We start from the raw sequence: 220,849 nt of genomic DNA on the forward strand, positions 1-220,849 counted from the left end.
GGGGAATATCGCCGCCCCAAAGCAGACAGGCAGCGAAAGCTGAGCGGCGGCGATATGAGGAGGCAGCACGGCAGCGCGACAGGTACGAGAGGCAGCCCCCAAATTCTTTGGGGGGGAGGCACATGGGGAGTGTGGCTAAGCCAGGTAGCAGACCTGAGCTCACTCCTCGTGCTTATTATAAGCAGTGCGTTACTGGTCAGGCACCGTGTTATGCGGTTAAGCGCACAGTGTCGCCAGTACGTGCCCATAGCCCGTTGCGCTATAGGGCAGCCCCCCGAAAGTGTCATGCGAGTGTGGACATCCAGCCAGGGCGTATGGTGCCTGCTCAGCATGTCTGGTCGCCGGTACGCCGTTTCGGTCCAGGGTATCCTGCGCCGGCTCTGCGTGCTGTGTCTCCGTGGTGCTGGGAGGGTGCAGTGCGTCCTATGCCTGCGCTCCGCTCGTGCCGGGCAAATGTGGGAGTGGAGCCTAAGGGAGAGGTGCGCGTAGTAGGCACTAGATCTCCAGTGCTTACCCACAGCCCGGTTCAACCTGTGCCTGCACTCTGGAGGGTCCGGGCTAGAGTAGTTATCCAGCCTGGGGGAGTGGTGCCAAGGCTGCACACCAGAGCTCCAGTGCTCCCCCACAGCCCGGTCCTTCAGGTGCCTCCTCCTAACACCAAGCCTCCTGGAGGTCTCCCCAGCCTGGTGGGTCCTGTGGCAGCCCCACGCACCAGGCTGTCTCTTCGTCTCCTCCCTACAGGTGCGCCCGTCTGTCCAGCGCCGCCTGAGCTGCCCGTCTGTCCAGCGCCGCCTGAGCTGCCCGTCTGTCCAGCGCCATCTGAGCCGCGCGTCTGTCCTGAGCCGCTAGAGCCGCCCGCCAGTCAGGAGCCGCCAGAGCCACCCGCCAGTCAGGAGCCGCCAGAGCCGCCCGCCAGTCAGGAGCCGCCAGAGCCGCCCGCCAGTCAGGAGCTGCCAGTCAGTCCGGAGCTGCCTGTCAGTCCTGAGCTGCCCCTCATTCCGGAGCTGCCCTCAGTCCAGTGGGGCCCTTCAAAAAGGGTCGCCGCTTAAAGGACGCCAATAAAGTGGACTAAGACTATGGTGGAGTGGGGTCCACGTCCAGCGCCAGAGCCGCCAATGCGGACAAATGCCCACCCAGACCCTCCCCTATAGGTTCAGGTTTTGCGGCCGGAGTCCGCACCTTGGGGGGGGGGGGGGGGGGGGGGGGGGGGGTTACTGTCACGCCCTGACCATAGTTTGCTTTGTATGTTTATATGTTTTGTTTGGTCAGGGTGTGATCTGAGTGGGCATTCTATGTTGTATGTCTAGTTTGTCTGTTTCTGTATTTGGCCTGATATGGTTCTCAATCAGAGGCAGGTGTTTGTCGTTGTCTCTGATTGGGAACCATATTTAGGTACCCTGTTTTGTCATTGTGGGTTGTAGGTGATTGTCTATGTGTTAGTTCCCTGTGTCTGCACTGTTATATATAGCGTCACGTTCGTTTTGTTGTTTTGTATTAGTTTGGTTAGTGTTTCTTCTTAAATAAATAGAAGAATGTATTCACTTCACGCTGTGCCTTGGTCCTCCTCTCTTCCACATTACGACGAACGTGACAGGTGTTTTTCAAAGTCAGTAGAAATGCCTCTTTGGTGTCCTAGGTTTTCATAACTGTGACCTTAATTGCCTACCGTCTGTAAACTGTTAGTGTCTTAACGACCGTTCCACAGGTGCATGTTCATTAATTGTTTATGGTTCATTGAACAAGCATGGGAAACAGTGTTAAAACCCTTTAAAATGAAGATCTGTGAAGTTATTTAGATTTTTACGAATTATCTTTGAAAGACAGGGTCCCGAAAAAGGGACGTTTCTTTTTTTTGCTGAGTTTACAATCAGTACATCTAAACACATTGTTGTATGAGGGGATTTGTTCAAATTTGGCATGTTTTCTCCCCAAAACTCATTCTCAGTGGCCACTTTGCTCAGCATCAAGAACAACATGCATAGAAAGTGTCATTGTGTTGTTGTGGTCAGATTCCGAGACAGATCGGAATAGTGATGAATGACATTAATTTGTGCTTGAAGTTAGAACAAACCTGCCAGATGTAATAACTGCATGATGTCCCTCAAGAGGTTGTGAAAACATTCTTATCATATCAGGCAATAGGACACACCCTATTACATTCTAAGGCTGCATCGCGGTTGTCCACCATTCACCCAAAGTGTGCACTGTCCTACTTCATAGATTCAAAAACATCAGATTTGTGTAATCACTGGTTAGAGGAAGTTTCCACCATAGTTAAATCCATGACGAGAAGTTGGGAAATGTTATTCAGCCTAACACTGACAGAGGGAGGCTGTTGTTTACTTGGCCACTTTCAGGTGACAATGAGGTAATTTCTCACCTGGGATTTTACTTAATTTTAATGTGTCTGATGTTTTTCACAGGAGGTTCCAACTGGCAAGCGCTCATCATCTCCTGCTAGCGCTCTGTCGTCCTCGGTGGTGAGTATGGGACAAGATGAAGGTGGTGTGTTGCTCTTGTTCCGTTTCAACATCTTTAAGTGGATCAGAGCTCAGCAGAGACCCCTTCAAAATACTCTACATATTCTTTATGGATGTCTACAGTCAATATTACAGTTTTTCCCAATTGTTGACACACATTTGCTGAAACTCATCTCAGGTACTCAAAACCCTAAACATAAAACACAAAACAGAAACCAATAATCCACTGTGAAAACAAAATGTCATGTCAGTTGTTTTGGTCCAGCCACAGATTTTCATCAACATCACAGGTGATATTCTCCTTGGCCAGACAGTGGGGGAAATATCTTCTGGCATGACGCATGCAGCCCTGACAGGACTCTGCTAGAATGCCACCACAGGCTTTCTTGATTGCCTGTAGAAGTGCCATATATTCATGGGGTTTGCAATCATACACCTTCCACCGCCGTGCTGAAAACAACTCCTCAATGGGGTTGAAAAATGGGGAATATGATGGGATATAGAGAATTGTAAACCTGGGATGGTCATGGAAACAGTTGCGGACCTGAACAGTTCGATGGAAACTCACGTTGTCCCAAATTAGAACATACATTTGCTGCTCAGGATCACCTGGCCCTCTCTGCTCTGGCTGAAGAAGACTGTCTTGTAAGGTGTTAAGGAAGTTAAAGAGATGGGCAGTGTTGTATGGTCCAAGGGTGGCATGTCGGTGGAGGACCCCATTGTGGCTCATAGCTGCGCATATGGTGACATTTCCCTGCGCTGGCCAGGTACCTCAATGATGACACGTTGACCAATGATGTTCCATCCTCTCCTCCTCATCTTTGCTACATTTATTCCAGCCTCATCTATGAATAGGAGTTCCTGGGGGATGGGATTTGCATTCACTGAAATGACTGTAAATACTGTAGTTGCTGTATAGTAAAGTTCACTAGCGACATCAATGAGTCTCTAATGTTTCAAGAGTGTAATACCAGTACATGACTTACTTGCACATGTTCGTACCATTTATCCTTCACTCTTTGGGAATGAGCGATGGCCGTGCGGCATAGGCAAGATGCAATAGATGGTATAGAGTACAGTATATACATATGAGATGAGTAATGTAGGGTATGTAAACATTATATAAAGTGGCATTGTTTAAAGTGACTAGTGAGACATTTATTACATCCAAATTTGTATTATTAAAGTGGCTAGAGATTTGTGTCAGTATGTTGGCAGCAATTAGTGATGGCTGTTCAACAGTCTGATGGCCTTGAGATATAAGCTGTTTTTCAGTCTTTCGGTCCCAGCGTTGATGCACCTGTACTGACCTCGCCTTCTAGATGATAGGCAGTGGCTCGGGTGGTTGTTGTCCTTGATGATCTTTTTGGCCTTCCTGTGACATCGGGTGGTGTAGGTGTCCTGGAGGGCAGGTAGTTTGCCCCCGGTGATGCGTTGTGCAGACCTCATTACCCTTTGGAGAGCCTTACGGTTGTGGACAGTCTGAGCAGTTGCCGTACCAGGCGGTGATAAAGCCCGACAGGATGCTCTCGATTGTGTATCTGTAAAAGTTTGTGAGTGTTTTCGGTAACAAGCCAAATTTCTTCAGCCTCCTGAGGTTGAAGAGGCGCTGTTGCGCCTTCTTCACCACACTGTCTGTGTGGGTGGACCATTTCAGTTTGTCCGTGATGTGTACGCCGAGGAACTTATAACTTTCCACCTTCTCCACTACTGTCCCGTCGATGTGGATAGGGGGGTGCCCCCTCTGCTGTTTCCTGAAGTCCACGATCATCTCCGTTGTTTTGTTGACGTTGAGTGTGAGGATATTTTCCTGACAACACACTCCGAGGGCCCTCACCCCCTCCCTGTAGGCCGTCTCATCATTTATGGTAATCAAGCCTACCACTGTAGTGTTGTCTGCAAACTTGATGATTGAGTTGGAGGCGTGCATGGCCATGCAGTCATGGTACAGGAGAGAGTACAGGGGAGGGTTGAGAACGCACCCTTGTCGGGCCCCAGTGTTGAGGATCAGTGGGGTGGAGATGTTTTTCCTACCCTCACCACCTGGGGGGCGGCCCGTCAGAAAGTCCACGACCCAGTTGCACAGGGCGGGGTCGAGACCCAGGGTTTTGAGCTTAATGACGAGTTTGGAGGGTACTATGGTGTTAAATGCTGAGCTGTAATCGATGAACAGCATTCTTACATAGATGTTCCTCTTGTCCAGATGGGTTAGGGCAGTGTGCAGTGTAATTGTGATTGCGTCGTCTGTGGACCTATTGGGGGTGGTAAGCAGATTGGAGTGGGTCTAGGGTGTTAGGTAGGGTGAAGTCTCTCAAAGCACTTCATGATGACGGAAGTGAGTACTACAGGGCGATAGTCGTTTAGCTCAGTTACCTTAGCTTTCTTGGGAACAGGAACAATGGTGGCCCTCTTGAAGCATGTGGTGACAGCAGACTGGGACAGGGATTGATTGAATATGTCCGTAAACACACCAGCCAGCTGGTCTGTGCATGCTCTGAGGACGCGGCTAGGGATGCCGTCTGGGCCGACAGCCTTGCGAGGGTTGACACGTTTAAATGTTTTACTCACGTTGGCCGCGGTGAAGGAGAGCCCGCAGGTTTTGGTAGCGGGCCCTGTTAGGGGCACTGTATTGTCCTCAAAGAGGTTGTTTAATTTGTCTGGGAGCAAGACGTCGATGTCCACGACGGGGCTGGTTTTCTTTTTGTAATTCATGATTGACTGTACAACCTGCCACATATGTCTCGTGTGTGAGCCGTTGAATTGCAAAGTTGTCAAGTTGTAAAAATAGTAGATAGGTCCAATGTCTGCAGTACATACCTATTCTCATTTTGGAACGTCCCGGATGATGGATGCTAGCGGCTCAGATTGGGCTGCACTCTCTGCACAGCCTCTCTCAAGGTCAAACCCTGGTTGACCACATGGTCCGCCAGAGTCACCCACATTTAATCAGAGATGACTCACCTTGTTCTTGGTCTTCATCCACCTCCACCTCCACCTTTACCTCTACCTCTCTCTGCCAAGTTTGCTTCCATTGTTCTCCAAACACAGGAGTACTCACCTGTGGCCTTTTAATCCATACCAAAGGTCTGATCGCAAAGTGAACATTAATGCAATTAGTGTTTGCACATGTGAAAGTGATCAATTGATAATTGAGCTAAGCTTGAACAGTGTTGCTTTTCATTTGCACATAGATTGTAGTTGTGAAGGTTGTGCCAAAGGTAGTGAATTGTGTGTTGTGTTTTCCCAAATGTTTGTTATAGAATTGCAATCTGAGTGTAAAGCAAAACATGTTCCAGTAGTATTGCAGATTTGGTGCATGGTTCTGCTAAATTAGTTACAGGTTTGGGTCATTGTGCCTCATGGGCCAGCTTTAGTGTGTAAACAATTGGGAAAAACTGTAACTCTGGCTGTCTTTTATGTTGTTCTTGACACAACACTAAAATAGAGTTTCTGATTGTACTCAATTGCATTATTAATTCTGCAACAAACTTGTATATGACACCATCAATAAGGTTTTTACATTGGGATTGATTAACCTGTACCCAGAGAGACAGAGAGAAATACCAAAATGTCAACACATGCATACTGATACAGAACAGCAAAGCATTCTACAGGAGGCTTTCACTTGCTATATGAGACCTGCTCCCATTGATTATGAAAGGCAAGGCAATGTACTGGCAGAAGGTTTTATATGATTTATGTTTTCCTACCAGGCTTCAGCAAAGCCCATGTTTTCCTTATGCAACTCCAGGTGCAGTCACACATCTGTTGTGCTGTCTTGTGTTGTACTGTTTTGTGCTATGCTGTGTTGTGCTGTGTTGTGTGGTGCTGTGTCTTGTCTTTCGTGTCGTGCTGCTCTGTGCTGTGTTGTGACGGGCAGATACGGCCTGTGTAATCAGCCCATATTAAGCCAGCCTGGCAGATGTCTTGGCAGTACCTCCACACACTCACTACCCAGATCAATACAGACAGGCAGCTGGTAATATCCCCTGTTTATTATCTCCTGCCTAGTTATATAATGATATTAATAACACTTAGCCAAATGTGGCCTAGTCGTTAACAAGATGGACCTTTGATGTAGAGTGGTTGAGTAGCAGTGATGGCAAGCTGTTTTGAGGACCAGGAGACAGGTGCTCTCTCGTCAACACTGTTAGTCTAGTTACACTAACATTTCTTCTTTGCCGAAATATTGTCTTTTGGCTTGATTTATGATTTAATGGCTATGATGTCACTACTGGAAACAAACTGATGTTTAATGTTTTAAAAACACACTAACTCTAATCACTTCAGCTAAGTATGGGGTCTATTTGTTGATCTGGAAATTGCTGCATGTTTATTGCTACTTCTGTAGTTCATAGAAAGCAGATAATCTCAAATAAAATCATATTTTATTTGTCACATGCTTTGTAAACAACAGGTGTAGACTTAACAGTGAAATGCTTCCCAACAATGCAGAGAGAAAAAATAGAAAAATAATAATACATGGAATAAATACACAATGAGTAACAATAACTTGGATACTGTATATACACAGGGTACACAGGATACTGTATATACACAGGGTACCAGTACCGAGTCAATGTGCAGGGGTACTAGGTAATTGAGGTAGATTGATGCATACAGTATAGGTAGGGATAAAGTGACTAGGCAACAGGATATAAACTCAGCAAAAAAAGAAACGTCCCTTTTTCAGGACCCTGTCTTTCAAAGATAATTCGTAAACATCCAATTAACGTCACAGATCTTCATTGTAAAGGGTTTAAACACTGTTTTCCATGCTTGTTCAATGAACCATAAACAATTAATGAACATGCACCTGTGGAACGGTCGTTAAGACACTAACAGCTTACAGGCGGTAGGCAATTAAGGTCACAGTTATGAAAACTTAGGACACCAAAGAGGCCTTTCTACTGACTCTGAAAAACACCAAAAGAAAGATGCCCAGGGTAACTGCTCATCTGCGTGAACATGCCTTAGGCATGCTACAAGGAGGCATCAGGACTGCAGATGTGGCCAGGGCAATACATTGCAATGTCCGTACTGTGAGGCACCTAAGACAGCACTACAGAGAGACAGGACGGACAGCTGATCATCCTCCCAGTGGCACACACCGTGTAACAACACCTGCACACGAAGGTACATCCGAACATCACACCTGCGGCGCAGGTTCAGGATGGCAACAACAACTGCCCGAGTTACACCAGGAACGCACAATCCCTCCATCAGTGCTCAGACTGTCCGCAATAGGCTGAGAGAGGCTGGACTGAGGGCTTGTAGGCCTGTTGTAAGGCAGGTCCTCACCAGACATCACCGGCAACAACATCGCATATGGGCACCAAACCACCGTCGCTGGACCAGACAGGACTGGCAATAAGTGCTCTTCACTCTTCAAAAAGTGCTCTTCACGGTTTTGTCTCACCAGGGGTGATGGTCGGATTTGCGTTTATTGTCGAAGGAATGAGCGTTACACCGAGGCCTGTACTCTGGAGCGGGATCGATTTGGAGGTGGAGGGTCCGTCATGGTCTGGGGCAGTGTGTCACAGCATCAACGGGCTGAGCTTGTTGTCGTTGCAGGCAATCTCATCGCTGTGTGTTACAGGGAAGACATCCTCTTGCCTCATGTGGTACCCTTCCTGCAGGCTCATCCTGACATGACCCTCCAGCATGACAATGCCACCAGCCATACTTCTCATTCTGTGCGTGATTTCCTGCAAGACAGGAATGTCAGTGTTCTGCCATGGCCAGCGAAGAGCCCGGATCTCAATCCCATTGAGCACGTCTGGGGCCTGTTGGATCGGAGGGTGAGGGCTAGGGCCATTCCCCCCAGAAATGTTCAGGAACTTGCAGGTGTCTTGATGGAAGAGTGGGGTAAGATCTCACAGCAAGAACTGGCAAATCTGGTGCAGTCCATGAGGAGGAGATACACTGCAGTACTTAATGCAGCTAGTGACCACACCAGATACTGGCTGTAGCTTTTGATATTGACCCGCCCCCCTTTGTTCAGGGACACATTATTCCACATCTGTTAGTTACATGTCTGTGGAACTTGTTCAGTTTATGTCTCAGTTGTTGAACCTTGTTATGTTCATACAAATATTTACACATGTTAAGTTTGCTGAAAATAAACGAAGGTAACAGTAAGGACGTTTCTTTTTTTGCTGAGTTTATTACAAACAGTAGCAGCAAAGTATGTGATGAGTCTAAAGAGGTAGTGCAAAAAGTGTCAATGCAGATAGGTATCTATGTAACGTCCTGACCAGAGTTCTTATGTGTTTTGCTTGTTTAGTGTTGGTCAGGACGTGAGCTGGATGGGAATTCTATGTTGTGTGTCTAGTTCGTCTGTTTCTATGTTCAGCCTGATATGGTTCTCAATCAGAGACAGCTGTCAATCGTTGTCCCTGATTGAGAATCATATATAGGTGGCTTGTTTTGTGTTGGGGATTGTGGGTGGTTGTTTCCTGTCTCTGTGTTTGTGTTCTGCACCAGCTAGGACTGTGACGGTATGTTCTTTTGTTATTTTGTATAGTGTTTTTGTTTTGTCCATTAAATTCATTATGTCAAATTACCACGCTGCACATTGGTCCTCTGATCATTCTCGCCTCTCCTCGTCTGAGGAGGAGGACTGCAGTTACAGAACCACCCACCAAACCCGGATCAAGCAGCGTGAGAACGGGCAGCAGCGACAGCAGCAGCGGTACCAGGAGGAATGGTCATGGGAGCAAATATTGAACGGAGAAGGACCCTGGGCTAAGGTTGGAGAATATCGCCGCCCTCGGGAAGAGATGGAGGCAGCTAAAGCCCAGGAGCGGTGGTATGAGGAGGCAGCACGGAAGCGTGGCTGGAAGCCCGTGAAGAAACCCCAAAAATGTATTGGGGGGGGGATAAAGGGTAGTGTGGCGAAGGTAGGTAGGAAACCTGCGCCCACTTCCCATGCTTACCGTGGAGAGCGGGAGTACGGGCAGACACCGTGTTATGCGGAAGAGCGCACGGTGTCTCCTGTACGGGTGCATAGCCCGGTGCGGGTTATTCCACCTCCCCGCACTGGTAGGGCTAGAGTGAGCATTGAGCCAAGTGCCATGAAGCCGGCTCTACATATCTGGCCTCCAGTACGTCTCCTCGGGCCGGTGTACATGGCACCAGCCTTACGCATGGTGTCCCCGGTTCGCCAACACAGCCCAGTGCGAGTTATTCCACCTCCCCGCACTGGACGGGCTACGGGGAGCATGCAACCAGGTAAGGTTGGGCAGGCTCAGTGCTCAAGGGAGCCAGTACGCCTGCACGGTCCGGTATATCCGGCGCTACCTTCCCGCTCCAGCCCAGTACCACCAGTGCCTACACCACGCACCAGGCTTCCAGTGCGTCTCCAGAGCCCTGTTCCTCCTCCACGCACTCTCCCTGTGGTGCGTGTCTCCAGCCCAGTACCTCCAGTTCCGGCACCACGCACCAAGCCTGTGCGTCTCCAGAGCCCTGTACGCACTGTGCCTTCTCCCCGCACTCGCCCTGAGGTGCGTGCCCTCAGCCCGGTACCACCAGTGCCGGTACCACGCACCAGGCCTATAGTGCGCATCGAGAGTCCAGTGTGCCCTGTTCCTGCTCCCCGCACTAGCCTTGAGGTGCGTGTCTCCAGTCCGGTACCATCAGTTCCGGCACCACGCACCAGGCCTACTGTGCGCCTTAGCAGGTCAGAGTCAGCTGTCTGCCCAACGCCGCCTGCACTGCTCGTCTGTCCAGCGCCGTCTGAGCTGCCTGCCTGCCCAGCGCCGTCTGAACTGCCTGCACTGCTCGTCTGCTCTATGCCGCCTGCACTGCTCGTCTGCCCAGCGCCGTCTGAGCTGCCTGCACTGCCTGCCCAGCACCATCTGAGCCATCCGTCTGCCCAGCGCCGTCTGAGCCATCCGTCTGCCCAGCGCCGTCTGAGCCATCTGTCTGCCTAGCGCCATCTGAGCCATCTGTCTGCCCAGCGCCATCTGAGCCGCCCGTCTGCCACGAGCCATTAGAGCCGCCCGTCTGTCCCGAGCCATTAGAGCTCCGCCAGTCAGGAGCTGCCAGAGCCGCCAGACAGTCAGGAGCTGCCAGAGCCGCCAGACAGTCAGGAGCTGCCAGAGCCGCCAGACAGTCAGGAGCTGCCAGAGCCGCCAGACAGTCAGGAGCTGCCAGAGCTGCCCTACAGTCAGGAGCTGCCAGAGCTGCCCTACAGTCATGAGCTGCCCTACAGTCATGAGCTGCTCTACAGTTATGAGCTGCCCTATAGTCATGAGCTGCCCTATAGTCATGAGCTGCCCTACAGTCATGAGCTGCCCTACAGTCATGAGCTGCCCTACAGTCATGAGCTGCCCTACAGTCATGAGCTGCCCTACAGTCATAAGCTGCCCTCCAGTCATGAGCTGCCCTCCAGTCATGAGCTGCCCTACAGTCATGAGCTGCCACCCAGTCATGAGCTGCCCTACAGTCATGAGCTGCCACCCAGTCATGAGCTGCCACCCAGTCCGGAGCTGCCACCCAGTCCGGAGCTGCCACCTAGTCCGGAGCTGCCACCCAGTCCGGAGCTGCCACCCAGTCCGGAGCTGCCACCCAGTCCGGAGCTGCCACTCGTCCTGAGCTGCCTCTCTGTCCGGAGTTGCCCCTCTGTCCTGAGCTGCCCCTCTGTCCTGAGCTACCTCTCTGTCCTGAGCTACCTCTCTGTCCTGAGCTACCTCTCTGTCCTGAGCTACCTCTCTATCCTGAGCTACCTCTCTGTCCTGAGCTACCTCTCTGTCCTGAGCTACCTCCTAAATCATGTGGGGGCCTTGGGGAGGATTCTTAGGCCAAGGTCGTGGGCGAGGGTCGCCACTCAAAGGACGCTAAGGAGGGGGACAAAGACAGTGGTGGAGTGGTGTCCTCGTCCACCGCCGGAGCCGCCACCGCGGACAGATGCCCACCCAGACCCTCCCCTTGAGTTTTAGGGGTGCGTTCGAAGTCCGCACCTCGGGGGGGGGGGGTTACTGTAACGTCCTGACCAGAGTTCTTATGTGTTTTGCTTGTTTAGTGTTGGTCAGGACGTGAGCTGGGTGGGAATTCTATGTTGTGTGTCTAGTTCGTCTGTTTCTATGTTCAGCCTGATATGGTTCTCAATCAGAGACAGCTGTCAATCGTTGTCCCTGATTGAGAATCATATATAGGTGGCTTGTTTTGTGTTGGGGATTGTGGGTGGTTGTTTCCTGTCTCTGTGTTTGTGTTCTGCACTAGCTAGGACTGTGACGGTATGTTCTTTTGTTATTTTGTACTTTGTATTTTGTATTAAAATGTACTGAACACTAAAATACAAAATAAACAAACTAAGAACAATCGAAACAGTTCCGTCTGGTAACAAATACAAAGACAGAAAACAACTACCCACAACCCATAGTGGGAAAACAGGCTACCTGTATGAGTATGATTATCAATCAGAGACAACGATCGACAGCTGCCTCTGATTGAGAACCATACCAGGCCAAACACAGAAATACAACAACATAGAAAAAGAACAGACTGCCCAGGGAGCTCGACCCCAGTGATGTACTAGGCCGTACGCACTACCCACTGTAGCGACTTGCGGTCAGATGCCAAGCAGCTAGTAAAGATGTTCTCAATGGTGCAGCTGTAGAACTTTGAGGATCTGACGGCCCATGCCAACTCTATTTAGCCTCCTAAGGGTGAAGAGGCATTATTGTAAATTCTTCATGACTGTGTTGCTGTGTGCGAACCATGACAATTCCTTAGTGATGTGGACACTAAGGAATTTGAAGCTCTGGAACCTCTGCACTACAGCTCCATCAAAGTGTTATGTAATGACCCAGTACAGGTAAATAAGGTCCCATTTTATCAATATAAACATCCCCTTACGTATGAGACTTTCTCCCTAATATTGCAGAAATATTCTCTATGTTTGTATTCAAGTAATGGATTTGGTTTGTGATGTAAAAAAACTAAAAGATATTAACAAATCCATATCAGTTGTTTTGTCCAGGGTTAATTTAGTGTAAAGATAATGCTGCTTGCAAACGAAAGCACTCTGAGCAATCATTTACCATTACACCATTCCCCCCACTGGAGTAATTGCAGTTTAATTCCACAGTAAATTACCTTCCCTACTAAGTAGAAGAGCGTGGCCTGGCTTGCATAATATCAAGTTAATCTGTCTGGTTGTCACGATCGTTATGAGACGAATGAGTGGACCAAGGCGCAGCGTGGAAAAAATACATCTTTTAATGAAGAAAAAACAAACACTTATTAAATGAACGAAAAACAACCGATCGTGAAGCTAAAACGAACTAAGTGCACACATGCAACATAGAACATAGACAACTACCCACAAAAGCCTACTGCCTATGGCTGCCTTAAATATGGCTCCCAATCAGAGACAAATAATGACAGCTGTCTCTGATTGAGAACTATTCAGGCAACCATAGACATACCTAGACACCTACACCTACACTCAAACACAAACCCATCTACTCTACCTAAACCCCCTATACCATACAACCACCCAAGACAAGACAAGAACACACAAACTTCCCCCCTGTCACACCCTGACCTAACCAAACTATACAGAAAACAAAGATAACAAAGGCCAGGGCGTGACACTGGTAGAGACCTGAGAGCTGTCAGGAAGTGTACATTTAGATGACAGATGACCCTAAATATCCTTGTTGTCTGGTTATGAACAGCCTTTGGCTCCGTATTCTGATTATTCTTAGAAACACAAAAGGACAACTCCTCCGGAACATTAAGTTGTTTACTTGTCAAGGGCAAGTGCTGGAATATTTTTGCAGGCTAGGAGACAACATGCCTTTTAAGCTGCAAATTTGATCTCAGCAAGCGGACAGCTGCTGCTACAGGCTGGGGAAATGCCCAGCCGATGGCCACCTCCTAAAAAACTCCTCAACCAGTCTCTCAATCTGAGCCAGTGGGCAATGGACAGAACACCCACTGAGTGAGCGTGAAATGCACTCAGACACAGGGAGAACATGACTGTCTCAAGGTTAATGATGACATGATGGGCTGTGAGTTATTCCTCTCTACTGGGTAATATAATGGACAGAACCATTATATACAACCAGTGAAGACATCAAAACTATAAAATAACACATATGGAATCACGTAGTAACCAAAATATATTTGATTCAAAGTAGCCACCCTTTGTCTTGAAGATAACTTTGAACATATGTCTTCACTATTATTCTACAATGTAGAAAATAGTCAAAATAAAGAAAAACCCTGGAATGAGTAGATGTCCAAACTTTTGACTGGTACTGTATATATATATATATATATATATATATATATATATATATATATATATATATATATATATATATATATATATATATATATATATATATATATATATAGGGGGCTAGATGGGGGCTCAGCCCCACTACGGACCACCCGTCTTAAGACATACTCATCTACTAGCCCCCCTACGGACCACCCACCTGACTCCGTCATGTGATTATTACTGTTGGGACATTCCAAATACATAACAGGGTTGGAAAACAATCATCTCCCACATACAGCACATACTTATTCCACATTTTGTTGTGTTACAGCCTGAATGCAAAATGGATTAAACATTTTGTTTCTGGGTAAGTCTAAGAGCTTTGCACACCTGGATTGTACATTATTTGCACATTTTTCTTTACAAAACTCTTCAAGCTCTTTCAAGTTGGTTGTTGATTATTGTTAGACCGACATTTTCAAGTCTTGCCATAGATTTTCAAGCCGTTTTAAGTCAAAACTGTAACTATGCCTCGCAGAAACATGTAATGTCCTTCTTGGTAAGCAACTCCAGTCTATATTTGGCCATCTGTTTTAGGTTATTGTTCTGATAAAAGGTGAATTTGACTCCCAGTGTCTGTTAGAAAGCAGACTAAATCAGGTTTTCCTCTAGAATTTTGCATGTGCTTAGCTCTATTCCATTTATTTTTATCCTAAAAAAACTCCTTAGTCCTTGCTGATGACAAGAATATCCATAACATGATGCAGCCACCACCATGCTTGAAAATATTAAGTGAGGTGTTGGATTTGCACAAACATAACACTTTGTGTTCAGGACATGACCTCTATACCAGGTGGTGTCAGAGGAAGGCCCTAGAAATTGTCAAAGACTCCAGTCACCCTAGTCATAGACTGTTCTCTCTGCTACCGCACGGCACGCGGTACCGGAGCACCAAGTCTAGCTCCAAGAGGCTTCTAAACAGCTTCTACCCCTAAGCCATAAGACTCCTGAACATCTAATCAAATGGCTACCCAGACTATTTGCATTGCCCCCTTCCCCCCACCCCTCATTTACACCTCTGATACTCTCTGTTGTTATCATCTATGCATAGTCACTTTAATAACTCTACCTACTGTACATGTACATCTTATCTCAATTACCTCGACTAACTGGTGCCCCCGCACATTGACTCTGTACCGGTACCCCCCTGTATATAGTCTCGCTATTGTTATTTTACTGCTGCTCTTGAATTACTTGTTACTTTTCTTTCTTATTCTTATTCATATATTTTTTTAACTGCATTGTTGGTTAGGGGCTCGTAAGTAAGCATTTCACTGTTGTATTCAGCGCATGTGACTAATAAAATGTCAACACTTATTGACTCAAGACATTTCAGCTTTTCGTTTTTAATTTGTAAACATTTCTAAAAGCATAATTCCACTTTGGCATTATGGGGTTTTGTGACACAAAATCTGTTATTGTACTTATCACAGGAGGTGCTATTGTACATATCACAGGAGTTTGGCCGCTCCTTAATTGGGGAGGAAGTGCTCGTGGAGTAGAATGAGTGGCACAGCGGTCTAAGGCACTGCATCTCAATGCTAGAGGCATCACTACAGACCCTGGTTCAATCCCGGGCTGTATCACAACCTGGCCGTGATCGGGAGTTCCGTAGGGCTGCGCACAATTGGCCCAGCTGTCACGACTTCCGCCGAGGTCGGCTCCTCTCCTTGTTCGCGCGGCGATCGACGTCACTGGCTTTCTAGCCATCGCTGCTCCATTTTTCATATGTCCATTTGTTTTGTCTTGTTCCATACACACCTGGTTTTCATTCCCCAATCTATATGTATTTAGTCAGGCCAAACCCTGTCCGGGTCAGGACAGGGTTTGGCCGGGGTAGGCCGTCATATTAAAATAAGAATTTGTTCTTAACTGACTTGCCTAGTTAAATAAAAATCAAATAAAAATAAAAATAAATTGTGGAATGGTATCAAATACCTCAAGCACATAGTTTGATGCCATTCCATTTGTTCCGTTACAGCCATTATTATGAGCCATCCTCCGCTCAGCAGCCACCATTGGTACATATATTCCACTACAGCTACTGCATTGGGGACTATCCTGTCCTATTACATTTACATTTACATTTAAGTCATTTAGCAGACGCTCTTATCCAGAGCGACTTACAAATTGGTGCATTCACCTTATGACATCCAGTGGAACAGCCACTTTACAATAGTGCATTGTGGGGGGGGGGGGGGGGGGGGCAGAAGGATTGCTTTATCCTATCCTAGGTATTCCTTGAAGAGGTGGGGTTTCACTTGGGTTTAGCCCTTTAAGCATATGTAGGATTATTTCCTGAGTAATTATTTCATTTGTATGGCAGTTAGACACATTGCTGATATATGGTGATTCTGTGTTACAGGAAATAACATTTTTGACCTATTTCTTTACCTGGTAACTAATTATCTGTTTTCTTATTAACCAATGGTTTAATTGTGTATGGTTAAGCTTTATTGATGGAGGAAGATGTCACACCCTGACCTTAGGGAGCCTTTTCATGTCTCTATTTGGTTTGGTCAGGGTGTGATTTGGGGTGGGCATTCTATGTTTTGTTTTCTATATTTCTTTATTTCTATGTTTTGGCTGGGTATGGTTCTCAATCAGGGACAGCTGTCTATCGTTGTGTCTGATTGGGAACCATACTTAGGTAGCCCTTTTTCCCTCCTGTCAGTGTGGGTAGTTAACTTTGTTTGTGGCACTAATGCCCTGTAAGCTTCACGGTTGTTTCTTTCGTTTGTTGTTTTGTTGGCAACATTTTAAATAAAAAGGAAAATGTACGCTCAACACGCTGCACCTTGGTCTTCTTCCAGCATCGGCCGTGACAGAAGAGACAGACAGTTCTTGTGTGGTGGCTGATGGTGTCAATGTGGTTTGACCATTAAACCTGCTAAATCCAGTCCTTGCTCCTACAGAAACTAATACATCCACCTGTACTCAGACCCTCAACTTACACAATTATAATACAGTGCACTGGTGCAATACTGCATAGACAAGGTGCAGAGAGTCTCTCTAGTACATCATTGGGAGCGCAGTGTTGTTGTCCTTATCATCTTTCTGTACAGTACAAATGTCTAGTCTATGCATGATTAAAACGGCATTCTATTGGGCATTGAACACCGGGCAAGTCCATCTTCCCTGATAAAGGATTTTGTTTCACAACACTGACTATGGATTTGACTGTTTGCACTTTGCCTCGGCGATGAGTGGTGATCAATGGAAAACCCCTGGAAGTGAGTGCAGACAGACAGACAGACAGACAGACAGACCTGGATGACTATGGGATGATTCACCTACTGAGGGCCTCATTATGATCAGACACAGACACGAGGCAGGGATGAGAAAAATCAGAGTTCACTCCTCTGATATAATAGAAACACTAGCTGCTCCCTCTGGTATAATAGAAACACTGTTCTCTCTCTGCCTGTACTGTGGCTGGCTGCTGATAAGCCCCATCACAGATCACAGTGTGATGCATACACAGCCATTTCATCATACACACAGGCAGAATGTCAAAAGACTGAGAGTCCTTTAATAAATGTCCCTCCCTGCAGAGGATCAGAAGTGCTAACATTACCTACTGTATGGTGTAAAGTAATGGTCAACAAGAAGACGATTGAAGACGAGGGATTGTGTGAGTGTGCTTGAGTGTGTACAGTAGAAGTACTGAGTAGGAAGTAGGAGAATGCATACCCACTCCTTGAACCAAATGACAGACAATGCTAGAGTAGGCAACCTATTAAAAATGTAACTTGCTCAAAGAGAAATGCTGAATCTGACAGGCCTCTCCTCCTCTGGCACTCCCTCAACACACTCCCACTTGAAAGACAGCATAACAAGCTCACAACAACAACTCTCAACCCTTGAGATTTCTCACACTTAGGCATGAATACGCTTGAATCTAATTGGCATGGAGTAATGTCATTGCTCCACACAGTTTACATCAATTTCAATACAGTTCAATCCAGGTTGTAATTTTTTTCTCATCAATATCCACACAATACCCCATAATGACAAAGCAAACACAGGTTTTTCGATTTTTTTTCAAATGTATTAAAAATAAAACAACTAACTATCTCTTTTACATAAGTATTTACCTTAATTCAGTACTTAGTTGAAGCACCTTTGGCAGCGAATACAGCCTTGAGTCTTCTTGGATATGACGCTACAACTTGGCAAACCTGTATTCGGGGAGTTTTTGAAGATCCTCTCAAGCTCTGTCAGTTTGGATTGGGAGCGTCGCTGCACAGCTATTTTCACATCTCTCCAGAGATGTTAGAGGGGGTTCAAGTCCGGGCTCTGGCTGGGCCACTCAAGAACAATTATAGACCTGTTTCTAAGCCACTCCTGTGTTGTCTTGGCTGTGTGCTTAGGGTCGTTGTCCTGTTGGAAGGTGAACCTTCGCCCCAGTCTGAGGTCCTGAAACCTGTTTTCATCAAGGATCTCTCTGTACTTTGCTCCATTTATCTTTCCCTCAATCCTAACTAGTCTCCCAGTCCATGCTGCTGAAAAACATCCCCACAGCCTGATGCTGCCACCACCATGCTTCACCGTAGGGATGGTGCCAGGTTTCCTGTAGACGTGACACTTGGCATTCAGGCCAAAGAGTTCTATCTTGGTTTCATCAGACCAGAGAATCTTGTTTTTCATGGACTGAGAGTCCTTTAGGTGTCCTTTAGGTTCTTGGTCACCTCCCTGACCAATGCCCTTCTTCCCCAAATTAATAGAACCACTAGCATAAACACATTTTTTTTAAGCAATGAGGCTGAGGCAACAGATTAGATTGTTTATCTTAAAATTTTGAAAACTAGTAGGATATTTCTTTACATTATAAGTGCAACACTGCGCACACGGCAGTAGGCTATAAGCGTGAAGATGGGAAAACACCGTTCTCAAAAGTGACCGCAAATGTGATTATGCATGTAATGCTTTTATTTTTATGATGAAAATGATCTTCCCCAAACGTGAAACTCAAGCGCTGCGTATGTATGCCGGTTAAGCTCTACACCCGTTGTAAAGGGGATTCATGTGATTCATTTTAAGAAGTTATTTGGCCACTTTAGTTGATACAAACCTTATCAAAATATATAGGCCTATGGGCTAGCCTACATGAGGTGTGCGACTATGATTTGAAAAAGTCACCAAAAAAAGGCATGCGCTGTTTCTTGCCTTACTGAACACAAGCTGGGCATGATTCACAAGTGATAATATATCCTTCACAAGTGATAGGCTAATATTGTCACCCATCAGAATATTATTGATTTAATCTTGTCTTCACACATACTAAATAATATATGTGTGAATTTTGTTTGGATTTAGAATGGACCATTATCATGCACCTGTCTTGAAACAGTGGCATGGGAAAAAATTCCATGTCATCTATGTACTTAACTAGCGAATGGAGGAGACTTTTCCCGTGGTTCATTTTCATGCCAGCCAGGAAGGTTATACCCCTGTTTTAAAGAGACGCAATGTGTTTAATATTGGGAAAGTTGAGAAATAAATATAGTAGGTCTAGCCTATAGAAAGCTGATGGGATCCTCCTCTTTTTAATAGAGGCCATCACTCAGGCAATTGCATAGCCTATAGAAATGTCACGCAACATGAGCTCATGGGCTCTCATTAAGTGTTTGATTCGATTTTCGATGACATTCGCATTGATGTCGGAGTGATTAGAGGGACAGTAGAGTGCTGAGTACCAGGCAGTTAGCAAGTTTGGTAGGCTACTAATGACCATCGTCAGCATCAGAGCTTGGAGAACCCTAATTACCATGACTAAACAGTCACGTGAAACTTGACTGCCATCATGACTCGTGACCGCCTGTGTGGCGGGACCAACAATAAATTGAACTTGATTCTCCATAAATATTCAAACTTTCATCAAAGCCTGTGCTGTATGCAGAAGAGAAACAGACACAAATCAAACTCACTGACATCATCTCTCCATCCATACACATCTTTATATGGACCATTTCATGTGCAAAACAAAGCACTATATCAGTGTCTTCTCAGAAATCCTCTGATCAGGGCCTCCCGAGTGGTGCAGTGGTCTAAGGCACTGTATCGCAGTGCTAGCTGTGCATCTAGAGATTCTTTAACCTCTACCAAGCACCTACCCCGGGTCCGGGATCACCCCCCACCCCCCCCACACTGATTAGCATCGCTAGCATAGCGTCACAATTAAATAGTAGCATCTAAATATCATTAAATCACAATTCCAAGACACCTAATGAAAGATACAGATCCTGTGAATAAAGCCACCATTTCAGATTTTTAAAATGTTTTACAGGGAAGACACAATATGTAAATCTATTAGCTAAACACGTTAGCAAAAATCACAATTTTTCTTGTCCACCATTTTCTCTCAACATTTACATTTAAGTCATTTAGCAGACGCTCTTATCCAGAGCGACTTACAAATTGGTGCATTCAACACCAGTAGCTATCACCAATTCGGCTAAACTAAGATATTGATAGCCACTAACCAAGAAAAAACCTCCTCAGATGACAGTCTGATAACATATTTATGGTATAGGATAGGTTTTGTTAGAAAAATGTGCATATTTCAGGTAGATGTCATAGGTTACAATTGCACCCAACGTCACAAATAGACTAGAATAACTACATAGAGCAACGTGTTTGCCTACTTACTAATCATCAAACATTTCGTAAAAATACACAGCATACACTAATCGAAAGACACAGATCCTGTGAATACAGACAATATTTCAGATTTTCTAAGTGTCTTACAGCGAAAACACAATAAATCGTTATATTAGCATACCACATATGCAAACGTTACCAGAGCATTGATTCTAGCCAAAGAGAGCGATAACGTAAACATCGCCAAAATATATTAATTTTTTCACTAACCTTCTCAGAATTCTTCAGATGACACTCCTGTAACATCACATTACAACATACATATACAGTTTGATCGAAAATGTGCATATTTAGCGGCACAAATCGTGCTTACACAATGGAAATACTGTCCAACTACTCAAGCAATCTGCCCGGCAGCATCATGATAATACAACTATTTTTATCGAAAACTATTCATAAACTTGACAAAAAAAATACAGGTTGGCCATGAAATGAAAGATGCATTAGTTATTAATGCAACCGCTAAGTTAGATTTTTAAAATTAACGTTACTAGACATACAGTGTGCGTTACAGACAGACTAGTGCCGCAATAACGGCGTCACTATTTACCGTTATTGAGTTTACATTTTTCCACATAAAAATGGAATAACATCATAAATAGCTCTTCCTTTTCGACGAGCTTCCATCGGAATCTTGGCCAAGTGGTACTTTTGTCCAAAAGAATCGTTGCTTGGTTGTAAAACGTTGCATTCAACTTCTGATATAGCAGCTAACTATAGCTAACAATTGCTAACATTAGCTAACGTGTCCAAATCCTCATTACGCAATACTGAGGAAATTCCGAAAAGTAGCAATATACTCGCATAATCTGATATAACTCGGTTTCAAATAGCTTCGTTGTGATGTTTCTAACACCTATATCAAATTAAATTACAGACTGATATATCTAAAGTTCATTACTAAGCGTTCGAAAATGGCATCCCGGGGTCTCTCTCTGCGTAAAGTTCAACGTCGAAAAGATGGCGTACCTCACTCCTTGGTGTTTTATAACCTCTGAGAGCTACGCAGGAAGCCCATTCCACTTCTCATTGGTTACTGACATCCAGGGGAAGGCGGGTGCAGTTCGTGTCGTTCCATAGGATATACACACCCCTTTAAACTGAACTGAGATCAGAGCTTCGCTCTCAGACCTTCGCAAAACCTGTCATGGATTTCGCTGTAGAAAGAGTTCTGTTCCACTCAGAGACATAATTCAAACGGCTATAGAAACTAGATAGTGTTTTCTATCCAATAATAACAATAATATGCATATTGTACGATCAAGAATTGAGTAGGAAGCCGTTTCATCTGTAGAGACAATTATGCTAATTTGAAACAGCACCCCCTATAGTCGCAAGAAGTAAAAAAAAAAAAAATGTTACAACCTTTATTTAACCAGGAAGGGCTCATTGAGATTTAAAATATATTTTTCAAGAGCGTCCTGGCCAAGATAGGCAGCACCAAGTCATTACAAAAATTACAGACAAACAACAATAAAAACTACTAGTAATCTAGTAAAAACCATAGAATTCACAAGATTATAACAAAAATCAAAAACAGCAAATTAAAAACATTGACAGGTCAGGGAATCAGTCTCAAGATCATTCATCAGTGATTTAAAAATACCAATCGGGACAAGTTCTTCCAGTTTAAAAGTATTTTGTAAGGCGTTCCAAGACGATGGCGCAGAGTACATAAAAGCCCTTTTACCAAATTCAGTTCGGACATTTGGAACAGTTAGCAGGATAAAGTCCAGCGAACGAAGAGAGTACCCACCACATTTCTGAACAATAAAAATGCCCAAATAAAAAGGTAGTAAACCCAAAACGGCTTTATAAATAAAGTATACCAGTGACTAGGCCTAAGAGTGACTACAGAAGGCCAGCCAACCCTGGTATACAAAGTGCAGTGGTGCGTAAGGGTTTTGCAGTTTAAAATAAATCTCAAAGTGCCATGTTAAAGGGTGTCAATTTATCTCAAACACTGAGCGGAAGCATTCATGTATAAAATATCCCCATAGTCTAGTAAAGGCATGAATGTAGCTGATACTATCCTCCTTCTGGCTTCAAAAGAAAAACAGGTCTTATTCCTAAAATAAAATCCCAATTTCAGCTTCAATTTTTTTTTAAAAGTTTTTCTTTTAAATATGCAATTTAAAAGAGAGCCCATCATCAATTAAAATTCCAAGATATTTATATGAGGTTACAACCTCAATCTCCTTGCCCTGACAGGTAGTAATAGGTGAAAGGTTCAGAGGTCTATTTCTTGCTTTAGAAAACACCATTAGTTTAGTTTTGTCAGTATTGAGGATAAGCTTCAATTGACACAAGGTTTGTTGAACAGTATAAAAAGCAGTTTGCAAGTTCTGGAAAGCTTTTGTAAGAGACGAGGCACAACAGTAAATAACAGTGTCATCAGCATAAAAATGAAGTTCCGCATTTTTTACATTTTTGTCTAAATCATTTATATAAATTAATTTTTTTTATTTTTTATTTCACCTTTATTTAACCAGGTAGGCTAGTTGAGAACAAGTTCTCATTTGCAACTGCGACCTGGCCAAGATAAAGCATAGCAGTGTGAACAGACAACAACACAGAGTTACACATGGAGTAAACAATAAACAAGTCAATAACATGGTAGAAAAAAAGAGAATCTATATACAATGTGTGCAAAAGGCATAAGGTAGGCAATAAATCGAATAATTACAATTTAGCAGATTAACACTGGAGTGATAAATCATCAGATGATCATGTGCAAGAAGAGATACTGGTGTGCAAAAGAGCAGAAAAGTAAATAAATAAAAGCAGTATGGGGGTGAGGTAGGTAAATTGGGTGGGTAGTTTACAGATGGACTATGTACAGCTGCAGCGATCGGTTAGCTGCTCGGATAGCAGATTTTCAAAGTTGTTGAGGGAGATGAAAGTCTCCAACTTCAGAGATTTTTGCAATTCGTTCCAGTCACAGGCAGCAGAGAACTGGAAGGAAAGGCGTCCAAATGAGGTTTTGGCTTTAGGGATGATAAGTGAGATACACCTGCTGGAGCGCGTGCTACGGGTGGGTGTAGCCATCGTGACCAGTGAACTGAGATAAGGCGGCACTTTACCTAGCATAGCCTTGTAGATGACCTGGAGCCAGTGGGTCTGACGATGAACATGTAGCGAGGGCCAGCCGACTAGGGCATACAGGTCGCAGTGGTGGGTCGTATAAGGTGCTTTAGTAACAAAACGGATGGCACTGTGATAAACTGCATCCAGTTTGCTGAGTAGAGTATTGGAAGCTATTTTGTAGATGACATCGCCGAAGTCGAGGATCGGTAGGATAGTCAGTTTTACTAGGGTAAGTTTGGCGGCGTGAGTGAAGGAGGCTTTGTTCCGGAATAGAAAGCCGACTCTAGATTTAATTTTGGATTGGAGATGTTTGATATGAGTCTGGAAGGAGAGTTTGCAGTCTAGCCAGACACCTAGGTACTTATAGATGTCCACATATTCTAGGTCGGAACCGTCCAGGGTGGTGATGCTAGTCGGGCGTGCGGGTGCAGGCAGCGAACGGTTGAAAAGCATGCATTTGGTTTTACTAGCGTTTAAGAGCAGTTGGAGGCCACGGAAGGAGTGTTGTATGGCATTGAAGCTCGTTTGGAGGTTAGATAGCACAGTGTCCAGGGAAGGGCCAGAAGTATACAGAATGGTGTCGTCTGCGTAGAGGTGGATCAGGGAATCGCCCGCAGCAAGAGCAACATCATTGATGTATACAGAGAAAAGAGTCGGCCCGAGAATTGAACCCTGTGGTACCCCCATAGAGACTGCCAGAGGACCGGACAACATGCCCTCCGATTTGACACACTGAACTCTGTCTGCAAAGTAGTTGGTGAACCAGGCAAGGCAGTCATTAGAAAAACCGAGGCTATTGAGTCTGCCGATAAGAATATGGTGATTGACAGAGTCGAAAGCCTTGGCCAGGTCGATGAAGACGGCTGCACAGTAATGTCTTTTATCGATGGCGGTTATGATATCGTTTAGTACCTTGAGCGTGGCTGAGGTGCACCCGTGACCGGCTCGGAAACCGGATTGCACAGCGGAGAAGGTATGGTGGGATTCGAGATGGTCAGTGATCTGTTTGTTGACTTGGCTTTCGAAGACCTTAGCTAGGCAGGGCAGGATGGATATAGGTCTGTAACAGTTTGGGTCCAGGGTGTCTCCCCCTTTGAAGAGGGGGATGACAGCGGCAGCTTTCCAATCCTTGGGGATCTCAGATGATACGAAGGAGAGGTTGAACAGGCTGGTAATAGGGGGTGCGACAATGGCGGCGGACAGTTTCAGAAATAGGGGGTCCAGATTGTCAAGCCCAGCTGATTTGTATGGGTCCAGGTTTTCCAGCTCTTTCAGAACATCTGCTATCTGGATATGGGTAAAGGAGAAGCTGGGGAGGCTTGGGTGAGTAGCAGCGGGGGGGGCGGGGCTGTTGGCCAAGGTTGGAGTCGCCAGGTGGAAGGCATGGCCAGCCATTGAGAAATGTTTGTTGAAGTTTTCGATTATCACGGACTTATCAGTGGTGACCGTGTTATCTAGCCTCAGTGCAGTGGGCAGCTGGGAGGAGGTGCTCTTGTTTTCCATGGACTTTACAGTATCCCAGAACTTTTTGGAGTTAGAGCTACAGGATGCAAATTTCTGCTTGAAAAAGCTGGCCTTTGCTTTCCTGACTGACTGCGTGTATTGGTTCCTGACTTCCCTGAACAGTTGCATATCGTGGGGGCTCTTCGATGCTATTGCAGTTCGCCACAGGATGTTTTTGTGCTGGTCGAGGGCAGTCAGGTCTGGAGTGAACCAAGGGCTATATCTGTTCTTGGTTCTGCATTTTTTGAACGGAGCATGCTTGTCTAATATGGTGAGGAAGTAACTTTTAAAGAATGACCAGGCATCCTCAACTGACGGGATGAGGTCAATATCCTTCCAGGGTACCCGGGCCAGGTCGATTAGAAAGGCCTGCTCGCAGAAGTGTTTTAGGGAGCGTTTGACAGTGATGAGGGGTGGTCGTTTGACCGTGGACCCGTGGCGGATACAGGCAATGAGGAAGTGATCGCTGAGATCTTGATTGAAGACAGCAGAGGTGTATTTGGAGGGCAAGTTGGTCAGGATAATGTCTATTAGGGTGCCCATGTTTACGGATTTAGGGTTGTACCTGGTGGGTTCCTTGATGATTTGTGTGAGATTGAGGGCATCAAGCTTAGATTGTAGGACTGCCGGGGTGTTAAGCATATCCCAGTTTAGGTCACCTAACAGAACAAACTCTGAAGCTAGATGGGGAGCGATCAATTCACAGATGGTGTCCAGGGCACAGCTGGGAGCTGAGGGGGGTCGGTAGCAGGCGGCAACAGTGAGAGACTTATTTCTGGAGAGATTCATTTTTAAAATTAGAAGTTCGAACTGTTTGGGCATAGACTTGGAAAGTGACAGAACTTTGCAGGCTATCTCTGCAGTAGATTGCAACTCCTCCCCCTTTGGCAGTTCTATCTTGACGGAAAGTGTTATAGTTGGGTATGGAAATCTCAGAGTTTTTGGTGGCCTTCCTAAGCCAGGATTCAGACACGGCAAGGACATCAGGGTTGGCAGAGTGTGCTAAAGCGGTGAGTAAGGCAAACTTAGGGAGGAGGCTTCTGATGTTGACATGCATGAGGCCAAGGCTTTTTCGATCACAGAAGTCAACAAATGAGGGTGACTGGGGACATGCAGGGCCTGGGTTTACCTCCACATCACCCGAGGAACAGAGGAGTAGTAGGATGAGGGTGCGGCTAAAGGCTATCAAAACTGGTCGCCTAGAGCGTTGGGGACAAGGAATAAAAGGAGCAGATTTATGGGCGTGGTAGAATAGATTCTGGGCATAATGTGCAGACCAGGGTATGGTGGGGCACGGGTACAGCGGAGGCAAGCCCAGGCACTGGGTGATGATAAGAGAGGTTGTATCTCTGGACATGCTGGTCTCAATGGGTGAGGTCACCGCATGTGTGGGGGGTGGGACAAAGGAGGTATCAGAGGTACGGAAAGTGGAACTACGGGGTCCATTGCAAACCAAAACAATGATAACTAGCCTGAACAACAGTATGCAAGGCATATTGATATTTGAGAGAGACATACAATAAGGCATAAAGTGATTGCAGGTCATGATTGGGAGAGCTAGCTAAAAACAACAGGTAAGATAACAGCAGCTAGTCAGCTAACACAGCAACAGAAGGTAAAAATGGCGACGACTGGGCAGAGAGGGTCGGATTAACTACACACAGATCCTGAGTTAAGGCACAGAGCCGACAGATAAAACACAAATAAACAGAATGGAGTACCATGAATTAATGGACAGTCAAGCAGGCATCAGCTATGTAGCCAAGTGATCATAGTGTCCAGGGGGCAGCCGTAGATGGAGCAGTGAGGCCTCCACTAAGCTAGCACGCGTTTAAAGTTAGTAGCCCGGGGGGTGGTCTGCTCAGACGGAGGGGGTCTGCTCAGACGGAGGCCGGTTGAGGGCACAGAGAATCCAAGCCGGATAGCGATGGCGAAAGAGAGGTTGTGAATTGTAGAACTGTGTTTGCTAACTGGTGCTAGCTTCCTGGCTGCGCTAGCTGCAAGATAAGCTAGCAGTTAGCAGACCGGGGCAGGCAAGTTAGCCTTTGGGGGACGTCGCGATGGGGGGGAAGTCTGTTTTTGCCTCTTCGTGCGGTGACGTCGATAGACCAGTCGTGGAATTAGTAGGGTTCCAGGTAGCTCTAGGTAGCTAACAGGCCTAGTAGGTTAGCAGAATGGGCCTTCAGCGGGCGTCACGCCTGAGGGGCCTGTTGGAGTCCTCGGGCAGATTATGTCGGTATTCCAGACGTAGAGGATCGGCGGGGTTCCGTGCTCCGTACCGGCGGTAAAGGGGTCCGGATATTGTAGCCCAGGAGTGGGCTTCAGTGGTAGCACAGGAGCCCTAGCAGAGCTAGCTTCAGGCTAATTGGTGCTTGCTCCGGGATGGAAACGCCAGCCAGGAGTGGTCACCCGGGATTGTGGTTAGCTAGTTGCGAAGATCCAGATGAAAATGTTCAGAGTTTGCGGTAGGAATCCGGGGATATGGAGAGAAATAGGCCCGTTATGCTCTGGTTTTAGTCACGTTGTTCGAACTAGCGAGAGCTTTCCGAGCTAAAGGTTAGCTGATGACCGCTAGCAATGGTTTGCTAACTGATAGCTGGTAGGCAGTTAGCTGGCTATCTTCAGTAGATGGATTCCAGATCAGAAGTAAATAGAAATACTTTAGAAAAAAGCAGATCCACGCCACATTGGGTGAGGCGGGTTGCAGGAGAGTATTTAGAAGTTGAGGTTTAAGAAAGCATTTTTAAAAGATACGCGAAGAAAAAGATGTAAAAAGATATATACAAGGGACACGGGACACGACAGGACAAAGACGTCTACACTGCTACGCCATCTTGGAAACAAATAGTGAATAAGAGAGGACCAAGAACAGAGCCTTGGGGCACACCATTAAAGACAGACAATTTAGCAGACATAAGCCCATCAAATTGAGTGCACTGAGTTCTATCAGACTATCAGATTCTGGGTTTGAGTCCAGGCTCTGTCGCAGCCGGCCGCGAACTGGAGACCCATGTGGCGGCACACAATTGGCCCAGTGTTGTCCGGGTTAGGGGAGGGTTTGGCCGGCAGGGATGTCCTTATCCCATCGCGCACTAGCGACTCCTGTGGCGGACCGGGTGCATGCACGCTGACAGTCGCCAGATGTACGGTGTTTCCTCTGATACATTGGTGCGGCTGGCATCTGTGTTAAGTGAGCATTGTGTGAAGAAGCAGTGTGGCTTGGTTGGGTTGTGTTTCGGAGGACGCATGGCTATTGACCTTCGCCTCTCCCGAGTCCGTACGGGAGTTGCAGCGATGAGACAAGACTGTAACTACCAATTGGGGGGAAAAGGGGGAACATTTTTTTAACATAAAAAAAAAAATCCTCTGATCTTTGAGGTGCATTTAAAGCAATAGTGGCTGTGGTAGCCACCAGTATAAATAATATGTGTGAGTTATTTCAATAATTGAAGTGTGGATGACAGAAGATAAATAAGCAGTGCAAATTGAAAAGATTAGCATAACAAAGAAAGAAAACAACAAAGTCAATAGTGACCGAGCCAAAGTTAGAAATCATAACCGGCCGTTTTTCTTTCTGTGCTGTCCCAGTGGCCCAGAGCAGACCTCTCTCGGGGTGAAATGCATGTGTTGGTTGACTTTAGCAGCACACCCCTGTTAAAGGCCTAGTGAAGTAAAAAAACTTAATTGTTTTATGTTTTATATATATTTTCCACATTATGAGTTTGGTATAATTCTTTGAAATTGTGAAAATTATGATAATGCCCTTTTAGTGTAAGAGCTGTTTGAAAGTACCACCTTCAGTTTCAGGGTTTTGTTGGGATGGAATTTTGGACTGCCTGGTGATGTCACGTCTGCTCCTGCTCCTCCCTTCCTGCGTAAGACGTCGCCAGAGTACTAACCACCGGTCCTGAGATTCATCATTACGCACACCTGTCACTCATTACGCACATTATGATGATTCACACCTGGACTCCATTACCTTCATAATTTCCTCCCCTTTATATGTCACTCTCCCAGGTTCACTCACCAGTTGGTATTGTTCTTGTGTATCAGCATTCTGCCTTATGTTAGTGCCATGTTATTGATTTTGTTGTTTTATTAAAACATTTCACCTGCTTCCGACTCACCGCCCCATCATTACAGGTGACACTACCAAGGGGTTAATTAGTTAATAGACTATTAAGAAAGTGTTCCAAATCTTTCTGCCTATAACAGCTAGTTTTCCCCTTGCCACTCTGACCACTCCGAGAGAGTCCTAGCAAAGTTCTTGCTTAGAAGCTATTATTATTTTGACCATTTTAATTGAAAACAATCACAGTAAGGTACTTATGTCACGATCGTGTGGGAGTGAGACGGACCAAAACGCAGCATGTGGAAAATAAGCCATCTTCTTTTATTTACAACGACGAAGATGAACACGTAACACTTATATAAACTGACAAAACAACAAACGACCGTGAAGCTATAAACGTAGTGCACACACACAGGCTACAAACGTTCAACATAGACAATTCCCCACAACAAACTAAAGCCTATGGCTACCTTAAATATGGCTCCCAATCAGAGACAACAGAAACCAGCTGTCTCTAATTGGGAACCCATTCAGGCAACCATAGAATTACCTAGACAACTACACACCACATAGACACAGCTAGACAACTATACTAAACATAAACCCAACTACTCTAAATAAACCCCCTAAAACTTACAATCACCCTGGACACTACAAAACCCACATAAATACCCATGTCACACCCTGACCTAACTAAAATAATAAAGAAAACAAAGAATACTAAGGCCAGGGCGTGACAACTTAACTGTTCACCAGAAATTATTTGATATTGAAATCAGAATGACTGCATTGGATCGTCTAATAACTTCTTAGGGTTCGATTTTCACAGATTCTTTTCTTTGGAAATTGAACGAGTGGAAATAAAAAATCGATCGTGCATGCTATATGGACCTTTTTAGGATATGAAAAAGGATTTTATCTAACAAAACGACACTTCGTGTTAAACTGTGACACATCACCTCATCCTACAGTACTGTAGGTGTATGTTTTCCTCATAAGCAACGTTGACTGTGGATTCCTCCTGATCACTTTCAATGCTGCATTCCAAGTCTGGCTAATCCACAGATGTCACGCCCTGACCATAGTTTGCGTTGTATGTTTCTATGTTTTGTTTGGTCAGGGTGTGATATGAGTGGGCATTCTATGTTGTATGTCTAGTTTGTCTGTTTCTATGTGTTTGGCCTGATATGGTTCTCAATCAGAGGCAAGTGTTAGTCATTGTCTCTGATTGGGAGCCATATTTAGGTAGCCTGTTTTGTCTTTGTGGGTTGTGGGTGATTGTTCCTGTGTTCCTGTGTTTGTGTTCACTCTACGGGACTGTTACGTTTTCGTTCGTTCACTTTGTTGTTTTTGTTCAGTGTTAATTTTCTTTATTAAAATATGGACACTTACCACGCTGCGCTTTGGTCCTCCGATCCTTCCTACTATTCCTCCTCAGAAGAGGAGGAAGACGAGCGTTACAACAGAACTGAGTTGATCAAGAATATCTGTCCTCAAAAATGTATCTCAGCATCTTTGAGCCATAAGGAAGCTAACCCTTGCTCAAGATAAAATCTCCAATCTCCAGATGCGGATTTTACTCTATAATCAGAGTCTCAGGAAGTTTGACAGTGGAGCGTCTCATCAGCAATGCTCTGCAGCATGTCAGTCTGGTAAAGTGAAAAGGTCATTGCTGCTTGACTGAGAATCCAGTAATTGAACATTCCCTCGGTTTCCTAACTCATCAGCACGTCTGGAGGGAACATGGATGGGTGATTTACTGTTGGCGCCTCGGCCCATGTGTGACTGGTCATGCTTGAGACAAAGCTTCAAAAGATCTGACACGAAACAGTCTGCAGGAAATCGCGTGTGTGTGTGTCCATCCATATATCCGTCAGCCTTTGTTTTGGTGTTAATGGGCACCACATAGACCATCAATAGACATCATAAAAAGTATTTTCAGTTTCATTATCACATTTGAATTCTCATGGGACATGAGACGGAAAACTATTGTCTTTAAAAACTAACAAAGCAAAGGAATAAAAAAATAACAGGCTAATGTAATGGGAATTTTGATGTTTGTGTTTTTCTTATAACTCATTTATGTGTTATATTCATGTGCTGTTCTAATAACCAATTTCTGTGTTCATGCAAGTGACTGATTTAACGAATCCTCTGTATCTGTCACGCCTGCCCCCTCTTCCTCTCTCTGGCGCTCGAGGGCACCATGCTGCCCTTCATTACGCACACCTGGCACCATCATTATGCGCATCAGCGCTCATTGGAATCACCTGGACTCCTTCACTTTATTGATTGCTTCTTTATCTGTCTATTCCTCAGTTTGATCCCCGTGTCAGCATTATTGTTATTTTTGTTTTCCCCTGCCCAGATGCTGTCCGTATTCTGTTCCTGTCCGTGTTTCATTAAATGTTCACTCCATGTACTTGCTTCTCATCTCCAGCATCGGTCCTTACAGTATCTGCAATTTGGCAGTATGCCCAGACCTTGTTTTGAGAATGAACGAAAGATATCTCAGTTTCAAGGTCTCAGCTTAGAGAGAAGAAGCCTCGTGAGGTATTGGTCTGTCACATGTTATGAACCAGTATTGGTTGATCACATGAATGAAACAAAACGGTAATAATTAATTCATTATGCTAAATCATGTAAATATAACTTGGCTGTGTATAGCCATATATAAGACAACTGCTGGGACTGCCCAGGGAGAGCTCCTGATTGACATGTTTACTCTTGGTGCATTGAGTTGGTTGGAACCTCTCCTGCGTGCTGACAAATAAACAATGATTAATTTAAGATTGACTTTGAGTGTCCCTGTGTATGAATTTCCATGAAGAATTGGTGTCAACGAACAGCATGATTGATTCTGTCTGCGGAGCTAGGATAGCTATCCAGCTATCCTGCGAGGAAAACTGGTGGCGCATTTTATGAAACATGGAGGAATTTTCCTGTCTGACCAAAAGCGGAGGAGACCCGCCCAGACCACACCCTTACTATGAGCAGCCCAGGAGGAGACACATCATCCGCGAACAATTGAGGGACGGCAACTGATTTCAGTAAGAGAATTTCAATGAATCTGTATAAAAATATAAACATTTGTAAAAAATAAAATCAAGGCAGGTAACGTATAAAAGGTACCCATAGCCTTATAGAGAGAAGGCTATTGACTAGTTTTATGAGAAGACTAGAGTGACGGCGTAATGATACCATGGGAAGCACTGGTGACAGCTGTCTGTAGGCATTTAGAAGAAATGTCTATGTGGTCTGCAGCCACTAAAAAATAACACAAGGTATTTTTGAGTATGGGGTGTTATTTATAGGTATAGCAAGTAGCGACAAGAGAACCATTGATGATACATATGGTGCATAGCAAGTAACGACAAGAGATAATTGTTGACGATGTACGTGTTAATGAGGAGATTACCAAGTGTTTTTGTGAATAGTACTAAGTGAATGTGGATGTGAAAGTTGTGTGATTGTGAGATATGGAATAATAAGCTGAAATATTGATATTTGGATAACAAGAGCTGATTGTAATGTGGATAATAAATGATTGAACTTATTACTATTAAGATTGAAATTTGACATTAGGATAATAATCTGATTGAAATGTGGATAATAAGAGGATTGAAATTAAGCTATTAAGCATTGCGTGAATGAGAGCTGTAAGGGGACTAGCTCACATGTGAAAGAGGTGAATCATTGCCCCAACCAGTTCTGTGAGCTGAGTTTTTCAATCTGTAACGTTATCTAGGAAGAGTGGCTGCTGCCGTGGGGATCCGTAATAAATACAAATTTAAATCTAGGGGTCTGTCCAACACCACCGTTGGATCTACAGTCAGAGGATAACATGTCTCGTTAGTAAAGAGGATAACATGTCTCGTTAATAATGAGGATAACATGTCTCATCAGTGGAGTTTGCTGTATAACGTTATTATGTATGGGAATATGAAAGAAGAGAGCACTATTCTGCATATGCTGTTAAATAGAGCTAGTGTAAATATCTAAACCCCTGTATGAATAGAACACTAGTCTAGATGAGGAATTTGTGATGTAACACAAATGTATAATGGGTTACTAGAGATAAAGTACCATAATATTTGTATAATGGGTTACTATGATGATCTGATGAAGTAAGAATAGAAAAATTATAATAATATACAACCTGCACACCCACACGTAGACATAGGTAAGTGGAGTAAAAAGTATTCTGGTCAGAGTGGTCCCTTTACGGATAATTTGATAAAGATGAGGTTAATCCTTTGACGCGTACAATCACGTATTTGTGATCATTGTTGAGTGGTCTCTGCAGTGTATGATCTCAAGTATGTGATTGGAACAGTAGCAACAGAACGTATGACACAACAAACGCGTCTAAACACCATTGTTGTCTGAACAGCATCTAAATATTATTTTGTACTGATGGAAAGTAAGTCTTAAACTTTAGTTTAAGTTTCCAATGTACCACATCTCTGGTGAGCACAAAAGACTAATGTAATGTTGTTTAGAAAATAAATGTGTGTCAACTAAGCTAACAGCAACTACATTCTTTATTATGGCAGCCATGTTTGTTTACGTTTGCGAAAACACCCTAATCCCAGAATGTGAATTCACTATAATGCCGCATTCAAAACAACTGGGAAATCGGAAATCTCTGACTAGAAATGGGGGAAGGTATCGTGGGGGGGATATGATGGAGGAAATATTACTATGATGGGGGATTTATCAATAAACACAGGAGAAGTTTATAAACTAAATAAAAAGAAACTATACATGTACTGTATAGTTAGTAATACTTGAAGTTTATATAAATGTAACCACGTTTTGGAAGGAGAGCAATAACTGGTCCACCCATGTAACATTCAGATGGCGCCAAAGCATAAACCTAGATAATCCTGTCTAGCGCCATAGTTTACAATAACCCATTATATCTACAACCTCGCTTCGCTCACGCCACGTTCTCTGCATACAATATAGCTGATTAGACGCACGCACCATTCAATCTGAACGCCTGCACAAACTACCTCTCTGTCACGTTTGTTCGTAGAAACGTATGTTGAGTTCCACATAATTTATTAAAGAAGTGAAACTTTAGCAAAGACAAAACAATAAACAAAAAACTAACAAACAACAAACCGTGACTACAACACTAACTCAAAACATAAACAATATCCCATAACCCACAGGTGGAAAAAATGCTACTTAAATATGATCCCCAATTAGAGACAAAGATAGCCAGCTGCCTCTAATTGGGAATCATACCAAAACCCCAACATAGAAAAAACAACCTAGAACCCCACATAGAAAATATAAACTAGACTAACCCCCCGTCACACCCTGACCTACTCCACCATAGAAAATAAAGGCTCTCTATGGTCAGGACGTGACACTCACTTTGTTGGTAACATGACTTTGTCCACCACCCTGTTCTCATTATCTTACCAGATCTATTATCTTTTACCAGATCTATTGTGTTATATTCTACTACATTCCTTTCACATTTCCAGAAACTTCAAAGTGTTTCCTTTCAAATGGTACCAAGAATATGCATATCCTTGCTTCAGGGCCTGAGCTACAGGCAGTTAGATTTGGGTATGTCATTTTAGGCGAAAATTTAAAAAAAGTGGCTAATCCTTAACTCTACCGACCCCCCCTCCCGGATCTGGGATCATCCTCATCAAAAAAGCTGACTAACATAGTCTAGCCTAGCGCCACAGGGATATCATATAATATAATTTCATGAAATCACAAGTCCAATACAGCAAATGAAAGATAAACATCTTGTGAATCCAGCCAACATTTCCGATTTTTTTAATGTTTTACAGCGAAAACACAATAGCTCACCACAATAGCCAAACACACAACGCCATTTTTTCACCGCAAACATAGCTTTCACAAAACCCACAAATAGAGATAAAATTAATCACTAACCTTTGAACAACTTCATCAGATGACAGTCTTATAACATCATGTTATACAATACATTTATGTTTTGTTCGAAAATGTGCATATTTATAGGTATAAATTGTACTTTTACATTGCAGCCATCTTCACAAATAGCACCAAAACAGCCAGAATAATTACAGAGAGCAACGTGAAATACATAAATACTCATCATAAAAGATTTATGAAAAATACATGTTGTACAGCAAATGAAAGATAAACATCTTGTAAATCCAGCCAATATTTCGGATGTTTTAAGTGTTTTACAGTGAAAACACAACATATATTTATGTTAGCTCACCACAATATCCAAAAACACACCGCCATTTTTCCACCGCAAAGGTAGCTTTCACAAAACCCACAAATAGAGATAAAATTAATCACTAACCTTTGAACAACTTCATCAGATGACAGGTTTATAACATCATGTTATAGAATACATTTATGTTTTGTTCGAACATGTGCATATTTATAGCTACAAATCGTGGTTTTACATTGTGAATACGGCGCCAAAATGCACCAAATTGTCCGGAGAAATTTTGGACAGTCACGCAATCTAACAAAAAAACTCATCATAAACTTTGCTAAAAAATACATGTTGTACAGCAAATGAAAGATACACTGGTTCTTAATGCCCAGCCATTCTCCGCCATGTTGGAGCCAACATATTCCACAAAAATACGAAATAACATCATAAATATTCTCTTACCTTTGATGATCTTCCATCAGAATGTAGTGCAAGGAGTCCTAGTTCCACAATAAATCGTTGTTTTGTTTTAGAATGTCCATTTCTTCTGTCGAATTAGCAACTTTGGCTAGCGTGGTGGAGCGCACATGTCCATGAACTCTTGGTGCATGGAACGAAAAATTCCAAAAGTCACAATAAACGTCAAATAAATTGGTCAAACTCAGTTGAAAATCCATCTTTATGATGTTTTTCTCATATGTATCCAATAACGTCCAAGACGGAGCATTTCGTTGTGTCTACCTAACGTATTTCAGAAAATAATATTGTGCTCTCTAGTGCGCAGCTAAATACTGCCAATATGGCGGACCTGTCACTCCAAAAGCTCTCATTCGGTCTCACATCAAGCTAGACACCCCATTCAACATTCTACTGCCTGTTGACATCTAGTGGAAGGCGTATGAAGTGCATACAGATCCATAAATATAAGGCAATTGAATAGGTAAGGCCTTACACAGACACCCATTTTCAGAATTTTCACTTCCTGTTTGGAAGTTTGCTGCCAAATGAGTTCTGTTTTACTCACAGATATAATTCAAACAGTTTTAGAAACTTCAGAGTGTTTTCTATCCAATAGTAATAATAATATGCATATCGTATGATCTAGAACAGAGTACGAGGCCGTTTAATTTGGGCACGATTTTTCCCCAAATTGAAAACAGCGCCCCCTATTAAGAAGAAGTTTTAAGAAGATTCGTAAGTTGTTTGAGAAATTTGTGAGAAAATCATTAAATCTTAAGATATTGTTGAGGAATTGCACTTAAGAACTATTTTATGAACTTCTTTTTTCTCTTAAGAATCTTCTTACGTTTTTGTACAGCGCCATATTTTCTTAACGGGAAACCCTGAGGGTTTAGTTTTTAGTTTTTCTTGGAATAGAAACACCATAACATTAATCAAATTAATTAAGCTACATTTCTTAAAATCAATCCCATATACTATTATCTTACAAAAAAGGTTTTAAATTATTTAGTCCAACCAATATTAAAAACTGCTTCTCAAAGATGTCCTCTGGTGGTCAAACTAGCACTAACTAGCATTAACCCTTTCATGTGTGAGTTCCAAATATCTCTAACGGTCGCCCCAGCGTGAGTTTTTTTATGCACGTAATGTTAGAACGTTCTCTCCATTCCAGAATGTGATTGTTACGCAACAGTACATTTAATCCGCGTGTTTTTATTTATAAACTGTTTTCAACTTCAATTTCAAATGATTTTCGAACAAGTTTTTTTTCTTCTAAGAACAGTTTGAATTGAGGTGTGTTCCGCCTCCTCATTCATTCACATAACAATTGTCATTTTTACTTTTCTGGACCATTAATCTTTCAGACATTTCTGACCCAGACAGAATTCTCCAAGCACTACCCAATTGTTTGTGCAGTTCAAGTCTGCACACACGTGTTCACATTTTCCATCTGTTGCCCGCATCGCAGTCATTTTTGTTTTCATTACTAATAATAAATTTGGAAATGTGTAAGTTTCTAACAAAGTACGTGGCTTATTACGTTATAATAGTTTCTGTATGTCTTTTCTATTGTAGCTCACTGTGTGTATGGAGCATAATATATTTGTGTATATTCCTTATAACCGCGGACATGTGAGGTAACGTTCCTCATTTCATAACCTTTATGGTGTTATATTCAATCGTGCTTATGTAGCTAGTTACATTCTTCTATTAGCTCTGTAAAAAATGCTAATTGCATCTGAGAAGTATTATCTTGTGTTGTATTTTGAAGCTACCCTGGCCTTATGACTCCAAAGTGGCGCAGCGGTCTACGGCACTGCATCTTAGTGCTAGAGTCATCACTACAGACACCCTGGTTCGAATCTAGGCTGTATCACAACCAGCTGATTGGGAGTCCCATAGGGCGGTGCACAATTGGCCTAGCGTCATCCGAGTTTGGCCGGTGTAGGCCGTCATTGTAAATAATAATTTGTTGATAAATGACTTGCCTAGTTAAATGAATAAAAAAAATTGACCATGGTTTGTTTTTATTTGGCATATTTAGCATAGCTCTGTTCTGCCCTGCCCTGACCCCTTGTGGAGCTCAAAAGTTAGTTTCTTACTGTTATAACTCAAATTTGTGATTTTTGACAAATACAATATACTATTTTTATAGCAGTGTTTTATGTTACTTCTTTGTAATATTATTTTATTGCTATATCCTTATATTGTATATCTTATATTATATTGTTATATCTAATGAATAATTCCTCTTTATTCTGTACTTTCAGAAACCACAAACATTATTTGCCAATATCATAACTGGAACTGGAGCTGGACATCTTTGGAGCTGAAGATTGAGGACAGCTTTTGTATGCTAGTGTACACTCCTTAACAGTTTTACTGGATGAAAACACAGCAAGAAAACACATAGGCCAAAAAATGAATATGCATAACCCATATTTAATATTCACGCAGTGACTGAACAGCTTCATTACCACCCCCACCTCTAAAGGCATAGTATCATGACAGGTCACCTGTCAAGTCACCTGTCAGGTCAGTCTGTCACTAATTGCTGCAGATGTGCTCAATAGTGCTTGAGCATATGATACTCCACAAAGCATGGTGAAATACGTAGAGGTGTATCACAAGCTAAACACATGTATTTTGTCAACTTCCCCTGCTTACTTCTCCTGGTGCCAGACAGGCAGACGTTGCAGTGCCTCCATGGGTGACTACCTTGAGCATCAGTTTGAGGGACTTTGCAGGGAAATTGCCGTGCAGTGAGGCGTAGGGGATTGTCCACAGCAGGACGACCCCCAGTGGATGGGCGCCGAGGGGTGTGTTGCTCCTCCAGCAGCTTTCTCATGAGGATCTCTCTGTACTTTTGGTAGGTAATTACTTTACCTATGAGGGAGTGGGGAGGATGAGGGAAGGGAGAGGATGATGAGGCAGTGGGTAGGTGGGTGAGATATTGTCACTATAATTGCATAATGGAACTGTATATGATTTGCATGTGAACTGTACATCCAATTACAAAAATACCTTGTTCAGTATCCATCTCACTTGTTAGTTGGTGGTGAACTATGTGGCCATTGAGGGCAGAAGTGTCGATCAGATGGAAAAATATCTTGTCACCGATCCCTCCGGAACTTTCATTACGCACACCTGGCCCCTATTCCCAGTGATTAGTAATTGTATAAGTGTGCCCTTGGTTTACCATTGTCCTGTCGATTATTGTTACTATGTCCGTTGGTCGTGTGAGTACCTGTGCTGTGTGTTTTGGGTTTTGTGCCATTGTGGATTGCACAGATGATTACGGGTCTCGTCCCGTGTGATAATCATTGTGCGCTTGCGTTATTTATTCAAGGTACTCCTCGCTCTTTTGTTTGGGTTTCAACCCTGGGTGTTGTATACGTGTTTGATTGGTCCTTTACATGGCACTCTGTAATTTGGGTGAAAAAAATAACAAAAAATTACACATTCTTGCACCTGTCTCCTGACCCTTTAACGTGACACTTCTTATACCACTCGATTGTTTTCTGAGTGCATTTCACAAAGATGTTTATCATGTCCGCCTTATCCACTGCCCCCATTTTGAGGTTATAGTCAAGCACGCAGTCTGGTTTGATTTTTCTTTCTCCCGTCAGGTGGTCCACCTTCCCTGTGGCCGACGTAGTTGCTGTATGGACAGTGGAGAGGACATGGACTCGTTTGTCTCGTTTGTCGTGCCACTTTACTGCCAGCTGTTGACTGTTCTCGTTGAACTCCACCTCCCCTCTCTGCATCTTCCTGCATCCGAATGCTGGCATTCCCTTCCTGTTCGACCTGACTGTGCCACAGGCCCCTGTGCTGTTGAAGATCAGATGCTGGAAGAGTGTGCGACTGCTGTAACAATTGTCCACATACAAAGTGTGTCCCTTGCCGAGATGAGGAGCCAGCATGGTCATCACCACGGACCTGGACACCCCAAGCCCCTCAATGTTGGACCCTGTGTAAACTATAATGTTCTGGACAAATCCTGTCTTCACGTCACACATGACAAAGAACTTGACCCCAAACCTGTGCCTTTTGGAGGGAAAATATTGACGAACCGCCAGCCTACCTTTCCATAACATCAGGGACTCATCAATGCATAGGTCCTTGTATGGCACAAACACCCGACCAAATGCTGATGTCAGGCTGGTAAGAACATTTCTTATTTTGTATAACGGTCATTTAGGATGGCAGTAGCATTGTTGACGAAATGCAGGCATCACAGCAGAACTAGGAAGCGGTCTTGGGAAAAGAGGGTGCCAAAGAAGGGAATGGCAAATATAGGATCTGTGCTCCAGTAGTCTCTTAGGGAGTTCTTCTTTACTATCCCCATGAGAAAGACTGTCACCAGGAAGGTATATATTTCACTAATTGTGGTTGTCACCCATTTAGCGAGTCCCCCCCACTCCTGGCTCTCTCTTCTCCTGTAGTTCCAAGGCATAGCGATTGGTCTCCTCTACTATGTCTCCCACCAGCTTTTCTGTCAGAAACAACTTGAAGCACTCTGCCTCAGATGGAAATGGCAAGGGGCGTTGCACTCCAGACTGGGACTCATCAAAGCAAACAGCAGGGCCAGGAGGGGTGAAATGGCTGGCAGCCTTCCAGCTACCACAAAACTCCTGTACTTCATCCACTGTCTGTCTGCCTCCATCACCACCAGCATCTTCAAAAGGGACCTGGGACTTCGTCAGTGGACAAGTTGTCCTCAGATTCAGGGTTCTCAATGGCTAAAAGGTTGGAGAGCAGCTCCTCCCTGTCACTATCAGAATCTGATCCTGACTTTCATACTCAGACTTGTTGTCAGAATTTAAAAAAGTCTCCAGAATTTCCGCATTTATGAGTTGTCTCCTTTTGAAAGACATTGCTGATGCTACAGCTTAGCTCACTAGCTACATACATAAACAACAACACTGAATGGCTCAGAGTGGGAGTGAGAGGTTACGTGATTGACTGCCAGCCACTTGTATCAATAAATCACCCAGAAAATGTTCTGTGTGATAATTATTTATATAGTTACGGTTTTATTTTCAATGACAAGTCATGCATTCCCGATTCTTGAATAGATTGTAATGGGCACATATTGTGTGTAAAATACTTTTTTGAAGGTTGTACTGTTTATGATGATCTAAGCTAATTCCAGCGGTGTGTGGAGCCATGTTTGTTGACATCCAATGCATTCTGGGTTTCACGTAATCGTCTGTCGGACCAAAGATGTTATAACAAAATGAGTTGAGTAAGGGTGCACTCATTTTTTGAGAACTTCCAGAAATTAATGGTGGGATGTGAATGATGGTAGACGACCCCCCCCCACCCCCCCCCCCCCCTCCCCCCTGAACATGCATACTATAAATAGACCAAACTCATCTTGTCTTCTCTATTCTTTGGTTTCCGTGAGAAAAAAAGCGTGTCAGCGCACAAACTACCCATCGTCGGATTACTTTCAATTTCTAGAGAGTGTTTTACTCTTGATCTAATTAATTTAGATCAATGGTGAGCTCACCCGTGATGTGATGCAATTATAAATAGTAATTACTAGTTCATATTGTAGTTTGTCAGCGAGAGTTATACAAATATGACTGCTTGTGTTACCTCAATCTTTCCTCAGTTAGCGCTAGAAAAAATGTAGCCTACATTTTTCCTGTTTGGATGATTGTGTTATGCTGTAGATACCGCTGTGAATGTCTGAACATTGCATCCAAAAGTAAACTGTTCACATTCTGGACATAACTTTGTAAGGACTGCATTTGTGCAAAATGTTTCTGAAAAAACAGTGTGGCCAGCTCAAAAGCTGATTGTTGCGTCATTCGAAACTGGCCATTCTAAATAGGCGTTCTAAATAAAGCACACCGGTGTGATCGTAAGCTACAGGGACCACTGTAGAATGATGACACCCATTTGATGGTATGTGTGAAAGGGTTAATGGCAACAATGGCTGACAGTTAAATAATGTGGCATAGCTGTGCTGCAGTATGACACAACTTTTAAATGAATAACCACTGAACATAAAGCTGTCCCAGCAGAGCTTACTTTTCTTTTCGATTACAACAGGTGTAGAAATGCTTTACCGTGAAATGTTTATTTACAAGCCCTTAACCAACAGTGCAAGAGTTAAAAAAATAACAAATATTAACACAATAAAATAACAATAACAAGGCTATATACAGGGCGTACTGGTTTCGAGTCAATGTGCAGGGGTACAGGTTAGTTGAGGTAATTTGTACATGTAGGTAGGGGTAAAGTGACTATGCATAGATAATAAACAACGAGTAGCAGCAGTGTACAAAACAAATGGAGGGGGTGTCAATGCAAATAGTCCGGTGGCCATTTTATTAATTGTTCAGCAGTATTATGGCTTGGGGGTAGAAGCTGTTAAGGAGCCTTTTGGTCCTAGACTTGGTGATCCGGTACTACTTGCCGTGCGGTAGCAGAGCACGGTCTATGACTTGGGTGACTGGAGTCTCTGACAATTTTATGGGCTTTCCTCTGACACCGCCTATTATATAGGTCCTGGATGGCAGGAAGCTTGGCCCCAGTGATGTAATGGGCCGTACGTACTACCCTCTGTACCGCCTTGCGGTCAGATGCCGAGCAGTTGCCATACCAGGCAGTGATGCAACCGGTCAGGATGCTCTCAATGGTGCAGCTGTAGAATTTTGAGGATCTGGGGACCCAAACCAAACCTTTTCAGTCTCCTGAGGGGGAAAAGGTTTTGTCTTGCCATATTCACAACTGTCTTGGTGTGTTTGGACCATGATAGTTAGTTGAAACTTGAAACTCTCGACCCCCTCCACTTCAGCCCCGTCGATGTTAATGGGGTCCTGTTCGGCCCTCCTTTTCCTGTAGTCCACGATAATCTCCTTTGTCTTGCTCACATTGAGGGAGCGGTTGTTGTCCTGGCACAACACTGCCAGTTCTCTGACCTCCTCCCTATAGGCTGTCTCATCGTTGTCGGTGATCAGGCCTACCACTGTTGTGTCATCGGCAAATTTAATGATGATGTTGGAGTCGTGCCTGGCCATGCTGTCATGAGTGAACAGGGAGTATAGGAGGGGACTGAGAACGCACCCCTGAGGGGCCCCCGTGTTGAGGATCAGGGTGGCGGATGTGTTGTTACCTACAGTTGAAGTAGGATGTTTATATACAGTTAGGTTGGAGTCATTAAAACTCAGAAAATTTCTTGTTAACAAACTATAGTTTTGGCAAGTTGGTTAGGACATCTACTTTTTGCATGACACTAGTAATTCTTCCAACAATTGTTTACAGACAGATTATTTCCCTTATAATTCACTGTATCACAATTCCAGTGGGCCAGAAGTTTACATACACTAAGTTGACTGTGCCTTTAAACAACTTGGAAAATTCCAGAAAATGACGTCATGGCTTTAGAAGCTTCTGATTGGCTAATTGACATAATTTGAGTCAATTGGAGGTGTATCTGTGGATGTTTTCAAGGCCTAACTTCAAACTCAGTGCCTCTTTGCTTGACATCATGGGAACATTTTAAGAAATCAGCCAAGACCTCAGAAAATAAATTGTAGACCTCCACAAGTCTGGTTCAACCTTGGGAGCAATTTCCAAATGCCTGAAGGTACCACGTTCATCTGTACAACCATTAGTACGTAAGTATAAACACCATGGGAACACGCAGCCATCATACTACTCCGGAAAGAAACACGTTCTGTCTCCTAGAGGTGAACGTACTCTGGTGCGAAATGTTCAAATCAATCCCAGAACAACAGCAAAGGACCTTGTGAAGATGCTGGAGGAAACAGGTTCTAAAGTATCTATAGCCACAGTAAAACGAGTCCCACATCAACACAACCTGAAAGGCCACTCAGCAAGGAAGAAGCCACTGCTCCAAAACCGCCATAAAAAAGCCAGACGATGGTTTGCAACTGCACCTGGAGACAAAGATCGTACTTTTTGGAGAAATGTCCTCTGGTCTGATGAAACAAAAATGGAACTGTTTGGCCTTAATGACCATCGTTATGTTTGGAAGAAAAAGTGGGATGCTTGCAAGCCGAAGAACACCATCCCAACCGTGAAGCATGGGGGTGTTAGCGTCATGTTGTGGGGGTGCTTTGTTGCTGGAGGGATTGGTGCACTTCACAAAATAGATGGCATCATCAGGTAGGAAGATTGTGGATATATTGAAGCAACATCTCAAGACATCAGTCAGGAAGTTAAAGCTTGGTGGCAAATGGGTCTTCCAAATGGACAATGACCCCTACAAGCATACTTCCAAAGTTGTTGCAAAATAGCTTAAGGGCAACAAAGTCAAGGTATTGTAGTGGACATCACAAAGCCCTGACCTCAATCCCATAGATACTTTGTGGGCAGAACTGAAAAAGCGTGTGCGAGCAAGGAGGCCTACAACCTGACTCAGTTACACCAGCTCTGTCAGGAGGAATGGGCTAAAATTCACCCAACTTATTGTGGGAAGCTTGTGGAAGGCTACTAGAAATGTTTTACCCAAGTTAACCTGTTGGGGATGGGGGCGCTGTTTAGACTATTTATGCTAATGTGGCTAATTTTTTAAACGGCTTCCCACAAAATCCTTGATCGTACAATATGCATATTATTATTATTATTGGATAGAAAACAGTCTATAGTTTCTATAGGAGTTGAAATTTTGTCTCTAAGTGGAACAGAGCCCATTCTACAGCAATTTCCCTGACATGGAGTCAGATTTGAGAAACGTTGGCCACTTTTCTGAAGTCATTTAAACGGGCACTGTCGTTGCTATGACTATACGGACACTTCTTACGTCTTCCCCTGGATGCCTTTACGTGATGACGATTCCAACGGGCTCGATTGCTCGTTCACAGGCCCTACAAATGAAAAAAACCTTTAGCTAGCAAGTCTTTTCTTGCTGCGTAACGCGCGTGGAAGACACCGACCCTCTCCTGTTCCAAGCATTAGTTTAGCCTGTTATATTTCTCCGGTCATCTTTTCACTCGTTATAGGAGTTACAAACATCACAAAGTAGTTAATTTAAAGCGTTTTATAGCAATTTATATCCGTTTAGTGCGATTTTGTGACATTTATTTTTGCAACGATGTGAAAAGTTGGACACGCTTTTCAGTTCATCCCGAACGTAGTTGACATTTCCACATGGCAAGAGGACAGCTTTCCACCAAAAGACGATTTCTCCCAAGAAAGGATCCTTTGCCCAAGATACTGATGGAAGAACAGCTCAAGGTAGGACATTTTTATTATGATAAATCGTGTTTCTGTCGAAACATTTTAGTGGCTTAGGACGCCATGTTTTTTGACGTAGCTTCGCTTGGCGCAAACTGTATTGAAAAGTAAGGATAAATTAAAAAATGTAATAACGCAATTGTATTAAGAATTAAATTGTCTATCAATCCCTGTCCACCCTATATTTTTTAGTCACGTTTATGAGTATTTATGTATAAGAGTAGATCACTGTCTAAGTGGCGCAAGGACAAATTCTGACCAGCCGAGTTACATTTCACATTGTCTAACCATGATTTTGGTGGCTAAATATAAACATTTTCGATCAAACTGTATATGCATGTTGTAATGTGATGTTACAGGAGTGTCATCGGAAGAATTCTGAGAAGGTTAGTGAAAAAATTAATATCTTTTGGCGATGTTGACTTTTATCGCTCACTTTGGCTAGAATCAATGCTGGGCTGCTAATTGCTATGTGCTAAGCTAATATAACGATTTATTGTGTTTTCGCTGTAAGACACTTAGAAAATCTGAAATATTGTCTGTATTCACAGGATCTGTGTCTTTCGATTCGTGTATGCTGTGTATTTTTACGAAATGTTTGATGATTAGTAGTTAGGTAAACACGTTGCTCATTGTAATTATTCTAGTCCATTTGTGATGGTGGGTGCAATTGTAAACTATGCCATATACCTGAAATATGCACTTTTTTCTAACAAAACCTATCCCATACCATAAATATGTTATCAGACTGTCATCTAATGAGTTTTTTTGTTGGTTAGGGGCTATAAATATCTTAGTTTAGCCGAATTGGTGATGGCTACTGGTGTTGGTGGACAAATAAAAGATGGTGGAATATGCTAATGTGTTTTTAGGTAATAGATGTACATCTTTACATATTGTGTCTTCCCTGTAAAACATTTTAAAAATCGGAAATGTTGACTGGATTCATAAGATCTGTGTCTTTCATTAGCTGTATTGGACTTTAATGTGTGAAAGTTAAATATTTTAAAAAAATATTTTTTTTGAATTTCGCGGCACTGGTTTTTCAGTGGGGGGGGGGGGGGTGTGCCGCTAGCGCCACGCTGATCCTAGACAGGTTAAACAATTTAAAGGCAAATTAAAGAAAATAAATCATTCTCTTTACTATTATTCTGACATTTCACATTCTTAAAATAAAGTGGTGATCCTAACTGACCGAAGACTGGGAATTTTTACTAGGATTAAATGTCATGAATTGTGAAAACTGAGTTTAAATATATTTGGCTAAGGTGTATGTAAACTTCCGACTTCAACTGTAACTACTACAGTGTGGAAATTGTAAAGGATATGTTCACGTGTCAAATGTTTGCAGACGGGAGAAGTATGATGCTGAATATTCTGTGAATGGAAAATGTTGCAACTGTGGTCGGGATCATACTCCGGACTTCCTTGAGTGCCCTGTTAGGGTGATGGAGGTCGAGGTGTCAAGGATCAGGGCTGCGCAGCGAATCTCCTATGTGGATGCGATGAAGAGAGTCGAAGAGGCAACAGTGTTGAAGATATGGCAGTGGATGCATTGCAACCTGTTTCTTGTGTTTTAAGTAAATTGGGTGATCTGGGTACACTTATTGTGGAGAAGGTGGATTTTGTGGCATTGATAGCCACAGTGATTAATTGTACAACACAAGTGTCTAAGAAGTCCAAGAAGCTGGATATCATTATATCTGCAGCCGATACAATTTTAGGGCTCCCAGACTTAATGGCAGGAGCACGACAAGGACTTTTGTCACTAGGAAATGTCCCGCCCTGCTTCTGAGCAGATGCTTCTGAGCCTGTGTTGGGACCTGATTAGAATGAGGTTTTTACAGAAAAGCAGGTTGATTTTGTTTAGTTAATTTATTTTTTGGTAGTTTGTATGAATATTTATTTATTTTTACCCAAATGTTTTCCTTTCTTGTGATCCTTATTATCCCCCCCCACATTAGGTGGCGGCACCCACATTTAATTGTTGCGAACGCCATTATACCATAGAAGAGGGAAACGTCATGTTCCTGGAAGTGTGCATTTGGTACGAAAATAAATCTAGGCGGGATTATACATAGCTAACGTTACTTATTCGTCACAGAGTTTCTGAATTATTTTCTCATTTTGGGTTTAGCGAAACAAAACTGTAAGAAACTAAATACTGCTTATCAAGAACTGTCATCATGGCAAATTTGAATGAAGCTGATTTACCACCAAATCTGACTTGTCTCAAAGTAAGTGCTGGTTCAAAACAACTCCCACCTCGACAACCTAACGCTAGTTAGTTAGCTAGCTAACGTTAACTATTTTCGCAAAATAGCTTAACAAAATAGTATAAACCTATGTTAGCAAGCGAATATAACATATGTGTCAGCCAGTTACTTTAGCTAGCTAACTTACTTTTATTGTTTTGCCTTTTTAAACATGCATACAGCTAATGTTAGTTAGCAAACAAAAAAAGCTAGCTATTTATCCCAGCAGCGTGTATAACAATCATGTCAGTGTAGATGCTTTTTGCAACGCGTTACTAAAAGCAGTTTGTTAATGTGATGCTCACCATGTAACTATCATACTAGCCTACCTAACGGTATTATTTCTGTAATGCAGAATGTTGATACCATTCTCCGATGTCCCATTTGTTTCGAATTCCTGAGTATCGCAATGATGACCAAATGTTCTCACAACTGTAAGTTACCCAGATTTTGTCGTCACTAGACACAAACTATCCATTCGTTTTAAAAACAATGTTATAGCTGTACCGTTAGCGATATGCTATAGAAGATAACAATTGTCTCATAACAATACTGTATCCACACCTGATTATTTGAATTTCTCATTACAGTCTGCTCTTTGTGCATAAGAAAATTTCTGTCCTACAAATTACAATGTCCAGTATGCAATTCAGTAAGTATGATGCATGGTGGCACTGCATCATGACAATAAAACTATCTTTCAAATGTAATCTGTTTAGGTGGCTTGAACATGTCAAAATAAGACAAGCATTTATTTTTCTCTATTTTAGCCTACAACAGAACAGGACCTAAGAAACAACCGGATACTGGATGACCTGGTCACAAACTTTAAATCTGCAAGGTACCTATTGTGTATTAAATACTCCCATGATATGCTGGTAGAAAAACAGAGAAATTGAGAAAAAATCCATAATGTATCTAGCCTATATCTTGAAGCATCTATTCAGGCAACATCTAGCTCAACTGAGTCTTGTTAAATGTGCCTACTGATACCATAGATGAACTGCCAATTCATAATAGAGAAACCACAACACTTTGTATTTTGAAAAGGCCAACATGCTCAGTGTCTCAAGGTTAAATCTATGCCTGATACCATAAACCCAACTGGCAGGTTTCATTAGTTTATTTCTCAGTTGAAAAAGACCACCTAAGATTTAAAGCATTCTTTGAAAGGTGCGTATTATTTTCAAATACATGTGTATTATGCACTGAGTATACAAAACATTAAGACACCTGCTCTCTCCAAGACATAGACTGACCAGGTGACTACAGTGCATTCGGAAAGTATTCCGTCCCATTGACTTTTTGGCTTAGTCATTATGGGGTACTGTGTGTAGAATGATGAGGGAAAGAAATAATGTAATCCATTTTAGAATAAGGCTGTAACGTAACTAAAAGGGGAAGGGGTCTGAATACTTTCTGAATGCACTGTAGGTAAAAGCTATGATCCTTTAATGATGTCACTTGTTAAATCGACTTCAATTAGTGTAGATGAAGGGGGGGAGACAGGTTAAAGAAGGATTTTTAAGCATTGAGTAATGGATTGTGTATGTGTGACATTCAGAGGGTTAATGGGCAAGGCACAAGATTTATGGTAATGGGTGCCAGGCACACCGGTTTGTGTCAAAAACTGCTGGGGTTTTCACACTCAACAGTTTCCTGTGTGTATCAAGAATGGTCCACCACCCAAAAGACATTCAGCCAACTTGACACGACTGTGGGAAGCATTGGAGTCAACATGAGCCAGCATGCCCGTGGAACACTTTCAACACCTTGTAGAGTCCATGCCGCTACGAATTGAGGCTGTGCTGAGGGGATGTCGACTCAATATTAGGAAGGTGTTCCTACTGTTTGGTCTACTCAGTGTATACATTCAGAACCATTCATACAGTGCTGTTTTGTGTACTGCCTTTATAAGTTTTGTTCCGATGTTTGGGAATGCAATTAAAATTTTAGAATGTCATTTTAGAATGATTATACTGAGGATAAAGTGGAAGGAATGATAACACAGATTCTTTTCCCTCTGGAGGCTTCGCCTGGCTTTGCGATTTGTCAGCTCATTAATCTAACGCTCACTGTTAATAGCATTTTTCTACCACTTTATGTGACAGTTGCATAGTGTTACAGTATGTCAATTAAATGATGACAAAAAAGCAAGCAGCATGGAATACTTTACTTTGGCCTTTAGGGTAATGTATTTCCCTCCCTATATAGATGTTGTGAATGAGATTGGACGCTGTGTTTAGGGGGCAGGTCTCCTGGTTTCCTAGTAACTATCAGGATGCCCTTTCCTCTGGGAACTGGGTGATTCATGCCTCCTCTAAAACCATGGCTCTGTATTCCTCCCTGTTATTCACGATGGAACTGGCCTGGACTCTGTGCATCTGAATAGTAAATCAGGCAGGCAATCAGATAAAACTGTCATGTAGGCTTAGATCATCTCCAACTCATCTCATCCTCCTCCGCCTGGGCTCAACCCATGCCAAAGCGCACCTCGTGGGGGAAAATTACAACTCTACAGTGTCCTCTGTCTCCTCGCTCTTCCCCAGAGGGCATAGGGGTACATTGTGTGCGTGTGTTAGGGGTTGGGCGATAATAGGACAGCATCGTCTATCGACAGCTGTCATTGATGGTGATGACATCGTGATGTGACAGACGATGGTTTAGTCTATTTGAATTTGACTGGCGCCACGCAGTAAAGAACATCTTGCACACGTAACATTCTGATACTTTACCTATTTTATAGCCTAATTCAGTAAATATGTTGTATACAGAACCTAATAGTGGGATGTAGGCCAGACAGGATGGAAAATTCCACCAAAGCAGCGCAAAATGGCCAGTCAGAAAATATAGTTTTTCTTTCTGTCAGATGCATGAGCCTTTTTTGTTGTTGTAACGGACACTAGCTGTTTAAAAAACACTTAGCCTCTATCTTCTCTCTCCATTCGATAGGATATGAATTTGACTTTGGGCTCATAGGCTATGCTTTCATTGTTTTATGCATGGCTTTCTTCTAATCAAACAATGAATGTAATGGAGTTCCATCTCAAAGTAGTTTGAATAGCCTAAAAAACGTAAGGTAGCCAGGGGACTAATAATAAGAGAGAACCAACAATATCAATAGCCTATAGAAAAATCAAATGACAAGTTTAATGAAGTTTTAAGCTTATTAAGAAATATAGGATTCACGCGATCTGGGTAAATCCCTCCATGCGAGGTTTAAAACCAAATGGCCAATAACCTAGCGTCACTCCAGTAAAACAAATCATGACTCTCGAGTCAGTAAAAAGAGTTGTTCAAAAATAACTAATAACTTGCAAACTGCACATCACTACCTACTAGGCCTATCATAAGCTTTAAAACAAGTTAAAGTTATAAACAGTAGCTTATTTATCAAATATTCTATCCTAAGAAGGTGTTGTCCTAAAGTTGCCGCTTTCAAAAATAACAAGAATGAACGTCTATAGCATAGGCTATTCTCAATCACAGCTTTATGATGGTTCTGTGAAATCAGAGTGGAGTTGGGGGGTGAGGTGTTGACTACTAAAACCTCTTAGCTACCTGGGATGCATCCTTGATGGAATCCTGGGAGGTGTGAGCATGGCCACTAAAGTGCTAGGGAAGGTTAATGCAAGGACTACATTTTTGGTTAGAAAGTCCAATCTGCTTGATAAGGCCTCCAGTAGAGGGCTAGCCACTGCCCTCATTCAATGCCATTTTGACTACGCTAGTACTTCCTGGTTTGGGGGCTTATCTAAGCTGCTGAAGGGTAAGCTCCAGATAGCCCAGAATAAGTTGATCAGGGTGGTATTGAAGGTGAGTCCACATTAGAGGTCGACCGATTATGATTTTTCAATGCCGATACCGATTATTGGAGGACAAAAAAAGCCGATACCGATTAATCGGCCTATTTATTTATTTATATATATATATTTTTAATATATATATATCACACACACACACACACATTTTTGTAATAATAACAATTGCAACAATACTGAATGAACAATGAACACTTATTTTAACTTAATATAATACATAAATACACACACGCACACAGCTCTGAAGTGACAATGATACTTAGGAGACAAATACTCTCAACTGTTTGAATGAAAATAGAGTTTAAGTTACCTGTGAATGTTGAAAACAAAAACTTAAATTTCTATATGCAGGAAATCCTATTTTAATAATGGGCATGACACCTTCTAGCAAAATCTGATAAGCGGTTCCTTCATTTATTCCATAGAATATTTTTAGATTCACTTAAAATAAGGTCTGTGTTTCGTGTAGGCTTACATCACCGTGCCAATTTTATAACTGTGTAGATATCCATAGGACAAGGTAACTCTGATCAATATTGGCTAAATATAAGCGAAGATTAAAAAAAAATGTAGAGTGCATTTATGAAAATATGTTGACAAACGTTACCTTATCCTAGTGAGATTTACACGGGTATCAAAACGTCGAGGCGGTTTAAGCCTGCACGAAACACAGACCTTATTTAAAGTAGATCAAGACATTCTCTATGGAAGACATGAACGGTAAAATAAAGAAGGAACCCCTTTCAAATTCAGCCGCAAGTTATTACAGGAATTTTAACGCGTCGACTATTTCTCTCTAAACCATATACCTTTGACTAATCCGGAAACTATCACCTCAAACAAAATGTTTATTCCGTTCCGTATTTTATCTAACGGGTGGCATCCATGAGTCTAAATATTCTTGTTACATTGCACAACCTTCAATGTTGTCATAATTACGTAAAATTCTGGCAAATTAGTTCGCAAAGAGCCAGGCGGCCCAAACTGTTGCATATACCCTGACTCTACGTGCAATGAACGCAAGAGAAATGACACAATTTCACCTGGTTAATATTGTCTGCTAACCTGGATTTCTTTTAGCTAAATATGCAGGTTTAAAAATATATACTTGTGTATTGATTTTAAGAAAGGCATTGATGTTTATGGTTAAGTACACATTGGAGCAATGACAGTCAGTGAATGATTGTTTTTTATAAGATAAGTTTAATGCTAGCTAGCAACTTACCTGCATTCGCTAACAGGCAGGCTCCTCGTGGAGTGCAATGTAATCAGGTGTTAGAGCATTGGACTAGTTAACTGTAAGGTTGCAAGATTGGTTCCCCGAGCTGACAAGGTTAAAAATCTGTCGTTCTGCCCCTGAACGAGGCAGAACGTTCCTAGGCCGTCATTGAAAACAAGAATGTGTTCTTAACTGACTTGCCTAGTTAAATAAAGATTAAATAAAGGTGTAAAAAAACAAAAAAACAATCAGCAAATTGGCGCCCAAAAATACCAATTTCCGATTGTTATGAAAACTTGAAATCGGCCATTCCGATTAATCGGTCGACCTCTAGTCCACATACTCTACTGGCTGCTTGTTGAGGGTTTCCCAGATTAGACTGGTTTTGGTTTACAGGAGTATTTATGGTCCTGCACCCAGATATCGAACTGATTACTTCCCCCATGTTAGGGATGCACACAATCACAGCACCAGATCAGGTGTTGCTAATTTGTGTTTATACAGTTTTAAGAGTAATGCTGGGAAAGGTACTTTCTTGTATGCTGGAGCTTCAGAGTGGAATGTGTTGCTTCTGCCCATATATACTGTATGTAAACATTATTGACGTGACCAGTGTTCAATGACTCGATGTACATAGGGGAGAAGTCTCTAAGGTTCAGGGCATGGTACTGGGCGGAGGCAGGCTAGTGGTGACTGTTTAACAGTTCGATGGCCTGGAGATTGAAGCTGTTTATTTGATTTATTTCACCTTTATTTAACCAGGTAGGCCAGTTGAGAACAAGTTCTCATTTACAACTGCGACCTGGCCAAGATAAAGCAAAGCAGTGCGACACAAACAACAACACAGAGTTACACATGGGATAAACAAACATACAGTCATTAACACAATAGAAAAATCTATATACAGTGTGTGCAAATGTTGTAAGTTTAGGGAGGTAAGCCAATAAATAGGTCATAGTGGCGAAATAATTACAATTTAGCATTAACACTGGAGTGATAGATGTGCAGAAGATGAATGTGCAAGTAGAGATACTGGGGTGCAATGTAGCAAAAAACAGGTGAAATTGGTAAGCTGCTCTGACAGTTGATGCTTAAATTTAGTGAGGGAGATATACGGCTTCAGTGATTTTTTTTCTTCTTCTTTCTTCAATTCGTTCCAATCATTGGCAGTAGAGAACTGTAAGGAAAGGTGTCCGAAGTAGGAGTTGACATTGGGGATGACCAGTGAAATATACCTGCTGGAGAGCGTGCTACGGGTGGGTGCTGCTATGGTGACCAGTGAGCTGAGATAAGGCAGGGCTTTACCTAGCAAAGACTTATAGATGACCTGGAGCCAGTGGGTTTGGCGACGAATATTAAGCGAGGGCCAGTCAACGAGAGCATCCATGAGTGAAGGATGCTTTGTTGCGAAATAGGACGCCAATTCTAGATTTAATTTTGGATTGGAGATGCTTAATGTGAGTCTGGAAGGAGAGTTTACAGTCTAACCAGCCACGTAGATTATGTGGACAACTACAAATACCTATGTCAGAACCGTCCAGAGTAGTGATGCTAGATGGGCGTGCAAGTCCGGGCAGCGCTTGGTTGAAGAGCATGCATTTAGTTTTACTTGCATTTAAGAGCAGTTGGAGGCCATGGAAAGAGAGTTGTATGGCATTGAAGCTCGTTTGGAGGTTAGTTAGTACTGTCTTCATAGAAGGGCCAGAAGTATATAGAATGGTGTCGTCTGCGTAGAGGTGGATCAGAGAATCACCAACAGCAAGAGCGACATTGATGGTAACAGAAAAAAGAGTCGGCCCGAGAATTGAACCCTGTGGCACCCCCATAGACTGCCAGAGGTCCGGACAACAGGCCCTCTGATTTGACACACTGAACTCTATCAGAGAAGTAGTTGGTGAACCAGGCAAGGCAGTCATTTGAGAAACCAAGGCAGTTGAGTCTGCCGATAAGAATGCGGTGATTGACAGGGTCGAATGCCTTGGCCAGGTCTGTGAAGACGGCTGCACAGTCCTGTCTTTTGTCGATGCCGGTTATGATATCGTTTAGGACCTTGACCGAGGTGCACCCACGACCAGCTCGGAAACCAGATTGCAAAGTGGAGAAGGTACGGTGGGATTCTAAATGGTCGGTGATCTGTTTGTTAACTTGGCTTTCAAAGACCTTAAATGCAGGGACAGCTACAGCACCTGGTTCACAGGAAGGCCAAGAAGATCATGATAGATATTGGTATGTAATAGTTTGGGTCTAGAGTGTCTTCCCCTTTCGAAGAGGGGGATGGCCGCGGCAGCTTTCCAATCTTTAGGGAGTTCAGACGATACGAGATGTTGAACAGGCTAGTAATAGGGGTTGCAACAATTGCGGTGGATAATTTTAGAGAGGGTCCAGATTGTCTAGCCCGGCTGATTTGTAGGGGTCCAGATTTTGCAGCTCTTTCATAACATCAGCTATCTGGATTTGGGTGAAGGAGAAGTGGGGGAGGCTTGGGCAAGTTGCTGCGGGGGGTGCAGAGATGTTGACCGGGGTAGGGGTAGCCAGGTGGAAAGCATGGCAAGCCGTAGAAAAATGTTTATTGAAATTCTCGATTATCGTGGATTTATCAGTGGTGACGGTGTTACCTAGCCTCAGTGCAGTGGGCAGCTAGGAGGAGGTGCTCTTATTCTTCATGAACTTTACAGTGTCCCAGAACCTTTTGGAGTTTGTGCTACAGGAAGCAAATTTCTGTTTCAAAAATCTATCCTAACTGCCTGCTTTCCTAACTGCCTGTGTATATTGGTTCCCAACTTCCTTGAAAAGTTGCATATTGTGGGGGCTATTCGATGCTAATGCAGTACGCCACAGGATGTTTTTGTGATGGTCAAGGGCAGTCAAGTCTGGAGTGAACAAAGGGCTATATCTGTTCTTAGTTCAATTTTTTTTGGAATGGGGCATGCTTATTTTAAGATGGTTAGGAAAGCACTTTTAAAGAATAACCATGCATCCTCTACTTAAGGAATGAGGTCAATATCCTTCCAGGATACCCGGGACAGGTCGATTATAAAGGCATATGGTTAATATTGCTTGCTAACCTGGATTTCTTTTAGCTAAATATGCAGGTTTAGAAATATATACTTCTGTGTATTGATTTTTCGCGAATGCGCACTGCATTATTTTATGCAACGCAGGACACGCTAGATAAACTAGTAATATCATCAACCATGTGTAGTTTTAACTAGTGATTATGATTGATTGATTGTTTTTTATAAGATAAGTTTAATGCTAGCTAGCAACTTACCTTGGCTTTTTACTACATTCTCGTAACAGGCGGGCTCCTCGTGAGGCAGGTGGTCAGAGCGTTGGACTAGTTAACTGTAAAGTTGCAAGATTGGATCCCCCGAGCTGACAATGTGAAAATCTGTCGTTCTGCCCCTGAACAAGGCCGTTAACCCACCGTTCCTAGGCCGTCATTGAAAATAAGAATGTGTTCTTAACTGACTTGCCGAGTTAAATAAAAAATATTTAAAATATCGGCGAATCGGTGCCCAAAAATACCGATTTCCAATTGTTATGAAAACTTGAAATCGGCCCTAATTAATCGGCCATTCCGATTAATCGGTCGACCTCTGATGTGAGTACAGTTGAGGTAAATATAGGTGTTGAGTGACGATGAGAGTTTTCGTCTCTGGAGGCACCAGTTAAGCCAGGTGACGTCTCCGCATGTGTGTGGGGTGGGACAAAAGAGCTATCTAAGGCATGTTGAGCGGGACTGAGGGCTCTACAGGGAAATAAACAAATTTGATCTAGCCAAGACCGCAGTAGACAAAGCATATTGACATTAGAGAGAGGTATAAAGCAATCAGGGGTTGTTCAGGAGAGCTAAGACAACAACGGGTAAATGGTGATGAATGGGCAGAGCGGGTCAATTAGGTACGTACAGGACCTGAGTTCGAGGCTGGGTCCGACAAGTAAATGTAATTAGGTACCATGTTATTGAAACAGTCCAGGGGGGCATCAGCTGTGGTCCTAGGGTCAAAAGAGCAGCACTAGGTGAGTCAGGGTGCTGTTCGGTAGTCACTACTACGCTAGGCGAGCAGTGTACACAGCGCTCAGAAAAGCTACCGGGCCAGGGATAGTCGATGGTTCTTCAGCGACATTGTAACAGAATAGCCTGTTTAGACCACACCGGGCGATCACGTTGGCAGTCCAGTCGTGATGGATCGGCGGCGCTCCGTGTCGACAATGAAGGATCCAGGCCAATTGGCAAAAGAGGTATTGTAGCCCTAGAATTAGCTGGTATATGGGCCTAGCTCGAGGCTAGCAAAAGGCTAGCTGGTGCTTGCTTCCGGACAGAGGCATTTATCAGTCTCTCTGTCTCACCTTTTGATGCACCTGTACTGTCTCTGCCTTCGGGATGAACAGGCTGTGGCTCGGATGGCTGAGGTCTTTGATGATCTTCTTGGCCTTCCTGTGAACCAGGTGCTGTAGATGCCCCTGCCTTTCTAAGGTCTTCGAAAGCCAAATTAACAAACAGATCACCGACCATTTCGAATCCCACCGTACCTTCTCCACTACGCAATCTGGTTTCCGAGCTGGTCATCGGTGCACCTCAGCCACGCTCAAGGTCCTAAACGATATCATAACTGCCATAGATAAGAGACAATACTGTGCAGCCGTATTCATCGACCTGGCCAAGGCTTTCGACTCTGTCAGTCACCACATTCTTATTGGCAGACTCAATTGGCTTGGTTTCTCAAATGACTGCCTCACCTGGTTCACCAACTACTTCTCTGATAGAGTTCAGTGTGTCAAATCTCTGTTGTCCGGACCTCTGGCAGTCTCTATGGGGGTGCCACAGGGTTCACTTCTCGGGCCGACTCTCTTCTCTGTATACATCAATGATGTCGCTCTTGCTGCTGGTGATTCTCTGATCCACCTCTGCGCAAACGACACCATTCTGTATACTTCTGGCCCTTCTTTGGACACTGTGCTAACCTCCAGACGAGCTTCAATGCCATACAGCTCCTCAAACAGGAATATCGCCTGTTGGGGCAGTGAGAGCATGCTGCCTGTTGGGGCAGTGAGAGCATGCTCCTCAAACAGGAATATCGCCTGTTGGGGCAGTGAGAGCATGCTCCTCAAACAGGAATATCGCCTGTTGGGGCAGTGAGAGCATGCTGCCTGTTGGGGCAGTGAGAGCATGCTCCTCAAACAGTGGGTGTTGCATGATCAATTGATGAGAGAACAGCTGTCCACCCTGAGGCAAGAAACAGAGAGCAAGCTTCTTTTTTGCCACTTTTTCAAATCATCAGTAACGTGTAGTCATACGATGTAGCCCCTATGTTTTGATTTCTAAGACATTCTAAGGTTTGTATCCTTCACAACTAAAGTTGCCAAATAACTCTTAATGTAGCATATAGGACCTGTTTTAAATGATCACTTTATTACTCTCAACATTGCCATTTCATATGCGCAGTCACTCTGTAATGGGAAAAATATCCTTCCTATTTTATTCAGCTAAATTCAATTTTATTGTTCTTACTATAAAATCATCTAAAATAAAATAATGGCACAGGACTTAAAATAATTGGATGGCGTGTCGCTGCAAAATGCTGTGGCAGCCATGCTGGTTAAGTGTGCTTTGAATTCTAAATAAATCACAGACAGTGTCACCAGCAAAGCACCATCACACCACCTCCTTCATGCTTCACGGTGGGAACCACACATGCAGAGATCATCCATTCACCTACTCTGTATCTCACAAAGACGTAACGGTTAGAACCAAAAATCGCAAATTTGGACTCATAAGAACAGATTTCCACCAGTGCATTGCTCGTGTTTCTTGGCCCAAGCAAGTGTCGTCTTTTTATTGGTATCCTTTAGTAGTGTTTTCTTTGCAGCAATTCGACCATGAAGGCCTGATTCACGCAGTCTCCTCTGAATAGTTGATGTTGAGATGTCTGTTACTTGAACTCTGTGAAGCATTTACTTGGGCCTCAATCTGAGGCTGGTAACTCTAATGAACTTATCCTCTGCAGCAGAGGTAACTCTGGGTCTTCCTGTCTGGCCGCAGGTCCTCATGAGAGCTATTTTCATCATATTGCTTATTGGTATTTGCGACTGCTCTTGGAGAAATTTTTTTCTTGAAGTGTTCCACATTGACTGACCTTCATGTCTCAAGGTAATGGTGGACTGTCGTTTCTCTTCGCTTATTTGAGCTGTTCTTGTCATAATATGGACTTGGTATTTTACCATAGAGGGCTATCTTCTGTATACCAACCCTACCTTGTCACAACACAACTGATTGGCTCAAATGCATTAAGAAGGAAAGAAATTCCACAAATTAACTTTGAACAAGGCACACCTGTTAATTGAAATGCATTCCAGGTGACTACCTCATGATGCTGGTTGAGAGAATACCAAGAGTGTGCAAAGCTGTCAAGGCAAAGGGTGGTTACATTGAAGAATCTCAAATATAAAATATATTTTGATTGAACACTTTGGTTACTACATGATTCCATATGTGTTATTTCATAGTTCTGATGTCTTCACTATTATTCTACAATGTAGATAATAGTAAAAATAAAGAAAAACCCTTGAATGAGTAGGTGTGTCAGTTTTTGACTGGAACTGTATAATTTCGGATGGAAAAATGCTTTCAGTGTAAACCTGAACGACTAAAACCAGATATAAAGTATGTAGAAAAGATAATAGACCTATATGTTATAATCTTGGAACTAACAATCACCAAAATAAAAGCTAGACAGACATTATTAGCCATAGCAAAATGCATAGAATTGCAGGAAATTGGCTTTAAAACTGCAACATTTTCTCTTGCCTCCATGGCAAAATGTCTAGAATTGCGGAACATTTGCTAAAAAATGTAAAATAATGTATGCATCACCAAGATGAGGGGCCTCCTTAAATTTTCTCAAAAATTCAGATGGGCCGACCTGGCCCATTGCCATGCCCCCTGCCACGCTTACCACCTAAGCCCATTTTTTAAAATCCAGACATTTTGATGGGCCACCTAATCCAGTGATTGTCATGCATTGTTTTTTCAATAGAGATGAATTTGCCTGCATCTTTACTGTATGTGCACTAAAATCATATTCTAATTTTGTTGGGACTAATTCACCACCTGAGTAAATGGAAACTTAACATATTATCTGGATCGCTAACTCTAAATATAACATCCACTGCTAGTCACATGTGTTAATCTAACAGTAAATGTATTGTCCAAAAAAACATTGCAGTTGTAGCCAAATCCACCTCTAATATCTTGGTTGTAAAATGGTTGCTATTGAGCACAAAATTGAGAGTTGAAAAAAAAGTTATACAGTGCATTCAGACTCCTTTGACTTTTTCCACATTTTGTTACATAACAGCCTTATTTTAAAATTGATTAAATAGTTTTTTCCCTCATCAATCTACACACACTACCCCATAATGACAAAGCAACTTTTTAAAATTTAAAATTTTTGCAAATGTATAAGAAATTCTAAACTACCACTTTTACATACAGTTGAAGTCGGAAGTTTACAAACAGTTAGGTTGGAGGCTGACAGGCTAAATTACATCATTTGAGTGAATTGGAGGTGTACCTGTGGATGTTTTTCAAGGCCTACCTTCAAACGCAGTGCCTCTTTGCTTGACATGGGAAAATCAAAAGAAATCAGCAAAGACCTCACATGTCTGGTTCATCCTTGGGAGCAATTTCCAAATGCCTGAAGGTACCACGTTCATCTGTACAAACAGTAGTACGCAAGTATTAACACCATGGGACCACGCAGCCGTCATACTACTCAGAACGCGTCCCCTTCCTATCCTACAATTGAACGTACTTTGGTGCGAAAAGTGCAAATCAATCCCAGAACAACAGCAAAGGACCTTGTGAAGATGCTGGAGGAAACAGGTGCAAAATTATCTATATACACAGTAAAACGAGTCCTATATCGACGTAACCTGAATGGCCGCTCAGCAAGGAAGAATCCACTGCTCCAAAACCGCCATTAAAAAAGCCAGACTACGGTTTGCAACTGCACATGTGGACAAATATTGTACATTTTGGAGAAATGTCCTCTGGTCCGATGAAACAAAAATAGAACTGTTTAGCCATAATGACCATCGTTATGTTTGGAGGAAAAAGGGGGAGGCTTGCAAGCCGAAGAACAACATCCCAACCGTGAAGCACGGGGGTGGCAGCATCATGTTGTGGGGGTGCTTTGCTGCAGGAGGGACTGGTGCACTTCACAAAATAGATGGCATCATGAGGATGGAAAATTATGTGGATATATTGAAGCAACATCTCAAGACGTCAGTCAGGAAGTTAAAGCTTGGTCGCAAATGGGTCTTCCAAATGGACAATGACCCCAAGCATACTTCCAAAATTGTGGCAAAATGGCTTAAGGACAACAAAGTCAAGGTATTGGAGTGGCCATCGCAAAGCCCTGACCTCAACCATAGAAAATTTGTGGGCAGAACTGAAAAAGCGTGTGCGAGCAAGGAGGCCTACAAACCTGACTCGGTTACACCAGCTCTGTCAGGAGGAATGGGCCAAAATCCACCCAACTTGTTGTGGGAAGCTTGTGGAAGGCTACCTGAGACGTTTGACCCAAGTTAAACAATTTAAAGGCAATGCTACCAAATACTAATTGAGTGTATGTAAACTTCTGACCCACTGGGAATGTGATGAAAGAAATAAAAGCTGAAATAAACTATTATTATTATTCTGACATTTCACATTCTTCAAATAAAGTGGTGATCCTAACTGACCTAAGACAGGGCATTTTTACAAGGATTAAATGTCAGGAATTGTGAAACTGGGTTTAAATGTATTTGTCTAAGGTGTATGTAAACTTCTGACTTCAACTGTATGTGAACTTCAGACCCTTTACTCAGTACTTTGTTGAAGCACCTTTGGCAGCAATTACAGCTTAGTCTTTTTGGGTAGGGCGTTACAAGCTTGGCACACCTGTATTTGGGTAGTTTGTCTCATTCTTTTCTGCAGATCCTCTCCAGCTTTGTCAGGTTGGATGGGAGTGTCGCTGCTTTCCGAATGCACTGTACATACAGAAAGCTGTATTTAGCCAGCAATTGGATTTTAAAATGCTATACAACCAGAACACCTTTATTCTCCAGGATAATGTTTTTCACCGGGAAAGAGGAGAGTGGCTCGCTAGACGCAGCAGCAGGCCCCAGCGAAACAGCTATCCTCCAGGGGCAGGCACACACTTTCATGAGGATAATGTTCTTTACTGTTTTACAAAATCACGGTTTTAGCCTCTTAAAAAATAAGAAGTTTTGAGTGAAGTGACCATGTAGAATTTGCCGCTCGCATTGATGCGACCAATTAGAAGTGTAACTCGCACAGCTAAGTAAAAGGGGCACAAAATGCAACAAAATGGTCGCAGTCTGGAGCCCTGCTATGCATTCATGATTTGTCAAGTTGTAGCATTTGATTTTTGCTGTAGGCCAACGGTCGTTTTAGCAGTGGAATTTTTATTTATTTCAGTACAAATATTTTTGGTGGGGTTTGCCGGTAGTGGTCAATAACATCGTATATCACAATGTTTTATGGGTACATAATCACAATAGGACAAAGGTTGACATCGCCCAACTCCAGTGTGTGTGTGTGTGTGTGTGCTCATCACTGCCACCTCCCTGTACCAATAAGCACAGAACTCATTGGCGCTCTCTTCTAATTACAGGCACATTCATTTAGTCTATGAACAGTTTCAGGCACAAAGGGAAGATATTTGTTTAATTAACTTCACTATTCTATACTTTGTCAGATTTATCTTTCAAGTGCTGCCTCTTTCAACCTTTTGAAAGTGTAGCTAACGGTTTTCTGAAGAATTACAACGTTCGTATTGGGTGCTGTATTAAATGTAGTGGACACAAGGTCTGGAATTTAAATCAAACCAACAATGCAGTTCAAGACAAAGTTAAGAAATTGAAATGAAGTACATTTTTGATTGTATTTTATTACATGAAAATAACATAACAATAACGAGGCTATATACAGGGGGTACCGGTACCGAGTCAATGTGCGGGGGTGAAGGTTAGTCAAGGTAATTTGTAAAGTGACTATGCATAGATAATAAACAGTGAGTAGCATCAGTGTAAAAACTAAGGGATGGGTTTCATTGTAAATAGTCCGGGTGGCCATTTGATTAATTGTTCAGCAGTCCTATGGCTTGGGGGTAGAAGCTGTTAAGGAGCCTTTTGATCCTATACTTGGCGCTCCAGTACCGCGTGCCATGCGGTAGCAGAGAGAACAGTCTGACTTGGGTAACTGAAGTCTTTGACAATTTTTGGGGCCTTCCTCTGACACCGCCTAGTAAATAGGTCCTGGATGTCAGGAAGCTTGGCCCCAGTGATGTACTGGGCCGTACGCACTGCCCTCTGTAGCGACTTAAGGTCAGATGGCGAGCAGTTGCCATACCAGGCAGTGATGCAACCGGTCAGGATGCTCTCGATGGTGCAGCTGTAGAACTTTTTGACGATCTGGGGACCCGTGTCAAATCTTTTCTGTCTCCTGAGGGGGAAAAGGTGTTGTCGTGCCCTCTTCACGACTGTCTTGGTGTGTTTGGACCATGTTAGTTAGTTGATGTGGACACCAAGGAACTTAACTCTCGACCCGCTCCACTTCAGCCCTGTTGATGTTAATGGGGGACTGTTGGGCCCTCCTTTTCCTATCATCCTATATCAGCACCTTCGTCTTGATCACATTGAGGGAGAGGTTGTTGTCCTGAAACCACACAGTCAGGTCTCTGACCTACCTATAGGCTGTCTCATCGTTGTCGGTGATCAGGCCTACCACTGTTGTGTCGTCAGCAAACTTAATGATGGTGTTGGAGTCGTGCTTGGCCACTCAGTCGTGGGTGGACAAGGAGTACAGGAGGGGACTAATCACACACCCCTGAGGGGCCCCAGTGTTGAGGATCAGCGTGGCAGATGTGTTGTTGTCTACCCTTACCACTTGGGGGCAGCCTGTCAGAAATCAAGGATCCAGTTGCAGAGGGAGATGTTTAGTCCCATGATCATTAGTTTAGCGATGAGCTTTGTTGGTACTATGGTGTTGAATGCTGAGCTGTAGTCAAAGAACAGCATTCTCACATAGGTGTTCCTTTTGTCTAGGTGAGAACGGACAGTGTGGAGTGCAATTTGAGATAAGGTCATCTGTGGATCTATTGGGGTGGTGTGCAAATTAAAATGGGTCTAGGGTTTCCGGCGTGCTGGTGTTGATGTGAGCCATAACCAGCTTTTCAAAGCACTTCATGGCTACCGACCTGAGTGCTACGGGCGGTAATCATTTAGGCAGGTTACCTTCGCTATCTTTTGCACAGGGACTGTGGTGGTCTGTTTGAAACATGTAGGTATTACAGACTCGGTCAGGGAGAGTCAAGTAAGACTCTTTCCAGTTGGTCTGCGCATGCTTTGAGTACACATCCTGGTCATCCGTCTGGCCCCGTGGCTTTGTGAATGTTGATCTGTTTAAAGGCCTTGCTCACATCGGCTACGGAGAGAGTGATCACAGTCGTCTGGAAAAGCTGGTGCTCTCATGCATGCTTCACTGTTGCTTGCCTCGAAGTGAGCATATATGGCATTTAGCTCATCTGGTAGGCTCTCGACACTGGGCAGCTCGTGGCTTGGTTTCCCTTTGTAGTGCGCAATAGTTTTCAATCTCTGCCACATCTGACGAGCATCAGAGCCGGTGCAGTAGGATTCAATCTTAGTCCTGTATTGACGCTTTGTCTGTTTGATGGTTCGTCTGAGGGCATAGCGGGATTTTTAATAAGCTTCCGGATTAGTGTCCCGTTCCTTGAAAGCGGCAGCTCTAGCCTTTCGGTGCGGATGTTGCCTGTAATCTATGGGTTCCGTTTGGGATTTGTACGTACGTACGTACATTGGGATTCATCCAATGGCACTGAATAGTACACCACCTCAGTCGCCAGCTTCATCAATAAGTACATCAACGATGTAGTCCCCATATTGACTGTACGTACGTATGTACGTGGTGTACTATTTAGGTGGTGTACTACTCAGTGCCATTGGATGAATCCCGGAACATATTCCAGTCTGTGCTAGCAAAACAGTCCTGTAGCATCCACATCATCTGACCACTTCCGTATTGAGTTAGTCACTGGTACTTCCTGCTTTTAGTTTTTGCTTGTAAGCAGGAATCAGGAAGATATAATTATGGTCAGATTTGACAAATAGAGGATGAGCTTTGTATGCCTCTGTGTGTGGAGTGAAGGTGGTCTAGAGTTTTTTTCCCCCCTCTGGTTGCACATGTGACATGCTGGTAGAAATATTAGGTAAAACGGATTTAAGTTTCCCTGCAGTAAAGTCCCCGGCAACTAGAGGTGCCACTTCTGGATGTTAGTTTGGAGCCCGTAAACGGCAGCCATCCCTTCCGGCACCATTATGTAACTCTGATTAGGAGACAGTAGGCAGTTTTATCTACTCCCATAATCCATTATTGGCATTTTGATTATCTATCTTTCAATGAGGTTAGGTGGAGCAGGCAATGTTGTGCTCTTTGTATGGAGAGGCATTTCTACTTTTGAATAGGAATGGGACTTTGCTAAATCTGACTTTGATCTGATAGCTACCAAGTAATGTTGGGCTCAGTGTCACTGAAATTGATATTGTAACCATTACTTTTTACATAACAATACTGCTTCTGCTTTGGCTTTAATGGGGTACATGTTAAAACTAACATAACTAGAAAAAAGCTTTACATGTGTGTGTCAATACTTAGCCTTACTGTCAGCCTCTTAAACTATTGCATTAGCCTAGGCCTAAATGTTGGAATTCTTCAAAGACATGTAATATACCATCCATTTAAAATATCACGTTAGCAAGCAGTTATTTAACCACCATGACAAAGTCCTGTCTAAAGGATGTAAACAACTCACCTTCTTTGGTACTATAAAGGCTATTTTTCAACACTTCCCTACTTCAATTTATTCAGTCTTTGGTTTGGTCTGTGCATTGTCTCTACTGCCAGTCTACTGCTGTTTATTGTTAATGTATGCTTTCCCCTGCTTCTGAAAGGTGTCTAAATGTGTCCTTGACCCTGCTGGTTATCTCACACACTGCAGTCTCTGGAGTGAAGCCAAATAGGGGGTGCTTATAACCTGGACAGTGTGTGGTGATATGGACATTCATTCTTTTGCATATCCCACTCCCCCTGATCCCATGCCGGAGAGTGGGGTCACAGCATGGGGTCAGCCATTGACTGCGACCTGGGAGCAATTAGGGTTAAGTGCCTTGCTCAAGGCCAGATTGACAGATTGTTTTTATCTTGTTGGCTTGGGGATTTTAACTAGTTACTGGCCCAAGGCTCTAACCCTATTGTATTTAACTAAGGGGTAAGGTACTGTGAGCAGTCCTAGTGTGGGATTTATGGCTTTTTCTGCTCTGCATAGTGTGTGCTGTGAGGGTGCTGGCTGCCCTGTGTGCAGGAGTGTTGTGACCTGCTCTAATGCTCAGAGCGAAGACAAATAAAATGGTTTCAATATGGAAAGCAGAGTATTGCACACCTCATTGATTCCACTTTATGGCCCAGTAATGGCTCTGCAGCTACCAGGCACCAGCTGTATTTGTTTGCTCTCAACATTTCCAAGATTGTGGCCAACTGGCCCAGTCTTTTTCACTCGCAGGGAAGTGCAAGATAATTGGACATGTGCAGTTTCTGTCAAGGGGCTCACATTACTCTTTCCAATGGGCCACAAGACCTCTAAGAAATCCTGCACCTCAATAGATGCAACTGTTGTTGTTTAGCCATTTTAGTGAGTGTTTGTTTCACTGTGTGTGTGTGATTTTTGGTTGTTGTACATATTTGTGTGAAATTGTGAATGAATTTTATCAGACTACTTAGAGCTGGAGGATTTGTCAGCTTTGTCCTCTTGTTCCTCTGCTGTGACTGATTGACTATTTATTCACACTAAAGCTCTGATGTTCTTATCCCAGACAGCAGTTGTCAAACGCTAATTTTGACTCGCCTCCAATATCCCAGAAGACCCCGGCCTCATCTGTCAAGTGTAAAAAACCTAGACAGACCACGGGCCCCAAGAAGGAGGCATCCATCTTCAATCACTTTTTCCGAAAGGGGCCCACCACCTCCACAACTTCTCTCACGACAGAGGCCCCGCCAGCACAGCAACCTATTCCCTGCAGAAAGAGACTGTCTGGCACTCCTCTACTTAGCCATACTGTGAAGGAGAGCCCCCGTCCTACACAGACTGTGAAAGTAGACCCTGATCATCAGGTCTCTGTGAAGGAGAAGCCCATTGAGGACATACCGGCCCAGGTGCTGGTGTCTGTAAAGATGGAGAAGATGGACTTCTCCATGACAGGGCTGGCGTCCCTGGCTGATTCACAGTCCTCATCACAGGACCTGAAGCCTCTAGTTAAAGGTAAGGCCTGCCTGCTGACTGACTTTCTCCAGGAATTCTTCGGTGTGTGTGTGAAGACACTAATTCTATTTTCCATTGGAACATTTTGAATATGAGAGACTTGGCTGCCAAAACATAGTGTTTCTAATGCATACAGTATGGGCCTATGCTTAAAATGGAAATGCCCTCCATAGAGAAAGCAATGTTGGTTGTACTGTTTTTCATATTACTAGGTGCATAGAATATTCTTGTCCATTAAAGACATGCTCAGGACCTTTGGTGACTACTAAGTATTTCTTAAACCTCCAGTTTGAGCTGGACGTGTAGTTCATACATGCATAATCTATGAGCAGAATTACTGTTTTACCTCAATTAGCCACAAAATCCCTAGATTGTAAGTGACTGTTTTTCTGGAAGCTGTGCTGCGCTATTTTTCTTAAATTCTTCCTCATGTGGGACAGCCCCCTAGCAATTTGAGTTCTAGCCAATGAGCTTCAGCCCCTCACCTTCTGAGTGACAGCTAGCAAGATGCACACACACAGCAGAGCGAGAGAGCAATGACATGATGCACATACAGTACCAGTCAAGTTTGGACACACCTACTCATTAAAGGGTTTTTCTTTATATTTACTCTTTTCTACATTGTAGAATAATAGTGAAGACATTTGGGTGATAGTGAAGGCCAGGTCATCTGATGCAGCACTCCATCACTCTCCTTGGTCAAAAAGCCCTTACACAGCCTGGAGGTGTTTGGGGTCATTGTCCTGTTGAAAAACAAATGAAAGTCCCAGTAAGCGCAAACCAGATGGGATGGCGTATCGCTGCAGAATGCTGTGGTAGCAGTGCTGGTTAAGTGTGCCTTGAATTCTAAATAAATCACAGACAGTGTCCCCAGCAAAGCACCATCACACCTCCTCCTCCATGCTTCACAGTGGGAACCACACATGCGGAAATCATCCGTTCACCTACTCAGCTTCTCAGAAAAACAATGCGGGTTGGATCCGAGAATCTCATATTTGAACTCATCAGACCAAAGAACAGATGTCCACCAGTCTAATGTCCATTTCTTGTGTTTATTGGCCCAAGCAAGTCTCTTCTTCTTATTGGTGTCCTTTAGTAGTGGTTTCTTTGCAGCAATTTGACCACGAAGGCCTCATTCATGCAGTCTCCTCTGAACAGTTGATGTTGAGATGTCTGTTACTTGAACTCTGTGAAGCATTTTATTTGGGCTGCAATCTGAGGCTGGTAACTCTAATGAACTTATCCTCTGCAGCAGGGTTAACTCTGGGTCTTCCTTTCCTGTGGCGGTCCTCATGAGAGCCAGTTTCATCATAGCGCTTGATAGTTTTTGTGACTGCACTTGAAGAAACATTTATAGTTTTTGAAATGTTCTGTATTGACTGACCTTCATGTTTTAAAGTAATGATGGACTGTCATTTCTCTTTGCTTATTTGAGCTGTTCTTGTCATAATATGGACTTGGTATTTTACCAAATAGACCCATCTTCTGTATACTCTCTACCTCTACCTTGTCACAGCACAACTGATCTGCTCAAACGCATTAAGAAGGAAAGAAATTCCACAAATTAACTTTTAACAAGGCACACCTGTTAATTGAAATGCATTCCAGGTGACTACCTCATGAAGCTGGTTGAGAGAATGCCAAGAGTGTGTAAAGCTGTCATCAAGGCAAAGGGTGGCTACTTTAAAGAATCTCAAATATAAAATATGTTTTGGTTTGACACTTTTTTTGGTTGATTCCATATGTGTTATTTCACAATGTAGAAAATAGTAAAAATAAAGAGAAACCCAGGAATGAGTAGGTGTGTCCAAACTTTTGGCTGGTACTGTATCTGCACATATGTGATGTAGTAACCAGGGACCACTTTTGGGTGTTGAGCACTACCTTCAGAAATACTGGCTAAAAAGCATACAAAAGTACTGGATAATCCCTTTAAAAATGATGGATGATTTCAATGCTGCATGGAACTGTGGCCATTTCACAATGTGTCTCTCCTTTTCTATATGTGTGTTTGTCTATAAATCCTGCTGTGTGTGTTTTTCAGTGGAGTGTCCTGTGTGTTCTGTGGGCATCCTTGAACAGTTCATCAACAAGCACCTGGACAGCTGTCTGACCCAAGGGGAAAAGAAGGAGAGCCTTAGGAGGTACCATTGAACACACATCTCACAGGGGTTCAAGAGAGTTCGCTTTTTTTGACGTTTCTACTTGTTTTAGGCTTCCTTGACACTGATGACGTCCAAACTAAGCTGAAACTTCAAAAAAGTGTCCCTTAGAATTCCCCTAGAATATTCTATTAACCTTGATGTAAAGCTAGCACTAGGTCAGGTATGTGACTTATGTTTTGATTATCTTGACATGTCTCTGTGTTGTATATTTTGTTTAGATTTCTGTTTTGGGAGATGTAATATCCCTTCCTCTGCTGAAAGTACTGTCTAATATACCTTCACATTTGAAGTCAACCTGGAAATGTTTATTTCTGTAGAAATCTAATTGAAGGTTCCACAGTAGGATAAATATAGGCCTGCGCCATTTGATTCTCCATCATAAACTGGCGAAGTGTACATGACAGCATGGAGCCCTTGATTCGTGACCTTGATGTCAGAGTGATGGATTACACACGTTCCTATAGTCTTCAACACATTTGACCTGCCTCACACCTCTGAATAGGAGCTGGTGAGGAGTTTTCAATGCTACTGTACTCATATAAATACAGGCATTGCGTCTTGGTGATGAAGAGATGCCATGTGGTCAGAACCTTGTCCTGTGCTGAATCCTCCTCATGGAGTTTCTATCTGAAAGCAGAGATTTGAAAGTATACTTCACATAATGGCTAGTAGGAGAGGGGAACAACAACAGAACTGAAACAGAATTACTTGGAAAGCCCAGATAAAAACCCAATATATTTATTAGCCTTACGTGGGTGGCCAGTGCAGTAGTAGAAAAACCCAATTGTCACCCAGTAAAATCTTACTTAGGTAAAGTATTTGGTTTGAAATATACTTAAGTATCAAAAGTAAATGTAATTGCAAAAATATACTTAAGTATCAAAGTAAAACTATAACTAATTTCACATTCCTTATATTACGCAAACCAGACAGCACCAGACGGTATTTTTTAAAGTTTTATTTACGGGTAGCCAGGGTCAGTCACACTGCAACACTCAGACATAATTTACAAAATCAGCATTTTTGTCTGCCAGATCAGAGGCAGTAAGGATTACCAGGGATGTTCTCTTGATAAGTGTGAGTTGGATTGTTTTCCTGTCCTGCTAAGCATTTGAAATGTAACCTGTACTTTTGGGTGTCAGGGAAAATGTATGGAGTAAAACGTATGTTATTTTCTTTAGGAATGTAATGAACTAAAAGTTGTCAAAAATATAAATAATGTACAGATACCCCAAAAAACAACTTAAGTAGTACTTTGAAGTATTTTTACTTAAGTACTTTACAACACTGGGTAAGCGATAGCGAAGAGCTTTATACCATACACTGCTGCCACGATGTCTGGCTCCAAATATATGTGTCTGTTCTTACAAGTGGTAGCGGAGTGACTCCCGGCCTCTAATATAATTTCATTACAGAGCCTCGCTCCGCCCTGCATATCAGGCCTTAGGTTAACCATAAAGAAAAGGAGAGCCTCACACTCTAGGAGCTCAGACGCTATAATTTAATAACCGTTGTTTCGACAGACAAGCTGTCTTCATCAGGGTAAAATGACAACTGTGGGTCACTAGTTTATATGGATTGGAAGGTTAACTATGGACATTCAATTCATGTTGTCTTCTTCTGTGGTGCCCTCTCTATGATGGACTCTTATTGGGCCAGCCAGAGGTCTGAGTGCTGCAATAACACTTCCTCACTGTAGTTCATTATGAAATGAATAATAGTCTAATGACCATGTTATAACAAGTTATAAACTGATCTTCTCTATGGCTTCATATGGCACAGCTGCCTAGGTGCCAAGAGGAAGCCGATGAGGAAGCTGGTGTACACTCTGCTGTCCATGCAAGAGCTGAAGAAGAGGCTGAAGGAGTGCCACCTCTCTGCCCAGGGCACCAGAGACCAGCTGGTCAGGAGGCACCAGGACTTTGTACACTTCTACAATGCCCAGTGCGACGCCCTCGAACCGAAATCAGGTAAGAGCGCCATTTTCACTGTGTGAAAAATGACGATGACAGGGAGTCAACCTTGGCTGATGGTACAAATCTACTTTTAAATCTCAAAGCAGTCTTCTGACCACCATAAATGTAGTTTCCTCCATTCAAAGCCATCGTTGTATAACTGTTTTGGCCATTATTGACTACAAGCTATCATTCACAATTGATGAACCTTTACAAGAAAAATGTGAAATCACAACTGCTAGTTCCAATTTGTGTGCGTGCGCGTGTAGCGGAGGTAATTTACAGCAGCCCAGTGTGGTGTGTACAGAGCCAGGCCCACTGACGGCTGTGTTTGGGGAGAGCCCTGCAGACCATGTCACAGCCCTGCCAAGTCCTCTCTGAGTTAGTATTTCCCCATGATGACACAGAACCTGCCTCTGCATGGAACGGTCAGAGGTTCAGCACAACAGAATAGACATCTCTGATGGGAAGCAGTGTTTGAATGAAACACCAAGGCCTGCTTTGAGCCTAGCATATGATTTGAGAGTCTACTCTTATCAAGACTTAAATGATTTCAGCTCTGGCAAGTATTTGTTCTTGCCTTGACTTTTGCCATGCTTCTGTGATATCTTGAGAGTGTTTATTACAGTACTTGTACATGCTCTAAGAATGTCAGGGAGTGACCTTGATACATGATCATGCTAGGTGTATAATGTCATGTCCTCCTAGACCTAGCTCTTGGCCTGTACTATCCAGTCGGTAGTTGGGTATGTCAGAGGATAAAGGCTGTTAACAACACACAAATGTATATATTTGACCTCAGTGGACAGGTTCTCTAATCCAACAGCACCTGCTCAGACTAATCGTCATGAAATGGCCAGGAGACGTGTGTGTACAAATCACCCAGAAAAATGTAACCACTTGATAGTTAATGTGCATCTCTGGGGATGCTTCCTTTCCTCAGTAGTGGTCTCCTGGTCATATACCTTAATGTGGTAAAAACAACAGTTCACATAAACAAGCCATGGGCACCTGATCCAGAGGGTCATAAAGGTCTCTGTTCATCCTCTTTCAATAGCCAAAGACATCGCCAAAGAAGTGGAGGCCAACGAGAAGGCCAGGAACCAACTGCAGGGGAAAACCAAATGTGTACGTACCAAAACAGGATCAAAGCATCATTGACTAGCTCCACAGGACCACCGGATAGTTTCTGTTGTTCCCAACATGGCACTATGTCCAATAAAAGGTGTTGTCCCTCGTAAACAACCTGGTCTAGTGTGTTCTTGCAGTTCAAATGATCACTTTACATGGTATTTTTGTTGTCCAATTGTGTTGCAGGCTATGGTCTTCTCTAAGAACCAAAGTCTGGGGCAAATCGATGAGATGCATTCAACTTACAGTAAGTCATGTCTGACTGGTACGCTTCCTCCATTGATCTGTTGTCAGTAGCTAGGTTGTTATCCAATTTGTGACCGATTTTAATGCTAATATTCTAAAATCTGCATAAAGAAAATATGCGCATTTTCCCACCAGTGGTGTTTTCACCAAACGGATTTGTTACGGATAGAAATCAGTGAGTGATGACGTAGTGCACACAAAATGTCATTTTTTGCTTAAGATTTCATGTACCGAATAAAAAAGATAAAGTGCAATGTGTTTCCACCGCATTTTCAACTCTACCAATAGTTTTGTCACAAACTGTTTCGTTTAAGTAGCAAATGTGCCTGATCTAGCCAACAGCATACAGTGCAGGTAGGCTGTGCGGGTAGGCTAGTCTACATGATGAGATTATTATGGATATGAATATTTTATTTGTCAAACGGCAGTCAAGCATTGATCATCATGTCACCAGTATCAGACCCTCGATATTTATTGGAATGGATCATCAAGATCAATGTACTCTTTCAACACCCTGTGAAGTTCATAAGTTATTTAATCTGTAGCCTAAGAAATTGCATGGTTTCCCAAGTCGTAGTGGAAGAATCACACACCATATCATTGTGTAAATCCAAGTTTAATTCGATATGATGGTTATTATATGAATATTTGCGCATAAAAGCGTTTCCCCTGCTATTTCTCGTAGAATACATTTTACCGACACGAAAAAATCCCCCGCATGTCGAACAAACATGTATCTGTCGGCACCTATACATTTTGTACCAAAACTTCCTGTTTCCATCACAGATGTTATGATTTATTGTTATACAGTATGACTTTATTTGCATACAAACTGTGGATGGAAACGTGCTGTGGTGAGTTCAGAATTGTTTTTTGAAGGCCTTTTCTCAATTGACTTTAGCACTGATGTGTATTATTGTCTACAATGGATGTGTGCGATATTGATTAAGTTGACCGTTGATCCCTGTTTCGTCTCAGTGAATCTGAATGATTTCTCCTGATGAGTCAGAGCTGACGTCAACTCAGTGAAGGGTTGGTGTAGAAATAGTTTAGCAGCATCACTGCGCTCTGAGTGTATTCTCACTCCGTTCCCACTGGTGCAAAGTATTCATGAATTCATGCATAGGAAACCTCCCACATCAAAAGATACTACAGTTTACTATTGAATATTAAAGTACTTACTATGGAATTCTGTAGTATGCTGTAGAATCCTATACTCTACACTGTAGTGTCCCTCGATCATGTAGTGTTTACTTTAGAATTGTGTAGTATACTGGAGAATACTATACTACACACTAATATCCCTCTCGATCATGTAGTGCTTATGTTGTATACATTCAATCATAGGACCTACTGAAGAGATGAGTCTTCAGTAAAGACTTAAAGGTTGAGACCGAGTCTGCGTCTCTCACATGGGTAGGCAGACCATTCCATAAAAATGGAGATCTATAGGAGAAAGCCCTGCCTCCAGCTATTTGCTTAGAAATTCTAGGGACAATTAGGAGGCCTGCGTCTTGTGACCGTAGTGTAGGTATGTACGGCAGGACCAACTCGGAAAGATAGGTAGGAGCAAGCCCATGTAACGCTTTGTAGGTTAACAGTAAAACCTTGAAATCAGCCCTTGCCTTAACAGGAAGCCAGTGTAGGGAGGCTAGCACTGGAGTAATATGATAAAAGTTTTTTGGTTCTAGTCAGGATTCTAGCAGCCGTATTTAGCACTAACTGCAGTTTATTTAGTGCTTTATCCGGGTAGCCGGAAAGTAGAGCATGGCAGTAGTCTAACCTAGAAGTAACAAAAGCATGGATTAATTTTTCTGCATCATTGTCCTTGGGGAGCTCATGCCTGAATTTTTACTCTGATGTTCCCCCCTCGATCATGTAGTGCTTACTATATAATTTTGTAATACACTGTAGTATACCATACTGTAGTATCCCTTGCAGTGCATAAAATTAACTGTTTGGTCCACTGGCCACTGGGGCAGGGGTGCAACGCTGTCATCAAGGCAAGGGTGGCTACTTTGAAGAATCTCAAATATAACTATATTTTGATTTAACACTTGTTTTGGTTACTATATGTGTTATTTCAGTTTTTGATATCTTCACTATTATTCCACAATGTAGAAAATAGTAAAATAAAGAAAAACCCTGGAATGAGTAGGTGTGTTCAAACTTCCTGTTTATCTTTTGATCGATCAAACAAAGTTTATTATAGCTTAGGTTTGCTTGTTTGACAGACAAATAACACATTAACATGTGGTCACCAAAATGACTTAGATCAGTTACTTCCACTAGATAGCTTTCTGAAATGAACTTAAAACGATGACAAACAATACTGTACTTCTGATGGTAGAAAATAACAGGTGCATTTACATGAACAGATATTTTTTTTTTTTTTTTTACAAATGGCTTTACTTAAAGACAGTCACCTTATTGGTGGGCGCAGCCAATAAACTGCCTGGACCTGAAACTGGCAATGCCTCCAAAAAAACCTTTACATAATGAACATCTTGAATTTGTTACACATGATTAAACTCACTGATGGTCAAACTTAACACATACCATTCAGAACAATTGACCACCCCAAACAGTTCTTAAAGACAGCATGGTCACAAAATGATTGCTCACAGAACTAAACCAACAGCAACAATGCCCTACAGCCTATACTCACAAAGGACCTTCCAGGTACAACACTCACCTGGACATGACCAAAGGGTGTTTTTTTTACATTTCCTGCATGTCCTCCCCTAATAAGGGTGGCTAGGGAAACAGTGACCAAAATGTGGTTCTTGCAGTTACAAGATTGTAACTGATTGAGGATTGATTGGTAGGAGGTTAAGGTTATGGTGATGCCCATCTGTGGGACTTAAGTTAAAGAGCAGCTGAGTCTTTATAGATGCAGGTAATGGAGATGATACATGGCAGGGAATGATTGACAGTTGTTGATGTGATTTGTCTTGAATCAAGACTTGGTTGGCTTTGTATGGAGTATGGTTTACCTAAAAGGAGGCACAGAAATATAATGAACAGCAATAAACATGCCATTAACAGTCGATTTAATTATGTAATAATCAATGACAATCTCCACAGAGGAGCTCTGTCAGTGACCATCTTGTTATTGGTCTCCCCCGATTGCTCCGTTTGGCCGGGCGGCCAACTATAGGTAGAGTCTTGCTGATTCCAAACTTATTCCATTTAAGAATAATGGAGGCCACTGTGTTTTGGGGACCTTCAATGCTGCAGAATTTTTTCGGTACAAGGGTTCCTCGACACAATCCTGTCTAGGAGCTCTATGGAAAATTAACTTCGTTTTTGCTCTGACATGCACTGTCAACTGTGGAACCTTAAATAGACAGGTGTGTGCCTTTCCAAATACAATCAATAGAATTTACCACAGGTGGACTCCAAGTTGTAGAAACATCTCAAGGTTGAGTAATGGAAACAGGATGCACCTGAAATTAATTTCGAGTCTGAATACTTATGTAAATACATTTTTTTGTTGTTTTTTTGTAAAAATGTCAACCTTTTTCTTTGTTATTATTGGGTATTGTGTGTAGATTAATTTAGAAAAAAATTATTCTATCAATTTGGCTGTAATGTTACAAAATGTGGAAAAAGTGAAGGGTTCTGAATAGTTTCCGAATGCACTGTACATATAGTAATGCTACAGGTTTTTTAGACTGTAGTATTTTTTTCATGTGGGCTGGCCCTTAGATACTGTATCGGGGCGGCAGGTAGCCTAGTGGCTAGAGCATTGGGCCAGTAACCGAAAGGTCGCTGGATCAAATCCCCGAGCTGACAAGGTAAAAATCTGTCATGCCTCTGAACAAGGTAATTAACCCACTTTTCCCCGGTAGGCCGTCATTGTAAATAAGAATTTGTTCTTAACTGACTTGCCTCGTTAAATTAAAAAAAGATACTAAAACACTGCTGGTGCGTTTATTATTTCAGAATGCTTAGTCATTCCAGTCCACTTGATTGGTGCACTCACTTTAGTCCTTGTACCAGTTTAGGAGAAGTCATCTTCCTCAGAGCTGTGAAGTGAATCAGGCCAGAACCAGAGATAAGAGGAGTGGCTCTGTCACATACACAGATCAGATCAATACAGTGGGAGTGCAACAGGGGTGCACCATCGATCCTGCTTAATGCCCCCGTATGGCTAAGGACCCACTTCAACGGAGAGAATTGCCAGGAAGAACATAAGCTCCACTGGTGGCTGTGTAGCTGTAAATTCTGAGAAGGACTCTAACTGTGATGAAGTGATTAAGCATCAGGGACTCTCACAGCAGCAGACATTACACGATGAGAGGAGGGAAATGCTTAGGTTTACTGGGGTGTTTCAGTGTCTCTTTGGTGAATAATTCTGACCTGTAATAGCCTTTACTCAGCGGGAATTAATTTATACAGAAGAATCTAGAGAGCGAGAGTTTGTAAGGGGACCGTATGGCACTTTGCAAGGTTAAGTGGCTGTGATAGCCAGAGGAAGATAAAAGGTGGGTGGAACTAGAAATAGCTTGGTGGTGCTAACTTTGATAAATATGGAGATTGAAATATTGATCTGACTCATGGAGGGGTGTATTATAAATAGCTGGCTTAAATGAAAACAGTTTGATTAACCAGACCAGAGCCGGCTCGCACGGCCCCGTGATGACTCACTCCTGTGACTGTTAGATCAGTGAATGGGCAGACACCAGGGATATGGCAACACACATTCACAAACACAGAGTGCTGGCCACATGCTGTATGCGGTAGCAGTTTCGCTCTCTCTTCCAAACGTGTGAACAAGATTGGCACACTCAATGAATGTACCTCCATCAGTGTGCTATTGTTGTATCATTGAACAGCGAGGTTGCGAGCAGGAGTTAGGTTAGGATTACCACTTTATTTTAAGAATGTGAAATGTCAGAATAATAGTAGAGAGAATAATTCATTTCAGCTTTTTATTTCATCACATTCCCAGTGGGTCAGAAGTTTACATACACTCAATTAGTATTTGGTAGCATTGCCTTTAAATTGTTTAACTGGGGTCAAACGTTTCGGGTAGCCTTCCACAAGTTTCCCACAAAAAGTTGGGTGAATTTTGGCCCATTCCTCCTGACAGAGCTGGTGTAACAGAGTCAGGTTTGTAGGCCTCCTTGCTTGCACACGCTTTTTCAGTTCTGCCCACCAATGTTCTATGGGATTGAGGTCAGGGCTTTGTGATGTCCACTCCAATACCTTGACTTTGTTGTCCTTAAGCCATTTTGCCACAATTTTGAAAGTATGCTTGGGGTCATTGTCCATTTGGAAGACCCATTTGCGACCAAGCTTTAACTTCCTGACTGATGTCTTGAGATGTTGCTTCAATATATCCACATAATTTTCCAGCCTCATGAAGCCATCTATTTTGTGAAGTGCACCAGTACCTCCTGCAGCAAAGCACCCCCACAACATGATGCTGCCCACCCCCGTGCTTCACGGTTGGGATGGTGTTCTTCGGCTTGCAAGCCTCCCCCTTTTTCCTCCAAACATAACGATGGTCATTAAGGCCAAACAGTTCCATTTTTGTTTCATCAGATCAGAGGACGTTTCTCCAAAAAGTACAATATTTGTCCCCATGTGCAGTTGCAAACCGTAGTCTGGCTTTTTTATGGCGGTTTTGGAGCAGTGGCTTCTTCCTTGCTGAGCGGCCATTCAGATTATGACGATATAGGACTCGTTTTACTGTGGATATAGATACTTTTGTACCTGTTTCCTCCAGCATCTTCACAAGGTCCTTTGCTGTTGTTCTGGGATTGATTTGCACTTTTCGCACAAAAGTACGTTCATCTCTAGGAGAAACGCATCTCCTTCTTGAGCGGTATGACGGCTGCGTGGTCCCATGGTGTTTATACTTGCGTACTGTTGTTTGTACAGATGAACGTGGTACCTTCAGGCATTTGGAAATTGCTCCCAAGGATGAACCAGACTTGTGGAAGTCTACAATTTTTTTCTGAGGTCTTGGCTGATTTCTTTTATTTTTTCAATGTCAAGCAAAGAGGCACTGAGTTTGGAAGGTAGGCCTTGAAATACATCCACAGGTACACCTCCAGTTGACTCAAATCATGTCAATTAGCCTATCAGAAGCTTCTAAAGACAAATATTTTTCTGGAATTTTCCAAGCTGTTTAAAGGCACAGTCAGCTTAGTGTATGTAATCTTCTGACCCACTGGAATTGTGATGCAGTGAAATAATCTATCTATAAACAACTGTTGGGAAAATGACTTGCCAAAACTATAGTTTGTGGAAATTTGTGGAGTGGTTGAAAAATGAGTTTTAATGGCTCCAACCTAAGTATGTTAAATTCCGACTTCAACTGTATTTTTTAAATATATTTTTTAAGGTTAACTGCAGCTTGCTCCTGTGCCTTTGGCAGGCTATGGTAATCTGTCAGCCCTGGGCCTCTACAGGGGCACACTGAAATTAGTTTCTCTCCACAGTCCTTAAAGAACATCTCCTACACTTCTAACATTTGGGCAGTTAAATGTTGAACACTATTATTGCACACAGTCCATGCAACTTATTTAGTCTTGCCATAACAAAGGGGTGGAATACTTACTGACTCAAGACATTTCAGCTTTTAATTTGTGGAATTTCATTCCTTATTGTGTTTGAGCCAATCAGTTGTGTTGTGACAAGGTAGGGCTGGTGTACAGAAGATGGCTCTATTTGGTGAAAGACCAAGTCCATATGGCAAGAACAGCTCAAATAAGCAAAGAGAAACGACCGTCCATCATTACTTTAAGCCATGAAGGTCAGTCAATACCTAACATTTCAAGAACTTGGAAGAAGTTTCTTAAAGTGCAGTCGCAAAAACCCATAATGCACTATGATGAAACTGGCTCTCATGAGGAATGCCACAGAATGGAAGACCCAGTTAGGATAAGTTCTTTAGAGTTACTAGCCTCAGAAATCGGCAATTAACTGCACCTCAGATTGCAGCCAAAATAAATGCTTCACAGAGTTCAAGTAACAGACACCTCTCAACATCAACTGTTCAGAGGAGACTGCATGAACCAGGCCTTCATGGTCAAATTGCTTCAAAGAAAACACTACTCAAGGACACCAATAAGAAGAAGAGACTTGCTTGGGCCAAGAAATATGAGCAATGGACATTAGACTGGTGGACATCTGTTCAACCAAATTTGAGATTTTTGGTTCCAACCGCCATGTCTTTTGTGAGACGCAGAGTAGGTAAACGGATAATCTCCGCCTGTGTGGTTCCCACTGTGAAACATGGAGGAGGAAGTGTGATGGTGTGGGGGTACTTTGCTGGTGACACTTGGTGATTTATTTAGAATTCAAGACACACTTAACGAACATGGCTGTCATCAAGGCAAAGGATGGCTACTTTGAAGAATCTCAAATATAGAATATATTTCAATTTGTTTAACACTTTTGTTGTTACTACAGGATTCCATATGTGTTATTTCATAATTTTGTTGTCTTCACTATTATTTTTTACTATTTTCTACATTGAAGAATAAAGAAAAACCCTTGAATGAGCAGGTGTGTCCAAACTTTTGACTGGTACTGTATTTTTGTCCTATTTCACACTTAGGGTTGGGCGACATCCAGAATTTAATACAGTTTCTATTCCATATCGGGGTATACGCGATTACTATTAAGTCCATGCAACTTATGTGACTTGTTAAGACATTTTTTACTCCTGAACTTATTTCGGCTTGACATAAAAGGGGCTGAGTTCTTGTTGACTCATGACATTTCAGCTTTTAAAATTTCATTTGTAAAATATTCTGAAAACATAATTCCACTTCGACCATTATGGTGTATTATGTGCAGGCTAGTGACAAAAAAATCTAAATTAAAACCATTTTAAATTCATGTTTTACCAACAAAATGTGGAAAAGTTTAAGGGGTGTGAATACTTTCTGAAGGCACTTTATGCTTCTCTGGTTGTCTTTGTCTAATAACATCTGTAAATATTTTAAATAGATGCTCATCGACCTATAATGCTATTATTGTCCTCTTACTTCAATATTTTTCTGTTCAAGGTTCAAACGCCCATGATTCTATTCAGCAAAACCACTCCCACCATCACGAGTGAAGTTGCAGCCATTGTGCCCTTTCCAAATAGCCTAATATTATCATACTTGTAATTTCCGGATTTTCTGATCTAAATTCGTGACCCACGTGAATCATGCAGTTCCGTCATAAAGTATCTTGAGCTTTTTTTTGTGTTGTCTGGGATTCTTGAATTTTTTATTTTTCTGTTCCAAAAAGTAAACTCTGATTTTCAATGCCAGCCCTCCTGTTTCGCATTGTAAGAAATGTTGATAGACCTGAGCATGTGCACGAGCTGTCCGTGCGGCAGGCTCTTGCTTGAGTGATTGACAAGAAGAAAAAAATCATTAGCGCCAGGTTGTCTTATCACCTGCTGCTGCTGCTTTGGCTAGCTTACCACATTTTGACCAGTGAGGTGAATGTTGACAGTTAAGTCAGGTGAGTCAAATACAGTTCATTCGGAAAGTATTTACACCCCTTGACTTTATCCACATTTTGTTACGTTACAACCTTATTCTAAGATGGATGAAATAAATTAAAATCCTCATCAATCTACAAACAATACCCCGCAATGACAAAGCGAATACAGGTTTTTAGATGTTTTTGCTAATTTATACAAAAAAAAAAAAAGACGGATACCTTATTTACATAAGTATTCAGACCCTTTGCTATGAGACTTGAATTTTTATATATTTTAAGTTATCCGTTATTTTACCAGGTAAGTTGACTGAGAACGCGTTCTCATTTACAGCAACGACCTGGGGAATAGTTACAGGAGAGAGGAGGGGGATGAATTAACCAATTGTAAACTGGGGATTATTAGGTGACCGTGATGGTTTGAGGGCCAGATTGGGAATTTAGCCAGGACACCTGGGTTAACACCCCTACTCTTACGATAAGTGCCATGGGATCTTTAATGACATCAGAGAGTCAGGACACCCGTTTAATGTCCCATCCGAAAGACGGCACCCTACACAGGGCACTGCCCTGGGGCCATGGGATATTTTTTAGACCAAAGGAAAGAGTGCCTCCTACTGGCCCTCCAACACCACTTCCAGCAGCATCCAGGGACTGACCAGGACCAACCATGCTTAGCTTCAGAAGCAAACCAGCAGTGGTATGCTGAATTTCAGCTCAGGTGCATCCTGTTTCCATTGATCATCCTTGATGTTTCTACAACTTGATTGGAGTCCACCTGTGGTAAACTGAATTGATTTGAAAAGGCACACACCTGTCTATATAAGGTCCCACAGTTGACAGTGCATGTCAACCAAAGCCAAGCCATGAGGTCAAATAAATTGTCCGTAGAGCTCCGAGACAGGATTGTGTCGAGGCACAGTTCTGGGGAAGTGTACCAAAACAATTCTGCAGCGTTGAAGGTACCCCAGAACACGGTTGTCTCCATCATTCTTAAAAAGAAGACTTTTGGAACCACCAAGACTCTTCCTATAGCTGGCCGCCCAGCCAAACTGAGCAATCGGGGGAGAAGGGCCTTGGTCAAGGAGGTGACCAAGAACCCGATGGTCACTAACAGAGCTCTCGAATTCCTCTGTGGAGATGGGAGAACCTTCCAGAAGGACATCCATCTCTGCAGCACTCCACCAATCAGGCCTTTTTGGTAGAGTGGCCAGACGGAAGCCACTCCTCAGTAAAAGGCACATGACAGCCCGCTTGGAGTTTGCCAAAAGTCACCTAAAGAACTCTGACCATGAGAAACAACATTCTCTGGGCTGATGAAACCAAGATGGAACTCTTTGGCCTGAATGCCAAGTGTCACGTCTGGAGGAAACCGCTCATCATCTGGCCAATACAATCCTTACGCTGAAGCATAGTGGTGTCAGCGTCATGCTGTGGGGATGTTTTTCAGCGGCAGTGACTGGGAGACTAGTCAGGATCGAGGGAAAGATAAACGGAGCAAAGTACAGAGAGATCCTTGATGAAAACCTGCTCCAGCGCTTAGCCCCAGTCTGTGGTCCTAAGGTTCACCTTCCAACAGGACAATGACCCTAAGCTCACAGCCAAGACAGCGCAGGAGTGGGTTCGGGACAAGACTCAATGTCCTTGAGTGGCCCAGCCAGAGCCCGGACTTGTACCTGATCTAACATCTCTGGAGAGACCTGAAAATAGCTGTGCTGTGACTCTCCCCATTCAACCTGACAGAGCTTGATGATCTGCAGAGAAGAATGGGAGAAACTCCCAAAATACAGTTGGGAGTTTTTGCAGTTTTTGCTTTGTCATTATGGTTTATTGTGTATAGATTAAGGCTGTAACGTAAAAATGTTTTTCCCAATGCACAAATGGTTTCTTGCTATGTGTTTGTGTAGTCTGTGTAGGTTGTGTTAAATAAATATTCAATCCATCTTATTTGAAATGACAGTTCATCTATCGCCTGAACTGAGGTAACGTTTGCTTAGCTGGCTCTGTGTACCTAACGTTATCAAGCCCAGCAGACAAATGTTTTGTTCATAATCAAATTTATTATATTCAGTTTGGATTCATAAACCTGTTGAACAGCAAGTAGTAATACATTTTTTTTAACGATTGGAAGTTAGCTGCTAAACAGACACAATATGAAATGGGTGATATTATGCAAGCACTGCTGCGATGAGCTAATCTGAGTATGTTATTTAGCAGTGACAAGGAGTGGAATGTTGGCTAAAGAGACTGGTACTTAGACTAGCGACGAGCAGGTGAACTGACTTTTGATGTTCTGTGTATGAAAGTGTGTTCAAGCTTCACAGTTCCTTTCTGTTTATGGTAGATTTAGAAACCATTTATTTTGCTTTTCCTTACCAGACTGTCAACCCCTAGTGACTAAAAATGATGGGAGTAATTTAGTAAATACATTTTTCCCCCTGTTGATTCAGAGGCCTAATAAAAATAATCTTAATTCAAAAACCTGTTCTATTTCCCCCTTGTGGACAATAGCGCATAAAGATTAGGGATTGTTACAGCATCAGTCAATGTTGTAGCCACCAGTATGAGTGTGCACTTCATGACACAAATGTTCACATCACAACTGAAGGACATATGGCCGGAGTCAAGAATTGCTTCAAATTCAACGTAAAGCAAAAAATTGAGCTTGTTGCAGGAGACTGTACATGTTTAAGGGAACACCACATGTTTTTTTCTGGATCAAAAAGGGGCTTAGGTGGTGGGTGTGGCAGGGGGGGTGGCAATGAATGCGGTCGGCCGACAGCGCGGATATATTTTAGAGTCCCCCATCTTGGCTCTGTAGAGAACATTTTAAGGCAATTTTCTGCAATTCAACAAATTTCTCCATGGAGCTGATCCATTTTTTTCAGTTTTAAAGCTAATTTCCTGCAATTCTGCAAATTTTGCCATGTAGATGTGAGAATGTTGCAGTTTTAAAGGTAGTTTCTTGCAATTCTATGCAGTTTGTCATGGATAATGCTGTGTTCTTTTGCTCAAACATAATAACAAAAATAATACTGCTGAATTCATTGTTTTGGGAATTTTCAATTCTCCCTGAGTGTCTCGCTTTTATTTTGGTGATTGTTAGTTCTCAAAGATTATATTATTCAAAAAAATATACAAGTCCATTATCTTTTCTACAAACTTAGTGTTTTTCCATCCCGTAAATGTGTGCTTAGGGGGCCCGCCCATGGGTTAAAATGGCAGAGAAATCCCTGCACCATATTACTTAATTGCTCCAGCAAAATTGCCGTTGTTGCTGCAGTCCTTAACAGCTCATGTGAATTCCAGAGGTAGCGTTTACAGGTGCCGAAGAACCTGGTTGCAATGGTTAATGCGAGATGAGGCCGGTTGGACTCGCCCTCATAGAGAGCTGGCCTCCTGTTGGACTCTCCCCTCTCCCCTCCCAAATATTTAGGAAGTAGCCCTGTCATGTTTCTCTATTCCTATTAATAAAATAAGATTTATTTTAAATGTCTTGTCATGGTTCCTGTGTCATAATTCATAATATTTCATGCTACATTGCAGGAAATTGCTGTTTCAGGTGTTTAGAAAGCAACAGTGCTTCAGCTTCATTAGCGGGACAAAGCCCATGCCGTGCCTTACACCAGGGTTTTCCAAATTGTCCTGGGGCCCCATGTTTAGTTTTCCTCCCCTAGCACTACACAGCTGATTCAAATAATAATAATTCAATCACATCCCTGAAACCAACCGCCTCGATTCGGTCTTACGTATCAAAACTTGAAATTGTGTTTTTTTTTTAAAATAAATTAAAGTGGAGACTCAGTATTATACTATTTTCTATCATACACTGCAGTTGAGGAACAATGGGAAAGTAATTCTCCTTTGAAAGTTGATATACTTTTAACCCCACTTTTGAGAAAATGGCCCTTGAACGTTTTGGTACACCAACTGGAGAGCTCTTCTTTGTCTATACCCATTGAGCATCGTTCACAGCCTCTTAAGCCTTAAACCCACCCATCTCTTTAAGGATTCACATGTGAGGCCATGTGGTAAACACACACTATATCAAATAAATCTACGTTTATTTGTTACATGCACAGGATACAGAAGGTGTAAATGGTACACTGAAGTGGTTACTTGCATAGTAGCAATATCAAAAACAAAGTGTGTAAGCGTCATTATTAGATGACGTTTACCTGACACACTTGTCTAAATTGATGGATCATGTGAAGGAAATGCTATAACCACCTCCCAGCCACATTTAGCTAAGTGGATGGGTCACTATTGTCTAGACATGCACACATGTTCATGAAATACAATAGATAATACAATAATCTCCTGTCATAATCCCAACTCCTACTACAACCAATACAAAGTATACCAATACAAAGTATGATTCTGCAGGTAGCTAAAGCTAACAAACTAGGTTCAATGGGGCGGCAGGGTAGCCTAGTGGTAAGAGCGTTGGACTAGTAACCGAAAGGTTGCAAGTTCAAATCCCCGAGCTGACAAGGTACAAATCTGTCGTTTTGCCCCTGAACAGGCAGTTAACCCACTGGCCGTCATTTAAAATAAGAATTTGTTCTTAACTGACTTGCCTAGTTAAATAAAGATAAAATAATAAAGTTAGCTAGCTAACATAAGGCTATAACTAGCAATGCAAATGGATTTCTGATTTGAATAATATTTGTCTGTAATCATTGAAAACACTTTATTTCGGATGCAGCAGGTTTAGCTACTTAGCTAGCTAGCATTGCTAACATTAGCACCAAAGATAAAGACTAGGATTCCGTAATGATTTGCCTGTAAATTTCATAAATGTTGTTCTAAGATAAATTGTCTGTTATTGTTGCAAACACTTATTTTGGATGTAGCAGTCCGGCTAGGAAGCATGCTAACTAGATACAGTAACTCTGTCTAATAGAAAATACTTCTGTGATAAAGAGAACAAAGGAATTTCAGTCATAGGCTCTATCAGGAAACAACCCCTGGTTCCTACTGCCTAGACACTTGTGTCAATTCAGAAGGTTTGGATATACAGTACCAGTCAAAAGTTTGGACACACCTACTTATTCATGGGTTTTTCTTTATTTTTTACTATTTTCTACATCAAAACTATGAAAAAACACATTTTAGATTCTTCAAAGTAGCCACCCTTTGCCTTGATGATAGCTTTGCTCATTCTTGGCATTCTCTCATCCAGCTTTACCTGGAATGCTTTTCCAACAGTCTTGAAGGAGTTCCCATATGCTGAGCTTGTGTTGGCTGTTTTTCCTTCACTCTGCGGTCCAACTCATCCCAAAACATCTCAATAGGGTTGAGGTAGAGTGATTGTGGAGGCCAGGTCATCTGATGCAGCACTCCATCACTCTCCTTCTAGGTGAAATAGCCCTTTCACAGCCTGGAAGTGTGTTAGGTCATTGTCCTGTTGAAAAACAGATGATAGTCCCACTAAGCGCAAACCAGATGGGATGGCGTATCGCTGCAGAATGCTGTGGAAGCCATGCTGGTTAAGTGTGCCTTGAATTCCAAATAAATCACATTGTCACCAGCAAAGAACCCCCACACCTCTTCCTCCATGCTTCACGGTGGGAACCACCCATGCGGAGTTCATCCTTTCACCTACTCTGCGTCTCACAAAGACATGGCGGTTGGAACCAAAAACCACATGTGGACTCATCAGACCAAAGTCTCCTTTGAACAGTTGATGTTGAGATGTGTCAGTTACCTAAACTCTGAAGCATTTATTTGGGCTGCAATCACTGAGCCTGGTAACTGTAATGAACTTATTCTTATCCTCTGCAGCAGAGGGACCTCTGGTTCTTCCTTTAAAATGAACATTCAATTCTCTGGCAACAGCTCTGGTGGACATTTCTGCAGTCAGCATGCCAATTGCACTTTCTCTCAGTTGAGACATCTGTGGCATTGTGTTTGTGACAAACTGCATTTTAGAGTGGCCTATTGTCCCCAGCACAAGGTGCACCTGTGTAATGATCATGCTGTTTAATCAGCTTCTTGATATGTGACACCTGTCAGGTGGATGGATTATAATGGCAAAGGAGAAATGTTCACTAACAGGGATGAAAAATATTTGTCCACAACATTTGAGAGAAATAAGCTATTTGTGCGAATGGAAAATTTCTGGGATCTTTTATTTCAGCTCACAAAACATGGGACCAACACTTTACATTTTGCGTTTCTATTTTTGTTCACTATAGTTTCAGGGGAGCATATCCTAAATTCACACTTTTAGTAAATCATTTACAATATGACTGTTGAAGTGTGCTATGCTGGCAACACTATCTAGCTAATCAATTTCCAAGTATCCTCACCATGCCATTATTTTTAGACACTTTTATGAATGCCCAGGAACTTGTTTCTAGCAACCAGAGCAGTAAAGCTTGTGCTTGCTATATTCATTCATCCTACTCTCAAACTGTGTTGCTTCTCGGATTTCCTCATTGAACTGTAACAAGTTGCCCTCACGCTAATCTCTTGTCACAAGAGCCTTGTTGGAAACTGAGAAATACAAATAAAACAACTTATCATTTTCATCATATCAAAATCAAGGGGAACTGACCCAATAACAAATGGGAAGTCTTTAACAAGAAATGATGTAAAGTATAGCTAGCGAGATACATTGCAAATGTTAGTCAAGCAGAGATGGCTTGCAGCTAGCTAGTTGTGAATACTCACCCTAGTAGTTGATGTAACTCAATATGTACAGCTTAAATCCCTTTTTTTTAAGCAACAGCTGATCCTCTCACGATACGATGAACAGCGTTTACCATAATAAGGGGGAGGTCTTGAAGGTAATGGGTGTAGAAAGACATTTTGTGTTTACTGTGTTTTGACAGCTCTCAGTACAGAACATTGCGTCAGGTGCTACACTGGAAGTTGTTGGGCTGGCAGAGCTTAAAAGCAGAAATGGGCGTGCATAAACGGAATACGGAAACTTCAAAATGACAAAAACAAGGAATTGTGCAGTATGACTAACAAAAACGATAGAAGTTCAATGTGTATCAAATCTTACTGTTGTTCATATTGTTCACACAGAGTATACAAATCATTAAGGACACCTGCTTTTTCCATGACAGACTGACCAGGTGAATCCAGATGAAAACTATCATTCCTTATTGATGTTAATTGTTAAATCCACTTCTATCAGTGTAAATGAAGGGGAAGGAGACAGGTTAAAGAAGGATTTTTAAGCCTTGAGTCAACTGAGACATGGATTTTGTATGTGTGCCATTCAGAGGGTGAATGGGCAAGACACAAGTTTTAAGTGCTTTTGAACGGGTTATGGTTTGTGGCAAGAGCAAGAACAGCAATGCTGATGGGTTTTTCACGCTCAACAGTTTCCTATGCGTATCAAGAATGGTCCACCACCCAAAGGACATCCAGCCAACTTTACACAACTTTGGGAAGCATTTGAGTCAACATGTGCCAGCATCCCTGTGGAATGCTTTCGACAGCTTGTAGAGTCCATGCCCTGACGAATTGTGGCTGTTCTGAGGGCAAAAGGGGCGAGTTGGTTATAAAGTGGGGGAATTGTCCTTTAACATAAAGTGGGGTCCCAAATGATTGACACCCTTAATAAGGATGAACAAAAACGACTGTATATACAATGTATTATTCAAATACTGACCTGTATTGTATGCTCAAAGAAATGTCCACAAATGACTCCACTCTCCATGTTGGTGGATTGTTGATGTTATGGGGCTATTTTGCTTCCACTGGTCCTGAGGCCTTTCTTAAGGTCAAATGTATATTGTATGCTTCAATGCGTCTTGGCATATATTCTACAAGTGTCTGGAACTCTTGGAGGGATGCGACACCATTCTTCCACGAGAAATTCCATAATTTGGGGTTTTGTTGATGCTGGTGGAAAACGCTGTCTCGGGCGCCTCTTCAGTATCTCCCATAAGTGTTTAATTGAGTTGAGATCTGGTGACTGGCACGCGTGCACACACACACTTTAAACCCTCTATGCTCCTTTGAGATCCATCTTTCAAAGTCAATGAGATTTGTTCTTCTAGGCATGGTAATCAAAATAATGGGCAACTGGGCATTTTTATGCATGACGCTAAGAATGATGGGATATTAATTGCTTATTTAACTCAGGAACCACACCTGTGTGGAAGTATTTTCCTTCAATATACTTTGTATCCCTCACTTACTCTAGTGTTTTCTTTATTTTGGCAGTTATCCGTAGCTCAGTACTTGAATAATCTATTTTATACAGTCTTTTTGCTCATCTTTATCAAGGGTTTCAATCATTGTGGACCCCACTGTTGTCACGATCGTATGGCGGATTGACGGACCAAAATGCAGCAGTTGGAAAATAAGCCATCTTCTTTTATTTTAAAAGATGACAAACAATAAACACGAAACAAAACACTTTAACAAAACAACAAAACGACCGTGAAGCTACAAACGTTGTGCACATAAATACAGGCTACAAACGTTCTACATAGACAATTACCCACAACCAATGAGAGCCTATGGCTACCCTAAATAAGGCTCCCAATCAGAGACAACCGAAATCAGCTGTCTCTAATTGGGAACTCATTCAGGTAACCATAGACTCTCCTAGATAACTAACCAACATAGACAACGCTAGACATATACACTCAACACAAAACCATCTACTACACCCCATAACCCCTTTACCAAATAAACACCCAAATCCAACAAAACATAAACATTACCCATGTCACACCCTGACCTAACTAAAATAATAAAGAAAACAAAGAATAATAAGGCCAGGGCGTGACATAACCCCCCCCTTGAGGCGCGAACTCCGGGCGCACCATACACAGTCTAGGGGAGGGTCTGGGTGGGCTCCCCTCCACGGTGGCGGCTCCGGCTCTGGTCGTAGTCCCCACGTCACCACAGTACCTAACCACCTCCTAGGCTTCCTCCAAACGACCCCCCTCCACATTAACCCCATTGCATTAAGGGGGAGTTCCGGACTAAGGGACAGCTCCGGACTAAGGACCAGTACCAGGGTAAGGGGCAGTACCAGGGTCAGGGGCAGCACCAGGGTAAGGGGCAGCACCAGGGTAAGGGGCAGCACCAGGGTAAGGGGCAGCACCAGGGTAAGGGGCAGCACCAGGGTAAGGGGCAGCTCCGGACTGAGGAATGGCAGCTCCGGACTGAGGGACTGCAGCTCCGGACTGAGGGACTGCAGCTCCGGACTGAGGGACGGCCCATGGCTGGCTGACAGATCTGGCTGCTCATGGCTGGCTAACGGATCTGGCTGCTCATGGCTGGCTAACTGATCTGGCTGCTCATGGCTGGCTGACGGATCTGGCTGCTCATGGCTGGCTGACTGATCTGGCTGCTCATGGCTGGCTGACGGATCTGGCTGCTCATGGCTAGCTGACGGATCTGGCTGCTCATGGCTAGCTGACGGATCTGGCTGCTCATGGCTAGCTGACGGATCTGGCTGCTCATGGCTAGCTGACGGATCTGGCTGCTCATGGCTAGCTGACGGATCTGGCTGCTCATGGCTAGCTGACGGATCTGGCTGCTCATGGCTAGCTGACGGATCTGGCTGCTCATGGCTAGCTGACGGATCTGGCTGCTCATGGCTAGCTGACGGATCTGGCTGCTCATGGCTAGCTGACGGATCTGGCTGCACATGGCTGGCTGACGGATCTGGCTGCTCATGGCTGGCTGACTGATCTGGCTGCTCCTGTCTGGTTGGCGGCTCTGGCAGATCCTGTCTGGTTGGCGGCTCTGGCAGATCCTGTCTGGTTGGCGGCTCTGGCAGATCCTGTCTGGTTGGCGGCTCTGGCAGATCCTGTCTGGTTGGCGGCTCTGGCAGATCCTGTCTGACGGACGGCTCTAGCGGCTCCTGTCTGGCTGGCGGCTCTAGCGGCTCCTGTCTGGCGGACGGCTCAGTAGGCTCATGGCAGACGGGCGGCTCAGTAGGCTCATGGCAGACGGGCGGCTTTGCAGGCTCATGGCAGACGGGCGGCTTTGCAGGCTCATTGCAGACGGATGGCTCAGATGGCGCTGGGGAGACGGATGGCTCAGATGGCGCTGGGGAGACGGATGGCTCAGATGGCGCTGGGGAGACGGATGGCTCAGATGGCGCTGGGGAGACGGATGGCTCAGATGGCGCTTGGCAGACGGGCAGTTCAGTCATCGCTGTGCAGACGGCAGACTCCTGCCGGCTGAGGCGCACTGTAGGCCTGGTGCGTGGTGCCGGGACTGGTGGCACCGGGCTGGGGACACGCATCTCAGGGCTAGTGCGGGGAGAAGGAACAGGGCATACTGGACCCTGGGAGCGCACATTAGGCCTAGTGCGTGATGCCGGAACTGGTGGTACCGGGCTGGGGACACGCATCTCAGGGCTAGTGCGGGGAGCAGGAACAGGGCATACTGGACCCTGGGGACGCACATTAGGCCTAGTGCGTGGGGCCGGAACTGGTGGTACCGGACTGGGGACACGCATCTCAGGGCTAATGCGGGGAGCAGCAACAGGATGCACAGGACTCTGGAGACGCACAAAAGGCTTAGTGCGTGGTGCCGGAATTGGTGATACCGGGCTGGAGACACGCACCATAGGACGAGTGCGTGGAGGAGGAACAGGGCTCTGGAGACACACTGGAAGCCTGTTACGTGGTGTAGGCACTGGTGGCACTGAACTGGGGCGGGGAGGTGGCGCCGGAAATACCGGACCGTGCAGGCGTATTGGCTCCCTTGAGCATTGAGCCTGACCAACCTTACCTGGTTGAATGCTCCCCGTTGCCCGACCAGTGCGGGGAGGTGGAATAACCCGCACCGGGCTATGTAGGCGAACCGGGGACACCATGCGTAAGGCTGGTGCCATGTAAACCGGCCCGAGGAGACGCACTGGTGGCCAGATATGTAGGGCCGGCTTCATGACATCCGGCTCAATACTCAATCTAGCCCTGCCAGTGCGGGGAGGTGGAATAACCCGCACCGGGCTATGCACACGTACAGGAGACACCGTGCGCTCTACTGCGTAACACGGTGTCTGCCCGTACTCTCGCTCTCCACGGTAATTACAGGGAGTAGGCGCAGGTTTCCTACCTGACTTCGCCACTCTCCCTTTAAGCCCCCCCCAAAGAAATTTTTTGGGTTTTCCCACAGGCTTCCTACCGCTTCGTTGTGCTGCCTCCATTCGCCGGTATCCCTCCTCGCACTGCGCCAGAGAATCCCAGGCGGGCTCCGGCACTCTCCCTGGGTTGATCGCCCACCTGTCGATCTCCTCCCACGTAGTGTAACCCAGATCCTTTGTAGGTTCCTTTTCCTGCCTCCGAGCTAGCTCCTCATATCGCCGCCTCTCTGCTTTCGCTGCCTCCAGCTCAGCTTTGGGGCGGTTATATTCTCCTGGTACCTCCCGGTCTAAAATTTCCTCCCATGTCCATAAATCCTTGTATTGCTCCTGTTGCCGCTGGTCATGCCGCTTGGTCCTATGGTGGGTAATTCTGTCACGATCGTATGGCGGATTGACGGACCAAAATGCAGCAGTTGGAAAATAAGCCATCTTCTTTTATTTTAAAAGACGAAGATGAACACGACACGAAACACTTTAACAAAACAACAAAACGACCGTGAAGCTACAAACGTTGTGCACATAAATACAGGCTACAAACGTTCTACATAGACAATTACCCACAACCAATGAGAGCCTATGGCTACCCTAAATAAGGCTCCCAATCAGAGACAACCGAAATCAGCTGTCTCTAATTGGGAACTCATTCAGGTAACCATAGACTCTCCTAGATAACTAACCAACATAGACAACGCTAGACATATACACTCAACACAAAACCATCTACTACACCCCATAACCCCTTTACCAAATAAACACCCAAATCCAACAAAACATAAACATTACCCATGTCACACCCTGACCTAACTAAAATAATAAAGAAAACAAAGAATAATAAGGCCAGGGCGTGACAACTGTATACAGTGTATAGCATCATATCTACCTAATTATTACCCTGACCCTCTGCCAAGACATCTGGCTTCAGGATACAGCCTATGCCCAACAGAAGAATAGCTAGATAAGAAACCAGGTTACCACCATTTTCCTCTGCACATGTTCCTCATTCCATCAAACATCTGTGATTCATAATAAGCCATTTATTTGTGCCCAGGCAATTACTGACAGTTGATGACATTTTATAACTGAACAATGATTCTATTTTTCACTCGGATGTCTCTCTGCATTCAATGTTCTTTTTGTAATTACTCCTTTACTACATGTATTGCTCTATGCTGGTGCGTTATAATATCATATGCTCTTATGGCTAATGGTGGCCTTAACCTACCCTAAAAGAAACAAAAACTGAGGCAATTTTATCTCTATTATTGAACTTCATCTTGAAATGTTAAGATTAGAGACCAAAACGTTTAAAACAGTATTAGAAAAAATCTGTTGCCTTTTCCGTCAGTTCTCACATACAGTGGGGAGAACAAGTATTTGATACACTGCCGATTTTGCAGGTTTTCCTACTTACAAAGCATGTAGAAGTCTGTAATTTTTTATCATAGGTACACTTCAACTGTGAGAGACGGAATCAAAAAAATCCAGAAAATCACATTGTATGATTTTTAAGTAATTCATTTGCATTTTATTGCATGACATAAGTATTTGATCATCTACCAACCAGTAAGAATTCCGGCTCTCACAGACCTGTTAGTTTTTCTTTAAGAAGCCCTCCTGTTCTCCACTCATTACCTGTATTAACTGCACCTGTTTGAACTCGTTACCTGTATAAATGACACCTGTCCACACACTCAATCAAACAGACTCCAACCTCTCCACAATGGCCAAGACCAGAGAGCTGTGTAAGGACATCAGGGATAAAATTGTAGACCTGCACAAGGCTGGGATGGGCTACATGACAATAGGCAAGCAGCTTAGTGAGAAGGCAACAACTGTTGGCGCAATTATTAGAAAATGGAAGAAGTTCAAGATGACGGTCAATCACCCTCGGTCTGGGGCTCCATGCAAGATCTCACCTCGTGGGGCATCAATGATCATGAGGGAAGGTGAGGGATCAGCCCAGAACTACACGGCAGGACCTGGTCAATGACCTGAAGAGAGCTGGGACCACAGTCTCAAAGAAAACCATTAGTACCACACTAAGCCGTCATGGATTAAAATCCTGCAGCACACGCAAGGTCCCCCTGCTCAAGCCAGCGCATGTCCAGGCCCGTCTGAAGTTTGCCAATGACCATCTGGATGATCCAGAGGAGGAATGGGAGAAGGTCATGTGGTCTGATGAGACAAAAATAGAGCTTTTTGGTCTAAACTCCACTCGCCGTGTTTGGAGGAAGAAGGATGAGTACAACCCCAAGAACACCATCCCAACCGTGAAGCATGGAGGTGGAAACATCATTCTTTGGGGATGCTTTTCTGCAAAGGGGACAGGACGACTGCACCGTATTGCGGGGAGGATGGATGGCCAACAACCCCCTTCCCTCAGTAAGAGCATTGAAGATGGGTCGTGGCTGGGTCTTCCAGCTCTGTAATTGCAAACAAGGGTTTCTGTAGCAAATATTAAGTTCTGCTTTTCTGATGTATCAAATACTTATGTCATGCAATAAAATGAAAATGAATTACTTAAAAATCATACAATGTGATTTTCTGGATTTTTTTAGATTCCGTCTCTCACAGTTGAAGTGTACCTATGATAAAAATTACAGACCTCTACATGCTTTGTAAGTAGGAAAACCTGAAAAATAGGCAGTGTGTCAAATACTTGTTCTCCCCACTGTACATCTTCTCTATCTGTCCTTCTGATTCCAGATGCTGCAATTTCCCCTCAAAAAGATTAAACCTCATTTATTTTCGGCTTGTTGGAATTAACCTTTAGCCCTCTCGTCTGCCTCCATGCATGCACAGTATTAAACACCCATCATTTCATCTTAATGACTATTTGCCATCTAGCCATCAAGTAGTAAAAGGAAGTTTCACCGTTAAGGACATCTGTTTTGATATTGTTCATGAAAGCTGCTCACCTGAGCTGGATCAAAGCCTGAGACGATAAGGCCAGAGAAAGGAGATTATGATCTTCTTCTTTCTTCTCGGCTCCCTTTTTCTCTCTTTCTCTGTGTGCAGCTGAACCCATGTCTGGAGGCAGGTCGTTGTGACATTTTATCAGTTGCGGATGGTGACATTTGTGCACGTCGCGCACAGAGTGGTGGTCCCTGTGTGATTGACTTAACGGGTTGCCAATAAGAACGAGGTGACTGTGTGACTGGATCCACATCAAACATGGCATTTCCTGGAGACAGTCATCCTGCTACTGAGAAATATGTACTCCATTTTGAGTCAGTTAGGCTACAGGAGCAAGCAAGGCAGCAGTATGGGTCTTCAACAGATGCTGACAGGATGTCACACAGATAGAAGTTGGAACAGATACCAGGTCTTGAGCTCGTTTAGATGTAAATTACTGGTTTGATAATGATCAGTATTTGTCCATGCAACTGTAATTTCTTCATTACAGCTTAGACTTGAACTACAGCCAAAAAGGTGCTTTGTCGCTCTGGGGCTGCATATGAAACATATTTTTTTTTGCCACAAAACTTTGAAAGCAGGCTTTGCACGCATTAGAGTTCACTCTGTACATGGAATGTCCCTGTCTACGAAACAAACAAGTGATGGAAGTTAATTCAGTTATGCTATAATTTGCTTCATAAAGACTAACATGATTTTCAGAATTAAATACAGCATATCTTGATTTCAAACCCAACAAATAGCTATGAGCAGGTATTGTATTGACATGAAAATAGAAGAAAAGCTCTGGCCAAAACGAGATTAGTCACAGGCAAGTAAGTAATTGTCGTGACTTGACTTTAGAATGAATCTGAGGACTGTTATTTATCTAATCAACTAACTATGTTTAATTGTTAGCAGATTAAATTAATTATGTATCATTTAACTCATTAGGATCTGGGGCACCACGAGAGCGGTTCTTTAAAGAGTTACCATCTCCCGAATTAAACTCTAAAAGGTCTTTACCTATCACATCTATAAACAGTCAACTTATTAATCATAACCTTGTATCATATCATCATTCTGAACAGTTGTAACCTTGCATCTGCTAAAACCTGAGCCTTACTTATGATTCAGTACAACACAAATTGGTTTACTATTTATTTACTAGCTAATTAATGGTAACACAGGATAAAAATACACAGTTACTACTTTAAAAACAGGTCCCTAGCTGACTGACAACATTATGGCTGCTTGTTACAAAAGTGATGGAGAGAGGTACAGAGACACTTAACTTTGGTACATTTAGAAACTACTCTCTCTTACAGAAATCACATATTTTGCCCATGAACTGCTTGGAGTAAGAAATCATGAATGTATTTACATGAAATTCCTTTGTTCGCCGGATCTCTCTGGGTGGACAGGGCCACCTTGGAAAGGAAGTTGTGCCTTTTCCCCGGCACATTTGTAAGACTCTGATTGTCCAAAAGTGTTCCAAAAAGTCTTCTACTGTTGTTCTTCTCTGTAGTTTTCAGTTGACTTGTGTAGTCCTGAACAGAACTACAGAGTTTATTTTCCTTCCATTAGCTCTTTCAGATTCTTTGAAGATAGGCTAGCCAGCCGTGACGATGGTTCACAGTGGGTGATGAGAGTAGTGTAATATGATGGTTTGAGCAGAGTAGTAGAATGGGCCCACTTAAATTCGCTTTTGAAGATACTTTACTTAGGATGGCTAATCAGCCATACCAGTGATTGTCCGGGAGGTGAGTTTGTCGTCTCTACCTCGTGTTGAGATTCAAAGTTCAGACCACTTTAAACGTGCAGCTGCAGGTCAACGCTTTTCTGGTATATTATGTTAATTTCTTAACCCAACATTTTATATAGCTTGTTTGAAAGTGGCTGTTTCGTCAAGCTGACACGCTCTCTGACCTCACTCAGAGGCATGACTTGTCACTTGTACAAAGTTATGTAAAACAATTATCTTGTATTTTCTCATCACATCCCTCTTTTAACAAAAACGCTTTTATAATTATAATATATATTTTTTTAACATGCACAACGCATAGTATGGAAACTTCGTACATGTAGTGGGTATATGTTCCAGGTTACAGTATTTCCTTTATAATGTTAGGTTCTAAATAAACAGAGTAAAAAAACTCACGGATGCTTAATCAAGCTCAAACTAAGTTTATTTGCCCACTGGGTCATACAGCTGCATAAGACAAAGAAAATATTCACACAAGTGCTGATATTTAACCCTTGCTCCTATGCTGAGCCCCTCCGTACACATCTGAACCAATACACCTCTTTTGCTATCCAGAATATTAGTGATATGTTCTTCCTCACTTCATCTAACCTGACCTCTGCCCAAATTCCTTACTCCTCCCCAACTTACGGCTGTCATGGTGACTTGTACCAGACTGTGTCTCTTCTCCTCCCATAGGATCCCTAATGGCTAACAATAACATATCCTGACATAATGTAAACGTTATACGTTACCCTCTCCCTCAGTGAAATGAATAAGTATATTTCATGATTTCAAAAGTTAAGAAATCAGAACCCATCAATAACATCTATAATGACATTACAGAAAAAATGAAAAAACTACAGTGTTCTATAGATGGCCTCTGACCACTCCCCACATTCTAGGTTAGAGATATTGTTCCAGTAGTTGCTTTTGAACGTGTTCGAGTTTCAGCAGGAATATCTTGGAACAAAGTACATTCCTTTGATGAATATTGGAGCGGGAGACCAGAATCTTCTTGATTTACAACAGGACGTGAGTGGTTAATCCCCACCAGTTCCCTTCTCCCCCCCTGCAGGTGAGAGGGTGTCTGAGTGAAGTTATTTATTGCAAACATGATCTGACCTATTTGGATTCTCGTGGACAGTCATGATGAATAATAATTAAATAAATAATAATAATAAATAAATAATAATAATGAACCCATGAATTGTGTGTATTCACCTTGGCTTTCTGAATGCTGCTCTAACTGGTTGGTGTAATATACTGAAGTCTGTTTTCATTCCTCCAAAGATATTCAAATATTACATGCCATCAGATCACAGTGACCTTCCAATAAAATGTGGGTTCTTTGACCTTCATTCAGTGGTCTCACTCAAGACTCTTCAAGGTGGAAACCTGTCATAGCCACGTCAGAAACAGTCCTCAGAATAATAGTCTGATTCAGCCACTGGTCTTGTAGGCCTAATCGGAGTACAAAAATAAGTATTTTGTAATAAATATTTATACCTCAGAATCCAAAACACAATGTTAGCCCTCATCGTTCTTGCTTTGTAAAGTCCTGTTGATAAGCAAGCAAACGGGTACAATTTATCAGTGTTCTGCCACTGAATATCCCAGCTTGGTGAATCTGGTGAATCTAATTTACTGTACAGTACATGTGCAAACAGAACAGTACTGCTGAGTCGGGGTTCGGGGAAAGAAGGAGGCGTGAAATGGAGGCCTAATGCGGACCATGCAGGGGCACACACACATGCATGCACACGCACACACTTCAACTCAATTTACTCTGAACATCGGACTTGCTGCAATGTTTGGTGCTGCAAGAATGGCCTAAGCAGCTGCAGCCAGGGTCCAGTGCTTTCAGAAGCTGAATATCTGTTCACAATGTTTTAGATGGGAGAACGCTGATGTCTGGTCTTGTCTTATGGGGATTTATGCGTGATTTTAGATACTGGTTTACAGTACAAGATGTGAAAGTGATCAGAATGAGAATATCTTAAGCAGATTCCAGATGATCTATCCATTAGGGCTAGGAATTACCAAGGACCTCACGATACGATATTATCACGGTCCTCACAATTCTATATTTATTGCGATTCCATGATCCAAACATATTGCTCACCTTATGTCTGCTGCAGGGACGAGAGCCATGAGAAAACTTATCAGTCATGGAAATAAAAGTGCTGAAAACAAATTGGGTACCTATTTAAAAAGAATATCCCGACATGTAACTGTATCAATTTTGTCCCCCGTCACTACTATCCATATGATCTGCTTTAGTCAGATAGTCAGATCACAAGAGATGAGTGGAGGTTAGCTGTGCTCTAGCTGAGAGAACAAAATGTCCTGCAGAACATGGCTATAACAGGCACAGCAGAGGAAAGGAATCTCATGTTGAAATCACTTAACTACACAGGCGGTTGTAATGCAATTCTGTCCTGGTGCGTGTGTTCTCTGTGTGATCTGGACTACTTTGGTCCTAAGTTGTATTGACAGGACACGTATGCTATGAGGAGTGTAATATGCACGGGAATGAAACACTGTCCTTTCAGTTAAATCTGGAACCAGGTATGAGGTCTGAGCAGAAATATTTTGTGCTTTTTGTTTCTCTCAGATCCATTGTTTCATTATAACAACCCTGAAATTGCGATTCCATACTCTTGGTTTTACATTCTCTGGAGTTTGTTCTCAGTTATGTTATTGTATTTTTTACCCCCCCCCCCCCCATATTTTATGTTTTTGTTCTGCTGAACTGAACCCATCTGTTTTGGCCCTCTACTTGAAACCCTTCTGCAAACTTTATCCATTTATCCAACTTTATCCATTAGTTATCATTTGACCGACTCTGCGTAGGCTGATAAGCTCTCGGAGAGGCCTTTTTATGGAGTTCTCCCTCGTCAGTTGAAATATCATATTAGTAAAGCCCTGAGTGTTTTTGTCTTTTGCTATTCAAAACAAAAAAAAACTCCCATGACACACTGTCCTTCCCCTTCACTGCAACTGGATATTGGGCTGTTCTCAACAATGTACACAGAGAGGGCCTCTATGTTCTAACTCCCACCAGGACCTTACATTAACATTGTCTCACTTCCAGAGGGCATGTCTCTAGTTATGATATACAGTGCATTCAGAAAGTATTCAGACCCGTTGACTTTTTCCACATTTTGTTACATTACAGCCTTGTTCTAAAATGTATTAAATAGTTTTTTTCCCCCTCATCAATCTACACACAATACCCCATAATGGCAAAGCAAAAACAGGTTTTTAGAAATGTTTGCAAATGTATTAAAAATGTAAAACTGATATTACATTTACATAAGTATTCAGACCCTTTACTCAGTGCTTTGTTGAAGCACCTTTGGCAGCGATTACAGCCTTGGGTCTTCTTGGGTACAAGCTTGGCACACCTGTATTTGGGGAGTTTCTACCATTGCTCTCTGCAGATCCTTTCAAGCTCTGTCAGGTTGGATGGGAGCGTCGCTTCAGAGCTATTTTCTGATCTCCAGAGATGTTCAATCGGGCTCAAGTCCGGGCTCTGGAGTGGCTTCCGTCTGGCTACTCTACCATAAAGGCCTGATTGGTGGAGTGCTGCAGAGATGGTGGTCCTTCTGGAAGGTTCTCCCATCTCCACAGAGGAACTCTGGAGCTGTGTCAGAGTGACCATCGGGTTCTTGGTCCCCGCCCTGACCAAGGCCCTTCTGCCCTGATTGCTCAGTTTGGCCGGGTGGCCAGCTCTTCTTTCATCTAAGAATGATGGAGGCCACTGTGTTCTTGGGGACTTTCAATGCTGCAGACATTTTTTGGTACCCTTCTCCAGATCTGTGCCTCGAAACAATCTTGTGTCGGAGCTCTACAGACAATTCCTTTGACCTCAAGGCTTGGTTTTGTTCTGACATGCACTGTGAACTGTGGGACCTTATATAGACAGGTGTGTGCTTTTCCAAATAATTTCCAATCGATTGAATTTACTATAGGTGGACTCCAATCAAGTTGTAGAAACATCTCAAGGATGATCAATGGAAACAGGATGCACCTGAGCTTAATTTTGAGTCTCATAGCAAAGGGTCTGAATACTTATGTAAATAAGCTATTTCTGTTTTTTTATTTTTAATGCATTTGCAAAAATGTCCTAAAACTTGTTTTCGCTTTGTCATTATGGGTTATTGTGTGTATATTGACGAAGAAAAAAATGTAATTTAATTAATTTTAGAATAAGGCTACTTTCCGAATTCACTGTAACATGAAAATACGTAGGAGGGAGTTTGTATGATAGGTGCATTGATTTATCTGACTTAAACCACACTTGTTTCTCTATGTGTTTGGATGTGGGTTTTTCTTTGAGTGTTAAATGGAATCGAAATGCAGGTCTCCCGCTATGCAATGTTCAAAAACAGGATATCTCTGCCTGGGTGTGAGACTGTGTATGTGCATGTCTGTACTCTTTGTGCCTGTCCTGGTTTCTCACCCCTCCTTCTCCTCTGTCTTGCAGGGAAGCAGCATAACAGTGAGTTCTCCCGCCTTATCGCCCAGGTCCGGGGTCGCCTGGAGACTGCGAGGAAGAGGGAGATAAAGCAGAAAGTGAGGGATGAGGGAGGAGAGGAGGACCAGGGAGTGGGCTCCAGCTCTGCAGGTACCACCGTAACCCTTATTAGCATGCCGAGGGAATGAAACAGGAGGGTTAACACTGTCACCAGTGTTAACCCTCTTACAGCCCCCAGCCTTCTCAGCAGAGCTCAGTCAATAAGCTTTAATCTATCTTCTTTATTAGGAGGTAGCTTATTCGAACCTCTATGACCCCAGCCAGCCCTCTTATATTGGCTCTGATCCGTGTTCTGTCATGGTGATGTCTCAATGTGGGCATTAGTCATGCCCCCTTAAAGATGCATGATAAAATGGTGCCGAAGAGGATGGCAGACGTTTTACATGCCCATAATAAATTGTGCTATTTTGTTCGTTTTTTTACGTTGTTTGTAACTTTTGTTTTAACTTATTTTGTACATAATGTTGCTGCTACCGTCTCTTATGACCGAAAATAACTTCTGGATATCAGATATGGGATTACTCACCATGGACCTGAAGAAGCTTTTTCCTTTAACGAGTCCGACGAGAAAGATATACTGCTCTCCCGGGAACAGGCCCAGATCCATGTAATTTGTGTGAAGAAAAGACGGAGGAAAAGAGGATTCAGATCAGGCTGCCTTTTGAGAATCCGTAGGCGAGCGAGTAAACTCCCATTGCCATCAATTCTACTTGCTAACATGCAATCATTGGAAAATAAAATGGATGACCTACGATTATCCTACCAACGGGACAATTAAAACTGTAATATCCTATGTTTCATCGAGCCGTGGCTGAACTACGACACGGACAATATAGAGCTGGAGGGATTTTCAATGCACTGGCAGAACAGAGAAGCTACGTCTGGTAAGACGAGGGGTGGGGGTGTGTGCCTTTTTGTCAATAACAGCTGGTGCGTGATGTCTAATATTAAAGAAGTTTTGAGGTATTGCTCGCCTGAGGTAGAGTACCTTATGATAAGCTGTGGACCACACTATCTACCAAGAGAGTTCTCATCTATATTATTCATAGCCGTCTATTTACCACCACAGACCGATGCTGGCACTAAGAAAATGCTCACCCAGAAGCGGAGCTCCTAGTGGTCAGGGACTTTAATGCAGGCAAACTTAAATCAGTTTTACCAAATTTTTACAAGCATGTCACATGTGCAACCAGAGGGAAAAAAACTCTAGACCACCTTTACTCCACACACAGAGATGCATACAAAGTTCTCCACCGCCCTCCATTTGGCAAATCTGACCATAATTCTATCCTTCTGATTCCTGCTTACGGGAAAAAACTAAAGCAGGAAGTACCAGTGACTAGCTCAATACGGTAGTGGTCAGATGGCGCGGGTGCTACGCACAAGACTGGAATATGTTCTGGGATTCATCCAATGGCATTGAGGAGTATACCACCTCAGTCATCGGCTTCATCAATAAGTGCATCGACGACGTCATCCCCACAGTGAGCGTACGTACATATCTCAACCAGAAGCCATGTATACATCAAGCTAAAGGCTAGAGCTATGCGTCGAGCTAAAAACTAGAGCTGCCGCTTTCAAGGAGCGGGACACTAATCCGGACGCCTATAAGAAATCCCGCTATGCCCTCAGACAAACCATCAAACAAGCAAAGCGTCAATATAGGATTAAGATTGAATCTTACTACACTGGCTCTGACCCTCGTCCAATTTTGCAGGGCTTGAAAACTATTACGGACTACAAAGGGAAACCCAGACGCGAGCCGCCCAGTGACGCGAGCCTACCAAACAGCTAAATGCCTTTTATGCTCGCTTCGAGGCAAGCAAAAATGAAGCATGCATGAGAGCACCAGCTGTTCTGGATGACTTTGTGATAACTCTCGGTAGCCGATGTGAGAAAGACCTTTAAACAGGTTCAACATTCACAAGGCCATGAGGCCAGATGGATTACCAGGACGTGTACTGAAGCATGCGTGGACCAACTGGCAAGTGTCTTCACTGACATTTTTAACCTCTCCCTGACCGAGTCTGTAATACCTACTTGTTTCAAGCAGACCACCAAAGGTAACCTGCTTAAATGAATACCGGCCCATAGCACTCACGTCGGTAGCCATGAATTGCTTTGAAAGGTTGGTCATGGCTCACATCAACAGTATCCTCCTGGATACCCTAGATCCACTCCAATTTGCATACAGCTCCAACAGATCCACAGATGACGCAATCTCAATCACACTCCACACTGCCCTTTCCCACCCGTACAAAAGGAACACCTATGTGAGAATGCTAGTCATTGACTACAGCTCAGCGTTCAACACCATAGTGCCCACGAAGCTCATCACTAAGCTAAGGACCCTGGGACTAAACACCTCCATCTGCAACTGGATCCTGGACTCCCTGACGGGCCACCCCCAGGTTGTAAGGGTATGCAACAACACGTCTATCATTCTGATCCTCAACACAGGGGCCCCTCAGGGGGGTGTACTTATTCCCCTCCTGTACTCCTTGTTCACCCACGACTGCGTGGCCAAACATGACTCCAACACCATTAAGTTTGCTGACGACACAACAGTGCTAAGTCTATAGGGAGGAGGTCAGTGAATTGGCAGTGTGGTGCCAGGACAAACACCTCTCCCTCAATGTGAGCAAGACAAAGGAGCTGATCGTGGGCAAAAGGAAAAGGTGGACCAAACAGGCCCCCATTAAAATCAACGGGGCTGTAGTGGAGCGGGTCGAGAGTTTCAAGTTCCTTGGTGACCACATCACCAACGATCTATCATGGTCCAAACACACCAAGACAGTTGTGAAGAGGGCACGACAAAACATTTTCCCCCTCAGAAGACTGAAAAGATTTGGCATGGGTCCCCAGATCCTCAAAAGGTTCTACAGCTGCACCATTGAGAGCATCCTGGCCGGTTGGGTCACCGTCTGGTATGGCAACTGCTCGGCATCTGACCGTAAGGCGCTACAGAGGGTAGCGCCTTAGGGTATTCCCTGTCTTAGGTCAGTTAGGATCACCACTTTGTTGTAAAAATGTGAAATGTTAGAATAATAGTAGACAGAATGATTTATTTCAGCTTTTATTTCTTTCATCACATTCCCAGTGGGTCAGAAGTTTACATACACTCAATTAGTATTTGGTAGCATTGACTTTAAATTGTTTAACTTGGGTCAAACGTTTCGTGTAGCATTCCACAAGCTTCCCACAATAAGTTGGGTGAATTTTGGCCCATTCCTCCTGACAGAGCTGGTGTAACTGAGTCAGGTTTGTAGGCCTCCTTGCTCGCCTACACTTTTTCAGTTCTGCCCGCACATTTTCTATAAGATTGAGGTCAGGGCTTTGTGATATTCACTCCAATACCTTGACTTTGTTGCCCTTAAGCCATTTTGCCACAACTTTGGAAGTATGCTTGAGGTCATTGTCCATTTGGAAGACCCATTTGCAACCAAGCTTTAAGTTCCTGAATGATGTCTTGAGATGTTGCTTCAATATATCCACATAATGTTCTTTCCTCATGATGCCATCTATTTTGTGAAGTGCCCCAGTCCCTCCTGCAGCAAAGCACCCCCACAACATGATGCTGCCACCCCCGTGCTTTACGGTTGGGATGGTGTTCTTCGGCTTGCAAGCTTCCTCTTTTTTCCTCCAACATAACGATGGTCATAATGGCCAAGCAGTTCTATTTTTGTTTCATCAGACCAGAGGACATTTCTCCAAAAACTATGATCTTTTTCCCCATGTGTAGTTGCAAACCATAGTCTGACTTTTTTATGGCGGTTTTGGAGCAGTGGCTTCTTCCTTGCTGAGTGGACTTTCAGGTTATGTCGATATAGGACTCATTTTACTGTGGATATAGATACTTTTGTACCTGTTTCCTCCTGCATCTTCAAAAGGTCCTTTGCTGTTGTTCTGGGATTGATTTGCACCTTTCGCACAAAAGTACATTCATCTCTAGGAGATAGAACGCGTCTCCTTCCTGAGCGGTATGATGGCTGCGTGGTCCCATGATGTTTATACTTGCGTACTATTGTTTGTACAGATGAACATGGTACCTTCAGGCATTTGGAAATTGCTCCCAAGGATGAACCAGACTTGTGGAGGTCCACAATTTTTTTCTGAGGTCTTGACTGATTTCTTTTTTTTACCCATGATGTCAAGCAAAGAGGCACTGAGTTTGAAGGTAGGCCTTTAAATACATCCACATTTACACCTCCAATTGACTCAAATGATGTCAATTAGCCTATCAGAAGCTTCTAAAGCCATGATGTAATTTTCTTGAATTTCCAAGCTGGTTAAAGACACAGTCAACTTAGTGTATGTAAACTTCTGACCCACTGGAAATGTGATACAGTGAATTATAAGTGAAATAATCTGTCTGTAAACAATTGTTGGAAAAATGGCTTGTGTCATGCACAAAGTAGATGTCCTAACCGACTTGCCATAACTATCGTTTGTTAACTTCTTGCAACTATAGGGGGTGCTATTTCGCATTAGCATAATTAACTCTACAGATTAAACTGCCTAGTACTCAATTCTTGCTCGTACAATATGCATATTATTGTTATTATTGGATAGAAAACACTCTCTAGTTTATATAGTCGTTTGAATTATGTCTCTGAGTGAAACAGAACTCATTCTACGGCACTTTTCCTCCCAGTGTGTGAGATTTAGACATCTTGGCCTCTGGTTCCAGATCAGTTTTTAAAGTCTCTGTTAATCCTATGAGATACAAACACTGCCCACGCTTTCCACTAGATGTCAGTAAGTGATGACAATTTGAATGGAGTCTATTGCGCAATCACAGGCTCTATAAATGACCAAAGACCGGAAGTAGGATTCCTTTGGAGTCTGCGCTCAACGCAAGAAGGATATCTGGCTGGCCTTTTTCCAAGTCTTGGTTTAGCCAGTAATATAGCGTCGGTCATGTTTTTACTCGTTATAGGTGTTAGAAACATCATAATGTAGTTAATTTAAACCGTTTTATAGCAATTTATATCCGTTTATTGCGATTTTGAGGCATTGCTTTGTAATAGACTTTGAAGCTCCGGGCACGTTTCGGGGTCCCGATCGTACGTTAGTGAGCATTTCGACGGACAAGTGGACATCTTTCGACCAAAAGAAGATTAGACCCAAGAAAGGATTCATTGCCCAAGAATCTGATGGAAGATCGCCTCATAGTAAGAAATATTTAAGATGATAAATCGTTGTTCTGTAGAAAAATGACAAACGCACGTTCTGCCATTTTGTTAGATGTAGCTTTGCTTGGCGCAACCTGTATTGAAAAGTAAGGATAATTTAGAAAATGTAATTCCGCGATTGTATTAAGAATTAAATTGTCTATCAATCGCTGTCCACCCTATATTTTTTTGTCAAGTTTATGAGTATTTATGTATAAGACTAGATCACTGTCTAATATGGTGCACGACATTTTCTGACCAGCTGTGCTACTTTTGTCATTGTCTAACCATGATTTTGGTGGCTACATATGCACATTTTCGAACAAACTGTATATGTATGTTGTAATATGATGTTACAGGAGTGTCATCTGAAGAATTCTGAGAAGGTTAGTGAAAAAATTTATATATTTTGGCGATGATACGATATCGCTCTCTGGCTAGAATCAGTGCTCGGGTAACGTTTGCGTATGTGGTATGCTAATATAACGATTTATTGTGTTTTCGCTGTAAGACACTTAGAAAATCTGAAATATTGTCTGTATTCACAGGATCTGTGTCTTTCGATTAGTGTATGCTGTGTATTTTTACGAATGTTTGATGATTAGTAATTAGGTAATACACGTTGCTCTATGTATTTATTCTAGTCCATTTGTGACGGTGGGTGCAATTGTAAACTATGATATCTACCTGAAATATGCACATTTTTCTAACAAAACCTATCCTATACCCTAAATATGTTATCAGACTGTCATCTGATGAGGTTTTTTCTTGGTTAGTGGCTATCAATATCTTAGTTTAGCCGAATTGGTGATAGCTACTGGTGTTGAGAGAAAATGGTGGACAAAGAAAAATTGTGATTTTTGCTAACGTGTTTAGCTAATAGATTTACATATTGTGTCTTCCCTGTAAAACATTTTAAAAATCTGAAATGGTGGCTTTATTCACAAGATCTGTATCTTTCATTAGGTGTCTTGGACTTGTGATTTAATGATATTTAGATGCTACTATTTAATTGTGACGCTATGCTAGCGATGCTAATCAGTGTGGGGGGGTGGGGGGTGCTCCCGGATCCGGGGTAGAGGCTCGTTAGAGGTTATCAAGATATTTGTGGAGTGGTTGAAAACGAGTTTTAATCACTCCAACCTAAGTGTATGTAAACTTCGGACTTTAACTGTATATAATAGGCGGTGTCAGAGGAAAGCTCATAAATTGTCAAGACACTCCAGTCACCCAGTCTCTGCTACCCTACGGCAAGCGGTACCGGAGCACCAAGTCTAGTACCAAAAGGCTCCTTAACGGCTTCTACCCCCAAGCCATAAGACTGCTGAACAATTAATCAAATGGCCTCCGGACTATTTCATTGACCCCCCCCCCATTTGTTTTGTACACTGCTGCTACTAGCTGTTTATCATCTATGCATAGTGACTTCACCCTTACCTACATGTACAAATTACCTCTAACCTGTATCCCCGCACACTGACTCAGTACCGGTACCCCCTGTATTTATCCTCATTATTCTTTTGTTATTGTGTTAGTTTTGTATTATTTTTTACTCTAGTTTATTTGGTAAATATTTTCTTAACTCTTCTTGAACTGTACTGTTGGTTAAGGGCTTGTAAGTAAGTATTTCGCTGTAAGGTCTACACTTGTTGTATTCGGCGCATGTGACCAAGTTTGATTTGATTTGACACCACCATACCCATGCCATCTTTCTCATGTGGTGCAAGGAATTACAGCCCCAGAGTACAATTCATTATGAAAGACAATAAACACACTCTTACCTCTGCATGTGTTGATCGTCTTTGCACGTAAGCAAAAAAATAAACAAATGCATTGCATACCATTTGGAAACTTCTTTCAACATGATTTATTCTGTATATTATTTTTTGCTGACATGCAAAACACCCACGAGCTGTATTGGGATACATGCCCAGTATGTCTTGAAAAAGGTCACACTTGGTGACAGTGATGGTGCCTATTAATTTTCAGTGGAAGGCAAGACTAAACACCAAGCTAGCGCCGAGGTGTTTGAAGCTAGTGGAGCTAGTCAAACAGAGCATGAACAGGGCAGGCTTCAAGTTGCAAATTATTGGCGATATGGCAGCAACATTGACTAATCGCGGCTCGCTGTAGCTTCCAGCCCGTGCTGGATATGCTGTTGATACCTAGCACTACCTAGCATGCTGTTGGCTTGCTCCTTTAAAAAAACACCCACATGGCGATCAACTGTTGCCAAATAAAGTATTTCTGTTCCATGGAAATCCCCCATCATAGACCGAAACATCAGTACACGCAGAGGTAATCATATTCATAATGCATTAGTCACACTTCAGAATGTCAGCCACATATGTAATATCATTAACTGCTGGTCATGAACCTTTTGCTCTCTGCCTAGAAGACAGTAGTGTGTTTGTGGTTAAAACTATTCCCCATTACCTTGGGGAAATATCTATGGGATAAGATATAATTTAACATGGATGACTTTAGCATCTATCACACAGTCTGCTCAAATCATGTTTACAACGTTAAAATAGGACCGATCCAGATTATAAACCATGACATGGATTTCAAGCAAAGTTTCCTAGCACAGATTCCTCATAGCTCATTTTCTCACCACTAAATGATTTTATACCAGTTTTATGATCATGTTATTCATGTTATGATCCATGTTATTTTCCCTCCATCCTGTAGATAAGGCAGCACAACAGGAACAGAGTGATCCCAGCCCCAGTGACTCAGAGGCCTGCTGCGTATTGATGACATCACTAGTGGAGGAGCCCTCTGAGAAGCAGCAGCAGCAGCCTTCTGTTGTAGCGGTCATCTCCAGGTCACCCAGCCCATGTCTCAGTGAGGTGTCCATCAGCAGGTGAGGGAGCCCAGGAGACAGCAGAATTGAGTAAGGTGAAGTTGCCCGGATACTCTTATCTTGGGTCGTTTTCCCCACTAATGGTTAAGGTTAGGCTTGGCGGAGGGTATAGGGCTGTTGCGATGACCATATTAGCCACTCTATTGTCCCTGGAATCACTCTGACATCATTGCAAATGTAATCGAAATCTAATCAAACACTTCATGAGAGCCCATGAGCAACATTTCTATAGACTATGAAATTGCTTGAGAAAACAGAGTGAGGGCCTCTTAAAAAGAGGAGGATTTCATCAGCTTTCTATAGGCTAGGCCAACTGTATTTATTTCTCAACTTTCCTAATATTAAGCAAATATTAAGCACATTGCTTATCTTTACGACAGGTGTATAACCTACCTGGCTGGCATGATAATTAACCACAGGAAAAGTGTCTTCCATTTGCTATTGTAAGTCCAGATGACAGGCATTTTTTCCCTGCCCCTGTTTCGAGACAGGTGCATGATAATGGTCCATTCTATATCAAAACGAATTTCACACATTAAATACAACTTTATTTGTCACATGCGCCGAATACAACAGGTGTAGACCTTATTGTGAAATGCTTACTTACAAGCCCTTAACCAACAGTGCAGTTCAAGAAAGAGTAAAAATAATACAAAAGTAACACAATAAAATAGCAATAACGAGGCTATATACAGGGGGTACCGGTACCGAGTCAATGTGCAGGGGTACAGGTTAGTCTAGGTAATTAGTACATGTAGGTAGGGGTGAAGTGACTATGCATACATTATTTAGTAAATGTAAAGTCAAGATTAAATCAAGAATAGTCTGATGGGTGACTATTAGCTTATCAGTTGTGAATTATATATTATCACTTGTGAATGAAGCCCAGTTTAAGGCAAGAAACAATGCCAATTTAAAAAAAAAACTTTTCAGAATCATAGTCACGCACTTCATGTAGACTAGCCCATAGGCCTATATGTTTTGATAAGATTATAGCTAAAGTGGCCAAATAACTTCTTAAAATTAAGCACATTAATCTCCTTTACAAGGGGTGTAGAGCTTAACTGGCAAACATAAGCAGCATGTGAGTTTCAAGTTTGGAGAAGATAATTTTCACCATAAAAATACACCTTTATAATAAAAGCGTTACATGCATATTCACATTTGTGGTCAATTTTGATAATGGTGTTTTCCCACTAATGGAACATTTGCCCTTAGTCTACTGTCGTGTGTGCATTGCTGTGCTTATAATGTGAAGAAATAGCCTAATAGTTTATCAACATTTTGAGCTAAATGTTCTGAACTGTTGCGTCAACCTCATTGTGTAAAAAAGTTTTTTTGATGGTAGTGGTTGTATTAATTTGTGATCTATCACATCTCACAACTGTCCCAGACTATGGAATATTTATTTATCGCACAGAATATAATAGGAACAACTTGTATACTATGGGGGATAGTAGATTGACATAGGCTAGTGCTTTTGCTGTTTGTTAGGCCTGACGAAAAGTAAATGTGGACAGTTCTTCCAATATCTTCATTATGCACCTAGGAATTGGATAAGGATGCGCGCAATTGCGTCCCCGATGTCTGTCTTCACTTGTAGCCTGTGAACGAGAAGTGCTTTGGAGCAGGTAGCACTCGGGAGAAGGGCTGCAAAAGGCATGGAGTTTTTTTCCAGTGCATTATGGCCACACAAAGAGGATGCCCCTGGGAAATTTGAGGCATTATCAAGTGCTTCTCTAATTGTGAATGAGAGACTGAGGAAGTGTGTACAGCAGGTGCAAAAAACAAAGCGGAGCTCATGCCTTACAATGTATTAAAAATCAAAACGTATAGCCCAATGTTTGTAGAACACTACATTAATAACTCTAAATTAAGCATATAGGAATACCTAATTCTTTCTTAACCGCTCAACACAGAATAGCCGCATGTGTGCACTCCCTCAAATTGTTTGGAGAAAATATCCTTTCTATTTTATTCAGCTTTGTTCAATTGTATTCTTCATACTGTAAAATAATATAAAATAATGCCACTAAGCAAATTTTGTCTGCTAAATAATCTAGTGTAGCCCACAGCCATATGTCATAGCCAGGTCAGGACCTATCATACGGTCAACTCAGAGTATGCTATTCTGTTCTTCTGAAATAGACAACATTTTCTTCATATCATGTTTCGTTAGACCTGTCTAAAGTAAATCATGGATTTATTGTGAAGGTGTAGACTATATTACATGGATTTTTTCAACTTTTCAAAATGTACTCTAACAGTCAAAAGTTTTAGAACACCTACTCATTCAAGGGTTTTTCTTTATTTTTACTACTTTCTACATTGTAGAATAATAGTGAAGACGTCACACTATGAAATAACACATATGGAATCATGTAGTAACCAAAAAAGTGTGAATCAAAATATATATATATATACAGTGGGGAGAACAAGTATTTGATACACTGACGATTTTTCAGGTTTTCCTACTTACAAAGCATGTAGAGGTCTGTAATTTGTATCATAGATACACTTCAACTGTGAGAGACGGAATCTAAAACAAAAATCCAGGAAATCACATTGTATGATTTTTAAGTAATTAATTTGCATTTTATTGCATGACATAAGTATTTGATCACCTACCAACCATACTCCCTTACACAGGAGTATACTTTTTGAGGCTGTCACATTGCTGAAAAGAGAGAACAGTAACTTATTAGTTCAGGTTCATGTTTTGTCTACTGGTACTACATTATCATCTACTGCTCATATACATGTATAATACTGGATTAAATAATGATGTTGTAATAACTGCTTACTGTACCTCCACTGATCTCCACAGTGACCTGCTCAAAGGGTTCCAGGATGCTGTACACCTCCTCACATTCCTCTTGGGTCAGCACATCAACAGGTGCATTGACAATGGCCAGGGTAGAGATGATGGCATCCGTTGACTCAAGAATCCGCTTCAACAAATAAAATGTTGAATTCCCCCTTGTAGTGCAGTCTTATTTAGGCCTCAGCTCAGGCATTCCCATCTGGCATTGTGTAGACTTTCGTTTTTTAGCACCTACTGTGCTCCTGTGGAAGTATTCCACAGCTGCTTTCACTTTGTCCACAGTGGACTTCATCACCTTCAGAGCATCTCTTACAATCAGGTTGATTGTGTGGGCAAGACATGGATGATGGGTCCATTTAAACATTTTCATGGCTTTGTTTATATTAGCTGCATTGTCGCTAACACAACAGACCACTTTTCCATCTACTTGCCATTCTCTGGCCACTCTCAACAGTTCCTCTGCCAAGTTCTCTGAGGTGTGTCTGTCACTGAATTCAAAGCAGTCCAGAAGACAGCTAGACATCGAAAAATCTTCAATGAAGTGACATGTAACCGACATGTAAGAAGTGGTTACCCTTGATGTCCAGCAGTCAGTGGTAAGGCAAACTGCAGTAGCTTTTTGGACTCTTTCCCGCTCTGAAGCCTGTGTGCTCTCGTACAGTCATGGAATAAGTGATTTTTGAAAGGGTTTTCTTGCTTGGGATTGTGTACATTGGATTTAGACTATTGCTATACGTTCTAAAACCTCTGTCCTCCGTGATCGAAAATGTCTGGAAATCAGTGGCAATCATTTTAACCAATGCAATATCAATTTGGCCTTCTTTTGCTACAGACATAGACTTTGGCATAAACTGGTCCATAGAAGACTTTGTTGGTGGTTCGCAGAGTAGGCCGACTTGACTGAGTAGATACATCTCCACGTCTGGAGGTTCTGGCTCGACCACTATCACTAGCAGGCCCGCTAGTTTCTCAAAGCTCCGCTAAAGCTAGCTTCACAGTTGGGTGCACAGTTCGCATATGCCGGTGTAGGTTGTGCGTAGAACCAGCTTTATGAGATTTTGTTTTTGAAAATTCTACACTGTGCTCTAACATTGTCTACAATATTAAAATACATCCAAATGCTACTGTGCTTCCGACTCATTTTCCAGCTGTCCTTCCTCTCTCTCCTCGGCTGCTAAGTGTGTGACTGTGAGTGAGTTGGCTCGGCCCTCCCTCACGCATCTTTGGTTCATTGGTTGACACTGCGTGTCTGATTGACAGGAACAACAGGTGAGGCTGTTAGTTTGAGCAGACAGTCAGAACGAATGTGTGCACTTGAACATTTAGGCCTATATTATAATTTTTTTTTGTTATTTGAATTTTATATTTTTATAAATAGATTTGGCTCTTCTAATATGCGAGCCGGCTCGAAAACGTTCACCTACAAGAGCCGGCTCTTAGAGTCAACTCGTTCCCGAACGACCCATCACTAGGAGTTTGCCAGTTTGCATTATTAAAAAACTGAAATTAGTTACCTCTGGTTCGTTCAACGATTACTATGGGGGATATTCATTGAATGGGAAAGAATAGGGTTTTGGGATAAACGCCAAAAATAAGGCCAGAGGTAGAGGGCTGCATTCCAGTTGGATGCCCGTGGAACATTTCAGCACGGTCTGCATTTTTCATGCTGCGGTTGGGAGTGGGTAGTAAGACTGACAATTTTGGGATGAAAATATTTTTGTTGTCCCGTGGATTATTTGGAAACAGTCGTCTTTCTGTGTTGTGTGCGTTAGCCTACCTATGGATATTAAAAGCACATCTTTGTCACGTTATTCACACACTTACAGAATTTCCTGCTTAAAGTTAAGTAGCCTACCTCCATGTTGGGCATGCGAGATCAAGTGTGCCTAGTAGTAGTGTGGTCTCAATGAAATAGAGTAGACTGACTATATTTTACTACAGTGTCTGTAAATAAAATGTGGATAATGAAAATAAGTGGAGGATGCTCAACCAACGTTAGTCAAGGTGCAATACATGTTTTTTTATCATCATTGAAAAGGCGCAACGCAAAAGGCTACCGTGGTGAGTGAGCGATGCACATTTTCATTAAATATTTGTTACCCATTTATTTGTCTTGCTGCAAATAATCCTAAAACGTAGGCTATATCCTATATGCAAAACGTAGCTCAAGAGAAAGTGCACGTGTCCAATCTCATCATTCTTGCTGTTTCCAATTCATTAGCCATATGTGCAAGACCAGGTGTGGGTGTGGTCTCAATGAAATAGAGTAGTCTAAAGCCTATGCTTGGGCGGAGAAGCACCAGGCAGTTATCTTTTCAACGAAATATCATTCCTAAATATGATTAGGGTAAAGTTTACTACATTGCTTAGAAATAAATATTGATCACCCATATTGATCACCCAAGTCTGAAAATCATCCCTCTCCTAGAAGGTAGGCTATATGTAACGGGTGTCTAGTTCTTCCTCCTCCTCGGACGAGGAGAGGAGAGAAGGATCGGATGACCAAAATGCAGCGGGTTGTGAATACATAATGATTTATTTACAGACGAAAACGAAAACACGAAAAACACTTGAATCAACTACAAAACAAATAAACGATGTAGACAGACCTGACTTGAGAACTTACAAATAGACGAAGAACGCACGAACAGGAACAGTCTACATACATGAACGAACAAACCGAAACAGTCCCGTGTGGTGCAACATACACAGACACGGAAGACAATCACCCACAAACAAACATTGTGAACAGCCAACCTTTATATGGTTCTCAATCAGAGGAAAACGTCAAACACCTGTCCCTGATTGAGAACCATATAAGGCTAATTACAAGTGACCTAAATATAGAAACACAAAACATAGAATGCCCACCCCAACTCACGCCCTGACCAACTAAACACATACAAAATAACAGAAAACAGGTCAGGAACGTGACACTATAACACGTAGCTTTAGAGAAAGTGCAAGTCTCTCTAACTCCGCTCTCTTCAAACTACGTCTAGCCTATTGGCTGATATAGCCCAGTAATACCGAATGCCTAATAGAATAGCGACTTGAGAATATCTGGTAATTTAACCTATTTGTGGATAACACAGGCTTGGGAGATCTTATACATTTTGTTATATGAGATCATTTCAGTCAGTTGACATGACATTTATGAATTTTAAGCCTTTGTGGTTTGTGATTTTTTTAATTAGCCTACATAAATGCTTCAAAATTCACAAAAAGTGACATTAGCTGATAAAGATTATCTCAAAAAGCAAAAGTATAAGATATCCTAAAAATGTGTTTACCACAGACCTTATTTTCAGCGTTTATCAAAAAACCCTACAAAAACTCCTTTAACGCCTCCTCTGTGAAGTGTGCATGTGCACAAACTCATTCGATCTTGCTCTCCTTCTAAACAACGCAATTTAAAAAAAACTTTGGCAAAGGGTGACATTTATAAAGCTTAGTTCACTGTGTTTGTAACCGATTATAGTTTTGGAAAAAGGAAACATGTATTGAGATCAGATGTTTCGTTGATGAGAAAATTAGCAGAATGTCGGCCCAGTTTCAGTCCATCCTCTCCCGCTACCCGCGACTGCACTTCCTCTTACTACCATATTGGGTAGTGAGAAAACGTAATAATCAGATGCTTCTGCTTTATAGCCCCTGTGAAGTGTCTGGGTTTCCACTTCTGCCTGTGCTGTTAAATCGCCTAAACAAACGTTCAGCATTATCTGAGATCCTTGGGACGTCCCTACCCTAAACTTAACCTTAACCATAATCCTTACTTAACCTTAACCTTTACCTTAACCAGTAGTTAATTTGTAAATTGAGAGGTGCCGGAACACAAAGTTAGCGCTAGAGGGGAGTGACCGGAACGCATGAGAAAAAAATCACCTTTATAATTAAGCATTGCATGCATATCATCCAGTGGCGTGTTCAGCATGTATATCTTGGTGGTGGGGGGGACACAACCTTTTTGGGGGATGCATGCCAGCAAAGCCACTACACAACACTAAACAATACATGTATTGCACTATAAGGGTGACAAACGGTGCCCACAAACTGTTATGCCAAAAGCTGTCCCAACAGCAGAGTCCCAACGGCAGTCCCAACACCTTACCACTGCTACTCTTGGCTATAAGCGGAGCCTTGTCTGGCAGTGAAATAGTTCAATAAGCCTAAAAACATAGCTGATATGGCTGACTTGCTTAAACAAATGTGGTTTCTACTGACAATTGAGATTTACAAACAATGGCATAAGGGGACGACAAGCGGATAAGAGGCAATCCGTAATTTCAATTAAGAAATTTTTGAGCGAGCTAGGGCGGACGTAGTCATTATAACTATTTGTTCAGTACTTTTGAAATGTACAGCGACAGAATTCAGAACATGGGCCGTTCTTACAATATTCTCCCTGTACACCAAGTCAGAACCGTAGGATAAATAAAGGGGGGCATATAAGCAGGCAATGAAAGCTCTTACAATATTCAATGATGAAGTTTCGCTAAAACAGGTTATAAGCTACATGTGCACCACCAAGTCAGAAATGTAGGCAACATTTTAAGAGGTGAAAATAGACCAAATTATTAGGGTGAGGCACATGGCTACTAACAGCTTACTACACAACATAAACTGAGTATTACTTTCTTAGCTACAGTATAGAGTGCATTCGGAAAGACCCCTTGACTTTTGACACATTTTGTTACGTTACAGCCTATTCTAAAATGAATTTAAAAAAATAAAAATAAAAAATCTAAATCAATCTACACACATAATGACGAAGCGAAAACAGATTTTTTGAAATTGTTGCACATTTATAAAAAAATAAAATAACTGATACCTTATTTATATAACTATTCAGACCCTTTGCTATGAGACTCGGCATTGAGCTTGGGTGCATCATGTTTCCATTGGTCATCCTTGAAATGTTTCTACAACTTGATTGGATTCCACCTGTGGTAAATTAAATTGATTGGAAATTATTTGGAAAGGTACACACCTGTCTATATAAGGTCCTACAGTTGACAGTGCATGTCAGAACAAAAACCAAGCCATGAGGTTGAAGGAATTGTCCGTAGAACTCCGAGAGAGGATTGTGTCGAGGTACAGATCTGTAGAAGGGTACCAAAAAATGTATGCAGCATTTAAGGTCCGCAAGAACACATTCTTAAAAAAACTAAGTTAGGACCACCAAGATTCTTCCTAGAGCTGGCCAAACTGGGCAATCGGGGGTGAAGGGCCTTGGTCAGGGAGGTGACCAAGAACCCGATGGTAACTCTGACAGAGCTCCATAATTCCTCTATGGAGATGGGAGAACCTTCCAGAAGGACAATCATCTCTGCAGCACTCCACCAATCAGGTCTTTATGGTAGAGTGGCCAGACGGAAGCCACTCCTCTGTAAAAGGCACACCACAGCCCGCTTGGAATTTGCCAAAGGCACCTAAGTGACTCTCAGACCATGAAAAACAAGATTCTTTGGTCTGATAAAACCAAGATGGAACTCTTTGGCCTGAATGCCAAGCATCATGTCTGGAGGAAACCTGGCACCATCCCTACGATGAAGCATGGTGGTGGCAGCATCATGCTTTGGGGATGTTTTTCAGCGACAGGGACTGGATCTTGGGAAAAATGAACGGAGCAAAATACAGAGAGACCCTTGATGAACACCTGCTCCAGAGCGCTCAGTACCTCTGGACTGGGGCGAAGGTTCACCTTCCAACAGGACAACAAACCTGAACACACAGCCAAGACAACGCAGGAGTGGCTTCGGGACAAGTCTCTGAATGTCCTTGATTGGCCCAACCAGAGCCCGTACTTGTACCTGATCTAACATCTCCAGAGAGATGTGAAAATAGCTGTGCAGCGACGCTCCCCATCCAACCTGACTGCGCTTGAGAGCATCTGCTGAGAAGAATGGGAGAAACTCCCCAAGCTTGTAGCGTCATACCCAAGAAGACTCAAGGCTGTAATCACTGCCAAAGGTGCTTTAGGAAAGTACTGAGTAGAGGGTCTGAATACTTATCTAAATGTGATATTTTATATTTTAGTTTTTTATACATTTGTAAACATTACTAAAAACCTCTAACGTAACAAATTATGGAAAAGGTTAAGAGGTCTGAATACTTTCCAAATGCTCCGTACATATCTCCCTGGCATATTACATAATTTATGAAGCAGCATACAAAGACATTTTTGGAATCACCTTGTTGTGGTGTGCTCACTTGAACAGGAAGGTGGCGTGGCAGTCCTTCGGCAGATTTTGTCATCAAAGTCTGGCATTCACTGGATTTATGGTGCTTTCAAGACAACTGGGAACTCTGAAAAAAACAAGGTCAAATCATGATGATGTCAGTGATCTTCAGTTCGTAGCTCTAGAAAGAGGCCCGAGTTCCCAACTTACAATTCCGAGTTGGATGACCGTTCAAAGCGTATTTTCTCAGTCGGAGCTCGTTTTCCCCCCCCGAGTTCCCAGTCACTGAAGTCAGATTTCCCAGTCCTCAACAGGCAGCTTCATTAAATAGTACCCGCAAAGTTCCCAGTCTCAACGTCAACAGTGAAGAGGCAACTCCAGGATGCTGGCCTTCTAGGCAGAGTTCCTCTGTCCAGTGTCTGTGTTCTTTTGCCCATCTTAATCTTTTCTTTTTATTGGCCAGTCTGAGTTATGGCTTTTTCTTTTCAACTCTGCCTTGAAGCCCAGCATAATTTAATGAAGCTGCCAGTTGAGGACTTGTGAGGCATCTGTTTCTCAAACTAGACACACTAATGTACTTGTCCTCTTGCTCAGTTGTGCACTGGGGCCTCCCACTCCTCTTTCTATTCTGGTTAGAGACAGTTTGCGCTGTTCTGTGAAGGGAGTAGTACACAGCGTTGTACGAGATCTTCAGTTTCTTGGCAATTTCTTGCATGAATAGCCTTCATTTCTCAGAACAAGAACTGTAGTCAAACCCACAAAGGATGATGCTCCAGATACTCAACTAGTCTAAAGAAGACCATTTTTATTTCTTCTTTAATCAGAACAACAGTTTTCAGCTGTGCTAACATAATTGCAAAGGCTTTTCAAATGATCAATTAGCCTTTTAAAATATTAAACTGCCTCCCGGGTGGCGCAGTGGTCTAGGGCACTGCATCGCAGTGCTAACTGCGCCACCAGAGTCTCTGGGTTCGCGCCCAGGCTCTGTCGCAGCCGGCCGCGACCGGGAGGTCCGTGGGGCGACGCACAATTGGGCTAGCGTCGTCCGGGTTAGGGTGGGTTTGGCCGGTAGGGATATCCTTGTCTCATCGCGCTCCAGCGACTCCTGTGGCGGCCCGGGCGCAGTGCGCGCTAACCAAGGGGGACAGGTACACGGTGTTTCCTCCGACACATTGGTGCGGCTGGCTTCCGGGTTGGAGGCGCGCTGTGTTAAAGAAGCAGTGCGGCTAGGTTGGGTTGTGCTTTGGAGGACGCATGGCTTTCGACCTTCGTCTCTCCCGAGCCCGTACGGGAGTTGTAGCGATGAGACAAGATAGTAATTACTAGCGATTGGATACCACGAAAATTGGGGAGAAAAGGGGATAAAAGAAAATATATATATATTAAACTTGGATTAGCTAACACAACGTGCCATTGGAACACAGGAGTGATGGTTGCTGATAATAGGCCTCTGTACGCCTATGTAGATATTCCATAACAAATCAGCCGTTTCCAGCTAAAATGGTCATTTACAACATTAACAATGTCTGCACTGTATTTCTGATCAATTTTATGTTATTTTAATGGACAAAAAATGAGCTTTTCTTTCAAAAACAAGGACATTTCTAAGTGACCCCAAACTTTTGAACGGTACTGTATACTATGTTATGACGATATAGACGGATGGATGTGTTCTAGACAAGTATGGCCATACCATCTATTGGTTGATTTAGTGATCTGGAGTGCAAGTAATTGTTTTAAAAGCGTTATGAAATGTCATAGTTATTCCGTATCTCCAGTGACAAGAACGTTATTGTGATGACGCATTACAACACGATTTCCTTATTTCACAGACAAATACTTAGTAGTTATATCATGGTTGAAATAGTCTATGTTCTATGAGTAGGTAAAATAACTATCACCAAATTGATAGGAGTTTCATTTCTGAAGTGGGTTATCTCTTTAATTTATTCAACGTGGTGGGTTTTGTTGAAGTTTCCTTAGAAGTAGTGCTGAGCTCTCTGCAGATGTTGGGTGTTTTGAATGTCTCTGAAGAGAACATTTAATGCAGTCTTCTAATCATAGAAAGACCAGTTTAGGGAGGTGAATACTAAGTGTTCTAAAAGCAGGGCATTGTTTGGTTTTGATTTAATGTTTAGGAGAGACTCATTACTTCCAGCTTTTTGCTCATTATGGGATAAATCAGGGCTGCTCACAGCAGCTGTTAGGGATAGAATGTGTTTTTTTTTTTGTGGTTCTCTCCGGTCTTTCTTTCTGGTGAATCTCATTCCCTCTAGGCACAACTGTAGATTATTCTGCCTACATTTGCTTTATTGATTTTTACTTTTAAGTTGCGCTCCCCTGACATGCATTGATTTACTTCCATGAGCAAAGAGGGGAGTAATATATCAAAGAGCATGCAAAAATAACCCCAAAACAGTGAGTAGGCATAGTCTTCAACAATTATAGCCAGATGAATTTGTATCGTAATAAGGCCATCTTAGAGCTGGAATCATTTGAACTTAGATAAGCTTCTGCAAAGTACTAGTTCCACAGTCAGTATTAAGCCCTCTGTCATTGTGTTGCAGCAGCCCTCAGTATATCTGCAGTGCATCCAGGCAGGGTCTGAGCAGTCACATCAGGACACACCCTGCAGAGAACCCACAGGAGGGCAGAACGCCATCATGCTTGGATGTGTATGTCCTGCAGTCACAGCAGATAAACACACCCTGATGTTCTTCACCACTACCACTCTCACTCTCTGTCTGATACCTGGTCCACAGAACATGGTACCAGCTACTGTAGGATCCTGTCAGGTCTCCCATCAGGGTTGTGGTCATGCTACACATTGCTTGACAGGGAAGTTTAGATTATCCCTGCCACAACGTTTGGAGACTGGAAGTTAAAATAGAAGAGGATGTGTAGATGTTAACATTTTGGCCTTGGGTAAGAGGTTATAATGAGGACCTAACACATTCATCAGACATGGAGACAAAACCGCTTCAGTGTTGAGAGAGAAATGACTGAGTTCAAGGGCCAGCTTAAGTCAAGGACTGCCTCTTCAATCTAATTATGAGCAGCATGGGCAACACAATGTAAGATAAGGATTTACTTTACCCGATACATTTCTCTCAGGGATGTACCACTGTATGAAGATAAAACCAAACAACAATTTAGTGAAATACACTCAGTGGCCAGCTTATTAGGTACTCCACCCAGTTCACGAAAATGGTTCACTCCTACAGACAGTGAGTCAGATGGCAGTGGCTCGCTATATAAAGCAGGCAGACAGGCATCGATGCATTCAATTACTGTTTGATTGAACATTAGAATGGGCAAAACGAGTGACCTAAGCGACTTTGAGCCTGGTATGATCGTTCGTGCCAGGCTCGCCGGTTCCAGTATCTCAGAAACAGTCGACATCCTGGGCTTTTCAGGCACGGCAGTGTCTAGGGTTTACCGACAATGGTGCTACAAACAAAAAACATCAAAGCATCAACAAAACAGCTCGTGCAAGCTACCAGGCGGGCTATAAACAGATGCAGAACGGCATCTCGGGAATGTACAAATCGTCGGTCCTTGTCACGGATGGACTATTGCAGCAGATGACCACACGTGTTCCACTCCTATCAGCTAAAAACAAGACAAAGCAGCTCCAGTGGGCACACAACCATCAACACTGGACAATTGAGGAGTGGAAAAACATCACCTGGTCCATCGAATCCCGGTTCCTGTTGTGTCATGCTGATGGCATAAGCAGCATGAGTCAATGGCCCCATCCTGCCTAGCGTCAACGGTACAGGTTGGTGGTGGTGGTGTAATGGTGTGGGGAATGTTTTACTGGCACACGGTAGGTCCCTTGATACCATTTGATTAATATGTCCATGCCCGAAGAATTCCAGCTGTTCTGCAGGCAAAAAAAGAAATGCACGTAATATACAGCATATGTCAAATTACCTAGGTTTCTTTGAATTATGCAATCAAAATGTGGTAACACCTCCCATCCCAGTATAACGACTCATTAATGTAATGGACTCAGCGGGACTTTGTAGTTTTTACAAAGTCAGAGTTAATCCCCTGAAAAAGTGTGCTTTATTAGCACTCAGTAGTTCACTAGAGGTTCCTCTCTGTTAGTTCATTATTTTTTGTTCATTTTCCCCTAGTCTCAAAGCATTTACGCTGGTCTTTTCATTATTAATAGCTTTCCAATGACACTGGAACCAGCTTCAAAAAGACCTGCTTAAATCCCCAGACATGTGCTCCTTGTGCTGGGTTGTCCTTACCTGCCTCCCAGGCCCTCTGTGGCTCCAAGACACTGATCTCAGTGGATTTAAGCTTGATAAGGGGTCATATTTGATTATGCCTCGCGGCACACACTCTCCGTTCCTCTGTTCCAAGGCCAAGTTTGACTCATCCTTTCAGTTGCTGTTTTTGGATAAAGTACTCAGTGGACCTCACATTATCCCGGCTTTTGTATTTCATTCAGACCCAAACTATCTGCTTGATATGATGACCATGGGATATGGTTGTCTGTCCGCAGTTGGCGTGTACTTGGAAGATCTACAACTCTTTTGGATGCGTACCATGAACAAAATCATATCACATCCTTTATTGCTCACCCCTTCCACACACAGACTGTCATAGCGCTGGAAGTTATGTTATTCCAAAAGTTTTTTAAATTCTCTGTCATTTTGATACAGTGGGGAGAACAAGTATTTGATACATTGCCGATTTTGAAGGTTTTCCTACTTACAAAGCATGTAGAGGTCTGTAATTTTTTATCATAGGTACACTTCAACTGTGAGAGACGGAATCTAAAACAAAAATCCAGAAAATCACATTGTATGATTTTTAAGTAATTAATTTGCATTTTATTGCATGACATAAGTATTTGGTACATCAGAAAAGCAGAACTTAATATTTGGTACAGAAACCTGTTTGCAATTACAGAGATCATACGTTTACTGTAGTTCTTGACCAGGATTGCACACACTGCAGCAGGGATTTTGGCCCACTCCTCCATACAGACCTTCTCCAGATCCTTCAGGTTTCGGGGCTGTCGCTGGGCAATGCGGACTTTCAGCTCCCTCCAAAGATTTTCTATTGGGTTCAGGTCTGGAGACTGGCTAGGCCACTCCAGGACCTTGAGATGCTTCTTACGGAGCCACTCCTTAGTTGCCCTGGCTGTGTGTTTCGGGTCGTTGTCATGCTGGAAGACCCAGCCACAACCCATCTTCAATGCTCTTACTGAGGGAAGGAGGTTGTTGGCCAAGATCTCGCGATACATGGCCCCATCCATCCTCCCCTCAATACGGTGCAGTCATCCTGTCCCCTTTGCAGAAAGGCATCCCCAAAGAATGATGTTTCCACCTCCATGCGTCACGGTTGGGATGGTGTTCTTGGGGTTGTACTCGCCCTTCTTATTTCTCCAAACACGGCGAGTGTACTTTATATCTATTTTTTTCTCATCAGACCACATGACGTTCTCCCATTCCTCCTCTGGATCATCCACATGGTCATTGGCAAACTTCAGACGGGCCTGGACATGCGCTGGCTTGAGCAGGGGGACCTTGTGTGTGCTGCAGGATTTTAATCCATGACGGCGTAGTGTGTTACTAATGGTTTTCTTTGAGACTGTGGTCCCAGCTCTCTTCACGTCATTGACCAGGTCCTGCCGTGTAGTTCTGGGCTGATCCCTAACCTTCCTCATGATCATTGATGCCCCACGAGGTGAGATCTTGCATTGAGCCCCAGACCAAGGGTGATTGACTGTCATCTTGAACTTCTTCCATTTTCTAATAATTGCGCCAACAGTTGTTGCCTTCTCACCAAGCTGCTTGCCTATTGTCCTGTAGCCCATCCCAGCCTTGTGCGGGTCTACAATTTTATCCCTGATGTCCTTACACAGCTCTCTGGTCTTGGCCATTTGTGGAGAGGTTGGAGTCTGTTTGATTAAGTGTGTGGACAGGTGTCTTTTATACAGGTAATGAGTTCAAACAGTTGCAGTTAATACAGGTAATGAGTGGAGAACAGGAATGCTTCTTAACAGGTCTGTGAGAGCCGGAATTCTTACTGGTTGGTAGGTGATCAAATACTTATGTCACGCAATAAAATGCAAATTAATTACTTAAAAATCATACAATGTGATTTTCTGGATTTTTGATTTTTTTTAGATTCCGTCTCTCACAGTTGAAGTGTACCTATGATAAAAATTACAGACCTCTACATGCTTTGTAAGTAGGAAAACCTGCAAAATCGGCAGTGTATCAAATACTTGTTCTCCCCACTGTATGTTTGCTGCTGAATGTCACTTTCCTCCCGGCACGTTCCCCACACATTTGTTTCCATGTGGGTCACAGGGGCGTTTTCAATCTGGTTGAAGTTCTGAGTGGTGAGAAATGGGCAGGTTTCCATTTTCGTTCTCAAAATCACACTTTTACAACAAAATTGGATGTTCTAAGTCTACAACGGGTGCACTATGCAGAAATCGCTCCCCCATTTCCTGGTTGCAAAAAATGTGAATAGGTTGCCTAATTTAAGTTTATGTGAGAAAAACATGCAAATATAGTGTAAGGAGTCATTGTACCATCTAAACCGCTGTGAAATATATTTTACACAACCAAAAATATTGTATGTTCAGCTGTTTGAAGCTTGTGTACAAAACCGAAAGTAAAAGACGCAAAAACAAAACTTAAGCCCGGGAAGCATAGAAATAGCGCACATAGAACAGATATACCTCTTGTTAGACTTGCTTTCAATGATAATGACAAATCTATAGCTCATATTTCTATATGGATTTGGTCGGTTCGCCCCAAAAATAAAATTTTGCAGCTTTAAACCACATCAGGAGACCACTTTTGAGGTCTGGGAAAATCTGAGAGATTTAGAGATTTGGTTGTAGTTACCCTTCAATTCAAGTGTGCACCTAGCAAGAGGCTGTTGTTTAGCGGTGTTTTTGTAGCACACATGTAATGGCAGAGTTTGCTAAACAAATACCCACTGGTATTACAGAAACAATCATGATATCATTCTGCCAAGTAAGCGTAGGCTACTTTCTTGTTAACATTTAATTGAGAAGGTTTTTGGGAAAGCCTTTCCGTCTACACGAAGACTGTTTTCATTAGCATCATCGCTAATGGCTACACAAAGTGACACACACACACAGATAGGGGCATTCTCATTGCCTCTTCAGAAGTTGCAGGAAATACAAATCACTGATGCATTATGTTCATGTCTTATGATTAACTTGGGCAAATTAAGACATTGTTAATACCTTTTTTTATGTTGTTGAATTCCATTTTAATGCCTGGATTCTGTGAGGGCCCTAATTATCATATTTGGAACAGAATGAGGCCCTCCATTTCCTTTTGTTCCTGCAATTTTGATTCTTCATCAAATGTTTTCATAATTTATCTGCAGATAATTGAGAAAAAGCCTAGGCCTACAAGTAGCCATAGCAAATGAGGGAGCCAAATGAGCGACTCTCTCACCGATGCGATTCGGTCGGCTACACTGACAGATAAGTCACTCACTTTAGTGGCAAGCCTCGACATCCTAGGAAAGGAAACTTATGAAATCCTTTGGTTTATTTGTCCCGATGCGATACTATGGACATATAACCACGTTGCATGATTTATGAATGGAAAAGGGATATTGGAGATCGACTTTATTCAGACCGTTCGACCCCTTTTATAAACTAGTCAACACTTGCTGTTCAGTTGTCAATCAAAGCATAGTAAATAGCCTACTATGCGCCACGACTCTGTGTGGCTGGCTATGTGAAACACGCAAAAGAAAATAAATGAATGTGCTAGAAAACAATAACTAAGTCATGGATTTCAACTCATCTGTCACAAATACTACCGAAGGTGGCTCCCCTTCCCGTTCGGGTGGCGCTCGGCGGTCGTCGTCGCCGGTCTACTAGCTGCCACCGATCCCTTTTTCCTTTTCGTTCATGTCTGTCTAATTGTTTTCACCTGTTCCTTGTTGGGGTTTTGGGAGGTGTACTATTTAGTTTTGTTTCGCCCGCTAGTGTTTGTGCGGGCTTATTGGTTGTCATTGTACGTCGGAGGTGGATTATTGATTTTGGGTTTTCGCTGTCCAGTTTATTTAACAGTGGTCTTTGGGTTGTGTTTGCGCCTGTGTTTTGGCATCACCCCTTTTGTACCTGTTCCTGTTTGACTGTGGACATTAAAGCGTTTGTTCCCGTGAAACTTCTGCTCTCTGCGCCTGACTCCACACCCATCATTCTCCTGACGTTGCATCATCGTTACCACTTACATTACATGGGACGTGCAAATTCACGAGCATCTCTCTTTAAAGAAATTTGACTGCAACCAACCATGGCGCGCACACATTGTACCAGGAGGCGAGCCAGACAGCAGACTGCGTTTCCCTGTTATCGCTCGCTTTGTGACTGACAGGCACCTATCCTATCAATTGCTAGAATATGCATATAGTTCATTCTAGTGTGAGATGGCTTTTAAATGAAAAGTAACCTAGTTAATATGAAGTGGAAAAAGTATCCGTCTGAAAAGTAGTCTGTAACCGGCTGATTAGTCGTTAGCCGGTGCTAATGGAAAACACTGGGTTCTAGTGAGATTTCCCAACACTGAATAAGCCTAAACAGTAGGCTAAGACCTGCTCCTTCCAGTTTAGCTATCTCATCTATCATTGGCCTCCGTCTGTCTGAGCTGGAGTGTGTACGGTATATAGGAGTCACCTCATAGAGATGAACAGTGCAATGTTTTAGTATTAAAAAAATCTCATCTACATCCACTTAGGTACACCCTAGAACAGATTGCATTTGCATTACTTTCTTGTATTGTCCTAGCCTTGACAACTAGCTTTACTTAGTTAGTATCGTTTAATTAGATTTTTCCACACACAATTGCAGGAGACACGCATGTGCGCCCACACACCTTCCCCTTTGCCGTAAGTGGCAACCGTTGAGTTGTCTGTGGAGAGTAATGAGTAAAGCAGACCAACGAAATAGACATCTTATTGGATTGTGGCAGAAACTTTCTACAGTGATTATTCTCCCTTTTAATGCTGCTGCTTTAATTGTTCTATGCAGCTGTGGTGTTTCACGTTGACTAACAGCTGCCTTATATAACTGTTTAGGCTTCATATTGCCCAAGCCTCTTGCTATTTACTACCGTTGACTGTAGCTGGTCTTTTAAGCAGAGAAAAGAAACATCCCCTGTCTGAGCGGGGGCCACTGCGGCTAGTCTGCACTGCACCCTGTAACGTCTGATCAGCAGACGTAAGACCATCCAATAAAGCTAAAAGGCCACTGACCTTCTCCAGAGAGGGACTGACGCTCAATTGGCGATAATTGCCATCAGGAATAGTCATGAGCTAAACAAACCAACGCCAGCAGCCGGTCAAATAGTCTGCCCTATGGCACTCTGCATAGGCCTGATGAATTGCTGCTTGATCCTACAGGGGTGTTCAGATAATGCCAAGTAAACTTAAATAAATGTATTCGACCCTAATCTATGTATTTCAAATGACTGGGAATACAGATATGCACATATTGGTCACATGTACCTTAAAAAAAGGTAGGTGCATGGATCAGAGAACCAGTCAGTATCAGGTGTGACCACCATTTGCCTCATGCAGCTTGACACATCTCCTTTGCATAGAGTTGATCAGGCTGTTGATTGTGTCCAGTGTAATGTTGTCCCACTTCTCTTCAATGGTTGTGCAAAGTAACTGGATATTGGTGGAAACTGGAACACGCTGATCCACATGTCAATCCAGAGCATCCCAAACATGCTCAATGGGTGAGATGTCTGGTGAGGATGAAGGCCGTGGAAGAACTGGGACATTTTCAGCTTCCAGGAATAGTGTACAGATCCTTGCGACATAGGGCCGTGCATTATCATGCTGACACATTAGTGTATGACGGCAGATGAATGGCACGACAATGGGCCTTAGGATCACGTCACCTTCAAATTGCCATCGATGAAATGCAAGTGTGTTCGTTGTCCGTAGCTTATGCCTGCCCATACCATAACCCCACCGCCACCATGGGGAACTCTGTTCACAACATTGACATCAGCAAACCGCTCGCCCACACAACGCCATACACGCTGTCTGCCATTTGCCCAGTACAGTTGGAACTGGTATTCATCTGTGAAGAGCACTCTTCTCCAGGCGTGCCAGGGCCATCAAAAGAGAGCATTTGCCCACTGGAGTCGGTTACGAAGTTGTGCTGTAGTCAGGTCAAGACCCTGGTGAGGATGACGAGCACACAGATGATCTTCTCTGAGACAGTTTCTGACAATTTGTGTCAGTTCTTCGATTATGCAAACCCACAGTTTCATCAGCTATCCGGGTGGCTGGTCTCAGACGATCCCACAGATGAAGAAGCTGGAAGTGGAGGACCTGGGCTGGTATGGTTACATGTGGTCTGCGGTTATGAGGCCGGTTGAACGTACTGCCAAATTCTCTAAAATGACATTGCATGTGGCTTATAGTAGAAAAATGAACGTTCAATTCTCTGGCAACAGCTGTGGTGGACATTCCTGCGGTCAGCGTGCCAAGTGCACGCTCCCTCAAAACTTGAGACATCTGTGGCATTGTGTTGTGTGACGAAACTGCACATTTTCTGTTAGGTTGGATGGGGAGCGTCGCTGCACAGCGTCACTGCATAGCTATTTTCAGGTCTCTCCAGAGATGTCCTTGTCCCATCGCACTCTAGTGACTCCTGTGGCGGGCCGGGCGGGTGAACGCTGACACGATAGCCAGTTGTACGATGTTTTCTCCGACACATTGGCTGGCTTCCGGGTTAAGTGAGCAGTGTGGCAAGAAGCAGCGAGGCTTGACAGGGTCGTGCTTCTTGACACACTGCTCGCTTAACCCGGAAGCCAGCCAATGTGTCGGAGAAAACACCGTACAACTGGAGACCATGTCAGCGTGCATGCGCCCGGCCTACCACAGGAGTTGTTAGAGCGTGATGGGACAAGGACATCCCGGCCGACCAAACCCTCCCATAACCTCGACGACGCTGGGCCAATTGTGCTCTGCTTCATGGGTCACTCTGTCGCGGCCGGCTGCGACACAGCGTGGGATCGAACCCGACTCTGTAGTGGAGCCTCAAGCACTGTGATGCATTGCCTTAGACTGCTGCGCCACGCCGGAGGCCCTTATTGTCACGCCCTGGCCTTAGTTATCTTTGATTTCTTTATTATTTTGGTTAGGTCAGGGTGTGACGAGGGTGGTTTGTGTGTTTTTGTCTCGTCTAGGGTGTTTGTACTGTCTAGGTTTTTTTTGTAGAGTTATGGGGTTGTGTTCATTATAGGTGTTTATGTAAGTCTATGGTTGCCTAGATTGGTTCTCAATTAGAGGCAGGTGTTTATCGTTGTCTCTGATTGGGAACCATATTTAGGTAGCCATGTTCTTTGGGTATTTTGTGGGTGATTGTTTCCTGTGTCAGTGTTTGTGCCACATGGGACTGTTACGGTTTGTTCACGTTTATTGTTTTTGTATTGGTGTTCATAGTTCAGTTTTTTATATTAAAACATGGATACCTACCACGCTGCGTATTGGTCCGATCCTTGTTACACCTCTTCAGAGGAGGAAGAGGAAGACAGCCGTGACACTTATAAAATAATTACAATTAATTTAAAATGAAAAGCTTAAATGTCTTCAGTCAATAAGTATTCAACCCCTTTGTTATGGCAAGCCTAAATAAGTTCAGGATTACAAATGTGCTTAACAAGTCACATAATAAGTTGCATGGACTCACTCTGTGTGCAATAATAGTGTTTAACATGATTTTTGAATGACTACCTCATCTCTGTACCTCTTACATACAATTATCTGTAAGGTACCTCAGTCAAGCACTGAATTTCAACCACAGATTCAACCACAAAGACCAGGGAGGTTTTCCAATGCCTTGGAAAGTAGGGCACCAGTTGGTAGATGGGTAGAAAAAAGTAGCATTGCATATCCGTTTGAGCATAGTGAAGTTATTAATTACACTTTGGATGGTATATCAATAGACCCAGTCACTACAAAGATGTAGGAGTGCTTCCTAACTCAGTTGCCAAAGAGGAAGGAAACTGCACAGGGATTTCTCTGAGGCCAATGGTGACCTTAAAACAGTTAGAGTTTAATGGATGGGTCAACAACATTGTAGTTACTCCCCAATACTAACCTAATTGAAAGAGTGAAAAGAATGAAGCCTATACAGAATAACATGCGTCATGTTTGCAACAAGGCACTAAAGTAATACTGCAAAAAATGTGGTAAAGCAATTCACTTTTTGTTCTGAATATAAAGTGTAATGTTTGGGGAAACCCAATACAGCACGTTACTGAGTACCACTCTCCATATTTTCAAGCATGGTGGTGGCTGCATCATGTTATAGGTATGCTTATAATGGTTAAGGACTTGGGAATTTTCAGGATAAAAAAAGAAATGGAATGGAGCTAAGCACAGGCAAAATCCTAGAGGAAAAACTCTTTCAGTCTGCTCTCCACCAGACACTGGGAAATAAATGAATCTTTCAGCAGGACAATAACCTAAAACACAATGCCAAATATACACTGGTGTTGTTTACCAAGAAGACAATGAATGTTCCTGAGTGGCCGAGTTAGTTTTAACTTAAATCTACTTGAAAATCTATGTCAAGACCTGAAAATGGTTGTCTAGCAATGATCAGAAAAATATATTTTGTACCTAAACTTTCCTCTTGTTTGCTTACGATTAAACATTTCCTGAAAGCTGGGTTGACCTTTTATCTTGTTGTGTGCCCCATGCTTGTAACGGCGGTCCTCCTCCTCTTCATCTTCGGAAGAGGAGGAGTATTGAGGGAACCAAGGCGCAGCGTAGTGAAATGACATTTTATTAACGAAAAAACACGAACTTGAATAAACTAACAAAAATAACAAACGGTGTAGACAAACCTATACGACGAACTCACATAAAACAAGAAGAACGCACGAATAGGACATTTAGACTACACAAACCGAACAAACCGTACACAGTCCCGTATGGTGCAAACAATTACACAGACACGGAAGACAATCACCCACAACGAACACTGTGACAACGCCTACCTAAATATGACTCTTAATTAGAGGAACGCCAAACACCTGCCTCTAATTAAGAGCCATACCAGGCAACCCAAAACCAACACAGAAACAGAAAACATAGAATGCCCACCCAACCTCACGTCCTGACCAACTAACACACATAACAAACTAACATAAATAGGTCAGGAACGTGACAATGCTGATCTCTGAATCCCATATCATCCCCCAGGTTCAGTCAGCCAAGAACCCTGACTGGTATAAATCCTACTGCTTAGGCCCTTTCTTTCCCAGACCCAGAGCTCTGAGTCACCATGTCCTTCAGCAGTATGACTTGTTTAGCAACGTTTTACAGAGGTTTTCCCTGTGGCAGGCTGTATGTGTGATAAATGCCGAGCTAAGAGAAGTGAAAGCCCATGGACATCAGTGACAGATTCAGGAGTGTTATAGTCCTATTCATAGCCTGTTGGTATTGGTGCCAATGACTCTCTCGCTCTCTCTTCTCTCTTTCTCTCTGTCTGTGTGTTACTTTTGTACTGCATTGCTATCAAATGCTGCTGCATTGCTGTTCCAATGAGGTGATGCCCTGCTGGGATGACTGACTGATGCTCTGAGAAGTTTATTAATGGTATGTTCTCCTCTCTGTTTTTTCAGCTCCGTCTCCGACATCTTCGCTGGCAGATGCTATGAGTAAGTGACTCTGCTCTTCAGACAAAGTTAAAAAGAAAACCTTCACACCAACACACTCCTGATCTTCATCAACATCATAAGTATCACCCATGTCAGCTCCTGCCATGTTGCCACTGTTGTCATCTGTTGGAGAAATACATTCTTCTGCTCAGTTCACTCTGCTGGTTTTTTTTCATTTGGAGTTAGCTGATGCAGCGAAACTACCAATAGCAGGTAATTGTAGGCCTCATTGTTATATTACTGAGGCATCTGCCAGGACAGCTGTCTCACTTGACTTGACACAGATTAATGCTTTTTCCACTACATTTTTTAAAGTTTATGTATGTCATGTCTTAGCTGTATACTATCAGTAGCTCCTTTCATCTAGCTCAGGGATGGCAACTTTGATTAGGGTGGGGGCCACAAAAAAATCTGAACTCATCAAGAGGGGCCAGGTAGGCCAGTTGAGAACAAGTTCTCATTTACAATTAAACACTGAAGTGAAAGATGAATGTGCAAGTAGAGATACAGGGGTGCAAAGGAGCAAAAAATAAATAACAATATGGGGATGAGTTAGTTGGTGGGCTATTTATAGATGGGCTATGTACACATAGCAGTCAGAGTTGGCCCTAGCCTTTTGGGGGACCAAAGTGGAATTTAGGGCAAAACATTTTTGGGGTCCCCCACTTGACAGCGCAGAGGAAAAATGTGCGAGTTAATTTCCTGCAATTCTACACATTATGCCATGGGGTGTAGAGAAAATTGTGCATTTTAAGGCAAGTTTCCTGCAATTGTACACATTTTGCCATAGGACAGAGATTTTATTTGCGTTTTTTAATATGATCTCTGAGTGAGAGTGACTAACAAAATCAATGGGGGTCCAATGGTCGGGAATTTAACCATGGTTACTACAAGTTTAGATAGCTGGCTAGACTTATTTACCAATCTAAAAAATGTCAGCTGACATGGGCTAATTGATTGACTGACATAACAAGATAAAAACTGCTGGTGCGCAACCAAATTTGTAAATTGTACCTTGTGTATTCTACTATTCTGGCTCTCAACAGTAAGTTGACACCCCGACTGAGTTCCTAAAAGAAATATACACATTACCAGTCAAAAGTTTGTACACACCTACTCATTCAAGGGTTTTTCTTTATTCTTACTATTTTCAAATAAAATCAAACTTTATTTGTCACATGTGCCGAATACAACAAGTGTAGACCTTACCATGAAATGCTTACTTACAAGCCCTTAACCAACAGTGCAGTTCAAGAAATAGCAAAAAAATATTTCCCCAAAAAACTAAAGCAAAAAATAACAAAAAGTTACACAATAAGATAACTATAACGAGGCTATATACAGGGGGTACTGGTACCGAGTCAATGTGCGGGGGTACAGGTTAGTCGAGGTAATTTGTACATGTAGGTAGGGGTAAAGTGACTATGCATAGATAATAAACAACGAGTAGCAGCAGTGTACAAACAAAGGGGGAGGGGGTGTCAATGCAAATAGTCCAGTGGCCATTTGATTAATTGTTCAGCAGTATTATGGCTTGGGGGTAGAAGCAGAGAAAACAATCTGACTTGGGCAACGAGTCTCTGACAATTATTTGGTCTTTCCTCTGACACCGCCTACTATATTCATCCTGGATGGCAGGAAGCTTGGCTCCAGTGATGTACTGGGCCGCACGCACTACCCTCTGTAGCGCCTTACGGTCAGATGCCGAGCAGTTGCCATAACCAGGCGGTGATGCAACTGGTCAAGATGCTCTGGATGGTGCAGCTGTAGAACTTTTTGAGGATCTGAGGACCATGCCAAATCTGTTCAGTCTCCTGAGGGGGAAAGGGTCTTGTCGTGCCCTCTTCACGACTGCCTTGATGTGTTTGGACCATGATAGTTTGTTGGTGATGTGGACACCAAGGAATTTGAAACTCTCGACCCGCTCCATTACAGCCCCGTCGATGGGAAGGGGGGTGTTCAGCACTCCTCTTCCAGTAGTCCACGATCAGCTCCTTTGTCTTGCTCACATTGAGGGAGAGGTTGTTGTCCTGGCACCACACTGCCAGTTCTCTTACCTCCTCCCTATAGGCTGTGTAGTAACCTGGTATATTTATGTTTACAAATAGATGGCAGTATTGACTCAAGACGGGGGGTTTGCTTCCCGCTATCCGTAGCTATTTCCTATGTCTGCCTATATTACCATGATTAAGAAAGCTTCAGAGGAAGTTTAAGCCAGGTGCCTAAAATGATGTAAATCTAAGTTACAATTAAATACTAAACCGTATGTAAGTCTCATGAGTCGTAATTCTAAGAAGCCTTTAGGGATACTACATATTTGGCGATGAGGATAACTATGGAAAACTGCGTTGGATTTTTTTTGCCACGAAGTTAACGGAGTGTTTGGCGTGCGACGCGGGAGGTGAGACTCAAGTGAACGGTGGAAGATCTGAAGGATTGATTCCCTGGATACCGGTAGGACAAATTAATGACTGTGTGAGGGGAGAAAGAATCGGAAAAGATGGCTTTGGCAACAATAGGCTCGCTAACACCATTTGATCCTAAAAATCAGGAATGGGAGGAGTACTGTGAAATAATGGAACATTTCTTTGCTGCTAATGAAATAACTGATGCCGCTAAACAGAAATCCATACTCATAAGCGTTGTCGGTGCACAGACGTACAGCTTAATGAGAAACCTGTTGAGCCCAGATAAACCAGGAGAAAAGTCATTCATAGATTTAGTCGAGTTATTAAAAAATCACTTCAACCCCAAACCCAGTGAAATAGTACAAAGATTCAAGTTTGATTCACGCATGAGAAAACCTATCGAATCAGTGGGGGAATATGTGGCTGAGTTGAGAAAACTAGCATTGGACTGTAATTATGGGAATACACTATCGCAAATGCTACGCGATCGGCTGGTGTGTGGGATTAATGATGACAGGATACAAATACGATTGTTATCAGAGCCTAATCTCACGTTTGAGAATGCACTCAAACTGGCCCAGGCCATGGAGTCCGCAAATAGAAATGCACTGGATTTGCAGGCAAGGGGCGCAACTGCGTGCCACACAGTAAAAGAGAGCAGCGCTGAGCGCGTAGAATTTCAAAGAACAGAAAGCCGTGGGGCAGCAGCCAATAGAGATTGTTATCGTTGCAAAGGCAAACACGCAGCGTTTGACTGTAAATTCAAACACGAAAAGTGTTATGCATGTGGGATAATAGGCCACATTGCGAGGGCGTGCCGCAATAAAAAAAAAGCCACGAGCTGTAGAAAAGAGGACGGACAGAAAACCGAATACCTCCAGACGCTCTAGCTACAGCTCTAATCAAGTGAGAGAAAGTGAAAGTGAGTGCGCAGACGCAGAGCAAGCATTCTCAATGTACAGTGTACAGGGGGCGAATATGAAGAAGGTGGAGCCTTTCATTGTGGAAATGGGAATAAATGGATTGAAGGTACCGTTTGAACTAGACACAGGATGTAGTGTCACTCTGATGAACAGGTCCCAATTCTATAGCAAGTGGAAAACCGTTGAAGTGCCTAAACTGAGAGACACCCCCATTAAACTCAAAACGTACACAGGGGAGAAGATCACTGTGATTGGAGTTGCTGATGTTCAAGTGGAATATCATGGACAAAAGAAAAATCTGCCTCTCTTAGTAGTGGAAGGTACTGGCCCCAGCTTACTAGGAAGAGGGTGGTTGGAGGAAATAAAATTGAACTGGGATGAAATCAAACATGTCACCACAGAGACATTGACACTACAGCAGGTGCTTTCAAAGCATGAGTGTGTTTTCAAAGAAGAGCTCGGGACAGTAAAAGGGGTCCAAGCTACCATTCATGTTGCTGCTGATGCTACTCCCAGATTCTATAGGCCAAGATCAGTTCCATATGCCATGAAGCCTAAAGTGGATGTGGAAATTGACAGACTCTTAGCAGAGGATATAATTGTACCTGTCAAGTTTTCTGAGTGGGCAGCACCAGTTGTTCCCATACTAAAACCAGATGGTTCAATCAGATTATGCGGTGACTACAAGCTGACTGTAAATAGAGTTTCTTCTCTGGAGCAGTACCCCATACCCAAAGTGGAGGATTTGCTTTCAACGTTAACCGGAGGGCAACAGTTTACAAAACTGGACATGATATCAGCAAGTCACGCATATCAGCAAGTGCTAATGGATAAAGCTTCACAGAAGTACTTGACCATAAACACCCACCGAGGGATGTTTACCTATAAACGCTTGCCTTTCGGGGTGTCTTCTGCACCAGCTATCTTCCAAAGAACTATGCAGGGAATTCTGCAGGGGATACCCAAGGTAGCAGTTTACCTCGACGACATTCTTGTCACGAAGGAGGAACATCTCAGAAACTTAGGTGAAGTTTTGAGGAGGATGGAGGACGCCGGTCTCCGGTTGAAGAGGAGCAAATGTACACTGTTAGCTGATGAAGTGCAGTACCTGGGTCACAAGGTGGATGCCAAGGGGTTACACACTGTCAAAGCTAAAGTGAGGGCTGTTGTGGAAGCTCCAGCTCCGACAAACGTTACAGAGCTGAAAGCCTATCTAGGCTTACTGAACTATTACAATCGCTTCCTCCCGAACCTCTCTACCCTCTTAGCTCCTCTACATCAACTGTTAAGGAAGGATGTGGCCTGGAAATGGTCAGAAAGTCAGGAAGAAGCTTTTGCAAAGTCAAAGGTGTTACTGCAATCAGCTGAAGTGCTAGTGCACTACTCATCAGACAGAGATCTTATCTTATCGTGTGATGCCTCAGCGTATGGTGTGGGGGCGGTGCTATCCCACCGGATGGAGAATGGTGCAGAGAAACCTATCGGGTTCATGTCAAGAACGTTGTCGCCAGCGGAGAAAAAGTACTCTCAGCTGGACAAGGAAGGACTGGCTGTCATATTCGGAATACAGAGATTCCACAAGTACTTGTACGGGAGAACATTCACTATTGTGACGGATCATAAGCCTCTGATCTCTCTGTTCCATGAACAAAAGCCAGTACCACAAATGGTCTCTCCAAGAGTTCAACGTTGGAATGTGTGGCTCAGGGCCTACGAGTACAATATCATTTACAAACCAGGTAGATACCATGGGAATGCTGATGCTCTGAGTAGGCTGCCCGTTCCAGAAATCATCATTCAGGAAGAAGAAAATGACCAGGTTTTGATGATCGACGTGTTGGATGATGCACCGGTGAACACAGCACAAATCAGGCAATGGACTTCAAAGGATGTGACGTTATCACAAGTGCATGAATTTATCCTGAAAGGATGGCCTACAGTGACAGAGCCTCAGATCATGCCTTACTACACTCGCCGCTTGGCATTGAGTGTTCGGGATGGATGTGTTCTGTGGGGTTCAAGAGTAGTTATCCCACCACAAGGGCGGGGGTTGCTACTGAAGTTGTTGCATCAGTCGCATCCAGGTATGTCGAGGATGAAAGGCCTAGCGAGGTCATATGTCTGGTGGCCAAAGATGGACCACGATGTGGAAAATGAGGTTAGCCGGTGTGAGGATTGTCAGAGTAACAGGAAGTCACCCCCCACCGCTCCATTACATCCTTGGGAATGGCCAGAAAAACCATGGACACGATTACATGTGGACTACGCTGGACCTTTCCTAGGGAAAATGTTCCTTGTGCTGATTGATTCTCATTCAAAGTGGATGGATGTTTACCCCATGAACACGTCAACATCGTACGCTACGATTGAGAAGTTGAGACAAAGCTTCAGTGTTATGGGATTGCCTCAAATGTTGGTTAGTGACAATGCTACTTGTTTTACAAGCACTGAATTCACAAGTTTCATGAAACAAAATGGTATTCAGCATGTAACGTCGGCCCCTTTTCACCCATCTTCAAACGGATTAGCAGAACGTGCAGTTCAGACCTTGAAGGAGGGGATGAGGAAGATGCAAGGGCCCAGCATTGAAACAAAGGTGTCAAGATTCTTGTTTAGCTACAGGATTACTCCTCAAGCTACGACTGGGTTGTCACCTGCAGAAATGTTGATGTCAAGGAGGTTAAGGTCAACCTTGGATCTCATCAGACCAGACCTGAAAATGAAAATACAACAAAAGCAATGGAATCAAAAATGTAATCATGACACCAGAGCCAAACTCAGAAGTTTCTCACCTGGAGATGATGTCTATACAAGAAACTATGGGTTTGGTCCTAAATGGATTCCAGCTACCATTGAGGATTGCTCAGGACCAGTATCTTATACTGTGATTATCGGAAGTGGACAAAGACTAAGGAGACACGTGGATCAGTTCCGAGCTCGAATTCCAGTTCCATCCGGAGATCTGGATCAATTCTTAAACGAGCAGGACAGGACATTGGAACGTTCCCCAGAGTTGCAGTTGGACAAACCACCTGAGACCAACAATGCTCAACTTCCTGAGACCACCAGTCCTGGACGACCTCCTCCTGTGAAGTCTCCACAAAAGGACTTTGTTTCACCATCAAGGGGTGAAGATCTGGTGGCACCAGCTACACCACCTCTGAGACGCTCTATTAGAGAGAGACGTCCGCCAGACTTTTTCAGATCCTAAAAGAGATAATTTTTGTAAAAATGTAAATAAGAATATAGCATAGCTCAGAAAGGAATGAAATTGGGTTATTAGCTTTAAAGGGGGGGAATGTAGTAACCTGGTGTATTTATGTTTACAAATAGATGGCAGTATTGACTCAAGACGGGGGGTTTGCTTCCCGCTATCCGTAGCTATTTCCTATGTCTGCCTATATTACCATGATTAAGAAAGCTTCAGAGGAAGTTTAAGCCAGGTGCCTAAAATGATGTAAATCTAAGTTACAATTAAATACTAAACCGTATGTAAGTCTCATGAGTCGTAATTCTAAGAAGCCTTTAGGGATACTACAGGCTGGGTCATTGTTGTCGGTGATCAGGCCTACCACTGTTGTGTCGTCAGCAAACGTTTTTATTTTATTTTATTTCACCTTTATTTTTATTTCTATTTAATTTTAGCCCCTTTTTCTCCCCAATTTTCGCGGTATCCAATCGCTAGTAATTACTATCTTGTCTCATTGCTACAACTCCCGTACGGGCTCGGGAGAGACGAAGGTCGAAAGCCATGCGTCCTCCGAGGCACAACCCAACCAAGCCGCACTGCTTCTTTAACACAGCGCGCCTCCAACCCGGAAGCCAGCCGCACCAATGTGTCGGAGGAAACACCGTGCACCTGGCCCCCTTGGTTAGCGCGCACTGCGCCCAGCCCGCCACAGGAGTCGCTGGAGCGCGATGAGACAAGGAAATCCCTACCGGCCAAACCCTCCCTAACCCAGACGACGCTAGCCCAATTGTGCGTCGCCCCACGGACCTCCCGGTCGCGGCCGGCTGCGACAGAGCCTGGGGGCGAACCCAGAGACTCTGGTGGCGCAGTTAGCACTGCGATGCAGTGCCCTAGACCACTGCGCCACCCGGGAGGCTATTTCACCTTTATTTAACCAGGTAGGCCAGTTGAGAACAAGTTCTCAAACAAACGTACAGTCAATAACACAATAGAAAAAGTCTATATACAGTGTGTGCAAATGGTGTGAGGAGGTAAGGCAATAAATAGTCCATAGTAGTGAAGTAATTACAATTTAGCAAATTAACACTGGAGTGATAGATGTGCAGATGATGATGTACAATTAGAAATACTGGTGTGCAAAAAAGTAAATAAAAACTGTATGGGGATGAGGTAGGTAGATTGGATGGGCTATTTACAGATGGGCTGTGTACAGCTGCAGCGAACGGTTAGCTGCTCAGATAGCTGATGCCTAAAGTTAGTGACGGAGATATAAGTCTCCAACTTCAGCGATTTTTGCAATTCGTTCCAGTTATTGGCAGCAGAGAACTGGAAGGAAATGCGGCCAAAGTATGTGTTGGCTTTAGGGATGACCAGAGAGATATACCTGCTAGAGCGCGTGCTACGGGTGGGTGTTGTTAGGGTGACCAGTGAGCTAAGGCAGAGCTTTACCTAGCAAAGACTTATAGATGACCTGGAGCCAGTGGGTCTGATGACGAATATGTATCGAGGGCCAGCCGATGAGAGCATACAGGTCGCAACTTAATGATGCTGTTGGAGTCGTGTTTGGCCACGCAGTCGTGGGTGAACAGGGAGTACAGGAGTGGACTAAGTACACACCACTGAGGGGTCCCAGTGTTGAGGATCAGCGTGGCAGACGTGTTGTTGCCTACCCTTACCACCTGGGGGTGGCCCGTCAGGAAGTCCAGGATCCATTTGCAGCCGGAGATGTTTAGTCCCAGGGTCCTTAGTTTAGTGATGAGCTTTGTGGGCACTATGGTGTTGAATGCTGAGCTGTAGTCAATGAACAGCTTCTCACAAAGGTGTTCCTTTTGTCCAGGTGGGAAAGGGCAGTGTGGAGTGCGATTGAGATTGCGTCATCTGTGGCTCTGTTGGGCGGTATGCGAATTGGAGTGGGTCTAGGGTACCTCGAAGGATGCTGTTGATGTGAGCCATGACCAGCCTTTCAAAGCACTTCATGGCTACCTACGTGAGTGCTATGGGCCGGTAATCATTTAGGCAGGTTACCTTCGCTTCCTTGGGCACAGGGACTATGGTGGTCTGCTTGAAACATGTAGGTATTACAGACTCGGTCAGGGAGAGGTTGAAAATGTCAGTGAAGACACTTGCCAGTTGGTATGTGCATGCTTTGAGAAGAACAGTGTTGCTTGCCTCGAAGTGAGCATAAAAGGCATTTAGCTCATCTAGTAGGCTCGGGTCACTGGCCAGCTCGCGTCTGGGTTTCCCTTTGTAGTCTGAAATAGTTTTCAAGTTCTGCCACATCCGACAAGCGTCAGAGCCGGTGTAGTAGGATTCAATCTTAATCCTGTATTGACGCTTTGCTTGTTTGATGGTTGCCGAAATGACACATGCGTCCAATTTATATCAGTGCATTCGTAATAACCTAGCCATTACGAAACTTCTGTTCGATCTAGTGAGCACCACGTAGTAAATTAGAAATAACAGTTTTTGATGACCAAATTCAACACTCATTGACCCCATACAAAAATCCCTCACTTTATGTGTTTATTTTCTAACTCTGACCAATGGTAACAAAGTAAACCTTGAAGTTGGAGGTTTTAGAATCTCCCTCTGGTGGCCAAGTTGGCCTGTTGTAACAAATGCAATTGGATGGTGGCTCTACAGTGTAAGATCTCGGATAGGTTTATTCGTTATTCTGTTACCGGATATAATCAAGGTGCTTAGCTGTTCCTAGTAGTGGCTAATAGTGGCTAATTGTGCCAGGTTTGCTAGCGGCTAGCAATTTTAGACCAAAGTTCTAAGCAAAAGTTTGAGTAAGGACCCGTAGAGTTTTTTTTATTAATCTTTACATTTTTGTCATTTAGCAGGTGCTCTTCTCAAGGGCGACATACAGTAGTGAGTGCCTACATTTTTCAAACTTTTTCATACTGGTCCCATGTATGAATCGAACCCACAAACCTGGCGTTGCAAGCGCCATGCTCTACCATTCAACAGATGTAGTTGGCCATCAGTGCCTTTTTCCTACAGTTATTTTTATCAAGTTTCAGGAAAGTCTACCCCGGGGAGAAGTCCAGATGTCAATTTGATCCGCATCAGTCTTGGTGTGGCCTCCTGAGTGGCGCGGTGGTCTAAGGCACTGCATCGCTGTATTGCAGCATCACTACAGCCTGGGGTTTGGTCATCAGTTGAACTGTCATCGGTCATCAGTTGACCTGTGTTTCCTCCAGCACATTCGTGCAGCTAACTTCCGGGTTAAGCGAGCAGGTGTTAAGAAGCGCGGCTTGGTGGTTCATATTTCAAGGGACGCATGACTCGACCTTCGTCTCTCCCGAGCCCATTGAGGAGTTGCAGCAATGAGACAAGATCGTAATCACGAAATTGGGTAGTTAAAGGGGGTATAAAAAAAATAGCCATTAGAATTTAGCTGTCCACTTCTCACACTCAGATTTGAGTGTGTGTATCTGTGTAGACAATTTTTTCACCGAACAAAAGTGTGGGTTTGATGTTCCTTAAAAGGCTTAGTGGATTAAATTTCAGCAGTGCTTTTTATGCAACTAAAATGTGTATGTGGTACGGTACTGCATCAAACTCTGAACATATGCAGAGCTGTGCCACCCCCACCACCTACAGTGGGGAGAATAAGTATTTGACACACTGCCGATTTTGCAGGTTTTCCTAATTACAAAGCATGTAGAGGTCTGTAATTTTTATCATAGGTACACTTCAACTGTGAGAGACGGAATCTAAAACAAAAATCCAGAAAATCACATTTTATGATTTTTAAGTAATTAATTTGCATTTTATTGCATGACATAAGTATTTGATACATCAGAAAAGCATAACTTAATATTTGGTACAGAAACCTTTGTTTGCAATTACAGAGATCATACGTTTCCTGTAGTTCTTGACCAGGTTTGCACACACTGCAGCAGGGATTTTGGCCCACTCCTCCATACAGACCTTCTCCAGATCCTTCAGGTTTCGGGGCTGTCGCTGGGCAATACGGACTTTCAGCTCCCTCCAAAGATTTTCTATTGGGTTCAGGTCTGGAGACTGGCTAGGCCACTCCAGGACCTTGAGATGCTTCTTACGGAGCCACTCCTTAGTTGCCCTTGCTGTGTGTTTCGGGTCGGTGTCGTGCTGGAAGACCCAGCCACGACCCATCTTCAATGCTCTTACTGAGGGAAGGAGGTTGTTGGCCAAGATCTCGCGATACATGGCCCCATCCATCCTCCCCTCAATACGGTGCAGTCGTCCTGTCCCCTTTGCAGAAAGGCATCCCCAAAGAATGATGTTTCCACCTCCATGCTTCACGGTTGGGATGGTGTTCTTGGGGTTGTACTCATCCATCTTCTTCCTCCAAACACGGCGAGTGGAGTTTAGACCAAAAAGCTCTATTTTTGTCTCATCAGACCACATGACCTTCTCCCATTCCTCCTCTGGATCATCCAGATGGTCATTGGTAAACTTCAGACGGGCCTGGACATGCGCTGGTTTGAGCAGGGGGACCTTGCGTGCGCTGCAGTATTTTAATCCATGACGGCGTAGTGTGTTACTAATGGTTTTCTTTAAGACTGTGGTCCCAGCTTTCTTCAGGTCATTGACCAGGTCCTGCCGTGTAGTTCTGGGCTGATCCCTCACCATCCTCATAATCATTGATGCCCCACGAGGTGAGATCTTGCATGGAGCCCCAGACCGAGGGTGATTAACGGTCATCTTGAACTTCTTCCATTTTCTAATAATTGCGCCAACAGTTGTTGCCTTCTCACTAAGCTGCTTGCCTATTGTCCTGTAGCCCATCCCAGCCTTGTGCAGGTCTACAATTTAACCCTGTTGTTCTTACACAGCTCTCTGGTCTTGGCCATTGTGGAGAGGTTGGAGTCTGTTTGATTGAGTGTGTGGACAGGTGTCTTTTATACAGGTAACGAGTTCAAACAGGTACAGTTAATACAGGTAATGAGTGGAGAACAGGAGGGCTTCTTAAAGAAAAACGAACAGGTCTGTGAGAGCCGGAATTCTTACTGGTTGGTAGGTGATCAAATACTTATGTCATGCAATAAAATGCAAATGAATTACTTAAAAATCATAAAACTTACTTTGCGTATGACATTCACTACCTATATTCACTACCTAGTCATACACAAAGTATATGTCCTAACCGACCTGCCAAAACTATAATTTGTTACAAGAAATTTGTGGAGTGGTTGAAAAAATAGTTTTTTTTATTTTTAATGACTACAACCTAAGTGTATGTAAACTTCCGACTTCAACTGTAAGTAATACATAAAAAAACAAAATACTGCAAAGTTTCCTAAGAGCTAGAAGCACGTCAACCCTCTCTGTCGACTCTAGTGTGTTTGTGTTGGTGTATAAGAGTAAAAATGTGTTTAATTGGAGGTGGCTTATAAAAGTTGAATAACTAGGCAGCAATCAAAATTAACTATTAATTCGATTTTTTTTCCTGGCATGTGTCCTCTCTCATTGTAACAAAGTTGCTTTGAGAGGGAGGGAAGCACATAATAACTTCTCTTCTGTGGTGCCATTGCATTAGCAGGGCACATCCATTCTGCTGCCTAGCGAGGATGCCAAGCGGACAAAGCTCGATGTGATAATTGGCTGTGTGACTTGTTGGCCATGCGCTGGCCAAAGTAGAGTGAACCTCAAGCCACAGATAATTCTTCTATGCTGCTCCCTTCATTTTCCCATATCTCGGGGCAACTTAGCCAGTCTGTTCCAGTTATTCTACATTAAATGGAGATGGTGGAAAATTATTTGGGCAGATTGTCGACCCGAAAACCAGCTTACCCTTGGTGTTAATTAATTTTGATGCACTTTTTCTCGGAGAGAACATCGTGTGACTGTTTCTCAGGTTTCTGTGTCACCCTGGCAATTGGCGGCCGAGCAGACATGGAGAGAGAGTGAGAAGAAGAGAGAGAAAGAGGTGAGAAAGTTCAGGAGAAAGCACGTCGTCTATGAGATTTCATAATTTCAGAGAGGAAATCAGCAGGCCTTGGAAGATCAGTTGGGGCATTTAATTCAGACCTGGAGCACAGATAGTGGGGAGCAAAATTATTGACACCCTTGGCAAAAATGACTGTATAAAATAAATAATTCAAATAATGAGCTATATTGTAGGCAAAAAACTGGGAAATTATACACAGAGTGTATAAAAGATTATGAATACCGGCTCTTTCCATGACAAAGACTGCACAGGTGAAAGCTATGATTCCTTATTGATGGGGGGTTGCAACTCGGTAGTAGGAAGGTATTCTTAATGTTTTGTACACTCATTGTATAATTTTATACTAATTGCTCTTAGAAAAATATTTTGTTTAACAAGTAATTATTTTTTTATCAAAATGGTAGGGTTCAAAATTATTGGCACCCCTGTTTTCAGACTGAGATAGCCATTTCAAAATGTACATTTTGTGGCCAATGAATCATTTCTTTGTGGATTTTGATGTGTGCTTGGAGTTACCTGTTTGCCTTCTTGCTGGAAGGCAAACAGGTTGAAAAACAGAAGCATATGCAGAAAAGTACATCATAACTACTGTAAAATATGGTGGTGGATCATTGCTGTTATGGGGCTATTTTGCTTACACTGGTCATGGGGCTATTGTTAAGGTCAACGGCATTGTGAACTTTACCAATTACCAGGACAATTTAGCCAAAAACCTGGTTGCCTCTGCCAGAAGGTTGACACTTGGCCGCAAGTGGATCTTCCTGCAATACAATAACCCCAAGTACTAATCAGAATCCACGCCAAAAAAATAGTTTATTGACCTCAAAGTCAACATTTTGCAATGGTCATCTTAGCCTCCGGACCTGTGGTTTGAATTGAAGAAGGCAGTTCATACGAGTAGATTAAGATTATCAAGGATCTGGAAAGATTCTGTAAGGAGGAAGGGTCTAAGATCCCTCCCAAAGTGTTTTCCAATCTCATAAAACATTTTAGAAAAGGTTATTGAAAAAGAGTATTGAAAACAGGGATGCCAATAATTTTGACCCCATCTTTTTGAGATTTGTTTAATTACTTGCTAAACAAAATATATTTCCCTGAGCAATTCTATTAGTATAAAATAATATGATTTACTCATTTCTTTGAGCATACAATATAGATCAGTATTTGTATTTATTTTTGGTGGTCATCTTTATTAAATGGTGCCAGTATTTATGGACCTGACTGTATCTCGGGCGTGATCCCTAGGGCCTGGAAGGCTCCTCATGTGCTCCCTCTCCTCAAGGTGGTGCCCCTATGACATTAATAATTATCACCCAATCTCTAAACTGTCTTGCTTAGCGAAAAATGTTGAATCTTTAATAAACACTCAGCTTAGTGTCCATCGGTCTGGTTTCAGGCCATTCATAGCACTATATCTGCTGCTTCTTTGGTGACAAATGACATTGTAAATTGCCTGGGTCAGGCAGCCTGCAATTGGTTTTAAAACTACCTGACAGGCAGGACACGTGTTTCTTCTGATGGTGTTAAATCAGGATACCTTGATATTATGAAAAGTTGTCCCCCAATGGTCGATGTTGGGCCCTGTACTTTTACTATCTATATAAACAATATTTTCTTGTGTGTAAGAAATTGTAACCTCCATCTTGTATGCGGATGATACTTTAGTGCATTCTGTTGGCCCTTCTGTTGACAAGGCTCTTTCAGAACTTTTATGGTTTTCAGAAAGCCTTTGTTGAACTGGACTTGGTACTTAATGCAGGTAGAAATAAGTATACAGTTGAAGTCGGAAGTTTACATACACCTTAGCCAAATACATTTAAACTCAGTTTTTCACAATTCATGACATGTATTCCTTGCAAAAATCCCCTGTCTTCGGTCAGTTAAGATCACAACTTTATTTTAAGAATGTGAAATGTCAGAATAATAGTAGAGAGAAGGATTTTTTTTCAGCTTTTATTTCTTTCATCACATTCCCTGTGGGTCAGAAGTTTACATACACTCAATTAGTATTTGGTAGCATTGCCTTTAAATTGTTTAACTTGGGTCAAACGTTTCGGGTAGCATTCCACAAGCTTCCCAAATAAGTTGGGTGAATTTTGGCCCATTCCTCCTGACAGAGCTGGTGTAACAGTCAGGTTTGTAGGCCACCTTGCTCGCACACGCTTTTTCAGTTCTGCCCACACATTTTCTATAGGGTTGAGGTCAGGGCTTTGTGATGGCCACTCCGATACCTTGACTTTGTTGTCCTTAAGCCATTTTGCCACAATTTTGGAAGTATGCTTGGGGTCATTGTCCATTTGGAAGACCCATTTGTGACCAAGCTTTAACTTCCTGACTGATGTCTTGAGATGTTGCTTCAATATATCCACATAACTTTCCTCCCTCATGATGCCATCTATTTTGTGAAGTGCACCATTCCGTCCTGCAGCAAAGCACCCCCACAACATGATGCTGCCACCCCCGTGCTTCACGGTTGGGATGGTGTTCTTCGGCTTGCAAGCCTCCCCCTTTTTCCTCCAAACATAACAATGGTCATTATGGCCAAACAGTTCTATTTTAGTTTCTTCAGACCAGAGGACATTTCTTAAAAATCTACGATCGTTGTCCCCATGTGTAGTTGCAAACTGTGGTCTGGCTTTTTTTATGGTGGTTTTGGAGCAGTGGCTTCTTCCTTGCAGCCTTTCAGGTTATGTCGATATAGGACTCGTTTTACTGTGGATATAAATACTTTTGTACCTGTTTCCTCCAGCATCTTCACAGGGTCCTTTGCTGTTGTTCTGGGATTGATTTGCACTTTTCGCACCAAAGTACGTTCATCTCTAGGAGACAGAACGCATCTCATTCCTGAGCGGTATGACGGCTGCGTGGTCCCATGGTGTTTATACTTGCGTACTATTGTTTGTACAGATGAACGTGGTACCTTCAGGCGTTTGGAAATTGCTCCCAAGGATGAACAAGACTTGGGGAGGTCTACAATTTTTGTCTGATTTCTTTTGATTTTCCCATGTCAAGCAACGAGGCCCTGAGTTTAAAGGTAGGCCTTGAAATACATCCACAGGTACACCTCCAATTGACTCAAATGATGTCAATTAGCCTATCAGAAGCTTCTAAAGCCATGACATCATTTTCTGGAATTTTCCAAGTTGTTTAAAGGCACAGTCAACTTAGTGTATGTAAACTTCTGACCCACTGGAATTATGATAGAGTGAATTATAAGTGAAATAATCTGTCTGTAAATAATTGTTGGTAAATGTACTTGTGTCATGCACAAAGTAGATGTCCTAAGCGACCTGCCAAACTATAGTTTGTTACAAGAAATTTGTGGTGTGGTTGAAAAACGAGTTTTAATGACTCCAACCTAAGTGTATGTAAACTTCCGACTTCAACTGTATGTTACTTTCCAAAAAGCTTTCAAATGTATCTGATGGTTTCTGCATATGTGCTTTGGATGGTGCCCACATTGTTTGTGTCTCGGCTTATAAATATCTGGGTATCTGGATTGAAGAAAAGCTATCTTTCAAGAAGCATATTGATGACTTAGTTAAGAATTCAAATGGGCTTCCTTTATAGCAGTGGTCACCAACCTTTTCTGAGTCAAAATGCAAGCAGAGATCTATCACTCAGTTTTTTTTTTACATAAAAAACAAGCCTATGCAACATTAACCAAATAAAAAATGTTCTGTAGCGATAAGGTTTGTGCAGTAGACTATAGGCCCAATACATTTTCACTGCATATTGGCTACGCTTGAATTTCTCTGCCAGTGTTGTTCTTCTCAGACCATTTAGAAATTATATTTCAACATTTTAGGTATTTGATCCCACTGGTACTAGATAATTTGTTGTAATACTTGTGAGGCACAGCTGAGTGAGCATAATTATTTATTTATTTATTTACTGGACTGATGGATGGCATCTGATGGTCAATCAGAGGAGAGAGTGGTGAGGCTGCCTCCCACCTGACTCACCATCCCTCCTCTCTCCCTCCGCTGAGATAATGGGACACAGTCTTCTAGCTTATGGCGAGCCTAAGTCGCACTGCATTACTTCTGCCTCATGCACCAATTCATGTTGTTACTCCTATGACCAGAGAAAGTGAAATATTCCTTGATATTAAAAAAGACACAAGCTGCTAATAATAAGAACGCAAACTTATCGAAATGCACATTTACGGCTTATTGTTGAACAAAGTGTTGACAGTGCTGAATAACAACGTAAACATGAATTTACTCATAAAAACAGCAGCTCTGTGTTGTATTCGTTGAGTCTCTAGTCATGTTTTTAAAAGTTTGAATTTCACATTATCAACTTTGCTGTGCATTCAAGTCTTCCTTTTACTGTCTGGTGCGAGGTAACTGTGCAGACACAGTGATCTGAGCTGTCTGATTGGCCAGCGGTATGCCTATAGTTGCACTTGATTTGCACTCTGGAGCTGCCGGCTGGACGGAGTTCTACTTTCAGACACATTCAATTGTTCAAAATGGGAAGACTGCCTTCCCGGCACTAGGCTGCTGAATCAAGTGCACCTACAGTTAATATTTTTCTTTACAGAAATGTTTGGTGATCAACTAGGAATTGCTTGGAGTTTGACCGGTTGGTGACCACTGCTTTATAGGAATAGGTCTTGCCTTTCGTTAAATAGCAACAAAAAAAACAGACATTCAGTTGACATTCATCCCGGTTATAGATTATGGTGATATTGTCTATATGAATGCTGCTGCCGCTGTATTGAAACCATTGGATGTTTGTCATAATGCACTCACTGCACTTTCTTATGGGCTACAGTTTCCGTACACGTCACTCCATTCTGTATCAGAAAGTAGGCTGGCCCTCTTTTAAGTCTCGTAGATCAATGCACTGTTCTCTATCTTTATAAAACCCTCTTTTGCAAACTTCCGCCATACCTTACTTCATTGTTAAATTACAGACATACGTATCAGCAGACCCGATCACAGGGATGGTTAACTCTAGATGTCCGGTTGATCTCTACGGAATTAGGTATGTCTGCATGCGCCCTGTATATGGAATGATCTGCAGAGCTCTCTGCACCTTGATGTTCTGGTGCGTTTAGGGCAGTTCAAGTTGATAATGGAGGACCTCATTGTTGAGGAATGTGTTTTGCTTCTTAAATTAATTGTAGTATTGTATGCTTTTATTACGTTGTCTGTTAGAATGTTGTACATTTTATATTTTGTGTTCATGCAGGGCTCCCTTGAAAAAGAGGCCTTGGTCTCAATTGGACTCCCTACTAAAATAAAGGTGAAATAGAATAAAAAATCCTAGGAGGGTGACCTGAAGGGCCACCATAGCTCTTATTGAGACTGTGCTCTCTGTGCTGCAGCACCCTGCCAGGCTGACACTTTACGTCAGGGATGGGCAATTGCGGACCAATAACTTACTGTTAAGAGTTAGAATAATAGAATACACAAGGTGTAATTTCAAAATGTGGTTGTGCATCGGCTGTCGCTCAATTAGCCCATGTCAGCAAAACAATTTTAGATTGGTAAGTTAGTCCAGCGTCCGGCTATCTAAACTTGTATTAAGAATGGTTGAATTACCAACCGGGATAGGGCCCATTGATCATCAAAAAACTGCTAACATGTGTTGAATTGCAGGAAATCCGTTATAAAATTGCTAAGTCTTCTCTCTGCCCCATGGCAAAATGTGTTGAATTGCAGGAGGGGTGTATGGATGTGGGTACTGCAGACCCATGAGCCACTGCGGCCCCCCAGGATGAGTTCCGTTTTTCTGTGGCCTCCACTCCCATCAAAGTTGCCCACCCCTGCTTTACATGTAGTGATGTTTTATATTCACTCCACAGGGCCCTACTGAGCCTGACAATGTAGAGGGGTCTGTGACCTGCTGCCCCCTGCAGAGACATGACCTCCACATGTTGACCTTCTGTCTGTATTCATGGGTATGTGGCCACAAGGGAATGTGAGAAGAGAACAGAGCAGAACAGGGAGATTCTTTATGTTATTAGCCATCTGCAGTGACCGTAGACAGTCAATTAGGATCTGCACTGTACTGCATTGACCACCATGACCAACACTTCAACACGTCAGCATCGTTTCCCTGGAAACACTGTTGTCAAGGAGTGCTTTAATCTAGCTATATCATTAGTGGTGATACCACATAGGGATGGGAGATATCACCATAATGTTCTTCTGTTCTTTCCCCCGGAACAACCACATGAACCAGGACTCATCTGGGCTAATAGACAGCTGTTGCTGTTCCGTTTGTCTGTGAGAGAATATCTCCATAGATGTCCTGCATTGTCCTACTTTATTATTTTCTAATACTGTGATTTGGCCTTTCTGCTCCATTAACCTGGGGCTTGATATATGATCAAAGGCCCTAGACTCACTTCTGAGATTTTCTCTCCCCAGAGTTCTGGAGAACGCCTCGAGTGGGAAACGGGCTTCCTGCTCCAAGGAAGAAGACTCTTCTCCGCCACTTGTCCTGGGAAAACGAGCCCGGAAATCCTGGGAAGAGGACAGGAAGGAGTCGAGCTGAAATCTGTTAAACGCCTTCACCTTTCTATCTAATTACTTTAAGCAAATTTTCAGGATATAGCATGTTATGCAATACATTTTATAACGGGGTTGTTCCACCAATTAGATACATTTTGAGTGGTGAAACTTGGTGGAGAAAACCCCAGTTTATTTCACCTAATTGTAACATTCTGTCATAAAGAGCACATATGTGAAATTCTGTTTTTTAACACTGGATAAAAGTAGAGACTCAGAGCTACAAAATGGTATATCATATACTGCATTTTCGAGGAACAATGGGAAAGTAATTCTGCATTGAAACTTGATACATTTATAACCTCACTTTTGAGAAAAGGACCTTTGAATGTTTTGGTACCTACTGGAGACCTCTCCCTTGTCTATACCCATTCAGCATTGTTCACACCCTGTTATGCCAGCCCCACCATCTTTTTAAGGATTCACATGTGAGGTCATGTGCTAAACAGTGAGTCTTAAACATTAAAGATTAAGACTTAATATCCTAATATCCAACGAGTATCCTACGATAAGGACAAATTCCAGGTAAACAGAAAGTAAAAATATTTAATAAATATTAGACACACTTGTCTAAATTGATTGGTCGTGTGAAAGAAATTCCAGCCACATCCAGTGGTGAAAAAAGTAGTAAATGGTCAAACTTGAGTAAAAGTAAAGATAGAAAATAACTCAAGTAAAAGTCACCCAGTAAATTTTATTTTACCATTATTCAACTAGGCAAGTCAGTTAAGAACAAATTCTTATTTTTAATGACGGCCTAGGAACAGTGTTGTTCTGAACTGCCTTGTTCAGGGGCAGAACGACAGATTTATGTACCTTGTCAGCTCAGGGATTCGATCTTGCAACCTTTCGGTTACTAGTCCAACGCTCTAACCACTAGGCTACGCTGCCGCCTCTACTTGAGTAAAAGTCTAAAAGTATTTGGTTTTTAAAAAATGCTTAAGTATCAAAAGTAAATGGAATTGCTAAAATGTACTTAAGTATAAATAAAGACGGCACAATTTTTTTACATTTTTTTTATTGACGGATAGCCAGGGGCACACTCCACCAGTCAGATTTAATTTACAAATAAAGCATTTGTGTTTAAAGTGTCTGCCATATCAGATGCAGTTGGGATGACCAGGTATGTTCTCTTGATAAGTATATGAATTAGACAATTTTCCTGTCAAAATGTAACGAGTACTTTTGGGTGTCGGAAAATTTATGGAGTAAAGAGTACATTATTTTCTTTCGGAATGAAGTAAAAGTGAAAGTTGTCCAAAAATAGAATTAATAAAGTACAGATACCCCCCAACAATACTTAAGCAGCACTTTAAAGTATTTTTACTTAAGTACTTTACACCACATCTTTCTAAGTGGATGGGTCTCTACAGAAGGTGTAAACGGTACAGCCATTTGGTTACTTGCATAGCAGAAATATAGATATGTTTTTTTATTTCACCTTTATTTAACCAGGTAGGCCAGTTGAGAACAAGTTCTCATTTAAAACTACGACCTGGCCAGGATAAAGCAAAGCAGTGTGACACAAACAACACAGAGTTACACATGGAATAAACAAAGTCTATATACAGTCTATATACAGCTTGTGCAAATTAAGTAAGATTAGGGAGGTAAGGCAATAAATAGGCCATAGTGGTGAAATAATTACAATTTAGCAATTAAACACTGGAGTGATAGATGTGCAGAAGATGAATGTGCAAGTAGAGATACTGGGGTGCAAAGGAGCAAAAAAATAAATTACAATATGGGGATGAGGTAGTTGGGTGGGCTATTTACAGATGGGCTATGTACAGGTGCAATGATCTGTAAGATGCTCTGACAGCTGATGCTTAAAGTTAGTGATGGAGATATGAGTTTCCAGCTTCAGTGATTTTTTTCAATTCGTTCCAGTCATTGGCAGCAGAGAACTGGAAGGAAAGGCGTCCAAAGGGGGAGTTGGCTTTGGGTGTGACCAGTGAAATGGATGTGGAGGTTCTGGGCTCGCGTGGTTACTCGTGGGCTGTGGTTGTGCGGCCGGTATTGCCAAATTCTCTAAAATGACATTGGAGGCTTATGGTAGAGAAATTAACATTCAATTCTCTGGCAACAGCTCTGGTGGACATTCCTGCTGTCAGAATGCCAATTGCACGCTCCCTCAACTTGAGACATCTGTGGTGTTGTGTGACAAAACTGCACATTTTAGATTGTCCTTTTATTGTCCCCAGCACAAGGTGCACCTGGGTAATAATGATCATGCTTTTTAATTTGTTACTTGATATGCCACACCTGTCAGGTGGATGGATTATCTTGGCAAATGAGAAATGCTCACTAACAGGGATGTAAACAAATTTGTGCACCACATTTTAGAGAAATACACTTTTTGTGCATATGGAACATTTCTGTGATGTTTATTTCAGCTTATGGAATATGGGACCAACACTTTACATGTTGTGTTTATATTTTTGTTAAGTGTAATTACTGATTGCCTAGGAGAGGAGATACCATTCCCCCTCCAATACAGCCACTGATTACGGAAACAACAACAGTCCCAAATTGCCCTACCCCTTAATCCTGGTTGATGTGTCAACAATCATCTGCAAATTATGAGCAGTCAGCAGTTCACACACCAAGTAGGCTACTGGGAAGACAGACAACACTTCAAGTAGATGGCCCTACATACAGTTGAAGTCGGAAGTTTACATACACTTAGGTTGGAGTCATTAAAACTTGTTTTTCAACCACTCCACAAATTTCTTGTTAACAAACTATAGTTTTGGTAAGTCGGTTAGGACATCTACTTTGTGCATGACACAAGTCATTTTTACAACAATTGTTTACAGACAGATTATTTCACTTATAATTCACTGTATCACAATTCCAGTGGGTCAGAAGTTTACATACACTAAGTTGAATGTGCCTTTAAACAGCTTGGAAAATTCCTGAAAATGATGTCATGGCTTTAGAAGCTTTTGATAGGCTAATTGACATCATTTGAGTCAATTGGAGGTGTACCTGTGAATGTATTTCAAGGTCTACCTTCAAACTCTGCCTCTTTGCTTGACATGGGAAAATCAAAAGAAATCAGGCAAGACCTGCTGGAGGAAACAGGTACAAAAGTATCTATATCCACAGTAAAATAAGTACTATACCGGCATAACCTGAAAGGCCATTCAGCAATGGAGAAACCACTGCTCCAAAACCACCATAAAAAAGCCAGACTACGGTTTGTAACTGCACATGGGGACAAAGATCGTACTTTTTGGAGAAACGTCCTCAGGTTTGATGAAACAAAAATAGAATTGTGTTGCCATAATGACCATCGTTATTTTGGGAGGAAAAAGGGGGAGGCAACCCGAAGAACACCATCCCAACCGTGAAGCACGGGTGTGGCAACATCATGTTGTGGGGGTGATTTTCTGCAGGAGGGAATGGTGCACTTCACAAAATAGATGGCATCATGAGGGAAGAAAATTATGTGGATATATTGTAGCAACATCTCAAGACATCAGTCAGGAAGTTAAAGCTTGGTTGCAAATGGGTCTTCCAAATGGACAATGACCCCAAGCATACTTCTAAAGTTCTGGCAAAATGGCTTAAGGACAACAAAGTCAAGGTATTGGAGTGGCCTTCACAAAGCCCTGACCTTAATCCTGTAGAAAATGTGTGAGCAGAACTGAAAAAGTGTGTGCGAGTAAGGATGTCTACAAATCTGACTGTTACTCCAGCTCTGTCAGGAGGAATGGGCCAAAATTCACCCAACTTATTTGGGAAGCTTGTGGAATGCTACCCGAAACGTTTGACCCAAGTTAAACAATTTAAAGGCAATGCTACCAAATACTAATTGAGTGTATGTGATGAAAGAAATAAAAGCTGAAATAAATCATTCTCTCTACTATTATTCTGACACTTAACATTCATAAATAAAGTGGTGATCCTAACTGACCTAAGACGGAATTTTTACGAGGATGTATTTGTATTTGGCTAAGGTGTATGTAAACTTCCGACTTCAACTGTAGCAAAGAGACAATACTAGACAACGTATACTTGGAGATATCAGGAGTCCTCTAGCTATAGGATTAACCCCCCCCCCCCCCTTCCTCACATACTTTGTGCATGACACCCCTGATAGCAGTGCACCGGGGACTCAATATACAGGTGGTCTTGTGCACAAAGACCTGGTACACATTTACAGGGGGTAGGTGAGATGTTCTCTACAGGAGCTCTGCTATTGTGCTTAAGATTGCAGCTGTGCAAATGACTCCAGGGACGACAAATTTAGGAGGAAAGTTATGTGAAAAACCAGGATGATTCTTCTGGTAATTCACCTTGCCCTTCCCCAGCTCTGTGCCTGTGCAGTTGTTGGATGTGTGATGTGGTTGTTTCAATGTTAATCTGTTCCTTTAGTTTGTCCGACTCTCAATCCCCACATCAGGTGTTCGCTCCCATGCCTGGCCTGCTGTTTGTCTGCCAAAGATTAGCTGGAGTTGAGACGGGTTGGATTTGCCTGTCATTTGCAATTCACGCTGAGCGCCTATGTATAAACAGCTCTCAAACTGATTTTGGGTTTGTTTGAAAGCATAGAGCGGGCCAATATAATTCAATATGTAGTCAAGGTCAGAAAGAAAACAAAAGAGAGCGAGAGAACTGTAAGGAGGAGGCCTGCCGGTTTTGTATGTCGGGGTGAATAAGCAGGAGCACTTTGGAGAACTGACCTCAAATGAAAACAGCATAGCTGGAGCAAGGCAGGACCATGACATGATGTTGCTCCAGTCACTGGACCAGAGCAGGGAGGCGGCTCGGCCCCTCACACTGCAGGGGCCAACTGCACTGACTGGACACTGAGCAAAGACGGGCAGGGGCACCTCACTGCGGCACAGAGATACAGACACTGGCCCAATATTAAAGTGACGTGCTCATCCCGGCACACTGCTTCCTCACTCTCTCCCAGTTTTCCTCCCTCCGTCCCCCACGCTGGAGAGCAAACTTGGATGCACTATGCAAAAATCACACAGCCATTTCCTGGTTGCCAAATCAGTTTGCCTAATTTCAGTTTGTGACAACAAAACAATCAAGTATAGTGTAGATAATAATTGTACCATCTAAACTGCTGTTAAGTATCTTTTCTATAACCAAAAATATTGTATTCAACTGTTTGAAGCTGGTGTGCAAAACCGAAAGTAAAAGATGCAAAAACAAAACTTAAGAATGGGAAGCATAGAAATAGTACACACAGAACATCTACCACTTCTCATCTTGCTTTCAATGATAATGCCACATTTCTATATGAATATGGTCAGGCCGCCCAAAAAAGTTACATAGTGCAGCTTTAAAGAGGGAGAGTTAAACAGCAGTCTAGCTCTTTTAACATCTCTCATGCCACCTGTAGCATTGGCTCTGCAGCTATTAAATATCACCTGTGCCAGCACAGGTGAAACTAATGACTTACTATTGAGGCAACAGGTGCAACACATCCTGACCAACGAGGATGACTCCAATCAGGGCATGTTCACCCCCAAATAGAACCAAACTCCAAAACCTGTAACAAAAGGTACAAGAATATCCTAGAAGACAGTAGGGTTGTCCCAGTTAAGACCCTCAGGGGGACCACAAGCCTCCAGAGAGTGGTGTCAAATCTCAATGTCACAGGGATCAGAGCAATCTCTCCCTCAGGCAGGGCCTGTTTATCCCACTCTCCTTCACACACAGCCAGTCACGCACCCCACCACCCTGTCTGCCATGCTGAACTCCTCCACTGCTGGGTTGGCAGTACATTATGGGCTCAATTCAATTATTACTGCATTGCAGCATTTACACAGTACAGAGCAGGGCCTAGTTTCACATTTCCAATTTTCAGAATAAGATGTGCCAAGTCTTGTAAACAAAGACACTATTAACATTGCTATGAGGGGTTATATTGAGTTCCTGCCTTGGGTGCCCCAGTCTGTCTTAGCGCTGGGTTGCTCTTCTCACATTCAGCACCCCGTCCATTGCTCAGCCTGTCCATAATTTGAGTCAATTGGAGGTGTACCTGTGGATGTATTTCAAGGCCTACCTTCAAACTCCTTGTCTCTTTGCTTGACATCATGGGAAAATCAAAAGAAATCAGCAAAGACCTCAGGAAAAAAATGTAGACCTCCACAAGTGTGGTTCAACCTTGGGAGCAATTTCAAAACGCCTGAAGGTACCACGTTCATCTATACAAACAATAGTACGCAAGTATAAACACCATGGGACCACGCCGCCATCATAGCGCTCAGGAAGGAGACGCGTTCTGTCTCCTAGAGATGAACGTACTTTGGTGCGATAAGTGCAAATCAATCCCAGAACAACAGCAAAGGACCTTGTAAAGATGCTGGAGGAAACGGGTACAAAAGTATTTATATCCACAGTAAAACTAGTCCTATAGCGACATAACCTGAAAGTCCGCTCAGCAAGGAAGAAACCATTGCTCCAAAACAGCCATAAAAAAGCTAGACTATTGTAACGGCAGTTGTAATCCTCCTCCTCAGACGAGGAGAGGCGAGACGGATCGGACCAATACGCAGAGTGGCTAGTTTCCATAGTGATTTAATAATTAACAACAACAATATGCGATACAAAATAACTACCATGACAGTCCTGTGTGGCGGAACACTGACACAAGAACAAACACCCACAAAACACACGTGAAACCCGGCTGCCTAAGTATGATTCTCAATCAGCGACAACGGTTGACAGCTGTCTCTGATTGAGAATCATACCAGGCCGAACACAAAACCCCAACATAGAAAATAACACATAGACAACCCACCCCAACTCACGTCCTGACCAACTAAATAAATACAAGAAAAAGGAAAAACAGGTCAGGAACGTGACAACTATGGTTTTCAACTGCACATGGGGACAAAGATCGTACTTTTTGGAGAAATGTCCTCTGGTCTGATGAAACAAAAATAGAACTGTTTGGCCATAATGACCATTGTTATGTTTGGAGGAAAAAGGGGGAAACTTGCAAGCCGAAGAACACCATCCCAACCATGAAGCACGGGGAAGGCAGCATCATGTTGTGGGGGTGCTTTTCTGCAGGAGGTACTGGTGCACTTCACATAGTATATGGCATCATGAGGCTGGAAAATTCTGTGGATATATTGAAGCAACATCTCAAGCCATCAGTCAGGAAGTTAAAGCTTGGTCGCAAATGGGTCTTCCAAATGGACAATGACCCCAAGCCTACTTCCAAAGTTGTGGCAAAATGGCTTAAGTACAACAAAGTCAAGGTATTGGAGTGGCCATCACAAAGCCCTGACCTCAACCCCATAGAAAATTTGTGGGCAGAACTGAAAAAGTGTGTGCGAGCAAGGAGGCCTAACAAACCTGACTCAGTTACACCAGCTCTGTCTGGAGGAATGGGCCAAAATTCACCTTAATACCTTCCCACCTTACTTATTGTGGGAAACTTGTGGAAGGCTACCCGAAACATTTGACCCAAGTTAAACAATTTAAAGGCAATGCTACCAAATACTAATTGAGCGTATGTAAACTTCTGACCCACTGGGAATGTGATGAAAGAAATAAAAGCTGAAATAAATAATTCTCTCTACTATTACTCTGACTTTTCACATTCTTAAAATAAAGTGGTGATTCTATCTGACCTAAGACTTGGAATTTTTACTAGGATTAAATGTCAGGAATTGTGAAAAACTGAGTTTAAATGTATTTGACTAAGGTGTATGTAAACTTCCGACTTTAACTGTAGATGTACATATTACCTCAATTACCTCGACTAACCTGTGCCCAAGGGATATACTGTCCCCGTCCGTACAGCCATCTGGGTTCTTAGTACATCGCGCAGACAAGAATAAAAAACTCTCCGGGAAGAAGAAAGGCGGGGGTGTATGTTTAATTATTAACCACTCATGATTAATACAGAAATTCAAGTCCTTTTGTTCACCTGACTTAGAATACCTCACAATCAAATTCCGACTGTATTACCTCCAAAGAGAACTCTCTTTGGTTATAGTCACAGCCGTGTATATTCCCCCTCACACCGATTCCACGACAGCCCTCAAGGAACTACACTGGACTTTATGCAAACTGGAAACCACATGTCCTGAGGCCGCATTTATTGTAGCTGGGGATTTCACAAAGCAAATTTGGGGAAAACGCCACCTAAGTTAGACCAACACATTGACTGTAGTACTCGCGCTGGTTAAACATTGGACCACTGCTACTCAACTTTTCGAAATGCCTACAAGGCCCTCCCCTGCCCCCCATTAAAAAAACGTAATTTTCCTCCTCCGTTCCAGGAACTCAAACAGGAAGTACCTGGTCAACGCTGGTCTAACCAATCGGAATCGATGCTTCAAGATTGTTTTGATCACGTGGACTGGGATATGTTCCGGGTAGCCATTTAAACATGGCAAGGTGACTGGGAATATGGCCGCAAAACATCACTACAGAGACAAAGTGGAGTCGCAGTTCAACGGCTCAGACACGAGACGTGTGTGGCAGGTTCTACAGACAATTACGGACTACACAGGCAAAACCAGCCATGTCGTGGACACCAACGTCTTGCTTCCGGACAAGCTAAACAACTTCTTCGCCCGCTTTGATGACAACACAGTGCCACCAACGCGTCCCACTACCAAGGACAGTGGGCTTTCCTTCTCCGCTGACGTAAGACATTTAAACGTGTTAACCCTCGCAAGGCTGCCGGTCCAGATGGCATCCGTAGCCGCATCCTCAGAGCATGCACAGACCAGCTGGCTGGAGTGTTCACAGACATACAGTACAGTTAGTCAGCCACCAATTGTGCAAGTTCTCCCACTTAAAAAGATGAGAGAGGCCTGTAATTTTCATCATAGGTACACATCATAGGCAGACAAAATTAGAAAAAAAAATCAGAAAATCTCATTGTAGGATTTTTTATGAATTTATTTGCAAATTATGGTGGAAAATAAGTATTTGGTCACCTACAAACAAGCAAGATTTCTGTCTCTCACGGACCTGTAACTTCTTCTTTAAGAGGCTCCCCTGTCCTCCACTCGTTACCTGTATTAATGGCACCTGTTTGAACTTGTTATCAGTATAAAAGACACCTGTCCACAACCTCAAACAGTCACACTCCAAACTCCACTATGGCCAAGACCAAAGAGCTGTCAAAGGACACCAGAAACAGAATTGTAGACCTGCACCAGGCTGGGAAGACTGAATCTGCAATAGGTAAGCAGCTTGGTTTGAAGAAATCAACTGTGGGAGCAATTATTAGGAAATGGAAGACATACAAGAACACTGATAATCTCCCTCGATCTGGGGCTCCACGCAAGATCTCACCCCGTGGGGTCAAAATGATCACAAGAACGGTGAGCAAAAATCCCAGAACCACACGTGGGGACCTAGTGAATGACCTGCAGAGAGCTGGGACCAAAGTAACAAAGCCTACCATCAGCAAGGGCATTGAAGATGAAACGTGGCTGGGTCTTTCAGCATGACAATGATCCCAAACACACCGCCCGGGCAACGAAGGAGTGGCTTCGTAAGAAGCATTTCAAGGTCCTGGAGCGGCCTAGCCAGTCTCCAGATCTCAACCCCATAGAAAATCTTTGGAGGGAGTTGAAAGTCCGTGTTGCCCAGCAACAGCCCCAAAACATCACTGCTCTAGAGGAGATCTGCATGGAGGAATGGGCCAAAATACCAGCAACAGTGTGTGAAAACCTTGTGAAGATTTACAGAAAACGTTTGACCTCTGTCATTGCCAACAAAGGGTATATAACAAAGTATTGAGATAAACTTTTGTTATTGACCAAATACTTATTTTCCACCATAATTTGCAAATAAATTCATTAAAAATCCTACAATCTCATTTTGTCTGTCATAGTTGAAGTGTTCGTATGATGAAAATTACAGGCCTCTCATCTTTTTAAGTGGGAGAACTTGCACAATTGGTGGCTGACTAAATACTTTTTTGCCCCACTGTATTCAATCTCTCCCTGTCCCAGTCTGCTCTCCCCACTTGCTTCAAGATGTCCATAATTGTTCCTGTACCCAAGAAAGCAAAGGTAACTGCACTAAATGACTATCGCCCCATAGCACTTGCTTCTGTCATCATGAAGTGCTTTGAGAGGCTAGTTTAGGATCATATCACCTCTACCTTACCTGAAACCCTAGTCACACTACAATTTGCCGCCCCAATAGATCCACAGACAATGCAATCGCCATCGCACTGCACACTGCCCTATCTCATCTGGACAAGAGGAATACCTATCTAAGAATGCTGTTCATTGACTATAGCTCAGCATTCAACACCATACTACCCTCCAAGCTCATCATTAAGCTCGGGGCCCAAGGTCTGAAACCCACCCTGTGCAACTGGGTCCTAGACTTCCTGATGGGCGGCCCCCCAGTGGTGAACATATGAAACAACACAGGGGCCCCACATGGATGCATGCTCAGCCCCTCCTGTTCATCCATGACTGCGTGGCCATACACGCCTCCAACTCAATCATCAAGTTTGCCGACGACAAGACAATAGCAGGCCTGATTACCAACAATGATGAGACAGCCTACAGGGGAGGAGGTGAGGGCCCTAAGAGAGTGGTGCCAGGAAAATAACCTCTCACTCAATGTCAACAAAACAAGGAGCTGATTATGGACTTCAGGAAACAGCAGAGGGAGTACGCCCCTATCCATATCAACGGGACCGCAGTGGAGAAGGTGGAAAGCTTCAACTTCCTTGGTGTACTCATCTCTAACAATCTGAAGTGGTCCTCCCACACAGACTATGTGGTGAAGAAGGCGCAACAGAGCCTCTTCAACCTCAGGAGGCTGAAGGCATTTGGCTTGTCCCCTAAAACCCTCACAAACGTTTACAGATGCACAATTGAAAGCATCCTGTCGGGCTGTATCACCGCCTGGTACGACCAACAGCACCGCTTGCAACTGTTAGGGCTCTCCAGAGGGTGGTGCGTTCTCCCCAACGCATCACCAGGGGCAAACTACCTGCCCTCCAGGACACCTACAGCACACGATGTCACAGGAAGGCCAAAAAAATCATCAAGGACATTAACTAACCGAGACATGGCCTGTTCACCCCGCAATCATGCAGAAGGCGATGTCAGTAGAGGTGCATCAAAGCTGGGGCATCAAAGCTGATGGCCAACTTAAGGCCATCAGACTGTTAAATAGCCATCACTAGCCGGCTTCCAGCCGGTTACGCAACCCTGCACCTTATGAGGCTGCTGCCCTATATACATAGACTTGGAATCACTGGCCACTTTAATAATGGAACACTAGTCACTTTAATAATGGTTAAATAATGTTTACGTACTGCTTTACTGATCTCATATTTATATACTGTATTATATTCATTCTACTGTGTTTTAGTCATTGCCACTGACATTGCTCCATCGAATATTTATATATTTTTTAATTCCATTCTTTTACTTTTAGATTTGTGTGTATTGTTGTGAACCGTTTTTAGATACTACTGCACTGTTGGAGCTAGGAACTCAAGCATTTTGCTACACCCACAATAACATCTGCTAAATATGTGTATCTGACCAATAACATTTGATTTGAAGGTACTGTATGCAGTGCTGGATGACTGCAGCAACATAATTGTGCTGATAGCAATATGGAAATGGTTCACTGCAGTAAACTCTTTGTTGGAAGCACAGAGCTGGTGTCATAGTGTCTATGCCTAGGGCTTTGAGCATTTGTTTTGTTGCTGTTGAATTGGACTATTCTTGTCCCTGTACCTCATTTTAATTATCAGTGTGGTAGTGGTGTTTGTGCGTCATGTTTAGTCTGTAAGGAGTTTCACTGGAAAGGTCAGAGTCATTATGGGTGGCTAATCAGTGCTGCATCAATGGAGACGTACGCTTAACACCTGTAGCCGTCCATTGCCCTGCAGACCTGTGTGTGTATGTATGTGTGTGTGTATGTGTGTCAGAGGGGAAGGATGTCACGTTGTGTGCCACCAGCACATCTCCTAGGAGCTCTGAACGTGAGCAGGTTCATCATTGCCCTTCAGACTGGGGGGAAAAGGGGTGGAGGGTGCAGAGCGTGACAAACAAGTGATGGCGACACTGAGCGATGACCTCGGGGGCGGGCGGGGTGGTCCAACTTGGACTGGGTCCAAATTCTCCGAGGAACTCTTAATAGAAAAGAGAATGGATGTACAATATGTTTCATGTACGTTTCTATGTAACACGACAGCTAGGCTTGCAAAGCTAACAGTAATTTACCAAAGTTACCTAGAACTTTCAGTAATTTTGGTAATTAACAGGTAATCTATGGCAATTTATGGTAATGTAGGCTTGGCCCTAATTTATGTGCTCTCTGTCACCTGGAGCTGCATTGCAAATGGTCCAGGAACATAAGGAAGCACAAAGGACAATGGCCAAGGACTAGTCAGCCATTCTCTAAGGGGCCAAAATGTATCTCTCTGTTACAATATCCAGAGGACTGACTATTGAATGTGTGATAGAATAATACTATACCAGCCATGTCTGGTATCTACATATTGTCCAATTACGGACACTTGTGATAATCTGAAGTACCCAAAAAGGCCACTAACTTTAAAGTTACAAAAATGTGGGTAGTTTACTGGTAAACTTTGAAAGTTACCAGAGATATACCCTCATTTGGCAACCCTAATAACAGCAGAATAAATTAATGTGGAATTGTCAGACATAGTGCCCATCACTGCCAAATAGACTAGTACTGGGGTGTATGCCTTATGATTAACGAGACGTGGTGTGATCATAACAACATACAGGAACTCAAGTCATTCTGTTCACCTGATCTAGAACTCCTCACAATCAAATGTCGACCGCATTATCTACCAAGGGAATTCTCTTCGATTATAATCATAGCCGTATATATTCCCCCCCAAGCAGACACATCGATGGTCCTGAACGAACTTTATCTGACTCTTTGTAAACTGGAAACCACACACCCTGAGGCTGCATTCATCGTAGCTGGGGATTTTAACAAGGCTAATATGAAAACAAAACTCCCTAAATTCTATCAGCATATCGATTGTGCTACCAGGCCTGGTAAAACCTTGGATCATTGTTATACTAACTTCCGCGACGCATATAAGGCCCTCCCCCGCCCTCCTTTCGGAAAAGGTGACCACGACTCCATTTTGTTGCTTCCAGCTTACAAACAGAAACTAAAACAACAAGCTCCCTCGCTCAGGTCTGTTCAACGCTGGTCCGACCAATCTGATTCCACGCTTCAAGACTGCTTCGATCACGCGGATTGGAATATGTTCCGCTTTGCGTCCAACAACAACATTGACGAATATGCTGATTCGGTGAGCGAGTTCATTAGAAAGTGCATTGACGATGTCGTACCCACAGCAACGATTAAAACATTCCCAAACCAGAAACCGTGGAATGACGGCAGCATTCGCGTGAAACTGAAAGCGCGAACCCCTGCTTTTAACCAGGGCAAGGTGACCGGAAACTTGACCGAATACAAACAGTGTAGCTATTCTCTCCGCAAGGCAATCAAACATGCTAAGTCCCAGTACAGAGACAAAATACAGTATATCACAAAAGTGAGTACACCCCTCACATTTTTGTAAATATTTGAGTATATCTTTTCATGTGACAACACTGAAGAAATGACACTTTGCTTCAATGTAAAGTAGTGAGTGTACAGCTCGTATAACAGTGTAAATTTGCTGTCCCCTCAAAATAACTCAACACACAGCCATTAATGTCTAAACCGCTGGCAACAAAAGTGAGTACACCCCTAAGTGAAAATGTCCAAATTGGGCCCAAAGTGTCAATATTTTGTGTGGCCACCATCATTTTCCAGGACTGCCTTAACCCTCTTGGGCATGGAGTTCACCAGAGCTTCACAGGTTGCCACTGGAGTCCTCTTCCACTCCTCCATGACGACATCACGGAGCTGGTGGATGTTAGAGACCTTGCACTCATCCACCTTCCATTTGAGGATGCCCCACATATGCTCAATAGGGTTTAGGTCTGGAGACATGCTTGGCCAGTCCATCACCTTTACCCTCAGCTTCTTTAGCAAGGCAGCGGTCGTCTTGGAGGTGTGTTTGGGGTCGTTATCATGTTGGAATACTGCTCTGCGGCCCAGTCTCCGAAAGCAGGGGATCATGCTCTGCTTCAGTATGTCACAGTACATGTTGGCATTCATGTTTCCCTCAATGAACTGTAGCTCCCCAGTGCCGGCAGCACTCATGCAGCCCCAGACCATGACACTCCCACCACCATGCTTGACTGTAGGCAAGACACACTTGTCTTTGTACTCCTCACCTGGTTGCCGCCACACACGCTTGACACCATCTGAACCAAATAAGTGTATCTTGGTCTCATCAGACCACAGGACATGGTTCCAGTAATCCATGTCCTTAGTCTGCTTGTCTTCAGCAAACTGTTTGCGGGCTTTCTTGTGCATCATCTTTAGAAGAGGCTTCCTTCTGGGACGACAGCCATGCAGACCAATTTGATGCAGTATACGGCGTATGGTCTGAGCACTGACAGGCTGACCCCCCACCCCTTCAACCTCTGCAGCAATGCTGGCAGCACTCATACGTCTATTTCCCAAAGACAACCTCTGGATATGACGCTGAGCACGTGCACTCAACTTCTTTGGTCGACCATGGCGAGGCCTGTTCTGAGTGGAACCTGTCCAGTTAAACCGCTGTATGGTCTTGGCCACCATGCTGCAGCTCAGTTTCAGGGTCTTGGCAATCTTCTTATAGCCCAGGCCATCTTTATGTAGAGCAACAATTCTTTTTTTCAGATCCTCAGAGAGTTCTTTGCCATGAGGTGCCATGTTGAACTTCCAGTGACCAGTCAGTATGAGGGAGTGTGAGAGCGATGACACCAAATTTAACACACCTGCTACCCATTCACACCTGAGACCTTGTAACACTAACAAGTCACATGACACCGGGGAGGGAAAATGGCTAATTGGGCCCAATTTGGACATTTTCACTTAGGGGTGTACTCACTTTTGTTGCCAACGGTTTAGACATTATTGGCTGTGTGTTGAGTTATTTTGAGGGAACAGCAAATGTACACTGTTATACAAGCTATACACTCACTACTTTACATTGTAGCAAAGTGTCATTTCTTCAGTGTTATCACATGAAAAGATATACTCAAATATTTACAAAAATGTGAGGGGTGTACTCACTTTTGTGATATACTGTAGAGTCGCAATTCAACAGCTCAGACACAAGAGGTATGTGGCAGGGTCTACAGTCAATCACGGATTACAAAAAGAAAACCAGCCCCGTCGCGGACCAGGATGTCTTGCTCCCAGACAGGCTAAATAACTTTTTTGCTCACTTTGAGGACAATACAGTGCCACTGACAGGGCCCGCTACCAAAACCTGCGGGCTCTCCTTCACTGCAGCCGAGGTGAGTAAAACATTTAAACGTGTTAACCCTCGCAAGGCTGCAGGCCCAGACGGCATTCCCAGCCGCGTCCTTAGAGCATGCGCAGACCAACTGGCTGGTGTGTTTACGGACATATTCAATCAATCCTTATCCCAGTCTGCTGTTCCCACATGCTTCAAGAGGGCCACCATTGTTCCTGTTCCCAAGAAAGCTAAGGTAACTGAGCTAAACGACTACCGCCCCGAAGCACTCACTTCCGTCATCATGTAGTGCTTTGAGAGACTAGTCAAGGACCATATCACCTCCACCCTACCGGACACCCTAGACCCACTCCAATTTGCTTACTGACCCAATAGGTCCACAGACGACGCAATCGCAACCACACTGCACACTGCCCTAACCCATCTGGACAAGAGGAATACCTATGTGAAAATGCTGTTCATCGACTACAGCTCAGCATTTAACACCATAGTACCCTCCAAACTCGTCATCAAGCTCGAGACCCTGGGTCTCGACCCCGCCCTGTGCAACTGGGTCCTGGACTTCCTGACGGGCCGCCCCCAGGTGGTGAGGGTAGGTAACAACATCTCCACCCCGCTGATCCTCAACACTGGGGCCACACAAGGGTGCGTTCTGAGCCCTCTCTTGTACTCCCTGTTCACCCTCGACTGCGTGGCCATGCACGCCTCCAACTCAATCATCAAGTTTGCGGATGACACTACAGTGGTAGGTTTGATTACCAACAACGACGAGACGGCCTACAGGGAGGAGGTGAGGGCCCTCGGAGTGTGGTGTCAGGAAAATAAACTCACACTCAACGTCAACAAAACAAAGGAGATGATTGTGGACTTCAGGAAACAGCAGGGGAGCACCCCCCTATCCACATCGACGGGTCAGTAGTGGAGAAGGTGGAAAGTTTTAAGTTCCTCGGTGTACACATCACGGACAAACTGAATTGGTCCATCCACACAGGCAGCGTTGTGAAAAAGGCGCAGCAGCGCCTCTTCAACCTCAGGAGGCTGAAGAAATTGCGCTTGTCACCAAAAGCACTCACAAACTTCTACAGATGCACAATCGAGAGCATCCTGTCGGGCTGTATCACCGCCTGGTATGGCAACTGCTCCGCCCACAACCGTAAGGCTTTCCAGAGGGTAGTGAGGTCTGCACAACGCATCACCGGGGGCAAACTACCTGCCCTCCAGGACACCTACACCACCCAATGTCACAGGAAGGCCATAAAGATCATCAAGGACAACAACCACCCAAGCCACTGCCTGTTCACCCCGCTATCATCCAGAAGGCGAGGTCAGTACAGGTGCATCAAAGCAGGGACCGAGAGACTGAAAAACAGCTTCTATCTCAAGGCCATCAGACTGTTAAACAGCCACCACTAACATTTAGCGGCCGCTGCCAACATACTGACTCAACTCCAGCCACTTTAATAATGGGAATTGATGGAAATTATGTAAAAATGTACCACTAGCCACTTTAAACAATGCCACTTAATATAATGTTTACATACCCTACATTACTCATCTCATATGTATATGTATATACTGTACTCTATATCATCTACTGCATCTTGCCATCTTTATGTAATACATGTATCACTAGCCACTTTAAACTATGCCACTTTATGTTTACATACCCTACATTACTCATCTCATATGTATATACTGTACTCTATACAATCTACTGCATCTTGCCTATGCTGTTCTGTACCATCACTCATTCATATATCTTTATGTACATATTCTTTATCCCTTTACACTTGTGTGTATAAGGTAGTAGTTGTGGAATTGTTAGGTTAGATTACTCGTTGGTTATTACTGCATTGTCGGAACTAGAAGCACAAGCATTTCGCTACACTCGCATTAACATCTGCTAACCATGTGTATGTGACAAATAACATTTGATTTGATTTGTACTGTGAATTTAAATATCACAAACATACACACATGATTGGTTGTTTTTTGTCTGCTATTACCCTGATTGAGATTTCTGAACATTATTTGTAGTGTTCTTTAATATCCTGTTAATGGAAGTTGATATGCAAAACCTCATTCTTTCCTCATTTACACTGGTTTTGAACTTTACCAACAGCTGCGTTTGGGTTGGAGCTATTGGACAGAACTTCACTGTGACTGCATACAACACATCAAGCTTGTTTGTCTCCATGTTGTTTAGATATTCAGATACAGTATAATTTGATCCTTTGTTTGTAACTCCCACAAGGCAATTCTAATCATCCCGGCGGCTGCTCCGAGACGCCGTTGACAGAGAAGAGGAATAAGGTCTGCGCTCCTAGTCAGACCCAGGAGGTGTGAATAACATCCACCACTTCAGAGTATGTTACCAGATATCGTTCATGTCCCTGGACAATACAGTAGACAAGCTCAGGGCGAAGATTTCATTCCAGAGAGACATCAGGGACTGTCACATATTTTGTTTTACGGAATTTTGTTTTACTTTCTCCGGATGTACTGTCCCCGTCCATTCAACCACTGGGGTACTCCGTCCATTGCACGGACAGGAAGAAAGAACTCTCCAGGAAAAAGAACAATGGAGGTGTATGTTTCATTGTGTGATTGTGGTAACTCAATCATTAAGTTTGCTGACTACACAACAGTGGTAGGCCTGATTAACAGCAATGATGAGACAGCCTACAGGGAGGAGATGAGGGCCTTGGCAGAGTGGTGTAAGGAAAATAACCAACTTAACGTCAGCAAAACGAAGGAGCTGATCGTGGACTTTAGGAGGAGGCAAAGAGAACACACCCCCCATCCACATCGATGGGGCCGCAGAAGAGAGGGTGAAAATTTCCTCAGCGTGCACATCACTGACAACCTGAAATGGTCCAGCCACACAGGCAGTGTGGTGAAGAAGGTGCAACAGTGCCTCTTCAGCCTCAGGAGGCTGAATAAATTAATCTTGGCCCCTAAGACCCTCATGAACTAATACAGATGCACCATTGAGAGCATCCTGTCAGTCTGTATCACCGCCTGGTACAGCAATGCACCGTCCTCAACCGCAGGGCTCTTCAGAGGGTGGTGTGGTCAGCCAAACGCATTTCCGGAGGCACACTGCCTGCCCTCTAGGACATCTACAGCACCTGGTGTCACTTCAGCCACCCGAGCCACGGCCTTTTCACCCGGCTACCATTTAGAAGGCAGAGACAATACAGGTCCATCAAAGAAGGGACCGAGAAACTGAAAAACAGCTTCTATCTCCAGGCCATCAGACTGTTAAATAGTCACCACTAGCCGGTCTCCGCCCAGTACCCTGCCCTGAACTTAGTCACTGTTTCTAGCCGGCTACCACCCGGTACTCTACCCCGCACCTTAGAGACTGCTGCCCTTCAGAAAGTATTCATAACCCTTGAATTATTCCATATTTAGTTCCATGTTACAGCCTGAATTCAAAATGTATTCAATATATTTTTCCCTCACCCATCTACACACCATACCCCATAATGACATATTTTGAAATTGTTGCTAATTTATTAAAAAGGAAATACAGAAATCAAATTTACGTAAGTATTCACACCACTTAGTCAATACATGTTAGAATCACCTTTGGCAGCGATTACAGATGTCAGTCTTTCTAGGCAAGTCTCTAAGAGCTTTGCACACCTGGATTGTACAATATTTGCACATTATCATTTTTTTATTATTCAAGCTCTGTCAAGTTGGTTGTTGATCATTGCTAGACAGCCATTTTCAAGTCTTGCCATAGATTTTCAAGCCAATTTAAGTCAAAACTGTAACTAAGCCACTCAGGAAAATTCAATGTCATCTTTGTAAGCAACTAGAGTATATATTTGGCCTTGTGTTTTAGGTTATTGTCCTGCTGAAAGGTGAATTCATCTCCCAGTGTCTGCTGGAAAGCAGACTAAACCAGCTTTTCCTCTATGATGTTGCCTGTGCTTAGCTTCCTTTTAGTTTTTATTCTGAATAAACTCCCCATTCCTTAACAATTACAAGCATTCTCATAACATGATGCAGCCACCACTATGCTTGAATATTTTGAGAGTGGTACTCAGCAATGTGTTGTGTTGGATTTGGCCCAAACATAACACTTTTAATTGAGGACAAGAAGTGAATTGCTTGGCCACATTTTTTGCCGTATTACTTTAGTGCCTAGTTGCAAACAAGATGCATGTTTTGGGTGTATTGATACACCATCCAAAGTGTAATTAATAACTTCACCATGCTCAAATGGATATTCAATGTGTGTTTATTTTTATTTTTACCAATCTACCAATAGGTGCCCTTTTTGCGAGGCATTGTGTGGGGTACAAAGATGAGGTAGTCATTCAAAAATCATGTTAAACACTATTATTGCACACAGAGTGAGTCCATGCAACTTATTGTGACTTGGTAAGTAAATGTTTACTCCTGAACATATTTAGGCTTGCCATAACAAAGGGGTTGAATACTTATTGACTCAAGACATTTCAGCTTTCCATTTTTTGGTCATTTGTAAACATTTATATAACCAAATCCAGAAAATCACATTGTATGATTTTTAAGTAATTCATTTGCATTTTATTGCATGACATAAGTATTTGATCACCTACCAACCAGTAAGAATTCCGGCTCTCACAGACCTGTTAGTTTTTCTTTAAGAAGCCCTCCTGTTCTCCACTCATTACCTGTGTTAACTGCACCTGTTTGAACTCGTTACCTGTATAAAAGACACCTGTCCACACACTCAATCAAACAGACTCCAACCTCTCCACAATGGCCAAGACCAGAGAGCTGTGTAAGGACATCAGGGATAAAATTGTAGACCTGTACAAGGCTGGGATGGGCTACAGGACAATAGGCAAGCAGCTTGGTGAGAAGGCAACAACTGTTGGCGCAATTATTAGAAAATGGAAGAAGTTCAAGATGACGGTCAATCACCCTCGGTCTGGGGCTCCATGCAAGATCTCACCTCGTGGGGCATCAATTATCATGAGGAAGGTGAGGGATCAGCCCAGAACTACACGGCAGGACCTGGTCAATGACCTGAAGAAAGCTGGGACCACAGTCTTAAAGAAAACCATTAGTAACACACTACACCGTCATGGAATAAAATCCTGCAGCGCACGCAAGGTCCCCCTGCTCAAGACAGCGCATGTCCAGGCCCATCTGAAGTTTGCCAATGACCATCTGGATGATCCAGAGGAGGAATGGGAGAAGGACATGTGGTCTGATGAGACAAAAATAGAGCTTTATGGTCTAAACTCCACTCGCCGTGTTTGGAGGAAGAAGAAGGATGAGTACAACCCCAAGAACACCATCCCAACCGTGAAGCATGGAGGTGGAAACATTCTTTGGGGATGCTTCTGCAAAGGGGACAGGACGACTGCACCGTATTGAGGGGAGGATGGATGGGGCCATGTATCGCGAGATCTTGGCCAACAACCTCCTTCCCTCAGTAAGAGCATTGAAGATGGGTCGTGGCTGGGTCTTCCAGCACGACAACGACCCGAAACACACAGCCAGGGCAACTAAGGAGTGGCTCCGTAAGAAGCATCTCAAGGTCCTGGAGTGGCCTAGCCAGTCTCCAGACCTGAACCCAATAGAAAATCTTTGGAGGGAGCTGAAAGTCCGTATTGCCCAGTGACAGCCCCGAAACATGAAGGATCTGGAGAAGGACTGTGTGGAGGAGTGGGCCAAAATGCCAGCTGCAGTGTGTGCAAACCTGGTCAAGAACTACAGGAAACGTATGATCTCTGTAATTGCAAACAAAGGTTTCTGTACCAAATATTAAGTTATGCTTTTCTGATGTATCAAATACTTATGTCATGCAATAAAATGCAAATTAATTACTTAACAATCATACAATGTGATTTTCTGGATTTTTGTTTTAGATTCCGTCTCTCACAGTTGAAGTGTACCTATGATAAAAAAAAATTACAGACCTCTACATGCTTTGTAATTAGGAAAACCTGCAAAATCGGCAGTGTATCAAATACTTGTTCTCCCCACTGTATATAAATAATGCTGTACACAACTTTCCTATTCATAAACTGTCCATAATGTGTCCACATGCCATTACATTCATTTTAAATCTACACTGAAAAAATATAAACTCAAAATGTAAAGTGTTGGTTTCATGAGCTGAAATAAAAGATCCCAGAAATGTTGAATATGCACAAAAAGCTTATTTCCTTCAGATTTTGTGCACAAATTTGTTTACATCCCTGTTATTGAGCCTTTCTCCTTTGCAAAGATAATCCATCCTCCTGACAGGATCATTACACAGGTGCATCTTGTGCTGGGGGCAATAAAAAGCCACTCTAAAATGTGCAGTTTAGTCACAAAACACAATGCCACAGTTGTCTCAAATTTTGAGAGAGGGTACAATTGGCATGCTGAGTGTAGGAGTGTCCACCAGAGCTGTTGCCAGATAATTGAATGTTCATTTCTTTACCATTAGACACCTCCAACATCGTTTTAGAGAATTTGGCAGTACGTCCAACTGCCTTCACAACCGCAGAGCACATGTAACCACGCCAGACCAGGACCTTCATATATGGCTTCTTCAAATACGGGATTTTCTGTACCAGCCACCCGGACATTTTATGAAACTGGGTATGCACAACCAAAGAATTTCTGCACAAACTGTCCGAAACACACATACTGTTGCTGGTATTTTGGCCCATTCCTCCATGCAGATCTCCTCTAGAGCAGTGATGTTTTGGGGCTGTTGCTGGGCAACACGGACTTTCAACTCCCTCCAAAGATTTTCTATGGGGTTGAGATCTGGAGACTGGCTAGGCCACTCCAGGACCTTAAAATGCTTCTTACGAAGCCACTCCTTTGTTGCCCGGGCGGTGTGGTTGGGATCATTGTCATGCTGAAAGACCCAGCCACGTTTCATCTTCAGTGCCCTTGCTGATGGAAGGAGGTTTTCACTCAAAATCTCACGATACATGGCCCCATTCATTCTTTCCTTTACACGGATCAGTCGTCCTGGTCCCTTTGCAGAAAAACAGCCCCAAAGCATGATGTTTCCACCCCCATGCTTCACAGTAGGTATGGTGTTCTTTGGATGCAACTCAGCATTCTTTGTCCTCCAAACACAACGAGTTTAGTTTTTACCAAAACGTTCTATTTTGGTTTCATCTGACCATATGACATTCTCCCAATCTTCTGGATCATCCAAATGCTCTCTAGCAAACTTCAGACGGGCCTGGACATGTACTGGCTTAAGCAGGGGGACACGTCTGGCACTGCAGGATTTGAGTCCCTGGTGGCGTAGTGTGTTACTGATGGGAGGCTTTGTTACTTTGGTCCCAGCTCTCTGCAGGTCATTCACTAGGTCCCCCCGTGTGGTTCTGGGATTTTTACTCACCGTTCTTGTGATCATTTTGACCCCACGGGGTGAGATCTTGCGTGGAGCCCCAGATCGAGGGAGATTATCAGTGGTCTTGTATGTCTTCCATTTCCTAATAATTGCTCCCACAGTTGATTTCTTCAAACCAAGCTGCTTACCTATTGCAGATTCAGTCTTCCCAGCCTGGTGCAGGTCTACAATTTTGTTTCTGGTGTCCTTTGACAGCTCTTTGGTCTTGGCCATAGTGGAGTTTGGAGTGTGACTGTTTGAGGTTGTGGACAGGTGTCTTTTATACTGATAACAAGTTCAAACAGGTGCCATTAATACAGGTAACGAGTGGAGGACAGAGGAGCCTCTTAAAGAAGAAGTTACAGGTCTGTGAGAGCCAGAAATCTTGCTATTTTGTAGGTGACCAAAAACGTATTTTCCACCATAATTTGCAAATAAATTCATAAAAAATCTTACAATGTGATTTTCTGGATTTTTTTTCTCATTTTGTCTGTCATAGTTGAAGTGTACCTATGATGAAAATTACAGGCCTCTCTCATCTTTTTAAGTGGGAGAACTTGCACAATTGGTGGCTGACTAAATACTTTTTTGCCCCACTGTATATACTGGGGGGAGGGGGAATTGTGTGTTTTGTTAGGTATATTGTACTGTTGAAGCTAAAAACATAAGTATTTCGCTGTACCTGAAATAACATCTGCAAAATATGTGTATTTGACCATTTTATTTGATTGTGTGGTCGCACTCAACAGATGGGTTTTTTAACTAGGAGTAATGCTAAAATTTGCTCACGGACACCATTGACCTCATCCAAAAAGTACATTTCCTTGTGGATGGTTTCTGTTCCATTTTAGTGCGTAGCAGTCTAGTGCCAGGGATGTCTGGAGTGCCTCTCCAATCAGTCATTGGACAGCCTGTAATTGACTCTGATTCCCAATAGCTACAAAGCATGAAGCGTTCTCTCAGTCATTTCCCCAGACCAGAGCTCTGCTCGACTACACTGTTGCCATGTTCACCTGTTGAAGTGATAATGATAGAGAAGAAAGACAGTGTTCTTTACCCTCATGGGAGAAACTTCCTTTTCACTACTTGGCAGAGCGAGAGAGAAAGAAACTGGATTGTCAAAATCAAATCAAATTGCATGTGTCACATGCTTCGTAAACAACAGGTGTAGATTTACAGTGAAATGCTTACTTACGGGACCTTCCCATCAATGTACAGAGAAAATTATAGAAAAACAATTATAACACAAGGAATGAGTAACTTGTAAAGTAGTTAATGATTGGAGTTGGTGATTAAACTATTGCCTTGTGTTTTTTAATAGCACATCAACAAAGATGAATAGGCAGATTCCCATAGATAGAGGACTCTCAAAGACTTTCTCTGCTGACATACGCTTTATCAAAGGCTACATGACAGCTGGTAATGATGTGATTCAGGAAAGACATGATGAAGCCAGACAGTTTCCCTAGAGTCAGCTGGCTAACATGAGCCAGCTGAACCTCTCTCTGCTCTAGCACGTAACCTCAGCCCCCCTGTCAGTCCTCCTCTTCCCACAGCTAGTTAAGATGCAGAGGGGGAGGGGCCTGGGGAACGGGGGCAAGACATCTGCTAATGAAATGGACAAGAGGTTTAATTAGCAAATAAAATACAACTCAATGAAGGACTCTTCTTTTAGAAACACTATCATCCCCTCATCCACTTTCATCCTAATTATTTGTGAAGGGAGCCCCTCTATTTGGTGCCATGGAACCCCACTCCTGGGCCTGTTCTGTTCTTGCTCTGGCTGTTTGGGTTGTTTGGTGTTCAGTCCAGATGACTTTACCTCCTTCAGTCAGTGGAGACTGTTCAACAATGGTGAGCACTCCAGCCAAGAGAAATTAGTACAAGTTGAATATGAAATCCAATGGAATATTTTTATAATTATCCCTCTATTTGGAGGCAACAGGGAAGCACACTGTCCTTTCTCTCCTAGACCCGTCTGTCTGTTTTCATTCCTGCAATCTTCACACTTCAAATTCATTAATGGTCTGTTTTTGTTAGACAATGGCAACAAAGAAAGCAAAATGACAAATATAAAATCTGAAATGGACATGAAATTATCAAGTGGGTGTCACCCACCACTCAATGCACTGAGCCAACTTTCCTAGAAATGCAAGAACATGCAGTGCTTTCAGAAAGTATGCATATCCCTTTACTTAATTTACATTTTGTTGTGTTATAGCAGGAATTAAAAATGTATTAAATATTTTTTTAAATGCTCACCTATCTACACACTACCCCATAATGACAAAGTGAAAACATGTTTTTAGAATTTTTTTGCACATTTATTGACAGTGAAACATGTATTTATATAAGTATTCACACCCCTCCGACTGAACCAGTTTTTCCTCCAGTATTATGCGTGTGCTTAGCTCTACTCTATTTAGTTTTATAAACAAACAAAAAAACTCCCTAGACCTTGCCAATGACAAGCATACCCATAACATGATGTGGCCACCATCATGCTTGAAAATATGAAGAGTGGTACTCAGTGATGTGTTGTTTTGTGTTGGACATGTGTTTGAATTCAGGCTGTAACACAACACAATGTGAAAAAATGTAAGGCTTGTGAATTCTTTCTGAAGGCACTGTATCAAACCAAATCAAATGTATTTATAAAGCCCTTCTTACATCAGCTGATATCTCAAAGTGCTGTACAGAAACCCAGCCTAAAACCCCAAACAGCAAGCAATGCAGGTGTAGAAGCACGGTGGCTAGGAAAAACTCTTTGGAGAGGCCAGAACTTAGGAAGAAACCTAGAGAGGAACCAGGCTATGAGGGGTGGCCAGTCTTCTTCTGGCTGTGCCGGGTGGAGATTAAAACAGAACATGGCCAAGATGTTCAAATGTTCATAAATGACCAGGGTCAAATAATAATAATCACAACGGTTGTCGAGGGTGCAACAGGTCAGCACCTCAGTAGTAAATGTCAGTTGGCTTTTCATAGCCGATCATTCAGAGTATCTCTACCGCTCCTGCTGTCTCTAGAGAGTTGAAAACAGCAGGTCTGGGACAGGTAGCATGTGCGATGAACAGGTCAGGGTTCCATAGCCGCAGGCAGAACAGTTGAAACTGGAGCAGCAGCACGGCCAGGTAGACTGGGGACAGCAAGGGGTCATCAGGCCAGGTAAACCTGAGGCATGGTCCTAGGGCTCAGGTCCGAGAGAAAGAAAGAATTAGAGAGAGCATACTTACATTCACACGGGACACCGGAAAAGACAGGAGAAATACTCCAGATATAACAGACTGACCCTAGCCCCCCAACACGTAAACTACTGCAGCATAAATACTGAAGGCTGAGACAGGAGGGATCGAGATACACTGTGGCCCCGTCCGACGATACCCCCGGACAGAGCCAAACAGGCAGGATATAACCCCACCCACTTTACCAAAGCACAGCCCCGACACCACTAGAGGGATATCTTCAACCACCAACTTACCATCTTGAGACAAGGCCGAGTATAGCCCACAAAGCTCTCCGCCATGGCACAACCCAAGGGGGGGCTCCAACCCAGACAGAAAGATCACGTCAGTGACTCAACCCACTGAAGTGACGCACCCTTCCTAGGGACGGCATGGAAGAGCACCAGTAAGCCAGTGAGCACCAGTAAGCCAGTGGAGAGAGGGGAACCAGCCAGGCAGAGACAGCAAGGGCGGTTCGTTGTTCCAGTGACTTTCTGTTCACCTTCACACTCCTGGGCCAGACTACACTCAATCAAATGACCCACTGAAGAGATGAGTCTTCAGTAAAGACTTAAAAGTTGAGACCGAGTCTGCGTCTCTCACATGGGTAGGCAGACCATTCCATAAAAATTGAGCTCTATAGGAGAAAGCCCTGCCTCCAACTGTTTGCTTAGAATTTCTAGGGACAGTTAGGGGCCTGCGTCTTGTGACCGTAGCGTACGTGTAGGTATGTACGGCAGGACCAAACCAGAAAGATAGGTAAGAGCAAGCCCATGTAATGCTTTGTAGGTTAGCAGTAAAACCTTGAAATCAGCCCTTGCCTTAATAGGAAGCCAGTGGAGAGAAGCTAGCACTGGAGTAGTACGATCCAATTTTTGGGTTCTAGTCAAGATTCTAGCAGCTGTGTTTAGCATTAACTGAAGTTTATTTTGTGCTTTATCCGGGTACCCGGAAAGTGGAGCATTGCAGTAGTCTAATCTAGAAGTGACAAAAGCATGAATTAAATTTTCAGCATAATTTTTGGACTGAAAGTTTCAGATTTTTGCAATGTCACGTAGATGGAAAAAAGCTGTCCTTGAAACAGTCTTGATTAATATGTTCGTCAAAAGAGAGATCAGGGTCCAGAGTAACGCCGAGGTCCTTCACAGTTTTATTTGAGACGACTGTACAACCATCAAGATTAATTGTCAGATTCAACAGAAGATCTCTTTGTTTCTTGGGACCTAGAACTAGCATCTCTGTTTTGTCCGAGTTTAAAAGTAGAACATTTGCAGCCATCCACTTCCTTATGTCTGAAACACACACTTCCAGCAAGGGCAATTTTGGGGCTTCACCATGTTTCATTGAAATGTACAGCTGTGTGTCATCTGCATAGCAGTGAAAGTTGAAAATATGTTTCCAAATGACATCACCAAGAGGTAAAATATATAGTGAAAAGAATAGTGGTCCGAATACGGAACCTTGAGGAACACTGAAATGTCAGGTGATTTGTCAGAGGACAAACCAGCCACAGAGACAAACTGATATATTTCCGACAGATAAGATCTAAACCAGGCCAGAACTTTTTCGTGTAGACCAATTTGGGTTTCCCATCTCTCCAAAAGAATGTGGTGATCGATGGTATCAAAAGCAGCACTAAGGTCTAGAAGCACGAGGACAGATGCATAGCCTCGGTCCGACACCATTAAAAGGTAATTTACCACCTTCACAAGTGCAGTCTCAGTGCTATGTGTCACGGCCGTCGTAAGAAGCGGACCAAAGCGCAGCGTGGTGAGCGTACATTTTCCCTTTATTAAAAATGACGCCAACAAAAACAATAAACCATACAAAACGACCGTGAAGCTTAAGGGCTATAGTGCCACAAACAAAGACAACTTCCCACATAGAAAGGAGGGAAAAGGGCTACCTAAGTATGGTTCCCAATCAGAGACAACGATAGACAGCTGTCCCTGATTGAGAACCATACCCGGTCAAAACATAGAAAACAAAAACATAGAATGCCCACCCCAAATCACACCCTGACCAAACCAAGTAGATAGGGCGTGACACTATGATGGGGTGTAAAACCAGACTGAAGCGTTTCGTATACATTGTTTGTCTACAGGAAGGTAGTTGCGCAACAGCTTTTTAAAAAATATTTGAGATGAATGGGAGATTATAGGCCGTTAGTTTTTTATATTTTCTGGGTCAAGGTTTGGCTTTTCAAGAGAGGCTTTATTACTGCCACTCTTAGTGAGTTTAGTACACATCCGGTGGATAGAGAGCCGTTTATTATGTTCAACATAGGAGGGCCAAGCACAGGAAGCAGCTCTTTCTGTAGTTTAGTTGGAATAGGGTCCAGTATGCAGCTTGAAGGTTTAGAGGCCATGATTATTTTCATCATTGTGTCAAGAGATATAGTACTAAAACACTTGAGTGTCTCCCTTGATCCTGAGTCCTGGCGGAATTGTGCAGACTCAGGACAACTGAACTTTGGAGGAATACGCAGATTTAAAGAGGAGTCCGTAATTTGCTTTCTAATGATCATGATCTTTTCCTCAAAGAAGTTAATGAATTTATCACTGATGAAGTGAAAGCCATCCTCTCTTGGGGAATGCTGCTTTTTATTTAGCTTTGCGACAGTATCAAAAATACATTTTGGATTGTTCTTATTTTCCTCAATTAAGTTGGAAAAATAGGATGATCGAGCAGCAGTGAGGGCTCTGCGGTACTGTCTTTCCAAGCTAGTTGGAAGACTTCCAGTTTGGTGTGGCGCATTTTCCGTTCCAATTTTCTGGAAGCTTGTTTCAGAGCTCGAGTATTTTCTGTTTACCAGGGAGTTAGTTTCTTATGACAAATGTTTTTGGTTTTTAGGGGTGCGACTGCATCTAGGGTATTGCGCAATGTTAAATTGAGTTCCTCAGTTAAGTGGTTAACTGATTTTTGTATTCTGACATCCTTGGGTAGGCGGAGGGAGTCTGGAAGGGCATCTAGGAATCTTTGGGTTGTCCGAGAATTTATAGCACAACTTTTGATGATCCTTGGTTGGGATCTGAGCAGATTATTTGTTGCGATTGCGAACGTGATAAAATGGTGGTGCGATAGTCCAGGATTATGAGGAAAAACATTAAGATCCACAACATTTATTCCACGGGACAAAACTAGGTCCAGAGTATGACTGTGGCAATGAGTAGTTCCGGGGACATGTTGGACAAAACCCACTGAGTCGATGATGGCTCCGAAAGCCTTTTGGAGTGGGTCTGTGGACTTTTCCATGTGAATATTAAAGTCACCAAAAATTTGAATATTATCTGCCATGGCTACAAGGTCCGATAGGAATTCAGGGAACTCAGTGAGGAACGCTGTATATGGGCCAGGAGGCCTGTAAACCGTAGCTATAAAAAGTGATTGAGTAGGCTGCATAGATTTCATGACTAGAAGCTCAAAAGACGAAAACGTTGTTTTTTTTTGTAAATTTAAATTTGCTATCATAAATGTTAGCAACACCTCCACCTTTGCGGGTTGTGCGGGGGATATGGTCACTAGTGTAACCAGGAGGTGAGGCCTCATTTAACACAGTAAATTCATCAGGCTTAAGCCACGTTTCAGTCAGGCCAATCACATCTAGATTATGATCAGTGATTAGTTAATTGACTATTACTGCCTTGGAAATGAGGGATCTAACATTAAGTAGCCCTATTTTGAGATGTGAGGTATCACAATCTCTTTAAATAATGGCAGAAATGGAGGAGGTCTTTATTCTAGTGAGATTGCTAAGGCGAACACCGCCATGTTTAGTTTTGCCCAACCTAGGTCGAGGCACAGACACGGTCTCAATGGGGATAGCTGAGCTGACTACACTGACTGTGCTAGTGGCAGACTCCACTAAGCTGGCAGGCTGGCTAACAGCCTGCTGGCTGGCCTGCACCCTATCTCATTGTGGAGCTAGGGGAGTTAGAACCCTGTCTATGTTCGTAAATAAGATGAGAGCACCCCTCCAGCTAGGATGGAGTCTGTCACTCCTCAACAGGCCAGGCTCGGTCCTGTTTGTGGGTGAGTCCCAGAAAGAGGGCCAATTATCTACAAATTCTATCTTTTGGGAGGGGCAGAAAACAGTTTTCACCCAGCTATTGAGTTGTGAGACTCTGTTGTAGAGCTCATCACTCCCCCTAACTGGGAGGGGGCCAGAGACATTTACTCGATGCCGACACATCTTTCTAGCTGATTTACACGCTGAAGCTATGTTGCGCTTGGTGACCTCTGACTGTTTCATCTTAACAGTGGTGCCAACGTGGATAACAATATCCCTATCCTCTCTACACTCGCCAGTTTTATCTTTAGCAAGCACCATCTTCAGATTAGCCTTAACGTCGGTAGCCCTGCCCCTGGTAAACAGTGTATGATCGCTGGATGATTCGTTTTAAGTCTAATACTACGTGTAATGGAGTCGCCAATGACTAGAGTTTTCAATTTGTCAGAGCTAATGGTGGGAGGCTTTAGACCCCGTAACGGGAGGAGTAGAGACCAGAGAAGGCTTGGCCTCTGACTCCGACTCGCTGCTTAATGGGGAGAACTGGTTGAAACTTTCTGTCGGCTGAATGAGCGACACCGGTTGAGCATTCCTAAAGCATTTCCCTCCAGAAGCCATGAGAAAGTTGTTCGGCTGCGGGAACTGTGCGAGGGGATTTATACTACTATCTGTACTTACTGGTGGCACAGATGCTGTTTCATCCTTTCCTACACTGAAATTACGCTTGCCTAACGATTGCTCCTGAAGCTGGGCTTGCAGCACAGCTATCCTCGCCGTAAGGCGATCGTTCTCCTGTATATTATGAGTACAGCGAGTGCAATTAGAAGCCATCATGTTAACGTTACTACTTATTTTCGGCTGGTGGAGGTACTGACGAACCACATCCAGATAAAGCGTCCGGAGTGAAAAAGTTGAATGAAAAAAAAGTTGAGCGACGGAAAAACCAAAAATATAAACCGTAATTAAAATGTAAAAACCGTAAAGTTGTCAGGTAGCAAAGTAAGGTTAGCAACAAAACGCACAGCAGCACGTAAACAAGTCAGCACGTAAACAAAAATCCCATTTTATTGGTAGCATTAACATATTTTGCAGATGTTATCGCAGTGAAATGCTTGTTTCTAGCTCTAGCTCCTACAAACACAAATCCCAAAAATAATAATAACGAAATGATGAAATATCAGAAAGAGCAAAGGGTGGCTACTTTGAAGAATCTCAAATATAAAATATATTTTCATTTGTTTAACACTTTTTTGGTTACTACGTGAGTCCATATGTGTTATTTCATCGTTTTGATGTCTTCACTATTATTCTACAATGTAGAGCATTTTAAAAATAAAGAAAAACCATTGAATAAGTAGCTGTGTTCAAACCTTTGACTGGTACTGTACGTCTGGTGTCTGAGCCATTGAATTACAACTCCACTTTGTCTGTCGTTTTGCCTCTATGATTGCCTTACGGAGGCCATAGCTGGTCTGTTTGTGCACATGCATGTTCCCAGTCACCTTGCCGTAGTTGAATGCTGTGGTTTGAACTTTCTATCTACAGTTTTTGGTTTGAATAAGTTCTAGTCATCACAGTGGGAACAACATCCTCTATGCACTTCCTGATGAAATCCGTCACCGAGTCATTATCAGAGGCAACCCGGAACATTTCCCAGTCCACGTGATCAAAACAATCTTGAAGCATAGATTCCGATTGGTCAGACCAACGTTGAACAGTCCTTACCACGGGTACTTCCTGTTTAAGCTTCTGCCTATAGGAGGGGAGTAGAAAAATGGAAGTGTGATCTGATTTGCAGAAGGGAAGGTCGGGGAAAAGCCTTGTTGCCATCCCAGAAAGGGGTGTAGCAATGGTCCAGAGATCTCGATGTGCGAGTAGCACAGGAGATGTGTTGATAGAACTTTGGTAGCATTTTTCTGAGATTTTTTTTAAATTCCCCAGCTACAATAAATAATGCCTCAAGAAATGCAGTTTCGAGTTTGCACAAAGTCCAGTGTAGTTCCTTGAGAGCTGTCACGGTGTCGGCTTGGGTTGGGATATATACGGCCGTGACGATTAAGAAAATGTGTTTTTTTGTGTTTGTGTGTGTTTGTTGGTGTTGGTGTGTCATTGTATGTGCGAATGTGAATAGGATGGATAGGACATTTCTGAGTAGTCTATGACAAGTCCTGCTACACCTTTATTGCTGCCTTTATTAAAATATGGGTTGTGGGTTGCGGACATGTTAATGGTGGGTCACGACGTGTCAGAGTATAATTATTTCATTAATTACTGGAATTGATTTGGCCAAGTGCAACTGAGCTCTCTGTTCAGTGCGCTTTTTGCTTTGCTGCGGTGTCTCTGCTCAGTTTGGCAGCTGCGCGAGTGGGAGTGAGATGCACATGTGCTTCGCTGTTTGACAGATCTTTTATCTGCAGTTTTCTTCAAGATCACTCCGCGCACCACATGCTGCAGCGCTGTCGTTCAGCAGCAGATGATGCGCTGTCAGCCACTGACTTATCATTCCCACTCGCCATCACTCACCGATGTCACCAAATGGACCCAAGCTAGCCACAAGTTCTGACTGAGCTCAATCGTCATGAAATGCAAATACAGCAATGACTTTCTCTCTCTAGGTTTCATACAAACTTTGATATATAACAAGGAGCGCCCACAATGTTTTTTTGTGCGGGGAAGTGCTTAGTGATTAGTCTCTCAAAACGAACAAATTAATAACGATACATCCTGACCAAACATCCACAGCATGATGTTAAACCCAGGGAGTACTTTCAGAACAGGGCATAATGCTTCAGGAAACAGTGTTTCGACAATGGAAGAGTAAGTCAACTAGCAAGGCAATGTTGTCATTTTATAACAGGTGATGATAAGCAGAAAAAAGGGAGTACTATCTCTCATAGTTGTCACGTTCCTGACCTTATTTCCTTTGTTCTGTATTGTTTAGTTGGTCAGGACGTGAGCTGGGTGGGCATTCTATGTTATGTGTTTCTATGTTGGGTTCATTGTCAACTAGCCTGATATGGTTCTCAATGAGGGGCAGGTGTTTTACGTTTCCTCTGATTGAGAACCATATTAAGGTAGGCTGTTCTCACTGTTTGTTTGTGGGTGATTGTTGCTGTGTCTGTGTTTGTTCGCCACACAGTACTGTTTCGTTTCGTTCGTTCGTGTGTTCCTTCCTGTTCGTGCGTTCATGTTTTATGTTCTCAAGTTCAGGTCTGTTCACGTTGTTTTGTTATTTTGTATTTTGTCAAGTGTTCTTCATGTTCGTCTTTCTTAAATAAATCAATATGTATTCACACTACGCTGCGCTTTGGTCCGATCCTTGCTCCTCCTCAGACGAGGAGGAAGACGAGCGTTACAATAGTAGTAGATGTGAGTTTCTCTTTCAAACAATTCCCTTGTACACAGCTAATGGCTAGCTATCTAATGTTAGCCAACGCGAGCTAGCTAGCTACTTAGTGCAACCCTAAGTAACAGTACAGATGAAGACGAAAAATGATCAGGCCTAACGTAAACTCACCCCATTCCGTACAAATGTGCGTAACCGTGACATTCAAACGGGTCTACAAAGAAAACTAATGGGACTGTAGCGACTGTGTTGACTTCAAAATCGGGGGTGTGAACTAGGTTTCTATTCAAGCGGTGATCGACATGGTAATGGCTCTATAGTATTGGAGAAAAGTTGAAAAACCTGACCCTCCGTTACATCTTGACGTGTCATGTCGTAACGTACAGCACGCATAAAGCAACTATTTCTGTCTTACAATCTCTCTCCACCAGGTGTAGCACTTCTCTCATCGTTTAAAAACAAGAAATGGACAGTGACGGGGTTAAGGGGGGGATACCTAGTAATTTTTTTCGTCATCATTGCATGCGATCATCATTCTCAAAGCCGATGTTTACTTCTAAGATCACATTAACGCCGCCCTAAAAACCCCATTCAAATTCGACACAAACCTTCAAATAGGTATGTAATGACACATTATATAAACTCTTTATAGTGTTTTATTTACATTTTAGAGGCGATAAGGTGATAAGTTGGACAGATCGAGTGAAAAAAGCAATTTTCCCACACGACATCTGTCCTTCTCACTATAACGCATTAGTTTCGCTTCCCCACCCGCCATTTTTAAAAAGTCCTGACGGGGCTCATTGCCTGCTTGAATTATGCAGAAACTCGCAGTGTTTAGGTCATGTAATTGATTTTGTTGGAAAGGGGAGAAATTGTGCTTTACAATGGTATTGACACTACAGTTGATCTGGAAGTATTACGTTTTTGGGGCGCTAAAATAAGGGCAATTGTACGGACCAAGGCGATGTACGAGTTTACGTGAGTTTACGTTACTGTACATCTTACTGTAGAAAATATTTTTGAAAACAAGTCTAGGTTGGAACTGTTGCTGTTAAAATACAATTAATTTTTATTCTGAACTGGAAGAAAATTATTAAACCCATCACACAGATGTAGACCAGAACACACACCCACAGCTGATAAGATAAATCAAGAGTAGGTCGAATTCAATTCAACATATTTCGAATTCATTTTAGTGCATGATAGTTCATTGTAGGTGGCTAACAGGCATTCAAAGGGAACAGAGCTATCCTCAAAGCTTCATACCAGGTGATTGTGAATATTGCCAAGGGAAAAAATAAGCCCCACAATAATGAGATATGTCAGTTGACATACAAGCATCTGTGACAGAAAAGATGAAACAGCACAATAAATTATCTCTTCAATTAGATGAGTCAGTGGATGTGGCTGTAATTCCGCAGTTGATGGTATATGCAAGATACTTATTTGATGATGAGGAATTTATTCCAGGAGGAATTTATTTTCTGTAACCATATACAAACAACAGCAAGGGGAGAGGACATGTTCAGGGTGGTAGACACTCATTTGAAAGACTTGCAACATGAATGGGGAAATTGTGTTTGGATTAGCACTGATGGTGCAAGATGCATGATTTCATAACGCATGTCCGCAGAGTGGTGCCTAACGTGAAGCTGACACATTGTATTCTGCACAGGTAGTCTTTAGCCAGCAAAGCATTAAACCTAACCTGAGGGCCGTTTTTGACTCAGTGTTAACGGTGTTGAATCTGATCCAGAAGAGACCTCTTCAAACAAGGCTGTTCAGAGAGCTTTGCAAGGAGATGGGAGCAGACCACGATCACCTGCTCTTTTATTGTGAGGTTAGGTGGTTTCCAGGGGGAGGGTCCTGGAGAGGCTGTGGGAACTGAGGAGATCAATTCACCCATGTGTGAAGCTGTGAAGAAAGACATGGCTGAGATCACATGGCCAGCCTTCAGCAGAACTTTGACCGGTACTTCCCTAAACAACAGAGATCTCAAAAACTTCAATGGGTGAGATATCCCTTTCAGGCAGTCTCCTCATCAGACCTAGGACTGTCTGACAGAGATAGAGGCCTTAGTGACATTGCAAGCAAGCAATGGCAGCGAGATGCTTTTTGAGGCAAACACACTCATACAGTTCTGGGTTGCTCATCTATAGCAGGAAGCGGTCTCCTGCCTGGCTGAGAAAGCAGTAGATGTTCTGATCCAGTTTGGCACCACATACATATGCGAGTCAGGGTTCTCAACTCTGGAGTACTTAAAAAACAAGTACAGAAACAGACTCAATGCTGAGCATGACCTCAGGTCTGCACTGTCAAAAACTGAGCCCAGAATAGACCTGCTTGTTGAAAACTTCAACCAGCCACACACCTCTCATTAGGAGTGTGTGTGTGTTTGTGTTTTCTGTTATACATCTGTATGATGACGTTATTTCGTAACAGGTCATTTGATGTCAACACAATAGTATTTCATTTTTTTATGATGGTAAGGAAAAGAAAAATACTACATACACATTACACCAGAGCTCTCCAAACCTGTTCCTGTTTTTTTGCTCCAACCCTAATCTAGCGCACCCAATTCTAATAATTAGCTGGTTGATAAACTGAATCCGATTAATTACAACTGGGGCTGGAGCAAAAACCTAAAGGCTAGCTCTCCAGGAATAGGTTTGGACAGCACTGCATTACACCAATAAAAGTGCAATGCACTTTTGATGATATTTGGATGAAACCAGATCAAAAAAGTAGGATAACCAAAGTATAAAAAATTACCGTTGCTGGTACATTGATAAAGTTTGATCATAAAGTGACTGACCCCTTCCCCCGTGTCAAAAACTTGAATTCAGGAGGCAGGATTATTAAGGGCTTAGTGTGACATCACATGAAGCCTCTCATTTGAATACATCAATGGTAACATCTTATCTCTTACCTAATTTAAATAAGAACCCTCTTGTAACTGTCATTGCAGCAAGCAGGTTCGCAGAGTGGTGTGGTTTACGTAGCTAGCTAGCTTGTCTACTGGTGCCAAAATTTGACTGTAGGGTGTCAGCAAATATAATTGCAGGTTTTCCCTATTTATTTACGGCAAAGATACTTATAGGTTTTCCCTTTCATCTGTGTCTGGTGTTAGCTAGTTACGGGCTAGCTAGGTCTTCAGCCAGCATGGAGCAAAAGGGAGGGAAGAGTTGTTCAAAACTCCCACACAGTTGTCATGTCAACACATCTGTCAGTGCTGCGGCAAACTGGAACAGATGAGAGAAGCCAAACTGGAGATGTACACTGACTATACATAACATTAAGAACACCTAAGCTGTGTTCGAATACTTTTGGACCTAGACTTGGCGCTCCGGTACCGCTTGCCGTGCGGTAGCAGAGAGAACAGTCTGTGACTAGGGTGGCTGGAGTCTTTGACAATTTTTAGGGCCTTCCTACCGCCTGGTATAGAGGTCCTGGATGCAGGAAGCTTGACCCCAGTGATGTACTGGCCTGTACGCACTAACCTTTGTAGTACCTTGCGGTGGTAGGCCGAGCAGTTGCCATACCAGACAGTGATGCAACCAGTCAGGATCTTCTCGATGGCACCATCGGAGAGGATCTGAGGAACCATGCCAAATCTTTTCAGTCTCCTGAGGGAGAATAGGTTTTGTCGTGCCCTCTTCACAACTGTCTTGGTGTGCTTGGACCATGTTAGTTTGTTGGTAATGTGGACGCCAAGGAACTTGAAGCTCTCAACCTGCTCCACTACAGCACCGTTGATGAGAATGGGGGTCCTCCTTTTCCTGTAGTCCACAATCATCTCCTTTGTCTTGATCACTTAGAGGAAGAGGTTGTTGTCCTTGCACCACACGGTCAGGTCTCTGACCTCCTCCCTATAGGCTGTCTCATCATTGTCAGTGATCAGGCCTACCACTGTTGTGTCATCAACAAACTTAATGATGGTGTTGGAGTCTTGCCTGGCCGTGCAGTCATGAGTGAACAGGGAGTACAGGAGGGGACTGAGCACGCACCCCTGAGGGGACCCCGTGTTGAGGATCAGCGTGGTGGATGTATTGTTACCTACCCTTACCACCTGGGGGCGGCCCGTCAGGAAGTCCAGGATCCAGTTGCAGAGGGAGGTGTTTAGTCCCAGGGTCCTTAGCTTAGTGATGAACTTTGAGGGCACTATGGTGTTGAACGCTGAGCTGTAGTCAATGAATAGCAATCTGACATAGGTGTTCCTTTTGTCCAGGTGGGGAAAGGGCAGTGTGGAGTGCAACAGAGATTGCATTATCTGTGGATCTGTTGGTGCGGTATGCAAATTGGAGTGGGTCTAGGATTTCCGGGATAATGGTGTTGATGTGAGCCATGACTTTCAAAGCATTTAATGGCTACATACGTGAGTGCCACGGGTCGGTAGTCATGTAGGCAGGTTACCTTAGTGTTCTTGGGCACAGGGACTATGGTGGTCTGCTTGAAACATGTTGGTATTACAGACTCGGACAGGGAGTGGTTTAAAATGTCAGTGAAGACACTTGCCAGTTGGTCAGCGCATGCTTGGAGTACACGTCCTGGTAATCCGTCTGGCCCAGCGGCCTTGTGAATGTTGACCTGTTTAAAACCTTTTTGGGATGGGGGCAGCATTTTCACTTTTGGATGAATAGCGTGCCCAGAGTGAACTGCCTCCTACTCTGTCCCAGATGCTAATATATGCATATTATTATTAGTATTGGATAGAAAACACTCTGAAGTTTCTAAAACTGTTTGAATGATGTCTGTGAGTATAACAGAACTCATATGCCAGGCGAAAACCTGAGAAAAATCCAACCAGGAAGTGGGATATCTGAGGTTTGTAGTTTTTCAATGCTTGGCCTACCGAATACACATTGTCTATGGAGTCAAGTTGCACTTCCTACGACTTCCACTAATTGTCAACAGTCTTTAGAAACTGGTTTGAGGATTCTACTATAAGGAAGGGGCTCATGAGACCTGTTTGAGTCAGTGGTCTGGCAGAGTGTCTCAGGCTCGTGACGCACGCTCCTGACAGAGTTAGCTCTTGTTCCAGTGCTTTTCTTCAGACATAGGAGTTCTCTGATAGAAAACACTCTCAAGTTTCTAAAACTGTTTGAATTATATCTGTGAGTAAAACAGAACTCATTTTGCAGCAAACTTCCATACAGGAAGTGAAAAATCTGAAAACGAGGCTCTGTTTCAGAGCCTGCCTATTCAACTGGCTTTTATTTATTGATATGCATGCACTTCATACGCCTTCCACTAGATGTCACCAGGCAGTGGAAGGTGGACTGGGGTGTCTAGCTTGATCTGAGGCCGAACAAGAGCTTTTGGAGTGACAGGTCCGGTATTTTCTTTGTCTTCAACGGCGCGCGAGGGACCTCGACATTGTCTTCTGAAAAGCGTTCGGTATACACGGTGAATATCTCCGGCTCTGATTTTATTTGACACATATGATAATAACATCATAAAGTAGGTTTTTTCAACCGAGTTTTATCAGGTTATTCAACATTTATTGGGACTTTTGGAGTTTTCCGTTCTTTGCACCAAGAGAGGATGGGAATGTTAGCAACCTTGGCTAGCATTGTGGCGCAAATTCAACAGAAGAAATGGACATTCTAAAACCAAACAATGATTTATTCTGGAAATAGGACTCCTTGTACAACATTCTGATGGAAGCTCAGCAAAAGTAAGACAACATTTATGATGTTATTTCGTATTTCTGTGTAATATGTTGATGTCTATTCTCCGCCGTGTTGGTGAGCACTGTCTCACAATAACCCAAGCTGTATGTTGTGGTAAAGTTATTTTTAAAAATCTAACACAGCGGTTGCATTAAGAACCAGTGTATCTTTCATTTGCCGTACAACAAGTATTTTTATGTAAAGTTTATGATGAGTTCTTTGGTCAGATTAGGTGAGTGTCCAAAATATCTCCGGAGATTCTGGTGAATCGTTGCTACGAATTCACAATGTATAACCAGGATTTGTAGATATAAATATGCACATTTTCGAACAAAACATAAATGTATTGTATAACATGATGTTATAAGACTGTCATCTGATGAAGATCTTTTGCTGGTTTTTGCGAAAGCTACCTTTGCGGTGAATAAATGCGTTTGTGTGTTTGGCTATTGTGGTAAGCTAATATAATTCTATATTGTGTTTTCGCTGTAAAACACTTAAAAAATCTGAAATATTGGCTGGATTCACAAGATGTTTATCTTTCATTTGCTGTACACCATGTATTTTTCATAAATGTTTTATGATGAGTATTTATGTATTTCACGTTGCTCTCTGTAATTATTCTGGCTGCTTTGGTGCTATTTTTGATGGTGGCTGCAATGTAAAACTATGATTTATACCTCAAATATGCACATTTTCGAACAAAACATAAATGTATTGTATAACATGTTATAATACTGTCATCTGATGAAGTTGTTTCTTGTTTAGTGACTAATTTTATCTCTATTTTGTCGGTTTTGTGAAAGCTACCTATGCGGTGAAAACATGGTGAAAATATGCGGTTGTGTGTTTGGCTATTGTGGTTAGCTAATAGAAATACATATTGTGTTTTCGCTGTAAACATTTTAAAAATCAGAATGATGGCTGGATTCACAAGATGTTTATCTTTCATTTGCTGTATTGGACTTGTGATTTCATGAAAATTATATTATATGATATCCCTGTCCTGTTAGGCTAGGCTATGCTAGTCAGCTTTTTTGATGAGGAGGATCCTGGATCCGGAAGGGTGATGAAGTAGAGGTTAACATGCTGATAGAGATGTTGTAAAACTGATTTAAGTTTCCCTGCATTAAAGTCCCCGGCCACTAGGAGCGCCGCCTCTAGATGAGTGTTTTCCTGTTTGCTTATGGCGGAATGCAGCTCATTGAGTGCTGTCTTAGTGCCAGCCTCGGTCTGTGGTGGTATGTAGACAACTACAAAAAAATACAGATGAAAACTCTCTAGGTACATGGTGTGGTCTACAGCTTATCGTGAGATATTCTACCTCAGGCGAGCAAAACCTTGACTTCTTTAGATATCATGCATCAGCTGTTGTTTACGTATATGCATAGGACCTCACCCTGAGTCTTACCAGAGGCTGCTGTTCTGTCCTGCCAATAGAGTGTTTAACCCGTCAGATGTATGTTCTTAATGTTGTTTAAGATATTACAGTTTTTAATGTCCTGTTGGTAAGATATACGTGCTTTCAGTTCGTCCTATTTATTTTCCAGTGATTGAACGTTAGCTAGCAGGATGGAAGACAAGGGCAGATTAGCCACTCGTCTCCTGATCCTCACAAGGCATCCTGATCTTTTTCCGCAAAACTAACATTTCCTTTTCCAGCGAATCACAGGGATCTGGTCCTGGTCGGGTGTCTGTTGTATATCCCTCGCATCTGACTCATTGAAGAATAACTCCTGGTCCAATTTGAGGTGAGTAATCCCAGTTCTGGTGTCCAGAAGCTCTTTTCAGTCATACGAGATGGTAGCAGCAACATTATGTACAAAACAAGTTATGGATAACGCGTAAAACAAACAAAATAGCATGGTTGGTTAAGAGCCGATAAGACTGCAGCCCTGTCCTACTGCGCCATCTTTAGGTCTCGAACACAGCTCTACTCTTTCCATGACATAGACTGACCAGGTGAATCCAGCTGAAAGCTATGATCCCTTATTGATGTCACTCGTTAAAACCATTTCAATCCATGTAGATGAATGGGAGGAGACAGGTTAAAGAATGATTTGTAATCCTTGAGACAATTGAGACATGGATTGTGCATCTGAGGCATTCAGAAGGAGAATGGGCAAGACAAAAGATGTAAGTACCTTTGAATGGGGTATGGTAGTAGGTGCCAAACATAGGGCTGTTATGGTGTCAATATTATCGGCAGTCAGGAGTCATGACTGCTGTCATGGTAACTAGCCTTCTTCAAAACTGCGCTCTGATGCCTCTGATGATCATTAGTAGCCTACCAAACTTGAGCCTACAATATGTGCGTCTCCACATACACAGACCTAGGCTATTGATGGATTCAAGACAAAGTATTTTTATTGATCTCAGATTCTCAGTTTGTCAGTGGCGAAGTAGCCTGTCATTTCGATAATTTGTGCGATATTAAAAAAGATTTTGCCTGTCTCCAGTCATCTAAAATGACTTGCATGAAATGCGTTTATAAAACGACACATTTCTCCGGAATCCTAGGCTACTAAAAATGTTCCCCATGTGTGCAACTTCTGTAAGTGCCTTAACTCTACTGTTCTATGCCACAATGCAAATGTGAAGATATGCATGCAATGCTTTATTATAAAGGTGATTTTCTTTAAATCATGCATTCCGCTCGCCAGGTCACCACCCTCTTGAGCTCACTTTTTGTTCCGGCACCTTTAAAAAAAAAAAAGTTTTTTTGTCGTATCCAATTGGTAGTTACAGTCTTGTCTCATCGCTGCAACTCGCGTACGGACTCGGGAGAGGTAAAGGTTGTGTTCAAAAATGCTTTCCAGTCTCTCTGACTCACCATTGATGCGCAGCTCAAAAGCCTATCTCGCTCTTGTTTTACTTAAAACAATATTTGGAATTTGATCAAATATTTTGGTAGCCTACAGCATAAGGATTAGAGTCTTCTCTTTTCAGCAGGAGTCATTGCTTTTCAACCTGTGTTTTCCCGCGATTGTATTTGAACTATTACCTGTTTTGTCTGCATGCTGTTCACTTACTGATTTTCACATTATGTGGCAGGGGAACTACTGGAGAGGCAACTCGAATCAACTTAGATTTGCTTTATTATAATTTTAACATTGCAAAAAGTGAAGAAAAAAATGTAATGCATTGTGAGGTACCGGATCCAGCCAAATAGATTCTGGAACGAAACAGTCCAAAACTGAGAGGTGCAGTGACCTGTTCCGGCAGGATCCGGCTTAAGTAAGTACTGGTAAAGACAAGATTAAATTGAGAATAGTCTGAATGGTGAGAATATTATCACTTGTGGATGATACACAGCCCATGCATTTCTTTTGTGACTTTTTCAAATCATAGTCATCATGTAACCTAGCCCATAAGCCTATTAGTTTTGCTAAGGTTTGTATCACAAATGAAGTGGCCAAATAACTCCAAACGTAGCATATAGGCCCAAGACCTCTAGAACATGGTTGGAGAGCCCATAGCCTGCAAGTGTTTTCCAAACTCGGTTCTGGGCGCACTTCCCTGCAGCAATGTTCCAAAATCTAGTCGAAAGCCTTCTCAGAAGAGTGGAGGCTGTTAAAACAGAAAAGGGGGGATGTTCAACGAGCAGGTGTCCACATGCTTTTGGTCATGTAGTGTAAGTTCAGATTTAAAAATGTGCTCAACAAGTCACATAATGAGTTGCATGGACTCACTCTATGTGCAATAATAGTGTTTAACATGATTTTTAATTACTATCTCATCTCTGTACCACACACATATAATTATCTCAGTCGAGCAGTGAATTTCAAACACAGACTCAACCACAAAGACCAAGAAGGTTTTTCCAATGCATCGCAAAGTAGGGCGGGCACCTATTGGTAAATAGGCGAAAATATTTAAAAAAGCAGACATTGAATATCCCTTTGTGCATGTTACAGAGTTTAATGGCTGTGATTAGGGCTGTTGTGGTGATGGTATTACCGCCACACCGGCGGTCACGAGTCACGAAGGCAGTCAAATTCCATGTGACCGTTTAGTCACAGTAATTAGGCTTCTTTAAGATCTGATGCTGATGGTCATTAGTAGCCTACCAAACGTGCTAACTGCCTGATACTCAGCACTCTATTGTCTCTCTATTCACTGTGACATCAATGCAATTGTATTTGAAAATCTAATCAAACACTTCATGAGAGCCCATGAGCTCATGTTGCACAACATTTCAATAAGCTATGCAATTGCATGAGAAAACAGAGGGATGGCCTCTACTAAAAAGAGGAGGATCAGCTTTTTATAGGCTAAGCCTACTATATTTATTTCTCAACTTTCCTAATATTAAGCACATTGCTTATATTTACAACAGGAGTATGGCCTACCTGGCTGGCATAAAAATAAACCACAGGGAAAAGTGTCCTCCATTTGCCATAGAAGTGCATATAATTTTTTCCCGCTGCCCATTTCGATACAGGTGCATGATAATGGTCCATTCTAAATCAAAACAAATTTCACACATATATTATTTAATAAATGTAAAGACAAGATTAAATCAAGAATAGTCTGATGGGTGACAATATTAGACTATCAGTTGTGAATTATATATTATCAATGATTCCCAGCATAAGAAACAATACCTTTTTCCCCAACTGTTCAGAGTAGACTTCATGGTCGATTTGCGCAAAGAAACCACTACTAAAGGACACCACTAAGAAGAAGAGACGTGCATGGGCCAAGAAACATGAGCAATGGACGTTAGACTGGTGGAAATTTGTCCTTAGGTTTGGTGAGTCCAAATTTGAGATTTTTGGTTCCAACCGCCGTGTCTTTGTGAGACGCAGAGTAGGTGAACGGCTAATCTCCACATTTGTGGTTCCCACAAATAGAGCAGGAGGTGTGATGGTGTGAGGGTGTATTGCTGGTGACACTGTCTGTAGTTTATTTAGAATGCAAGGCACACTTTACCAGCATGGCTACCACAGCATTCTGCAGGGATACGCCATCCCATCTGGTTTGCGCTTAGTGGGACTATTATTTGTTTTTCAACAGGACAATGACCCAACACACCACCAGGCTGTGAAATGGATATTTCACCAAGAAGGAGAGTGATGAAGTGCTGCATCAGATGACCTGGCCTCCAAAATCACCTGACCTCAACCCGATTGAGATGGTTTGGAAAGAGTTGGAACGCAGAGTGAAGGAAAAGCAGCCAACAAGTGCTCAGCATTTGTGGGAACTCCTTCAAGACTGTTAGAAAAGCATTCCAGGTGAAGCTGGTTGAGAGAATGCCAAGAGTGTGCAAAGCTGTCATCATGGCAAAAGGTGGCTGCTTTGAAGAATCTAAATTATATTTTGAATTGTTTAACAGTTTTTTTGGTTACTACATGATTCCATACGTGTGTCATTTCATAGTTTTGATGTCTTCACTATTATTCTACAATGTTGAAAATAGTCAAATTAAAGAAAAACCCTGGAATGAGTAGGTGTGTCCAAACGTTTGACTGGTACTGTATATATCATTTTAAATACAGTTGAAGTCGGAAGTTTACATACACCTTAGCCAAATACATTTAAACTCAGTTTTTTACAATTCCTTACATTTAATCCTAGTAAAAATTCCAAGTCTTGGGTCAGTTAGAATCACCACTTTATTTTAAGAATGTGAAAAGTGAGAGTAATAGTAGAGAGAATGATTTATTTCAGCTTTTATTTCTTTCATCACATCCCCAGTGGGTCAGAAGTTTACATACACTCAATTAGTATTTGGTAGCATAGACTTCAAATTCTTTAACTTGGGTCAAACGTTTCACGTAGCCTTCCACAAGCTTCCCACAACAATTTGGGTGAATTTTGGCCCCTTCCACCTGAGTCAGGTTTGTAGGCCTCCTTGCTCGCACACATTTTTTCAGATCTAACCACAAATATTCTATAGGCTTGAGGTCAGGGCTTTGAGATGTCCACTCCAATACCTTTACTTTGTTGTCCTTAAGCCATTTTGCCACAACTTTGGATGTATGCTTGGGGTCATTGTCCATTTGGAAGACCCATTTGCAACCAAGCTTTAACTTCCTGACTGATGTCTTGAGATGTTGCTTCAATATATCCACATATTTTACCTCACGATGTCATCTATTTTGTGATGTGCACCAGTCCCTCCTGCAGCAAAGCACCCCCACAACATGACACTGCCATTCCCGTGCTTTACGGTTGGGATGTTGTTCTTCGGCTTGCAAGCGTCCCCCTTTTTCTCCAAACATAACGATGGTCATTATGGCCAAACAGTTCTATTTTTGTTTCATCAGACCAGAGGACATTTCTCCAAAAAGTACAATCTTTGTCCCCATGTGCAGTTGCAAACCGGAGTCTGGCTTTTTTATGGCGGTTTTGGATTAGTGGCTTCTTCCTTGCTGAGCGGCCTTTCAGATTATGTCGATATAGGACTCGTTTTACTGTGGATATAGATACTTTTGTACCTGTTTCCTCCAGCATCTTCCCAAGAACCTTTGCTGTTGTTCTGGGATTGATTTGCTCTTTAAACCAAAGTACGTTCATCTCTAAGAGACAGAATGCGTCTCCTTCCTGAGCGGTATGATGGCTGCGTGGTTCCATGATGTTTATACTTGCGTACTATTGTTTGTACAGATGAACGTGGTATCTTCAGGCGTTTTGAAATTGCTCCCAAAGATGAACCAGACTTGTGAAGGTTTTCTTGCTTTTTCTGATTTATTTTGATTTTCCCATGATGTCAAGCAAAGAGGCACTGAGTTTGAAGGTAGGCCTTGAAATACATCCACAGGTAAACCTCCAATTGACTCAAATTATGTCAATTAGCCTATCAGAAGCTTCTAAACCCATGACATAATTTTCTGGAATTTTCCAAGCTGTTTATGTCACACCCTGGCCTTAGTTATCTTTGTTTTCTTCATTATTTTGGTTAGGTCAGGGTGTGACATGGGGGATGTATGTGTTTTTGTATTGTCTAGGGTTTTTTGTATGTTTATGGGGCAGTGTTCAGTCTAGGTGTTTGTATGTCTATGGTTGCCTAGATTGGTTCTCAATTAAAGACAGCTGTCTATCGTTATCTCTGATTGGGAGCCATATTTAGGCAGCCATAGTCATTAGGTGGTTTGTGGGTGATTGTCTATGTCTTTACGTTAGTTGCTTGTGTCTGCACTTTCGTTTTATAGCTTCACGGTTGTTTGTTGTTTTTGTATAGTTTGTCAGTGTTCGTTTCGTGTTCGTCTTCGGTAATAAAAGAAGATGTACTGTTATCACGCTGCGCCTTGGTCCTCCTCTCTTCATTGTTACGACGATCGTGACAGTTTAACTTCTTTGGGACTGGGGGGCAGTATTGAGTATCTTGGATAAAAAGGTGGCCAGAGTAAACTTCTTGCTACTCAGGCCTAAAAGCTAGAATATGCATATAATTAGTAGACTTGGATAGAAAACACTCTGAAGTTTCTAAAACAGTTTGAATGATGTCTGTGAGTATAACAGAACTCATATGTCAGGCAAAAACCTGAGAAAAATCCAACCAGGAAGTGGGAAATCTGAGGTTTGTAGTTTTTCAAGTCATTGCCTATCAAATATACAGTGGCTATGGGGTCATTTTGCACTTCCTAAGGCTTCCACTAGATGTCAACAGTCTTTAGAACCTTGTTTGAGGCTTCTACTGTGAAGGAGGGGGGAATGAGAGCTGTTTGAGTCAGGGGTCTGGCAGAGTGCCATGAGCTCAGTCTCGCGCACTCCCGTGAGAGTTAGCTGCGTTCCATTGCATTTCTACAGACAGAAGAATTCTCCGGTTTAAACATTATTGAAGATTTATGATAAAAACATCCTAAAGATTGATTCTGTACTTTATTTGACATGTTTCTAAGAACTGTGATATGACTTTTTGTCTGAACTTTCGCCTGGACTTGCCCGTGCCTCCTGAGTTTGGATTTGTGTACTAAACGCGCAAACAAAAATGAGGTATTTGGACATAAATTATGGACTTTATCGAACAAAACAAACTTATTGTGGAACTGGGATTCCTGGGAGTGCATTCTGATGAAGAGCATCAAAGGTAAGTGAATATTTATAATGCTATTTCTGACTTCTGTTGACTCCACAACATGGCGGGTATCTGTACGGCTTGTTTTTGTGTCTGAGCGCTGTACTCAGATTATTGCATGGTGTGTTTTTTCCATAATGCTTTTTTGAAATCTGACACAGCGGTTGCATTAAGGAGAAGTTTATCTGTAAATCCATGCATAACACTTGTATCTTTTAGCAATGTTTATTATGAGTATTTCTGTAAATTGATGTGGCTCTCTGCAAAATCACCAGATGTTTTGGAAGCAACACATTACTGAACATAACGCGCCAATGTAAACTGAGATTTTTGGATATTAATATGAACTTTATCTAACAAAACATACATGCATTGTGTAACATGAAATCCTATGCGAGTCATCTGATGAAGATCATCAAAGGTTAGTGATTAATTTTATCTATATTTCTGCTTTTTGTGACTCTTCTCTTTGGCTGGAAAAATGACTGTGTTTTTCTGTGACTAGGTGCTGACCTAACATAATCGTTTTGTGTGCTTTCGTCGTAAAGCCTTTTTGAAATCGGACACTGTGGCTGGATTTACTACAAGTGTATCTTTTAAATGGTGTAAAATACTTGCATGTTTGAGGAATTTTAATTATGGGATTTCTGTTGTTTTGAATTTGGTGCCCTGCAATTTCACTGGCTGTTGGCGAGGTGGGACGGTCCCGTCCCGAATATCCCAGAGAGGTTAAAGGCACAGTCAACTTACTGTATGTACATTTATGACCCACTGGAATTGTGATACAGTGATTTATAAGTGAAATAATCTGTCTGTAAACAATTGTTGGAAAAATTATTTGTGTCATGCACAAAGTAGATGTCCTAACCGACTTGCCAAAACTAAAGTTTGTTAACAAGAAATTTGTGGAGTGGTTGAATAGTTTTAATGACTCCAACCTCAATGTATGTAAACTTCCGACTTCAACTGTATATATTTTTTTAAATATATTTTCCTTCTTTATTATTTCCCCCTAACCCTGCCACCCTTACCCTATTTGGAGTAAACTAATGGACCACAATAGTTCTACTTCCAGCTTATACATACTATATACATTTTACGGGCACACTATATTTTACATTAGTTTTCTTTTGTTTGTTTTTAGTCCCAGCCTTCAGCTACCCTCAACCCCTCCCATTTATCTCTGAAGACCATCCAGTTTTAACTGCCATATATGTTTCCACCGTGCTGTGATGTTTAATTAACAAAAGTTCAGAATCTTTCTATTCTCATAGTTGCTACAGATTATATAAATAACATTTTTGCTAAGAGTATTGTTATATTATTGATCGATTGACAATGACTTTTCAAATCTTCCAACAGTGCTATTTGCAGAGTTAGCTCCAAGTTAGCAACTAAAAACAAGCTACATATGGTCAGTACCAAAACAAGGGATCTAATGATTCAGTCTCTTCCCAGCAAAATCTGCAGAGCTGGGATGGTTGTATCCCCCTTATATAGAACATTATATTGGTTGCCAGAATCCTGTATAATAATTTAAATAGAAAAACTCAAAGTTTTGTTTTGTGTATCAGTTCATAAACCATGTGCCATGGAATGGGTACATCGAAAATCTCCTGCCAATTATTTTGCAACCTGTATGGCACAACTGTACTTTTTTTGGTCCTTAAATGGAACTGGCATACTTTTTTATTTAGCACAATTTTCTTTAGTCTTTAATGCCGACAGACATGTTCCTTACCTTCTACCCTTTCCACTTTTTGCGATAATGCTGCAATCAGTTGGTTGTAATTTTGGGATTGAGCAGACATTTCCATATATTTCTGTTAACTGTATGTGTGAGGGAATCAGTTAGTATATTTTAGTTTAACCATAATATTTGTTGAAATATTTTTTCTGTCTTTTCAGGTGGATTCAACTGAAATATTAACCAGCTTTCTATGGCTTGCTTTAAAAATAGCAGTATTTTGGAGATGATTTCATTTTCAAATATCCAAAAGTGAGAGGATGTAATCTGAATGAAGTGAAAAGGGCCAATCTTGAACACAGGGTGAGCCATTCTTACTGATCCACTAGAGAACCAGTTTGGATTTAAGTATAGTTTTTGTATGACTGAAGCCTTTAGTGAGAGGTCTAATGCTTTAATATTTAATCATTTCTGCCCTCCAAATTCATATTCATTATATAAATATGCCCATTTACATTTACATTTACATTTAAGTCATTTAGCAGACGCTCTTATCCAGAGCGACTTACAAATTGGTGCATTCACCTAATGACATCCAGTGGAACAGCCACTTTACAATAGTGCATCTAAATCTTTTAAGGGGGGGGGGGGGCAGAAGGATTGCTTTATCCTATCCTAGGTATTCCTTGAAGAGGTGGGGTTTCAGGTGTCTCCGGAAGGTGGTGATTGACTCCGCTGTCCTGGCGTCGTGAGGGAGTTTGTTCCACCATTGGGGTGCCAGAGCAGCGAACAGTTTTGACTGGGCTGAGCGGGAACTGTACTTCCTCAGTGGTAGGGAGGCGAGCAGGCCAGAGGTGGATGAATTTACATGTTATTATGTTTATCTTTGGTCTATTAAGGGGGCACTCGGCACTGCTGCAGGAGGGATCCCTCTCCGTACATATAGTGTGAGGAGATTTACTAGGTGATGAAAGTGCACGGAACATTGTGGTTCACATTTCTTTCGAGGGTTTGGAGACCACGCAACCACAACTTCACTCAGAGAAATACAGATCTTATAACGCAGATGTCCAGAATGAAAGTGTGAATTTGTGTAGTGCTATATTCCTATAGCCAGACTCAGGATTACAGTCAGTGATGAGGTCTAGGTTAACATTTTATGAGTGTGAAATCGATATAATTAAAAAGGTGCACAGTGGTGTGCCTGTCTGCTCTGCTCGTTGGAATGGCTGAGTGCTGAGCTGAGCGCTGACATAGACCTGATGTGTATTAAAGAGACCTGATTCTTTCCTATCTCCATAATTCTATTCCTGTCTGTGGAGCCATAAGGAGCCGTGTTGGGACCTGTGACAGAATGTGAAATGGAGAGGGTGAAATATGTTTTTAATGGACTTCTCTGATTTAGGCACTTCCAGTTGTCATGGGGATTGTAAAGGAGCGTAATAGGATGAGGGATAAAGGAGCCATCAGCACTTTTGTGAATTAGTATTGAACCGAACATAGAGCCTGTAATAATTCCAATGGCTGGGAAATTAAATGGTTCCTTGGCGACATCACATTATGTTCACAATGTCGAAGCTGCTTAACTGCAAGGCTGCTCAGCTCACCAGAGACAGGTCCTTATAGTGCTGTGTGTTGTTACTATGTAATAACCACTTTAGCTCCTTCACATGTTATTTACTGGATTAGATGCCAGCACTATATAATTCAAGAGGAGGGAACGAGATGGGCTAAGGAAGATTGAATTTCCAGGACTGCACTTACTGACAGATGATGGATGTGGTTGAGGTATAATTTCCACCTGCAAATGACTACTACTGTATATCTTCCTACTTACCACATATTAGGTGTGAAGTCACATCCGTAAATCCTCTGAACCATATGCATCTATCAACACGCCGATGCATGAAAGCAGACCTCTACCATTCAAAGCATGCGATTGACCGATCCCATGTCTTCACTATTCAAATCTCTTTTCTCCTTTGCTTAGTTATATTCAAGTTGGGACCTTTCTCCAGCATTGCGTCACAGTTCCACTGAATATTTCAGAACAAATATCCAATCCACCATGCAGGCTGCACCATAGAAATAGAAATATCATTACATTTCTATGGACCGCAAACTGGGAGCTGTACTCCTGAGGGAGGTTCTAACATTCCAGTCAGAACTTGAGGAATGCCCCAAGGTGGGGTTTCCCGGACTGGACCCGCAATTAGGCTTCCGTCCCTGGGCTGTGTTGGGCCAGACATCCATCTACAGGCTGTGGATGTCTCTTCCACTGGTCTGACTACAGACGGATGTAGACAGAGTTGTAGGACAAATAGTGTAGACAACATTCTGTTAGGCCAAGTGTTCTCTGCTGCATGCTGCAGTACAGCAGAGCAAACGTTCCTGGCTGTAGCGGCTGGTCCGGAGTTATTACTGGCCTCTGTGGGCCTCATTAGCACCTCTGAACAGAGCCCCATTACCTTTACATTCTCTCTTCCTTGTTCTCCCTCTCACTCTGTCTCATTTTGATATGATACACCCACTCCGGGGACAGTGGCAGGTGGGGAGTTTGACTGGGGCGGTACACCTGTCAAACGGTAACGCAGGTGTCCTAAGGCGAGCTCAGGGAGGACAGAAACCTCCCGTGGAGCAGAAGCCCCTAGGGATGTGTATCCATATCCACAGCCAGTTCCATGTCAAACTAGCCTACTATGCAGGGGCACACTGGCTGCGGACATGGCTCTCTGGTTACAGAGTATGGATGATGACATTCCTCATCCATCACGACTGGCACTGATGATGGACCGTAAAGGCCTTTGTTATCTTTAAGGAAACACAGAGTACGGGGGAGTGGTGGTGTAAAGGTCCTTTAGTCCCATATGAAAAACTAACATCCATTCCAATTTCCTACAGGGTATATACTGTAGTTAAAGAAACCATCCTCCTCTCTCATTTGTACTGAGGAGGCCAGGTGAATGACATTTGTCATCATAGTGCTATATCATCCCATTCTTACAGGCAACATGGGATAGAGAATACACATTAATGTGAGAGAATATCAGGGATAACATCCATGATCTCAGTCACATGGGATGTACACTCAAAAGAAAATGTTCCTGAAGGCACCTTTAGGGGCTCCTCAGATTGCAGAACCCCGGCAGAACCCCTAAAGGTGCCTTCAGGAACCTTTTCCCTGAGGAACCTTTTTCATATAACTTTCTAGGGTTTTACATTTCTGTAGGAACCTTTTATGTCCCATGTATTCTATTAATAATAACAATAATAAATACTTAACAATAATAATACAAAAAACATTGAGTGGCAAACTTGTAAAGACACAAATTAATTGTATTAACTTTGAAAGTTACAGAAATCCAAATGTGCAATCAATAAATAAAAACACAATAACAATTATTGTTATTAACTATACCAATCAAAAGACCCCATCTTACAGATACAAATTATATGTTTAGATACATACAAAATATTTCACAGGCCATTAATAAAACTCATAGGCATGTAGAGACACTAAAAGCATTAGCACATTGAATAACAGCTTCTAAGTGGTTTCTAATTTGAGTAGTTTGGCTGTTACAACTGACCTGCCTTTACTTCATGCTCTGGTCTCCCCTATCCCTCTCCGCAGCAAAAAGTTTGCAATTCAACTTTTGTTTAGCAATTTACCTCCCTCATCAATTCCCACAGAACATTTCTGAATGCACAGAAAAGTGCTTTTCACTAATGCTGCATACCAAATATGAAAAAAGAAATGAATCCCCATTGCCAGTCCCAATCACATGGAGATGTCCTCAGGCTCTTCAGTGAGTAGCTCCTCTCCATCCAGGAAGACTTGGACATGGCTCTCATCCTCAAAGGGATTCCCAACTATTCTTATGGTTGGTGATGGGAACTTTACACAATGTAAGAATAAAAAAATAAAAAATAAGATTAAAGTTGCTCAAGTCATATTTCTAAGTAAGTTAAGTTACTCACTAGCTTTAAGCACCAGCTGTCAGAGCAGCTCACAGATTACTGCACCTGTACATAGCCCATCTATAATTTAGCCCAAACAACTACTGTACCTCTCCCCCTACTGTATTTATTGATTTTGCTCCTTTGCACCCCATTATGTCTATCTCTACTTTGCACATTCTTCCACTGCAAATCTACCATTCCAGTGTTTTACTTGCTATATTGTATTTACTTCGTCACCATGTCCTTTTTTTGCCTTTACCTCCCTTATCTCACCTCATTTGATCACATTGTATATAGACTTATTTTTCTACTGTATTATTGACTATATGTTTGTTTTACTCCATGTGTAACTATGTGTTGTTGTACGTGTCGAACTGCTTTGCTTTAACTTGGCCAGGTCGCAATTGTAAATGAGAACTTGTTCTCAACTTGCCTACCTGGTTGAAAAAATGTGAAACAAATAAATAAATATAAAAACAATGTAGCACATTGAGAGCATCCTGGGTGGTTGCATCACTGCCTGTTATGGCAACTGCTCAGCCTCCGACCGCAAGGCACTACAGAGGGTAGTGCGTATGGCCCAGTACATCACTGGGGCCAAGCCCAAGCTTCCTGCCATCCAGGACCTCAATACCAGGCAGTGTCAGAGGAAAGACGTAAAAATTGTCAAAGACTCCAGCCACCCTAGTCATAGACTGTTCTCTCTGCTACGGAATGGCAAGAGGTACCGGAGCGTAGTCACTTTTACTCTTTTACTCACTTTTACCTACATGTACATACTACCTCAATTACCTCGATTAACCGGTGCTCCCGCACCTAGCCACCGTGCTTCTACACCTGCATTGCTTGCTGTTTGGGGTTTTAGGCTGGGTTTCTGTACAGCACTTTGAGATATCAGCTGATGTAAGAAGGGCTATATAAATACATTTGATTTGAATTTGATTTGATATAGCCTCCACATTGACTCTGTACCGGTACCCCCTGTATATAGCCTCCACATTGACTCTGTACCGGTACCCCTTGTATATAGTCTCCACATTGACTCTGTACCGGTACCCCCTGTATATAGCCTCCACATTGATTCTGTACCGGTACCCCCTGTATATAGTCTCCACATTGACTCTGTACCGGTACCCCCTGTATATAGCCTCCACATTGACTCTGTACCGGTACCCCCTGTATATAGCCTCCACATTGACTCTGTTCCGGTACCCCCTGTATGAAGCCTCCACATTGACTCTGTACCGGTACCCCCTGTATATAGCCTCCACATTGACTCTGTACCGGTACCCCCTGTATAAAGCCTCCACATTGACTCTGTACCGGTACCCCCTGTATATAGCCTCCACATTGACTCTGTACCGATACCCCCTGTATAAAGCCTCCACATTGACTCTTTACCGGTACCCCCTGTATATAGCCTCCACATTGACTCTGTACCGGTACCCCCTGTATAAAGCATGGCTGTTAATTTACTGCTGCTCTTTAATTATTATTATTTTTTATTTTTTATTTTAAAATGTATTTATTATTTACTTGACACTTATTTGTTTTTAAATTGTATTGTTGGTTAAGGGCTTATAAGTAAGCATTTCACTGTAAGGTCTACACCTGTTGTATTTGGCATATGTGACAAATAAAATGTTATTTGATTTGACCTTACACAGTATTACTTCTAACTTTGCATTTGACCGAGGTCAGTGGAACAGACTCAGTCAATTACATAACCTGCGATTCTCTCGCTATGCTGCTAAAAATGTGATGGAATAAACAATGTGAGAAGAAAAAATCCAAACCAGCACATTATGATCTGGGTGGGCACAATGTGGTGTAAAAAATGTATTAGTGTGTGAATAATGTGAGAAGGACAATTAAAGAATTCTTACAAATCCCTTCCCCTTGTGGTCTCTCAGCGAGGAGTACTTCTGAATGAGTGCTGTTCACACATCCATGTATTTCTGGTTAGAGGGGTACCCAAAGCAAAATAGAAAAATACAAGATTGCATTAGACTAACAATTATGTTTGGAATACAAATTACATTGTTTGAAAGCATTGATTATTATCAAGTAAAAGTTTAGTATGTGCTTTGCCATCAGCTGCAGTGATTATGACAAGACAGTACTAAACATTCAGTTAGTATTGGAAAAGACAAAGGAATAACACAGAACACAATTTAATCACACTTCAAATACATCCAAAGACTTTACAGAGGCTAAACTGTTTGTAGATCCATAGTGAACTTTAAGAATTGTCTTGTTTTGATCTGAAATGCAGAAGACAAGATCAGGCCACCCAATACACCAACCTGAAATACATTAAGAAATAAACACAACATAAACAACATGAGTATTCAATATCAAATGCATCTAACTAATTTCATCTGTTTTATCTATTCTTATTTTTGTTAAGTTGAACATAACCTACATATATTGGGTCTTCTCTCTCTCTGTATGTATGTATGTATGTATGTATGTATGTATGTATGTATGTATGTATGTATGTATGTATGTATGTATGTATGTATGTATGTACTGTGCATTCGGAAAGTATTCAGACCCCTTCACTTTCTCCACATATTGTGACATTACAGCCTTGTTCTAAAATGAATTTAAAACAATGTTTCCTCATCAATCTACACTCAATACCCCATACTGACAAAGCAAAAACAGGTTATTAGAAATGTTTTCAAATGTACAAAAAAAACTACCAGAAATGCCTTCTTTACATAAACAGACTCTTTGCTATGAGATTAGAATTTGAGCTCAGGTGCATCCTGTTTCCATTGATCATCCTTGAGATGTTTTTACAACTTGATTGGAGTCCACCTGTGGTAAATTCAATTGATTGGACATGTTTCAGAAAGGTTCACACTTGTCTATATAAGGTCTCACAGTTGACAGTGCATGTCAGAGCAAAAACCAAGCCATGAGGTCGAAGGAATTGTCTGTATAGCTCCGAGACAGGATTGTGTCACGGCACAGATCTGGGGAAGGGTACTAAAAGATTTCTAAAGAATTGAAGGTCCCCAAGAACACAGTGGCCTCCATCATTCTTAAATGAAAGAAGTTTGGAACCACCAAGATTCTTTCCTAGAGCTGAGCAATTGGGGCAAACTGAGCAATTGGGGGAAAAGGGCCTTGGTCAAGGAGGTGACCAAGAACCCGATGGTCACTCTGACAGAGCTCCCAAGTTCCTCTGTGGAGATGGGAGAACCTTCAAGAAGGACAACCATCTCTGCAGCACTACACCAATCAGGCCTTTATGGTAGAGTGGAAACACGGAAGCCACTCCTTAGTAAAAGGCACATGACAGCCAGTTTGGAGTTTGCCAAAAGGTACCTAAAGACTCGCAGACCATGAGAAACAAGATTCTCTGGTCTGATGAAACCAAGATTAAACTGTTTGGCCTGAATGCCAAGCGTCACACCTGGAGGAAACCTGGCACCATCCCTACGTTGAAGCATGGTGGTGGCAGCATCATGCAGTGGGGATGTTTTTAAGCAGCAGGACTGGGAGACTAGTCAGGATCGAGGGAAAGATGAAAAGAGCAAAGTACAAAGAGATCCGTGATGAAAACCTGCCACAGAGCGCTCAGGACCTCAGACTGGGGGAAATGTTCACCTTCCAACAGGACAACAAACCTAAGCACACAGCCAAGACAATGCAGGAGTGGCTTCGGCACAAGTCTCTGAATGTCCTTGAGTGGCCCAGCCAGAGCCCGGACTTGTACCCGATCTAACATCTCTGGAGATACCTGAAAATAGCTGTGCAGCAATGCTCGCCATCCAACCTGACAGAGCTTGAGAGGATCTGCAGAGAGAATGGGAGAAACTCCCTAAATACAGGTGTGCCAAGCTTGTAGTGTCATAACCAAGAGGACTCGAGGCTGTAATCGCTGCCAAAGGTGCTTCAACAAATTACTGAGTAAAGGGTCTGAATAGTTGTGTAAATGTAATATTTCTGTTTTTTTACTTTTAATGAATTAGCAAAAAATATGTATATATTTTTTTGCTTTGTCATTATGGGATATCGTTTGTAGATTGATGAAGAAAGGCTGTATCACACCTGTGATTGGGAGTCCCATAGGACGGCACACAATTGGCCCGCGTCGTTCCAGGTTTGATCGGTGTAGGCCGTCATTGTAAATAAGAATTTGTTCTTAATTGACGGCATCCCTAGCCGCGTCCTCAGAGCATGAGCAGACCAGCTGGCTGGTGTGTTTACATACATTCAACCAATCCGTGTCCCAGTCTGTTGTCCCCACATGCTTCAAGGTGGCCACCATTGTTCCTGTTCCCAAGAAAGCTAAGGTAACTGAACTAAATGACTATAGCCCCATTCCACTCACTTCTGTCATCATGAAGTGCTTTGAGAGACTAGTCAAGAACCATATCACCTTCACCCTACCTGATACCCTAGACCCACTCCAATTTGCTTACCGCCCCAATAGGTCCACAGACGACGCTATCGCCATCACACTGCACACTGCCCTATCCCATCTGGACAAGAGGAATACCTATGTAAGAATGCCGTTCATTGACTACAGCTCAGCATTTAACAGCATAGTACCCTCCACCCTCCTCAATAAGCTCGAGACCCTGAGCCTCGACCGTGCCCTGTGCTACTGGGACCTGAACTTTCTGACGTGTCACCCCCAGGTGGTGAAGGTAGGAAACAACATTTCCACCCCGCTGATCCTCAACACCGGCGCCCCATAAGGGTGCGTTCTCAGCCCTCTCCTGTACTCCCTGTTCACCCATGACTGCGTGGCCATGCACGCTTCCAACTCAATCATCAAGTTTGCCGACGCACTATAGTGGTAGGCCTGGTTGCCAATAACGACGAGTGATGAGGGCCCTCAGAGTGTGGTGTCAGGAAAACTACCTTTCACACAACGTCAACAAAACAAAGGAGATGATCGTGGACTTCAGGAAACAGCAGAGGGAGCACCCCACCCATCCACATCGACGGGACAGTAGTGGAGAAGGTGGAACGTTTTAAGTTCCTCAGCGTACACATCACGGACAATCTGAAATGGTCCACCCACACAGACAGCGTGGTGAAGAAGGTGCACCAGCCCCTCTTCAACCTCAGGAGGCTGAAGAAATTTGGCTTGTCATCTAAAACACTCACAAACTTTTACAGATGCACAATCGAGAGCATCCTGTCGGGCTGTATCACCGCCTGGTACGGTAATTGCACCGCCCTCGACCACAAGGCTCTCCAGAGGGGCAAACTACCTGCCCTCCAGGACACCTACAGCACCCGATGTCACAGGAAGGCCAAAAAGATCATCAAGGACAACAACCACCCGAGCCACTGCCTGTTCACCCCGCTATCATCCAGAAGGCGAGGTCAGTACAGGTGCATTAAAGCTGGGACCGAGAGACTGAAAAACAGCTTCTATCTCAATGCCATCAGACTGTTAAACAGCCATCACTAACATAGAGAGGCTGCTGCCAACATACAGACTCAAATCTCTGGCCACTTAAATAAACAGACTTAATAAATGTATCACTAGTCACTTTAAATAATGCCACTTTATATAATGTTTACATATCCTACATTACTCATCTCATATGAATATACTGTATTCTACACCATCTACTGCATCTTGCCTATGCCGCACGCCATCACTCATCCATATATTTATATGTACATATTCTTATTCGTCCCTTTACATTTGTGTGTATTTGTTGTACTCAGCTAGTCTAAAGAAGGCCAGTTTTATTACTTCTTTAATCAGCACGACAGTTTTAAGCTATGCTAACATGAATGAAAAAGGGTTTTCTAATGATCAATTAGCCTTTTAAAATTATAAACTTGGATTAGCTAACACAACGTGCCATTGGAACACAGGAGTGAGGGTTGCTGATAATGGGCCTCTGTACGCCTATGTAGATATTCCATTAAAAGTCAGCTATTTCCAGCTACAATAGTAATTTACATGAACAATGTGTATCATTTTGTTTAAATTAGGACTAACATTTCTAAATATTGAATCTAGCTAGCTAAAGTTAACTAACGTTAGCTAAAATATACATGTAGCTACCAAAGATTATAGCTACAACAATTACCAGCTAACATTAGGCTACAGTCTATAGCTTTGCTGATGAAAAATGAAGAGTACATTACATGATGTACATTATGGTTTTTTTTTGTTTTTTTGATAGTTTGATGAATTATTATCTTAGCTAGCGAATAGCAAACGTTCGCTCACCTTCCCCGTCGATCCATTGCAAGTCATCTCTTATCTGTCGCGTCTCCAACCATCTGTGCACTTCCAGCTTCCAGTCTTTTAACCAACCTTCTCAATTTTAATTACGAGCGCCCTTTACTCATGAGCGCACCACTGATTCCAAAACGAACCCTTCTTTTGAAAAGGGTTCTTCAAAGCACCCCTTAAGTGTTACGATCAATGAGGACAATTGTAAGGAGTCAGGCGCAGAGAGCAAAGGTAATGGGGAAAACCACTCTTTAATGTCCAACCAGATGAACAACTGGTAACGTCAAAAACATTTGGCGTAAAAATCCGACTTGAATAAAGTACACACTGGAAAATAAATCCAGACTGTGGAAAAACCCCAACGTGAAAAATAACAACCTCATACACAAACAGAGAGACAAGCCCGCACAAACAGAAACGGGCTAAACGAACTTAAATAACACCACCCTAACAACCAAACAATAAACAGGTGAAATCAATCAGTCAAAACCAAACGAAAAGGAAAAAGGGATCGGTGGCAGCTAGTAGACCGGCGACGACGACCGCCGAGCGCCACCCGAACAGGAAGGGGAGCCACCTTCGGTAATACTCGTTACATTAAGTCTACAAAGGTTAAAAAAACTAACTGACGGCAGAGTATAGGTTCGTAAATTAACCTTAAGGTTCTTTTTTTTAACCTTATATTTTCCTAAAGGATCCTACGGGAGCCTTAAGGTTAATGTTTTACCTTAAAATTTCCTGAAGGATCCTGCAGGAACCACTTATTTTTAGAGTGTAGTACAGGTTTGTGCAAATTTCATTAAGACGAACAGCAACACTAAGACAAAACATCAAAAGAAGTGGATCCGGCATTAAGTCTTTTAAAATGCAAACTGAAATCCAATATGCCCAGGATTTCTCACTTTCTTCCATTTCTTTAGGCAGCAAAGCAGTCACAGATCATATTGAATATTTTTTTTATATTACAACAAACAGATTTCTATCAGATTAGCTGTGTAATGGCTTCAGTTTCACAGTCTTACCGTTCTAAGAGTTTCTGAAGTGTTTTTGATAAAGCTATCATTTTCAAGCCAACACCAATTCAATTTCGACTCAACTGTTGTGAATAATTAAAGGCCCAATGCAGCCATTTTTACATCAATATCAAATAATTTCTGGGTAACAATGAAATACCTTATTGTAATAGATTTTCATTAAAATGGGCATAAATACTGAAAACTAGATTTTATTGGCAGAGAGGTTGGGAACAATTGTTTTTATTGGTCTAATAACAAATTTACCGCATGGTGATGTCACTATGGAAAGCTGAACCTCCCACCCATGAAAACCTGCTGATTAGAAGGTCCTGTGTATATTGTATTTTCAACCAGCAACTAACAGGACATTTTTTCATACTTTTACAGTGTTAGTTTCATCAGCTCTTGTACAATATGATACAAACACAGAAAAACATATTTTGACTGCACTGGGTCTTTAATCGTGTAGCCTGTCTTAAAATATGCTGAATTGCCCAGTGTAATGGAAATACCATGGGTTAGAAAGCAGAAGGTTTTGTCAAACAAATTTCCTGCAAAATAGAAATGGATACTTTCTTTCTAGAATGTTCTTAAAACATTGCGATTTGTCTTTTATGTTGGCAGTATTTTCAATGGTTTGAACATCCTATCCTCTGCCTGGTCATTCAAGTATCAATGGAAGAGAAATTGTGCCATCCAGTTGTCACACAGTATTACGTTTACTACTTTTAGACGTCTACAGTAATGGTCAATGTCATTGCCAGACATGTTCTTAGTGGAGCTGCTCTGACACACTAGTTCTGTCCTGTCATAGGGATTGCAGGTAGCTGATTGGTACCCATAACATTTTTAAGTGAATTTCACTTTAATACTGTATCACTTGTTTATGCTCCTTTCTGTGTCAAACCAGTTTTTGATAACTCACTTATGAACCAGATTTTCCATTACAAATAGGGCCTAAAAAATGTAAGAACACCATGTTTACTTGATTGATTAAGTGCTCTTCATTACCCTGGCATGACACAATGCCACAATCTGAAAAGTCCATTAACAATTGCCCATCATGTAGAGTATCAATGTCGACGATAATCTGAGCAAACTCCATATTTGAGCATGCACCAAGTTTGGCTGTTTTCTACAGGTTGATGAGGTATTTCAAATGTAGACCTGCAGTTCTGTTTCTTTTATCAGCAACTGTAACATTCAACGTAATCAGTGCTTTATGTTTCAGGTAGACCACTACGTTTGCCTGGAATAAATCTAAGTAATCACAAGTAATCTAATCTAGTATAATCTTATTTGAGGTCCATTTTATAGATTATACAGTGAATTAAAATGATTTGGCAAGCTGCAAATCAGATAAAAGATCAAATAGTTGTTTTATAAAATCACAATTACACTGAGATCTACTTTAACCTGTCTAGGATCAGCGTGGCGCTAGCGGCACACCCCCCCCCCCCCCACTGAAAAACCAGTGCCGCGAAATTCAAAAAAAATATTTTTTTAAAATATTTAACTTTCACACATTAAGATCTCCTGTGGGGTCTTAAATTCCAACCTCTGATCATAGTACACACAGTGCAGTACAGCACATCATAAATGGTAACTAAATATTAGTGTCATGGACAATATTTTCTTACTTTAATTCCTGTCAGATTTAGTTCAATTATCGGACTTTTATTGTATTTGATAGAATTCAGTGATAAAGTGAGCCTTCAAAGTCTAAAGCCCTCAAACTCAACTCTGGACCACGAAGCCAGTTCCACTGAATCTTTTTATTGCCTCCCTCTAATCAGGGACTGATTTAGACCTGAGACACCAGGTGTGTGCAATTAATTATCAGGTAGAACAGAAAACCAGTGGGCTCCGGACTTCGTAGGGTAAGAGTTGAATACCCCTGGTTCTGAGTATCTGTATTTTCTCCTGCTAATTCCTCCGATTACTTTATTGGAGTTCCCGACACCTTTGATCCATATTACATCCAAGCAGGATATTAGGGAAAGTTATTTAGTTCATCTCTAACATCAGTGCATGCGCATTATTGCATTTTTATTTGATGGGATCCTCTTCATTGAACTAATATCATGTCCTGTAATCCAAATTGGTCCAGTAATTGGAAAGGCTATATCTATGATGACCGACGGGCGTGGGCAACCAAGATGAGCACCGTGTGATAACAAACATTGCCTCTGACCAGACCCGGCGTAGAGGAGAGAAGGAACAAACAAAATAAACAATAGGAGGACAGGGAAGTGAAATGGGATTAGTAAACCAGACAGGAATGACAGGAATGACGGGAAGGATTAAACACAGACAGCTTCAAAGCATCACCTTGGCTGGGACTGCCTGCCAAACCGTCAGATATTTTCTTCATCTGAAGAATCCCCTTTACTCTCATTCCTTTTCTAGAATCAACTTCCTTGTGTCTTGTAAAGATTGAGGGAGAAGCTGGAGTGAAAATGGATTGACTGGAGTTGCCTTCTCTGTAGTCATAACTGCCTAGCTGTAACATTGCCTATGAGGTAATGCCTCGGGCATGTAACAAACCACTGATGCTCTCTCACTATGTGGTCATTCAGCAGTAGGCTATGCATATAATGTGTATTATTATTTTCTCTCACCTGTAAAGTGTGAATGGAGTGAAAAACTCAAACTAGCTTGACAAATGTTTGTAGGCTGACCGACAAACTGAACAAAAGAGCAGGGCGAGTTTTAATGGGCTCACCCTGCCTTACTAATAAGCTACATTTCAAGAGCTAAGAGGATTATGTTTTGTTTCAAGTAAATGAGATTTATCAGACAGTGATTTCATGCTCTTGGTGCTGAGATTGGGAGTGGGGCAAAAGTTCACTCCTGTAATTCCCACCTACTGCCCAACAATAACATAATTAAACTCTTATGACTTCTGACACATGCAGAGGTTTTTGAGCTACGGTTCTTTCTTAAAAGCTACTAAGAGCAGTCTCCTGCACGCTATGGCTTTCTGCAACTGTATGAGTGTTACGCAATCTGCTAGGCAGATATCATCAATCTACAATCTAAACAGCCCATGGATTATTCAAGAGAGCTTTTTTGGATGTACCTTACTGTTCAGTTTTGTTCTTAACCTTAAAATATGGGGGAAATAGTTTTATATGAGCCTATACATTTTCATATTTCCCATTATCTGACATTTCTGTATAGTCCTCCTGAGGCTTTTTGTCTCTTACCTCACCGTACTGTCAAAACAGTTGAACAACAACCTTGTGGAGAGGTGAGGTGAGAGGGATTGAGGGATAATAATACAAATCTCTGGTACTCCAGTGCATTGTGGGCCAAGCCAAACCTTCAGATGCTTCCTCTGTCCTGACAGCACTTAGTCTATTCATTCCATCTATGGCTGATCAATCACAATCTGTCCACAATCCAATGGATTTTAGTTTGATTGAAAAGAAAGCCTACTGTGTTTTTTATGTTCCCTCTGTTATTTCATTTTGTCTTTATAAGAAGCCCTGCTTCCAAAATCCGAGTGAGAAACGTCTTTATGATGCAGCCATGGCAAATTTTGCCTGCTGGGGTACGATAATGACTAGCATTTTTACCAACTTCGTTCCCATCCTAACTCAAAACATAAACATGCTAAAACATATTTCTCACGAGAAAGAAACATAACTGGAGTTGTTTTCCTGACTGTGAGCTCCCTTGTGGTATGCTAACTCACCATGACGTTGTGACAGATAGCAGAGTTGGTCTGACATGAATTAAATCTGAAATGAGAGGCAAAAGCTAAACCCTTGCCAAAGAGCAGAGCCTTGGACGCCGTCCCGCTGGTGTGAAATATGAGAGCCCCAACTAACCCCTCCAGTCCACACACACCTAACCCCACAGTGATCAGATACCAGGTGTATTGGTCATGATAAACTCAACAACAACAAAAAATTGACAGATTTTTCACATTGTTGGCTTGGGTATTCAAACCTTAACCTTTTGGTTACTGGCCCAACTCTCTAACCACTAGGCTATGTGCCCCTTCTGGGAAGGATGTTTATCCTCCCATACTCTTGCACACACACATACATATACTATACACACACAAACATGCTTCTGCTGGGTCTGTTCGGACTTATAACATGGAGGTCCAATAACCTGTTTCTTATCATCCTCTCTACATTACCTGAGTAGTGATGGAGAGCAGTAAGATGGTAGGACAACAGTTGGGATGGACAATACCTTTTAAATCCTAATTTAGAGACAAAATAAGAACAGGGTAGAGCCGTCTTACCTTGGTCACATGGACAAACTCTAAATTAGTCCAAAAAATATTAACATCATTCAGTAATTATTACTTATTTTTGTCTTCCCACATCAATGCAGTGCATTCGGAAAGAATTCAGATCCCTTGACTTTTTACAATTATTTTTAAGTTACAGCCTTCTTCTAAAATTGATTAGATCGTTTCCCCCCTCATCAATCTCCACAAAATACATTTTTTTTTGCTAATTTATAAAAAAAATAAAAATTGGTATCGCGTTTACATAAGTATTCAGACCCTTTACTCAGTAATTTGTTGAAGCACCTTTGGCAGCAATTACAGCCTCGAGTCTTCTTGGGTATGACGCTACAAGCTTGGCACACCTTTATTTGGGGAGTTTCTCCCATTCTTCTCTGCAGATCCTCTCAAGCTCTGTCAGATTGGATGGTGGGCGTTGCTGCTCAGCTATTTTCAGGTCTCTCCGTAGATGTTTGATCGGGTACAAGTCCGGGCTCTTGCTGGGCCACTCAAGGACATTCAGAGACTTGTCCCAAAGCCACTCCTGCATTGTTTTGGCTGTGTCGTTGTTCTGTTGGAAGGTGAACCTTTGCCCCAGTCTGAGGTCCTGAGCGCTCTGGAGCAGGTTTTTATGGAGGATCTCTCTGTACTTTGCTCTTTTCATCTTTCCCTCGATCCTGACTCCCAGTCCCTGCCGCTGAAAAACATCCCCACAGAATGATGCTGCCACCACCATGTTTCAACGTAGGGATGGTGCCAGGTTTCCTCCAGGTGTGACGCTTGGCATTCAGGCCAAATAATTCAATCTTGGTTTCATCAGACCAGAGAGTCCTTTAGGTGCCTTTCTGGCAAACTCCAAGCGGGCTGTCATGTGCTTTTTACTGAGGAGTGGCTTCCGTCTGGCCACTCTACCATCAAGGCCTGATTGGTGGAGTGCTGCAGAGATGGTTGTCCTTCTTGAAGGTTCTCCCATATCCACAAAGGAACTCGGGAGCTCTGTCAGAGTGTCCATCGGGTTCTTGGTCCCCTCCCTCCCTGACCAAGGCCCTTCTGTCACAATTCCAATGGTGAAATTAAGGAGTCAGGTGCAGAGAGCAGGGTAGTTCCGAGCAAGTGGATATTTATTATTTCAACCAGAAATAATCTATGAGACGGCTACGCCACACAACAAAGGGTGCGTCAAAAAATACAGTCCAACATAAATTAGGACAGAATCCACTATATAAATCACCACCACAAAAAACAGAATAACAATCCCGCACAAAAGTCGGCGGGCCAACTGGGTTTAAATAACCCCCTACCCTAAACACAAAACAGGTGATACCAATTAGACAAACCTAAACGAAAACAGAAAAGGGGATCGGTGGCAGCTAGTAGGCCGGAGACGACGACCGCCGAGCGCCGCCGGAACGGGAAGAGGCACCATCCTCGGCGGGATTCGTAACAGTACCCCCCTCCCGACGCGCGGCTCCCGCAGCGCGCCGACCCCGGCCTCGAGGACGACCCGGAGGGCGAGGAGCAGGGCGATCCGGGTGGAGGCGGTGAAAGTCCCTCAAGAGGGAAGGATCCAAAATGTCCCCCACCGGTACCCAGCATCTCTCCTCCGGACCGTACCCCTCCCAGTCCACGAGGTACTGCAGGCCCCTCACCTGGCGTCTCGAGTCCAGAATAGTTCGTACCATGTATGCCGGGGACCCCTCGATGTCAAGAGGGGGCGGAGGGACCTCTGGCACCTCATTTTCCTGAAGGGGACCAGCTACCACCGGCCTGAGGAGAGACACATGAAACGAGGGGTTAATACGATAGTAAGAGGGAAGTTGTAACCTATAACACACCTCGTTTATCCTCCTCAGGACTTTAAATGGCCCCACACACTGCGGCCCCAGCTTCCGGCAGGGCAAGCGGAGGGGCAGGTTTCGGGCCGAGAGCCAGACCCTGTCCCCTGGTGCGAACACAGGGGCCTCACTGCGGTGGCGGTCAGCGCTCCTCTTCTGCCGTTCACTGGCCTGCCTGAGAGAGTCCTGGACTGCCCGCCAGGTCTCTCTAGAGCGCTGTACCCACTCCTCCACCGCAGGAGCGTCGGTCTGGCTCTGATGCCACGGAGCCAGGACCGGCTGGTACCCCAGTACGCATTCGAAGGGCGACATGTTCGTTGATGAGTGGCGGAGTGAGTTCTGGGCCAATTCTGCCCACGGGACGTACCTTGCCCACTCTCCTGGCTGGTCCTGGCAATACGACCTCAGAAACCTGCCCACTTCCTGGTTCACTCTTTCCACCTGCCCATTACTTTCGGGGTGATACCCAGAGGTAAGGCTGACCGAGACCCCCAGACGCGCCATAAACGCCCTCCACACCCGGGGACCTCGATCAGATGCGATGTCATCCGGCACCCCGTAATGCCGGAAGACGTGGGTAAATAGAGCCTCCGCAGTCTGTAGGGCCATAGGGAGACCAGGCATTGGGAGGAGACGACAGGACTTAGAGAACCGATCCACAACGACCAGAACGGTAGTGTTCCCCTGAGATGGAGGAAGATCAGTCAGAAAATCTACCGATAGATGAGACCATGGCCGTTGTGGAACCGGGAGGGGTTGTAACTTCCCTCTCGGTAGGTGCCTAGGAGCCTTACTCTGTGCGCATACCGAACAGGAGGAGACATAGAGTCTCACGTCCTTAGCCAAGGTGGGCCACCAGTATTTCCCCCGAAGACCCCGCACTGTCCTCTCAATCCCCGGATGACCCGAAGAAGGTAGTGTGTGAGCCCACCGAATCAATCGATCACGGACACCAAGCGGTACGTACGTAAGGCCAGTCGGACACTGAGAAGGCGCAGGTACTACCCTCAACGCCCGCTCGATGTCCGCGTCCACCTCCCAGACCACTGGGGCCACCAGCCAAGAGGCTGGAAGGATAGGAGTCGGATCGATGGGCCGGTCCTCGGTGTCATAGAGACGGGACAGCGCGTCGGCCCTAGTGTTGAGGGAACCTGGTCTATAAGAGATCATAAATCTAAAGCGTGTATAGAAAATGGCCCACCTAGCCTGACGCGGATTCAGTCTCTTCGCCGCTCGGATATACACCAGATTGCGGTGGTCAGTCCAGATGAGGAAAGGGTATTTAGCCCCATCAAGCCAGTGTCTCCACACCTTCAGGGATTTTACCATAGCTAGTAACTCCTGGTCCCCCACATCATAGTTCTGCTCCGCCGGACCCAATCTTCTTATAAAAGAAAGCACAGGGACGGAGCTTCGGTGGCGTGCCCGAGCGCTGTGATAGCACGGCTTCAACACCAGCCTCGGACGCATCCACCTCAACTATGAACGCTAATGAAGGGTCCGGATGCGCCAACACGGGAGCCTCAGTAAACCGTGCCTTCAACTGGTTGAAGGCTCCCTCTGCCTCGGCCGACCACCGTAGACGCACCGGCCCCCCCTTCAGCAGTGAGGTAATGGGCGCCGCCACTTGGCCAAAACCCCGGATAAACCTCCGGTAGTAATTGGCAAACCCTAAAAACCGCTGCACCTCCTTTACCGTGTTCGGAGTCGGCCAATTACGCACGGCGTTAACGCGGTTACACTCCATCACCACCCCTGAGGTGGAAATGCGATAACCCAGGAAGGAAACGGCTTGTTTGGAGAACACACATTTCTCAGCCTTGACGTATAGGTCATGCTCCAGCAGCCGCCCAAGGACCCTGCGCACCAGGGAGAGATGTGCGGCGCGTGTGGCAGAATAGATCAAGATGTCATCAATATATACTACCACACCCTGACCGTGCAAGTCCTTGAGAATCTCAAATACAAAGGATTGGAAGACGGCTGGAGCATTCTTCAACCCATATGGCATGACGAGGTACTCATAGTGGCCTGATGTGGTACTAAACGCTGTTTTCCACTCGTCTCCTCCCCGAATACGCACCAGATTATACGCGCTCCTGATGTCCAGTTTTGTGAAAAAACGCGCTCCCTGGAATGATTCCACCGCAGTAGCGATGAGAGGTAGCGGATAACTAAATCCCACTGTGATTGAATTGAGACCTCGATAATCAATGCACGGACGCAGTCTTCCCTCCTTTTTTCTAACAAAAAAGAAACTCGAGGAGGCGGGTGACATGGAGGGCCGAATGAATCCTTGTCTCAGAGCTTCCGTGACATATGTCTCCATAGCCAACGTCTCCTCCTGTGACAATGGGTACACGTGACTCCTGGGAAGTGCAGCGTTCTCCTGGAGGTTTATCACGCAATCCCACCGTCGATGAGGTGGTAATTTGGTCGCTTTTTTCTTACTAAAAGCGATAGCCAAATCGGCATATTCTGGGGAAATGCGCAAAGTGAACACCTGTTCTGGACTCTCCACCGATGTGGCACCGATGGAAACTCCCACACACCTACCTGAACATTCCTCTGACCACCCCTGAAGAGTTCCCTGTCTCCAGGAAATAATGGGATTGTGAATGGCTAGCCAGGGAACCCCCAACACCACTGGAAACCCATGTGAATCAATAAGGTAGAAACTGATCTGCTCCCTATGATCCCCCTGCGTTACCATGTCCAGCGGAATCGTGGCCTCCCTGATCAGCCCTGACCCTAACGGTCGGCTATCTAAGGAGTGCACAGGGAAAGGTGGGTCTATCTGCACCAGCGGAATACCCAACTTACGGGTGAGTCCGCGATCCATAAAACTCCCAGCTGCGCCTGAGTCTACTAGCGCCTTATGCTGGAGAGAGGGGAAAAACGCAGGGAAAAAAATAACCAAAAACATGTGACCGACAGGACGCTCTGGGTGAGTCTTGTGCCTACTCACCTGGGGTGGCTGAGAAGTATTCCGCCTGCCATCTCTACTCCCAGAGGCACTCCTCCAGCACCGGTCCGAAGTGTGTCCTCTTCGGCCACAATAGGTGCAAGAGAAGCCACCTCCTCCGGCCCCCCTAGACGCAGCCCCTCCCAACTCCCTCCGAGTTGGAGCGGGAGGGCTGGGAGGTGGAACTGACAGTACCCCCTCTGAACGCCCGCGGGCAGCTAGCAGGTTGTCCAGTCGTATTGACATGTCAATAAGCTCATCGAGGGAGAGTGTAGTGTCCCGACAAGCTAGCTCCCGACAGACGTCCTCCCGAAGGCTACATCGGTAATGGTCCATCAGGGCCCTGTCATTCCACCCCGCACCAGCAGCCAAGGTCCGGAACTCTAACGCGAAGTCTTGCGCACTCCTCGTCTTCTGTCTGAGGTGGAACAGTCACTCACCCACCGCACGGCCCTCCTGAGGGTGGTCAAATACGGCCCGAAAGCGGCGGGTGAACTCTGGGTAGTGGTCTCGAACCGAGTCTGGGCCGTTCCAGACCGCGTTAGCCCATTCCAGGGCTCTACCCGTCAGACAGGAGATGAGGAGGCTAACACTCTCCTCTCCCGAGGGAGTCGGATGAACAGTAGCCAAGTAGAGCTCCAACTGGAGCAAAAACCCCTGGCACCCAGCCACCGCTCCGTCGTACTCCCTCGGGAGCGCGATACGCAACGCACCGGAACCAGACGCTGACGTGGAAGGAGTAGGTTGCGACGTCCGTGAAGGAGCTGGGGTAGACGTCGGGAAACCACTCCTCTCCCATCGCTCCATCCTCTCCATCATCATGTCCATCGCCGATCCAATCCTATGGAGAACGGCGGTGTGATGGAGGACACGCTCCTCCATCGATGGAAGAGGGGTGGTTGCTGCTTCTGCTGACTCCATGGTTTGGTGCAGGCTTCTGTCACAATTCCAATGGTGAAATGAAGGAGTCAGGTGCAGAGAGCAGGGTAGTTCCGAGCAAGTGGATATTTATTATTTCAACCAGAAATAATCTATGAGACGGCTACGCCACACAACAAAGGGCGCGTCAAAAAATACAGTCCAACATAAATTAGGACAGAATCCACTATATAAATCACCACCACAAAAAACAGAATAACAAGCCCGCACAAAAGTCGGCGGGCCAACTGGGTTTAAATAACCCCCTACCCTAAACACAAAACAGGTGTAACCAATTAGACAAACCTAAATGAAAACAGAAAAGGGGATCGGTGGCAGCTAGTAGGCCGGAGACGACGACCGCCGAGCGCCGCCCGAACGGGAAGAGGCACCATCCTCGGCGGGATTCGT

General features: G+C 43.0%; 3 protein-coding genes across 4 annotated transcripts; all 3 read left to right on the forward strand.

Annotated features, from left to right (window-relative positions):
* The first annotated feature begins 46,982 nt into the window (after positions 1-46,982).
* LOC129815464 (E3 ubiquitin-protein ligase RAD18-like) lies at positions 46,983-158,169 on the forward strand. Of its 2 annotated transcripts, none has more exons than XR_008753434.1 (13): positions 46,983-47,200; positions 47,574-47,652; positions 47,809-47,870; positions 47,989-48,059; positions 66,215-66,660; positions 68,705-68,804; positions 70,608-70,795; positions 71,838-71,908; positions 72,098-72,158; positions 100,823-100,963; positions 108,739-108,948; positions 131,596-131,631; positions 150,480-150,496. XR_008753434.1 is itself a non-coding variant. In XM_055869333.1 (13 exons), the coding sequence occupies exons 1-13, from the start codon at positions 47,150-47,152 to the stop codon at positions 150,604-150,606; spliced, it is 1,608 nt and encodes a 535-aa protein (XP_055725308.1). In that variant the 5' UTR covers positions 46,983-47,149; the 3' UTR covers positions 150,607-158,169. The 2 variants fall into 2 exon arrangements, 1 of the variants encoding a protein (XP_055725308.1); XM_055869333.1 differs by having other exon boundaries at positions 108,739-108,913; positions 150,480-158,169.
* LOC129815465 (uncharacterized) lies at positions 131,670-134,932 on the forward strand. The gene has a single exon (XM_055869335.1). It carries the CDS (start codon positions 134,132-134,134, stop codon positions 134,927-134,929), a length of 798 nt encoding a protein of 265 aa, XP_055725310.1. The 5' UTR covers positions 131,670-134,131; the 3' UTR covers positions 134,930-134,932.
* LOC129815463 (uncharacterized protein K02A2.6-like) lies at positions 134,932-140,847 on the forward strand. Its single transcript, XM_055869332.1, has one exon. It carries the CDS (start codon positions 134,994-134,996, stop codon positions 138,171-138,173), a length of 3,180 nt encoding a protein of 1,059 aa, XP_055725307.1. The 5' UTR covers positions 134,932-134,993; the 3' UTR covers positions 138,174-140,847.
* Positions 158,170-220,849: the final 62,680 nt, after the last annotated feature.

This window comes from Salvelinus fontinalis, chromosome 18, assembly GCF_029448725.1.
Source record: "Salvelinus fontinalis isolate EN_2023a chromosome 18, ASM2944872v1, whole genome shotgun sequence".
NCBI lineage: Eukaryota > Metazoa > Chordata > Actinopteri > Salmoniformes > Salmonidae > Salvelinus > Salvelinus fontinalis.

Bases quoted from the DNA above. Each gene is read 5' to 3' on its own strand.
- LOC129815464 (XM_055869333.1), top strand. From the start codon at position 47,150: ATGGCAAATTTGAATGAAGCTGATTTACCACCAAATCTGACTTGTCTC. The intron at 47,871-47,988 runs GTAAGTATGATG...TCTCTATTTTAG, and splicing joins AATGTCCAGTATGCAATTCA to CCTACAACAGAACAGGACCT. The intron at 68,805-70,607 runs GTACCATTGAAC...CATATGGCACAG, and splicing joins AAGAAGGAGAGCCTTAGGAG to CTGCCTAGGTGCCAAGAGGA.
- LOC129815465 (XM_055869335.1), top strand. From the start codon at position 134,132: ATGGCTTTGGCAACAATAGGCTCGCTAACACCATTTGATCCTAAAAAT.
- LOC129815463 (XM_055869332.1), top strand. From the start codon at position 134,994: ATGTACAGTGTACAGGGGGCGAATATGAAGAAGGTGGAGCCTTTCATT.